This window comes from Orcinus orca, chromosome 17, assembly GCF_937001465.1.
Source record: "Orcinus orca chromosome 17, mOrcOrc1.1, whole genome shotgun sequence".
NCBI classification, from domain to species: domain Eukaryota; kingdom Metazoa; phylum Chordata; class Mammalia; order Artiodactyla; family Delphinidae; genus Orcinus; species Orcinus orca.
In genome coordinates, this window is record NC_064575.1 from 23031781 (window position 1) to 23320138 (window position 288358).

Here is a 288358-nt window from a genome sequence, read left to right on the forward strand (position 1 = left end):
CCAAGAAGGCTCACTCTCACAGCTGATGGCAGAAGATCTCAGTTCTTCACTGGCTGTTGGCAGTAGGCTTTATTGACTCATCACGTGGGTCTCTCCAGAGGGCTGCTTGAGTGCCCTTACAGCATGGCAGCTAGCTTCTCCCAGAATGAGAGTTCCAAGAGAGAGAATAAGGCAGAAGCTATGATGTCTTCTATGACCTAGCCAATAGTATCTATGTTATTGGCCACACAGACCAATTCTGATACAATATGGGGAAGAACTATACAAGACTGAGATACCAGAAGGTGGAGATAATCAAGGGCCAACATATAGGCTGGCCACCACATGTGGTTATGTGCTTAAGGGGCACTGTCAGCACAAAATGTACCAAAACCTACATAGACTTGTCACCCCAACACTGGCTGAAATAACACATGAGACCATGAGGATATAAGTCGTGGTGTCCCAGATACCTATTGGAGCCTTCCACCACTCAGACCCAATCATTTCCTTGGTTCCTCAAGTCCAACCCAGGAGAATGTTCAATTAAACAAAGATCTCAGAATATACTGACGGGAAAAGCTAATCTAGAGTTCTAAAATACAAAAGCAACAGATGATCTGAAAATAGCATGCATCTTGGATTGATTAAACCACTCAGAAAGTTTATTTCTTGGTTTTCTTTCACTCCCAAACTACAGCAGACAGGCTGCAGAAACCAACACATGTCTGTCTGCCTCTAACAGGGGAGTAGAGCGGATCTGATGCTCTGGTTTTAGGGAACTGGACAAAATACAACCCTAAAGGGAAACAAATTTGTGTTAAACACAAAGGTTAATCGAATGATTCGTTGGAGAAGATTCATTTTGGTTGAAGTCCAGTTAATACTGCAAAAGACTCCTTCAGACTGTTGGGGATCATAGAGAAGATGATGAACACATGCCCCAAAGTCATAATTTATTGAAATACATGTGACACATTTTGCATGGGTGTAGAAAAAAGGATTTCCACCTACAGAGTAGGCTAAAAAACTGTAGGTTGCAAAGGCAACTAATTGCCCGTCCAACATCCATATTCCCTTTTTTCCTTAATTATAGAACCCAATTTTGATGCCCAAATTAAAAATACTTCCAGTCTTCTCTGGCAACTTGGAGAAGCCACGACACTAAAAAAAAATTTATATGATGTCTACTGACGAGCACCATCCAAAGTTTTGCTTTCCTGATGTACACGTCACTCCTGTCCCTGCCTGGAAAGTTGAGATAGTGACTGCAGTGGAGCATAAGCAGTTACCTTGTAGTCATGAGGAAAAGGCCAAGAATAACAGAGACCTTGAGCTAACAAACAACCAGTCACTGAGAACAAGAAACCTCTCTGTAGCTTTAGCCACTGTTGTTGCCTTTTCTCTTACATAGGGTTGAACTAATGAATACAGCTCACATGAATATTTTTAGATTACCCATAACCAAGTGGTAATTTTACTGCATTAACTGTTAAAATTTTGTGTTTTTTTTTATCTTCAAAGAAGCAGTTTCAAGGTTGTCAGGTTTGTAAAGCCATCACTTTTGATTTTCTCCTGAAAAAATACTCACCCCATAATGATCCTGACACTTCTGCCCATTGATGTCTCTGTCTCTGCATCTGGCCGAGCTCTCACATGCCCTTGGGTCTTCATATATGTGCTTGCACGCAGTTTCCCCCAACCTTGCTGAGACTTTTCCTGACTCCTCCGATCTAAACCAAGTCACCCAGTTATGTTCCCATGCAAACAGAACTTTTTCTTTCTGGAACTTACCAAATTTCTGCTTATATATTTATTTTTGAGAGTATGGGTACAATATCTGTTTCCCCACTGAAGTTAAGCTCCAGGAGGCCAGGACTGTATTGGCTTTGTTCATCCTTGTGCCCCGGTCTCCACAGTAGTACCAGGTGGAATGTGATGGCCACACTGTCTTTCAAGGAAGCCCCTGTCAGAGATGATCCCCATACTGGATTCTGCTCATTGAGATGTTTAAGCTTTTCTACTTGTTTCTCATTGTTGAGTATTCCTCACTGAAAGCCTCTGGGGAGTAGGAATGCTCCCAGGAATGGGGACCTCCATCACGCAGTCCAGGCGGGCTTCCATGAAGTCCAGCCAACTGATCAAGTTTCTGTAGTGACAGGCCAGGTTCTAATCCCCCTTTGTCTCCCCTTGGGGAAATACTACTAATTGTCCAAAGTTAGAGACGAGAACCTCTTAATTCTTTCGTGTGTGTGTGTGTGTGTGTGTGTGTGTGTGTGTGTGTGTGTGTGTGTGTGTGTTTTAAAGAGCTGCATTTTAAAGAGGTAAATACAGACCAGAAAATATCTGTTTATACTCTGGTGGCAAGCAGGCATCTGGAGAGCATTTAACTATGGTGATACTTTGCTCCTAAGTAACGATTCTGTTTGTTACAACAAGACACATAGTTATTTGGCTTTTCAGAAAGGCGCCATTCTCCTTCTGGGTTCTCTACAAAATGGAAGGCAAGATTTCAAGATAAGCTATTTTGAGGATATTAAAACATGTGCAAACCAAAGTGAAAAGACCATCAAAAGCTGGAAAGGAATCCAACAAGTCATAAGAAAATTTGAAAATATACTACCTGCTTGGAGAATATATTACTGTTTGCTGCTTCTTCTGTTTGTTTCTTTTAAGAACCTACTACCATGGAAATGCCCATAGGTGAGTCCTGCCTACCCGGAAGGCTAGTTAAGCCAGACAGTCTGAGGCTTGAATGACAGGGAGGCAGGAAGTGCGATAAGAGAGGCGAGGAGATAGAGGTTGGCTGGACACTGAATTTGCAGGCAGAGGCTACACACTGTGGGGCTGAGGGGACTTGTCCTCCAAGTCCACCCATGTTGCTGCAAATGGCAAAATTTCATTCTTTGTATGGCTGAGTAGTATTCCATTGTATATATATACTGCATCTTCTTTATCCATTCATCTGTTGATGGACACTTAGCCTGCTTCCATATCTTGGCTATTGTACATGATGCTGCTATGAACATTGAGGTGCATGTATCTTTTTGAATTAATTTTTTTTTTGTTTTTTTGGGTTTTTTTCTTGGATATATACACCAGAGTGGAATTGCTGGGTCATATGGTAGTTCTATTTTTAGTTCTTTGAGAAACCTCCTTACTGTTTTTCACAGTAGCTGCACCAATTTACATTCTCACCAACAGCATTCGAGGGTTCCCTTTTCTCCACATCCTTGCCAACATTTGCTATTTGTGTTCTTTTTGATGATGGCCATTCTGACAGGTGTGAGGTGATATCTTACTGTGGTTTTGATTTGCATTTCCCTGATGATTAGCAATGTTGATCATCTTTTCATGTTTCTGTTGGCCACCTGCATTTCCTCTTTGGAAAAATGTCTATTCAGGTCTTCTGCCCATTTTTTAATTGGCTTGTGAGTATCCAATGTATATATAAGCAGCTCATATAACTCAATATCAAAACAAATTTTGGTAAAGCCTGATGGGCCAGAATATCCATCCGGAAGTTATGTACTTAAAGTCACTTTCAAGTCCACAAAAACAAGGTGCCCTCTCTTATCTATTCCCTGGGGGATCAGACTCATAGACCTGAACTTGAGGTCAGAAAAATGAGTAGCTTCCAGCATACAGCTTATATTAGTGCCAAAAAACTGTACACAATCACTTAAAAAATGTTTTTTTATTGTCGTTGCTGTTTTGTTTTATTTTAACTACAACTTGGAATGGACACAGAAAAAGAGCAGTTCAACTTATCTGTTCTGAAGTCCTAATACGTAAATAAACAAACAAGTTCCCTAGAACTTGCCTGTGAGAGTATATGTAAGAAGACTGTCTGATGTCAGTAGTTTGAGTCTAGCCAGGCCTCTTCCATAGCTCCCACTGCTTGCATTTTCATTTTTAGGTAAATAATAGAAATATTTCACCTGTTACATCATAGCTTAATCTGTGGGACTTGGGCTAGAAGAAACACAGATGGAACAGATGGAAGTTATACTGTGTAGACCATGCAATTATTCACTCTGTTTGAGTGACGTTGTTTTGTGTATAGACACAGAGAAAAGTTTAACAAGCCATTGTTTACTATGAGAATGGGGGCAGAGGAGTGGTTCTCAAATCAAAGAGCAGAGATTATCTCTTTGTGAGGACAAACTTGATTAAGAGGCATCCTTGTCCACTTTTTGTGGTATCGAACAGGGAGCCAAATGCTTAGCTTCAATGGAACCATCCTTCCAGCATCCTTGAGGAAAAAGCTGCCTGTCAACTCTTGGGTAAACAGCATCTATGAGTGACGGAGGGAAAAGTACTCAGAGGCAGGAAAGCAGTGGACATTGAAGGTCTACCAGACCTGCATGCAATTCATGAACGCACCAGAATGCTCCAAGAGAGAATGGAATTCTGGGCCTTCTCCTTTTCTGTCTCCTCAAACTTCCCACAACCTTTAGACTCAAGAAATTCTTCCCTGGTTGCAATGAATATAGTGAATACTCTAATGTTTGTGCCAATGCAGAAGTGAAAGAGCCCAGTTAACATGAAATAATGAGACATCCTTGGGGCTTCCCTGGTGGCACAGTGGTTGAGAGTCCGCCTGCCAATGCAGGGGACGCGGGTTCATGCCCCGGTCCAGGAGGATCCCACATGCCGCGGAGCAACTAAGCCCGTGAGCCATGGCTGCTGAGCCTGCGCGTCCGGAGCCTGTGCTCCACAACGGGAGAGGCCACAACAGTGAGAGGCCCACATACCACAAAAATAAAAAAAAATTAAAAAAATAAATAAATAATGAGACATCCTTTCAAGTCACACACACAGTCACCTTCTCTGTCCTTGCCCTGCAGGCCAGCAAAAGGCTAAACATGGAGACATGGGCCCAGCAACCAGCTTTTTGCTGGAAAATTACCAGGAGATATGAACCAGACTCATATGGACACCCAAAATATGTTCATATAGCATCATCTTTCAGAGCTTCTGTTCAAAGCCTCTAAAACAAAGTGGTAGCTCAGAAAGCACGGGGTGGCAGTGGAGGTGAAGAGTAGAGGTAGGGAAGAGCAAAATGGACGGGAATCCAGGAGATTATGTGTACCAGTCTTATTGCTAAAACTGTCTGCTTCCCACCTTGGGGGGCAGAGTTTGCAGAACATCTAAACTTTCTCTGTTGATAGAGGATTTTGTACAGTGATGGCCACTGAATCCACTAAATTACATTAAACAGATATAGATGAACATTTTCTCTGTGCCTGACACTGTGTTGGGCACAGAAGACATGACAATGAGTGAAACCTAATCCCTATCTTGGACATATTAACAGTTTATTAAGAAAGTGTAAATAACTCCCTAAGAGATAAATCTACAACGTACTAATAGGCTTCAAAGTCGAAATAATTAATCCAACCATTCTTCCATCCACTTCTTTACTCAGATACTTTAGGCCTGGGAAATTGTACCAGGACACTCAAAATTGATTTGAAACCTAGTCAATTATTTTCTTATTTGTCTTCTCTTTTTTTCTAAAATCTTTCATTTCAATGATAGACTGATAACAGTTTTTAACATCTAAAACAGAGCTGTGGTTCTGGAAAAAATGGATTGAAAGGTTTCAGATAGAAAATAGATATCACAAAATGTATACACATTTCTACAATTCTACAAAATTGCTCTCAACCCTCTTCCAGGCTACTGTAAAACAAGCATCTAAGTTAGAAACAGAAAAGCACACTGACACCAATAAAAGTGACAGCTGACAGCAGAGAAAGGAGGGGGCAAAAATGTTTAAAACAAATAGAAGAACTGATGGATTGTCATTGAGAGTCATTTAGTGTATAATCAGAATCTCCCAAAGCTAGATTAAGAGCAGCGTGGGGATTCCTAGAAGAAGCAGGTAAATTGACATAAGTAAAGAGTATCAGCTGATAGCAAGGGAGGTGATAGGTAACAAGATAAAAACTTCAATGAGTGCAATGATCCTGGACCACTCAGTAGGAACTGGCAACTCTACCCACCTTAGTAATCCCTGGGAAATCACATCATTATGAAATTGTTTTCCATAATGGTGGCCCTGAGTCATAAAGGGAAACTTTAAATCCTGTTCAGTATTCTCTATTTTAAAAAGCAGGAAATGTTTTTGGGGGCAGGAGACTGAGTAATCCATTTTAGAGTTTTGTAGGCAAGATTTTGTTGTGTAGACATTTACATTTTCCCTAGCAACTGACACCTCTCCGATTAAGCAAGAGTTTACCATATTTTTGATCCATAAAATTTTTAAATAATTTTTTTCTAATAAATGTTAACCATGTGAACATACCATTAGAAATGGTTAGTCAGAAAAATAGTAGATTATGTTTTCCATATTTCTCTAAAATTATTTTTAAGTACTAAACTTGGCTTATACTGGGGAAAGCATTTTGTGTTGAATGTATATTGATGAAGAGATGATAGGGAGAAAATTGAGAGCAGTAGAAACAGCATAAAGAATATGTGGTGTCTTGGCACCTTTGCTAACGCTAGTATGAACTCACTGTGTTTCCAAGTTCAAGCTTGTACTGCTCATCACATGACAGGCTGATAAATTGAGAGGTGAGTTATTGGGCCAAGGAATAGTGACTTTACTTGGAAAGCCAGCAGATCAAGATGATGGTGGACTAGTGTCCCAAAGGACCATCTTGCCTGGGGCTTGGATGCTAGTTTCTTTTATAGAACAAAGAGGGGAGGGGAGGAGGTAAAGCAAAAAGAAGTGATAAGATTTTGCAACTATTTCCTCTTTCTGGCCAGACTCTGAAAAGGATGTGTTAATTTCTTCTTTCCCTGCAGCCATTCACAGGTGGGCCTGATCAGGATGTTTCCTCTGAGCTAAACAAAGTTTTTGAGCTTAACACTCAGGCATGGGAGGCAGGGCTCCCAGAGATGGGCCACTGTGTATACTTTAAGCCATAGGCAACATCCCTTTAGTGATTAACTTGTAGCAAAAGCAATTGAATACAAAGGTTAAAGTAAAAGAAATGGATCCAATATGGAGTCTTCCCTATTACAACTGCATAGAGATTTTGTGGTGGAAAGTGGAGGCAGGTCACCACCGATGAAGCCATGAGGTTTGGAGAACATTAGTTAATGACCATGCCTCCCTATATCTTTCTGCAACAGATGTGAAGATTACAGTGTTTTATCCCAAAATGCAAATCCTGTCTAGGCTCCAGGGAAGAGGCGTACTTCTGTGGACAGTCCCTGTCTTTCATCGGGAGGAAGATGGCTTTGGAATGGGAAATAAACCTGACAAGCAGGCCCTGACACAGGGGAGAGAGGACACCTAAATTTCTTTGGGTCTGGCTTCCCTGGGCCTTGACTTGGAGCTCTCTAGATATGCTTGAAGTGCTGTGTGAAGGAACACTCTGATGAAAGCAGAAGCTGGTCTCTGTCTTGGGACAGGGCATTAGGACCATAAGCCAAAACATACCCTCGGGTCCTATAAGGATGCGCAAGTCTTGTCTAATGAGCTCAAGTTCTTTGTTATAGGTGAGTTCAGAGTCTGTTTCTCTGAATAACCATGGAAACTTTGTAGAGTCTTCCCTAAACATTACAGACTCAAGTGGTCATCCAATCCACACTGTAAACAGCCATGACGGATTACTTCCTAGGCTTAGAGAATTATTTAAAGATAGCCACTGCAAAGTTAATTCACCTCACATGAGTAAGACTTTAAGTTGTGGTTTACCAGAGGATCCCACTTTATAATCACTTTCCTTCTTGCTCTTGTGGAAGAATGTCTTTTCTAGTTCTTGCTCCACATCTGTCAAGGAACATTTAAGTTAGAAGATGTGGAGGCTGATTATAGTATCCACTTGGTAGATTTTCCAGGACTTTTTCTGGTCCATTAGTCGTTTCAAATTCTGTTAACACCTGCACCAGAGAATGAGTGGGAAGGCAGAGGTGTTAACAAAGATAGAAATGGCTAATGGCCCAGAATATTTTTTAAAAACAAAATTACAGGCATGGGATTACCTTAAATTGTAATCTATTTTGTGGTTCTATTTTGGAAATTTACTAGTGCATTGGTCATCACTAAATATATCTAAAAGATAGTTATGCAGCAACATAACTCAGACGTACCATTATTTCCCACCAACAGGCTTGCAGCATTTACCCACAATCCTTGTCTCAGCTGCCCGCCTGAGTGGAATTCCCACTGCTTTGGTATGGTTTTGGGAGTTAGGACATCATTTTTATCTACTGGCTTCTGTGGTATTTACTGCATCTAAAAATGAAGGATTCTGCATTTAAATGTTGCCTGGAAAAAAAACACAATATCTTGCTTTCTTTTATTCATTTGAAGTAATTATTGCTATCACAGTCTCATGTGCATTTTTCCCAAACCATAATGATTTGAGACTTATAGAGTATGGTAAAAAAAAAAAAAAAAAGTTGGATTGTTTTTTCAAGCAGGCAATTTTGTGAAGCAAATGGTAGTAATCTGAGCCTTTTTGGTTTCTAAAGATTTCATCTGTCCACAGGATGATTTCAGGGTCCCATATAATTTCTTACCTGGAGGCTAAGATCCTATGTTCAAAATCCTGTTTTCCATTTCCCGCACATAGAATGCAGGTGTGAGAACATAAAATCACACACTTTCATTCATAGAGTTTCCTACATCCTTTGGCTTAGAGCATCTCTGAGTTCTTTGTAATTAGTTTAAAAGAAACATGGGGGGAAGTTACAGTCTTTTCAAATAAACTACAAGTTTCCCTTAGGAATTTATACTAAAATGTGTATTTATTTTTAAAACCAAATGATATGAATATAAGAAATGCAATACTGGGTCAGCCCAATGGTCTAACCAGCCTGTGGTTTCAAAGTCTCTTAGTATTCCATTAATGTTGGCCTCAGAAGTTTTGGGATTCATTTCAAACTCCCTGGTTTCCTTTATTACTCAAATCTGGGTTTACCATTCATAGATTCGTCTAAATGTTTCCTGAACTTACTTGTATCTTTTAGCTTATATCAATTATAGAAACGAGCTCCCCAATAGCAAGGGTTCTACACCCTATCCATCATGAGACTATAGCAAGGGTTCTACTACAGGGGAGTGGAGAATTGGGGTAAGTAATCCAATCTGTCATGGTTGTCCTCTTGGTTACAACTATTTACATCCTACTCACATGAAAAACTTATTCACTTGTATCCGATGACTGCCCCCTCCCCTAAGCCTTATCCAATTATGGTATCTGCAAAAAATCCAGGATCTTGTGATCTCTATGAAGTCCAGACCCTGCTACTCTTGACCCAGAGACCTATAAACTAAATAGAAAATTATCTGCCTTCCACATACCTAAGGCAAGCAGCTTCTAAAATGACTCCAATGGTCCCCACCTCTTGGCATTCATAGCCTTGAGTTATCCTCTTCCCTTGAGTAACTTGCTTCTAACCAATAGAATATGGCAACTTTAAGGGGATGTCACTTTTGTGATTAGGTCACATAAGATAGTGACTTCCATCTTGCCAGCAGATGGATCTCTTTTTATCTTGATGACTTTGTTGAAGCAAGGTGCCATGTGGAGGAAGCTCTGAGGGTGACCTCCACTCAAAAGCCACCAAGGAGTTAAGGCCTTCCATATAGGAGCCCTCAGAAAACTGAATCCTGCCAACCATGTAAGTGAGTGTGGGGGAGGACCCTTCCCCAGTCAAACCTTCAGATGAGACCCCATCCCTGGCTGACAACTTGAATGAAGGCCTGTGACAGACTCAGAATCAGAGGACCCACTTACATTGTGCCTGGGGTCCTGAACCCACAGAAACTGTGACATAATAAATGTGTGTTGTTTTAAACTGCTAAATTTGGGGGTAATTTTTTACTTAGCAATATATAATTACTATAACACCTAATGTGTAATGGTGGAACATGATGACTGCAATAAATACTCCAATTTGAAAAGGTAAAGAATAGAGGGCACACAGCAATCACTGGACCACAGCAATTTTAAAATCCTAGTAGGTAAATATTATGGGAATCCCATCTTAAGGTAAGGGGTGTTCGTCGATTAGACCCCTATTCTGCCTCACAGGGTTGGCTCTCAGGTCCATCTTTCTCCACTGTTCCTGGCTTCTCAAGAGGTTCTTTCTGTTCTGTCATACTCCTTGCCATCTTGTGAAGAGAACATAAGAAGAACATAAGAACATATCAGCTAAGCCATTTTTAAAGACCCCTTCCTGGCTGTAGGAGTTGGGGTTCATGAAATCTTTTTATATCTTGAACAGTTTCAGACTCTTTTAGTCTAGACTGGAAGCACTTCTGTCAAAAGGTATCTCCCCAAAACTTTTCGAGCTTTCTACTTATTTGATTCCAATAAACTTCATATGCAAAAGGCACACCCACAATTTTTTTTTTTTTGAGGTAAGACTTTATCTCTCTAAACTTAATTACTTCACTTTGGGCACATTCAGGCTTCTGTGACACTTTGCCCTTATGATTTCTGTGAGTTCTTCTGTCCATCTGAAAGAATCTGCTAGACATATTTTAGTCCTTTCAAAAGTCCTTTCAAGATGTTTTAGCTACATTCTAGATTTGGTCTTTACCCTGAGGTCATGTCAACACTGTGGATTTCACTTTTGCTTGAGCAATGTTTTAATGCCTACACCCCTGGTTTGATAAAATTTTTCCTGAATTCAACTATTTCTTGTAGTACCTTATTAAATGCAGCTTATGCTTCCAACATTCTGCCTCAAAAGTTTTTGCCAAATGTCTCTGTTAATTAGGTATGTTTTCTATCTTCTAAGTTACCTCAGGTGACAGTTTTACCAAATGTCTTGCTACTACTTAACACAGGCTGCTATTTTTCTAGTCCCCCATAACAATTTTCCTGCTGCCTACCACCCAATCCCAGGACCAATGCCACTTCTAGGTACTAATTTCTGTATCAGTTAGCTATTGCTGCTTAACAAACAGCCACAAAAATGTCAGTGGTTTACAATAAGCTTTCACTTCACTCACTGGTCGACAAGTCTGGGATGGCTCTGTTTCAGGCTGTGGGTCCATTAAGCTTGGCTCTGCTCTGAAGGTCTGTGCCATAGAGCAAAGCCAAACACTAAAGAATGTTTCAGCCTCTGTTCACTGTCACTAAGATCCCACTGGCCAAAGCAAGTCCTATGCCCAAGTCCAAAGTCAAGGGGTAGGAAAGTATAATTCATCATCATAAGACCACGCTGAGAGTATGCATTTACAGTATTACTACACTGAAGGGAAGAATTGAGATCAATAATTCAATCTTTCACACTAAGTAAAATTTTATTTGAATAAGGGTTTCTGTGCCCATAAATGTTTTAAATTCCTGGCCTAGATGATTTCTAAAGTCTTTCCTAGTTGTTTGAAACACCATGGAAATAGAAAGAACATTTGCATGGAAAAGGGCAAATCAGCAAATACAGAAAGAGGCCAGTTCTTTTTGGCAAAGCACTGGGGGTGGTTATGGGTTTCATCAAACACCTGAAAGGAGCGCAAGAAAGGAGTTTGTGAAGATGCTGTACAATGAACCAGCTTATCTTGAATCACCCCATTACTTATTATGGGATAGCATACTTTTCTTTCATGCCGTTAAGCTGTTTAGGTCACAGACTCATTCAATTGTAAGTTCAAAAATATATTCTAGCACAACGTTCACAGCAGCATTATTCACAGCAGCATTATTCACAGCAGCCAAAACCTGGAAACAACTCAATGTCCATTGATAGATGAATGGATAAACAAATGTGGTATATACATACAATAAATATTATTCCGCTTTAGAAAGGAATGAAATTCTGATACATGCTGCAACATGGGTGAATTTTGAAAACATTTATGCTAAGTGGGATAAACCAGACATGAAAGGATTAATATTGTATGATTTCACTTATTGTACAATACTACCTAGAGTAGTCAAATTTATAGACAGAAAAGTACAATAGACTGATGGTTATGGAGGATGGGGGCAGAGAGAAACAGGGAGTTATTGCTTAATGGATAGAGAGCTTCAGTTTGAGAAAGTTCTGGTGATCAATAGTGGTCATGGTTGCACAACAATGAGCATGTATCAATACTTAAAGCCACTGGATTGCACACTTAAAAATGGTTAAAATGATAATCATACATTAGGTATATTTTACCACAATTTAAAAAAAGGATTTGCTTCATCGAAAAATATATATACTTTTAAATTTTATTTTTATTTATTTTTATTTTTTTAACATCTTTATTGGAGTATAATTGCTTTACAATGGTGTGTTAGTTTCTGCCGTATAACAAAGTGAATCAGCTATATGTATACATATATCCCCATAACCTCTCCCTCTTGCGTCTCCCTCCCACCCTCCCTATCCCACCCCTCTAGGGGGACACAAAGCACCGAGCTGATCTCGCTGTGCTATGCAGCTGCTTCCAACTAGCTATCTACTTTACATTTGGTAATGTATATATGTCCATGCCACTCTCTCACTTCGTCCCAGCTTACCCTTTCCCCACCCCGTGTCCTCAAGTCTATTCTCTATGTCTGCATCTTTATTCTTGTCCTTCCCCTAGGTTCTTCAGAAAATTTTTTTTTTTTAGATTCCATATATATGTATCAACATACGGCATTTTTTTTTCTCTTTCTGACTTACTTCGCTCTGTATGACAGTCTCTAGGTCCATCCACCTCACTGCAAATAACTCAATTTTGTTTCTTTTTATGGCTGAGTAATATTCCATTGTATATATGTGCCACATCTTATTTATCCATTCGTCTGTCGATGGACACTTAGCTTGCTTCCATGTCCTGGCTATTGTAAATTGTGATGCAATGAGCACTGTGGTACATGACTATTTTTGAATTATGGTTTTCTCAGGTTATTTGCCCAGTAGTGGGATTGCTGGGTCGTACAGTAATTCTATTTTTCGTTTTTTAAGGAACCTCCATACTGTTCTCCATAGTGGCTGTATCAGTTTACATTCCCACCAACAGTGCATGAGGGCTCCCTTTTCTCCACACCCTCTCCAGCATTTATTGTTTGTAGATTTTTTGATGATGCCCATTCTGACAGGTGTGAGGTGATATCTCATTGTAGCTTTGATTTGCATTTCTCTAATGATTAGTGATGTTGAGCATCCTTTCACGTGTTTGCTGGCAATCTGTATATCTTCTTTGGAGAAATGTCTATTTAGGTCTTCTGCCCATTTTTGGATTGGGTTGTTTTTTTGATGTTGAGCTGCATGAGCTGCTTGTATATTTTGGAGATTAATCCTTTGTCAGTTGCTTTGTTTGCAAATATTTTCTCCCATTCTGAGGGTTGTCTTTTCGTCTTGTTTATAGTTTCCTTTGCTGTGCAAAAGCTCTTAAGTTTCATTAGGTCCCATTTGTTTATTTCTGTTTTTATTTCCATCTCCCTAGGAGGTGGATCAAAAAGGATCTTGCTGTGATTTATGTCATAGAGTGTTCTGCCTATGTTTTCCTCTAAGAGTTTGATAGTGTCTGGCCTTACATTTAGGTCTTTAATCCATTTTGAGTTTATTTTTTTGTATGGTGTTAGGGAGTGTTCTAATTTCATTCTCTTACATGTAGCTGTCCAATTTTCCCAACACCACTTATTGAAGAGGCTGCCTTTTCTCCATTGTATATTCTTGCCTCCTTTATCAAAGACAAGGTGACCATATGTGCATGGGTTTATCTCTGGGCTTTCTATCCTGTTCCATTGATCTATATTTCTGTTTTTGTGCCAGTACCATACTGTCTTGAATACTGTAGCTTTGTAATATAGCCTGAAGTCCGGGAGCCTGATTCCTCCAGCTCTGTTTTTCTTTCTTAAGATTGCTTTGCCTATTCGGGATCTTTTGTGTTTCAATACAAATTGTGAAATTTTTTGTTCTAGTTCTGTGAAAAATGCCAGTGGTAGTTTGATAGGGATTGCACTGAATCTGTAGATTGCTTTGGATAGTATAGTCATTTTCACAATGTTGATTCTTCTAATCCAAGAACATGGTATATCTCTCCATCTGTTTGTATCATCTTTAATTTCTTTCATCAGTGTCTTATAGTTTTCTGCATACAGGTCTTTTGTCTCCTTAGTTAGGTTTATTCCTAGGTATTTTATTCTTTTTGTTGCAATGGTAAATGGGAGTGTTTCCTTAATTTCTCTTTCATATTTTTCATCATTAGTGTATAGGAATACAAGAGATTTCTGTGCATTAATTTTGTATCCTGCTACTTTACCAAATCCATTGATTAGCTCTAGCAGTTTTCTGGTAGCATTTTTAGGATTCTCTATGTATAGTATCATGTCATCTGCAAACAGTGACAGTTTTACTTCTTTTCTGATTTGGATTCCTTTTATTTTTCTTCTCTGATTGCTGTGGCTAAAACTTCCAAAACTATGTTGAATAATAGTGGTGAGAGTGGGCAACCTTGTCTTGTTCCTGACCTTCGTGGAAATGGTTTCAGTTTTTCCCCACTGAGAACAATGCTGGCTGTGGGTTTGTCATATATGGCCTTTATTATGTTGAGGTAAGTTCCCTCTATGCCTACTTTCTGGAGGGTGTATATTCTAAAGCTAAATACGAATAATTAGGGTAATCTACACCACTGTACCTCTCTACATAATGGAAAACTAAAGAGTTGGCCATATTAATTAAATCTTAGGCCAAATAAAAATGAAATTGGGAAGGGCTGAGAAACTTACGACACATCTATATTTCAAATAAAATTATACACCTACAAAGATATGGTAAACCTGTCATGACTGATAATTCACTTATTTCAAGTTTATATTCTTGCTCAGAAAACCAAAAGACAAATCAGAACTGTAGTTTTTATACATTGGCTCTTGGATGTTTGGAAACTGTGGTAGGCATAAAAACACATTATTCAGGTCTCCCTCAAAAAAAAAATAAATAAAGGGGGTGGGAAGAACCTTTGTGAGGTGATGGATGTGTCTATGTCTTGATGGTGTGATGGTTTCATGGCTGTAGACTTCTCCTCAGACTCCTTGAATTGTATATATTAAATGTGTACAGCTTTTTACATGTCAATCATACCTCAATGAAGTGGTTTAAAAAAGAGTGAGAGTCTGATTTGTGGAGTGTACGTCATAGACAGCATCTAGCTGCTGTACCTTCAGGATCCACCAACAGTGTTCATGCTGAGGTGATACACTGAGAATCTCCGATGATGGAGCTTGGTGGGAGTACCAGAGATGGGCCATCCCTACTTGATACAGGACTTGTCTAATGGGTCATCTTTGTTCTGGGTTGCTTGACCTACATAATTTGTGAAGTACGATGAAGTGTTTATGATTTGCAAGTTTTTATATTACATCAGGACCTCTCCCATGAATTCCAGATCCACGTATCCAACTGCCTGCAGAACATCTCCACTTAAGTCGTTAATAGGCATCTCAAATTTAACGAGTCCAAAACAGCCCTCATAGTCCCCCTCAAACCTGCTCTTCCCTTTCCAATTAAAGGCAATTCAATTCTTCTAGTTGCACAGGCCCAAAACCTTGGAGTCATCCCTCACTCCTCTTTATCACACACTCCATATCTAATATGTTAGGAAATACCACAGTCTCTACCTTCAAAATATACCCAGATTGCAATCACTTCTCACCACCTCCACTGCTACTCCACTGGTCCAAGCTACCAGCATCTCTCACCTGGATTGCTGCAAAGTCTCCTAACATTTTGCTGCTGCTGCCCTTGTTCATCTTCAGTCTACCCAGCTAGTACAGGATCCAGTGAAATTGTCAGTCAGATTATACCCTTCCTCTGCTGAGAATCCTGCAAAGACCCTCCAACCCAATCAGAGTAAATAAAAGCCAAAGTTCACACCAGGACCAACAAGACCTCCCTCACTTCTTCAGGTTCATCTCCTATCCCTCTTATGCTCAGTTACGATGGCTTCCTCCCAAGCCCCTTAACTGGGACAAGCACAATCTGGTCCTTTGTAGTAGCTGTTCCCTCTGTTAGAATACTCTTTCCCAGGGACTCATGGGACTAGCTCCTTCAATCCTTCAGTTATTATCCAAGTGAATTCCTGGTAACTATATACAGGGATGGATGTTAACTAGACTTACTGTGGTGATCATTTTGCAATATATATAAATATTGAATCATTCTGTTGTACACCTGAAACTAATATACCATTATATGTCAATTATATTTCAATTAAAAAAAAAGCTCTTTAAAGAGCTTTTTCTAAATACCGTATCACTGGAAAAATAAAATCTTTTACATCAAAAAAAAAAAAAAGTAAATTCTGAGGGTTTCCATTGACAGCACAACCTAAATTTCAGTCTATCACTCTGATACCTCATAACCCCATTCCTTGCTTTATTTTTTTAATTGATATATAACTGAAATACATTAGTTTCAGGTGTACAGAAAGATTTGATATTTGTGTATATTGGGAAATGATCACTACAATAAGTCTAGTTAATATCCATCCCTATACATAGTTTAAAATTTTCTTCCTTGTAATGAGAACTTTTAAGATCTACTCTCCTGGGCTTCCCTGGTGGTGCAGTGGTTGAGAGTCCGCCTGCTGATGCAGGGGACATGGGTTCGTGCCCCGGCCTGGGAAGATCCCACATGCCGTGGAGCAGCTGGGCCCATGAGTCATGGCCGCTGAGCCTGCACGTCCAGAGCCTGTGCTCCGCAACGGGAGAGGCCACAGCAGTGAGAGGCCCACGTACCAAAAAAAAAAAAAAAAAAAAAAAAAAAAAAAAAAATCTACTCTCTTAGCGACTTTCAAATATACGATACAGTATTATTAACTATAGTCACCATGCTGTACATTACATCCCTATGGCTTATTTATCTTATGGCTGGAAGTTTGTACTTTTTAACCCCTCTCACGCATTTTGCCCCCTCTCTCCAGCACCAACCCCTGCCCTGGAACTACCAATCTCTTCTCTGAATCCATGAGCTCTTTTTCTTAGATTCCACATATAAGTGAGATCTTACGGTATTTATCTTTCTCTGACTTATTTCACATTGCACAATGCCTTCACGGTCAATCCATGTTGTCAAAAATGGCAAAAATGGGCTTCCCTGGTGGCGCAGTGGTTGGGAGTCCACCTGCCGATGCAGGGGACACGGGTTCGTGCCCCGGCCTGGGAAGATCCCACATGCCGCGGAGCGGCTGGGCCCGTGATCCATGGCCGCTGAGACTGCGCGTCCGGAGCCTGTGCTCCACAATGGGAGAGGCCACAACAGTGAGAGGCCCGTGTACTGCAAAAAAAAAAAAAAAAAAAAAAGGCAAGATTTCCTTATTTTTTAATGGCTGAATAATATTCCATTATGTGTGTGTGTGTGTATCACAGTTTCCTTATCCATTAATCCATTGATGGACACTTAGGTTGCTTCCATACCTTGGCTATTGTAAATAATGCTGCAAGGAACATGGGGGTGCATATATTTTTGAGTTAATGTTTTCATTTTCTTTGGAAATACCCACAAGTGGAATTGCTGGATCATGTGATAATTCTAATTGTTTGAGGAACCCCCATACTGTTTGCCATAGTGGCTGCATCAACTGACATTCCTACAAACAGTGCACAAGGGTTCCCTTTTAAAACTCCACATCCTCGCCAACACTTGCTATTTCTTGCCTTTTCATGACAGCCATTCCAACAGGTGTGAGGTGGTATCTCGTGGTTTTGACATGTTTCCCTGACTTTGAGCACTTTTTCATGTACCTCTTGGCCATCTGTATGTCTTCTTTGGAAAAATGTCTATTCAGATCCTCTGCCCTTCCTGCTCTATTTCTATCCTCAGCACACATCCCTAACATACTATATATCAATATTTTACTTATTTGTATCAATTTCTCCCAGCCAGAGGTAAGCTATACTAGGCAAGCAATTTTGTCTAACTTGTTTACTGCAGTTTCTTTAGTATTTAGAACAGTGCCATGCACAAAGAGTGCACTCAAAACATATTTATTGAATGACAGAGTTTCTCAGTACAGTTTACACTATTCCAATCAAAGGAAAGAATGGGTATAAAAACAGGAGGAGGAGAGCTACACCTAAAGAAAATTCTGACAAATAAGAGCCATAATTATAGCTTGCATTTACTATGTCTTCTCCAATCATTTATTCATAATTGTCTAATGGCATTCATGATGAATACCTGGGTTCAACAAAAAAGGAGTGAATACGCTAAGCAAAGTTCATTTATTTTTCATGACGTTCTTCTTTTGATTTTGAGTCTTTACTCTCCTGGAGTCCTAACAGAATTGCTTCAGCCTCTAGGATAGTTGTATCTGTTGTGGCTCCCAAGAACCTAGATGTAAGTTCAAGATCTAATAGTCGCAGCCGGACTCTGGTTCCTTTCTGGTATTTCCTAAATAGTAAGAAAAAAAAATTCCATTAATTCTGAATATCACTAAATGAACAACTACTTTAAAGTAAAACCCAAATTCTAATTTTAATTTGTGTTGGCTCAAGATAACAAAATTAACACTAGTATATGAGAAATAGTTGTTTTTGACAGAAAAGTAATTTAGTTGTATCAGAATTTTCATCTTAAACTGCCTTCAAAGATTTTATAACCTAAATAAAAATGTATTCCAAACTGAAATTCAAACAAGTTGGTTCTTGAAACTGACATTTATTTTAATGTCAGTTATTTTTAAAGTCAAAAAGTATCAAGGGGAAAAAATGTTTTCAGAAACATTTTGTCTTCTAAAATTAAAATCTTCTTTTAAAGTAAAAGAAATTTTACAAAAACAAAATGGAAAATAGTCTAAGTGCAAAGTACTTAGTACTGGGGATTGATTGAACTGTAACTAAAGTATAATGCTGGCCATAACATGCATGACGGCTCAATTTGGTCAAAAAAATTATTCAAGTATTTCATAATACCAAATGAAAACTGATACTCATTTGTCTTTCTTCCTTGATCAATTATTTTAAGAGTTTAACATCAACATTATGAAAAGGTACAGGAGAGTGAAAATATGGCTACTGAATGAAAACCACAAATCTTTAAAAATCTAAAAATATATACCTAGAGTACTCTAAGTCATAAAATTAAAACAATTTTATATAAACAGAAAATGAAGAAACAGAGTTCTCCAAAAAAGTCACTGGAAAATGATTTTAGTAGACCATATAATGAACAATGTTTGATTAGGTATTCTGGAGGAATTTATAAGTGGTCCATCAAGTAAACATTTAGGCTATTTGGCTTTTTTTTTTTTTAAGTTATTTTTCTTTCTGGTTACAGAAGGAAATGTCCTTTTGTAAAATTTGGAAAATGATGATGTCAGTCACATTTAGTCAGTCACATATAGTCCTTCTATATGTATGTTTATGTATATATGTACATGGGTGTGTGTATCTGACGGCATAGACCTTACTTTCTGTCTCTGTTTAAAAAAATTAAAGGGATATCCTAGAATATTAAGGCATAGCTTTATATTCTTAGAAAACAGCAGTTATAGAACACATTCCATATGAATTAACCACTGGGAAAACAAGCTAGTTCACAGACAAGGTAAAGCTGAACACTATTTTCTGCATTACTTGGAGCTGTAACCTGTGTTCTAATGGAGTCTTTCATTTGTCCTTACAGCACTACTCCAGTGATTCGTTTAATCAGCTTTGATTCACGTCGACCACCTTCCCCCCCGCCACCCCCCACACAACATTCAATTAGTTATCAAGTTTTGTTCATTTTTTAACACAGATATTTCTTGAGCTTAGCCCTTCAGATCTCATCATCCTTAGCTAAAGCTTGAGGTAGGACCTGGTCTTCCCGGAGCCCACCTTCCTAGTCTACTTCTCACGATGGTTCCGTATCTGCTCTGCTTATGTGGAAATGGCCTAACGTCCATTCGCACACACTTCTACTGCTCTGCACCTTTGCTTCTGTTGTAGCACTGCTTGGCCTTTCCTTCTAAATAAATCCTATTGATTCCTAAGTATCCAGGTAGAATGCATCAAATGCAGCTCCTGAGAGCCTCCACATTCCCCTTATCAGAATGCAGATTCTGTCATTGGAATTGCCAAGGAAGACAGAGGTTTTGCAGTCACAGACTTGGATGCAAATCTGAGTCCTGCTACTTACGAGTTGGGTAACCTTGGGTAACTTGCTTTCTCTGAACCACAATTCCCTCATCTATATAACAGACTTCGACCACTTGGCAGGTTTGCTGGGATGGTTAAATGGGATAATATTATATATTGAAAACGCATAGCCCAGTAAGTGCAAATGTCAGTGCCCTTCACTCACCTGTATTGGTTAACTGTGTAAATCTCCGATTTCTCATTAGATCAAATACTCCCCAAGATCCGGCACTGTATTTATCTCTGTATCCTTCCAGTGCCAATGCAGCAGGTCCTCAAATGTTTGTCAATAAATTAACAAGACGCTTGCTGGCAAAAGCCACCACACCGACTACCTAGGCTTTCCATTCTCTTGGCCTTAGCAGCTGTGTGGCCTGGCTCATTTACTTAACCTCTCTGAAGTTTGCCTGGCACAGTGCCTGCTGCACAGTAGTTAATAAAGTTAGTTCTCTTCTCCTTCCATTATTCATATCTGGCCTATAGACAACCATGATGAAGGGGAACAGTGACTTTTTATGAAAAGGGTTGAACATTCACAAACACTTGGGACACAATTTCTGGGCATGGTCTCACTGAAGGGGAAGCTCTTAGTGTAGATGGTTCTGTGTCATAAAATGCTAGCAATCTCCTGTTAAAAAATAAAATCAGAAATACCATGAGTGCACAGTATGCTTGGTAGTTTATGGAAAGGAAAACTTTTTTTAGGTGTAGTAGCCTTTAATAATATGAAAGTTTTGTCTTCATCTCTAAAAATTATGCAAATTCTAGAAATTATCCAGTGAGTTGGTAAAGGAGATGAAAAATGGAACTGTAGGACTTTACATGTGCTAAATGAATGAAGAATCACCCACATGTATATACCTTGCACTAAACAAAAAAAACTTCTAGAAGATTCTCTGACTTCTGCTACCTGGAAGTAGCTGTTTCTACTTTTATGGTACTTAATTTTCACTGTGCATTATTTCTATGTGTTTCTTCCCTAGCAGACTACAGGTTCGTTATGCGCAGGGCTTTAATCACATCTGCCTCTCTTACAGTACTGAGATGTATACATTTCATTTAATGTAGCCTTTTGAACAGTGGTTTTTCACTTCAGTACATCAGAAGCACCTGGGGTGCTTATTAAAAATGCAAACGAGGGAAGCAACCCCAGAGAGTGAGCTGGCAAATCTAGGGTGGAACTTGGGAATTTCCCTTTTTAACAAGCTCCCCAGGTGATTTGGATGCAGTCTTCTCTGATCAGCATTTGAGAGAAATCTGGCCTAGAATTACCTTTATTGTATACAAGACACAGCATCCTACACACATACAAAGGGCCAGTAAAATGAGGACCTCTGACAGGACTTTGTGGCCACCATTAACAGCCTTTGAGGGTAACAGATGTTTCCTATAAGTGATGAAAAAGCCAACAGACTTTAGGGTGAGTAATTTAAACAGATCAAAAAAAAAAAAAAAGGTCAGGGAATGACAATATATAATGGAGAAAGGCACCTAAGAACAGTCCCTTGAACAAAGCCTACTGACAGCGGGGGTGGGGCTGCCTCTCCCAGACACAGACTGTCCTTTCTGGGAGACCCCGGACATGGAAAGGTTAGCATAGTACTCACTCAACAGGAATAGAAGCCATACAATTAATGTGGAGTTTATCTGTGCTTTAACTTTTCTTTTTTTTTTTAACATCTTTATTGGAGTATAATTGCTTTACAATGGTGTGTTAGTTTCTGCTTTATAACAAAGTGAATCAGTTATACATACACATATGCTCCCATATCTCTTCCCTCTTGCGTCTCCCTCCCTCCCACCCTCCCTATCCCACTCCTCCAGGCGGTCACAAAGCACCGAGCCGATATCCCTGTGCCATGCGGCTGCTTCCCACTAGCTATCTACCTTACTACGTTTGTTAGTGTATATATGTCCATGCCTCTCTCTCACCCTCGCGCTTTAACTTTGAAACACTTTATTAAAGGGAAGTAAAGAAATAACTAATGTATTTCTGAGAACTCCATTTCTGCCAATGAAATGTGAGGTGAACCTTCAGTATTGTAGTCTTTGACAATCACTTAATACTACTTAGTCTTCCCATTTGGGTTTCCACTGTTCCACATAACAAGATTTAAAATGAAAATGCCAGTAAACTCTTTCCCCAGCTTGTTCATGCAGTTCTTAAATGGTCTATTTATTCAACGATTTGGGCCTAAGTATAAATATCCAGAAGAGGCAATGTGGTGGTCAAGACTCTAGACTCTGGAGCCAGATGGCCAGATGTGTGCCCAGCTCTATCCATAAATCTGCAACTCTGAGCTGTTACTTCATCTCTCTGTTTCAGCTTCCTCATTTGTAAAATGGGAATAATTATGCCTTCTAGGTTCCTATGAGCATGAAATGAGTTAACACCTGCCAAGCCCTTATAAATACTCAATAAATGTTAGCTACCAGCATCAGTCACCACCACCACCACCACCACCATCACCATCAAAACAAACCCAGTGACACCTGATGCTCCAGCCTTGGCGTGATGGGGAGTACAAGAGCGGTCCCAGATATAATTCCAAGTAATAATTAAACCAATGAAGGATTTCTGTAGAAGGTATGTTTTTGGGGTGGGTTTTCTTTCAATAATTTGCTTTGATTCAAATCTTACTTATTTTAATGGTATAAGCATTCCTCTCTTAAAATGTATTATATAATGTATATAACATGCAATATATATAAATACATTATAAATGTCCTACAAGAAAGAAAACAATTTCTCTTGAAATGAATGCTGAATTTCCTTTGAAGATGTGAGGCAAAATAGCACTGAACAAAAGCAAGTAAAATTCAGAGAACTGCACATTTAACAGTCCACACTTCCCAGCATTAACCACAATATAACTGAAAACAAGAAAGTAGAATATATTGTCAGTCACAGTGACTTATCTATTCTAGTATTCTTTATGACAGTGGTTCAAGGAACACTGAGGATTGAGGGGCAGGTAGAGCTGTCTAATTTTACCTATCTCCTATCACTCTTCCTTAATTCTTGATGGAGTTAAGCTGTCAATGAATCTATTTTTAGCACATACTATTTCTTGGAAGGGGAAGATGATCAACTCAATAGGTTCATTATTTTTTCTTCCAAGAAGCATTTTTTAGCTTCTTTTAAAATTTACCATTTCATGCTGGAGAGGGTGTGGAGAAAAGGGAACCTTCTTGCACTGTTGGTGGGAATGTAAATTGATACAGCCTCTATGGAGAGCAGTATGGAGGTTCCTTAAAAAACTAAAAATAGAACTACCATATGACCCAGCAATCCCACTACTGGCCTATACCCTGAGAAAACCAAAATTCAAAAAGAGTCATGTATCACAATATTCATTGCAGCACTATTTACAATAGCCAGGACATGGAAGCAACCTAAATGCCCATGGACAGACAAATGTATAAAGAAGCCGTGGTACACATATACAATGGAATATTACTCAGCCATAAAAAGGAATGAAATCGGGTCATGTAGAGACATGTAGAGACATGGATACATCTAGAGACTGTCATACAGAGTGAAGTAAGTCAGAAAGAGAAAAACAAATATTGTATATTAACGCATGTATGTGGAACCTAGAAAAATGGTACAGATGAACCGGTTTACAGGGCAGAAGTTGAGACACAGATGTAGAAAACAAACGTATGGACACCAGTGGGGGAAAGCCACAGGGGGGTGGTGGTGGTGGTGTGATGAATTGGGGGATTGGGATTGACATGTATACACTGATGTGTATAAAATTGATGACTAATAAGAACCTGCTGTATAAAATAAATAAATAAAATTCAAAAATTAAGGAAAAAAATTTACCGTTTCAATAGCAGACTTAACTTCTAATCAACCATCCCCTTTCTTTATATACCAGACACTATCTCCTCTATGTCTTCTTTCTATAATGAGGTTTTATTATTTTAAAATTTTAATTAGTTTTTCCTCATTCCTTTGATTACATCAATGGACTCTTCCTTCTAAAAATGCACAAATACCCATAATTTTGCTACAATTTTAAGAGGTTCACAGGTTACCTGAAGGTCATCTACAGACCTATAAGATTAAAAAGTTTTGTGCTAGATTTTAAGTCTGTTAATATTTCTTGAGGTAAAAGAAATGGGTTCTCATTCCATCTACACAACAACATGGCCTTGTGATAACTGTATCTGTTGTTTAATTCCCAATGTGTTTCTTAATGAAACCTAGGACTTCAATGAACAAGCTCACTGGGCCACTGCTCACAGCCACACAGTTGGTAAGCAGTAGACCCAGCCTCTACCACAGCCTCATTTTCTAATGGATATAAGACAAAAGTCCATGGCATATGTAGAGAAGGAATTTTTCTTTCATTACCCTGGTCACTTCCTTAAGTTTAAAACTATTAGGAATGAATAAGGACAGGTGTTAAAAAGAAAATTAGGTCCACAGAAGCATAATATTTTCACTTTAAAAAATATGGAAAAGGGGGGTAAGGGGGGGAGGGATAAATTAGGAATTTGGGATTAGCAGATGCAAACTACAGTATGTGAAATAAATAAACAAGGTCCTGCTGTATAGCACAGGGAACTATATTCAATGCCTTGTAATAAACTATAATGGAAAAGAATATGAAAAAGAATATATATACATGTATAACTAGATCACTTTGCTGTATACCAGAAACTAATACAACACTGTAAATTAACTATACTTCAATTAAAAAATAAATAATAAATAAAATAAACATAGAATAAAAAGATAAATCAATAAAATGTATCCAACAAAGGAAAAGGCTTGAGATGACTCTTAAGAAGCTGAATGGGTCCCACCATCTTGAATATTTACACCATAAATGTTTGTTTATAGCAAATAATTATACCAAAATGTGTTGGAAATGTTCAGAAGTACTGTATGGCAATGATCAGGTTGCCATTTAGTAGGGGTGGATGGGATGGAGACATTCTGTAATGCACAGAACTCTTTCATACAACAGAGTTGTCCTGCATCTGTGACAGACATTGATGTGGGTGAAAAACCTGCTTATAACTATCTAAGCCTAAAACTCTGTCTGCTAAATACAAAGAGTTGGTTTTTTAAAAATAAGAGTTTAGGGCTTCCCTGGTGGCGCAGTGGTTAGGAACTCACCTGCCAATGCAGGGGACACGAGTTCGAACCCTGGTCCGGGAGGATACCACATGCTGCGGAGCAACTAAGCCTGCAAGCCACAACTACTGAGCCTGCGTGCCTAGAGCCCGTGCTCCACAACAGGAGAGGCCACTGCAATGAGAAGCCTGTGCACCGCAACAAAGACCCAATGTATCCAAAAATAAATAATAAATAAATTAATTAAAAAAATAAAGGTTTAAGTATACACTAAATTTCCAAGAATGTGATTACTGTGTAAATTAATGGAAGACTGACTTTGTCCACAATGTTAGCAAGAGTTGCTCACTATTTCAGAAAATCACACTGCCATAACAACACCACCATTTCATTTTTGTGTCTTGCTACATGGGCTAAAATGTACCTTCTTTACAGCTTAAACTTTGGCTTATTGTTTGCATTGGGAGGAGATCCATCTCCTCCACACCTGCTATTTAAAAGTATATGATTTATCTTCTCACCTTTCAATGAAATGCATTGATAAAAACTTAACTAAAATATCAATAATACCAAAACACCACTGCCCAACATAACTTTCTGTAATGACAGAAACATTCCATATAAGGTGGTCATTGAGCACTTGAAATATGACTAATGTGAGTGAGGAACCAAAATTTTAAATTTTATTTAATTTGAATTAAATTTAAATAGCCATTTAGTGCAGTTGTAGACAATTTCAAATTGACAATAAAAATAGTAAGCATATTTGCCCTACAATACATAACACTGGAAGAAAGGCTAGTTTTACAGGAAAAATAGAACTCTGAAATAATTTGTTATAATAAATAGCTATTACTAATTAGATTCCAGCAATAATAAACCATCAGATCCATGTTTGCCATTCCTAACTCCTCAAATGTTTCTTTCCTTTCTGTTATTTTTTGTATTTTTCCTCAAATCTGTGTGACACTGTACTAGACACATAGCAACTGAACTGTCTTTTAGATATTTAGAGGTTAAAACAAAATTCTCTGTAAAGATAGCTTCTTCCATGTTACAGATAGAAAATTAAGATACATGGAAGTCACTTGCCAACACCACAAAGCTGTATAAGAGGATTCACAGATTTTTTTTCTCCTCTTCCTTTTCTTAAGTTCTCAGTTACCTCTGACTTCTTGCAAGAACTGTAAACTTAATCCCTTTAGGAGTGATAAGAAGTTACCTCTTCATATGGTCTCATAATGTCTTCCCTTTGAAATAAAATGTAAACCATGTTGCTGCCACCCAACTCATTGTTTTAACTGTTCCCCACTAGAAAAATGGTTACTTTCAGTGGTAACAAATAATAAATTATCAGAAAAAAGTCTCCATGGCTTAATGCAAGTTGTCTATTTTTTATACCTTTTTTAATTAGAAAAAAAAACTTTGGACATTAGTTTTTCAGAAATGCTGTATTTCATATTATAAAACATTGAATACTGTTGTCTTGAAAGCAAATAGGATGTCTCCAGTAAGCATGTTCAAAATGAAAATAGCCTGTGTTTTCACTGCTTGGCGTGTTTCTTTAACTTCAAGTGCTTGCCTCCGACTGATCTTTGTGAACTCCAGCCTAAATGGACTCAATGCCAGCCTTCACCATCACTGCTCTCTTCCACTGCGCATTTTCGCAGACCATATGCTGCAGTAAATGAGCCTGCATGTCTGAGCTGTTTAGGAAAAGGGCAATTAAATCTGGTTTTGCATTTCTGTATTAAGGACATGGTTTAAAGACTTTCCTTTGGAGAGGTTTTTGACATTCTTTCCACAGACATTCTTTAACATCTGTCAGTGCATGCTGGTGACGGTTCTCGTAGACTTAAAATGGAGACAGTCTCTCTGACTAGTTCTTTGATATACATATATTAAATAATACAAAGCCTACAAATACAAGGCTTGGATTGAACCTCAGTATCCAAAGAGAATCTTGTAAGGAGTTCTGACTTTGCTAGTCAATTTAGCTGTCTTGCTGTAATCATAGATCTCAGAGGTTTTAAAAATAGTTCTCTTGAAATTATTAACCATCTATGTTTTCATCCTAGTAAGTTAAAATAGTTTAGAACTTTTTCTGATTTTCTTACAATTCGTTAAAGTTTTAAGACTTTAGAAGTAAAATTTTGTTTTCTGAAGAGAGAAAGCTACAATGTTTCTAATGGTTCAATTACCACCTATTTGTCTTTTCTAATTCATACAAATGTTCACAGTAATGCTGATCTCTGTACTAAGCCCATACTTTGTCCGTGTGTGTGCGTGTGTGTGAGAGGGAGAGCATTTGCATGTGAGCATGAGGGAATATATGTACTTTGTTCTTCTTTAAATGAACTGTCTGGGCATCAATTTCCTCAGTTTTGAAAAGCACAATGTTAGAAGAGACCTAAGGTCTTTTGCAGTTCTATGATTTTATTCTACTTTTACACAATTTTAAGTGTTTGAAAACAGATATAGTATAGAGAGCTATTAAGTGAAAAATTGATTAAATATACATACAAAATGCAAAATTTTAAGACGTTTTATTAAATATATAAAATATTATTATAGTCTTAAATATTCAATTAACAAGAACTTTTATATGCAGACTCTGTGGTGTATTTCAGATTTGTCTCCCTTTTTCAAAGTACCATCACTGTGTTTCCTTGACAGTGTTTCTAGTCTATTGCTTCTTTCTGTTCAATCTGTAAGATGCCTGTCAAGACTGACTCACCACATACTATCTATTCTGTCTTATCAAGCACAGCATCCATGGTTAACAAAATAAAGGTAGAGAGTGCTCATAAGCTCTGTAGCTCTCCAATAATTCAACTCATTAAAATTTAAAATGTTCATAATACTAAAATGCATTTCCTCAAATTGCTATCATCATGGATAAGAATTTTAATCTTTTTCTGCCACTCTACTATAAACGTATGATTTTGTTTTTCCCTTAAACCAAATTCTTTTTAACCTTGCCCTGCCAGTTAAGTATTTCGTTCCACAAACAGAAGTTTTGTCTCTTGTTCAAACATTGATTTGTTTTATGAAATGTGAAAATGCAACATTTTTAAATGTCCAATAAATTTCACTTTTTAATAATGTGGAATATAAATATAATGTAATATATTACATATAGCATCAATAATGATAGTTATAACTTTATTCTTACAGTTAACAAAATAAGATGTGCCAAGAAATTAGGGAAAGGAAAACCCTATAACCTAATAACTATAACAACTCTATCTTTATTTTTAAAAAAACCAAAATGTTTGTTGCTGGTCAGAATATACATATATAATGAAAAAGAATATACACACATTTATATTTAGAGGGGCCAAAAACTCCAAAGGAAACATAAGGAATAAATGCTTTCAGGCACCTGAGATATGCTGATGACTAACATTAGATCAGAGTTGGAGCCAGAATTACAGCATCTAAGCAAAGGATACATTTTGTGGTATACAAGTTTTGTTTTATGAGAAAAGAAAATATACACATTTATTGCCAGAGATAAGTTTTGTCAGTGTAGAACAGAGGAAGGAATACGGGCTTTAAAAAGTTATAGAGGAGTGGAGTCAAGATAGCAGACTAGGAGGACGCAGAATTCGTGTCTCCGCACAACTAGGGCACCTACCAGGCACCAGTGGGGGACCACGGACACCTAAGGGGACGGGAGGAACCCCTAGCGACTGGGTAGGATGTGGGGAGTGGGGGGCCGGAGTGGGAGGGAGGAGAAGTGTAGGCTGGACGGGAGTGGTGCCCTGAGGCGCGGCTGGGGGAGGAGAAGGGATCCCACGCCCAAAGGGGGAAACTGGGGGATCAAAAGGGAGCATGGCCAGGCTTCCCCCACTCATTTCGGCCCCCAGGAGCCTGCTGAGATCCCCAGCCTGACCCTCTGTCCACCGAGGCCCCCTCCAGCTGTGCGGGTCCTGAGGGAGTGTGAAGGAGGGAAGGGGGAGCAAAAGTAAAGGTCTGACCTACCGACCGGCACCCCTGAGGGTGGTTGGAGGAAGGGAGTTCCTACACCCAGCGGGACCCACCCACGGTTAGGGGTCCAAAAGGGGAGACCATGGGGGAGACAGTAGGTGGGGGGCAGGGAGGAACAGAAGGAAACACGGCCAGGGCTTTCCCTGTCCACTTAGGCACCGGGGAGCCTGTTGGGCTCCAAGGCCTAATCCTCTGCCCTCAGAGCCTCCCTCCTGCTGTGCAGAGCCCAAGCCCCACCCCTACACCCCAACCCAGGGCCCTACCTCTACACTCGGAGACACCCTCTGAGACACCCTCCAATGGCTCTGGGCCTAAACCCCACCCACACACCCTCACCCAGGGCCTTCCCTCCAAACTCCAGAACTCCACACTATGGAGGCCCCACTTTGGACGTGCTGCCTCTCCCCTTCCGCACAGGTCTTAAGCAGAGGCCCCACCCCACGCTCAAACGTCAACCCCACCCCCACCTAGGCCCCACCCCACCCTAAACCCCGCCCCTGCCTAAGAGCCAACCCCACCTAAACTCTGCCCCCCAGAGCCAAGGCCCTTTTTTTTTTTTTTTCTGTTGTGGTTTTGTTTACCTTGTTGCAGTTGTTTCAATTATATTTTTATTTTTCCTAATACATTTTTTATCTTTCTAATTTTATTTTATTTTTTATTCTTTGTTATTGTACTGCTCCTTTTTTCTTTTTTTTTTTGCCACACCACATGGCATGCGGGAACTTGGTTCCTAGGCCAGAGGTTGGGCCCGAGCTCCTGTGGTGGGACACCAAGTCCAAACCACTGGACTATCAGAGAACCTCAGACCCCAGGGAATATTCATCAGAATGAGGCCTCCGGGCGGTCCTCATCTCACCACCAAGACCCGACTCTATCCAACTGCCTGAAAACTCCACTGCTGGATACCTCAGGCCAAACAACCACTAAGACAGGAATACAGCCCCACCCATCAAAAAAAAAAAAAAAAAAAAAAAAAACCGACCAAAAAATGTTACAGACAAACAGCAAGGTAAAAACCTACAAGACCAAATAAATGAAGACGAAATAGGCAACCTATGTGAAAAAGAATTCAGAGTAATGATAATAAAGATGATCCAAAATCTTGGAAACAGAATGGAGAAAATACAAGAAACGTTTAACAAGGATCTAGAAGAAGTAAAGAGCAAACAAACAGTGATGAACAACACAGTAACTGAAATTAAAAATACTCGGAAAGGAATCAATAGCAGAATAACTGAGGCAGAAGAATGGATAAGTGAGCTGGAAGATAAAATGGTGGAAATAACTGCTGGAGAGCAAAATAAAGAAAAAAGAATGAAAAGAATTGAGGACAGTCTCAGAGACCTCTGGGACAACATTAAATGAACCAATATTCAAATTATAGGGGTCCCAGAAGAAGAAGAGAAAAAGAAAGGGTTTGAGAAAATATTTGAAGAGATTATAGTCGAAAAATTCCCTAACATGGAAAGGAAAGAGTCGATCAAGTCCAGGAAGTGCAGAGAGTCCCTTACAGGATAAACCCAAAGAGAAACACGCCAAGGCACATATTAATTAAGCTATCAAAAATTAAATACAAAGAAAAAATATTAAAAGCAGCAAGGGAAAAGCAACAAATTACCTACAAGGGAACCCCCATAAGATTAACAGCTGATCTTTCAGCAGAAACTCTGTAAGCCAGAAGGGAGTGGCAGGACATATTTAAAGTGATGAAAGGGAAAAACCTACAACCAATATTCTCTACCCAGCAAGGATTTCATTCAGATTCGATGGAGAAATCAAAAGCTTTACAGGCAGCAAAAACTACGAGAATTCAGCACCCCCAAACCAGCTTTACAACAAATGCTAAAGGAACTTCTCTAAGTGGGAAACACAAGAGAAGGAAAAGACCTACAAAAACCAAACCAAATCAATTAAGAAAATGGTAATAGGAACATACATGTCAATAATTACCTTGAATGTAAATGGATTAACTGTTCCAACCAAAAGACATAGACTGGCTGAATGGATAAAAAAATAAGACCCTTATATATGCTGTCTACAAGAAACCCACTTCAGGCCTAGGGACACATACAGGCTGAAAGTGAGGGGATGGAAAAAGATATTCCATGCAAATGGAAATCACAAGAAAGCTGGAGTAGCAATACTCATATCAGATAAAATAGGCTTTAAAATAAAGACTGTTACAAGACATAAGGAAGGACACTGCATAATGATCAAGGGATCAATCCAAGAAGAAGACATAACAATTATAAATATTTATGCACCCAACATAGGAGCACCTCAATACATAAAGCAAATGCTAACAGCCATAAAAGGAGAAATCGACAGTAACACAATAGTAGTGGGGGACTGGAACATCCCACTTACACCAATAGACAGATCATCCAGTTAGAAAATAAATAAGGAAACACAAGCTTTAAATGACAGAACAGACCAGAGAGACTTAATTGATATTTTTAGGACATTCCACCCAAAAGCTCAAGAAAACACTTTCTTCTCAAGTGCACATGGAACGTTCTCCAGAATAGATGACATCTTGGGTCACAAATCAAGGCTTGGAAAATTTAAGAAAACTGAAATCGTATCAAGCATCTTTTCCAACAACAATGCTATGAGATTAGAAATCAATTACAGGAAAAAAACAGTAAAAAACACAAATAAATGGAGGCTAAACAGTGCATTGCTGAATAACCAAGAGTTCACTGAAGAAATCAAAGAAGAAATTAAAAAATACCTAGAAACAAATGACAATGAAAACCAGACAATCCAAAATCTATGGGACGCAGCAAAAGCAGTTCTAAAAGGGAAGTTCATAGAAATTCAAGCTCACCTCAAGAAACAAGAAAAACTTCAAATAAACAATCTAAACCTACACCTAAAGCAACTAGAAAAAGAAGAACAAAGAAAACGCAAAGTTAGTACAAGGAAAGAAATCATAAAGATCAGAGCAGAGATAAATGAAATAGAAACGAAGAAAACACGAGCAAAGATCAATAAAACTAAAAGTTGGTTCTTTGAGAAGATAAACAAAATTGATAAACCTTTAGCCAGACTCATCAATAAAAAAAGGAAGAGGACTCAAATCAGTAAAATTAGAAATGAAAAAGGAAAGATTACAACTGACACTGCAGAAATACAAAAGATCATATAGGACTACTACAAGCAACTGTATGCCAATAAAATAGTCAACCTGGAAGAAATGGACAAATTCTTGGAAAAGTACAATCTTCCAAGACTGAACCAGGAAGAATTAGAAAATATAAACAAATCAATCACAGGTAATGAAATCGAAACTGTAATTAAAAATATTCCAACAAACAAAAGTCCAGGACCAGATGGTTTCACAGGTGAATTCTTTCAAACGTTTAGAGAAGAGTTAACATCTATCCTTCTGAAACTCTTCCAAAAAATTGTGGAGGGAGAAACACTCCCAAATTTATTCTATGAGGCCACCATCAGCCTGATACCAAAACCAGACAAAGATAACACAAAAAAAGAAAATTATACACCAATATCACTGATGAAAAGAGATGCAAAAATCCTCAACAAAATATTAGCAAACAGAATCCAACAACATATTAAAAGGATCATACACCATGATCAAGTGGGATTTATCCCAGGGATGCAAGTATTCTTCAATAAATGCAAAACAATGTGATACACCATATTAGCAAATTAAAGAATAAAAACCATATGATCATCTCAATAGATGCAGAAAAAGCTTTTGACAAAATTAAACACCCATTTATGATAAAAGCTCTACAGAAAGTGAGCATAGAGGGAACCTACCTCAAAATAATAAAAGCCATATACGACAAACGCAAGCCAACACCATTCTCAATGGTGAAAAACTGAAAGCATTTCCTCTAAGATCAGGAAAAAGACAAGGATGTCCACTCTCACCACTATTATTCAACATAGTATTGGAAGTCCTAGCCACAGCAATTAGAGAAGAAAAAGAAATAAAAGGAATACAAATTGGAAAGGAAGAAGTAAAACTGTCACCTTTTGCCAGTGACATGATACTGTACATAGAAAATCTTAAAAGATGCCACCAGAAAACTACTAGAACTAATCAATGAATTTAGTAAGGTTGCAGGATACAAACAAAATTAATGCACAGAAATCTCTTGCATTCCTATATACTAACAACGAAAGATCAGAAAGAGAAATTAAGGAAACAATCCCATTTACCATTGCAATAAAAAGAATGAAATACCTAGGAATAAACCTACCTAAGGAGGCAAAAGACCTGTATTTAGGGCTCCCCTGGTGGCGCAGTGGTTGAGAGTCCGCCTGCCGATGCAGGGGACACGGGTTCGTGCCCCAGTCCGGGAAGATCCCACATGCCATGGAGCAGCTAGGCCTGTGAGCCATGGCCACTGAGCCTACACGTCCGGAGCCTGTGCTCCGCAACGGAAGAGGTCACAACAGGGAGAGGCCCGCATACCGCAAAAAAAAAAAAAAAAAAAAAAAAAAGACCTGTATTCAGAAAAGTATAAAACATTGATGAAAGAAATCAAAGATAACATAAACAGATGGAGAGATATACCATGTTCCTGGATTGGAAGAATCAACATTGTGAAAATGACTATGCTACCCAAAGCAATCTACAGATTCAATGCAATCCCTATCAAATTACCAATGGCATTTTTCACAGAACTAGAAGAAGAAATGTTACAATTTGTATGGAAACACAAAAGGCCCCAAATAGCCAAAGCAATCTTAAGAAAGAAAAACGGAGCTGGAGGAATCAGGCTCCCGGACTTTAGACTACACTACAAAGCTACAGTAATCAAGACAGTATGGTACTGGCACAAAAACAGCAATATAGATCAATGGTACAGGATAGAAAGCTCAGAGATAAACCCACACACATATGGTCACCTTATCTTTGACAAAGGAGGCAAGAATATACAATGGAGAAAAGGCAGCCTCTTCAATAGGTAGTGCTGGGAAAACTGGACAGCTAAATGTAAAAGAATGAAATTAGAACACTCCCTAACGCCACACACAAAAATAAACTCAAAATGGATTAAAGACCTAAATGTGACACTGGACACTATAAAACTCTTAGAGGAAAACATAGGCAGAACACTCTTTGACATAAATCACAGCAAGATCCTTTTTGATCCACCTCCTAGAGTAAGGGAAATAAAAACAAAAATAAACAAATGGGACCTAATGAAACTTAAGAGCTTTTGCACAGCAAAGGAAACTATAAAGAAGATGAAAAGACAACCCTCAAAACAGGAGAAAATATTTGCAAACAAAGCAACTGACAAAGGATTAATCTCCAAAATATACAAGCAGCTCATGCAGCTCAGTATCAAAAAAACAAACAACCCAATCCTAAAATGGGCAGAAGACCTAAATAGACATTTCTCCAAAGAAGATATACAGATTGCCAACAAACACATGAAAGGATGCTCAATGTCACTAATCATTAGAGAAATGCAAATCAAAACTACAATGAATCATCACTTCTCACCGGTCAGAATGGCCACCATCAAAAAATCTACAAATAATAAATGCTGGAGAGCGTGTGGAGAAAAGGGAACCCTCTTGCACTGTTGGTGGGAATGTAAATTGACACAGCCACTATGGAGAACAGTATGGAGGTTCCTTAAAAAACGAAAAACAGAACTACGATACGACCCAGCAATCCCACTACTGGGCATATACCCTGAGAAAACCATAATTTAAAAGAGTCATGTACCACAATGTTCATTGCAGCACTATTTACAATAGCCAGGACATGAAAGCAACCTAAGTGTCCATCAACATATGAATTGATGAAGAAGATGTGGCACATATATACAATGGAATATTACTCAGCCATAAAAAGGAATGAAATTGAGTTATCTGTAGTGAAGTGGATGGACCTAGAATCTGTCATACAGAGTGAAGTAAGTCAGAAAGAGAAAAACAAATACCGTATGCTAACACATATACATGGAATCTAAAAAAGCGGTACTGATGAACCTAGTGGCAGGGGAGGAATGAAGATGCAAACTTAGAGAATGGACTTGAAGGCACATGGGGGAAAGGGAAGCTGGGATGAAGTGAGAGAGTAGCACTGACATATATACACTACAAATGTAAAATAGATAGCTAGTGGGAAGCAGCTGCATAGCACAAGGAGATCAACTCGATGCTCTGTGATGACCTAGAGGGATGAGATAGGGAGGGTGGGAGGGAGGCTCAAGAGGGAGGGGATATGGGGATATGTGTATACATATAGCTGATTCTCTTTATTGTATAGAGGAAACTAACGCAGCATTGTGGAGCATTTATACTCCAATAAAGATGTGAATTAAAAAAAGTTATAGAAAGGTCTAGATTTGACTGTGACTGAGTACAAGAAACTTACCTTGTATGGACTGTTTACTTATCTGTAAAGCGATACATAACACCTGGCAAGGCTGCTTTGATGCCTAACACATTATAAGGTATGGAGAGTGCCTGTCACATATATACGAACTCAATAAATAGTAGCTATTATGAAATTCACTACGTTGATACTTATATAAAGTATAATAGATAACTGAAAGGATAGTAACTTCAAATATAATTTTATTAAAGATAACTAGAACACTGTTCAAATGGATAAGTCTGACAGCAACCTTCAATATATATAAAAGAAAGAAAAGGAAAACGAAACTCATTGAAGGCGTTCTTTAAGTCTGAATTTGGGGCTGAGGGAGGAGGGTAATAAAATCCAGGGGTTACTTAATAAGGACAGACTTGGTGAGTCTGCAGGGAGTCAGAGCTGAGAGGCAAAACACAATCAATTGCCTATGGAAGCTTTTTACAGTGTTTTCTTTTTTAAAAAAATACTGATGCCTGGAGTCCAACCCAGACCTACTCCCTCAAAATCAATAGGGTAGAGCTGGAGATTCATGCATATTTGGGGAAAAACTCCTCAAATGGGTCTTGTTCAAAAAGTATTGGTTAAAGTGTTCATAAGTTACATTCTCTGAGTCTCTGTCTCAATCAAACTCCAAATGAATGGTTCATGGCAGTTTGGGGGCCAAGCTGAGTCTTGCTCAATTCAAGCTTTAATTTCCCTAACACGTGCATGCAGCACAGACGTTATACAGAAGGTCAAAGTTAGAACTGCACATTTTAAATATCAAATGTGAGACGAGCAAAGTTGTTTTTCTATTATGAAAACTGAAGAGATTAATATGTATTTCCATCTATACAAAGGGCTGGATCATTTTAGGTTGGCCATATAAGGATTATTGAAGTTAAGGATATATTTTCATGACCAAAAGATTTTCAAAATCACTTCCATGGCACTTGAACACCTAACACTTGCTGGCATATACAACAACTGTCAAATTTAGCTTCAAAATTATCTTATGGCAGATGTCATCTCCTGATCCCATCCCTAAAATGTCCTTAATAATGTCCTTCAATGGCAGAAACTGTCTCCAGATTCCTAACTCCTGTAGTTTTGCCTACATTAAGAGAACAGAGGACTTCTAAATTCACTGTTACCAACCCATTTTCAGAGTTTCCTTTTTTCTTTTAATCTTGTTTCTGTCTCTCTGAATTAGTTACTTATTAAATAAGTATTACTGAATTTTCAACAAACACCTGCTCAACTGGGGTAAGGGGGTACCAACAAGAAAGGGAGAAACTATCCTGCTCCCTTCCAACCCATAGAGGCAAAAATGGAGGGAAAACCCATTTTCCATCAATTCCCTCGGTGGGAGGTAGGACTACTTTAGCAGGTCAGTCCTGATTTCTGTGCCCTTTCAATAAGACATGAGACTTTACCAGATGTCTTTTGGAAAGCCAAATACTTAAGAGATTGTTATCTCAGTAGCCTCTGTGGGCTGGCAAGAGTCAGAGAGAGAAAAACCTTTCATAAAAGAATCAAATACAGGCCTGCAGATTTCATGTAATCCAGAGTGTTTCAAACAGCCTCCTCTGTAGAACGAGACTCAGTGTCTGGGGTTGGTGGGGGGGGGCTGGGGGGGCGGTTAGGGATGGGGTAGTGGAAGCAGGGAATGGAGCACAAACACTCCTATCACATGCTGACAAGGCTGAAGTCAGGTTGGTTTTAAGAGAGACCCTTAGGGCTTGGAATAGAGCTTGTGACTTGGCACTTTACAGTTCCGGGCTGATATTTGTCATCTGCACCCCCAAATCTGGGTATATGCATTAAACACTCTGGTTCATGCCCTTTTAAAACTGAGGGCAATGAAGCCTAGAGAAGTTCTGTAAAATTAAAAATAAAACAGAAAACTGACTACATACATTCAGAAAAGCAAGTTGTTTACAGGCATTTCACGTGATAAGGTGCTTTTAGATCGCTGAAAGCTCAATAAGAGTCACCAATGCAATTTTGTTCCCCCCCAAAGTTAATGTAATTTAGGCTGAATTAGTACAAGTATATATTCCACATTTCCCACGTGATAATCCCAATCTCCTTGCACTTTTCTAACCACTCTAGGGAATTGTCACCTGTTTGGAAAGAAGACAGTGAAAGAATCTTGTATTATGTGAATGAAAAATTAAGGGAAGGAGAGCAGTTAACAGGTTGAAAAAAAAGTTGAAAAAGGACCTTATACCTGTCAGAAGAATTTGAAAGGCAAGGATTAGATAATGATATTATTAAAGAGGTCACAATATTTATTTTGTGCATCTACTTTGTATGCCTCCATAAAGCAGAAATAAGAAAAATGGTTAGAAGTTACAGAATGGCAGATTTAGCAGATTTCAGCTTAATATGAGGAAGAACTTCTAACAGAGTTGGCTGGAAGAGGAACTGGGTGTTTTGTGCATTAATGGAGGAAATCACAGGGAATTTTCAAGACGGATGAGCACTGCGGCAGTGATGGAGTTGGAATTCAGTAAGGGCTGAATCAGATGACTTCTAAGATTCCTTCCATTTCTAAAATTTTATGATTCTATGACTCAGAATACTTATTAGGTCTTCCACCATTCAGGAAGCATGAAAGCTGGAAAGCAAGTTAAAAAAAGAGCAGCCAAAGGGTCAGACGGTAGGTCAGATATGCAATAAAAAACTGAAAATCTGATCACTTTTTTTTTTTTTTTTTTTTGCACTACGTGGGCCTCTCACTGTTGTGGCCTCTCCCATTGCAGAGCATAGGCTCAGCGAGCCGGCTCCGCAGCATGTGGGATCTTCCCGGACCAGGGCACGAACCCATGTCCCCTGCATCGGCAGGCAGACTCTCAACCACTGCGCCACCAGGGAAGCCCTCTGATCACTTTTTAGTTTACCTTTCAGCACCTAACTCTTTCAGACCATGTTGGTGCCTTGACTTATTTCTGGATAGCAATATCCGCTAGGCACGATTAACTTATTCATCTAGCTGAAATCTGAAGTTAAAGATGATTACTGACATGACTGCTGGCTAGATGACAAACTAAATTTTGTTTCAGATAGAATACACAGTTAATTGACCAGGAAAAACATATGTTTTACCCCTTCTATTTGTCACTTCCCTAGGTAGGCCATTTCTAAATCACCCTCTGCTTGGATACAAATGAGAAAAGTGACAGAGGTCAAATAGAGCTAACTTTTTCTGTTAATGTGCTCTCTTTAATAAATTTATGTTAATGTGATACTTTTGAAATTGCCTCTGTAGCACTGCACTACACTAGAAATAATAGGCACCTGATAAACATTTGTGGAAGACTACAGTGAATATACATTCTCATGTGCTACACAAAACTTCTGCAACTGGAGTTGTACACTGGGAGTCTACATTTGACCACAGTGCATTCCACCACTAGTCATATGTGCACCTTAACTGGGCTCCAATCTCAAGGCCACACTGATTTACTTCAAATCCTGAGCAGCAGCCTACATGTTGACAGAGTGTTACAGAATGCTGCAAGTGCTCCCCGATCGCTGGGTCATTCCTATCAGCACAGGAGTGTGACTGCACAGTGACCAGGGGGCTTCTGCTCAGCCAGCTGATGATTTTTTTTTGCTTCTGATTTGAGAAAAGAAATTGTTTCAGAGCAGATTGGTATCTCTAGGGTGACTTTATTCTAAATGCTAATAGAGTAAAATATTGTTAAGAGTCAAATATCTTTGGAATAAAATTCTGCAAAAAAAAGAAATATTACACACTCTGGAGTCTCCGAATCAAAATCAAAGCATTTCTTTGTGATTAAAAATTGTAAATAAGAGCCTTTTTTTTTTTGCTTTTATTTTTATTTAGTAGGAGGCTGTGACTATTTCCTTGGGATTAGATAATGATACTATTTCAAGGCTTTTACTACTCAGAAACAAGATTCAAAAAATACTAAAATTCCAAAAAAACTGTGTTAGGATAGCATTTTGACTAATTTTCGCATCTCTGAATAAATTCTTATGCTCTTAAAGTAAAGCAAAACGGGGAAGAATAGTGATTAAAATTTTTTCCTTCACTACTAAAAAGGGATTAAGGAACTCAACTTTTTTTTTTTTTTTTTTTGGCAGTACGCAGGCCTCTCACTGTTGTGGCCTCTCTCGCTGCGGAGCACAGGCTCCTGACGCGCAGGCTCAGCGGCCATGGCTCACGGGCCTAGCCGCTCCGCGGCATGTGGGATCTTCCCGGACCGGGGCGCGAACCCGTGTCCCCTGCATTGGCAGGCAGACTCTCAACCACTGCGCCACCTGGTAAGCCCAAGAAACTCAACTTTGATGAGCATTCATTTCCGCTCTCAAATTCTATTTTATAGAGGTTATCTGTATATAGCTTTCCTTGTCCACGTACATGGACTTCCTAAATCAGTGCCTACAAAACGCGGGAAAAAAGCTCAAGATCCTGGAGCTTTTAAACTTGCCAGAAAAGGGTGAATGAATAGCACAATTCTGTTCAAAAAGCATATATCATGTCATATTAATAGCTAAAGAAAGCCATGGTTTATTGGTTTATTGTTCAGTGATAACTAGGACCATGGATAACAAACTGACAGTGTTTAAGAACAATTCTGTTCCCCAATTTACTCATTTGTTTGCGAACAACTCTATGATCATTATGTAATCTTGAGCAAGGTTACCTTTATTGTAAAATGGGAATCACCACAGTACCTACCTCCTAGGATTGCTGAGAAGATTGTACAAGAGAATGTATATACAGGACTTAGGAAATGCTCAGTGAAAGTCTAGTCAGGACAGGCCTTGATTTAACAAAGAAATTGTTCAGGCATATAACTAGTTCTGTCACAATCAATGTAGGTCTGGCTGTAAGGCTTACTGGGGCTGGCAAACTGATTTGGCAAGCGGTTGATTCCTGTTGGGGTTGGACAGAAGTTGACAAAAAAGTTTTCAAAGATCTCCTGTTTAAAGAGATTGGGTTTAACTTTAGATGGCTGTCGATTGCTAATCTACTGGATAAGCAGCTGGACTCTTGACCAAATGTGTTTCTAGACCTAGAGGGCCTTTCTGTTGAGAGTAGGACCCCCGTGACAAAGGATACAGGAACAGAACATGAGCCCTGAGAAAGGGGGGCCCAGCATGAGTGCTTGCCCTGGGTCTGGGGTTCCAACCTGTCAGTTTGTTCGTTGCTTCATTGCTTCATTCATTCATTTATTCAACAAATATTTCTTAAAGGCCCATCTGTGGCAGGCACTGTTCTAGGTGCTGGAGTAACCAATGTACAAGAAAGACAGTGTTCCAGTGCTCATAGAGCTTACACTGTGGTAGGGAGGAAAAGACAATAAGCAAACAAATCAGGTAGGAGGAAGTGCTGTGCAGAAAATTTAAATAAGGTGATAATATGACAGAAAGGGGTGACATTTGACTGGGTCGTGAAGGGAGGCATCTCTGAAGAAGTGACATTTAAGGGAAGCTCTGAATGACAAAAAAGGAGCCAGCTGTGTAAAGATGGGGGCAGGGCATTTCAGGCAGAGGCACAGTTAGTTCAAAGGCTCAAAGGAACAAGTTGTCATGTTTAAAGAAGTAAGAGAAGGCCAGCGTGTCTGGAGAGCACTGGGTGACAGGGACACTGGGAGGAGTGAGAGGGCAGAGAGGAAGGCAGGAGGCAGGCCACCCATAGTGCCTCAGACCCCAATAGAAAAGGTTTGGGATTTATTTTGGAGAAATACATGATCAAATTTCTGTTTTTAAGATCACTCTGGCTACTCTCTGGAAAATGAACTGTAGGAAGTGAGGATGGAAAGACTCTGGGTGGGGAGGACTGAAGTGCTAATTAGGAAACTTATCCATGGGCAAAGGTGTTGCAGTGAGATATAGCTGTGCTGGCACACCAAATTCCAGGATCAAAGCAGCTGGATCTAATCCTACCGATAACACTGTGTGTCTTGGTTATAATTCATCCAGGATCACAGTAGAGCTGGGCTGAACCTTTTAATATACTGCTTGTATTCTTCTTGTTTTAACATACAATTTATGCACATGTAGAACCACCTACTTCCTGTTATAACTGGCAGAGCCTGGTTGTTAACGTCCTCTGGGGTGGCAAACTGCCTTGGAAATAGAGTTGGAAGTTTTTAAAGACAGACAGCAGTTGACAAAGTTTTCAAAGATGCGTGGTGCAATCTGGGGAGGCAAGACTTTAAATTTCCTAAAGCAATGTCTACTCCTACATTTGTTGGTCTATGTAAGTGTATTAGTGTGCTTGGGCTGCTATAACAAAACTGGGTGTCTTAAACATCAGAAATTCATTTTCTCATAGTTCTGGAGGCTAGGGATCTGCAGTCCAAGATCAAGGTTCTGGCTGATGTGGCTTCTGGAAAAGACTCTCTCCCAGCTTGCAGACTGCTGCCCTCTCACTATGTCCTCACATGGCCCCTCCTCAGTGCACACACAGCAAGAGAGTACTCTCATGTCTCTTCTTCCTTTTATAAGGACACCAATCCCAGTGGATTAGGTCCCCACCCTTATGGCCTCACTTAACCTTTATTACCTCCTTATATCCCATATAGTCATAATGGGGGTTAGGGCTCCAATATATGAACTTTGAGTGGACACAATTCACTCCATAACAATGTGTTATTATGAATTCCTACTTGTGTGAGTACAAGCAAATGTTAAATTTATTTGAAACACATATTTATTGCCACTATATAACAATGAGATATTCAGGATATAAAGAATAAATCTGTGATCTCAAGGAGTTTAGAGTCTAGCAGGGGAGATAATTACAGTGAAATGTGGACTACTATACTAGAGGTAGTATATGTAAACACAAAGAATTCTATTAGGGCAAAAAATGTCAGGAAACCATAAGGAGAAGAGCTGACAGTTATGTTAAATTTTATAGAATGAGTGGGAATTCACCAGTGAGGTAGACAAGAAAATCCAGAACTACCTCAAAACCCAACCTCTATGAAACAGGTCTTCCTTGGACTCCCCCAGCCTGAAGACATATATCCTTTTACTGAGTTGTAAGAATAACTATTGTTTGCACAGTTCTTTTGGCTGTTAAAGTAGTGCTCTGAGATACAGCTTCTACTATTCTCTTGAACTATTTAAGTCTTTTGTTATCAGTAAGTTTTAATGAGTGCATGCCTATGTTTCTTGAAGGTAAGGAACATAGCTGATGAATCCTTCAATAGTAGTAAATGAAGGTTCTTTGATTTGAGGAGACTAAAGGATGTATAAGAGAGAACTTAGATGTGAGAATTAGGAGGGTTATAATCAGGTTCTGACACCTCATTAACAAAGAGAATATTCCAGGTTAATTTCTCTGGGTCTCACTTTTTTCTTTTGAAAGAGAGAGTTGACTAGGTATATACAGTTCTGACAAGCTCTATGAACATACTAGTTCAATCTCTCATTCAACTACCCTGTCTAATTAGGGGTTTCTTAAAGGTACCAGTCTTTACTACTTTAAAAAAGATCTCCTTTCCCTTCTTGTTCAGATTTTATACAAGCAATTAAAAGGCCATAAAAATTCATCCAATATTATATTTAACATAAAAGGGGGGAAGGAAGGAACAACAAAAAATTAAATTATCAATCCTTCAAGTTTAAATGTTAACCTTAAAATACAGTTAACATCTAGGGTAACTGTTCTACTTCAAGTAAACTGTAAGGAAAATCAGGACAGATAATCGTGGCAGGCAAATTAAATACTCATCTTTGCTTTCTAGTGATTAGATTTAAACGTATGGTTTAGCCATTTCACAATACAGTATTTATATTTAAACAAAAACACACTCTAGCTATACACAAAGAGATTGCTAAAATGTAAATCATGCATCTTCTGTTTTATAACAAAATCTCATCCCAAATGAACGAGTGGGTGGAGAAGAAACAACTCAATTAAAAAGATATTTTCTATAACAATTCCGAAATAGACTAGTTTATTAGTAATTATCCAAAAAAGAAATAGTTTCATTTGAAAAGTTGGTTACAGTTCTAACTTCACAGTCACAAACTCTCTTGTCAGATCAAACAAGTGCTTGCAAAAGTAATTCTGATGCCCAAGTATGGGACAGGCTCCATGACCACAAAACTATGCCAGCTCTACCTTTTAAATAGAGTTTGCCAAGATGAGTGTGTTATTAGCCAGGCTTGGCTGAAACAATCCACTGCCCACAAAGCTACTTTAATGTACTGTCTCTATTGAAAATCACAGAGGTCCAACAATACATTACGATACTTTCCCATCACTGCAGCAATTCCCACCACAGGCAACACTTTGTCTCCAACAAAGAAGCCTCACATTCTACGTCTGCACAAACCCCGATCCTGACTAGTACTGTGTGGCTGCCAAGAGGAACATCTGTGTGCTCGACAGTACACAAAACTGGCTCTTTTCTTTTTTCTTTCTCTTACTTTCTGTTTTCTTCTTCTTTTTAATTTCCTAGACAATAAACTATGTGATTGCTGGTAAGGAAATGGTCTTTCATTCCCGTCCTCTTCCCTTTTATTTGTTTGTTTGTTTGTTTAAAGTGACAAACAACTACATCTGCCATCTACTATTATTACTTTAAATCCAAATCCTGAAAACACATTAAATTCAAATCCTGATTCCCTATGAGCTTAGACTTGTGATCATCTGAAGAGTATTGACTTTAAAGATGAAGATCCTTAAAGGTATATTAACTAAAAGAAGTTACCCAATTCTGAGAATATTCTAGAACTTTACTTATATAGAGTGAAAAATCCAAATAAAAACTAAAAAATGGTAATATACTCACAAGAATAAAAAACTTGTAAACTACATGTTCCCTGTAGAAAGTTTACAACAAAAGCTATTACTTCCATAAGAATATTACATTTTGGTGTTTCATGCCGAAGAAAGACTTTTCTATTATATTTACCTTCACCTCAAATCAATATTTGGGCTTAAAGAGGTAAAAGAAATTAGGGTGCACCAAGAGACAAATGCACAAAGAATATGACTAGGAATTGACCAGAGGAAAATTACGTATTATAGACCCACAGCTTCTATCTGCTCCCTAAACAAAAGAAAAAAAAAAGGCTCAATTTCATTAGTGATCAAATTGATGCAAATTAAACCTAGATACTTTTGCTATCAGTATGGTTAATATTTGAAAACAGACTACACATGTTTGCAAAGGAATGGAATAGCTGGCATTTTAAATTAGTACTACCTTTCTAGAGAGCAATTTGGCAGTATAAGTGTTTATACAAATTGGCCCAGCAATTTCACTTTTTGGATTTTATCCAAAACAAGTGAGAAGAGATGGGCACCCAGATGTTTACTGTAGCTTTATTTAAAATAGAAACAACTTAGGAACAGATAAATATCCAATTATAGAGGCTCTGTTAAATAAATTATGATACAACTCTTCGAGGAGTACTATACAACCAAGAAAATGAAGTTTAAGAGAATATATAATAAAAAATTTCACTACATAGTTAAGTGAAAATAGCAGGTGATAAAATATGATATATAATGGCAATCCACCTTTTAAAAATATATGCCTGCTTAGGAAAAATAAAAAATGTTAACAATAGTATTTTCTCATGGTGGTGTAATAATAAATTTCTCTATTTTATAATAAACATGCCCTTAGTTTTAAACCAGAAAAAAGTCCCTGAATTATTTCTTCTTAGAATTGACGGAAAAACTTAATTTATTATCATTAAATAAATAAAGGGTAATTCATTTCTTCTCAAAGATACATTAACATTTTCCCAGGTTTTCAGAAACTGTTCCATTGAAAATCATGTAAAATTTCACATGAAAGCTGTAGCAAGAGACAAACAGGAAGAGGGAATCACTACAATAATTTAAGACTGAGAATGGAAAAATCTCTTAGATTTATCACTTTAAGTAGTAGTTGGCAATCACCCAATTGTAGCTCAAAAAGTTTAATGAAGATAGTTAGAGCTGACACTGATTTCATAGCCTGAAAGACCAGTCCATGTGAAATGTACCTCTAACTTTTAGTAGATTAAAACAATGAAACAACATAAACAAGAAACAACTGTAATTTTGTGTGTGTGTGTGTGTGTACTTATTGGTGGAAATGGAATAAATGGAAAATAATGAAGTTTTCTATTCTTTAAGTCAAAGATAATACAGAGAGCATTTTTTACCTGTCTTACCTTATACTACAAAACTGGATTAATAAGGAAATCACTTTCCAGTTTTATTCTAAAAGGATGAAAGGAATTCTCTACTACTTTCCATTTAATCTGTTTACTCTCCTCTGACATCTTGCACAGGAGCCAGGAAGCTGCAAAGAGATCTATGAATTCTGAAAGCAGACAAAGTGTGGGCTTTATCCTTTGAGTTATATCATTCTTTTTCTGCGATACATTCTATAAACCAGTTTTAAATTACATAGCTTATTTGTGATTCTGCTACAGTAACCTATGTATTTCTTTTGAAAAAAATAAAATTTTCTGCTTAAAATGGCCACCAAAAAAAGTGTTTGCAAAGCAGCTGTTAAATAAATGAGACAGACAGAGCTGTACTCTGTTAATTGACACCAGTTTACTACATGGTATTTAAAAACCATCACTGGAAAAGCAATAAAAAGTGTCCTGCTTTGTGAGCTGGATTTCCCCTCACTGTACACAAGCAGGGTTTTCATGTGATATTTTTAAAGTGTTATTATTCTAGAAGCTAACTGATCCATCTGTTCTTTATGTTCACTAGTATATGACCAAATATGTTCATAAATAAAATTAAAGGCAGAACAGTTAACTAGATATGTGAAGACCTCTCAACAAATAATACAACTTTTAAAGGATATACAGATTCCTTCTGGTTTAATTACTGAATAAACATACTGCAGGGGAATGCTTGTCTGTCAAGCGAAATGTGAACGCCGTATCACCAAGACGCAGGTGGAGGGTGTGCCACAGAAACAAAGGCCCCGTGCTGAACACTGGACTTTATTTTAAATGGAATTTAACTAAGTCTTGCTATTTGCCATGCATTGTACTTCTTGTACTTTACAGGTTATTTCATTTATTCTCACACAAACAACTTTAGAGGTAGGTGTTACTGTCATCATTTTCCAAGTGAAAAAACTCTCCCAAAGTCACAGAGCTAGTAAACAGTAGAGCTGGGATTCAGACCCTGATCTCTCTGACTCTAGTCTGTGCTCTTTTTACCACGTTATAGGGTCAAGAGAAGTAGACTGATCGAATGCTGAAATTATGGAACACCTTATGGTTGAAGTTTCAGCAGTGACACCACCAGATCAAAGATAACTTACTTGTTGCCAGTGTCTCCCCTATCCTCAAGACACTGGCAAAGTCCATTTGTTAACACAAGTTAGATCCAAACCAACTGTTTGACATAGGAGAATTTATAGATAACTGGACAATTTTTTTTTTTTTGGTAAATTTGTCAAAAAGGCACAGTAGACTATCAAGTCATAACCTGATTTCTAGGGAAGCGGAACTAAAAGTTCAGTGATATAAATAGGTTTTCTGTTCAAGGAACTTTGATTTGATCACATAAATAAATGAAACAGAAACAAAATTAATCTTTATATACATTCACAAATATTAAGTAAGTGAAACCAAACATTTAACATAAAATCTGAATGGAGGATTCTCTGCCTGTGGGAAGGGGGAGAGAGGTGGCAGGATGTCTGTGGTGACTACTGCTTCTGCGTACTGTTTCTATAGACAGGCACCGGCAATCACAGTTTCAGAGATACTTACTGAAAGATCAGGGCAGAGTTTCTCTACAAATTCCTTAAGACTGGATTCAGCTACCTGGTTTCACGAATGATTTTCATCCTTCCCTTCAAAATGATTTTGCTCACATTGAAAAAAACATCTTTTGTGGTCACACCACATTCTTACACATTTCAAAGCGGGTCAATACTCCTTTGACAAAGTCATTGCTTGCTGAGAGTCATATTGATTCCTAAAGACTCATCATGATGCAGTCATGCAAACAAACATCTTCCATGTCATCAATCAGCCCATTGTTATTTTTTAAATACTTTGCCTGCATGGTGATTTTAAAACAAAAAGTATAGCTAGTCAGAGTTGCCTACAATACACATAATTCCTTGCCATTTTTAGGTCACTGAGACTACAACTGCATTTTAAATTTTATTGTACAAGCAATGTTGTAATAAGAAATAAAACAAAAAAACAAACAAAAAGCCCAGCCTGGTCTCAGTCGTCATTAAGATGACTTGGTACTTGTCTCAATTTCCCACATGGTTTTAGAAGTAAACCACTTCTGATCTCCTCTTGACTGAGAAACCAAAAAATCTTATTAAGAAATATAGGTTAATGAGGGTTGGTGAAGCTCTTTAAGAGGGCTGGAAGTATACAAACATTCATTTTGAGTTAGCGCTTGAAGTAGTTGGGGGATGTGTTGAAGGCTGATTTCTGGGCCTCATCCCCAGATATTCTGATTCTTTACATTTGGGGTGACATTAAGGGATTACATATTGGGCAGAAACGTATTAAGAAGAGACCAGGTTTTTACAGAGGTTTTGTGGCCACTGTTTTTAGAATCCCACATTATTTTCAGGTTCTCTGGTCTGTTCTGAAGAGCTGTCATTATAGGAGTCTTATTCTAGATAAATGATTTTTAAAGTTTCTCTTATAAACTTTGGTCTTGACAGCAGTCTTGCAGGATGGGGTATATACTATAAATTTGGAAAGAACAACAGGCAAGTGATTAAGAAGCCCTGCCTTTATGTCACAGCAAAAGAAACTATACAGCAGAATCAATCTTTTTTCACAGTCTCCAAAGGTGGTGTATAGCTTTCCCACAGTATCAGGTTGCTGGTCTAGGTACACAGACAACCTAGGTGATAATTCATTCAGATTTAAACTACTTTTTTCAAAGCCAACTTTCCCAAACAATGCATCATCTACATTTTAAATGGTAGGTGAAATTCTACCACCACTCTCAAAAAAAGGGACAAGGAGGTGTATTGTACTGGACAAAAGGAATGGAGAAAAGTATTGACAGTACAAGCAATCTATAGTACCCTTGGGGTAGAAAGAATTGTTGAAAGTTTTCTCACACATGAAGAAAGCAATGAAGCATATAACATTGATTATATTTCATTATTATTTGGACCTAGGTATTGAAATACCTGAAAAGAAGCTATCATTTGTAAATATGTATAATCCCTTTCCCCCCACTAATAGAGAAATCACTGATATAATCCTATGCCTAAATATAAAATTAGAATGTTAAATCAGATTAGTAGGACATTAGAAAAATACGTGTCTTTAGAAGAGGTAAGAGATAATCTTTGGCTGTTACTTTATAAATTTAATCATTTGGTGAAATATATGAAAATCCTCAAATATTCCAGCCCCTCCTCAATTCCAGATGTGGTAGTATAACATCTTGATCCATTTCATTACTCCCTCTATTCTTCCAGATCACCAACTGAAGAAAGATGCTCCAAATAGCACAAAGATGTAACTATTATTCTCCACATCCTCTATTATTCTCTGTATATAAAATATTGAGTTTATACAATCGTTTTTTTTTAATTGAAGTATAGTTGATTTACAATGTTGTGTTAGTTTCAGGTGTACAGCAAAGTGATTCAGTTATATATATATATATATTTTTTTCAGTTATATATGTATTCAGTTATGTATGTGTTCAGTTTATATATATATATACACACACACACATACAAACGTTCTTTTTCAGATTATTTTCCATTATAGGTTATTATAATGTATTGAATTTAGTTCCCTGTGCTATACAGGTGGTCCTTGTTGTTGCATTTGTACAATCTTAAAGCCAGAGACTTGCCACACTCAGTTCTCCACACTAAACCATTATTGATTAAGAAAGCTATCTGCAGAGCAAAACAAACTAAATATAGTATAAAATTTACATTCTTGAAGCTCTCTGAGAAGTCACCCAGTCAAACCTCCTGCTCTTAGCCCTCCTAAATCAACAGGAGCTTGAAATACAGCTCTTCCAAGATTTTAGGCTCAAATTTTTCTTTAAGTCAAACTAGCTAGCATGAACTAATGAGCTGGAAATGAATTGGAAAGTTTGGTTTTAAATGTTGAAAAGTTAAGTTCATTGTTACTTGCAAAAGAAAGAGAAAACTGTCAACAATTTATTCAGATCTAAAGAGAAGATAGATTTGTATATCTTCCATTGCACCATCCATCCTAAGAATTTGTAACTTGAGTATTGTACGGTAGGGAGAAAGGGATTAAGAAGAAAAGTGTTTTTCATATTCATGCTCATGTTAATTATTTTGACCATTGCTATGGAAGAAGGAAAAGCGTAGTATGTTTATTTAACTTAGTTTAATGTGGTCAGATGGCAAGGAAATATGTTGAAGAAGTTAGTAAATAAGCTACATCAGCTAAAGCTCCTGGAGGTCTGAGACTCAACTTAGACCCCCTAGTGCACACAGTTTCTTACTGAGGGGACAAGATGTCTGAGAATAGTGAACTTAAAATTTCGGGTAAAAATGAGAACATTTCTGATTTGCTTGAGGATGTTCAGGGACTGTATTTTAATCCTGTAGGAAAGCGGGTAGAGAGATGGTGACAGAGACTGCACTGACTCTCCCTGGCCAGGCCAGGCTGCACTTCAGGAAGCAACACATTTGGAAGATGGGTAAAAATAAAGTCACAATTTCAAGAGAGCCACAAATTGTCACCAGCATGAACTATGCTTTGCAGCTATCTCAGGATGGCTCAGGTTCAAGAACTGACTCTGCTCAAAGTGAAGGCATGACATCTCTGGGATTTTGAAGATGAGTCTCAAAATCCCGGAATTATCCCCGAATTTCTGGCTAAATAACCAATTCCAGGCAATACTTGTATCCATCTGGTTCTGTGACACTAGTTTCTTTCATGAAATTTCTGTGAACAAAGCTGAGAGGACCAGTACCAGAAGCCTGGAAGTCAGAGTTGTTACGGGTCAATGTGAATTTATCCAAGAGTTCTCAAGAATACCAGCGTGTTCACTGACTTCATCAAAACGCATCTCTGGGCAACACTAGGCCACTATTTGTACACTTTTATCACCTAAAGTTAATTAGACTGGTCTTGAGAGTGCTGTAAAAATACTAAAAAAAATTAATAAATATTTTAAAAGTTTCTAACAAGTTATTAATAACTATGGCTAATATAAGATAAAATCTCATGTGCTGTCTACAGATAAAAGGAATTTTGAATATGTGGCCTACTTTTGAATAAAACAAACAGTTGTATGTCCCTGTCCTAAATAACTCAGGAAGGGGAGATTCGGTGGGGGGGGAATAAAAGGCTAGCAGGAAACTCAATGAAAACTACTTCAATATCCTTCCATTAATTATCTATATTTTTAGGAGGAATCAATAGCCCTACTCCATTTGAATTGGCCAAGATCTAAGATTAAAAGACCCACCCCCCCACCCAGCCCCCGCCAATTGTCTTTTTCATACTTCTGTTAAATTTTGTTGTTAATTCCAAGTGCTATTTCCCCAGCTGTGAAGTCAGGCTAGCAGCTGCCTTAGCAAACCATGCCAACCAACGCTACACCAATACATAAAGACAGCTGCCTTGCCTGTCCTTACAGATGAAAGAAGAGTGCTAAAGGCCTAGAAAAATCTCTAGTACTGGCAATGGCTGTGTAGGCAGCTGCCTGCCTGTCATACTGCTGTAGAGTGTGCTGTGCGACAATAGCTACGAGAGAACAAGGAAAGGATGAATACAACTAATTTCTACCAGTAACGCATCCTGTTTCCTAATTGTTTTCTTTATGAGATATTACATTGTTTTTGATATTTAAAATTTTAGATTCTTCAGCATTCTATGCACAGAGGCAAATCCTCACTACTACATAAACAGTACTGATTTCTACTTTCATTTTAATAAATTAAGCAACAAAGAATCTTAAAGATTTGTGTCCAAAAATTTAAGAGTTACAAACAACAACTGATTTTTCTAACATTAACACTGTTATAAAGCTTCAGAATAATCTGAGAATCATCCCAGGGTACAACTGAATTTGAGACTGACAATAATTTGATGGGAACTAACATTTGTAAGAGTGTTTCTATTTCATTAAAATGGCCCTCTTTGAATATATTTAATATGGATTAAAAGTCTAGATAGAGTTTATAAGCAGAACTGATATTTATATTTCTTTTTTAGAAAACATTTTTATTTTAATAAAAATACTGTACACCATACTTGATCATGATGTCTGCAATTTACTTTGAAATATTTAAAATACACTTACATACATTTCAGGGGATGGTCAATTGTAGTCATAATAAAAATCCATATTCTAAAGGTGGCTCCTATAAGTGCCTCTAATATCTGTATTTCAGTGGACAACTGACCTTTTGCTAATCACCATACTGAATGTCAGAAAAGGTTTCATTGGTGAATATAGTGGCCCATAACTAGCATGATGAATATTAAAAATGGGCTCCCATTTGTGAAATAAAAAGCATTCAAGAAATATGGGCTGGCTAAAGAGTATTTTAACAATTTGTTCCATCCTTTCACCAAAAAAGCCTAGGAACCAACTGGGCATGGATGCTTTCCTTGATGGACGATGCCCTCCTTTTAAATCAAACACTCCTCTATCGGCCTGAAACGTGGAGGATTCTGTTTGCCTGTTGCTGGTATAAAGGAGACAGAATTCCCCTTTAAGTGACCCCTTTACTGCAAGGTGTTGGGCAGAGCCCCTCTGAGGACCGAGAACAGGGATTTCCTCCTGTTCCAAGTACTGTCCTGTCTGTGCCTGCTTGTTAATACTTAGTTAACAAATCTCTGTATGTGTGTCTTTATGTGCAGCAGAATTGGGTCTGAGATTTGCTTTCATTATAACTTGATAATGATGTTAAAGGAAGTAGCTAGTCCTTACCTGCTTCAAATTTCTTTGGAGGTTACCATTATCTACAGAAGGAACCCAAGAATAGAGCATGACCACACTTGCTTAAGCCAGTGTGGAACAGAAGTAAGATATGTATACTTAAGATTAATCCTATTTAAAGCTACAATCTTGTCAAATACAAAATTTCAAATCAACTAACTATTACTATCAAGAAGGGGTGTTTATTAATAATATAGTTAGATTGATTGGCATAGGAACATATGACTTTATACAAAACCTATAATAAGTTTTGACAAAGCCAGTACGTAATTTTGGAAAGTCCTAGCATCCTGCTCACATGGAAAGCCATTCAGAGATCTGTTATCGTATTAAAGAAAAATATATACACATAACTGTACAGAGAGAACTACTAAAGGGATGTTGGAAAGAAGCCTACCCAAAAGGCAGTGTGTTTATAAATATAAATTTACTTTCCTAAATCCCTCAGCAAGAGAACTGAGAAGAATAAAGTGTCCTGAAACAAACCTAAGTATACATAGGGAACTTAGTATACAATAGAGAAAACATTTTAATCTTGTAAGAAACAGGAAGGGCCATTCAATAAAATGTATTGGGAAAGTTGGTTTACATCTGGAAAAAAAAATTACGTATATCTCCATATCAAACCATACACAAAGATAAGCTGTATAATAGATACAGAGTTTCCTTTTAGGGTGATGAAAATGTTCTGGAAATAAACAGTGATGATGGTTGCGTAACACTGTGAACATACTAAATGCCATCCAATTGTATACCTTTAAATGATTAAAATAGTAAATTTTATGTTATATGTATACTGTAACAATAAAAACAATAAGTTACCGATATATTACAGAAACTAAGTGTGAAAAATCAAGCTTTGAATACATTGTACAGAAACAGTGGAAATATCTTTTTGACCTCAGGGTAGAAAAGGCTTTTCCAGATGAGACACACCTATTACAGCTGGATAACAAATTATCCTAAAACAGTGGCTTCGAATAACCACAATCATTTCTTCTGCTCAAGAATCTGAAATTTTGGCAGGACTCAGCAGGGACAGCACACCTCTGCTCCACACCATGTCTGCTGGGGTGACTGGGCTGGGACAGTTCCAGGACGGCTCACTCACAGACATGTCAAGTTACAACCGACTGCTGGTTGTTGTCCACATGTAACTTTGTACGGGGCTTGGGCTTCCTCACAGGATGGTGGTTGTATTTCAAAAACATCCCACGAGACAGGAATTGCAAGTTATAAGTTTCTTAAAGCCTGGGCCCCAAAACAGGCACAATGTCACCTCTGCTAGTCTATTGTTCAAGGAATTATATAGCCCAGATTCAAGGGGGGGATACAGACCTTCCTTGATGGGAAGAATGTGCAAAGAATTTGTAGGCTGTGTTTTAAGACTGCAAGAGCCATTCCTGAAGGAAAAGATGGGCAGAGTTGACTATACCAAAATTTAAAACCCTTGCATGACAAAAGTCACTGTGAAAAAGGTACAAAAGTACAAAAAGGACATTTTGAAAAGAGGTAATTTGTAACATATATAAGAAAGAATATCTAGAATATATAAAAATATATAAATCAGTAGGAAAAAAAAAGTCAAATAGAAAAATGGATGAAGAATATGAACAGTCAACCCATAGGAGAGGAAACCTGATTGGCCAATATATAAAAAAGATGTTCAACGTCACTTTATAGTGATGAGGAAAAAGCAAATAAAAATATATCATCTATTAGACTGTCAAAATAAAATAAAGTCTTAAAAAAAACCCCAAAGTTTGATGAATATGAGGGAAAATGGGAACCACCATAAGCTTTGGAATAATAATGTTAGAAAGCAATTTGGCAGCATTTTAATAAAACAGAAAATGTATATACAGTCTTCAATCCAATGATTAAGCTTTCAGATAATATAAGGAAACAAATGCATTTGTCTCTGGAGATGCAGATAAGAATGCTAATGCTCATAATATTTAAAATATTAAAAACTAGAAACCACCTAAAGTTTCATCAGTAGGGAAAAGTATAAACAATCATTGAGGTATATCTATAGAGTAGAATCTATACAGCAGATAAAGTGAATGAACTAGATCTCAATGTAGATTCTTGGATAGATATCAAAAATATAGTGTTGAGTTAAAATGTTACAAGATGATATAAAATAAAACATTTTAAAATAAAATAACATGTTTAAATTAAAAACACACACAAAAAGCAATATCATATATTCTTTATGGCTATGCACACATAGAGTAAAAATATTAAAAAGTACATATTATATGTTATATATTCAAGATGATAGTTACCCCTAGAGAGAAAGGTAAATGGTATGGGGGAGTTAAACAAACTAAATATACCAGAGAAAACTGGCTATTAACCATAGATTTCTGAACCCTCTTCATGCTGTTGCTGGCAGGTCAAGGATTATATTCCCAGCACCTTTACATGGGGTCATGTGACATTTTCTCACCAATGGAAGGAATATGAGCAGAAACGAGGCTGGTCGCACAAAGACCAAGGAACTTAATCAGTGGGAATGCCTTCCACAGTTTCTCTTTCCTTTTCCATCAGCTTGATCCACATGAGCACTGTGACCTTGGAACATGTGCTGCAGATGCGGGAGCCATAAAATGAAAGGAGTCTGGGTCTTTACATCGCCAGCCATTACCCAGGAACAGTGACATGGCAGTGTTACATGAGTGAGAAATAGTGGTAAGGCATTAGAATTCTGGGGTTTGTTTGGGTCTGTCTCAGTTAGCCTCACCCAACTATACAAGAGGGGGCCTCAATTTTTTTTAACCTGTTGATTTGTCTCCTTGATTAAGAAGAAATCTGAAGTAAAACAATAACAAGAAGAACCACCGCCACCAAAACCAATGTTTTGTTAATTCTAGGTGGTGGACATTCAGGTAGCTGTTTTTTTTCCTATAGTTTTCCAGTTAAAAAGAGGTTTTATTAAGATATACTTAACAAAGTTAACCATTCCTTTACTATTTTACAAGAATGCTGTATTTTTACAGATTTAAATATTGCTTTCACGTCAAGGAGTCAACTCAATGGACATGTGCAGCTCCAGAGCTTTCCTCCTTTACTTCTATGTTACCTGAATAAATATAATACCCCATTAATTGTCAATATAATGAATGATTTCAAATTTTTCAAAATTATATATAAAGAAACTATACAGTCTAAAAAGGCGGGAGAGAATAAAAGAAAAAGCAAGTCCATACAAGTAATGCTGTGCAAATCAGAAGAAAAATAGCTAACATTTACTGGGCACTTAATATGTGCCCAGTGCAATATTCTTAATAAGTCAATATTGTTTTTTGTTTTTTTTTTGCGATACGCGGCCTCTCGCTGTTGTGGCCTCTCCCATTGCGGAGCACAGGCTCCGGACGTGCAGGCTCAGTGGCCATGGCTCACGGGCCCAGCCGCTCCACGGCATGTGGGATCTTCCCGGACTGGGGCACGAACCTGTGTCCCCTGCATCGGCAGGCGGACTCTCAACCACTGCGCCACCAGGGAAGCCCAAGTCAATATTCTTAATATTAACTTATTAAGTCCTTCAAACAACACTACAAGGTACGTACTGTAAAGCCACATTTTACAATAAGAGTGAAAGAGATTAGTGAGAAATCTTCCTAAAACTACTAAATCTAATTTTTGTTAGGGACCAATCCAAAAAGGTCTAACACAATTTCAAGACCAAATTTTTCTTATCCAAGGTTCTTAAAATAGAAATCTAAAAAGCCTTTTTGACCCCAATGCTCCACTTTAAATACCAATTCCACTGCTTACTATTTTCTAAATATTTCATGAGCCCCAATACCACTGTCCAAAGTTACAGCCCCAATACCACTGTCCAAAGTTAAATCATTAAGTCAAAGTTAAATCACACCTTGACTATGGCAATAATCTGTTACCTCTCTTCTGGGCTCATCTCACCCTTCCCTCCACCTGAAAAAAAACTCAGGAAATTCTATGACAATAGTCATGTTTTGATATACTACAGTGTGGCATTCTTGGATTACTCTCTTAATATGTGTTTGCTTGAAGTGAGGCAGAAATAGATATTGGAACATAAGCTCTTTCCTACTAATGAAAATACAAACAATCCTCCTAGCCAAAAGAGTCTTACTTTTCTTGACAGAAATCCAATTTAATATTTACTCCAAGGTTCAAAATCTTATAGGAAGAGAACAATTTGCCAAAATTATAGCTAGCTTTTAAAAATATCATTCACTACATATTAAAATACACCTTCTCTGTTCAAGATATCCTACTTGGGAAACAAATCCCTAGAATGCAACACACCATTATATTTCCAATGACCACTTGCAAATGACAGGATTCATTTTCTTCTTTCTTTGTTCTTACATAATTTCTAAATTTTCCAGTTACTTTTACAGTAAAGAAAAAAAAGTATCAGCAAGTCACTAATCATAGATCTACAAAATGATTACTTTCCAATTAAAATTAGAAGCTTTTCTTAAAAGGCATCATTTCAATTTAAAATTTCAGAATGCTAAGTACTAAAAAATCAGCTTAATAGACAAAAAAGAAAACCTGCAACTTGGTACTCTTGTACTTTAATAACAAGGAGTGCTAATGTAGCCAGTGTATTTGGAAAACAAAAAGAAACAGAAAAACATAAAAATTGGAAGGGGGTGACACATTTTCATTGTTCACAGTGATGGTTATGCTGTGGTAAACCTAAAATAATCAAAGTAATAAGTATTACAAACTATAAATTTAGTAAAGTGACTAGATACAAAAATAACAAACAAAAATCAAGCAGTCATCATAGTTATAAACAAAAATTAGTATGAAGACATAGTAGATGAAAAGATATCACTAGCAACAACAACAAAAAGATAAAATATCTAGGAATAAACATAAAACATGTGCAGGATCTCCATGAAAACCAACCAACCCTTTCAAACCTTGATCTATATGTCTCTTCTTATGTCAGTACCATACTGTGTTCATTACAGTAACTTTATAATAAGTACTGAAATCAGATAAGAAGCAATCAAGATTGTTTTGGCTATTTTAGTTCCTTTGCCTTTTCAATAAATTTAAAAATCAACTCATCAATTTCTTCATAAAAGTCTGCTAGGACTTTGATTGAGATTGCTTTGAATCGATAGATTAATTTGCAATATTGATGCCTCCATTTATGTAGGTCTTCCTGAATTTCCTGTTGTGATCTTTTGTGTTTTGGTGTGGAGGTTTTGCATATCCATCTTTCATTAAATTTATTCCTAGACATTTTTATGCTATTGTAAATAAAGTTTTTAAAATTTAATTTTCTAATTGTTTATTTCTTAGTATACAGAAATACATTAGCTTTTGTATACTGATCCTATATCCTGCAACTTTGCTAAGTTTACTTTTAGTACTACTAGGTTTTTGCTGATTCCTTTGGGTTTTCCACATATATGACTGTGATTTTTGCAAATAAAGACAGTTTCACTTCTTCCTTTCCAAACTGTATGTCTTTTTTTTTTTTTCCCGGTACGCGGGCCTCTCACTGTTGTGGCCTCTCCCGTTGCGGAGCACAGGCTCCAGACGCGCAGGCTCAGCGGCCATGGCTCACAGGCCCAGCCGCTCCGCAGCATGTGGGATCCTCCCGGACCGGGGCACGAAGCCGTGTCCCCTGCATCGGCGGGCAGACTCTCAACCACTGCGCCACCAGGGAAGCCCCCAAACTGTATGTCTTAATTACTACTCTGGCTAGGACCTTCAGTATAATGTTGAATAGAAGGGGTGAAAGTGGGAACTTCCCTGATGGTCCAGTGGTAAAGAATCCGCCTTCCAGTGCAGGGGACACGGGTTCAATCCCTGGTTGAGAAACTAAGATCCCACATGCCGCGGGGCAACTAAGCCCACGCCACAACTACTGAGCCTGCACGCTCTGGAGACGGCGTGCCATAACTAGAGAGAAGCCCATACACTGCAACGAAGAGCCCCCTCGGCAAAATGAAAGATCCCGCATGCCACAATGACGACCCCACGTGCCTCAACAAAGACCCGATGGCAGCCAAAAATAAAAATAAATAGATAAATTAAATATTAAAAAATAAAATTACTTTTGAAAAAAAGTGGTGAAAAGGGGACATCCATGGACGTCTGTGTCTTATTTCTGATCTTAGAAAATATTGAACCTTTCACCATTAAGTTTGATCTTAGTTGTAGGTTTTTCACAGATGCCTGTATTAGGTTGAAGAAGTTCCCTTCTATTCCTAGTTTGCTGAATGTTAATTAATGAATGTGTGTTGAATTTTGTCAAATGCTCTGTGTCTGGTAATATTATTCTATTAATATGATAAATTACACTGAGTGAACTTACATTCCCAGAAAAAACTCCACTTGAGTCAGGATGTATTACTCCTTTAAAAAAATTACTTTTGGACGGCTAGCCTTTCATTAAGGATTTTTACATCCAAGTTCATGAGATATTGTCTGTAGTTCTCTTTTCTTGTGACACTTTGGTCTAGTTTTGGTAGCTGGTATTTATTTTGTTATCATGAGTTGGTATAGAGTGGGAAATCAAGTAGCATGGGATGTGTCTGACAATTACTAGTGGAGTAAAGATAATTACATCAGTGATACAGCATAAAGCAGTGGTTTGCCTGAACCTTGGAAGCAAAAACAGAGCTCTAAATTTTAACACTTAGAGGGACTGGTGCTGTCACCATGATTATATTTCACTAAATACTGTCTTGAATTGTACCTTCCCAGGTATCTCTTATGACCAAATATTATATGGCATAATTAATATGTATATTATAGTTCTTGGCATAATATACCTACTTGAAGGTTGGTTCATAGTAATTGTTGCTCCCCTCACATGACAGAAAATCATTTTTTGTGACTTTGTTGATAGGAAAACGATTTGCCAATAAACACCAAATCTCCGGGATGCGAGGGAGGCTGGCTTAACAGAATCACCAGCTAAAAATAAAATACTGGATGTGACCATAAAGTTTGACTAGTATTTCCATATTTCATCTTTTAGATCTCACTCCTTCACCCCAAGGGTACAACTAAAAACGTTTTCATATTTCATGTAATACTCATATTACCAATAGGACATTTGCTTATCTAATATTTTGGTGTTTATCTTTATTTTTAGGTAGTTTGGATGAAACAGTAACAAAGCCGTTGGTCTTCAGTGGACCCTCTAGCAGCCTTTCTCAACTGGCGTTCAGCCAGAGACAGAAGTCCTACAGATAATGGTTTGAATGACTATTTTATCAATTCTCCCAGGGATCATAAGAAGTTAATTCTTTTTAAACAGCTTTATTGGAGTATAACTGCTTTACAATGTTGTGTTAGTTTCTGCTATATAACAAAGTTAATCAGCTGTATGTATAGAAGTTAATTCTTTATACACAATGTGCCTCAGGACATTAGGGCATAATTCCTCTGTGCATCCTGGCACACAGGCAGCAATCTCCTGGGGTTGCCCTCCATGGTGAATTAGGGTTGTGGGACCATGGGAAGGGAAGATTAATTTCCTTGCCCCTGGCTTGGGCATCACATTTTCACTTTGCAGTGAATCCTGCAAATTTCGCAGCCAGCCTAGCAGATCCTGACAAGTCTGAATCAGTCATGGTGGTCTCTCCCCCTGTCAATGATTGCTTTGTATCTTAGCATGTGATGAAATTCCAACCAATAACACACAGACGAATATCTGCAGGGGAACTTCTGGGAAAGTTTTCTTACTCTTAAAAGAGACACAAGGGGACCTCCCTGGTGGCGCAGTGGTTAAGACTCTGCCTGCCACTGCAGGGGACACGGGTTCGAGCCCTGGTCCGGGAGGATCCCACATGCCGCGGAGCAACTAAGCCCTGTGCACCGCAACTACTGAGCCTGCACTTTAGAGCCCGTGAGCCACAACTACTGAGCCCGTGAGCCATAACTGCTGTAGCCCGCGCACCTAGAGCCCATGCTCTGCAACAAGAGAAGCCGCCTCAATGAGAAGCCGAGTAGTCCCCTACCAAAGCCTGTACACCGCAACCAAGAGTAGCCCCCGCTCGCCGCAGCTAGAGAAAGCCCACACACAGAAACAAAGACCCAACGCAGCCAATAAATAAACAAAAATTTTAAAAAAAAAGAGACACAAGAAAGAGATACCCCCTTTTCTGCATCTTTAAGTTGTCAATTCTGGATGTGATACCTGGTGGCATTGTCACCACTATTTTGCAACCATAAAGGGATCAGCCTGAGTACAAACCTATATGGAGAGGAGGGCTAGTCTAGACTAGAGAATTACAAAGAGGAGGACCCAGGGCACTCATCACAACTAAATTACAACTGTCCTACCTCTGAATTCCTTGTTATTTTAGTTAATAAATTTCCTTATTGTTTAAGACAGTTAAAGTGGGTCTTTCTGTTAACTGCAGCTGAAGAATTCTAAGCGCTGAAAACATCTTGGTACATAAGATATTGCACTTTTGGTAGTAATACAGATCTCACAGAACCTATTTTATCAACTTTGGAAAATAGATGCCTATTCCCCTAAGTGAATTTTATGTATTACATTGTCCATATTTTAAATCAAACCATTCAAAAACACCCCCTTTCAAAACTTGCTGGAATATTCTCAGTGGTTTCTAGATCATAGCTAGATAGATAGAAACAATTTTAATCATATAGATTGAGGGGTATCATCATGGTGGATTTAACATGGTATATTAGAAGAAACTAACTTTCTAGTAAGCCTATTTTCTTTCTCCTCCTACCCTGGCCTTCCAAAATTAAGCTCATCATCAATGAGCTGTGTACCAAATAAATAGAGAATAGGAACAAACATATTTCCACTGGAAACAGAAATCTCACTGTATTCTATCTGGCAAGAGAATGACATTAGCTTTCGTGCAGAGGTAGAAATGTTCTTCCTATGAAGCATTCTGGTGCCAAGATCCAAATGGTCTGGAATTTCATCTCCACAAAACAAAGCCACCATCAGAGAAAGAGCAACAGCAGATGCATCCCTGTCCTCACTAGCTCAATTCCTCCCACATCCTTGTATCTGGGTCCTCCACATAGGGAAGCGTCCCACACCCTCAACAGAGTTCCTTATTTCCCATGAGCAGTTTCCCTGCTACAGGGAACCAGCTGTTCAATACGATGGATGATTGGGTGTCTCTTGAGAGCTGCCTAGGTCTGCAAAGCAAATGATCTATTCCTGGATAATAATAAAGAGAAGACTGGATAGTGACATTCACAATTGGATACATGTGATAAATTTGTGTTAGGTAAAGCATCCAAGAGCTTTAGGGACAAAAATTTCATCGGATTTGGGGGAAAATGATAACCGATCACATACACACACCAAAAAAACCCAGTTAAAACACGATTACAGCTTTCTCAGAGATAACTTTTGGTAGTGAGAAAATTAATTAAACATTCCTTGGAAGCCATGGAGCTGAAGTCAGTGCACTGACTAACGGAGCAGCTGTCAGTGCAAAGTGGGTTCCTGTCCTAATCCTGTTCTGACCTCAGACTTGAGCCTGAGAACCTGTCAGAAAGGTGCTCTCACAGTGGAAGACATCAAGCAGCAGCTGCTTGCACTCAGCAGGCTGCAGCCGTTTTCTCTTGCTTTAAAAAATACAATGCCACTCTGCTTGCATATTTCATGACACAAGCAGTATGCATAATTCTCCTGCTGCTGCAGAGGACAGTGAGGTTTCAATTCCATTAGTACACTGCTGTCCAGTGACAAAAATGCATACACTACTGTCACACACACGAATATGGTCATCAACAGGCTAGCAAAAGCAGCCAGACAAAAAATCCACCTACTCTATGATTCCACTTAAATAAAGGTAAAAAGCAGCCAAATTAATCTCTGGCAGTGGATGTCAGGATGGGGATGACCTGTATAAAGGAGAGAGGAGGTAGTGATTGAGAGCGGGCACATGTGAGGCACCTGAGGTGCCAGTAGTTTCCTATTTCTGTTTTTCTTTTTTTTGGCCATACCACGCTGGCATGCAGGATCTTAGTTCCCAGACCAGGGATCGAACCCGGGCTCCCTGTAGTGGAAGCACAGAGTCCTAACCGCTGGACCGCCAGGGAAGTCCCTAGTAGTTTCCTATTTCTTAAACTGGGTGATGGTTACATATGTGTGTTCACTTCGGGATAATTGAGCTGTATACGTAGGATCGGTACACTTTTCTTTATGAGTGGTATTCTTCAATTAAAGGATTGAAAAAAGAAAAAAAAAAGATTAACTGCCAAACAAGACAAAACTCATAACCACTCTGACCAAGCAACTTACCAACCCCAAACTAGCTAGCAGTTCTCACCCAGGGCTCCCCACATCGCTTCCTCAGACACAGGCATGGCACATGACACTGGATGTGGCTGGGACCTCAGCTGGGGCTATCACCCAGAATACTACCTACCTTTGGCCACTCCATGCGGTCTGCGATCCCTCACAGCACGGCAGCTAAATTCCCAAAGAGAAACCGAGGTAGAATCGTCTTATGACCTAGCCTCAGAATCATGTCACTTCCTCAGTCACTTCCAGTGCATTCCATTTGTGAAAAGTGAGACTGTAAGACAAGCCTATCTTCAAAAGGAAGGGAATTAGACTCCACCTCTAGATTGCAGGAGCATCAGAGAATTTGTGGATATGTTTAAAAATCAGCACAGTCTGATGCTGCCCACAAATTATTTACTTTCCCCTCACAAACAAAATACACACATTCCCTCCTCCCAAGATCTCCACAAAGTCTCATTTAGTAAGGTGGCATCAGGCTAAGGCTCAAAGTCCAAGATCTCATGATCTAAATCAAGTCCAGGTGCAAATGAGACACCTTTAGTGTGGTTCCATGGGAACAGATCCTTTATTGCCATTCCTCTTGATATGAAGCCCTATAAACTAAAAAAACAAAGTACACGCCTCTATACATAAATACTCAACATACACTGGTGGGACAGGCATAAGATAACTGCTCTAGACCCTCTGTCCTAAAAAGGGGGGAAAAAGGAGGCACATAGCAGGTTCTGGCCCATAACAACTCCGAAATCCAGTCAATCTTGCCAGATGCTTGATTAAGGCTTAGTCCTACTATCTGGGAATGACTCTCTAGGGCTCTTCTCTGCCCTCTGGGTTCTTGGTTCCATCCTCTGAACTATGTTTCCTTTTTCATAAAAGGTAGCCTGCATTTGCAGTGGAATAGTGGTTTTCTCAGCCTGTTTCCTCCCCTTAGAAATCCAGGAGTCCAAATACCTCTTCATTTTAGACAGTCTCTGTCCCTTTTAGTCACAGCTAACAGTGTCTCCTCCAATACAATTCTCTTAAAAATTTTGTGAGTTTTCTGAGTAATACTGGAATTCACTCCATTAGACCAAAGCAAAGTCACACCCACAAATCTTGTTGAGATAAGCCCTTCTCTAACTTTAAAACTGTTACCGAATAATGTCCTTAAGAATATTAGAAGGTCTATTTAATCTATTTAATGAAAAAAGATCAGTGAGGCACACCCTTTAGATTTTAAGAGGACCTTCTGTCTATTTGAAAGGGTATATAAGATACCTCCTTATGAAATCATTCTGAGGTCTGGATAAAGGGTTTTACAGTGACATCTTTGACGTCATCTTTAGACCATGTTTCCCTGACAGCACCCTTGGATTTCACCTTTGCCCATAAGCCATTTCGTAATTTTAGAATCATCTACTATCTGGAGAGGCAAAGAATGAGAAAATAAATTTATTTTTGAACCCAGCAAGTCCTGGCTGATTTTACAGTTAGCATCTTGTATTTTAGCTTATCTCTCCTCTCTTCTCATTTTATTATAAAGGGTAGAAGAAGCCAGGGGGCACCTTTAACCTCTGCCTGGAAAGCTCCTTATCTAGGTCATCTAGTTCATTAGGTACATTTTCAATTTTCCATATTATTGTGATTATGTTGCCAAATTTCGTCCACTTTACAACAAAGATACCCTTTCCTTCAACTTCCAGTAACGTCTAATCCCTCACTGACAGTCTCCTTGATGCCCCTTAGGCTCCTGCTAACATGTTCATACAGCTTCCATCCACTGCCTGGTCCCAAAGCCAAAGTCACATTCTTAGGTTATTTTTATATCAGTATTCTACTTTCAGGTACTAGAATCTATGCCAGTCATCTTTTTCTATGTAAGATACCACTCCAAAACTTAGTGGCTTAAAACAAAAAGTCATATACTTTGGGCCTTCCCTGGTGGCGCAGTGGTTGAGAGTCCGCCTGCCGATGCAGGGGACATGGGTTTGTGCCCCTGTCCGGGAAGATCCCACATGCCGTGGAGCGGCTGGGCCCGTGAGCCATGGCCGCTGAGCTGCGCATCCGGAGCCTGTGCTCCACAACGGGAGAGGCCACAACAGTGAGAGGCCCGCGTACCGCAAAAAAAAAAAAAAAAAAGTAATACACTTTATAAATCTATGCTTCTAATCAAATTTCGAAACAAAGGTTTTGGTTGAAGCATTTGTTCTATGGGTAAAGTTGACTTTCTATGTGTAAAGATGACAATTTTTCAGTACTTCTTAGTTATTACTGGACAGTATTAGAAATGTTTCTGAAAATTAAGAATAGCTAACATTTACTGCGGGTTACTAAACCTTTCAGCCTCTGATTTTCCAAAGGCAAGTGATACAGGACCAAACCTGTTGGAATGGGACTCAGAAGAGTTCTAGGTGTCAGTCCTAGTTTGAACAAAGTTCTCTGGCCCTTGGTCTAAAAAATGAAAGGCTGAACTGAATACTTCCTTTCTGCACTTAAGTTGAGTGATTATAAATTAACAAATTTATAACAAATGAGCAGTTCTTAAGAACTGTTCTTTTGAGAATTTAGCAAAGACTATCAGGCCCTTGGTACTAGAAACTTTGCCTGCCTTCCTGGCACAGCTGGCCTCATGTGGCAGCTCCCACCACATGAACTCTGACCTCAGATGAGACCTGGGCCACTTGCAGTTCTTGAATTGTCTGGGCTTGTTTTGTTTTCCCTTTGTCCCCTGGGCCTTGGCATGAGCCACTCATTCGCTCTGCCTAGAAGCTTTCATCTCTCTGGCCCATTGTCTTTTTCCTCCAATTAGACCAAACTCCTATTCTCAAAGAAACTTCCCAAGTGCTTTGAGGTAGACACAGCATTCCCAAAACCCACTCTAGGATGGCGAGTATGATGACACTGTCACACGTTAGGTATGCTTTTGCTTTTGTCTGTCCACCCTCCTAATGGTGAGACTCTGGAGAGTAAAAACTATGCTCTGGTCATCTTTGTGTTTTTAACATGTAGGACCGTACCTGGAATATAGTAGAAAGTCAACAAATATTTGCTGAATGAATGCATTTTAACTCTGCTGATAATGATGTGGTCCAAGAACACAAAATGTCTTTTAAATGGTCAACTTTCAGGACTGTACAGATTAACTGCTATATTGTGAGTATTACTGCAAGCTAGGCTAATGGTTTAGTTCACATACAACTTATAGTTACTATGCTAAAGTGGGGTACTTTGGGAGAGGTTAACTATAAGCATAGAATATTAATAATTTTTTATCTACAATATTTCCCATTATTACAGCTTTTTAAAACAGCTTCTGAGCTATAATTTACATATCATAAAATTTACCCATTTAAAGTATACAATTCAGTGATTTTTAGTGTATTCACAGAGTGTATTCAGATTTTTAGTATATTCACAGAGTTTATTCATTTAGTGCCACTATGGTCACACCTAATTTTAGAACATTTTTATCACCCCAAAGAGAAACCTTGCACTCATTAGCAGAAACTCCCCATTTCCCCCTCTCCTGGCCCCTCGCAATGACAAATCTACCTTCTGTCTCTGTGGATTTGCCTGTTCTGGATGTTTCATATAAAGAGAATGATACAATATGTGGTCTTTTGCGACTGGCTTCTTTCATTTAGCATAATGTTTTTAGGGTTCATCCATGCTGTATTACAATGTCTTTATCTTTTGCAACATTTTCAAAGCAAGAGCTAGAAGAGAAACATGTTATCATCACTTTTGCAAATCTCCCCCAGATAGCATCATATGAAAAGAGATCCGTGAGTGAAGGAGAAAATGCTGAGATTCAGAGGAACTCAAAGGCTATTTTAAAAATGATTTTTATTGCTAACTAATTTTGATTGGTACACCAACAAGTTTTTAAAGACATTTACAAAAAAAAAAAAAAAGGGAGTTCAGAGACTTTGCTGATGGGTGTGTATCAACACAAACTGATGTAGAGAGTGGCAGCTGCCCCGCTGCTCCACTCTGTCCACACAGCTAAAACACTCAAAAACGTTGGCGTGTGCTCAAAACTACAGACACTAGATTCTGCTGGTATAAAAAGTCAGGGTGGGGGCTTCCCTGGTGGCGCAGTGGTTGGGAGTCCACCTGTCGATGCAGGGGACAGGGGTTCGTGCCCTGGTCTGGCAAGATCCCACATGCCGCGGAGCGGCTGGGCCCGTGGGCCATGGCCGCTGAGCCTGCGCGTCCAGAGCCTGTGCTCTGCAGCGGGAGAGGCCGCAACGGTGAGGGGCCCGCGTACCGCAAAAAAAAAAAAAAAAAAAAAAAAAGTCAGGGTGAATTTTTCTTAGATCTTGTAAGAAATGTTTCAAATTTAACCCCCAAGTATACCCAAACTACTTTTGATCTGCTCAACTCACTTGAATCAAGCAAATTACACAACTGTAGTTAATAAGGGCTCACTCTAAGCCTTTGTACAACACTGCCTTAAAGATAGATATGGGGTTACAATCTAGTTTGGAGAGTTAAATAAATAATACAAGCCCATCTATGAATGAGTACCAAAATAAATGTGTGGTATAGACAATGGCAGTAGCCCTTTAACAGCTGGAGCTACACAACAGATTTTAAAATGAAATTCTTTCCTGTTTTCACATGTGAGCTTATAAAACATTAGGGTGTACAGGATTATGTTATTTTAACTGCAGCAAAGATTATTGAACTAGTGACATTCTATTGTTAATCTGACTTTAATTGTAAAACCAAATCAGCTCCAAAATACTGTTATTAATATACAAAGGCTATAGAACATGAAAAAAAATAGAATTGTTACTCCCAGGGATGTATTCTACCTATTTTAATTTTATTTTATTATTTTTAAATTTTTTTTAGCATGTATCAATACTTTATTTTTATTGCTGAAAAACCTATTTTTAATAATTATAGGAAAATTGGCTTTTCTAAATAAAAAGACAACACAGCTTTCTCTAAGATATACAAGACTTTGTTATATTTTTGTTATAGTTAGTTTTTTAAAGTTGGGTTTCATCCTGAAAGATGAAACAGTACAATTCTAAATAAATGGGACAGAGGACGTTTCTAATGCAAAGTGGTTTCCCCTATCTGAAATAATTTTGCCCAGAAAATTTTTTTGGCAGAAAAAAATTCAAGCACATTTACAATATGGGTTTTTGGTATAAAGGAAAGATTAGAAGCTTTAGTCCTAAGAGAGTTATGAACCATTCAAATAGCAAATCAATTTATTTTAGCTAAGAAGAGAAGTAGAAAGTATTTAATTACAATCCTTGGTAAAGTGTAGGTTTGTACACTTCACAAAACTAGGGTATGTTTTTTAAAATAATACACATTGATAATGATATTTTATTTCAAAGGCTCATAATCTTATGATCAATATTAATTTTATCAATAACAACTACAATAAAACTCTAGTACTTCTTTTCTTGAAAAAACACTGAGGCTAAATAAACACTGACTGATTGAAACTTCTCAACACTGCCAAATCTCCCCATGGATCATTCCCAAACCTCAAGTCCTGACAACATCCTGTTTTACAGGGAAGACTGCTTTCCACACAGTGCAGCCTCAGAGAGGTGACAGGGCTTTCCTCAGGGGGTTTAAACTAGCCCCTCCTTGCACGGTGCAAAGCACAGTGCAGTGAACCACTACAGTCTGCTGGATCACAGGTACTCCTGCCTCCTTTTTAAAGAGACAAATACAAAAGGAAAGCTGGATGGGAAAATGCCTGGCTGCTTTTGTCCCTTGTCTGGACAGCCTCTCACTTTCCCACAACAGGTAGGCACAAGCACAGACTGCTGCTGAATGCTCCAGACCTTGCCAAGATGCTGAAACCCACTGGTTTCTGCGGTTGTCCCATTTTCTACTGATCCTGGCTCTTTGCCAGAGCTTAATTAAGCCACTGAAAATGCTGGATGGTTAACCCTCTCTGTACTGCACCCACCTACAATTATTTGCGAAGCACTTTGATATGCTTTCACTCTTCCCAAAGATAAAGATAAATTCCAGACTGTAGCAGTGCACAGCAGGGTGCGTGGGTGGGTGCGTGCAGGTAACCACGGTACAGTAATTGCTACCAGTACTTACTGTAAAGGAGAAACTCAATATCTAAGGCTAGGGTTCAGGAAGCCACTCCAAAATATACGTGGAGTTTGGTTTTATTTGTTAGGGTTTGGAGTAAAGTGCAGAAGACTTCTACAGTTTAATCATGTTTAACCTCAGGGAAATAATTTTCCATTAAGAGAAAGAAAACAAGTATTCGGATCACAATGTCTGTTGTGAATCCTTTTAACCATATGAACAAAACATTATAGAGCTTTTGAAATTCCCAGAGCCACTGCTGTTCATTAAAAAAAGAAAGCACCCTTTTAAGACTTAGGTGCTTTATCTTTTACAAAATGAAAAAGATCAAACATAAAACCTTATTTGTAAGCAAAGCAATAGTGTCTCTGGGTCTCTTGCTAAGATCAACAGCAATGAGGATGAATGAGGGGAAGCAGTGACAATGGTCAAAATGGGTGAAAGGAAGCTCTCTGTTGAGGCCAGCCTTCCCTGATTGCAATCTTTAGACCCAAGCCCATAACTCTGTTTAACTACTATATCCTGAATAAAAAGTTAATTCTGCTCTAATGAGAAGCAAGTGAAGTCGCATGATGAGAGGAAGACTGAGTAACCTAACTGAGCCCCTACAAACTGATATCATAGAAGATCTGCATTTGAAGATAATTTAAGAATATCTGAATTGGATTCAGGAGAAATGCAGGAAATTGATTGGTCAGGCTAATTATTTTCTCTTTTTGACAACAGGGTATCCCACTACACACAACAGATAATTTAGTAATCTTCTCTCACTCTATATTCTGTAGCAATAGACATCTACAGATTTTCAGCTTCTACCTTCCTGATAACAATGAGGCAATTTTAAAGGGACCAAAGTGACAGGAGTCACTTTTCAGCTATCCAGTACCAAATTCATATTCCCATTTTATCCCAATAGTTTTCCCAATTCTTCTTGTGCTTCAGTTACTTGTACTTATAATTCCCATTACTTTGTAGGAAAATAACAGCAAAAGTTGACTACTTTCCCTAATACCTATCATGGATACACAGGAATATTCCTATTTGGTGAAGACAGAAAATTTCACACCTATACAACACCACAATATGGTCAAACAAAAGAGTGGCTTAATTAATTGCTGGCCAAGAGCCATGTTCTTTCCAAATCAAGGCTTCTACAAGATGGCATATGGTTTGTTATTTCTTACAAATATGAAAAGCCTTTTGAAGTGATTATACTTGGTATCTGTCAAAATAATTCTATATATGAAACAGTACTAAAATTTTTTAAATCATTATTTGTAAAAAAAAAAATTCATTGTAAGAATTTGAAAATAGTTTTCATTTCTGAGAGTTAACATAGTGACCAGCATGCATTTTAGTAAATATTTTAATTTCACACAGTGTTGTTCCACGTAGAATATGCCAACTTTACTTAGGAACATTAACAGGAAATATAATTTTTAAAGTAAAAAGGTTACTTCTTCATTTTTGCCCATTTTCAAATGCAGAATATATTCAGTATTTGATATTTTATTGTATCATTTATTCTATTAAATTCAATCACAAGGCCATTTTTTTTTTCCAAAATTGTGCTTGTATTGAGGATGGTAAAAAAAAAAAAAAAAAAAAAAGGTGGCATTTAATCTGAGTTCCCTGAGTGTAAGAGTTTTCGATTATTCATCATTATATCTCCAGTACCAGGATACAGGAGGCCGTGATGAATTTCTATCCTCTGAATAACCACCACAATCTCAAACATCGCACCGCACCCAGCCCTAACACACTCGGAGCCGTGCACAGCAAGGAGGCATGGGTTGAGCCCAGTCCACAGGACTCTGGCTCAAAGGGCAGCATAATCCAAGCGCTTAGGCATCCTGAGTGCTTCCCCCTCAAGGTCCCAACGGGATTTGTAACTACCCACTTAGAGACATACTGCAGCAAAACATTTAGGAGACAGGAAATGTCAAAGCATCAGAAAAACCTCGAAGTTACAAGGTCTTAAAACTGTTTTACTCTGTCTCCTGCCTCAGTTCCGTCCTGATAGACTTCATAATGCTACTAGTAATAGTGTGAATCAGAAAAACTAAGACAGCAGATTTTTATTTTTAAATTGTGACCCAATACCTACCACAGAGTCAATCGCCTACTAGGCTTTTAAAAATACTGTAAAATAATGAATTATGGAGGTGAATGAAATACAGGTATAGAGTGCTCTCTTGGTAAATGGATTTTCATGGTTGGTGGGAACATATTTCTAAACATGTTTTCTTCTACTAATATAAACGTATTTTGTCTCCAAAGGACATTGAGGATGTGATGTACCAGGACTGATTTATTCATAACTTTGGCTCCTTTGAATACTGAAAGAAACTAGAAAACACAGCATTTATTAATATAATTAATAGCCATAAAGCCTCAATTCACTCCAATGTACTTGTATTTAGAATTGTACCGACTGGGGAGCGTGGAGCTCTTGCAAATACTGTCCTATACCGGGGTATCGGGACAATGAAACACAATGGATAAAACCAGTAGGCAAGCAATCAAGACGAAGTTATCAGAGGTAGACCTTCCAAAGTGACTTAGTATGATGGGATCGTAAGGGATGGAAACATAAAAATTATCTTTACCTTACACACCTGAAAAACTAAAAGTGAATGGAGATTACTCATTCTGGAGTCATGGGAATGCACTGTGTCATCAAAGGAAAACATATGCAAACAGCTGTGGCAGAGGCTATTTTAAAGCACCCACCTTGCGGCTCTTTTAGTCCTCCTAATCCATTATCTATTTTCAGTTAAAAATCATTAATGTCCAGCATATAAGAACCTAGACACGACACAGACAAAAAAACACATATTTTTTTCCTATGGGGGTGGTAACCAGATGTCAATAGCTGCAGCTGTGACTATATAATTACCTGTTTGCATTAACGGAGACCACAGTTTAGATTTAATAGGTCAGATGACAATGCAGCAAAATGCATTTAGCCTATGATTACCCCTTTTCAAACATTCTCTCACTCGCAACTTCGACCCTGGGAACATAGCAGGCACAGACTTAGGTCAATAAGAAACACTGGCCAGCACAATAGGCCTTGCCTCAAACAGCGCTGTTGACAGACACCAGCACAAAGGAAATGAATAGAGTCCCCCTCAGTTCTCACACAGAGCGAAGAATGACTCAGTGTACTGCTGCTTTGGTGCTCTGTTTGTACAGTGTATACAGCTTTTGTCCTCAGCCACTGTTCACAGCTCAATGGGGGCTAAAGAGCTGAGGAAGTGAAGGCGGAAGAATGCTCCACACTCTTCCCTGTGGCCAGCAGTTGTCTCCAGAGGCACAGAACAGGTCAAGAGAGAACTGGAAAGTCACCTGCTAAAACTCCTCCTACCCCAGCTCACCCAAATAAAGTGATTTTTGCGTTAAAATACAAAGAAAGCATTATTTAGAGTGCCCAGAAAAGAGCAGAAAAATCACCATTGGTTTGATATTAATATACTAATTGATTGAATTACTGGTCTTTTGGAGTTTTGCTTTCTGTCACATTTCTCATATTTCTTTTTCAAAAGCTTATGTTAGGTGCAAAGAGAAATTGGGACTGGCTCACAGTACGGAACTAAAGTAACGCAGGCCAGGACTCACTAGAGACCACAGGAATAAGGCCAAAGAGCAGGTAAGGAGGCAAGATCCAGGTAGGGATCCGAGGCATCAGCAAGGCTGGCAGTGAGCATTTCTTTGCTTGTATACTAACAGCATATTGTCCCAAGTATATACACATCTATCTTTATGCCTACTTCCCAAGGTAATGGGAGTATAACAATAAAGAACCCAACCCAGGGATAAAATAGAATTCTAAGACAATTCATTGGAGACTATGAATAGACAGTACCATAGGCTTAAGATTGGTTTGCTTGATAACTGGCCAAGAAACGTAGCTAAAGTAAGCGACAAGTGCGAAAGATGAATGAAATGTCATTGCCCTGAGCCAAAAACATCCTGGCAGAAATGCATCTGCGTTTATGTACATGTTTTGGGATAGGACTGTGTTCAAATTCTGGTTCTGCCAATTACTAGCTGTGTGACTTTGTATAACCCCTCCAAATCTTAATTTCTGCATCTGTAAAGTGGGATGTCCCTCCATTTCTCTATCCAAAAAATAATTATTGATATATTAATAGTACCTACACTTCACTGGTTGCTGTAAAGATAAACTACATGTAAAGCACCTAGAACAGGACCTGGTACTATGTAAATACTCAATAAATATTGCCTATACTAAGCACTAGCCCCTATTGCTATTAGAACCACTACTATAATTCTCTAACTAGTACTAACATCACAAACTCCATTACCACTCCTACAGAGAGAGAACTGCTTTTTCAGGACTCTACAGAAAATTCTTACCAGATGATTGAGATCGCTAATCCTTGAGTCCAAGAGGATATTTCACATACCCAGAGGCTGTCTGTAGTGGTCTCTAGTAAATAAATTCAAGCTTCATGGATGGTATACATGTGACATAAGCTATATATAAGACACACAAGCTTAATAATATTAAAACTTTAAAAAAGGTATATGATTTGAATTTTTCCCAAAATCTACATCAATGTACAGCCTAATAATTATTCCCAAAGCAATTATACCCCAATAAAGATGTTAAAAAAGAAGATAAAGATACCAAAAAATATATATATTCCTAAGGGGGAAAACAACAGCAATTTTAATTAAATGCTTGATATTCTAGGGTCCAGATACTCTTTTAAGTGACTTATCTAAGGTACTATTATTTTTACAGTGAAGAAATTAAAGGACAGAGCATTAAGTAACTTGCTTAAGATTACACTGTTAAATAAGTAAACCCAGGCAATATGACTTCTCATCTAGTGCTCATAAACACTACACTGTACCGTTTCATTAATATTCCTATGAAAGCAACTGTAACAAATTGCTAAGTAGTACTATCCTTATTCTTACACTTAGCAAAGGAAAGAAGTCCTTTCAATAGAAGATTCTGGTACAGAATCAAACCATATACCCACAAGTAGCCTCATAAATGATAATATACTATTAATTAAAATATGTTTAAGGTATATCCTTTTTGAAGAACAGGCAGTTGCTGACTACTTCTAGTCTAGTAGGAGTCAAAAAGTAGAAAGCTTTGTTTAATTGCTTTCATCACCACACAACCATAATTAGTTTCACGCTTATGAAGTTAATCTTACATGTTAATTATATCTGCAATGATTCTGAGAATGCAAAGAAGTTAACTAATGAAAAATAACTGCCTTGAGGATAGATGCTTTAAGCATATAAATGATCACAAAAAGAAAAAACTGTCCCCAATTTCACTAACTTTCAGAATGCCTCCCCACATTTAAATCTCTCATGGTATTGGTCAATGGAACATCAATACCAAGCAAGAACCATGTCAGAAGTTTAAGGAAAATTTTGCACTTATTTAAAAATTCATTCCATATGTCTCTGATTTAATTTATTCTTCAAAATCTAAACTTGTATAAACATAGACAAATATTCATGAATGACCTTGATTACAATTAAATTAAAAATAAAGGTAACAGACTTCCATATCCAGCGGTATGTTAGGATAAGTAAACTGACCAAAGCTCCTGCTAAAAAGAAATAAACACAGTGGTTAAAATACCAAAAAATGTTTTCTTTAATTGTATCACTGAGTCAGCAATTTAGAACTGATTATAGAAAGGCAGAAAAAGAAAAGAGAGCTGGAACTCAAAGAATAAACAGAGCACTGAAGCTGGGTTTTGCAAAACTTGATCTTCTTTTAACATTTCTATAGACACAAAGGGTCACTACATAATGGGAAAAAAGAAGAAAATTACCTAGAAGACAGGAAAGTTCTAAACTTGTATGAAACAGGTAAAACAGTCTCAAGTTATATACAGTAAAATTTAAAGGATTACTAGCAGAAAAGACAAATCTACCATTAAAACTGCTTTGAAAATGGACCATTTACAAAAATTGACCAAATACTGGGTTAAAAAGGAAGTTTTAACAAATTTCAAAAATTTGGTATTTTTCCTCTGGTCACAATACAATTATGCTAGAAATTAATAATATAACATTCTTACTTGTTTGGAAATTTAAAATACACTTTTATACAACTCATGCCTCAAAGAAGAAATAATGGGACTTAGAAAATAACATGAAAATATATAAATTAGCCAAGTTGTTCAACTGTACTATATAACAACATAATATATACTAATAAAACACTTTAATTCTTGTAAACTAATTTATTTAACAGCCTGCAGTTTGTCTGGCTTTAGTTTTTTATAATTCATAAGAAGAATACTTGATTAGCACAGTATAATCATGTATGCTAACTATAAAAATGTGACCAATATTTTTTCATTAAAATAAATTATGTTCTTGGTCGAAACAATAAGTGCACCCCAATGTTCACTGCAGCACTGTTTACAATAGCCAAGACACTATTTACAATAGCCAAGACATGGAAGCAACCTAAATGTCCATTGACAGAGGAATGGATAAAGAAGATGTGTTACATATATACAATGGAATATTAGCCGTTAAAAAGAATGAAATAATGCCATTTGCAGCAACATTGATGGACCTACAGACTGTCATATTGAGTGAAGTAAGTCAGACAGAGAAAGAGAAATATCAGATGATATCCCTTATATGCAGAAATATCAGATGATATCCCTTTTATGCAGAATATAAAAAGAAATGATACAAATGAACTTATTTACAAAACAGAAGCAGACTCCCAGACTTGAGAGGAAGAACTTATGGTTACGAGGTGGGAGGGAATGATGGGGGGAAGGGAGAGTCAGGGAGTTTGGGATCAACAGGTACACACTGCTATATTTAAAATGGATAACCAACAAGGACTACTGTATAGCACAGGGAACTCTGCTCCATGTTATGTGGCAGCCTGGATGGGAGGGGAGTTTGGGGGAGAATGGGTACATGTATATGTATGGCTGAGTCCCTTTGCTATGCACCTGAAACTATCACAACTTGTTAATCAGCTATACTCCAATATAAAATAAAAAGTTAAAAAAAAAAAGTCTGGAAACAATCCAGATGCCCATCAACAGGGCACTGATAAATAAACCATGGTACACTTCCCCACCAAAATAAAATAAATTTATTTATTATGTTAAATACAATTATTTATTATTAGTAAAATAAATTACTTATTTATAATTATTTATTTATTTATTATAATTATTTATTTATTATGCTCTATCTTACTTTATATTTATTAGGAAGCTTCCTTGACTAGGCTATCCCAAGGTATTACCTGTTTGAGTTAGTCTGGCATCTTAAAATTTTCCATCTTGAAGATATACATTTATGATTCTTTGAGTCCAATGTAAATGTTCTTTAAAAAAAAACTTTTGACAAATTGCATACATGCATTTAAAGCACCCTTGATTCCTGAACGCTATAGAAAGAATGTTTATGTACCCCCAAAATTCATATGTTAAATCCTAATGCCCAAGGTGATGGTATTTGGAGATGGGGCCTTAGGGAGGTGATTAGGTCACAAGGATAGATAGAGCCCTCATGAATGGGGTTAGTGACCTTCTAAAAGAGACCCCAGGGACTTCCCTGGTGGCACAGTGGTTAAGAATCCACCTGCCAATGCAGGTGACATGGGTTCAAGCCCTGGTCCTGGAAGATCCCACATGCCGCGGAGCAACTAAGCCCGTGTGCCATAACTACTGAGCTTGTGCTCTAGAGCCCGTGAGCCAAAACTACTGAAGTCCACATGCCTAGAGATCACGCTCTGCAACAAGAGAAGCCACCACAATGAGAAGCCCGTGCACTGCAACGAAGAGTAGCCCCCGCTTGCCCCCCGCTCGCTGCAACTAGAGAAAGCCCGCCCACAGCAACAAAGACCCAATGCAACCAAAAAAGTAAATTAAATAAAAAAAAAAGAGACCCCAAAGAGCTCCCCTGAACCTTCTGCCATGTGAGAACAAAACGTGGGGACAGCGGCTATGAACCAGGAAGCAGACCCTCATCAAACACCAAATCTGCTAGTGCCTAGATTATGTGACTTCCCAGTCTCCAGGGCTGTAAGAAATAAAGGTTTGCTGTTCAGGGCACCTCATGTATGGTATTTTTGTTGTAGCATCCTGAAGAGACTAAGATACTGAATAAATTCCAATTTTCTCTATATTCAAAAACTAGCTATAAAACTTGGCAAGAATCAAAGAATCATTTGAGAAAAGTTAGGAAAAGAACATTAAAAACCAGAATCCTGAATTATAAGTGTTTAGAGATATACTGGATATGTACTTGGATTAAAAAACTTGTGTTGGAACCCACACCACTGTGTTTCCCACTTTAAATGGCTAATTCTGGTAATGTTCAATCCAAATGCATATGCTGAACTGAAAATATGAAGGCCTGATCTGTATTTTGAATCACTGAATCCAAGGATGTTGTCTGAAAGCCAAATACTTTCAAAAATGGTAGCCTAGTGTGCCTGATAGGACATCCTGGTAGCATATCTTTGAAAAACCAAGAAGGAGAACGAGAACAAGAAGTATTTGATGTGTAGATACTGACTCTTAGCTCCCCCAAACAGAAATTAACTTAAAGTAGCTTAAGAAGAAAGAGAAAAAATGAATTCATTATAAGGATATAGAGGTGCCTTCAGAAACCCTGGAGCAGACTTCAAGAAGGGCTGGTCGAGAAACTTTGAGAAGCCATGAGAGACTCAGGCAGTGAACCCTCTCGTGATTCTCACCAGTCTTCACTCCACATGTCTGCATAATTCTCTACTCCTTTGAACCAGCTTTCTGTGTTCTCCAGTCTGCATGGCATAAAATATGGCTACTCAAAGCCCTTGAATTTACAAGTTAAAGAGACTAATTACCTTCCCCTTGTTCACAATTCCAAAATCCAGGGGATAGAACTTGGTTTGATTCCAGCTTGGTATAGGTGCCTACTCTGGTCTAATCAGGTGGAAAAGGCCACACTGCTTCAACATGGCTGCCCACAGACCACTGCTTGGGTGGTCAAGGGTAGCTAAAAGTGCTGTTGTGTTAGAAACTGTAAAAGGCACTCAGCATAAACAAGAACAAGCGCTGTGCATGAGCAACATGCTTTCTGATGGAATTTCGTATTGCTCTGTGCCCGGTAGGCAGGTGTCAAGTTGGATAATCAAAGTTGAAGACACTGCCTGAGGTCTTGGGTAGGGGGATGGGATACTAATTGGTCTCAGACAAAGAGGTGGAGGGCAGATTTCCTCAAGTAACAAGAGCGTACAGCAGAGAGAAGTGTGGCCAGCACTGCCCCAAGAAGCTGACAGGTCATGTTTGAACCTGACCCTCCAGTTTCTCTGCATTTGGCTAGGGGAGAGAGACTTCTGACAGAACTGCTGAGCTCCTTCTCCCTGGAGCCTTTACTAAATATCTTGAGTTTTTGTTGCCTATACTAAACAGTCTGCCTGGCCTCAACTCACATAATTTGATACATACTATTTATATTACGTTGACTACACAGATATCTAAATAAGTAAAAGTTAGTATAGCAAAATGATCTTGCTCATCTCTCAGGTAAAGCATAACTGTCCACCCATTTGCTCAGCCTATAAATCCTAGCATAATCCTCTATCTCTTCTCTGTCTCCTTCCTGCTTATTTATCGATTCTTACTCTGAAATATCTTTTTAATCAGTCCCCTCAATTCCATCAACAATACCATAGTTTTAATTCAAGATATTTATGTATGTATGTATGGCTGCGTTTGGTGTTCGTTGCTGCGTCTCGGCTTTTTCTCTAATTGCGGCGAGCAGGGGCTACTCTTCATTCTGGTGTACGGGCTTCTCATTGCGGCAGCTTCTCTTGTTGCGGAGCACAGACCCTAGGCACATAGGCTTCCGTGGTCGCAGCTCACGGGCTCAGTAGTTGTGGCTTGCGGGCTCTAGAGCACAGGCTCAGTAGTTGTAGTGCATAGGCTTAGTTGCTCCGCAGCATGTGGGATCTTCCCGGACCAGGGCTCGAACCCATGTTCCCTGAATTGGCAGGCGGATTCTTAACCACTGTGCCACCAGGGAAGACCCTTAATTCAAGATCTTACTACCTCTTTTCTGAATTTTTAGAATACCTCCTAATTGACCCTTCTGCCTCCAAATGTCCAATATATTTTGTACTAGCTTCAATAATTTCCATTTTAAAGCAAAATCTTGTCCTTGTCACACCCCTGCTTATAAACTGCTGATAGTTCTTCACAGCAGCAGAGGTCCCAAGCATGTCTGTATATCAGAACCACTTCGATCCCTACCCCTCATCCTAACCTTTCTAAATCAGAATCTCTTAGAATGGGGCTTAGGAATTTGCCTTTTTAACAAACTCCCCTCTTGATTCTAAAGTAACCAGCCCAAAATCAATCTCTGGGTTTGTGTTATGGAAAGTCCAAGACTCTCTGAACAGAATACAAGTCAATTCACAACCTGAGTTCAATCTCTTTCTAGTCTCATCCACTGCAACTTTCCCTTCCCAGCCTTATTCACAACACACAACCCTTTCATATTACTAGGCGTCCACACATTCTGCCTTCTTCTCTTCTCTACTTAGGGATCTTCTACTCATTCTTTAGGAATCAATTCAAATATGAACTCTTTCGTGAAGCCTTCCTTGACTGCCTCTGGCATTTATCCATTCTTAATTACAGAGTTTAAGAGGCAGTCTAGAGGTGGTTAAGAGCATAGGCTCTGCAGTCAGACTCCAAATGTTTGAATCCAGGTTCTGCAAATTATTAATGAGTAAGTGAGTGACTCAGGGCCTTGGACAAGTTACTCAACCTCTCTGTGCTCAGTTGCCGACACTATAAAATAGGAATAATAATACTGTAAGGTTAATGAGTTAATACATGTAAAGCATTTGCCTGGATCATAGCAAATGGTCACTAAACATTAGCTTCCTGTTTAGAAATTATTCATATCACTTAGACTACGAATCAGTCTTTTATATTAAGTCAATCAATTTAAGAGCTCTCTTTCTTAGTTGTGGTACAAAACAAAACAAAAAAAGAGGGTAATTTATATATAAACTTCAATGAAACTTCATTTACTTCTCAAAAGGTGACTGAGGATGATGCACTAAACCTATTTAAGGGAAAAAAAGGCATTTATATGGGAAGGATTGTCTTTTGAAGTCATTCACTAGGGAAGCAAAAAAAACTTAGAAATCTTAGATACCTATTTGAATTTCAAAAAAGAAAGCAAATATTAAGCCTAGCTTTCAGCCATTATTTTTTAAATATATAGTAAGAGAACTTAAAAATCTGGACTAAATTCTCACACAGCAAAATTTCCATTATTTATAAAACTAAAAATTTAGCCAAAAATATATTTCAAGAAATCCTATAGGTCTTCAAAATAATTAGAAACAGTACAAAAACTTTTTATGAATCCTGCCTTTTCTCTAATTACTAAAGTAATGTCTGAAATGGAAAAGACAGAGTGAGGGAAAAATTTGGCCATCTCCAACAAAAGAAAAATTATGGTTATGCAAGGTGAGAAGTAAATAGGAAAACTGTATTTGTGCTCAGATGCATCCTCTGTAATGTTACTAGATGCATTCTCATTTTGTCTTATTTTGCTTCTGAACTATCAGCTATTAAGAAAGGGTAGAAACAAGATACAGTGATCTGGAAACAGGAGTCAGCTCTTCTTCCACAGAACACATTTCTCCTTGGACCTCTTCATTCATTCAATAAATATTTACCCAGCACCTACTATTATACATATTTGGACACAGCAGTAAACCAAAGAGCCAGGCATGTGTGATGCCATTCCTATGGCGCTTATCATAGGAAGAGCCTCTACATTTCAACAAATCCAGTGCACCTTATACACCGCCATGAAGAACATACGGCTCCACCTCCAAATTATCACCATTAGTGACCCCAGAAGATAAAATCTACCTTGCTCCCAGACTTCCAGATCATGGATTTTTAACCTAGGTTCATGGGTCCCTAAAGGTTAATGAATGAGTTGGGGGAATCTGTGAACCCTGTACAATCACATGCAAAATGTGTGTATGTATACACATGTGTGAACTTTCCTAGACACACAATGTGATTTCACTATATTCTCAAGCGGGCCTATGACCCCCAAAGTATAAACCATCACTGTTCTAGGCACAGGAAAATTCCTACAGTTCTGTCCTACTGAAAAGACTGCTGCCATATACCAACACAGACAGCAGTTGGCAAATTCTCACCTGACATTTTATAGCACAATATTCAACAATTTTATTGACAAGTTACATTTTACTCATCTAAATTCCATCCTCTAATGTTCTGAGTACCAGCAATCTAGACAGTCTGTTAGACAAAGACTTCTTCCAAAAAAACTGTTTACAGAACTTGGGCTCCAGCAACTCTTGCAATGTAATTCTTGTGTATAACTGAACCACAGAAAAATAACTCCTTAATTTGTGGTTAGAATAACCACTGCAGAACAACCTACGGTGGGTGGCATGAAACTATCACAATTATAAAGTAACCAAGCAAATAATATACTATGTCTATAACAGATAAAATGTTATAAATCCAAAACATACATTGCTATAAATAAAGTCTCTGGTTATTTGCTGAGATACTCTGACTAACATGGCAGTGACAAGGGCTACTCTTAGCTTGTTTTATAAAGGAGCAACTAAAGCTATTTGACAGTAGACTCTGTGGCACCACATATATTGTTTGGGCTAAGAAATGAGGTGAACTGCACTGTATAGTAACTTTGGGAAAATGCTGCCTTTAATATAAACAAACAATGGACTTTCCTTTAGAAGCCATGATAAGGGAGAGGAGGGCAGCGGGATTAGTCCTACAAAATCAGCATGCCTGCAATTTGGGAAACCATGAATAAAAGCAGTCAGTGTGTCTAAATGCCTATTTGTTGACAGTTGTAATCAGATCATTTCCCCCCAAATTAAAATCATAGATTTTAGAGTTGGTAAGGCTGTAAAAAGATCTACAAGATGATGGGACTGAGGACCAAAGACCATGAGTGACTTGCTCAAGTTCACAAACCAAAACAGAAAGAAACTGAGTGTCCTGACTCCCTTACTCTGCCATCTCTTTTTCAGGAAAGACTATTGTTCTGCGATTGCATTTGCTCGGGATTCCAAATAACTTGATTTGGGGAGAGAGGAGGAGCCTCACCTAGCTTTTTGGCAGGTGACATAAGGCTTTTGGGTCTTTTACCTGGCAGGGAGAGTTGGCCAAGTGAGTAATACACTATTTTTATAAAAAAAGCATGGCCAGCATGAAAATCTAACTTTAGGTACAATGTGACTCCTTTTAAAAATTGCCCGTTAGGGTAAATCAAAGGGGAACAGGAGGTTAGAAATGCAAATTCTAACGTGTAGCCCCAGAACCACACCTTGAAAACCAGTAGGGCAATGGAATGTTCTGTTGGCCAGCTGCCCACTGAAATTTATAAGGAATTCCAGAAGACACTGAGTACCGGTAATTCTCATAAGACAGTATCGTCTTTTGACCTGGGCTCCCAGAGGCCCTTTCAGAGTACTTATGAGGTGAACACTTGTCATAATGCCTCTAAGATATTACTTGGCCTTTTCCACCATTCTCAAGTAAACACTGGATTTTCTAACTACATAACTGAATGAAAAGAAAGCAGAAGCCTATGAAAACCTAGGTTTATTTATTATTATTCAAGAGATCCATGTCAGTTTCTAATGTAACCATGAATTATAATGAAGATGACTGTATTAAAAAAATAAAATATAATTCACATACCATACAATTCACCTATTTAAAGTAAGCACTTCAGTGGCTTTAAGTATACTGTACTCACTAAAAAGAGTTGTGCATCCATTATCACAATCAATTCTTAAACATCGTCATCACTCCAAAAAGAAACTCTACAGCCCCTAACCATCAACTCCTTAAGCCCCTCCCCTCATCCTCCCATCCCTAGGCAATGACTAATCTACTTTCTACCTCTAAATATATTTGCCTATTCTGGACATTTCATGTACATGTAATTATACAATATGTAGTCTTTTGTGACTGGCTTATTTCACTTAGTGTAATGTTTTCAAAGTTCAGGCAAGTTGTATCTTCATTACTTTTTATGGCTGAATAATATTCATACACACACACACACACACACATACATACATACACACACACATTTTGTTTATCATTTCATCAGTTGGTGGGCATTTGGGTTCTTTCCACCTTTTGGCTATTATGAATAATACTGTTTTGAACATTTGTTTATAAGTTTCTGAGTAGACATATGTTTTCATTTCTTCTGGTTATATACCTGGGAGTGGAATTGCTGGGTCATGTGGTAACTCTGTTTAAGTATTTAAGGAACAACCAAACTATTTTCCAAAGTGGCTGCAGCATTTTATATTCCCATCCATCAGAAAGTTCTTGCTTTTAAAAATGATAATAATTAAACAGATCGTGGGGGCTTCCCTGGTGGCGCAGTGGTTGAGAGTCCGCCTGCCGATGCAGGGGACACGGGTTAGTGCCCTGGTCCGGGAAGATCCCACATGCCGCGGAGCGGCTGGGCCCGTGAGCCATGGCCGCTGAGCCTGCGCGTCTGGAGCCTGTGCTCCGCAACGGGAGAGGCCACAACAGTGAGAGACCCACGTACCGCAAAAAAAAAAAAAAAAAAAAGACTGAAATATAAAACTACAAAATACTAGAAGGAAACATATGCCAATATTTCCATGGAGGGAATGGTTTTTCTATGTATGACAACCAAACTAGAAACTATAAAAGAAAAAATATGCAAAATCAATTAGATAATAATAGAAAAATGTTGTATGGCAAATGTAACCAACAATATACTGGTAGTAAATAGTTTTAACAGCATGACAAAGGGTATAAATTAATAAAAACGTGATAAATCCAAAGACTAATGAGCAATTGGAACAGGCCAATGAAACTGGAACACAACATTCATTTCAGAACTAAATAAATGGCAAGATGTTCACCACTGCTAGTCATCAGAAATGCAAATTAAAACAATGACAGTATTTTTGTCTATTAGACTGGCAAACATGAAAAATAAAATGATAACTAGTGTTAGGGACAAATAATTTCTTTGTGGCAAATGGGAAATATGTATAAATTTTTAAGGAATATACATCCTTTCCAGTCTTCCCATTCCAAAGAATTTATTTCAAGGAAATAATCCAATAATCATATCAAGAGTTATGCACAGAATTGTCTCTGAAGTGTTTATAAAAATAGTGAAAACTGGAAGCAACACCAAATAAATTACAGTAATGGATGCTATATATTCCATATATAATGACATATTTAGACACCTAACTATTTGGAGGGAAAACCCAGTTATAAAATAGTACTCAAAAATATGATTTCTTTAAGAAATTTTTTTTATATTATGTTTTCACTAGATGTTCTTTATTTCTGTTAAGTTATGTAAATTTACTGTATTTTGCAATAAGCTTTAATTACTTTTATAATAAAATATTTTTTAAATAAAAAGATGAACAACCTTAATTATACCAAGTGCTCATATACATAGCTCAGGAAGACACTATAATCCCAAAAAGATAAATAAGCTAGGCAAAGAAACTAACAATTTACAAAAAAGGAAATACTATTAATAAAAAACCTATGAAATGTTCAATCTGTTTGTATAAGCATGAAAAATATCAATAACCTTTAAGCCTAGTTATTCCACTTAATCTTTCTTCAGGAAATAGTCCTAGAAGTCTTACCCTCAAAGATGTTCATGGCTGTGCCACTTATAAGAGTTAAAACAGTAGAAACAACCTAAATGTCTAATAAACAGGATTGCTTAAAGAAACTGTGTTATATTTAGTGATATATAAAGCATCCTTCATAATGAAAAAGGCTATGCTACAAAATTGAGAAACTCGTGATTCAAAATTATATAGAAATTAAAACCATATACAACCAAAACAAAAACCTGTGTCTAGATGAAAAGACTGAAAGGAAATTCACCAAAATGACTGGTGGATCTATGAAGGTTTTCTTTTTGTTGTTTCTTTTGTTTTTAGAGTTTTAGCAGTACTTTTTTTTATTGAGTTATAATTGACATATAACGTTATATTAGTTTCAGGTGAACAACATTATGATTCGATACTTGTATACACTGCAAGATGATCATCACAAGAAGTCTAGTTAACATCATCACCATACACAGTTACAAAATTGGACTTACGAAGTTTTAAAATTTTCCTACTTAGGGCATTTCCCATAGCTTTTCTATGAGACTGCATTACTTTTACAAGTTGAAACAAAAAGAAAAATTTATAACAGAAATTCCAACATAGGTGTAACTTTAGTAATTTGGCTTGATCACTGAAGAACATTAGCTTTGACATTGTGGTGATCAATATATATCAATAGAATAAATAAATGAATTAAAGTTTTAATCTAAAATGAAGAAACCAACAGAATTAATTGGATTTGGTTTGGTTAGTAGCATAGTTTTTTATAATAAACAAAAGAGTATACAGAAAAGTGGGAAAGAATACTTGCATAAATTGAAATTTATGCATTTTCAGTAACCCATAAATTTTTAATGTAAAAGAACACAGTATTTGATATTTACAATTATAGATGTAAAAATACTTCTTTTTTCTACTTTCCTAATAATAAAAAATGCAACTCGAAACATTTTGCTTAGTTAATTATCCAATTCAAAAAAATGAATCTGAAAAGAGAGAAATGTACACAGAAATGTAGATGGACCACATCACAATGTCATTAGTTAGAAAGACATACTTTGCAATTCAGACTAGAAAGGTCAATATGGGAACAGTTCACTTGTTTATTAGTCAGTGATAGTTTACCACTAACAATGTGGGTGAATTTAGCTTACATGAGGTAAATATTACTTGATAACATCTCTGGTAAAGTGATTTGGTAAAACAGAAATCAAAAGGTATGGCTTAAGTTAAACTATGGCTTATACTTAATCATGTTTCTTGATTATTTTACAAAAGCTTATTGCAACAAAAAGTTGTTCAAATGTAAAAAGTGATACCTAGAGGTATGTTTTATTTGATAAACATGTTATTTAAATATTTTAAAAGAAACAGAACGATCTGTCTTAAGTGAACAGACTGCTGAGGATTCTATCCTCTGAATGCATGGAGCAACAGGTTGGGCTCCACTCCAAACCCTACCGTGTACTAGTTCACTGACTGCAGAAGTTTCCTAACTTCTCTAGGCTTAGTCAGCTTGCCTACAAATGTGGATAATGTTGCCTAGTTCAAAATGTTACTGTATCTTATCCTTTTTTTCTCTACAAAATTCAATGTAACTTATCTCAAATATTAAAAAGACAAAATAAGAGTAAGTTATGGTTATATATTTGAGGGCTGAACAGAGAATTTGGATTATGACCTTCATTTCACCCACTCCTCATCCCACCCCCATCTCTGAAAAAACAAAACAAAAAAATAAATATGCAGTTTCCAAGAACTGTGACATAACTTTATTCCAGAAAATGAAATCAGTGGATAACCACCCCTTAGGAAATGAGCATAGAACAAACTCATTTACCATGAGTTAAAACATAATAATTAGAACGGAAAGAGGCAAAACCTCACTACCTTAATGATGTATTATGTTTTTTTACTATAGAAAATTGAAAAATGTTATCAGAAATTCCCTGAAATAAACATATCTTGGTAATCATTTCTAATAGAAAAAGCATTCAGTCACTAATTTGGGGTTTATATTTTTATTTGAAGATAGGGAGGGACACATAACCTATACCTTCAAAATTCAGCCAGACTAACAAGGTAAATAAATTTTTATTCTGAAAAATACAAAATTTCAAGGAAAAAAACTGTGCCTGCATACGGAAGTTGGAAAATGGTTATTCAAAATGTTTGTGATGGGGTCTTGATTCTTTGAGAGGCAGAGTTGTAGAAATAGGCTTTGGAGCAAGATACACCTGGGTTAGAATCTCAACTCTGCCACTGAAGAGTTATTGGATCTTAGGCAAAGCAGCAGGGCCCTCTGGCTAGGTTAACGGAAGGGGAATTACTCCTCCTCTGCAGCCTCCACAATGAAAAGATTAAACGCTGGTTTTCAGAGCTTTCTCTGCAGTTAGGGCGGAGCCATCTTATACAGGTCTGATCAAGGAAAGGTAGGCTGAAGTCTGGAAGAGATTTCTAAAAAAGCTTTTGTTTTCCTGATAAAAGGGACAGAGAAGCTGACTGTACCCTCCCCCACTCTCTTCCTCTCTTGAACACAGACATATAGCCCAGGAGAATCAGCAGCCTTATTGTACCTGTGACGCAAGGAGAAGGCAGCCCTAATGCTGTCAGGCTGCTGAAGCAACCCCGGAAGCTCCAGCAGCCAGGATTCTTATGCAAGAAAAATAAGTCTCTATATGTTTAATCCACAAGTCTTCAAGTTTTCTGCTAAGTTTAACTGACATAAGTCTAAATGATTTGAAAAGTCACTTAATTCTCTGGGGCTCACTTTTCTTCCTCTGTAAAGTAGATAGTAAGTAGATAGTAAGATATGTAAGTAAGGTATCGTTTTCTGTTTGACACGTAGAAAAGGTAATGTCAGCTGTTCATGATGATGATGATGATCTTATTTCTCACACAAGCCATTTGCAGTAATCATTTCATTCATCTGTTTTGAAGGCAACAAAATTGAGGCTCCATGAATTTAAGCAACTTGCCCAAGATCACACAATTAATAAGTAGTACAGCCAGGATTCAAATTCAGGAATTCTTATTTCAGGGCCAATGAGCTTAAACCACTACAATGCTTAGAAAAGTGACTCAACATAATAAGAGCTAAAGCTAATAATCATTGGCTATAATGATTATGATAATGTTAGACAACTATGAAGACAAGAACAAGTACATCCTAATTTTCATTCTGGAAAGTAATAAATTCTCATTAATTCAACATTAATTTTATTTTTCTTCTTAAAATTAGGATGATCTCACTTCTTTACTGAAACAGGAATGCTCATTACTCTTCATTGAAGGAAATTTTGTTCCTTTATAACACCAAAGAGCAACTAATAACAGTATACATCAACCAATAATTGCAATACCTACTGTTAGCTAAATGCTTTTGTGACTCCTGTCTATCAAAAAAGTAAGCAATGGGGCTTCCCTGGTGGCGCAGTGGTAGAGAGTCCGCCTGCCGATGCAGGGGACACGGGTTCGTGCCCTGGTCCAGGAAGATCCCACATGCCGCAGAGCGGTTAGGCCCATGAGCCATGGCCACTGAGCCTGCGCGTCCAGAGCCTGTGCTCCGCAACGGAGAGGCCACAACAGTGAGAGGCCCGCGTACAGCAAAAAAAAAAAAAAAAAAAAGTAAGCAATGAATATTTATGGTGAACTTATAATCTGCAAGGTACTATGCCAGATATTTTAAAATTATTTTTGCCAAAGAAATAGCATATGTTTATTTTCTTAAAGTGACTTAAGACTGCTTTAGAGGGAGAATATCCTAACAGTGCTAAAAATTAGCAAGTGGCTGCTGCTGTTAGCAATCATCAACATCAGCATCATTACTAACATACACAGATTTTATATCACAAGCTCGCATATATTAAGCATTAGGTACCACATTTGGAACGTTTTCCTTCAAATGTCAGAATGTTTCGTTTCCTTCAGTGAAATAAATGAAACAACTTTAAAAAATTCATGCTGAAGGTGCAGTATTTGAAAAACAAGCAAAATTCAAAATTAAAGTTTCTAAATAAATTACATTCAGCAAACAGGCTAAAATACTGATAACTGTAATTAGGAAAAGATATTTAGTTCCTGGAAAAGATTGCGATCTAAAGAGTTGATGTGTAGTTGTTAACTTTCAAAAATAGTTTGGCATGTATCTTTCTAGTAAATAAAAAATTAATGTAAAGGCTAAAACTAAATGGATGGTGAATAAAGTAGAAGTTTTGAGGTAAGGTTAACTCAAAAACGTTAAGTCTCAAATTATGTACGTTCACAGCAATATATTTTTTGGAAGCCAAATAACATATATTCCACACTGAAAGAGGTATAGCTCTCTCCATTATATATCATAACAATAATTGATAACCACATTTTCAAAAAAGTACTGTATATAAAAGAAAATGCTTTCAAGGAAAATACATCAAGGAAAGAATCATTTGCTTAATAAATTCAAAAATGACACAGGCAATAGCATAAAATCCACGTGAACGTTATAATATGCTCTATCAGTACTAATTAAGCTAATTAATAGCTAATCTGCATTTTTAAAATGAACACAAAGTATTCTATTTTAGGTCCAAAATTAAGGTTCTGAATTACAACTTTAGAAGAAATCTAACTGTAGTATACTTATGGAGAAATCTTTTCTTAAAAATTAAAACAAGCTCAAAGCAGAGCATCATATTTTCAAGTACAGGACTATGTTGAAACTGAATTTACCAAATAAAAGAAGACGGGATACATATAAACGAAGACGTGTCATTTACAGGCTTATAAAATATTTTTCAATTATTATAATGCTGGGTTTTTTTATTAGGGGAGCTCCAAACACTTTTTAAACAATTCTCTTGGTTAAATTAGCCTAGGTTTAGACTCTTGGATAAAGGAACTTTCACTGTACACACTGACTGATGTAGGACTAGAACCAAGGCGTCTTGCCCTCCGGGCCCATGTTCTTCCTGATACTTGCCCCACTCAACTTCACTGCACATTCCAAGAACCACTGTATCTCCTTCCTACCATTTTATCCTCAAAAATTTTATAAAGCACTTTTAGAGGAGTGTAGAAAAACAATAAGGAAATAGAAGGAGAACCAAGAAAAAGAAGGTATATGACAATTTCAGAAAAGAGAACAGCCAACAAAGAGTGCTGAATATTACAGACAGCTTGAGCAAAAACGACTGGGCAGGGGACCAGAAGGTCACTGATGAATTTAAGAGGGTGTTTTCAATTAGTACAATGGTGAGGGCAGAGTCAGGTGGGCTAAACTGAGGAAGAAATGGAAATTTAGAAAATAAGGGCAATTTGGGGGACAGGGAGGAACAGAATGATAGCTTGAAGGGTAAAATGTTTCAAACTTTATAGAATTTAGACAAGATGATACAGAAAAAATTTAAGGTAGAGAATAGGAAAGCCAGGGAGTATTAGGTTGAATCATTTGAAATTTCAGATATTCAACTATTTTTTTACTTTAAAAAACCCAGCAATTTCACACAGATTAAACTAATGTATGAACTTAATAAAGAAGAAGATAAGGTGATATGCTAAGGAGGTGGAAGACAGGAACAAGAGACCTGAGATCAAAAAAGGTAAAGTAATGCAGAATCTACTAGAAATGAAAGAATTTTCAGAACTCTGGTTGATGTCATATAATATGATCCTATATTGAATACACCTGGCAAGACATGTTACCTCTCCGAAAGGATCCCATCTGCTATTTCTACATTTGCCTTTCACTTTTAGAAACAAAGCTATTCAGCTCCAACAGGATGCTTGAACCTGAACACCACAAGATTTCTTTTTGGGGAAAAAAAAAAAATCACACTCACTTAACGTGGCACAAACACGAATCTACACTGATGCCGTTGCCTTTCTTTTTTGTTTTGTCGTATGTTTTGCTGATAAAGTCAGAAGATATAGAAACTTAGAGCCCAATATGAAGTTGCTAATTTCAGGTCTACTGTTATTCTACAGCCTAATTTATCATAAATCCACTTTCATATGGCCAAACATCTACAGAATAACCACATGTCTAAAACTGAGTTCCGGGCTTCCCTGGTGGCACAGCGGTTAAGAATCTGCCTGCCAGTGCAGGGAACACGGGTTCGAGCCCTGGTCTGGGAAGATCCCACATGCTGCGGAGCAACTAAGCCCGTGTGCCACAACTACTATGTCTGCACTCTAGAGCCTGTGAGCCACAACTACTGAAGCCCGCGTGCTTAGAGCCTGTGCTCTGCAACAAGAGAAGCCACCGCAATGAGAGGGTTGTGCACCGCAATGAAGAGTAGCCCCCGCTCTCTGCAACTAGAGAAAGCCCACTTGCAGCAACAAAGACCTAATGCAGCCAAAAATTAATTAATTAATTAATTTTAATAATTAATTAATTAAAAAACCTGAGCTCCATGTCCTGCCCTATGAACAGCAACTCCACGCAACTTCCCTTTTGCTGTGACCTCCATTTTTCTAGTCACTGGGCTGGAAACCTCAAGCCCCAGTCACCAAAGCCTATCAGTCAATTCTTTAAACAGTCTCTCCAAGCTTTTCTTTCCCATTTCTTCTCACTCTAGGCCAGCCCCTAGTAAGCCACTGTCTGGATTACTGTGACAGTCTCAGAACTGGCCTTGCCCATCCATTCCATCCCACACATCACTACCAGTGTCATCGTTCAAAAACACCAATCCCCAAATACAACTCCTTTGTATCTCCACCATCACAATTTTTCAGCTTGAAATTCAGAATTTTTTATCAGGATCCTTGTCTGTCTAGCAAAGTAAATATTTCATTATTCCTTAAAACTTCATCCAGGCCATGGGCTCTTGACCCATGGTGGTTTTAAAATATGTACACATATTATGTATATACCTCCCTCTAAAAGGTGGGGACTAACTCCTCTCCCATTGAGTATGGGCTAGGCTTAGTGAATTGCTTCTAATGTGTGACATGGTGACACATTAGACAATGTGTGTGACAATGTGTGACTAGGTCATAAAAGACATCACAACGACCTCAAGCTCTCTCTTAGATCATTTACTCAGGGGAAAGCTAACTGCTATGTCATGAGGACACTCAAGCAGCCCATGGAGAGGTCATGTGATGAGGCCTGAGGCCTCCTGTCCACAGCCAGCACTAACTTACCAGGCAAGTGAGGAGCCACCTTGGAAGCAAATTCTGCAGCCCCAGTCAAGCCTTCAGATGACTTCAGCCTGGCCAATATCTTAACTGAAGCTCATAAGAAATCTTGAGCCAGGACTGTCCAGTGAAGACACCCATGGATTCCTGACCCACAGCAATTGTGTGAGATAATAAATGTTTATTGTTTTAATCCACTAAGTTTTGGAGTAATATGTTGCACAGATGTAGATGACTAATACAATCCCCCCAAGCTCATTCTCAATTCTGTGCCATTGCTCATGCCGTCTCCCCCACCACTGTTCTTTCATTATCCATCTCCCAGTGCCCCTCCCCCTATCCTTCAGAATCTAGCCAGAGTTCCATCTCCTTGAGAAGCCCTCTTTTTTGTTCATGAAACCATTTCAACTCTCGCTTCTCCAGTTCTCCTTTGAACACTTCTGTGCTTAACCACACCATTCATTTAGGCATTTACTCATATATTCCTCTGTGTTGCTGGGCTCTATGCATCTTTCCTTCTAAAGATGCCATACAGTTCTTCTAAACTGCATTCAGCACACTGTAATTTAGATACTCAATAAATATTTGCTGAGAAAATTAGCAAGTCACACATACACACTCATTCTGGAAGTGTATTTGATGAGTATATAAAAAGTAGAGGTTGACAATATGGACTTAGAGCTAACATTCTCACCAGTCTGCTTATTTACTAGCCGCTGACTAGTTTTTAAGTTACTTAAAATCTCTGTAAGCCTTCGTTTCTTCAGTGCTTTTTAATGAGGATTCTAACAGTATCTACCTTAGATTAATAAAAAGATTTTTAAAAAACAGAGGCAAATCTCTTAGCAAAGTGCCTAGCACAGAGTGTTCAACAAATGTTAGCTATTATTGTTCTTATTACTAACCACAAAGTACATGTTGAAATTCTGGGTCCCTGAAAGTCTCTAGATGTTATCAAGTGGCAATCTAAATTAATACGAAATTCTACAAACTAAAATAGAACTCACAATTTCTATTAATATAACTTTTAATTTTTCTAAAATCTACTTTTAAGTCAATAGAACTACAGCCTGAATCAATTGTAGGAGTGCAGCCTTGACTTTTTCTCCTCATTGTCCTATTAAGATATTAACTTCAAAGCTTTTGTGGGAACACTTAATTGCTTGCATTCCTTAACAAGCAGCCACCATAGTAGTTTCCAGATTCACTTTTAACCTTTACAGTCCTGGGAAGGCATATACGGCAAACTTACTAGACATGTAAATTTACACAATCTCTGGGTTAATATAGCTGTATGTATGTGAATATGCCACATAAAGTAAATCAATTTTGTACATCAATCAAAGTAGAATCCAATAGAAAAAAATTAATCCAAAAGAGCACTGCTATGCCATATATCCGAGTGGGCAGGGCAGGTGGGAAACTTTAATGCTATTCATTAAAAAAAATTTTTTTATTGAGGTATAATTGACATTTGACATTATATTAGTTTCAAGAGTACAACATAATGATTCAATATTTGTGTATATTACGAAATAATCACCAGAAGTTTAATTAACATCCATCACCATAAATAGCTACAAAAGAAATTTTTTTCTTGTGATGAGAACTTTTTAAGATCTACCCTCTTAGCAACTTTCAAATATGCAACACAGTATTACTGTAGTAACCAGGCTGTACATTTTATCTCCAGGACTTATTTATTTTATAACTGGAAATATGTACTTTTTGACCCCCTTCACCATTCCACCCACCCCACAACCTCACCTTGACAACCACCAATCTGCTCTCTGCATCTATGATCCCCCCCTTTTTTTGTCTAATGTTATCCAGTCTGAATTACATGTGTTTCATGAACTCATATCATTCTTGAGATAGTTTATAATTTTCTTAAGATTTATAGTATTTATAAGAATATTTATAATATTCTTAAGATTTCTTATTAAAAAATTAAATATAGCAGATGCTCCTTTATCCTAAAAAAATAATCAGAGATCTGTTAAGGAAAACCTAATGATTTTCAATCACCAATCTATTTAAAAACATGCATATTTTTAATTGTAAATCATGTCCTCTGGAATAAAAAGAACTACTTAATTCAAATTCTTATTTTCTTTTTCCCCCTACCAATACACCTTGAAAACTTTAGTTTTTGAAACATTTAGTATCTATCCAACTCTTTATGTGACCCTATACCTCACACAACCTGAAATAGAAACAAAGACTGGGAAATTAGCTTGTGTATTCCACCTTAGTGTCAAACAAAAGTACAAATAATATTCAGTGCATGTGCTAGTTACCTTAGAACTGCCAATCATGCTTGTTTTTTGAAATGCTTCGATTTTCAGAGCTGTTAATTATGTGTGTTGAGAGAGATGTTGGGTGTAGAAATAATGCTTTAAGAGAGGCAATCTTCATGAAACATTAAGAAATCAATGGACTTTGTAAAACTGAACTTTAGGATTTTATAGAAAGGTACAGAATTCTTAAAAAAAAGCAAAATTAAAATATAACATAATGAAATAAAAAGATTTAGAGAATAAGACTCTTTAACCAAAAAGATATGCATGGTTTAACCACAGGGATTTTATATTTCAGTGAAAAAGAGGAATGTTCCTTAACTGATACTAATCAGAAGTATTATAACTAGGAGTGGGAAAAGGAGAATCAAACTAATCTAAATCTGGGCATTCTAATTTTTATTTTTGAAGCAGGCAAAAGTATCAATATAATACATTTCCCTTCTCCACCTCCCCAATACAACTCAATTTACTATCTACTAGTCATTCATATCTGAAATCCAACACCATCAGAAACTTTTCCCTCTGACTCACAAGCCACCATTACTCAGTTACCCAGACCTGTTTCTTCTATCTCCTAAATTATTAATAAAAGTCTCCTTTCCTGACCCCTAGACTTAATTCACATTCTTATCATTTCTTTCCAGAAGCTTCCTTACTGGCCTCCCTAACTCCGGTTTCACTCTTCTAATACGTACTCCACACCATACCACAGCCAGAATGGTCTCATTGAAACACAAGTGTGGTCCATGTTACCTGTTCCAATACTTTAATGTGTCTTTACCACTTTCAGAATAAAGGCCCAATGTTCTAGAATGGTATATAAATCCCTTGAAGATCTGGCTCCTGCCCATCTCCCTACTCTTCCCCTTCACTCCTCTTAAACTTAAGCCAACTAAGCCACTTGAGTTCCCGGAAGAGCCGGGCTCTCTCTCACTGAAAACTCTGTCAAGTACAGCTCCCTCCCATTTTCTGCACTTTGTATCTCCTACCCATCCTTTACAACTCAGTTCAACTGTTGAACTCAGCTCCTTTGGGAAACCGTCTCTGACACAACCTGACTCCATCATCAATGCCCTCTTCTCCGTTCCTGTAGGACACAGGAAATAGAACTCATACGGTACTATGTATATCGGTTTACTTCTCTATCCCCTGACTGAATCACTAACTCCCTGAAAGCAGGGATTGTCTTTCATCTGTACATCTCTAGCATAAAACGCAGAGGTGGCACACAAGAGCTGCTCATTAAGTGTTTGCTGACTCAGTGAAAAATCGTACCATGGCCCAGTTTACTTAAAAGTAAGATTAATAGGGGCTTCCCTGGTGGCGCAGTGGTTGGGAGTCCGCCTGCCGATGCAGGGGACACGGGTTCGTACCCCAGTTCGGGAGGATCCCACATGCCGCGGAGCGGCTGGGCCCATGAGCCATGGCCGCTGAGCTTGAGCATCCGGAGCCTGTGCTCCGCAACGGGAGAGGCCACAACGGTGAGAGGCCCGTGTACCGCAAAAAAAAAAAAAAAAAGATTAATAAAATCAGCAGCTTAGTTCTTGAGATGGGTAAAATGTACGACAGGTACATTCCAAGCCAACCAAACTAATCAATGCTGTAAAGCAATACTTTGCACGTAACAATATTCTTAAAAGATTTACTCATTCACTTACAAATTCACTGTTAAGAATTGGCACCATCTCAAGTAGTATTTGAGATCCAATAATCCTATCTTACTTTCGCTACCATTCCTACTGGTGGTGTTAAAGTCTCAACCACGACAACTGCTCTTATCCAAGACACTCAGCACCTTGATTGGTTCAGCAAACACTTTTCTGATACGTGACAACTCTTATCAAGGGCATCAGTGAACAGGCAGTCAACACAGGCAAGACCCCGACCTGGTTACACTTCACTTATCAGGAAGTTAGTTATCTGGTGACACCAAGTCTCCACAGAACCCAATGAGAATTAAGCAGGGGAGTTTAGGAGCGGTCAAAATATATGTTGAAGTTCATGTACTAAAGTACATACACTTTACTTACATAAGAGGCTGTGAGGTCCTTACTCAAACTCTAGTTGTTCTTATTTTTAAGCACAATTTTGGTGACCAATTTCTCAGGCATCAGATATGAGAGGAAAATTAGGAAGTCTAAGAAAGCTAAAAATGCAGACACAGATAAAACAGTAGAAAAAGAAAGATGACACCCAAAGGTGAAACACAAAAACTACAGAACTGGAGGGTTATGTAGCTGAGAAACAATAATTCTATATATTTGAGTTGAGATACAATACAGGAATTAATGTTTATAATTATGACCTTGAGTCATCAAAACAAAGACAAAAAACAGGTTAAACAACTTTAGGTCTAACAAGGTTCAAGAAAATAAATGACACATTTTATAAAACGAATCAATTAAAAATTAAGTGTTATATGCAAAAAGAGTCAACTTTCTACTATTCGTAAAATAAACTTCTTTGAAATATATCATTCCCAAATAACAAGAGGCATTCTGACTCTAAGCTACTAATCATCGTCAGACGTTAACCAGTTCCTGTGACTACAGGTCTCACCACAATTATGATTCACAGCCATTATGAAACAAAGCCTGGGCCCTCTGGTCATTAGCTTATTGGTGGTAATACTATTCAAATATACTATACATGGACACCATAACCCAGGATATTAGAACAGGCTACCTCTCAGTCTTTAACAGACCTCTATTAGAGCTTCACCACCATACTGTTTTCAGGGTTCCTGGTATAAACCTGGTTCATACGTGAGGCTACTTTAGGATGTTTTTATGACACTTTAGTAGCTGTATGTTGTAGGATTTATAGAGTAGCACAGTACAGTGAAAGAACATTCCTGGGTGATGGATACACACAGCCCTAGGACTGAATCCCTGCCTTGTGAACTATAATTGTATGGCTGCACCACCTTATTTATGCTCAGAGACTCATTTTCTTCATTTGGAAAATGGGGAAAATATCTTCTACTTTCTATGCTTCTTGTGCAGAATAAATCTGACGATGTACATAAAGTGCCAACATAAGTTTTTTAAAAATTGGCTATTGGGATTATCAGACATAGAAAGGAAATGATCTTAATCCACACTAGGACAAATTTTGTGAAATTGTGTGCTGTATTAATAACACACACACACACAAAAACGTCTAAAGGGAAAAGTGCTTTATATTTTTAAGTCACAGTAGAAGCCCTCTGACTCATAGGTTGGTTCATGGAAAAGTAGGTCGAAGTGAGGACTCATTAAAAAAGTATACACATATACTCTAAAGATATTAACTTAGCAACTAATGCAAATATTCTGACACAGAGCCAGGTTTTCTTGCTAAGTAGAGGCTCACTCGCTGGAGCTCTGCACTGATCTCCTTAAATAAACAATACCTAGACTGCAATGTCTGCAATTGCCAGAGTCAGTCACTTTAAAGTAATGCAGGGACAGAAAAGACATTTGGAAAGCAATTCCTTCCAGATTTTTATGATTCCCGCCCCCCGCCCCACATCTTTATGGTTTACTTGCTCAAACTAATTCAATAGCAATTTCATTTAAAAAAACTCTCCTTTATGGAGCCTTTCTAAAACATTAAAATCAGCTTGTATAAGAACAAAAACCCTTTCTATGCTCATATTTTATTAATTTATGCAATAATCAAATAAATTACCTAGTGATAATATAAATGGGTTTTGGAATAAACACAACTAGCTTTTGCTAAACACATACCTCAACTGAAAGAAGCAAAAGTGCCCAGTTATAGTAGAGGACTACTAATTACTAATTGTCTAAGTGCTGGTATGAGTCAATGGGTTTTATAAAAGAGAATCTTGATTAATTTAGCAAGTCAGTTAATTCAATGAAAACTGCCAAAGAAATTAATACCAGCGTCACTATGGTTTGTCATAATTTGACTTCTGATTCCAAGTCATAAATTGATATTTAAAAACATATAATGGTTAAAACTTTTGAGGTTGGTACTGTAAGAGTTAGGTCCCATCCACACCTCCAAAATTTCTGAATGTAATTATAATATTTCTATTTTGCAACTCACTCAAAGTAGATCACAATACTACCTTTCATGCTTAAATACTATAGTTTATATTCTGTTACTATTAATATAACATCTTTCTAGACTTAATTTTTCTTTTAGAAGTGTTTTTCAAACTTTTTTTTGTGATACAAATACTCACCACCACTCCCCCACAACACCTTAAACAAAACACTCCCAGAACTGTAACATATAAAACTATGAATGCAGAGCTGCTCTGAAATAGGGCCTAACTCCCCTCTCTACTCCCAGGGCAATCTCTGAAGCCCTTCTGCATAACTCTATAGCTTCTTGGGTCAAAGACTGAAAACTTGGTTCTTTTAAACAATAATCAAAAATATTAAAACAGGGCTTCCCTGGTGGCACAGTGGTTGAGAGTCCGCCTGCTGATGTAGGGGACACGGGTTCGTGCCCCGGTCCGGGAAGATGCCACATGCCGCGGAGTGGCTGGGCCCGTGCGCCATGGCCGCTGAGCCTGCGCGTCCGGAGCCTGTGCTCCACAACGGGAGAGTCCACAACAGTGAGAGGCCCACGTACCGCAAAAAAAAAATATATATATATATTAAAACAAAAAAGTTACAGAACTTATTAAAAGGCTGTAACTTAGCTAATTAGAATATTCAGTTAACCAAAACAATTTAGGATTCTTATCAGTTGTTTATCACCTTTTTTAAAAGAAGCAATCTGGTGGCATTTTAGACTTTTAGCAATAGAAGTAGAGGTCAAAGGCCTTCTCTGACTACTGTTATCTTCTACTCGCCAGACATCCTGTCACCATATTACCACTTCTTACTTATTTAATTATGAATTTCTAAAATTGATTTGTGCACTAGTTTACTATCTGTTCCTCATTCCCCCAATAGACTAAGTTCCCCCAACTTCATGAGAGCAGAGAGCTAGTCTGTCTTCTTTATCAGCCCTTAATTACAACAGTGCCTGCCAAATTGAAGAGGTCCAGTAAGCGTTTGTTGAATAAATGAATGAATGAATGAACAAACGAACGAACAAATCAACTCCTACACCAGTATGGCTCCTCCCTTTTCATGATCCTCAATCATGAATATATTGATTTTGTGAGTGCTTTGGAAGTTTAAGTGGGAATTCCTGGTGAGAGTGATTGGATACTGGGCAGGTAGATGGAAGCAGTAAAGGTAACTATGGCAGATAACTACAGAACAAAGAGATACAGGCATTTAATTCTCCTAAGGAAAAAAATAAGACTCTAATACAGTGACTGCCCCCTAGACTAGAGAATTTATTTTGCAAAATTATTATGAGCCACCGCTCTCCCCCCACAAACACTTCTGTTAAATAGACTGCTTCACTGGGAGGAGAGTACATGTGGAGATGGGGGTTTCAACCATATAGTAATTTCTGTTAATAGGATGTGTGCTTATGTGGTATGTACATAGTTTTCAATGAACAGTTAATTTAATTTTTCAATTCATTAAACTGAAATTTAATTAATTAAAATTAATTTAATTAATGTTGCAACAGATTCCAATATTTAACCATTTAGAGCTATACTACACATAAAATAAATTCAAATCATATTATAGAACTAGTTAGAGAAATATCTAGTCAAAAATACTGATATTTAAAATTCTGTGACCTAGTTAATAAGGCATAAGAATCAAATCAGAAATTCTAGACACCTAAAGCATTCTGAAATTTTATGCTCAAGAATATATCATAAAATGGGGGAAAAACTTTAGATAAAAGAATATCCACAAAGAAATAAATATCCATGAAAGAAATATCACAAACAAAATTCCATCCACAAATATAAAGAAACATGTATATCACTGGCATTTGCAATTTATAATAAATTTGACTGAGCAGGTGAAATACCCATAATTCAGCAGAGTTATATGTAAAATACATCTTTTTATAAAGCTAATACCAGATGTTCTGGCTGCATGTTAGGTCAGCTTGTAAGAATAAGGATGGCTGCTGCAACTGGGTGGCACCCATGGTAGCATGATGTAAAGCTTATCAATTGTAGGGAAGAGAGGAGAGGATTTCTTTATATAAAACAAAGCAGTACTTCATTTTCAAATTACTGATATATTTTCTATTAATGAAAAATGACCTGCTACAGCTCCTGCTGACAATATGAGAGAGTTTAGGTTGCCTCTCTTGAAGGACAATTTTAGGACCACATATCTTCACAACTTGCCTGGTGCAAAATCCCTCAATAGAAATTCTTGAGGGATGTCATCATTAGGTCACAAAAACCCTAAATCATCAGGATTTAAAGAATAATAATAGTAGCATCTGTTTACTATATACCAATCACTGTTCTAAATCTTTACATACTTATCTAATTTAATCCCTTCAATACCCCATTACACAATAGATATAGGTTGCAGTATTAAAATCTAGATGGACAGACACGTCTTACTTAGAAATTTCTTTAGGTTTTACTATTTTTGACTAAGTTTGTATGTTATTTGATATACCAGGGTAAGTCAAGACCTAGCCATTACCTCTCATGCCACGTAGCACAGAACCCATTTTCTCTTCCAGGTATCACCTGGTTTGCATCGTTCACCTTGCTAAGACACTGTTTAGCTTCTGACTACCTGCAGTAGAGGTGTGCTGGAGCCAGACTGCACCAGCTTGTGAAAGCTGACTGTGCACTCATATTTCCAACTCCACATTCAATGACATCACACAGGTAACTTAACATTGGCCATGGTGGAACTATTTCATACCACAGAAATCGGCAAATCAAGGCCTTTTATTTATTGGAGAGCTGGCTGTTAAGTATCTACTCACATATCACTGATCTGAGAACATGTGTATTCAGTTGAGTTTGTCAGGTCCTATTCAGATTCAGGTAGAAGGGGCTCCTGTCTCCTAACTGGGTGAGCCCAGTTATCAAGAAGACCTTTAGGTATCCAGAGCTCTCGGGAAAGAGGCAACTCATTCTTGTAACTGCTCCCTTAGAACTAGAGTAGACTCTTTCCTTACTCATATCTATGGTCTGACTCATTCTTAAACATCACAAACTTCTTCATCACTGTAATTCATCTTATCTAAGATGCCATTGATTCTGAGTCACCATGATTTATGTACTATTAAGAATTTTTAAATTGCCAATTAAATTGCATCAACTATAAGATGCATCCTGGTGTCAGAAATATTAAAATCTAAAAAAAATGTGTACATTAAAAATTGGTGGAAAAAATTCATTTCTATCTTGATGACTATTGTTTTCCAATCTCAGAGTCTTAGTTCCACCTCTCTTTTCACTCTTTATATTCTACTCCCAGGTCTCCCACCTTAGTGGTTTTCATAAGGCATATTTATATTCACAATTATCTTTATCTACACAGACTATAAACAGAATGAATTCTGTTCAGGAAAAATTATAATCCGGAGAGCAGATGCAAAAGAGTAAGAAAAGAAAATGATAAAGCATCAGAATTTGCTAAAGTAAGAGAAAGGAACATGAAGAAACAGAAAGCAGAGGTTTCTCTGAGAAGCAGATGGAGACTGTGGAAAAGAAGAGGCAAATACTCCAATGAAGATGTAAAAAAAAAAAAGAGGCAAAAAAAGTTACACATAAAATGGCCTGAGCAGCATGTATTATTCCCAAGCTGGTTTTAACTTTATGGCATGAAATGGTTTATTATCAGGATGGACATTCAAATCTTCCCCAAAACTGCTCTCACTGCTTTGAGAAGACATGGATCTGGCCTAACTTGACTAATATGACATGATACGAACTTGGCCTAACTTGACTAACTAGCATGATGAAGAGAAATAAACATATTTTCTGTCTTTTCAAAAAATCACCAATTAAAGTCCAGTAATACTTTTGAGGTATTTCAACTTTTATGCACACGCTTAAAGCACTTAGAAATGATTCTACTTACTCTCCATCCACTTCCGGTCTTTTACATACACAAGGAAACTTGCCACCAAAATCTATATAAAGATCATTCTCCACAATATGAAAGATTCGTCCAATGACTAGTTTATCCTTGGCAGGTCCCATCTGTGTAAGAGGAGAATGTCTCAGCATAGACGCGAAGGATTCCACATCTTTTGGAGAGCCCTAAATATGAAAAGAGATATTTATATGCATACAGTTCAATGCTAAGGTATAATATGGTAGGTAGAGTAATGTCTTATAGGGGAAATTTTTAAAAGTCAATTTGCTGTATATTTACGTTTTGTAGCAATAATAAAAATACTGAAATGGAATTTTGCTTTAAAAAGCCTGGGATGCTCTTCAACTTCCTTTTCCTTCCTTTCCTTCTTGAAGAGGAGCCAGGGAAAAGCAGGCATCTGTGCTTAGTGGGGGATGGCGCAGATGTGGTGGCCCAGGGTGGAATCTGGAATGTGAGCGGGATAAGGAGCCCCCTTAGACAAAGCTTCAGGCCTGGGGCAAGGAGGGGGTAGGGAGGCGAGTGTGCGAGGAGGGCATCCAAGAAGGCAATTGGCTTCATTCCTAGTACTGACCATCTGCAAAAAGCAAAATGCCTTCGAATACTGGTTTAATGAAAGTAACTATGCTTTAATACAAAGTTAAGTGAGCATTAAGATAAAAATGATTAAGGGTCCTTTAATTAGCAGTCTGAACATGAGCTCTTGTTATGTAATATTTTCAAATGACTTGACTTTATCATTTTAATGTTGTATTTTAACATTATAATTTTCTTCTTTTTCCTAAAGTAAAATTTTAAAGCAAAGACAGCTTTAATTGTTTTGTGCTACTCACTTTCTAGGAGTCATCTGACGTACTGAATTTACTTGAGGTAGGGCTGAACATATAATGCAAGCCGATTACTTTTTTTTTTTTAACTTACCAAAATTTTTTCCAAACACATGCTTTTTCAGAAATCCACGAATACAGATTTGTGCCTTCTACTCATCTTTAATTTGTGTGTGGTGTGGTGTGTGCGCACTTCAGTTCAAACTAAGGGAAGCTGAGTTTCTGTTTGTGAGAGCTCATCACAAGAATATTAACAATCTGATCTGCCTATGTATATCCTGTATCTGGAATGAATTTTACATTTGTTATTTAAGGGAGAATTACTAAGAGTTTGATAATACACTTACTTTAAAAACTACAAAACCATATTTATGACAATGTTAATGCATGGGATACTCCAAGGATTAGAAAATAATCAAATGCCCAGCCAGGAGCTTACTAAACAGAAGAATACATGCCAAACTAAAAATATAGCCACTACTCAGCTCTAGCTGCAGTTGCAGTTCAAGTCCAGTGTTGCCACATCTTTTGATTTTCCAAGAAAAGCCAGAAATCCATATATTAATGTAAAATTTCCAATTTTAAGTGTTTATACATTGAAAAAAAGTCTTTCACTTTATAAATCAGAGCACATTTTGACCTATGAACCAAAAGTTTATGACCTCTGCTTCAAGAAAAAGAAAGTCAAATCATCTGACAGATACCAAGTCCCTTAGATGCTGGAGGGAGGATATGGTGATAGATTTGTTTCAGTGGGTTGAAACCCAATGGGAAGGAATCCTTAGCACATAAGGGTTGATCTAAACCAAAGACAAGTCAGTAGACCTAGATGCCAAATAAAGCTGAAAAGGTAGCCAGGAATATTACACTTTGAGCCATAATACTAGTTTTATGATTCTAATATTTAATTCCTTAAACAAGCACCTTGAAAATAGTTCTTTTGCAGACAGCCAAGCGTGAAACACATCTTATAGGCTCAACACAGAAACAGCTATGAATTGTCCTCTTGATGCAAAGAGAGTAATACGAAGTACGCTGTCAGAGACAAGTGCAGATACTATAACCCTCTGCTGGGAACCACTATACCATCCAGAGCAGCTGGGAAGAGCACTGTTCCAGGCAAGACCAGACAGGTTATCAGTTTGGAGGTCTCATTCTGCTTACAACCTGGGAAGGTCCTTCTCATTTTTCCCTATAACCTGCTTTCCCATTACTCCGCTTCTGTGGTTGATATCTATTCTTCTTCTTCTTCATCTGTTTTTTTTTGGGGGGGACGGGGGGCAGGTAGACTTTCAATTAAAGCCATGGTGTCATTAAAACAGCAGATGAGAGGAAGATACAATAGTAGATCTAATACTTGAATACTTATTGAAGATAATTCAGCCATCACTAGGGCCTCTTCCTAAAACAACAATCTCCTTTACAACTGTGAAGGGCTGAGATTGGTATGATAGTAAACGGTATTTCCCTCTAGGTTTTAGAAAATAGAGTGTTCTTGCCTATTTAATATGATCTCTTGAGATTTTTAGTAAATGTGTTGTGAAATACTTACATTATAAACTTTATAAAATTATGAATAATTATTTTAAAGGAGATTTTAAAATCAAGTAAAACAGAATGCTATTGCTTTTTGTTCCATTATTTTTGCCTTCACTTTGTTATATTTTACAATGGAAGTCAATGTGTTTTCAGTGAGTGAAATGATTTTACCACAAGTATAAGACACCTTGATCAATACCTGAATTTGCTTTTAAATTGTATGCTTGCTATACTTTTTGGAAACTATAACAAATAATTAGACAAAGCCCTCCTTCAAAAAAACATGGTCCTGGGCTTCCCTGGTGGCGCAGTGGTTGAGAGTCTGCCTGCCGATGCAGGGGACACGGGTTCGTGCCCCGGTCCGGGAAGATCCCACATGCCGCGGAGCGGCTGAGCCCGTGAGCCATGGCCGCTGGGCCTGCGCGTCCGGAGCCTGTGCTCCGCAACGGGAGAGGCCACAACAGTGAGAGGCCTGCGTACCGCAAAAAAAAAAAACAAAAAACATGGTCTAGAATCATCTCTGAATTCCTCATTTACTTGTCAAATGGCTTCTAAAACTAATAAATGTAGCACAATCCATGATGACAACCAACACTGTAGGCTCCTCTCATGCTGTTGCAGACTGCAAAGACTCCAGGCACACTGTCACCTTCTGGGTGTATCATAGATCTCAGTGTCTAATCCTGCTTATGGAAAATGTTGCTACAAAGTTCATTCATAAAGTTGTCATAGGTAAAGCAGGTGCCTTAAGGTGGACTGCTTCCTTTAAGAATTGGTCATAAATCTCAGATTTCCAAAGTATTCCTGTTACTCTGCTGTACTGTTTTTTCCCTTTGAAGCCTGAAAGTTGAATAGCACTGCCCAGATAGAACAGGGGAAGGTAAATGAATTACAGATATAGGAAATAGTTCCACTTTCATTCATTCGTTCATCAAATATGTGTTGAATACCGAGTGCCTGTCATGTACCCCAGACTCCGTTCTAGCCTTGATATGAAAATATATGAAACAGTTAAACGAACATGAGAAGACATTAGGGTCCAAAAATTGCTGAAAACAATTGCTACCCTCATTCAGGTTGTAAAGAGTCCTATACCAAAGGCTAAGTGGGTTAGACATTATCCTATAAGCAGTGGGAAATCAAAATAAGTTTCTCATTAATGGGGTGACAGTACTTGTTCTTTGTTTTAAAAAAAACTTTGGCAGCAGTATGCAAAATGGACCAGAGAAGGGGGGTGGGAAATGGAAAGGGGGCAAACTGTTGAGAAGCTCCTCCAGTAACTAGGGCAGAGATGGTAAAGGGCCTACACTGAAGCAGTGGCCATAGGGAAGAAGGGATACAGAGCTATTTACCAAACAGTACAGCAAAGACTTGATACCCAATTGGCTGTAGAAAGCAAGGGAAAAGGGGAGCCACTGACGAGGTGGGAGAGCAGTGCAGCAGAAGTAAGAGAGTAAGTTAGTTTCACACTTATTAGGTTTCTTATACCCATAAAATTTTAGGGAATACTGTCTATCTTGTAGGTAGTTAAAAATAATAGTGCACTTTTTTTTTTTTTTTGCCACACCACACGATTTGTGGGATCTCAGTTCCCCAACCAGGTATTGAACCCAGGCCACGGCAGTGAAAGCACCAAATCCTAACCACTAGACCACCAGGGAACTCCCATGGTGCACATATTCATATACATACTTACATAAATTTACAAATATGTTTACAGTAATATTATATAGATACAAATTCCTCAAAAGAAATATATCAAATGCTAACTGTAAAAATTTACATATAGAACTTTTTTCTTTATATTATTATTATTATTATTATTTTTTTTTTTTTTTGCGGTACACGGGCCTCTCACTGTTGTGGCCTCTCCTGTTGCGGAGCACAGGCTCTGGACACACAGGCTCAGCAGCCATGGCTCACGGGCCTAGAAGCTCCGCGGCATGTGGGATCTTTCCAGATCGGGGCATGAACCCGTGTCCCCTGCATCGGCAGGCGGACTCTCAACCACTGCGCCACCAGAGAAGCCCTTTTTATATTATTTATATTAGAAAATCTAGAACACAAAGAATACGTAGTACTTAAAACTTTTTAATATATAAAGCCTATGTACATATGTATGTATGTATGTATAAAACTATCATGCAGGGACTTCCTTGGTGGCACAGTGGTTAAGAATCCACCTGCCAATGCAGGGGACACGAGTCCAAACCCTGGTCCGGGAAGATCCCACATGCCATGGAGCAACTAAGCCCATGTGCCACAACTACTGAGCCTGTGCTCTAGAGCCCATGAGCCACAACTACTGAAGACCGCGTGCCTAGAGCCCGAGCTCCACAACAAGAGAAGCCACCACAATGAGAAGCCCATGCACCACAACGAAGAGTAGCCCCCGCTGGCCGCAACTAGAGAAAGCCCACACACATAGCAACGAAGACCCAACACAGCCGAAAATAAGTTAATTAATTAATTAATTAAAAAAAAGAAATAAACTTAAAAAAAACATAATGCATATGAAGACATTTAATACATAGCTTGGAATCAGAGGCTACTAGCACTAAAGGAAACACAAGATATCAGCGAGTCCGCCACCTCATTTCACAGACGATCACCATACCTGCTTCTCACAGCCACATGATAGGCTGAACAGCGATTTAAATACAACGGCCTCAAAAGGTGGAAAGTAGAGAGAAACATTATTTTAAAACTTAAAAGTAAGGACATAGTACAGTAGAATAACAGAAATATTTAGGAAATCTGGGTTCTATGGTCAACTCAGCGACTAAATAACTAAAAAATCTTGAGTAATAAGTCTTTTAACCTCTCTAGGTCTGCCTTCTCATTTGTAAATGAAAAGACTGGATACCTACCAAGTTGAGTAGTAGGAATTCCTAAATATTCTAAAATATAAAAATGTTTTTTTAAAGTAATAAACTATTGAAAAGGGAAGACAAATCCTACCCAGTCCCTTTTTAAACATAAACAATAACAAAAATAATGAAATGCTCTATGTACTTTACTTCATATTAGTTAGCAAGAAAAACATTTCATCATGTGTCTTCTCTGACAAGTAACTTAAAAATGACTCCCTTCTATATACAGATTGCCAACAAACACATGAAAGGATGCTCAACATCACTAATCATTAGAGAAATGCAAATCAAAACTACAATGAGGGGCTTTCCCTGGTGGCACAGTGGTTAAGAAGCTGCCTGCCAATGCAGGAGACACTGGTTTGAGCCCTGGTCCAGGAAGATCCCACATGCCGCGGATCAACTAAACCCATGCGTCGCAACTACTGAGCCTGTGCTCCGCAGCAAGAGAAGCCACCGCAATGAGAAGACCACGCATCACAACAAAGAGTAGCCCCGTCTCTCCGCAGCTAGAGAAAGCCCACCCACAGGAACAAAGACCCAACGCAGGCAAAAATAAATAAAAATAAAATAAATTTATATATAAAAAAACTACAATGAGGTATCACCTCACACCAGTCAGAATGGCCATCATCAAAAAATCTACAAACAATAAATGCTGGAGAGGGTGTGGAGAAAAGGGAACCCTCTTGCACTGTTGGTGGGAATGTAAATTGATACAGTCACTATGGAGAACAGTATGGAGGTTCCTTAAAAAACTAAAAATAGAATTACCATATGATCCAGCAATCCCACTACTGGGCATATACCCTGAGAAGACCATAATTCAAAAAGAGTCATGTACCACAATGTTCACTGCAGCTCTATTTACAATAGCCAGGACATGGAAGCAACCTAAGTGTCCATCGACAGATGAATGGATAAAGAAGATGTGGCACATATATACAATGGAATATTACTCAGCCATAAAAAGAAACGAAATCGAGTTATTTGTAGTGAGGTGGATGGACCTAGAGTCTGTCATACAGAGTGAAGTAAGTCAGAAAGAGAAAAACAAATACCATATGCTAATATATACATATGGAATCTAAAAAAAAAAGGTTCTGAAGAACCTAGGGGCAGGACAGGAATAAAGACGCAGACGTAGAGAATGAACTTGAGGACATGGGGAGGGAGAAAGATAAGCGGGAACGAAGTAAGAGAGTGGCATGGACATATTTACACTACCAAATGTAAAATAGATAGCTAGTGGGAAGCAGCCGCATAGCACAGGGAGATCAGCTCGGTGCTTTGTGACCACCTAGAAGGGTGGGATAGGGAGGGTGGGAGGGAGATGCAAGAGGGAGGAGATATGGAGATATATGTGTATGTATAGCTGATTCACTTCGTTATAAAGCAGAAACTAACACACCTTCGTAAAGCAATTATACTCCAATAAAGATGTTTAAAAAAGATATCAGAATGAAATAAATGTTTATGTATTACAAAAAAAAAGACTCCCTTCTACTAACTGTACTGCAACAACTTCAGTTTCCTCAACCCTAACCAGTAAATGTTATGCTCGTAACAATGCTCTTTTAGTAAAATTAATGGATTAGTGGTTCAAGATGGCAGAATGAGTACTTACATTTCTCTTTTCCCCTCCTGAAATTCCATTCAGATGGTAAAATGAACGAAAAAATTACAAACCCTCAGTATTAAAGAGAAGAAAATGGAGACAAAAAGTATATGAGATTTCAACAACTATTTAGTGGACTGAAAACATGTAGAAGGGTGGTAACTAGTGAAGCAGAATGAAGGAAACTGCAGCTAAAAACACATGCAGTATGAAAATAAGTCAATCTATTCTGAAGAATCCCATAAAAGTGCTGGACTCCATCAGGCCAGGAATTATAGAAAGCTGGAATGAGAAGAGAGGCTGAAAACAAAGGGAATAATTAAAAGAATACAGGCAGGGAAGGCAATTTTCTGTCAAGCACAGAACACCTGGCAGAAAGGCCAAGTGCACAATACCTAATAATAAGGCATTTATTGCCCTGGCAAAATAAATACAATAAACTTTTTTTCTCTTCTCTAAAAAACATAATAATAATTGAATAAATTGTCTAGAGAAATAAGGAGGGTTGGTTATGCAGCAATAGGTAACTTAGCCCATCAGGAAAGAAAAGAATCGAAATGACAGGTCTTTGGCAAGGTACCAGCAATTAGCAAGGCCTGGAGTAGGAGGGCGGGCTCCTGAAGGCTCTGAAGTCAAACCACATGGTTCACGTCCTGGCGGTACCACTTACCAGCTCTGTGGTTGGGGCAATGCACTTAGACTCCCTGTGCTGCTGTTTACTCACCTATAAAATGGGGTTAGTAATTATACCTATTTTACAGGGTTGTTGTGAGGATTAAATAAACACATGACTATACGTAAAGCTCTCAAACTGTGCCTCTGACAGGGCAAACACCTCCTAAAATGTAGCTTTAAACAAAAAATTAATCAATTTCTTATAGACCCAGTCACCATCAAGTTTTATGGATAACCCTAGTAGTTTTCAAACAGAACAATTTTGCCTGCCCTCCCTCTCCCCAACCCCCAAATCCCCCTTCTTCCCCGGGGACATTTGTCAATGCCTGAAGACATGTTTGATTCCCATGACTGGGGATGTTACTGGAATGCACGGGGTAGGGGCCGGGGATGCTGTTAAACACCTTACAATGTACAGGGCAGCCCCCACAGCAAAGAATTATCTGGTCCGAAGTGTCACCAGTGCCAAGACTGAAAAACCCTGCACTCAGCAGACCCAGGAGCACACGGCAGGCCAGGTATAGGAGCAATGTCAGTTGCATTTAGGGAGATCTAGGATGGAAGGCAAGACAAAAGATTAAGGGAGTGAGATCCTAAGATAGAATGGCTGCCAAGTAGTTCCAGACTGAGTATGAAGAAAGGTAGACCCAGAAAAAAAGATGATAGACTGGTAGATAAAGGTGGGATTCAGGAAATGGAGAAGGTGAAGAGGGTAAAACTGTGGTCCAAGAGGGCTCAGGTGTTTGAGAACTTGAAGACAGCATTCCAAGTGATAATGAATTTGTATACATACAAATTATGGTATATCTGCAAGTAAAAGAAAGTAGAAATGAAGGTCTAAGAATATGATACTTAGAATACGATGTGCATCTCTGTTGCCCAAGTGTTAGTAAAGTCATCGATGTACATGCTGAAGTCCATGAAGATGGCAAGTAAGAAGGGGAAAAGAGAAAAGCTGTGAGTCAAATGCTGAAGAAAAAAACTCAAAGAATTGAGAAGATTTCTATCAAGGAATCTTTCCTTAAATATTTCTAATGCAACAGTGGTCTGAAATGGTAGAGAAGCAAGAACCAAAATGACTCCTTTTCTTCTCAGACCCATCTGAGAAGTAGTGTTATCAAGCGAAATCGAGGAAGAAAGCAAGAAACACTTGTGAGAAGCTTAAAGGGAGACTGTGCACAGAAAGATTTAGGAGACTTGGGACCAAGGAATACAAACCTAGAGAGCAGGCTGAAGGAAAGAAGGCAAGTAAATGTGAAAGAACAGTTATCTCCATGATAACCCAGAGAACAAAAGAAGAAACTTCTGGAACTTCTAGCGATAGTTTTTTTACTTCACCCTTTAAACTGTTGTTTTTTGTGAATGCTTTAAAATGTGTATAATAAATAGTACTGTAGTACATAAATCTTTTTAAAGTAAATATTGGGGCTTCCCTGGTGGCACAGTGGTTAAGAATCCACCTGCCAATGCAGGGGACACGGGTTCGAGCCCTGGTCCAGGAAGATCCCACATGCCGTGGAGCAACTAAGCCCGTGCACCACAGCTACTGAGCCTGCACTCTAGAGCCCGTGAGCCATAACTACTGAAGCCCACATGCCATAACTACTGAAGCCCGCGTGCCTAGAGCCTGTGCTCCACAACAAGAGAAGCCACCGCAATGAGAAGCCCGCGTACTGCAATGAAGAGAAGCCCCTGCTCGCTGCAACTAGACTAAGCCTGCACACAACGAAGACCCAACAAAGCCAAAAATAAATAAATGAAATAAATAAAGTAAATATTGGAAGATGTGTTCAAAAATTTCTTAATGAAGGGGCATTATCAAAAAAGTTTAGAAACCTTTATAATAGAGGTATATCATAGTAGCAGGAGAATAATTATGCCAGATAGGGGGAAATATAGTTACAAGAGGAGACTGGATAACCAGAATGATTTGCATGATTTTCCTAATTTATATCCACAGAAATTGAGGATATATGTGGGAATGGATGCTAAGGATACTGGATCAGGGTGAGAGGAAGACAGTGTTGCCTTGAGCCAAATTTACCAATATAGGCTCACTAAGCAGAGATTCAGATCCAATACATTAGCTTAAATGGCTGAGAGTTACAGGCTATACTAGATGAAGCTGAAATACCAGAACTTCCTCAGTATACCACAAAGAAAGGTATCCAAAGGCTTGAAGTGAATGGAATGCTGGAGTGAATTTACTGTTTATGATCTGTTCACCACTCCTTACTATGGCCCCCAAGAGGATCTATAAGATATTCACTTCACCAAGGCTAAGAGAAGTACCTGTGTGAAGGGAGCACCAACATTCCTGAAAGCTGTGTGGCAGTGATTCTCTGTAGGCCAGGACTGACAGTGAGAACTGCTGCCAACAAGAGCTCCCTGAATTCAACATAGATAATGTGGCAGGAGTCAAGCCAGCACTTACTAGCCAACAACATGGTGGGCACCGTTATCATGATGCAGCAGAGCCTAACAGCAATCCAACTAATCTGACCTGTAGAGCTCTTTGGTGTTGGCTAGTTGGTCATGGTGTCCTGAGAAATAAAATAGATGGGAAAACTCTAGTTCTAGAGAACAGAAGTCTGACTTGAATACCACATATGAATATCAAGGCCCCTCAACCAATTCCCAAAGTTGAAGCAATTCTCAGACACCAAGCCTTCTGAATGAAGGTTGTGTCCCCTTGAGGAAAGATCCCGCTACAAAAGCAAACATTTATATCACCCATCCTCCTTCTACCTTTCCCAAAAGGAGCTGTGGCTATTTACCAGAATGTTCACTGAGGAAGGAAAAATCATCAGACCTTTCAGGGATTATCTGAACTGATGCTAACTCTTCAAGAACCAACTCAATGCCAGTCAGAACAGGGGCTTATGGAGATAACGTGATAAATGGAGTTTTAGCTCAGCTCTATCCCATGAACCTGCTCTATAGTTCTCTCCCTAGTTCCAGAATGCACAACTGGAATAGGTATACTCAGCAACCGACAGGATCCCTACACTGGTTCCTTGATCTGTGGAGTGAAGGCTATTAAGGTACAGAAGGTCAAGTAAAAGATGAATTTGTTTGGTAGGTAGTAGAACTTCCCCTACCTACCAAACAAGTAAATCAAAGGCAATACCACATTCCTAGAGGCATTGCAGCTATTAGTGCCACTATCAAGGACCTGGAAGATGCACGGTGGTGATTCCTACCACATGCCCATTCAACTTGCCTATGAGGCCCTGCAGAAAACAGACAGGTCTTAGAAAATGACAATTTATTATCATAAACTTAATGAAGTGGTAACTCCGATTTCAGCTATTCCAGATGTCATTTCACGGCTGGAGCAAATCAAATATCCTCCAGTACCTGGTATGCAATAATTATCTAACAAATGCTTTCTTTTTCTAGACCTGCTAGTAAAGACTATATGCCTCCAGGTTACATTAATTCTCTAGCTCTATGCCACAATCTAGTCTACAAAGACTTTGATTGCCACTCCATTCCACTGAACAGCATGCTGCTCCATTTCATATGCTGATTAGACCTGGAAGCAGAAAGCTGCAACTCCTCCTGACACATGGTAAGACACATATATGCCAGTGGGTGGGAAATAAATCCCACAAAAATACTGGGCCTTAGTGAAATTCCTAGGGAGCCAATGGTCTGGGCTACGTCAACTTACCCTTTCTTACCACTAAGAAAGAAGCTCAATGCCTAGTGGGTCTCTTTGAATTTTGTAGGCAACAAATACCTCATTTGGACATGCTTCTTCAACTCTTTTACCAAGTAACCCCAAAAGTTGCCAGTTTTGAGTGGTGCCCAGAACAATACAAGGCTCTGTAAAAGGTCTAGGCTATCAGGTAAGCTCTTCTACTACTTGAGTTTTACAACCCAGCAGATGTGGCAGTGGCAGTATATACACGTAGAATGAGATTCTGACAGACCTCCCTAGGTGAAGTGTAGTGCAGAGCTAGAGTACCTTTGAATGACAGCAGTAAAGGACTTTGAGCATATACTTGAATGATCATTTTGCCTGGAAAGAGAGATGGCCTAAGGTGGGATCTATATTGATTCATGAGAAGTGACTAATGATTTTGCTGGATGGTCAGGGATTTAGCAGGAACATGACTGGGAAATAGATAACAAGAAGGTCTGGGAAAGAGATAGGAAGATAGAATGGACAGAGTGAGAAAATAAATGTGAATCATTTCTTCTGCAGAAAAGAATCTTAATAATCAAGGGATAAGATAACTAGTCATGTGGAGGTCGGTCAACCTCTTTCCCCAGCCACTCCTGCTCACCTCCCCAGTGGGTTCAAGAACAAAGCTGCCATGACAGCAGGGATTGCTTCTGTCTTAGGGGTAGGGGAGGTATCTCACATGTCCCAGACTACTGACTAACTAGGCATTTTACCAGGTGCAGGCCCAAATCCCTACAAACCAGGCTCCACTCAAATGTGATAGTTTCCTTTATTTCCTATGTTATTTAATACCTATAGATAAAAACAAACTTAAGAGTTGTAATTACATTAGAACAATTAATCAAAAGAGAAAATCTTAATATAACGTTTAAAAGAAAAAACAAAGCAAAATCCAAACACATTAAAAGAAGGGAGTGAGATGCCTGAGCAAAAATAAGAGTTAAGAAAGATATTCAACTAGTGAAAGCTAATGCTGACTTGAGAAGTCCTAAGAGTCTGATTGCGTATGATCAGAGCATATGACCACCCACAAAACAAAATACATACAGAATATATTCATCTTTTCTTTGTAGGAAATGTATAGTATTATTTATAGGTATATTATAGCTGTTGATTAAAAAACTTATTTTCCCTAGAGATTTATATCTACCTCAATACACTCTTTCATTGTTTTTATATTAGCTGGTCATTTCCTCTAAACCTGCTTTGAAAATGTTAGACTCTACTGTGAAACTAGACATTTCAGAAGGTTTTATTTATTAGTTGGAGATACCTCTCCTAAAATTCTCTAATGTAAAAACCAGGGAGCACCATGGTTAAAACCAGAAATATTTTTCATCATTCCTTTACATATTAGTTTTTAAAACATTTGTGTAATTTTTTAAGCTGTCAATATAAAACTAGTGAGAAAACAAAGGGTTAAATAAAGCTGTATAATACTGCTATTTTATGAATTTAGAAGACTTAAAACTTATACTAAAAATAAGAGAATTGAAACAAATCCTTCAAGTAAGCTATTTTTTGGATTTTCCCAGTATTCTGAAAGGACAAAACAGCTGATTTAAATATTCTATCTTCTGGAATATTCCAGCATTTTGAAATAAAAAGTGCCGATAAGAAATATTCATGAAAAAGTAAAAAATGACATTTAAAAATATTTACATAAACTCTACCTAATATATTGCTAAAATGAAACTATAAAGTATAACATCAGTATTCTACATAAATAAGCTAAAATAAAATGTTATTCTCCATCTTAAAAAAAAAAATTCTGTGTAGCCTCAAAAACTCTTGCAAACCATTTTTTCAATGTGCTGAAAAGTAATATGCCCCCCTCTACTGTTAAGAAACAGTAATATTCATAAAGCAGAAAACCAATTCTTTGCTCAACTATTGCCACCCTGTGGCTATAAGGTGGATCTTTCACTATACCATAGCTCCCCATTGGCTTAACAGGTTCTACAAATCTCTATTGTCTAAGTGACATAAAAGGGTTAAAGTTTTTAAAATAGTAAAAAAAAAAAAAAAAAAAAAAAAAAAGGAAAAAAGGTATTTGACTTTAAAAATGTATTTAGCAAACATTTACCAGGTCCTGTATTCATAAGTATGTGTTATGTTGGTTACAAAAATGAAAAGGACTTGGTCCCATCCTAAAAAAAAATAAACAAACAAAAAAACACTTAAAGAGATACATGCATAAACCAATCTTAGAGCTAATGAATCAAGGAAAAGATAATGGATAAGTGAGCATGGATGAGTAAATGGCCTTTCAGGTCATTTAAACTTGAGATTCCTTTAACTGGTAACCTCACTGAAATTTTAGGATAGGGAATTCATGATGAACTGTCCTTGATTAAATTCCTGCCTGCAGGGGAAAGTCCCTTTTAAGGATAACTTGCTTGGCTCTTACTGAATATCACTTATTTTTGAGGTGCACATATATATACATGTCTGCACTTTGAGAGTAAGAATTAAACCAATGGGTAGGATGTCAACTTTCATTCCTATGTATATATACATTTTAATCCAATAACACGAGATGTTATTTCTCATTTATAGTTATTCAGACATCAAACTGTGTAAATCTTATTCCAATTCATATCAACAAATATATATTAAATCCCTACTTATGTGTAAGGCATTATGCAAGGAATGAAAAGGGTAAATAAAAAACTATCCCGACCTTCAAGAATTACAATCTAGGAGACGGGATAAAACAAGTTCACAAATGGCTCTAATATAACTTAAGAGTTGTGTGTGTAAAATAAAGGTAGCATAAAACAAAGCCCCAAGACATTCAGAAGGAGTTTCGTCTGACTGGTGAAATGACCAAGGCCTAAAAGAACAGGTGATTTTTACTATGGAATTTGCAGGCAGGGAAGCTAATTCTAGGGGATAGAGCAAAGGTAAAGAAATAATGCTTTGTTTAGGGAACAGCAAACCGTTTACCTTCTAAAAACATTTTTTTAAGCAGAAACCATGTTACAAATTAAATCTTACATAGAACCCCAATATATATAACATTAAGTGTAGTATTTTGTTGGTATAAGTGTATTTTATGAGTTCAAATTGATAGCATTTACTTATTAAGTCAAAAAATGTGAACATGCAGTTATTTTGATAAAAATTACAAACTGGTATCAGAGGTGAGAGATAAACAACTCCAGTTCCCAATTTTTGTATTTTGTTTTGACTGTCCACTACCAAGAAAATCCACTTATAATACCCCACACGTATAAGTGGGTGAGGAAACAGGCACTGTCATGCACTGTAAGTGGAAGTGTGCAGTCTGTATGTATCAAAACTCAAACTGTGTGTACACATTGACCTAGTATATATCCCATAAATAAGCAAAAAAATGTAAATGCTCACTGTACCACTGTCTGTATTAAGGGGAAAAAAACCCCAGAAACAACCTAGAAGCTCATTAGTGAAGGCCTGATTAAATAAATTATGCTATATCCACACCATGGAATACCAAACAAGTATTTTTTCAATGAGATATACAGTGAGACCTCTGTATTCACAGATGCGGGAGCCGCAGAGGGTTACCTGCACCGTTTATATAAGGGACTTGAGCATCCAGGGATTTTGGTATGGCAGAGGGTCCTGGCACAAAACCCCCGTGGATACCTAGGGACAGCAGTAAGTACACTACACTACACATATATAATGATAAGGAAAAATATTCAAAGTTATACTTAAGTGAGAATAGCAGCAGCAATGAAAATATACTGAGTGCTTATTATCAGGTACTTGTGCTAAGTGTTTAAATAATGAATTCATTTAATCTCATAATAATCCCATGACAGGTTTTCCTTTTATAAAAAAAGGAAAAGAAGATACATGGATATCAAGGAAACTTCCAAGGAAACACAGCCAGTAAATGACAGAAAAATTAGAATTCAAACCAAGTCTGTCTGAATCCAGAGCTTACACTGTTAAACATTAATAATGTAGTTCAAAACTTGTACGTTTTAAAGTATATATATATATATATAATTAGCTTATATTCATATATGCATACATAAAATATCTAGCAGTATGCATTTATTAAAAATACACCTTCCAGCTTTGAGAAAGTGAGGAAAAGAAAAAGGGGGCTTTTATATTTCCCATAGTAACCTTCAGTGCTATTTACATGTTCCTTTTGCAATACTATTTTTATACTTTACAATTTTTTTTCAAAAATCCTGATCACACAATAAAGACGAACTTTATTCATCTTGTAATCTCAGGATACTCTTCAATTAAATAGTTCCAGAAACTTCAAAGAGTGAAGTGAAAGATTTTTCACAAAGTTGAACCTTTACATCAATACCTAACAACTACTCATATTCCTCATCATAAATATGTCACAAAAGTACTGAAAGCTTCCAATAAACACTAAAATAAAACTAATGTGGTACCTTCAGTTTTCTTATTACTCTGACAATTGTTTTTGCTCAGTTATTACTCTGGAGTAGCACATTTAATTCACATGCTCAAGCCTGTCCTATCCTCACTTATACAACCGTTTGTGAGCAGTCACACAAAGAGCTCAATTCAAAGACTGCTCAGATTGTCCTGAAGTTCAAATGTGCACTTTCTGTTCTATTCATTTTTTCACGCATTGGGCAAACACTTACGGAGTGCCCACTAAGAGTCAAGCACCGTGCTAGATGCTGGGCAGTTTTCTATAACCCACGACACTACCCATCGGTAAACTGTTTGGTACTGGTTCCCAAAGCGATGAGTACAGAAATTGAGACAGTTTATTTTTATACAGTTTAATATTGCCAGACATCCAATTTCATGTCCGCTAACTCAAAAAAATCTGACTTGTATTTACGTCTATTTCTTCCATTTTATTTATCTAGTAATTCTATCGCATTTTACAAAATTATTGCCTCGGACAGATGGATTAAAAAAAAAAAAGGTCATTTACAGAAAAGGAAAGTGAAGCATTGACAAGTTACATTACTTGCTCAAGTTCATAGTGACAGTAATTCTGATTCACCTCTCCACTGAATTAAGAAATATTTATGAGTCTGGTACGCCAGACACTAAGGTCCACACTGCAGCTACTGGGTAGAACAAGAGGAGCAGAGGGCCCTGCCTCTCCCAGTGTGAGTCCAACTTTACTCGGAGTCCCAAGAGTCGCCCTAGGCGCGTCACTAGCAACGCTCGCTGGTTTCCCTTCCAGCACTCGCCTGTGCAAGACGCGTGCAAAGCAGTGTGGGCAGCGCACGCCCAGCATGTAGATACTGTACAAAAGTACAACAAACGGAAGAAAAACACCACCACACGCTCTAAGTGGCCAGCAGGTGGGACAAGCCACACCGCGGCCCCCAACTCTACTCCCAAGCCGGGCCCCGTCCCCGCCTCTCGGTCCCACCCACGCTGCCGGGCCCACCCCCTACGCCGGGCTCCGTCCCGGCTCCCGGCTCCACCCACAACGGCGGGCCCCGCCCGCCAACGCGTCGCTGGCTTAGCTCCCACAACTCACTCTCATCCGCCCGAGCTCCGCCTTCCGCTGCAGCTCTGAGTGCCGCTTCAAAGAGCTCGCGAAGCCGCCTAGGCGCGGCCTAGGCTCCGTGGAATCAGAACTCTCGCTTCCGGAGCCACTTTCAGTGCCTGCGTCTCGACAGGGCCGAAAGAAGAGAAGCACTCGCAGAAAATGACTGTCGGCAGTCACGGCACGGGTCCGGCACAGCGCCGCCATGACGGCTCCACAACCTCTGACCTTTGGCTTTTCCGCGAACGTGCAGGTCACGGGGCGGGGCAATGAGAGGTCCGCCCACTTGCGGAGCACTGTGGGCCGGTGGGCGTGGCCTAATCGGTGTAAGGTAGAAGGGTGGTGTGAGAGAGACTTAAGGTAAAATTGGGGGACTAAATCCTTGGTGGCTCAAGTCCCCTGCTAGCAGCGACCCGCTAAGTTTTGCATGGAAAGGGTTTTGACTCGGAGCAATTTCGCCCTCGCGGGTGCCCTTTGGGCCTGTACTGCTGTAAATTCTGGTAATGCGACTCTTGATGGCCCCGCCGCCTGCATGTCTTCCCCAGATGGCCCCAAGGCGCTCTCTGGTCGCCACCGCTCTTCAGGTCTTTGCTCAAATGCGAGGTTCTCCTTGACTATCTTATTTAGAATTGGAATCCCAGACAATATGCCACGTAGTTTACTTACTAGTACTGTTGTTTAGCGTCTGCTCTCTCGATTTGTAAACTGAGGGCAGGAATTTTGCTGTTGAATACCTGACAGCGGGCACATGGTAGGGCGCAAACACTTGTGAAATCCCGGATCTAAGTTTCGTTACAAAAATATTAACTTGAGACATTTTTGGTCACCTCTTAGCTACAATCCCTTCTAGGGAATTAAGGAATTTCGTAATGCCAAAACATACACCACCAGAGGCCCACCCTCACTTATGCTTTTCTCCCTACCCGCCCCATGTTAATTGCCAGAATTTGCCCACCTTCTTCAAAACCGAGCCTAACTCCATGCTTGAAGTGTTTATGAATTAAGCTGTCCACCCAGCTTCTACCCAGCATTTTTATATTAATGCGCAGTTATCTGGAGGGAGGTAGCAAGCACTTTTCCAGCTCATTTACAAGTACTTGGACAGAAGGAAGTTTTATGTATGACTACAGCCCCTATTTTAATAATGCTCTTGACTGAGACTTTTTTTTTTGGCCGCGCTGCGCAGCTTGCGGGATCTTAGTTCCACGAGCAGGGATTGAACCCATGCCCTCAGCAGTGAAAGCGCACAGTCCTAACCACTGGACCACCAGGGAATTCCCAATAATGCTTTTGACTGTGGATTTTAAAACTCTGTTGTTCTCATCAACTGCGTAGACAGCAGACAGAACCCTAGAAGTGCCCTAACCTTAGAATGGTGCGTGACCGTATGAATCACACACAACTTATTACTAGCCACCTGTTCGGCAGTCCTTAAATTCGGTGGAGAGCTTAAGATAAATTCTACTCCAGGTGAGTTCTCCCTTTTGGTACATAAACCGTGTCTTTCCCTTGACCGTTAATGCAGTCTTGCCGAAGATATTTTTGCATTACTTTTTATGGCTCTTGCTACTTCTGTTTCCCTTCAGGAAAAAGTGTGGTAAATTGTAAAGAGTGTTGACCAGTGTTCTTAGCTCCAGTTCGACCTCCCGTCCTCATCGCAGGGAAGCCAATTTAATGTTGCTGATTTGGTTTCCTCACGTAAAACCAAGTTATTAGCCTCTGTCTTAAATTTAAGGAAGTGTTTTGTAAACTTAACTAAATCAGCATCTACAGAACAAATGAGATTACTAATATCCCAGCTCTAAAATTCAGTAGATGTATTATCTTCGTGTCCTACCTCAGCCAGATGATAAATTCCTTCAGTACTGTGATAATGCATTTGGAGACAAACGCTGATGTTTTTAATGGATAAGAGTAAGTTTGCATCAACTGACTTCAAGTATGCCTAGTTCTCTGCCTTTGGTAGAGCATCAGAAGCATCAAATGAGAGAGAAGGTAAAGGACTGAGTGAATCTGCACACTGTCCTTGCCTGTATCAGTGCCAATTGTAAAAACAACCCTAATGGCAGTATTTCAACATCATGGCACTTCTGATCCTGCTGTATTCCTTGAACCACACTTTCCTTCTTGATTTATTAAAAACACAAGCTTCTTTCTTCCCATATAGCTTTCAAATTGTTAGTATGCTTTTTAAAAATATTAGTAATGGCAGATGACAAGTGAATAAAAAAGTAATTCAAGTTCTGGTGCCATGTCTACTGGCTGTGGTTTCATCTATCAAATGGTGACAGCACCACATCCTTGAGTGAGGAATTAAAGGAAATGGGTGTGAAATGCCCAACACCTACTAAAAGCTCAATAAATAGTGGCTATTAGTGGCTAGGTGGAGGTGACCAGAAGGTGATTTAGAAGTTCATGCCTCTCAAACATGCATGAAAACCTGGAATAAAGATAGGGCTAGTGACACACCGGAAAGATATGAGTATTACTGTAAAGACAGTCATTTCAACCACAGAGATGAATACAGTCATTAAGGAGATTGTGTAGAAGATGACTAGAGATAGGCAATAACATTTAAGGAGTTGGAAGAAGAGAATACCAGAGAATAGTCAAACTGGAAAATGAGAAAAGAATTAATTCTAGAAACCAAGAGGAAAACTTGAAAGCACATTGAGATGAAGCGTGTTAAAGTGAAAGTCACCAAGTAGCGTTTTATTTAAGTAAAATCCTGGCAGGTGATAGGCACATGCAGGCCCTGCCCTCTCAGGGCTCACAAACTAAAAGTGAGTTCTTTTGGCTCATTTTGATTTTGGTTCATTTTTATTTCACAATCAGAACGTGGAAATTGAAATCTATGGATTGTAGGTTTACTTAAAAGTGATAATGCTTTATTATTAACTGTAAACCAATATGGTCTCTATAATTAATCCAATTACAATGGGACAGTCACTAATTAATGGCCAAACGTCTCCTCATTATGGGCAAAAATCTGATTTTTCATCTGGGTCTTAAGAGCTATAAAGAAACACATGCAATCCTGATATAGGGCCTTATGCAGCCTCTCTGGCACAAATACAGCAAATGGTCACTTACAAATGTCTTTTTGTAGTCAGCATGTAGCGTTTTTGTTTGATACACTGAGTCCATACAGCTGCTCCTGGTTCTTTCTATACCCAGGATATGAAGGGTCTGGAGAGAAGCTGTATAATGAATGGATTTACCCACTTTGCTCAGCAGATAGGTAATACAAAAGAACCCATGCCCAAATTATAGAATTTTTATTGTTTTCAAATACTATACAAAAAAAAAATAGACAGTATTATCTTTTCCTTAACAGATCCAGAAGTAGTGAGTCCAAATTCAACATGTTTTTTCTCTATTTCAGTAGTTTCAGTTACTACTAGGATAATCCAATGGTTTCTCCTCTCTTCCATTGATTACTTTGGCCTCATAGGTATGAGAATTCTTGCTTTATTTCCCACAAACTCCATAAATTAAGGAGTTCCTTTGTAAGAAGGGGATAATTTCAGGAATTATTTTCTTCTGTCACACTTCTTGAATCCTTAAATATCTGAGATTTCACTCCTGTTGCTATGTTTTTCCAGTGTCAAACACAAAACACAGTAGAATGACCGGGACCCCTCTCTGCTGTTCTTAGTGATTACTGTGTTCTAAATTGCTTAAATATCTGTGAATTCATAATATTGAATCTTCCACAAAGACTACTTGGAATCATATTTCTAAGTCGATGTTTATTTTTCTAAGTTTATCGTCCCTCTACTGTTTTGTTGCTTTTAAGAGGCAGAGTACTCTGCAACAGATTAAATCATTTCTAAATTAAGTGTAGGTAGATGTCTAGAACAGTGATTCTCCAATTTATTCTTTTACAACCATCACCAATACCCACATACACCCATCCCACCTTCCAACCCTAGTTCTATCATTTCTCTCATAAAGTAAGGAGACTTGAGGATATTTCACTCAACTGAAGAAACTGCCATCTTCTCCATTTTGCTTGGTTAAAAAGACAACAATAGGGCTGGACATCCAAGAAACAACGTGATGAAAAGAAGATGTGATAAAAACAACTGAAAGACTAATTGGTTGAAAAAATAATTTAACAGCTATGTTGAGTAACCACAATATTTCTATAAAAAGACAAATTTCTACATGTCGACTCCTCTAGGACAATGCTTCAACAACCTTTGCCTTAAAGCCTTTTCAAGTAAATAATTTATGGTAGTCTAATACCATGAAGCAGTGATTTAAAGCAGATGGTAAAAAACGGCCTTTTTTTTTTAAAGCATAGATACCAGTTGATTATGTAACACAACAAGCTGTTTCCAGACCACTGGTCTCATAATAAATATTGAGACCTATACTACTGATATACACAATTTATTAAGCTTTTCACATGTAATAGAGCATAGTGTCAGTTGCATCTGAAGTGCTAACAAAAGCTCCAGCAATCAAGAATGGCAGCATGTTATCAATATTTTATAACAATCAACACTTGTAGCTTTTCAGATTTGGATAAGATAATTTATCCCAAAGTAAATCTAGTCATGCTTTTAAAAAATGCTTTAGGTCACTCCAAGCTTGGCAATTAACATTTGGCATAAACAATAATAAAACAATCACAACTTGATAAATAACAAATACAACATTGTAGGCCATAACCATACACAGCATAAGGAAAAGATGGTGATGAGTAAGTAGTCATTAGAATTAATAGAGTACCTTGGCCTCCATGCAGATACTTCCAGAGGCTTTGGTTCATTCAGCCCTGACACTCAGTTTTCAAAGCAGGGGGCAATATCTACAGTATCATTTTGTAATTTCGAACACACTGAAAACAAGTAAGTAGAAAATGATGAGTTGATTTTTATTAATGCATTAAATCCTCAGGAGTTATCACCAACCCCTTAGTATAAAATTTTTTCAAGTTGTATTAGTCATGTGTGCTTCTTACTGTAAATGCTGCTAAATGAATCAAATGAAGTCAACAGTGTTTCCCCTAATGTGACTGATTTTAGCACTTTTCAGCTACCTAGATCCAAAAATCTTTCAGGCTTTTGAACTGAATGTTTGAGGACAGTGTTCATATTTCAACCTATTGATAATACAATATGCTTGATTCAGAACATTAACTTACAGTCTATTCCAAAACTAAAATTTTAATCTGGTGCAAAATAAGTAGCTATAAGTGGCACAATAACCATGACGCATAATGACCATGACACTGAAATGGTTACTGTCACAGATGGTGATAAACAAGGATGTGAGGGCTCCACTCTCAAGTCGCCTAGGATTTTGAATTACTGTCTGTACATACTGTCACTTACAAAACTATAATAAATTGAATATTTAGTCTGGTGTCTTCAAACACCCAAGATGTAAGATAACTTATTCCAAAACAATATTTATCTGAAAATATTTTTTGTACCTGGTAGTTCTTCCCTTGGAGGTAAAGAACAAGTTGCCAAAACTTTTAATAACCAGGATACAGAAAATTTTAAAGAACAATCTTACCTAGGAATCAAATATACAGAGATTCAAAGAGGAAAAAAGAAAATTGTATAGAAGACAAAGATCAAACTGGTATCCCAGATCCAGAGCAATTTTGTAAAGTAGGAAAGCAATTATGATAACCCACAGCTTCTTAGATCATTCTAGTGAGGATCTCCAGGTACTATATATGTTTTTATAATGATATTTTCTAAATAAAGGGCCTTAAATGCACATAAAAGGGTGTTTCCCAGGAATAGAGGTTAAGATATTTTTACATTGTTCAACCCACAAACTATTTGGTCAAAGGAATATGTAAAGCTCAACAAAAGCACATCTGGTGGAAATTCATGGCAATGAATGTTGACAAGATGTGCTTGGATCTCGCTTGCAGCATCTGGCAGTGAGTAGCAGAACAAAGGTAGGAATCTCACAGGCTCTCCTGTGTCTGTTCTGGAAGAGGCTCCGTGGTGGTGGAACTAGCGTTTGCAGTCGAATTCAAGACTTCTCCAAAATCACCACCAGCAGGCTTGGTTCCTCCTACTTTAGACTTTTAAAATAAAAGTTCAAAAAGGAAGAGACATTAGGAAACATAAACTTCGCTGACTCTGCATAAAGTAACCCAAATTTTACTTTGAAGAATAAATCAGGAGCCTAAGAGCTCAGTGATTATTTGTACAGAATTTAGTACTGTTGTAATGTTCCATGCGGTCTCACAGAAAAACTTATGCAGTTTCCGTGCTGAAATACTCAAATTGGTAAATTCTACCCCTCCACTTTTTTCCCCTGTCTGCTTATTGTTCTTCACGGGGAAGGTTGTCTGAAGAATTTTGTAAGGCCTATTATGCTAAAGTATCTACTGAACTCTCTTTGTATTTGGATAACACTTTGTGAAATATTATTGAGTAAAACAAAGGAAAGAAATATATGTACGTTTCCCAGTTACAGCATAAACTTTCTAACCTTTTGCTGCTTAAAGAGTGGTACATGGACCTAGAGACTCAACATCACCGGGGAGCTTGTTAGACATTTGGAACCTCAGACTGGCCTCCCCATCTCCATCTGCAGAATTGAAATCCAGGCTTTAACAAGATCTCCAGGTGCTTCCTGTACACATTATAGTTTGTGAAGCACTACTCCAAGTTATCTGGCCTGAAAATCTGTCAATAAATATTTGTTTGAATGAATTTATCTGCCCCGTATTTGTATACTATTGTATGCTTTTCAAAACCCTTACACATCCTTAGTGACATTGATGAATCTATGCTTCCTACCCACCGTCACCCCCTCTCCTGCCCCCATTACATCTCATGACTGACCAACAGGACAGCTGACTAACATTAAGAAACCAGTCAATGATCAAGGATGCAACTCACAGTGGGCTTGCATCTGACCTTGCTCTTAGCTCAGTCTTGACTGGCCAAAGATTCATTAACAATTGGAATCTCGTTGAAATTTTCTCTCTCATTTCTTGTTGGCCTCCCACCTAAAATCTTTGAATTGCATGAAAAATGTGCATGACTTGTATCCACTGTATATTTATTAAATTTATTAAAACATTCCTTAATTACAAGAAAATGTTAAGACCTCTTGCAATTCACAAGTCTAAAACAACTCCTCCCCACAACTGGTCCCTTCTCTATTCTAAGACCATGAATGTCAGTAGTAACTCCCAGTCAGACTCCTGGAGTTATCCTTGGTCCTTCCCTGTCTTGTTCCACATCCAATCGATCACTAAATTTTTCTGTGTCACCTGTAAAGTCTAAATATCTCTCAACTCTGTCCCACTGGCACTAGCTCAACTCACCACACCAACATCTTTGGCCTGGATTACAATGCCTCCCTCCCACCTTGTCTCCTTCTCCAGTCTCTCTCCCCTTAGCTCTGCAGGGCAGACAGTGATCTTTCTAAAATGCACAGAAGAATGTGCGACTCAGGTTGTTTAAAATCTTCCAGTGGCTTCCCACACTTTCCTTAACGTGGCCCACCCATCTCTCTAGCTACATCTCCTGCTCAGTACCCCACAGCACAGCAAAGTTCCTGCTGTTCCTCAAAGGGGCCCCAAAGCTTCAAACATTCCCCTCAACCTAAAGGTTTGGTTTCCATTTACATTACTGCATCCTCTGAGAAGCCTGCTCTGACCTTCCCTCCTGCCAAGCATGACAGAAATTCCCGCTACTTATCCTCCTGCAGCCTTGACTTCCACTGTCATAGCACCTTACCCTGTGTTTACTTTCACTGGCCATTTAATTGTCTAAACATCTTCAGAAAGGGTCTGTGTCTCTGTTGCTCACCGTGGTATTTCCAGTGCCCAATACTCATCTCCCGGCACATGGCAAATGCTCAATAATCACAGTTAATGACTTGATCCAAAATCTAAATGTAAGTACATGTAGACCCGATGTTTAACTGAGTATCAATGTAAGTTAGAAAATCTGCATCCCAAGCACACAATTATATTTTACAGCTTCCTCGGTGATATTTGTCTAATACACTATACTATTAAAAAAACATTTTTATTTGAATGGTGCCCAGTCATATTTAAAAAACTGATTTCACTACAATTTAGAGAGTCTGAATATACTCAGGAGGAAAGTACACAGTAAATGACCTCGAAGTTTCTCCTCTTCTTCAGTGTCAAAAGAACTGAGGCTTTCCTGGTTTTCCAGCTAGTCATTTAAAAAAGCTAATGCTCAGGGTAGATTTCAAGGAGAGGCTATGATATTCCTAAAACATTGAGAACTAAATCAGAGTAAAACCTTGACTTCTTGCAACGTACAGTTTGTTTTCAAACGCCTGACTAGGCATTAATAAAGATAAAGCAGGCCTCTGGTACTGTCCTAAAAGAATGACTATGGGGCTTCCCTGGTGGCGCAGTGGTTGAGAGTCCGCCTGCCGATACGGGGGACACGGGTTCGTGCCCCGGTTCGAGAGGATCCCACATGCCACGGAGAGGCTGGGCCCGTGAGCCATGGCCACTGAGCCTGCACGTCCGGAGCCTGTGCTCCACAACGGGAGAGGCCACGACAGTGAGAGGCCCGCATACCGCAAAAAAAAAAAAAAGAATGACTATGATGTCTTTTTTGCTCATCAAACATGTATTAAGTAGCTGTGATATGCCAAGGACTACTCTAGGCCCTGGAGAAGCATCAGTGAGCAAAAAGAACAGGGGCCTGCGTTTGTGGGTTCATTAGAGCATGCGTGCTGGGGGGTTGAACGAACAAGCTGTAGGAATGTTTGTACAGTGTGATTCCTTTTTGAAAAACATTTATACATTTATGTAGAAACAGAAAAGGTGGGTAGTAGCGTTTGTATGCGCAAGAAAAAAGGATTCAGATCATGATACAGTGTTTGGTTTTCTATCTGTAAGCATACCCTGATTCTTTAATTTTAAAAAGATATATTTAAAAGCAAGTGACTCAATTACAATTCTAAAAGACAAAATATGAATATTTTAAAGCTGATTTATATAAAACATTTTAAGATATTAGTTTTAACCCTTAGAAAATAACCACAGTAACTACCAGAATTTGTTTAGGAAGAAATGACCATATGGGCTTTGCACTTCTCTGTAGACAAGTCTGGGCAGTGGATGGGAACAAAACAATATTTTTGGTCACTTGTGATCCTTGATGATTTTATAGTTTTGAATATAATCTTGAAGATAATACAATTTACAAATTAATAAAGCTGATTATTATGGGAAAATGTCCACCTTCACCAATATCAAAGCAATCAAAAAATAGGGGCTTCCCTGGTGGCGCAGTGGTTGAGAGTCCGCCTGCCAATGCAGGGGACACGGGTTCGTGCCCCGGTCTGGGAAGATCCCACATGCTGCGGAGCGGCTGGGCCCGTAAGCCATGGCCGCTGAGCCTGCACATCCGGAGCCTGTGCTCCACAGTGGGAGAGGCCACAACAGTGAGAGGCCCACGTACCGCAAAAAAAATAAAACAATGAATTATCAATGATGATCACCACGGCATCATCATAATAATAAAAATGTCCAATAATTAAGGATTGAACAAACAATACCCATTATAAGGCTATGTAAGCAGCCACTGAACATAATATTGAAGAAGAATAATGATACAGAAACATGTTTATGGTTAATTCTTTTCTTTTTTTAATTTTTAAATTTAATTAATTTTTTTTTTTTCAGCAGGTTCTTGGTTAATTCTTTTTTAAAGTGTAACAGCACAGTCCTACAACATCACTGTCTGTGGGTCGTAGGACCACTTTTTTGTGTTTTATTTTTTGTACTTTTCTATATTGTTTTTAATTTTCCACAGTAAGATTTATATTAAATTTTGTCCAATTACAAAAGTATTTGAATAACACAAAAAGCAGCACAAACTTCTAAAGTACTACTGTTCTTTAAAATTATACATTTCTTTTCAGCACTTATGCTGGCCATGCTCAATATACACTCAAAAAAATTGATTAAAAGAGTATACATCATCTTAAATATCCATAAATAATGTAAAGCAAGTTATTGAAGTTCTTTAACTATTTTTAGAAGGAAATACTAATTTGAATAATTTACCCACACCAAAGAAAGTTAAGGTACCAAACAAGATAACACAAAAGACCCTGTTCATTTCTCTACTTGCCTTTAAGTTTTCAACCTTTTCCTCAAACGATTTGAATGTTGGGGAGTTTCTATGGAGAGAAAAGAAAAACAAATAGTAAATTACAAACACTGAACAAAAAAGCCAACAATTTTGAAAACATTATTAAGCTGACTGTATTCCTCTTCGCCATTATTCTCAATCAGCAAAAGAACACATATACCATATGTGACACCTGTTCCATAGATGTGCAGGCATACGTACAAACGTTTTATTATGTGAGATTATCGATTCTGTTCTAAGATTTCTACAACGATGTTTTCAATTCCTTGAACAGAGCCAGTCTTAGACATATACGTAGAGTCAAGTACATGTGTGAAGAGATGGAACAAAGTCAGGTACAACGTTGAGTCTGTCACTTTCCCAACCAACTTGTCACGGTATAAGAAAATGCCACTGTTGGATCAGTCTGATTCTGGTTAACGTGCTACACTAGAACTCATGTTTAAATTCACATGTTGCCTGGCAAGATTTCTACATGAACCCACATCACCTAAGCAGGACAAGCAAACCATAGGAGGTTCCACACCAGGGATGCTGGTTCCCAGCAGCAGCATAACAGACAGGGAAAGGAGAGACCAAAAGGAAGGGAGGAGTACAGAAATGTGGCTTTGGCCACTTCACAAAGCTGCCCCAACTGACAGAAGCTCTCTAAGCCCACAGGAAGCCTCTCCTGTGACTTCACATTCATCCATTTGAATTAAGGAGGATCACAGCACCTGTGCCGCTCCCACCTGGGTTTCCAAAGCTTTTATACTATCCACCTGACCTCCAGTAGCCTTCCTACTACCATGATGAAAAAGGAGAAGAAGGGAACAAGGGGTTTCCTCCTTCCCATCGTGGGGACAGGCAATCGGTCCCAAAGTGTGGTCCCCAGACCAACTGCATCAGTAGCTCCTCGGAAGTTGTTAGCAAAGCAAATTCTCAGCCACCCCAGGCCTACAGAATCAGAAACTCAATGTAGGCCCGCTAGGCAGAGGCTTTTAATAAGCCCTCCAGGTAGCTCTGAGGTACACTAAAGTTTAAGCCAAGCATGTATAGTTAAAAATCCTCTGCCTCTATAGAGAGGTCAGGTGAGGTCGTAGAATGTGCCACTTGCAAGTACTTACTGATGAAAGAGGACACTAGAATCAGACCACAGTTGGCTCCAAATGTCACAGTGGGATGAGGGAAGTAGAAATGGGGAGGATGAAAGAAAAGGGGGGCTTCCCTGGTGGCTCAGTGGTTAAGAATCCGCCTGCCAATGCAGGGGACCCAGGTTCGAGCCCTGGTCTGGGAAGATCCCACATGCCGCGGAGCAACTAAGCCCATGCATCGCAACTACTGAGCCTGCGCTCTAGAGCCCATGAGCCACAACTACTGAGCCCACGCGACACAACTACTGAAGCTCGCGTGCCTAGAGCCCGTGCTCTGCAACAAGGGATGCCACCGTAATGAGAAGCCCGTGCACCACAATGAAGAGTGGCCCCCGCTCACCGCAACTAGAGAAAGCCTGCGCACACCAACGAAGGACCCAACGCGGTCAAAAATAAAATTTAAAAAATTGATTAATTAAAAAAAGAAGGAAAAGGGGATTGTAACCAAAGCTAATGCAGATGGAGGAGGTGGGACACCTACATCCATGAAAACAGAAGGTTGATTAGATGAGCACTGTTCACTTTTTTTTAATTAAACAGATTCCACATATGAAACAATTTAACAGGTTTACAAAACAGAAGAAATAATCATTCCTTTTTCTAATCGCAAACATTTAATGGATTTCTTACACCAACCCAACATTGTTAGGAAGAGCAACTGAAAACTGGTGACAGTTTTCACAGCTTGTTTAGAGTAGAATTCTAGCTCCTACTTCAGAACAGTTCAAGTTAAACATCTAGATAAAAAAAAAAATAAGAAAACATCAGACCAACTACATTTTGTAAAAATATACTTTACCTCATAGCAGGCATGCTAATTGAGTGTTGAATGGAGCGTATACTAAGAGGCAGCATTAAAAAGAGATAGAAATGGAGTTAGTAAAGTGGTGATTAGACATTATAAAAAGCAAACAAAACTTAGTTTTCTAGGAGCTTGTTCTTCTGGCACCATGAAGAATTACCTGCTTTTTGAGGTGGAGGGGATCAAAATTATTTCAACATAATTTACTTTTATTCATGAGCCAATTTAATTCTAGCAGTTAATAGAGCTAATAATCAACTTTGCATTCTTATAGCACTTTGAAAATTGTCGAGTGCTTTCACCAGTATCTGTAATGAATCTAGAGTGAGCATCAAGGCTCAAAAGTTAATAATTTACAGGTCACAGCACAATCGTGAATGGAACTTGGGTCTTTAAGACTCCTAATCCAATGTTCACCACCTCCCCTCAAAAAATGAAGCGCGCACACACACACACACACACACACACACACACAAACACACACACACACAAGCGAGACCACTGAAGGGCTCCTGCAGTCGTTTTTCTCCCACATACCTGTTATCAGAACAGGAAGGTTTCAAAGTCACTATTTGACAACTTCAAGTGACTTTAAAATTACATGTCACTTCTTAGTGGTAGTCGTATCCAGTTTTCTAGTAAGAGACACCTGTACTTCATCTCAAACTAAATGTTCTTATAGGCCATTCAAATAACATTTGATCCCCTGTTTTACAAGGACCAGCTTTTTATTCAAGGGCAAAGCAGTTCACTGACCATTCGGGTTCAAGGTTATCTACCTCCAGCCATCTCCCATAGAGAACACCTCACAAGATGAAAGTACCTCAATTCTTGGGCTCACTAAGTCACTGTTTGCACCCTGCTGATACTGTTAACATGCTTATAAGCATTTTAATCACTGACACAGCATTTTGGGGTAAGCTGGACAGTCCAAGGTTTCAATTCTCAATTATATTTAAATACTGTGTGTGTTTATGATTTAGTTTTCTCCAAGATTCCATTGTTACAAATGACAATGTGTTTCAATGTAGCTCCTCAAATCTAGTTCTGCATTAGTATGGAGTATGATCTTGATATGAATCAAAAGAAGCTGACAGCTCGTACAGTCAAATAATCAGTAAAATATTTGGACATCTTCGTACTTAATGTTGTACACAATACAGGAAAAGATCCATTGTAGCTCAGCATTCTCTCTTCCTATCACAATGGTAGATACCTTGGATATAAGACTATATTCTGGGAGGAATTTGCCAATTCTTTTCCTACTTGATTTATTGCAGTGTGCTGCATCCATATTTTAAAGACAGAGATTAATAAAAATCACCTTTCTTAGTTTACAATACCAGAACTCCAAAAGCTACCTGCCCTTCCTTGGACCCTTCTGAAAAAAGCTGCCTCTGTAAGTCAAATTCCCAAAGCCACCTTCCACCATCACCAAGATAATAACTGGACCAGTAGAGTTCCACCCACCAGAGCTAACCTCCTGGTAATTTACAAATTGTTTAGACCAAATTAAAAAAAAATTTGATTTGAGATAATTAAGATTCCTATCCTGGGATTTTGTAATTAGAACACTGGTCAGTCAGTGGTAGGTACTTGAACCAGAAAGTCATGTAGTGTTCGATGTTGAGGAAGACATTTGGGGGGACCAGGTACAAGCTTCAAGAATGCAGAGGAAACCAATTCTCAAAGAAAGAATTGCATATAAGCACAGAGAGAGGTAGAGGGAATGAAGGAGAGATGAGCATTCAGGGAAGAGGGCTCAGGTGGTAGAGGAATAGGTTTCTTGGTTTTTGGGGGGTTCTAGAAGCTACCTTGATTTCTAACAGCTTTTCAATGAGCAGGACTAATCTGGGTGGGGCCTGGGCTTGCTTCCTTTCCTCTCCTTGGATTCCAAAAGCACTTTCATTCTATGCAACACATTCCCTTTTTAGGTGAGCGAAGTCACATAGTTTTCTATTCGTCCTAACCAAAAGACTTTGCTAGAACATTTTGGCAGAAATTACCAAATTCTGGCAAAAGAAGGTGCTTAATGGCTGAACACGTGATAAATTATTTGTCCGAAGGACTCACACATTGAATTCAACAGTATCAACAAAATGAGAAAATGGGTGGATAAAGCAAGTATAAATCTCAGAAATGCACAGTTAATTCTAGTCACTGACTCTCCCTAAGATCTCCCTAAGATCTGTAAAAGATCATTTCCTCCAATGGCCAATTTGTGGATACTGTGCCCCTTTAAACAGCCTACAAACTAGTTAAAAGGGACTACGGCAAAGGCAGAGTGAAAAGAATGATCATAAAAATGAATTGTAGATGCATCAAGTTGACTATCAATTCCACATCCAGCGCACAAATTAATTCAGGATTATCCTACATAAGAAACAAGTCCTGAGGTCATAAAAGTTGAAAAACTGAATTGTAAAAGTCACGAAGTCACGTGGAATTATCAGGGGATGGAGAATTAACACAAGAAGGCAGTGGAGAGCTTATGAATGACTCATCAAGGGATCTTCCCTGGATTAGGTAGGAGAAGGACGGTTGGTGAAGCATCAGTGCAAGGGGATATCAGGAGAATGGGGGAAACTGACAAACAGGGTAAACAGTCAGGAGAAGACAATAATGTTGGAAATACAGACAATTTTAAAAAATATTTTGTTTTTACAGTATTATCATAGGAAAGGACTACCAATACACTTCCAAGAAAACCAAGATAGAAATGATAATTTGGGGCCTTTAAGTTATTAAACACCTAGAAGGTGCCAATGATGTTTATAATATGACTTAAAGAATGTTAAAAATGAACACTTTGAGAATTCTAAGAAACAGTGCAGCATCTCTTGTAAAGGACTTTAGGGTCTTTACAGGATCATGACAACATCATCCTTGCTGGTGTTGCGTTTCAATTAGCAGTTAAGGCAGAGAAGGAACTTAAATATGTGAGTACCATGAAGGATACATCCACTAAATACGTTTAAGTGGGAATGTATAGGAAAAAGCAAGGAAATGATTACAATAAGGTGTTTATTTTGTGATAAATTGCTGAGTTGAATTTCTGTATGTTTTACATTTCAAAACAAGATTAAAAATACACCCACTGAACAGAGAATGAAATCAGTTAAATTAATACAAAGTCGAGGTGTTCCCACTTTTGAGGTAGCCATTACAGCAGGAAGAACAAGGAGTACATATCAATTTCAAGTCCACCCAGTTATCTGAACTTCTCTACAATCCCTATTTAAATGAAATTCCACTTCGTTGCTGGCTAGTCTGTAATCTAACAATTGGGCAGCTGTCCTTACATTTCTAGCTTCTCCATGGAAGGTTACACAAGCTTCAACTTGTCTCAACTTACACATCATCTCCAATATCACTGAAGTTTAAATACAATACGGAAAACTTCAAAAGCACAAAGCCACGTTGCTGCTGGACCAGAACTGTCTCTAACAGATATATTGTGAGGATTTGTTATCACCTATGAAGTTTAAACATAATATGGAAAACTTCAAAAGCACAAAGCCATGTTGCTACTGGACCAGAATTGGCTCTAATAGATATATCGTGAGGATTCGTTAGCATTGATAAAGCAAACTTTATGAAAACTTTTTCCAGCTTGATTTTGGCTCTCAAAGAAGGTAACCTATAATCAAAGTAGGAATGCAAATCTGGGTTCCTCAAAACACTGAGGAAAAAAATCAAAAAGGGCAACCTGATTCTCACTCAGAAAACACAAAGTACTTCGCAATCTAATAGTTACTTTGGAAAAGTTATTCTTTTAAAAAGCTGAATTGATTTTTTAAAGTTTCCTTGTTTCTTACATAGGTGTTTGATCTTTTCATACCTAATAATAAGAAAGGGGGAGGGGTAGAGGGAAAAGAAGAAGGAAGGAAGTAGTAAACAGAAGATAGAGAAAGAAGAGTTAACGGTCAACATGTCTGAAAGCTTATCTATGTATTACTATCCCCTTTTGCCCTCAAAATAATCTCTTGATCATAGGTGATGAACCAAAGGAATTGCTGGACTGTGCCTGTAGGGCCTAAGTCTTAAACTATCATTGCTCTGGGGAGGCAGAACAATGCAGAGGGTGGTGCAGGCTCCTGAACCTGGGTGTGCCTGGGTTCAAGTCCTGGCCTTCAGCCACATCGCTGTATGACTTTGAGGAAGTCACTTAACCTCTCTGTGTCTCAGTTTTCCTCATCTGTAAAATCAGAAAAATAATAGCACCTGCTATACGTAGTCATGCCTGAAACACAGTTCACCATTATTATTGTTACGGATGGCTTTAAGTGAAACACACATTAATATTTATTTCATTTTATATTATTTTCTTTAAAGCTTTCAAATTTCACCCAGCTATTATTTTGGTTGGTAACTTGAACCTTAGAGTCTAGAACAGTGCCTGGCACAAAGCTGCCATTCAATAAATACTTTTGAATGAAAGAATGAATAAATAATTGCAGTAACTAAAATTAGGAAATATGGGCATAAAAGGTAGAAAAGTTCATTAAAGCTTTTCAAATTCAAATCAAAAGGTACTCTATTACAACAAGAGAAAAGAGGTCATTTCTTTTCCTATTAAGTGGTAGAAGTTTGTTTTTTTTTTAAAAAAAGAAATTTTCAGCAAAATGGAATTATCTGGAATGACTTTCATGAGTCCGAAACCAACAACAACAACAAAATATCTAGAGGTTTACGGGAAGAAACACACGTCAAAAGGATGGGCTTCCCTGGTGGTGCAGTGGTTGAGAGTCCGCCTGCCGATGCAGGGGACACGGGTTCGTGCCCCGGTCCGGGAAGATCCCACATGCCGCGGAGCGGCTGGGCCCGTGAGCCATGGCCGCTAAGCCTGCGCGTCCGGAGCCTGTGCTCCGCAACGGGAGAGGCCACAACAGTGAGAGGCCCGCGTACCGCTAAAAAAAAAAAAAAAAGGCGAAATTTCCTTTGAAGATAAAGGCAAAGTTAATTACATTTCCTCCTAAATATAAAGCAAGTATATATACTTGCTTTATATATATATAAAGCAAGTATATATATCAGAATATATCAGAAATATTTGACTAATGAGGCTACTGAATTATTAGAGCATGCTATTAATAACATGAAAATTCATGTTTACACTGACAGCAAGTGAAATAAGAAGGCTCTTTTAAAGTTTCTCTCAAAAAAATTAAAGGCATGAGTCAGCGTTTGCCATGTATGTGTAGAAAACAAGCCAACAGGAGAGGAGTGACTATGAACATACCACCTGGGGAAAAGCTGTCTGTCCCCAAAGGGCCTCCTTTGGCCTCCCTGCCGCTGACACCTAATTGTCAGGGTATCAAAAATAGACATCTCTATCTCTGTCTCTATCTCTCCCTCTCCCTCCTTCTCTCTCCCCCTCTCCCTCCCCTTCTCCCCTACCCTCCCTTCCCCTTCCTCTTCCTTACTCACCCACCCAAGGCATACAGCAAATATCTATATCCCAAGTGCTAACTTATTAATTGATAATGTAGTACAATTAAAACTGTTGCTGACTATTCAAGTCAGCAAAATATCCGCAGTTCCATCAGAGAGCAAAATCATTGCCACAAGTCTGCTGGGTTAGCATGGACTCAGAACAAAGGGCAGTTAACAAGATTACCCAACTAATTCAAGCACTTGCAAAAAGGGGCCCCCTGCATCCATCTCCATGGGAGGAAAGGCCTTGCTGCTGGGATGGAAACGCTCAAATCTGCTGCCCAAGCTCCTCTCCTTGCACAGCTCTTGGGGGTATGTGGCCAGTGTTTGCCTCTGTGACTCACTCATCTAAAAGATGTGGGGTTTCCTTATGTTTTCTATTGTATATGTTTTTATATACTTCTATTATATGTTTCCATATATTTTCTATTACATATGAACCCATTAAATCAGATTACAATCAGGACATCTTGATCTAGAAATGATTTTTTTTTTTTTTTTTTTTTTTTTTTTTTGCGGTATGCGGGCTTCTCACTGTTGTGGCCTCTCCCGCTGCGGAGCACAAGCTCTGGACGCGCAGGCTCAGCGGCCATGGCTCACGGGCCCAGCCGCTCCGTGGCACGTGGCATCTTCCCAGACCGGGAACCCGTGTCCCCTGCATCGGCAGGCGGACTCTCAACCACTGCGCCACCAGGGAAGCCCTAGAAATGATTTTTTAAAGTGACTTTACCCAACTTTTAATCTGTAAGGAATAATTCCAAAATTTAGTTCCCGAAAGATAATGTTATATCTCCCATTTCCAAATTACAATATAAAGCCTTACTTTAACCTGCATGTACTGATACGCAATATATTGTTCATTAACAACCAGACTGAAAATGATAGCATATAATCTCAATTGCATTTTTTAAATGAAATGAAAAAAAGTGACTGTGTAAGCAGCTAGAAAAGAGCCGCCCAATTCTATTTCTGGTGAATTAAAAAGACAGAACATACTGAGCCATACTTATGTACATCTGCTTAATCTTCTCAAAGGTACAGAAAATATCATTCCTCAACAGCACTTACGAAGTTTTATATTTTTGTTTACATCTAACGTTGTTTTATAATCAGGTATTAACAGGGCTCTTCCATTCTTAACTCATTCCCAGGCCCTACTTCCCTCCCCCACTCCATCCACTCAAAGATTTCAAGCTCTTTCTGAACAAGAACCGTGTCTGGTCTAGGTTACATCCTTTAGACCTGTCCACGATAGGCACCTTAATGTTAGCAGAATGGATTATGTGAGTGAATACATCCTCACACAACTCAAATAACTTTAGATAAAACTGTCTTTTAACAGTTTCCTAAAGCACTTAGGCCATTTTCAATTGAACACGAAAGATACAGAATCAATTCCTATCGCTGATTTCTTGGGTTTTTTAGCACAATTTTAAACTTTAAATAGTTCAACACTTAGGGACTTCCCTGGTGGTGCAGTGGATAAGACTCCATGCTCCCAATGCGAAGGACCCAGGTTCAATCCCTGGTCAGGGAACTAGATCCCACATGCATGCCGCAACTAAGAGTTCACATGCCACAACTGAGGAGCCCGCGTGCCTCAACTAAGGATCTAGAGAGCCGCAACTAAGGAGCCTGTGAGCTACAACTAAGGAGCCCACCTGCCACAACTAAGACCCAGTACAACCAAATAAATAAATATTAAAAAAAATAGTTCAACACTTAGACTTTGTTTATCCCCATGATTTACTGACTTTCAGGGCTAAGTGTCATTAAGAGAGAGCCTCAGCTATTAAGTACCTATGTGATTACTTAAGAAGGCACAATGCTAGGCCACAGCAAGTGACCGCTTGAGAAGACAATTCACATTAATAGGAACAGAGATGGAGACTAGTATATTATCCTTCCTGCTTACACTCAAAAGACCTTCCTCCACCTTAGTTTTCTCTGACTACTAATAGGATAATCAGAGAGTCTGTATGGGAGAGAGAGGAGAGGTTTGCTCAATATCACAAAGATTCCTTCTATAAGGCCTGGTTTGGGCTGACATCTTTTTAATGTACGTTCTTTTTTGGCCTAATATACTTTATTTTTCCTTTTGCAACCATGAAATGTTCTTGTGTGCATAATTATAGAATACAACCAGTGTAACGAAATAATAAAATAGTATAAACACTATAAGCTAATAAAACAAGTACTAAAACGTGCTGAGTCATGGTATATTTGGTATATCTCTTAGGCATATTTTACTGCAATAAAAAAATATCAGAGTAACCTGTACAGGACAGAAGACTAACATTGTGAGACAGTACATATGCTGTCTATTACAACTGCATAATGGGACCCAGGTGAAGGAAGATTCCAACATCCTGACAAAGGCACCAAAGAAATTAAAGCATCAAAAAACAAACAAACAAAGTCAGACATTAAAAGGGAGGAATTCTGCATGCCATGGTAAAGCTGCTTCTTTTTACCAAAAAAAAAAGGAAAATGTCAAAATCATTTCCATATCCCTTTGAACCACAGTGTCAAATTATTCTTCTTTTAATGTATCCATTACCCATGGTATACAAGAAACCCTCCCTTGAAAATAGGAATGCACCAGAGAAAAGATATTCCAAAAGGCAAGAAAATTACATAGTGGACAAACACAACCATCCAATGTGGCATCATAATCTAAGCACACTTGTCTCAAACGAGAGCTAGGCTGCAGTGATGGTTCAAACTCTCCTTACCTAAAGGAATGTGAAAAGGCTTGCAATCTGCAAGAAGCCAGAGTAAGCATTAAAAAAGAAAGGAAGTTCTGGTAAATCTAAAACAATTAAATAACCTACTTTTTAAAAGTTGTGTAAGGTTTTAACTGAATTCTAAAGGGCTACACAATCGAGTCAGCACAGAAAGAAAAGAGAGCACCTAAGAGAAGTATATATAACTGTCAAAAGGGTTTAAGAGAGCTGTGTTTATTACATTGTGTTGAAAATGATAACAGTCCAAATACAATGAGCAAGTCATTTGGTTTTTTTGGTACAAAGTATAATATCAATTAGCCAAACTTATTCAAGCAACAAAATTCTGGTTGTAAAATCTACTTTCCCCACAAACGGAAAACACAAAGTCATGCAATCTGAAGGATTGTTTTTTTTAAACACATATCTTTCATGCCAACAGAAGCACAGACGATTTAATCCACATTTGTCATTTTCAGCACTATTTTAATCCACAGGGTGGGTGGCGCAAGGCACGGGTGGACACAAAAGCACTGTGAAGTGGTTTTACCAAAATGGCCAGGAAAATTCTGCAGACGCACTGAAAATATAAATACAAAATAAAAAGCAACAGCTCAAAACAAGATTTGGGCCTCGGCAGGAACATAAATGGTACAAAGCAATGCACAAACAAGCATGTTGTAAGCACACCATGGGATAAAGATGTACCTCCCGGAAGTGCAGGCAGGATTCGATGCTCCCGGCCTCATCCCCATCAGACACCAGGCTCCTCCCACAACCACAGGTTTGCAAACACATACTTACCCGGTGTGATCAAGAACGACTTAAAGGACAAAATTCACAACCAGAATTTTTCAACAACCTTAAATGTATTCATAAGATGATCAGTTTGAAGGCTATGCCTAAAAGAATTTAGGGAAGCATTTCGGGTCCTGGTTTGAAGGAATGCCCTCCCTCACTCAAACAGAGAGGAATCCAGCATCAGCCAGAACCAGACAGGAAACAAACGCAACCATGATAACAGATTTTAATTTGCCTCAGCTTAATTAAGCCAGGAAAAATGAGGACGTACTTTACGTCTTCCAGCTTTTTGGTGATGACGGATCCAACAGATGAAAAAGCAGCTGAAGCCTTCTGTCCAGCCTGAGATAAGGTTTCAGAGGTCTTCTTGTACCTATATTAATTTATAAAAGAACAAAGCAAAGAAAGTAAGCTAACCTTTCCAGTATCCATTATTTAGAATTCAGTGATGACCACCCTCTTGAGAACTCTCAAAAAAAAAATTTAGAACATCTAAAACTCTTCACAGCCACCAGGTCAGCATCATCACATCCACCAGGTCAGCATCACCACATCATCTTTTACTTAACCATCATTTCAGATACAACCTTCTGCAGTGCTCTAGGACAGCCAGAAAGATAGAGGCCTGTAAAGGCGGGGCCAAAGAAATCCGAGTAAGGGCTAAAAATAGTCATGGAGCCAAGATCAAAATGAGCCATAGGTTGAATGAAATTATGTCTCTTTATTTTTTCCCTTTTCCACTTAAGCTAAATAAAACAAAAATGAAATCAGATTCCTCACATGTCTTTCACAACTTTATCTCCTAAAAAGGGGCCAGAAGCAAGGTAGGACCCATGGGTACTTTTTTATTATCCAAATCAATTTTGGGGGCATAAAGATTTTTTTTGAATTTTGCATATCTGTTGAGCTATCAAATAAGGACCAGTGTATTCTCAACGGGGTACGTAAAAGGTACAATACTTCAAATGACTTGAGTGGGATATTTGCTATAGCACAAAGGTATAATTTACCATCTCCCTCCTCCCATCTACACAGGGATTAGTGAAGGGAAAAACTAAAACAAAAATGAGAGAATATGGTACTTGCACCAAAGAGATTAAGATCCCCACATTGTAGAAAGGAATGCTCAGGCATTTTTACTTACCCCGTCAAGATCAAATACTAAAAACAAAAAAACAACCCAGTTTATGATGATACAAAGAATGGTGTCCTGCATGTTTCCCACTGCCTACTTATATGGGCAGAAAGTGGAGGTGGTCACCCTCGTGCTGTCATGTCAGGATGCAGTCAGCCTCACTGCTGCTGGTCACCAGCTCAGCAGATGGGACTGAACAGAGAACACAGTTCGGAGACTGTCACTACAAGCCTGCTCCTCCTTGTGTCGGGAAACAAAACTGCATCATGACAATGTTGGATCAAAACCGTGTGACCAAAAAGACCAAAAGATTAAGGGGTGGTCCTCTGCCACCAGCATATATCAGAGATGGTGACCTGAGAATCTTATAGTATGTATAAAACAGGGTAAAAAAAAAAAAAGACTGGCTCTGTACTGGGCCAGACCTGAGTTCAAATCCTGCCTCCATACTTTGAGAGGTTTGTGACCTCAAAACTTATCTGCTCCTGTTTCCTTATCTAGGGCTATCTCACTACCCACTCTACTGGGTTATTCTGAGGATTAAGCGACTCATGTATATATCTGGTAAGTCGATATATAACGTTTTTAGAGCTTAGATTTTATTTCTTCAACTCACGTATGAGGCTGGTTTTCTTTCTGTTCCCTAGAACAGTCTGAAAGACTGAAGTTAGAGAAGGGTCAGATACACTTGAGAATGGGGGGACGGGGGGTGGAATGGGCAGTGCCCTGCGCAGTACAGAGAAAAGCTGCAGAAACGTCCTCAGTGCCTTTCGATCCCGTCCCCAGACAAAAAGGGCAAAGTGTCCTTTACAGTTTCTAGAACAATGTAGAATCAAGGGAACATACGCAGACGTGGCTGTCACATCTTGCCACCCTTTGGCAATGTTCTGTTTTAGTTCCTGGAGCGAATTGATCCCGAGTTTCCGCTTGATCTCCGTTAGGTGCTTCTCTTTTGCTGCTAACACTTGAGACAGAGTCTGGATTTCTTCTTCTACCTGTGAGGAAGAGGGTTGGGGTAGGTATACAGTCATTCAAAAAGTTAAGATGGTTAGCACAAAACTATACTCAAAATTCTAGTCATTTTAAAACATTTTTGATTCATTTATCTGCCTCTTTAAAAACAACATATGATATGTTGTTACGTAAACCAGTTTACACGTTGATCTCTCCTGTAAAGCTGCTTTCCTCTCTTCTCTGTATTTCCATCTTGAGTCGTCCCCAGTTACCTCACAGAGGCTGAGGGCTCAAACCTCCACGCAGATAATATTCAAACTACTCTAACAGCCACTCTCCCGACTGCTGGGTCTGCATTTCCAGCTGAACACTGCTGCTTGAATGCCCATAAAAACCCACATCTGTGTATTAAGTCAAACTAATCTCCATCCCCACCAAAATACACACAACCATGCCAAATCAAAATCCAACTTTCTTGCATATTTCATATGAGTTTATACTCTAGTATAAACCGGACCTCACACTGTCAGCCTCCGTACCTGCTAAAGTCACAAGCATAAATAAACCACACTGTCTCCCCCAGAGAGTCCTGCAGAGGTGTGGACCCTCTGATGCTGACTGACCAGCCTCAGCTTGGTGGTTAGAAATGGGCTCCCAACCCAAGGTCAGCCAACCCATCAAGTGGCCACCAGCCAGTCTCATTCAGGAACGTAGTTTAAGGGCTTCCCTGGTGGCGCGGTGGTTAAGAATCCGCCTGCCAATGCAGGGGACACGGGTTCGAGCCCTGGTCTGGGAAGATCCCACATGCCGCGGAGCAACTAAGCCTGTGCGCCACAACTACTGAGCCTGTGCTCTAAAGCCCAGGAGCCACAACTACAGAAGCCCACGCGCCTAGAGCCCGTGCTCCGCAACCAGAGAAGCCACCGCAATGAGAAGCCCACGCACCGCAACGAAGAGTAGCCCCCGCTCACCCGAACTAGAGAAAGCCTGCGCACAGCATCAAAGACCCAATGCAGCCAAAAATAAATAAATAAATAAATAAATAAATATATATATATATATATATATATATATATATATATATATATATAAAGAATGTAGTTTGAGAAACTATGATCACACTGAGAGTAGAAGCTTGGATAAAGAAGCCCTGAAATACAGGTGGGGCTCAGTGAGATTCTGAGATGTTACAGAAGCTTAAATATACTTGAGGAGGCCAAAACTATAAACAGAAGCTATGAAGAAAAAAAAAAAAAAGACTTACAGAGTAGAGGAAAAGCCTAAGCCAGGATAACAGAGGGAAAGGGCAGACCCACAGAGAGGAACAGACACCTGGTGGAAAAGACTTTTGTCCCAGGAAGTTGAAAAACTGGGTCCCTAAAGTACAGTTGGCCTTCTGTATCCACGGGTTCCACATCCACAGACGCAACTAACTGCAGACTGAAAATATTCGGAAAAAAAAAGTTCCATAAAAACAAAACCTGAACTTGCCACGTGCCGGCAGCTATCTACATAGCATCTACATCGTACTTATATAGCATTTACATTGCCTTAGGTATTATAAGTAATCGAGAGATGATTTAAAGCGTATGGAAGGACGTGCATAGGTTTTATGCAAATACTACACCATTTTATAAAAGGGACTTGAGCATCTGTGGATTTTGATATCCACAGGGGTCCTGGGATGAACCCCCTGCAGATACCGAGGGACGACCATACAGTCATTAATATTCAAGACCCTTAGAAGAATGCTTCTCTTGGCTTGTGGCAAAGCCATATTCTTAGTCTTGACCTACACAACACTTCTATGAGCTCAAAGACAACATGGCCTGTAAAAACAACAGAGTATTGTTAAGCGAACTGACAGTACTCAACAAAAGGCAAGAAGGATAAATCAAATGTGATGTGGCTGCAGCTGCCAAAGAAGAAGAAAAAAAAAAAAAGAATAACATACTCTCAGATGGCCTTAATTAGAATACAGGCCCATAACAAAAATAATCCTCTGTGCTTATGAGACAGGACCACACATACTGTACCCTTTTGGGAAGTCACAGTTTGAGAAGTATATTGACAAAGTGGAATATGAGAAGAAAAGGGCAACAGTGATGAATAAGGTTCAAAATCAAGTAAATTAAATGACTTGCCCTAAGTCACCAAACTAATAATGTAGGAACCAGAATTTTAACTCAGGTTTTCTGAGTCCACTTCTCAGTTTACTGGCTAACTCTCATTACACATCGTTAGCTTTCTAATATTTCTCTTTACCTGAACTCCAAATTTCAGATACTTCAAAGACTAGACTTAAAGGTTAAGTTTTCTACCCCTTGACCCATCCCTGAGGTATTCACTTGCCCTAATGAAAGTTAGAAAGAAAGGCCACTATAAATCTTTCTGAACAATACATGACCCAGCACGTTCCCTGCTTTTGTTGTTGACTGTGCTGCTAACATACCTACCTAGCTCAAGCTCAGAATACCGTAGCAATAATTCCTTAATTATGGAATAATGAGTGGAAAAGTTACTACAAAGCTATGGTAATTAAGATTGTGTTGTAGAATTAAGAGTCCAGAAATAAACCTGTACATTTATGGTCAACTGATTTTCAACCAAGGTACCAAGATAAGTCAGTGGAAAAGAGTAGTTTTTTTCCCACAAATGGTGCTGGGACAACTGAATTTCCATATGCAAAGGAATGAGGTTGGATCCCTAAGTCAGACCATATATAAAAATTAAGATAGATCAGAAATGTAAATGAAAAAGCTAAACAATAAAACTCTTAGAAGAAAACACAGAGGTAAATCTTAATAACCTTGGATTAGGCAGCATCTCTTAGATATGATACCTCAAGCACAAGCAACCAAAGAAAAAATAGATAAATTGACATCCTCAAAATTTAAAACTGATGTGTTTCAAAGGACAGCATCATGAAAGTAAAAAGACAACTAAAAGAATGGGGAAAATACTTGCAAATTATATATCTGATAAGGGTCTAGAATGCAAAATACATAAAGAGCACTTACAACTCAATAACAGAAAGGCAAATAATCCAATTAAAATGGACAATGGATTTAAATAGACATTCTGCCAAAGAAGATATATAAATGACCAATAATCATATGAAAAGATGGCCAATACCATTCATTAGTAATCAGAGAAGTGCAAATGAGATACTACTTCACCCCCACTAGGATGGCTGTAATCAAAAAGACAAACAATAACAAGTGCTGACAAGGATGTAGAGAAATTGGAACCCTCATACATTGCTGGTGGGAATGTAAAATTGTGCACTTTGGCAGCAAAACAGTTCAATAGTTCCTCAAAAAGTTAAACATGGAGTTACCATATGACCCAGAAATTCCATTCTTAGGTATATAATAAGAGAACTGAAAACATATGTTCAAACAAAAACCTGTACATGAATGTTCACAGTAGCATGATTCATAATAGCCAAAAAGTAGAAACAATCTAAATATCCAACAACTGATGAATGAATAAACAAAATGTGGTATATACCTATACAACAGAATATTATTCAGCCATAAAAAGGAATGAAGCCCTGATATGATTGCAACATGGGTCAATCTTGGAAACATTATACTAAGTGAAAGAAGCCTGTCACAAAAGACCACATGTTGTTTGATTCCATTTATAGGAAATGCCCAGAATAGACAAATCTATAGAAATAGAAAGTAGATTAGTGGTTACCAGAGACTGGGGAGAGGGAAGATTGGGAGTGAATGCTAATGGGAACAGGGTTCCTTTCTGGGGTGATGAAAATGCTCTGGAATTAGGTAGTAGTGATAGTTGTATAACCTTGTGAATATACATAAATCAAGGAACTGTATACTTTAAAAGGATGAATTTGATGGCATGTAAATTATATCTCAAAAAGGAGTAAAAAAAAACTAATGTTTTTTATCTCCATTTTATTTAATTTCTACAACTATTTCAAGCAGTGACTCTAATGTAAAAAAACTGAACCTTACCATTTTCTTTAAATGTAAATAATTGTATTATATCTTATTATCATTATTATGATATCATGATTATTATGATAATACTGTGATATCACAATGTCATATATGATATGAGGTAAAGTAATAGTATATCTGCCATATCTCATGGAGTTTTCAGAAAAATTGAATAAACTTCTGATAAAACGTGAATACTATACAAATAAAAGGATAAATGCACATGCATCAGAGTTCATGAAGACCTGGACACAAGACTCAGTGCTGCAGTGCATTACCTTATGACCTTAATCTCCATAATCTTGGATTAGGCAATGGTTTCTGACATGTGACAACTAAAGCCCAAATCACCAAAGGAAAAACAGATAAATTCAACCTCATCAAAATTAGAAACTTCTGTGTGTCAAAGGGTGAAAAGAAAGTGAAAAGGAAAACACACAGAATGGGGGAAAACGTTTACATATCATATGTCTGATAACTTCATTTGTTAAATAACATTACATAATCTATTGGGAGATTTAGACCTATATTAAGTGCTATTACTGTTAAGTTAATATTACTGATACTGACATAATTATACTGAGAGCAGGCAAGGATTTGGAAAAACTACTCTCTCACATACTATGAGAAATCTTCTGGATAGCATTTTGGCCTTGTTGGTGTACACGGGAATGACTCTGTGACCTTAAAACCCAGTAGACCCAGGGATTCTACTTCTAGGAATTTATTCTAAAGAACTAATTAAAAAGGTGCCTAAAGGATTATATGTAAGTACTTCCATCAAAATACTGTTCATAATAGCAAAAAAGGGAAACAACTAAATGTTTATAAATAATATGCCCCTTAACTAAAAATGAGCTTGAAGCAATTAAAAAATGGGCTATGCAGCAATTTAAAATGATGTTTTAGAAGATTATTTACTGGCACAAATTTTTTTTTGAAATTCAGTTAAGTGAAAAAAAGTTACAGATGTGTATTCTGATGCCTTCATAAAATACTGAAATATGTTATAGCAATACATAGATAGCAAAAAGTCTGGAAATCTGGAAACAGATAATCTAAATCTTTTACACTGTAGGTAATTTTAATTTTCTTTGATTTTTTTTTTGTTTCTGCACTAAACATAAATAGCTTGTGGAAAAAGTATTTTTGTTTTATCTTTTCAAAATAACAATATTAGGCATTTACCACATACTCAAAATTTTTAATTCTTACTCTCCTCGTAGGGCTTATCACCAATCTGCCTTGCCCATCCTATCCCCACCTAGTTTATAAAATCTGATGTAAAAAAGGTGGATTGAACAAACAGATAAGTGAAAAAGAAACAGGAAACTTGAACAACACTATAAACCAACTAGAGCTAACAGACATAAATAGAACACCTCACCCAAAAACAGTACAATACACCTTCTTCTCAAATGTACATGGAACATTCTCCAGGACAGAGCATATGTTAGGCAACAAAACAAGTCTCAGTAAATTTAAAATCATACCAAATATCTTTATCAACCATAATGGAATGAAACTAGAAATCAAAAACAAAATGAAAATTGGAAAATTCATAAATGTATCAGAATTAAACAGCACACTCTTAAACCACCAATGAGTCAAAGAAGAAATCACAAAGGAAATTACAAAATACCTTGAGACAAATGAAAACAAACACACAGCATATTAAAACTTATGAGAAGTAGTAGGAGTAGTGCTCAGAGGAAAATTTATAGCTGCAAATGCCTACATTAATAAAGAGGATTTCAAATCAAGAACCTAACTCTACACCCTTACAGATCTAGAAAAAGAAGTGTAAACTAAACCCAAATCTAACAAAAGAGAATAATAAAGATTAAATATAAGCAAAATAGAGAATAGAAAAACAATAGCAAAAAAATCAGTGATGTCAAAGGCTGTTCCTTGAAAAGGTCAACAAAATTGACAAACCTTTAGCTAGACTGACAGAGGAAAAAAAAAAAAAGAGAAGATGCAAGTAACTAAAATCAGAAGTATAAGTGGTGACACTACTACCAACCTTATAGAAATAAAAAGGATTATAAGAAAATATTATGAACAATTGTATGCCAACAAACTAGATAATCTAAATGAAATGGATGCAATCCTAGAAATTCACAAATGGTCAAAACTGACCCAAGAAGAAATAGACAATCTGAACATATCTATAACATGTAAAGCAACTGCACGAATAATCAAAAATCTTCCAACAAAGAAAAGTCCAAGACCAGAAGGCTTCACTGGTGAATTCTACCAAACAAAGAAGAAATAAGGCCAATTCTTCTCAAATTCTTCCACTAAATAGAAGAGAATGGAAAACTTCCTAACTCATTCCAAGAGGCCAACCATTACTATGATACAAAAGCCAGACAAAGATATCACAAGAAAACTTCAAGTCAATCCCTCCCATGAATATAGGTGCAAAAATACTCAGCAAAATACTAGCAAACCAAATCCAGAAGCATATTAAAAGGATTATACACCATGACCTAGAATACATACACCTAGGATAAAGTGGGATTTATCCTAGGAATGCAAGGATGATTCAACATATGAAAATCAATCAATGTAATATACCATATTAATTGAATTAAGATGAACACATGATCATCTTAATAAGGTGCAGAAAAGCATTTGACAAAACCCAACACCCTTTCATGAAAAAAACACTGAACAAACTAGGAAGAGAAGGGAACTGCCTCAACATGAATAAGTGCATTTATAAAAAAAAAAAAGCTATCACCATACTGAATGGGGAAATATTGAAAGCATTTCCCCCAAGATTAGGAACAAGACAGGGATGCCCACTGTCACCGCTGCTGATCAACGTAGCACTGAGGTTTCATCCAGATCAATAGGGAAGAAAAATAAATAAAGGCATCTAAAATGGAAAGGAAGAGTAAAACGACCTTTAACTGCAGAAAATATAAGATATAAGATAACTGCATTATCTTATATATAGAAAATTCTTAAATAATGCACAAAAAATCTATTAGAGCTAATAAGCAAATTCAGCAAAGTTGCAGTATACAAGATTAACATGGAAACTTCAGCTGTATTTCTATACAGTAGCAATGAAAAATCTGAAAAGTAAATTAAGAAAATTCCATTTATAATCACATCAAAAAGAATAAAATACTTCAATATAAGGTTAACTAAGGAAGTATAAGATTTGTACACTGAAAACTATAAAACATTCCTAAAAGGAATTAAAGAAGATCTAAACAAATGAAAAAACACTCCACATTCATGGAGTGTAAAATTTAATATTGTTAAGGTGGCAATACTCCCTGAAATCAATCCTCAGATTCAATAAAAGTCCTATCAAAATCCCAATGGCATTTTTTTGTGGGTAGAAAAGTAGATTCTAAATTCATATAGAATTGCAAGAGACCTTAAATAATAATTTTGAAAAAGAAGAAAAAGGTGAAAAAGTCACACTTCTCGATTTCAAAACTTACTACAGAGCTATAGTAATCAAAAGAGTGTGGTACACTCAGAAGGACAGACATATAGATGAATATATCAGAATTGAGAGTCCAGAAGGAAACCTTTACATCTATGTGAAATGATTTTTGACAAGAATGCCAAGAGCATTCACTGAGGAAAATCTCTCAACAAATGGTGCTAACAAAACTAAAGTCATATGTGAAAGAATGAAGTTGAACCCTACCACAAACCATACACAAAAATTAACTCAAAATGGATCACAGGCTTATATATAGGAGAGAAGTTTTAGAAGAAAACATAGTGTAAATCTTCATGATTTGAGTTTGGGAAATGGATTCTTAGATGTAATGCCAAAAGGACAAGCAACTAGAGAAAAAATAAACTGGACTTCATCAGACTTTAAAACCTTCGTGCATTAAAACACTATGAAGAGGGACCTCCCTGGTGGTCCAGTGGCTAAGACTCTGTGCCCCCAATGCAGGGGCCCCAGGTTTGATCCCTGGTCAAGGAATTAGATCCCACATGCTGCAACTAAGAGTTTGCATGATGCAACTAAAGATCCCGCATGCCGCAACTAAGATCCAGCACAGCCAAATAAATAAGTTTTTTTTTTTTAAAGACACTACGAAGAAAGTAAAAGGACAATGTATGGAATGGGAGAAAATGTTTGCAAATTACATTTCTGATCAGGGTCTAGTATCCAGGATATAGGAAGAGCTCTTACATCTCAACAACAAAAAGGCAAATAATGTTTTAAGAACATGGCAGAGGTTTGAATAGACATTTCTCCAAAGAAGGCATATAAACGACTAATAAGCACATGAAAAGATGCTCAATATCATTCGTCATTAGTGAAATACAAATCAAAACCACAATGAGATACCACTTTACACTAAGATGGCTATAGTCAAAAAGACAGAAAATAAAAAATGTTGGCAAGGATGTACAGAAGTTGCTGATGGAGATGTGAAACAGTGTCCCTGCTGTGAAAACAGTCTGGCAGGTCTGAAAAAAAAGTTACCCATGGAATTACCATGTGACGAGCAATTCTACTTCTGGGTATATCCCAAAGGAATTAGAAATAGGTATTCGAACAAGTAGTTTTCCACAAATATCCCTCAGCTCAGTATCTACAATAGTCAAAAGGTGGAAACCACCCAAATGTCCATCAACAGATGAACGGATAAACAAAATACAGAAGATAAATACAATGGAATATTATTCAGCCACAAAAAAAGCAGTGAAGTACCAATACAAGCTCAACAAGGATGAACCTCAAAAACATTACACTAAATGATAAAAGCCAGATACCAAAAGTCACATGATATATGATTCCATTTAAATGAAATATTCAGAATAGGTAAATCCATAGAGAGAGAAAGCAGATTAATTGTCACCAGGGGCTAAGGAAGGGAAAACGGGATGCCAGCTTAGTGATATGAGGTCTCGTCTGGATGTGCTAAAAATGTTTGGAGCTAGATAGAGATGATAATTGCACAGCATTGTGAATATGCTGAATGCCACTGAACTGTACACTTTACAATGGTTGATTTTAAGGAAAAAAAAAAAAGAGAGGAAGGTATGGAAAGAAGGTTCAAAGTACCTCTATCCACAACACTGCCAAGGGGAGAAAAAAGTCAGTGAAGCAGCTGAAAAGCCAAGCGCATCGGGGTTAGTGAGGTCACCTAGAAGATATTCACTAGTAGCCCTCATCCATTTCCCACTTCACACCCTACTTCTCAGATCCACTTTACCTGTACCTACCTTCCCTCATATAAAAACCAACTGATCTCACACTCCCTCATCTCCTCTCCCCCACTCAAGATCTCTAGGAGAGTAAACACATGTTGCTTTCTCTGCCCTGAAACTGAGTCTACAATATTACCATGTGCTTTAGAAAAACAAAAGACAATATAGTAAGTGCAAAACATGAAGTTCCAGAAGGATTGCGCCTTTACCTTTGCAAGTTCTCTTCTTAGCTCTTCTCTCTCCTCCTCTGATAGGGTCTCAGTGGCACTGATAGTGGCAACAGCATCTTCTCCTTCCTCGGGTACTGGGTCTGTTCTCAGTAGACCTTGTTGGAGATATAAAAAAAAAAAAAAAACAAGTCTGTAAGGTATGAAAGGTAAGTAAAATTCTCCTTTGGGCTCCTCCACTGCCCCAGCCAGAATAAAGCCAATTAGGTTAGAGCCACACCTCATTTTTCTACACCTTCAAATGATGTGGCTGTCCCAGGAACACACCAAAAAAAAAAAGTCTGACCTAACCACTAAAAACCACCAAATGACACCCTACCAAAATATGAATTTAAAAAATACAGCGCCGGGCTTCCCTGGTGGTGCAGTGGTTGCGAGTCCGCCTGCCGATGCAGGGGACACGGGTTCGTGCCCCGGTCCGGGAAGATCCCACATGCCACAGAGCGGCTGGGCTCATGAGCTATGGCCGCTGAGCCTGCGCGTCCGGAGCCTGTGCTCCGCAACGGGAGAGGCCACAACAGTGAGAGGGCCGCGTACCGCAGCAAAAAAAAAAAAATACAGCACCCTCTCTGCTTCTGTTCATTTCTCCAGTCACAATATACTTACTGCAAAGCAGAAGAGTTAAGAGGCCAAGAATGGGATCTTCCCAAGACTTTAAATGCTTAACTAGTCAATCACCATGACTAATAATTCATAGTAACCAAAGGAAGGAGACTGTAAATGTCTTTAGCTTCCTCTACTAATCAGATTCAACTCTTAACAGCCTCAATGAAGAACTATCTAAAGAAATTTTATTCCATTTCTTTCCCTTAGTTAGTGGAAGTAGGAGACACCTTCTTGTAGCTTTTTAAAAATATGTATCTCATCCTGATACCCTTTTAAAAATCCTAAATGATATACTCAGAGAAATGACCAACACCCACATAATATTTCTACCAAAACACTATTTATGACCAATCCTGCCACACCCATTGCCCTGGAATAGAGCCAATGTCTACTCATCCATCAGGAAGAACTCGGTATTCTCAGAGAGTAGCCAGGAAGCCACCTGCCTCTCGGCAAGTCTCTCTTCTGCCCAACCAACCAAGTACAAGGCTAAGAGCGTGGGCAGTGAGGACCCTGAACCTTGGGTGATAAATTTAAGAGGGCACTAAAAAACCTCAATATAAATTGTTTTAATATTTTAATGTAATATTTTTAAAAAATCAAAGTTAATTCAAAGAATCCACGGTGAACAAAGTACCAAACTTTTAAATAGGCTCAGTATGGTTGATTTTTCCTTTTGCCTCAGGCTCCAAAGGTGGCTTTTCATAGCACTGTTACTGATCTCGTCTTTATTTAAAATGTTAGTATGTTGTTCATCATGGATTCCTTCCATTTTAATCTTCTTAAAACACCGCATTAACATAATACTCATCTTGATTGCAGGGCTTTTCGATGCCCCCTTAAATTCTACACCTGAGGCGAGGGCTCGCTCGCCTTACCCTGGTCGCAGTCCTGCCACCCATTCCCATGCCCCAGCTGTGGGCGTTCACAGTCTCCTCTGGCAACAGCTTTTTTGCACCAGGAACCAGGAAAAGGTCTCCTCCTCTTCCTGCTCTTTGCCTCTTTCTGCCAGTGAGCATTCCAGGGACCACACTGTTCCCCACCAGCCCTCACGTCCACTTCTGGGAAGAGCTGGTTTCACCACAGTGGCAATGTGGCATCCGCCCAAAGCAGGATGCCAGGTGGCAGATGACAGACTTAAGAGGCAGGCAGAGAGGAAGACCGACAGAGAACGAGCACGCTGTTTGACAAGCAGCCAGCGCCATGGCAAGCCCGGGAGGGGTATACGTACGTACATTGTGTAAGAGGTACAGACACTTGCACATGATCTATTGTATATTAACTGCATAAGAGTAGTTGATAATTACAATAACAATAATTAGTAGTATAACAGTGCCTACCTGAAAGGTGTTTACAGAATTGTTAAAGGCATAAAAGTAATACAAATAAAACAATTCAAAAACCACAAACTAGAGTGGCAAATAGGATCTCCTTCAAGTCCTCTCATGCAAAGACAATACGTGACAGGTACAAGCAGTGGATCGAAAGGCTCCATGAATAGCTGCTTCTGCGGGTCCCCTCTAAAATATCTTCAAGCAGATTGCCCAAGTACTGATAGAAATCTCATCATGTCACTCTCCAGCTTAAAATGGTTCCTTTAGTAGCTCCTTGTAGTTTTCAAAGCAACTTCGACCACGTAGTTTAGCACACAAGCCTCACTGGCCCCATCCCCTGCTATCTGGCACTGGAACCTCTTACTCCAGCTTGAGGCATATCAAACTGCGGACACGGTGCCGTGCTATGTACGGCCAGAAACCACTGAGGAGGGTCCATGTGCGCTTGCAAATGTATGCCCTATACCAGATTATTCGACAAAGGAGCGTGAGACTGAGGATGGGATACAAGCATACAGGCAGCAATCATATGAGGCAAGAGAATAAGAACCACAACAGAGTTCATTTCAAACATTATTTTATTTTTAATGTTTTGCTCAGACCCTCTCAAGTTCTCCAACTAGGACAGGACCCAACAAAGCACAAGAAAACTCAGGTGCTGGGACTTCCCTGGTGGTCCATGGTTAAGAATCTGCCTTCCAATGCAGGGGATGCAGGTTTGATCCCCGGTCAGGGAACTAAGATCCCACATGCTGCAGGGCAACCAAGCCTGTGCGCTCTAGAGCCTGCGCACCGCTACGGAGAGCCTGGGTGCCGCAACCAGGACCCGATGCAGCCAAATAAATAAATAAACAAACAAAAAACTCAGGTGCTAAACCATGCCTTAAATAGCAACGCTTCTTTCACACTTTTTGATAAACACTGTTTTGCAGATCTACCTATGGGGGAAGATGCAATATCTGATTACTAATAATGCTTTACGCATAACTGCCCAATTCCAGAAAGAATCTAAGAGGATTCTGATATTAATCAAGAATTTAGTTGAGCTACCAGGGAAAATAAGAATCTCAGAAAAGGGCGTTCTCGGGTTGTCCACAGTTAGCTTCGGGACCTCCAAGATGACCTTGGGATTTTATACTCAGTCTAAGAAAGCTGGTAATTACACGTTCTGCTTTTTTCATATTAGCCTGTAGGTGGCAGCAAATTATCAATATTAAAATTTAAAGGCGAGGTTTGTTTTAGGATCATCGACTAGGGAAAAAATTGGAAAATTAAGGACATGAAGGAAGAACAGAAACATAGATATCGAAATCACCTGCAAAACCTAACAGTGATGACTTAGGAAAATTATTAATAACCATAGCCGCCACCACAAAGTGCATTCTATTTATATCCAAATATGAGCCAAGTGGTCCCAATACATTACATCATTTACTTGCAACACTTCTGTGAGACAAGGATCACCATCACCATTTACAGATGAGGAAACTGAAGCTTACAGAGGTTAAGCAACTTGCCCATGGTAACATACCTGAATACATGGTGGAGTTAGGACTCTGAACCTGAATATTTTTATGTGAAAATAAAACTTCAAATCATTCATTGTACAAAGCACAAATAAAGACAAGAGTAGGGGGCTGAAGGTCAGACTTGGGAGATACCTAGAGGCAATAATAAATAAGGCTCTGTAAAAAATGGTAGAGTAGATCAAAAGCAGTCTTTTAATCATTTCCAACCATATAGTTTCCTCAAACCTTGTTATGTGTTTCTCGGTATTATCCCATATCTTATACGTTCAGTAAGAGTAGAGTATTTATTGCAGAGGTAGAATCTGGCATGCTGGAAAAAAGATATTAATTTCTCATTCACAACATGAAAGTTGGGACATGGAAATGTGTATCAGTATAGATTACTGATAACTAATGAGAACCTACTGTATAGCACAGGGAACTCTACTCAGTGCTCTGTGGTGACCTAAATGGGAAGGAAATCCAAAAAAGGGGATATATGTATACGTATAGCTGATTCACTTTGCTGTACAGTAGAAACCAACACAACCTTGTAAAGCAACTATATTCCAATAAATTTTTTTTAAATATAGATTACTAAAAACTATAAATAATTCAAAAATTCTTATTTGATCGTTAATTTTAATGTTCCTCCTCAGAGTCTGACAGAAATCTATTTTTAAAAGACAGAGAAGAGGGAGAAAATATGACATATTTATTGAGATCTAATATACCAGCCACCGTGAGGGGAGACACATTTACATATTATCTAAAAAAAAAAAGGGCAAGAATCTTACAACCAACACCCAATGAGCAAAGCAGTATTTGCAGTATTTACTTCCATTAGGAAACTGAGGTTCTCTGAGGTCCAGTAATGTGCCCAGAGTCACAGAAATTAAAACGCAGGTCTTTCTGACTCTAAACTCTTACTCCTTCATGTACACTTTTCATAGAGAAATTCCAAAGAGCAGGGGGAACAAACAGCAGGTCAGAAGGGAAGCTGGAAGCAGAGGGCTTTTCGTTCCCTGCAAGTGTGAGAACACACGGGGTGCCTGGCTTGAAAGTCACATATACCATTATCGAGCCCAAGTGACTGCAAATCAGTGATAATTCGTTCCATCAGGTTACTAACATTTTAGCCACTTGCTTAATTCTTCTTCTAGTTCTGCAAACAGATTGCCAGCCTGTCTTCAGTTGCATGCATGGGATCACCCTGAAGAGTTTCATCTGGGGAGGAGAGCCTGAAGCCCATGGACAGGAGAAGTGTTGGCTGCCCAGGTGGGAGACCCACTGCCAAGGGAGCGATGGGGATGAACCGGGAGAACGGTGCCCCTTCAGTCCTGAGACACAATTTTTTTCTTCTACATTTTACATCTTTGAACTGGAGATCATTGTACAGCCAGCCAGCTAGGCAGTCCTTGTGGCATCGCTGTTTCTCACCTGTAGCTGTGCCTCAAAATGTGCAAAATGGGTGTCAGTGGCTTAGAAAAATCACAGACCTCTCTTCTAAGAAAGTCTGTATCACAGGCATTTTGTGAGAGCAAGATAAATAAAACAGACATGGAGTATTTCTAACTGAAAGGGAACTCAGGTAAGTCAGGCGATGCACGTGAAGATGTTTCAGGAAAACTTGAACTGAGCTGACTTTAAAAAGTATGCACGGGGGCTTCCCTGGTGGCGCAGCGGTTGAGAGTCCACCTGCCGATGCAGGGGACACGGGTTCGTGCCCCGGTCCGGGAAGATCCCACATGCCGCGGAGCGGCCGGGCCCGTGAGCCATGGCCGCTGAGCCTGCGCGTCCGGAGCCTGTGCTCCGCAATGCGAGAGGCCACAACAGTGAGAGGCCCGCGTACCGCAAAAAAAAAAAAAAAAAAAAAGTATGCAGAGGAGTGTTATGATCAATGTATATGTCTGAATAAATCTGAAAAAAATAAGCATAAAATTTTAAGTGACAATTTTACTTAAAATAAAATTTGTTTTCACTTAAAATAAGCTAATTTTAAGTGAAAACATTGCTTTTTAGTTTAACTTGCAGCAATTTTTTCCCTTAATGAAACGTAAAATAATGGTACATCGTAAAATTCGTAAAATCTGTGGTGTCTTTGATGTGATGAAACATGATACTTTGGACGTCAGAGAATTTGTTAGTACTTTGAGGAAAATGAAGTTCTTAGTGTTTTGCTTCAGTGGAAACATGTCTGAGGAGTGAGAACGGTGGGGAAGAACGAGGAATAATGGGGAAAAGACTTCAGTCTTGAACAGTCTCCAGTTCCAGAAAACAAGGTCCTGACGTCACACCCTTATCTTTTCATCTCAGGACTCATAGCGCCCAAAATAAAGCAAACGTTCATAAATATTTCACTTGAACTGACTTATTTGCTAAAGATTTGTTCCAACTAAGTTTCTCTTTTCTCCACTCTCCTCCCACCCCATGCATAGCCATCCATTTGCTACAGAGTCCCAAAAATTTCAACCAGGGAAGGAAGTAAAGCTTTTTTGATACATATTTAGAACCTACAATAAAACTAAGCCACAGTTGAGAGTTTGGTGGGTACCTCCCTGCTCAGGTGTGGTGGGTGCAGCCCCTATAGTGGAACCCTAAGCAGTTCTCTCTTCCCTTCAGTTCTTCATCTTTCACCTTTTTTTTTTTTCCAATCAAGGCCAACTATTTCCCTTCAAGACTTTCTATGATTATCAACGAAAAAATTTTAACCATTTTCATACACTTTTAGATCTGAAAAGAATTTTGGATCATTTAAATCCAAACACTTCACTGCGTAAAGACAGGAAACACAGGGCAGAGATTTTTAAAACTAGATGGTGTTGTGGGTTGACTTACGTCTCCCCCACCCCCCCAAAAAAGATACCTTCTACTTCCAACTCCCAGGACCCATAAATGTGTCTTTATTTGGAAACCGGGTTGTTGCAGATGTAATCAAGATGATATCATACTGGATTTAGGTGGGCTCTGATCCAGTGGCTGATGTCCTTATAAGTAAAAGGAAGTCTGAACACTGGGACCCAGAGAGAACATCATGTAAAGACCCAGAGCGCACAGAGACACAGGGAGCACGCTGTGTGATGCTGGAGGGCAGAGACTGGAGAGATGCAGCTGCCAGCCAAAGCAAGCCAGGGGTTACCAGCGGGGAGCTAGGAAGAGGCAAGGAAGGATGTCCCTGCAGGTTCCAGAGGGAGCATGGCCCCGCTGACACCTTGATTTTGGACTTCCAGCCTCCAAAACCGTAAAAATAATAAATTTCTGTTGTTTTAAGCTGCTCGGTCTGGGGCACTTTGTTATGGTAGCCCCAGGGAACTGAGCCCCAGGACACTGAGCCCCAAACCCCGTTACCTGTTTAAAAAATAAAAAGGCAGGGGCTTCCCTGGTGGCGCAGTGGTTGGGAGTACGCCTGCCGATGCAGGTGGACGCGGGTTCGTGCCCTGGTCCGGGAAGATCCCACATGTCGCGGAGCGGCCGGGCCCACGAGCCATGGCCGCTGAGCCTGCGCGTCCGGAGCCTGTGCTACGCAATGGGAGAGGCCACGACAGTGAGAGGCCCGCGTACCGCAAAAAAATAAATAAATAAATTAAAAGGCAATAATTCCACCTAGCTCTCTTTTTATAAGAATGTTTTAAAGGACCACGAAATCAAGGGTGGGCACATACTCAGTGTTCGATAAGGATTTGCTGTTTCACCTTCCTGGGTCCTACATGTCGTCCTGGCGATTTCCTCTCTCCTCCTCCACGACGCTTGATTCACAAGGCTTACTTCCTCACTTCCCATCACTCTCCAACCCCTCCGTCAGCATCTGCCCCTCCTCCGCCCCTTCAGCTAAGGACAGTCCTCCGTCACGATCTCATGTGACATCTCTAGGTAGCGCAGACTGAACCTCACTCTGAAGTCTCCGGTCCTGATACCTCCCCCTGTCCTCCCTGCGTTTTTTCCTACCTCTCTGAGATGCACCTCCATCTCCCTCTCCCAAGGAGTCCACTTCACCCTCCACCACCAATCCCACTACCACTGCCTTAGTCAAGGCTCTTCCCATGTTTTGCTTAGATTCTTGCCCCCAAAGCTACTTGATGGTCTCTGTCCCCTCCAATCCATTCACTGCCCTGCCAACAGAGGGATCTTTCTAAACATGACTCTGACCACGGCACTCCTTGCCTGCCATACGTCCTTGTATGGCTGCCTACCTGCTAGTAAAGCTCACTGCTCTTGACAATCTGGAGCCCACCTATCCCATCTCCTGCTACTGTCCTCACGCCCACACCCACCCCGTGCGCTCACTGCATCTTCCAAACTGCAGTTCCTCTGCAAACATGTTATTTGACGGGTTTATTTTTTTTAAGGAACGTATTAAGAAGTAAGTTAAGATAAGCTGCCTTCCCTACTTATTTTTCCCCTCTTATTTTTTTATTATGGTAAAATATATAACATACCATTTGCCATCTTAACCATTTTTAAGCATGAAGGTCAGCGGCATTAATTACATTCACGATGTCGTACAACCACCTCCATCCTCTCTTTCCACATCATGCTCTCCTTTCTGTCTTTGCACATGTTATTTTCTCTTCCTGAAACCCTCTCCTTATTTCCAAGTCCCATTCATTTCAATAAACCAGTAGGAAAAGTCTCCTGCTCTTGGAGGAAATTCTCCAGACCTGGTGGCCCGGGCTGCTCTGGGCCTAATACCCCTCTGTATATTGCCTGCTGTACTTAGAACACAGCCAGCTGGGCAGTATTTGACCTTAGCACTGCGCTCCGAACACGTAGCTTCGGCCCCGCACAGTATCTGGTGCAGGGTGTCTGGCACACAGGAGATACTCAGCAATACTCTCTGAATGAATGAATTGTAGGAAGGCACCCCGTGGAGTCAGAGGGAGAGATAGGATCCCCGTCTCCCATCCTGGTCTACCTTGCCCCTCTTTTTATTTTATGTATTTCATTCTCACTTCACTGCTTTCACCTAAAAAGGTTTACCTATTTAAAACAGACGTAAAATGTCACTTTTCTGAAGCAATGCAACTCTGTGTCATACATAATCTAATAGATTGCTACCATTTGGAGCAGGGCACCTACCTTCACGTTACACAGAAGGTGTGTACACGGCAAACGCTCCGTGGTTGAATAGGTGGGGCGCTAATGGTCTCAGAGCAGGAAGAATATAACATCAGCCACCTCCAGGAACATTCAGTTAGGAGGGAAGAAGGTGCCACAAGAGAAGTGTAAGGTATCGGCTACTGAACTCTGAATGTTAACACTGTCTACCCAAGGGAGAATTTGTAAGAGGATAATCAAGGCCTAGAAGCTTCTCTGGAAAGTAAAACTGTATACACCTCCCTTACACAGTCTTCAAAGAGGCAACGATGGCTTTAAGACAAGAGGAAGAATAAGAAACTTCAGTCTCTGGGGTTGTTTTCTTTAAGCATATCCAAGAAGAAATATGCAGCCCCTTTTTTTAACCTAGAGATAACAACAACAACAACAAAAAAAATATATATATATATAAAACATATAGTTCAAAATATCTTTAGTGGTCATATCCACAAAGATCACAAGATAAAAATTTTTCCCCTTAAAGGTCTGTGCTTGGGGCTCCAACTTTCTGTGCCTTATTCTTTGTTTCCGGATGTAACAAAATCCAGAAGGGGGGAGGAATACTTGGAGGTCCTCACACCAAAGTGGTTATCCTTAAGAGACCCTAAAAGCAAAGGATCCACTTAAGACGAGGCTTCCCAACTGTGACATGGTGGACATTTAGAGCAGGACAGTTCTTGGCAGGGGGTATCCTATGCAGCGTCCCATGGGCATCCCAGGCATCCACCCACTCAGTGTCTGCAGCAGCCCCTCCTGCACCCAGCAGTAGCAACCAAACCATCTTGAAATCTCCTCCAGATGTGGCCAAATGCCCACAGGGGGGCAAAAGTTCCCCACTGACTTCGGGCAAGGGAGCCTCTGACACCTGCTATTTGACATTGATTATTTTCAGAAGAAAGATTCAGGAGCACGGGCTGTGAAACCTTGATACTCCTTAAGGCTGTGATTTTCCCATATTTGCTCATGGTGAGAACAGTAAAACCTTAGGAGAGAAAAATGAGTGGAGTGATTGTCGTGGAGACAGCAAGCAACAAGAAAGCTGAGGAAACTCGAGTCACTCCACCCAGGGGGGCGACCCAGGAACCCAGGAGATGAACTGGGCAGTGACAGGGTCATCAAAGAGGAAATTCCTGCAAGCCGGGGAGGGGAGGCAGACAGCACCAACGCAAAAGGGGGAAGAGAGCTCTCTGGCCAGACGGGCCACCGTGCTCCTGGGACTCAACTCTGAAAACAGGGCCTGACGCAGCAGTCAACTTCCTGCCCAAGAAAAAAGGTCACCCTCCCCGAACTTCACTTCCCAGGAAGAGTGGAGGAGGAAGAAAAGACAGCAAAGGGAGAACATATTCGTATTTTCAAATGTTTCATGTGCCTCTCCAGATTTTTTTTTTTTGGATCTGCAATATATTGTAAAGATGAATAACTAATTATGGTTAATATAGAAACAATTTTAAAGTCCTAATTAACACAAGTGTGTAAGAAACATAATGAAGAACACATTCTTTGTTAATGAGGAAAGAATTTATCTCAAGGTTTTATTTCCCAACACACTTGCTGGAGTTCCAAGAGTTAGAACCAATCCCACAGCATGCAGTTTTCACCATACCAAGAATCTTTAAAATTTGTATCCAGAATCATATTGATAAAACCAGTTAACCTCTCTCCAGATATTCTTAAACTGACCCTTGAATCTCTTTCATCTTAAAAAAACAAAAAAAAAAAGAGAGAAAGAGGAAAAAAAATCTTTAGCCAATTATTTCAGAGCCATCTGTCCCCACAGCCCCAATCAAGTGTAAAACTGGCAAAACTGGGGCACTCCATGAAAGGGGGTGAAAGGTCAGCCATGGAGGAATTTGGGGATCCCCAACGGGGAAGTCACTCCATCCTCAAATCTCCTCTGTAGGAATAAGAAGGTTCTACATCTCTTCAATTCTGCTCAGATTTTTATTTTGTAAACCATATATTTGATATTTAAGACCTTGACAATCCTGAAAAACTTTCAAGAAGTGATGACTCCTTCCCTAAAAAGAAGAGAGAATGGCACAGAGTAGAAATCAAGAAGGGGTATAAAAGAGAATGAAAAGGACATTTCAGTTCGAGTTTTTCCCGTGTTGTTAGAGTTTCAAATACGACAGCACGAAACTAAAATGTCAGAGTTTTAAATGGTTCCTATTTCCTGAAACCACTAGAAATAACCAAAGGGGTTTTTTTTATAAACTAGGGCTGCATCTTTCTGTACGTTAGAAAATCCTTAAGAGAAAGAGTGAGTCTACATAAATAACATTTGGGAAGTTTTCCTTGTAGATGTTCACAGGATGGAAGAGAAAAACGCAGCCAAGGAAACCAGCTGTGAGGCCACTCTGCTGACCGCATGGCAACATGGGAAGTTCAGGTCCAAGCAGCACATGAGGAATCAACAAACTACCCCACTTAAGACCCTTGACCAAAGGAAAGGTTAGGCCTTAAATGATTAACCTGTTGTATGATATCCGTTACCAGACAGGTGGAGATTTCCTGTGATCAAAAAACAAACAAACCAAAGGAAAAAAAAAACACACTGGTTTGAGAACTGAGGGTGAGTATGAGTCCCGACTTAGGCTAAACTTTGTGATTCGGGGACTTAACACCTCTCTTGGCCTCCATGTTCACATCTGTAAAATGAACTGCAGTGTGATTTACTCTTTGCCAGTTTCATTTCATTCATTCATTCATTCACTCATTCATTCAACCAACAATACTTGTTGAACCACAGCTGTCAAGCACTGTTCCAGGTGCTGGGGGAAAAGCAGTGAACAAAAGACTGACCCCCCTAATGGAGCTTTGTATTCCAGAATCTGAAATCGGTGTTTTTCAAACTATGCACTGTGAAATCCATTTAGCAGTACCAAATGAGCATTTTTAAAAGAAGAAATGGAATAAGATATCAGAGTACATCACACATAGTAAGGATAAGTTCTGTTTCACAGGATTCTGCTTCAGCTATTGACATTTGTATCTATGAGAGTTGTGGATCAAGAAGTATATGGCATTTCTGAACGTGGGCTGGCTGTACCAAGAGAGTTTTAAAGTCCCTGATAAAAGACCTCTTCTTGTTCCAGGCACTGGCCCTCATCCTGTCCTTCACTCAGATTGCTTCTGAGGAACATTCTACCCACAGATTAAATCTTGTTACCTTCTCATTTGCCCCATGATGGCATTTTGGATAAATATCAAAGAATATGTTTTTCAGATCAGTGTTGCCAGCCTTTCTGAGTATGATTCCTTTTTTTTTTTTTTTTTTTTTTGCGGTACACGGGCCTCTCACTGTTGTGGCCTCTCCCATTGCGGAGCACAGGCTCCGGACGCGCAGGCCCAGCGGCCATGGCTCACGGGCCCAGCCGCTCCGCGGCACGTGGGATCTTCCCAGACCGGGGCACGAACCCGTGTCCCCTGCATCGGCAGGCAGACTCTCAACCACTGCGCCACCAGGGAAGCCCTATGATTCCTTTTAACATCAGTCCTTTTTTTGTACTACTTGTCTGCTGATTAGGAAAATGCGTAGTGGTCAATAGCCACGTGAGCTTTTAAATGGATTTATAATGTAGGAATCCATCCTAAGCACTCCTATCTAGAAATACAAAGGCTGCACACATACAGAAGACAGTACTCATTCCATCTACGCCTCACATTTGATGTTCAAACAGATTTGCAAGCTTCTTGCGCCCCGAGTAGTCCTGGGCACAGAGACTGGAGATCCCCACTTTGATTCGCTTATTTTAGAATCACCATGTTCTTACTAGGTGACTGCTTATGGGGGTTTCTGTTTGTTTTACTGCTCTCTCCACTGTTCCTTTTTTTTTAATTATCACAAACTAATAAATCTCATGAGCACTGGTGGGTACACGAGTTTGTTTTCAGTTTTTGTTGTTCACTGCTTTTTCTTTTTTTTTTAATCATTCTGTGTCTAATCCCATGAGCCCAGACTCTTACAGATTGCTAGTAGGAATTGGGGAGGTAATTGTTCAAAATTTGCCTAGAGACACACTCAACCCTACCCACTGCTTCTGTTTTAACAGAAAACATCCAAAGGCAGCAAATACTACAGCTGGGAAAAGTAAAAGGAGGTGGAACAGAGACATAAAAAGACTGAGAGATACCTCAAACGAGCGGCAGAATCCTCCTGGGACTCTCGAAGCCTTGCACACTGATCACCAAGATCTAACTGAGGTCAGGTCACTACGGTCCCAGCTCCCACGGCCAATGTCACTTAGGCTTCACTCTGTCATTGAGCTCTAACTTCCTACTGTGTGTTGCTCTTGAAGCATTTCCTACACATAGGACTGAGAGGTGAGGATGGAGGAGGTCATCCTTTGTGGGCAGGCACCCAGCTGCTGCCTGCCAGTCCCCAACTGCTGGAGATCAGCTCTACCCTGTTACTGTCAACAATTTTCCATTCCTGGAAATCCAAACTACACCCCCACAGGTGGCCACGGATTGTGACCAATGGCGAGAGGCATGCTGCTTTAGCGTGCTCCCCAAAATACTTACAACTAGGTTTCGTGTTGTGGCCTTTATCATCTTTTTCCTAATTTACCCACTTTTTAAGCTTAAGAAGAGAGAAATGTGACCTACTCTTCGTTAGTAAGGGAAACATTAACTTCTAGGAAAATCTGCTTACCTCTCTGGCAAGTCACAGAGGTCGTTTAACCGTCTCCAAGTGTTAGCTGTAAAGTGAGGGGATTGGCCTGGACGTGGCCAAGGCTGCTTCCAGCTCCGTGCTGCCGGTACCGATAAACTGAGCCCTTCCTTGATGGTGGCTCCGGGCCTGCAGAGCAATCTTAGAGCAGCACCTGGGAAGCAATGACTGCTTCCAAAGGTCTAGCAGCTTTGAGTTTTTCTCTTAAAATCTCTCACCTGGATATCTCTGCATGTTGCTCACAGTATTCCAGAACAAAATCCAGGCCCTCCCTTAGCAGAACCTTGAATTTAGTCAGTGTTTCAGATGCTTAAGCCTCATTTTCGCAAAGACAAGATGGGGGGGAGGGCGGATCTTCATAAATTACATAGGTGACCAGAAGTGTTCGGATTCCCCCATTTTTGTTATTTATCAGCTCAATGAACTCTAAGTGATCAGAAGACCTCCAATGCCCATACAAATAGTTCTACCTTTAAAACCTACTCAATATTCTGTAATATCCTGTATGGGAAAAGAATCCGCAAAAGAATAGATATATGTATATGTATAACTGAATCCCTCTGCGGTACACCTGAAACTAACACAACACTGTAAATCAACTACACTCCAATACAAGATTAAAAAATAAATAAAATAAAATCTAAGTTCCCATTTATTTATATATATTTAAATATATAACATATATTCTAAATATTTAATGAGCCATCTAGCTCTCTGCTTGGAATCTGTAGCAGCTTCACGAACCAGTGGCAACAGAGCAATATCCCGGTACCTTTTTACACTAAGAATTTTAAGGCCCGGCAAATCCCAAGTTGTGTACAGGTTTCATTACAGCAAACTTAACTTTAGAAAACTAGTAGTTACCAAACTTCTGAAGAGTAGGTGATCCTGGTGGGGATGTATTTCCACTAGGAGACAGGTAGAGATAGTTTCTGTTCACTCCTGTGTTAAAATCAAACGGGGACTGGTAGTCCTCGTAAAAATCCATCTCTCTACTGTCCATTCCAGATGAGTGCAGAACGCATAGTTCTATCACCGCCTGCTCTTCCTCGGTTGAGCGCTGCTCTGCCCGTATTCCCTCGGATCACTGCACTGGGCAACCTCGCGAAAAAAATCAAGCCCAGGTTTCTGAGAGCTTGGCTTCCTGGCCCAGGTGCAGCCGTCACGCCCTTGGGACAAGAGGGCTGTTTAATAAATGACTTCTCCCCAGCAACCTGAGGAAAGGCTCTAGTCACCACCTGCTGTTCATTTCAGCCAACAACCAACAACCTGGACAGGAAACCAAGCTTGCTGGAGTTTTCTTCAATAAACAAAGGAGGACCTGGTGCCGCAACATGGCCCCGATGTACAAACAGTTCAAGCAAATGTCAGACACTGGCAGATTGACAAGAAACCACAATTTATTATTTTTTTAAATCACTCACTCAGCTGACCACAACTACACCAGGGCAGACTTAATCTTCTAGGACAAGGAAGGATTACCAGCCAGTAATCTCCCACAAATGCCATCTGGGGGCTACTTTTTTTCCACCCTGGATTAGAGTGGAGTCCTGAGAGCCAAGCTTCCTGGTTAAGCGACCGGCTTTCTGTGTGTGGCTTGGTAGAGAACTAAACCTCCATTTCCAAGATGACTTTATCTAAAGCAACGTCTGGCTTTAGTGTAACAAAAATGTCAGTCTGACTTGTCTTCCTCTCTTTTCTTTTCCTTCCCTTCCCTTCCCTTTTCTGCAAAGATGGTGTTTCCGTCTCAAGAGAAGAAAAGCCCTGCAGGTGAAGCGCCCAGATCCCCCTGCCCCTTCCTTGTTAACCAAGGTCAGGCCTGCAGGGGTGGCAATAGCCTGGGTGCGAACACGACCTGCACAGCAACCGTCCTGGTTGGCTAATAAAACAAAACTTCTAAGTCACCAGATCCGCTTCCCAGCCTCTTCACAGACCCTTTCTGAGCTAACCCTGGCCTTTGCCAGAGCGACAGCATTTACGGTTCCTGCTGCTTTCACCCACGTGGCTCAGCTCATATTAAAGAGGTGAAAATAAAAGCAACCCCTCCCGTAGGCGGGAGATGGTCTGTTACTGCATAACAAAAAAAAAGGCCGTGTTCTACCTTTTCAAATCCACCTGATAAAACGGGAACTCAATATAGTGTCCCTGGATTGGAAGCAAATATGAAACAAAATATTTTAAGCATGAAAAAAAACAATCTGTGGCTAGTGTATAAAATATATATGCACCAAGACAGTCTATATTCATCTTAAGAGTTATCTTCTATTTTTTTTTCTGTTAGTCTCAATTGTACTCTATTTTTGGCAAGTCTATCTAAGTTTTTATTTAGTTTTAACAACAACAACAAAAAATCAACCTGTGTTTTTCTCCTAAGAGATACCAAAATTTGGGCAACTATAAATGCTGTTTATTCTATATTTAGAAATAGAATAAATGGTTTCTTATTATTGGAAAAAATGAGTTGGCTGGTTTCTTGAAATCCATAGTATCTCTTACGGAGATAGGGCAGGCATCACAGTTACGTTCTTGGATTAGCTGTGGTTAATGGGGCCCCTGACCCTTTCAACACTCTACACGTGGTCACCAAATCACTGGTGGAAAAAAACATTTCTCCATTCTCATGCTTCCTCCTTGAGCCACAAGTGTTAGAAAGTGTTACAGGCTGATCGTTTGTGTCTCTTCACAATGCATATGTTGAATCCCTAACCCCCAATATGATGGTATTAGGAGATGATTAGGTTTAGATGAGGCCAAGAGGATTGGGCCCCTGATGGGATTAGTGTCTTCCCAAAAAAAGAAGGAGAGCTAACTCGAGCTCTCTCTCCACCACACGAGGACGCAAGACGAGAGCCATCTGCCAACAGGAAAAGGGCTCTCACCAGGATCAAATCAACCAACCTTGAACTTCCCAGCCTCCAGAACTGTGAGAAACAAATGTCTGTTGTTATAAGCCTCCCAATTCTGTGGTAACTTATTACAGCAGCCGGAACTAAGATAAAAGATATTAGCACCGACACAGGTAACAGAGCAAGCCGCAGCCACCTCCAAGCTCCTCAGAACCCTCAAAATTCCCATGTCCTTGATCTTTGGTGTGGACCCCCATGCTACACCCTCTGCCTGAAATGCTGCCTTTTTTCTGCCTGCTAAGCTCATTCGTCTTTCAAGACTCAGGCAGAAACGCCATCTCTTCTCGGAAGCCCTGCCTTCTCCAGCTCTCCCTTCCGCCAGCAGCACACAGGATGTGATGTGTCCACCTGCCAGTCCCTCTGGGCCCGGACAGCCTTCCCTCCAGGGCAGGGGCTGCATTCTGGACTGCTGTCCTCGCTCTAACCCACGTGGAGTGAAGAAAGGAAATAACAGCTTATGCAGACACTGCATGCCTTATTTATAAACATGAGCATTCAGAATTTAAATGATGTCTCAAATTTTTACTCTACTTGCTTAGGTATAATCTTAGGACCGTTATGTAAAATCTGTCTCTTTGAACCAGCTGTAGTTCTCCAGTCAGGTCGCAGTCAATACATTCTAGCACGTAAGGAAAATAACAACAGCGAACCAGGGGTGGGAAAAGCATGGGATATGTTAATGGAATGGCAAAAAAATTCCGTAGGCTCAAGATTCACAAACTAAGTAGAAGGGAGCTGTAAGATATAAAAAATGGAAGTGTAGCTTAGGGACAGACCATTAAAGACCCTGAGTGACAAATTTTTATACTTAATATAATGTGCAAAAAAAGCCACAGAAGGCGTTTGAGCCAGGGGGAAACAGGATGAAATGTTTTATAAAGATGACTCTGGAAACAGTGTATAGGATGCACTGTAGACAGAAAGAGGCTAAAAGAGGGGGGACTCACTGGGAGGATCCCACACGCCGTGGAGCAGCTGGGCCCATGTGCCACAACTGCTGGAGCGCGTGCGCCTAGAGCCTGTGCTCCGCGGCAGGAGAGGCCACCACAATGAGAAGCCCGTGCACAGCAACAGAGATCCAATGCAGCCAAAAATTAATTAATTAATTATTAAAAAAAAAAAAAAGAGGGGGGACTCAGAGTCTACTGCCACAGTCCAGGCAAGAGGAATCACCTCCACGTTTTCCACCTCTATACTGAAGTACCACCAAGAGCTCTTCATCCAACGTGTACACATAATATGCCTTTTTCATCCTTTCCCTCTTTTCGTTCGTCACTGACCGCACCGACTGCGGACCTACCTGAAGCGTTCCAGTACGGACCAGCGCCCCGCAGTGTGGCAGACATCTCCTGTTTGTCTCTTTAGCACCCTCTTTTCCTTGAAGAATCCCGCTTCACCTTCTCCACAGGGTTCCTGGGGGAGAGTCTTCCGTGGTTCCGGCCTCTGCCCCTGGGCACAGGTGTGGGCTAGCGCTTCAGATCTGGCCCATGCAGACACCCCATTCCCGTGCTCACAGGGACTAGTCTACGGGTAGACATCTGACCCCCAAAAGCACCAACTACAGACCTTCCCTGATGTTTACTCAATGAGTAATGGGAGAAAGTGACTCTTCCCATATGTCCAGCTGGGGGAGCTGAGAGCTCTTTCTGTCCCCATGCCAACAGGCAAGAGAATCTGGGAAGGGACAGAGGGACAATCGGTGACAGCAAAGGGACAGAGCAAGAGCATCTGAGTCCCTAGATCCAGCTGCCCTGGGGTTCCCAGTTATTAAACAGAGAAATTTCGATTCTGCTTCACTTACGGTTGGAGTTGGAGTCTATCAGTTCAATAGAAAGAATCCTACAATACCTACTTTCCAACCATCTCGCACTATTACCCCACCATGTTTCAGCCAAACCTGATTTTCCTATTGCTTGAATACATCCTAAACTTGGCCTATGCAATTTTCTCGAACTAGTCTCTTTTCCCTATATTTTTACCTGTCAAATTCCTATCCACTTATCAAGTTTAACTTAATAAGTCACATATGAATGGTTTGTATACAAGGAATGTCCACTTTAGTGCTGTATAAAATAGAAAAAATAAAGACTACAAATGCTTCCTAGAAGTGGATTATTTAAATGCTAAATAGAACATTCACGTAATAGAAAACTATGCAAACATGAACATGATGATGTAGAAATGTATATATTTACAGGGAAAGATATTCTTGATATCAGTAAACAAAGCAGGTTCCAAAACTGTCTGCACTGCATGATCCATAATTGCGTGATAATTGGAGAGACCAATCAACCAAAAGAGAAAGTGGGCAGAGGAGAAATCCCAGAGAAGTGTGTATGCACTGCAGTGCCAGCAGAGGGCACCCATGGGCAGCTCAGAAGTTAATATTCCAGCCAGTAAAGTATACACCACAGAGCAATAACCCACTGGATGACTCCTGTTAGTGCAAATGGAAACGGAGTTAAGTACTAATGACTACAAACAATATTAAGTTTCCACCTGCCTGTTAACACATCATTCAAATATGTCTAGGCAGGTTCTCCCTAATTCTGAAAGAGTTCAAGAGATAGTCTACAGAAAAGCTATATAACACACAAAAATTTACTTGGAGGGAGCTTACAGGGCACACAGACAGACGATGCAATTGCCCAACAGGAGTGCCAGGCCACAGATATCAGATCCTGTGAACGTGTCATAATGACACAGCAGCCAGCTGGCCAAATACAGGACAATTTGATCACCAACATAATTAAGGATAGCAGTGGATTATAAACCATTAAAAATAGGAGTCCAAGAGTCCATATCCAATGGTTAACTGCATGTGTCCATTTGACTGGATCATGAGGTACCCAGATATTTGATTAAACATTCTTGTAGTTGCGTCCGTGAAGGTGTTTGTGGACAAGATTAACACTTTAATCGGTAAACTGAGTAAAGCAGACTGCCCTCCCCAAAGTGGATGTGCTTCATCCAATCTGTTGAAGGCTTGAACAGAAGAGTCACTCTCTCTGCCTGACTGTCTTCGAGCTGAGATATCAGTCTTCTGTGTCTGGACTTGGACTTGTAATGAAATTTACACCGTCATCTTTCCCGATTCTCAGGCCTTCAGACTCAAACTAGAAGTAGAGGAGTGCCCCCCTTATTAGTAAAGAATACGTTTCAAGACCCCCAATGGGGGCAGAAACCATGAGAAATTTTCCTATACATACATACCTATGATAAAGTTTAATTTATAAATTAGGCACAGGAAGAGATTAACAATAATTAATAATAGAATGATTACAAAAATATACTAATAAAAGTTATGTGAACGTGGTCTCTCTTTCTCAAAATACCTTATTATACAAATTTAATGCCTTTTCCACCTTAACTAAGGATTTATCATGCACTGTGGCTGTTAACTTTCGCAGTCTGAGATGCAACAGCAAAACTAGCACGAATTTCTTTTTCCTTCTTCACAATTTCACAAATAGAAGATTCATTCTTACCGTAGATCTTGTCATCCTCAGCATACAATATTTTTCTTTCCTTAATTAGTTGAGAACTTTCATCTTTTCACTTAAAGGAAGCACTTAAAGGCTTCTCTCTGGCATACCCAAATTGCCAGCATCACTACTCTTTGTGCTTTGGGGCCTTTATTAAGTAAAACAAGGGTTACTTGAACACAAGCTCTGTGATACTGTGACAGTCAATCTGATAACTGAGCTGGCTACCAAGTGACTAGCGGGCAGGATACACTGAACAAAAGGCTGATTCACGTCAAAGGCGGGGAGGAGTGAGACAGCACGAGTTTTTACCACACTACTCAGACCGGTGAACACTTTAAAACTTATGAACTGTTTATTTCTGGAATTTTTCATTTAATGTTTTAGAATTGCAGGTAACTGAAAGCACAGAAAGTGAAACCACAGACAAGGGGGAATTACTGTATATCATCAACCTTCCTGGGTTTCCAGCTGTGACTACTTGGGACTCCTCTGCTTCATAATTGTGAGGCAATTCTTTCCAATAAATCTCTTATTTATAGATATAGATGCAGATATATAGATATAGGTATCCTATTGGTCTATTTCTCTGAAGAACCCAGACTAACATGCCATACAAATAATAAGTAGATCAATAAAGAGGAAGAAGGAAGCCTCTTAGAGAAAAACACTGCATCCACCGTCACCATAGAGACTCAGGCAAGAATCAGGAAGAAAGTTTTATAAGTGGGATATATACGTGGTCTTTTGGGGCCTCCCCACAGATTAATTAGGTGTTGGAATGGAAAATACAGTAACAACACGGGGGAGAAACTGAACACTACCTTTACTGGATGATCAACATTGCTATCACTCGAGAGGCAGGTGGACATGAATCTTCAAATGTGATACCCTGAACACTTACGAGGTATTCACGCTAAGAATGCAGAACCTGGATCTGATTATGAGGAAACATCAGACAAATCCAAAATGAGAAAGGTTCTTTTTTTTTTTTTTAAAGAGGCAGAGGCTGCATTGTTCAAAAATGTTGATGTCATAAAAAGCTATGAAAATGATCCACACTGAAGGAGACTAAAAAGACATAACAACTAGAAATGATATCTAATCCTAGACTGGGTCCTGAACCAAAGAGAAAAAAGAAATTCTATAAAGGACATTACTAGGTCAGTTTAAAAAAACTGGAATACAATGGCAGATGAGATAGAAGTATTGTATCAATATTGAATTTACTGCAGTTACAACTGTACTGTGGTTATGTAAGAGAATATCCCTCTCCCTAGAAAGTACAAATGGAAGGATTTGGGGGCAAAGTGCTATGATGTACGCAACTTTCTCTCTAATGGTTCAGAAAATAAAATACTATGCGTGTGAGAATGATAGAGCAGATGGGGTACAATGTGAGCAGTGGGTGAATGATCTGGGTAGAGTATGGAGCTGTTGTCTTAGTATTCTTTTTTTTTTTTTTTTTTTTTTTTTTTTGCGGTACGCGGGCCTCTCACTGTTGTGGCCTCTCCCGTTGCGGAGCACAGGCTCCGGACGCGCAGGCTCAGGGCCATGGCTCACGGGCCCAGCTGCTCCGTGGCATGTGGGATCTTCCCGGACCGGGGCGCGAACCCGTGTCCCCTGCATCGGCAGGCGGACTCTCAACCACTGCGCCACCAGGGAAGCCCATTAGTATTCTTATTCTTGCAAACTTTCTGTAAGTTTGAAAACGTTTTTTTTAAAACTGACTGAGAAGAACTCCTCTTTATGGGGTTAAGTAGGCTTGAAGCAGCTGGAGCGGCAAGGAACAGGCTCTCTCTCCCAGCCATAATGGGGTGAAGTGTCACAAAGGGATAGACATACAGACCCCTTCTGGTTCCTGGCCACTGCTGAGACCTGAAAGGATTCTCTCCACCTTCCCCTGAAGAAGCAGCTGATTGACCCTCCGCGGGAAAAGGAGTCTCACCATCATATCTTTGCTGGTCACATCCTGCCTGAGGAAAACCAGCAGGACCCTGTTCCATGATCAGCATGAGACAGTACAGAGGCCGAGGGGTTAAGAAACACCACCGCCGTTTCCCCTCAAGTGCCACATAAGGAAACCTTGACTCAAAACCAAAACAAAACAACATAGAAAACAAACTTATGGTTACCAAAGGAGATGGTCAGGGGAGATAAATGAGGAGTCTGGGATTAACAGATACACACTACTATATATAAAATAGGTAAACAACAAGGACCTACTGTATAGCACAGGGAACTATACTTAATATCTTATAATAACCTAAAATGAAGAAGAATCTGAAAAAGAATATATATACATGTATAACTAAATCACTCTGCTGTACACCTGAAACCACACAACATTGTAAATTAACAATACCTCAATTTAAAAAAAAGTACCATGAACCAAGCACACAAAAAGGTACTTAGTTTCAAATATGAAATCCAATTTAAAATCACAAGGGTAGAGGCTCCATCATTTACACAATGTCTCAATTAATCCTCGAAAAACCCCTGTGAGGTAAGTGCTATGACTGGCCCCATTTTTCAGATGGAAACAAAGCAGAGACAGGGTCTGTAAACATCCACGCCCGCGTAAAGCTGGGATTTGAAACCAAATTCCAGGAGCTGGGATTTGAAACCACGTTGTCTGTCTCCAAGGCCTGTCTCCTTTCTGCACCAGGAGAAAGCTGGACTGCAGTTAAGAAGCAGGTGAGGAACCAGAACCTCACATACCAATCACCTGAGGATCTAATTACAGTGCAGCATCTGCATCACTAACAAGCACCAGACGAGGGGAGGCTGCTGGCAGGGGACCACACGGAGTAACAAAGTGATGGAGGACCTTGAACGGCAGACTATGGAGCACGAACGTGATTTTCATAACAACAAAACAACAATTACTTGTCAGCATTTACGTCATCCTTACGGCAACACGGGGTTGGTAAAGTTATCTCCAGTCTCCAGATTAGTAAGGGTAAAGAACTGAAGGACAGAGCCCAAAAGTCCCATAGCAGGAATCCTCACACTGCATCTAAGCAAGGGGGAGCTGTGTCAAGCTATTAGAAATGGGAGGGAGGTGGTCAGAGCTCTGTTTTAGAACACGGGTCCCCAACCGCCGGGCCATGGACTAGTACCGGTCTGTGGCCTGTTAGGAACTGGGCCGCACAGCAGGAGGTGAGCGGCGGGCAAGTGAGCGAAGCTTCACCTGCATTTATAGCCGCTCCCCATCGCTCGCATTTCCTCCTGAACCATCTCCCCCATCACCAGCATTACCGCCTGAACCCTCCCTGCCCCCAACCCTGTCCGTGGAAAAACTGTGTTCTATGAAACCAGGCCCTAGTGCCAAAAAGGTTGGGGACCATTGTTTTAGAAAGATCGTTCCTGCCTCTATATGAACATGGATCACAGCGGGGAGATAGGAGATCAGTGAAACCATCAGCAGCACCAAGGCTGTTATGGACTGAACTGTGTCCCCCACAAAATTCATATGTTGAAGCCCTAATCCCCAATGTGACTGTATTTTGGATACAGGGCTTTAAGGAGGTAATTAAGGTTAAATAAGGTCATAGGGTGGGGCCCTAATCCAATAGGAATGTTGTCCTTATAAGAAAAGACAAGACACCAGAGAAGCACATGCACAGAGGAAAGGCCCTGTGAGGCCTTTGAGAAGGTGGCTGTCCACAAGCCCAGGAGAGAGTCCTCACCAGAAACCAACCCTGTTGGCACCTTGATTTTGGACTTCCAGCCTCTAGAACTGTAAGAAAATAAACTTCTGTTGTTTAAGCCACCCAATGGCAGCCAGAGCAAACTAATACAAAGAGTGTGCTCCGGGGAGCAATAGTGGAAAGAGAAAGGCAAAGACATATTCCAAGATACCACGGAGGGAATCTTCAACAGACCCTGAAGCCCAACTGGATGACTGGGGTGTGGGGGAAATAAAGACCAAGCTCTACCTGTGATTCCCCAGCAGGAGCTGTGGAAGTCTGTGATGGCATCAATGAAGATGAAAGGAGGGAAGAGGAGTGGTGGAAGGAGGGAGAGAGGAGACTTTGAAGGACCAGAAAGTGGATTCCATTTGGCAGGTTGGGTTTAAAATGCTCAGAAAATTCTGAAAGTAAATGGCCAGCCAGTGGTTAGAAATTAAACTCTGGGGCTCAGGAAAAGGTTAGGACCAAAGATATCAATGTGGGAAACCCCAAGACTGTCAAGGAAGAGCCCAAAGAGAAGACAGGTCCTATGAAAGGAAGAAAGAAAAAAGGCAGTGAACACCTACAAATAGGAAGCAGGCCAAGAAGCCTGCAAAGAGCAAGAACTGCCCTTTGATGATGATGATGATGATGATGATGATGATGATGGTGCTGATGGTGATTATGGTAATGGTGGTGGTGGTGACGATGGTGATGATGATGGTGGTGGTGGTGGTGGTGATGGTGGTGATGATGGTGATGATGGTGGTCGTGGTGGCGGTGGTGATGGTGATGATGATGGTGGTGATGGTGGTGGTGGTGATGGTGATGGTGATGATGATGGTGGTGGTGGTTGTGATGGTGATGGTGGTGGTGGTGATGGTGGTGGTGGTGATGGTGGTAGTGATGGTGATGATGGTGGTGGTGGTGGTGGTGGTGGTGGTAGTGATGGTGATGATGGTGGTGGTGGTGGTGATGGTGATGGCAGTGGTGGTGGTGGTGGTAGTGATGGTGATGGTGGTGGTGGTGGTGGTGGTGGTGGTGGTGATGGTGATGATGATGGTGGTGGTGGTGGTGGTGATGGTGATGAAGACAATGACAATATGATAACTCACCCCTAAGGAACCCTTACTATGTACCAGACATTCTCCTATGCACGTTACACCAACCCTGTAGGGTAGGTTTTTTCACTACCCCCATTTTATAGATGAGAAAATTGAAGCACCCAAAAGATAAATAACTCGCCCCAGACACATAACTAGCAAGTGGTGAAGCTAGGATTCAAACTTGGGCAGTCTGGCTCAAGTGCTCTCAAGAGGCAAAAAACCTGGACAAAAACTTCAGTGACCAATACCACAGGAATAGTGGGAGGAGAGAAAGTGGAGAGGACCAAATGCTACAGAGATTTATAAACAAGCCACTGGACTCGGTGTCCCGGTGATCCTGCATAGAAATTTTAGTCACAGCAATGGTAGAAGACAGGTAAGGGGGAGCAGAGGCCAGGGGAAGGACGAGAGGCTAGAAGTGAGTGAACAGGAGGTGGGGGTGGTTGGTCTGTATGTTCCTTTGTGGTGTATGCGATGGATGAGATAAAGAAGGCAGTTCAGGACGACATCCCTGGCTCAGGAGGAGGCTTCAATTCCTACACTGCATAATCCTGACTTTCTTTTGAAAGTATGTCAGCCCTCAGATTGGAAATTCTATGTTAGAATTGTAGGAAATACTCCCTATGAGAATGCCATTACTTTCTCCGTTTATTTTCTAACCCAAGGGGAAAAAAGTCTATTGTGGCACTGTGTTCTAAGGAAAAACATTACCCCTTGGAACCCCCTTCTCCAGAAAAATGCACAAACTAGTAATATATTCAAATTATTCAGACCTAAATGCAAATCTTTAAGTGATAAATGAGTTCCAACCAACTCTATTACTTGACCTATTGACTTGCAAAGAAATTCTCACTTGGCAGGAGCTTTGAATGTTATGGGTGGAGTGTGTTTCTGCCCTCTCAAAATAACTGAAATTGAGCTCCTGTCCAATAAACAGGCCAGACGCTTTTTTTTCTTTCCTTTAAGAAATGTTTTTGGAGATATTAAAGAGCAAGAGGCTTAAGAAAAATCTCAAACAACCTAACCTTACACCTAAAGCAATTAGAGATAGAAGAACAAAAAACCCCAAAGTAAGCAGAAGGAAAGAAATCACAAAGATCAGAGCAGAAATAAATGAAAAATAAATGAAGGAAACAACAGCAAAGATCAATACAACTAAAAGCTGGTTCTTTGAGAAGATAAATAAAATTGATAAACCATTAGCCAGACTCATCAAGAAAAAAAGGGAGAAAACTCAAATCAACAGAATCAGAAATGAAAAAAGGAGACGTAACAACTAACACTGCAAACATACAAAGAATCATGAGAGATTACTACAAGCAACTCTATGCCAATATAATGGACAACCTGGAAGAAATGGACAAATTCTTAGAAAAGCACAACCTTCAGAGACTGAACCAGGAAGAAACAAAGTATAAACGGACCAATCACAAGCACTGAAACTGAAACTGTGATTAAAAATCTTCCAACAAACAAAAGCCCAGGACCAGATGGCTTCACAGGCAAATTCTATCAAACATTTAGAGAAGAACTAACACCTATCCTTCTCAAACTTCCAAAATATACAGAGGGAGGAACACTCCCAAACTCATTCTACGAGGCCACCATCACTCTGACACCAAAACCAGACAAAGATGGCATAAAAAAAGAAAACCACAGACCAGTATCACTGATGAACATAGATGCAAAAATCCTCAACAAAATACTAGCAAACAGAATCCATCAGCACATTAAAAGGATCATACACCATGACCAAGTGGGGTTTATCCCAGGAATGCAAGGATTCTTCTATATATGCAAATCAATGTGATACACTATATTAATAAACTGAAGAAGAAAAACCATATGATCATCTCAATAGATGCAGAAAAAGCTTTTGACAAAATTCAACACCCATTTACGATAAAAACTCTCCAGAAAGTGCGCATAGAGGGAACCTACCTCAACATAATAAAGGCCATATATGACAAACCCACAGCAAACATACTCAGTGGTGAAAAACTGAAAGCATTTCCTCTAAGATAAGGAACAAGACAAGGATGTCCACTCTCACCACTATTATTCAACATAGTTTTGGAAGTCCTAGCCATAGCAATCAGAGAAGAAAAAGAAATAAAAGGAATACAAATTGGAAAAGAAGAAGTAAAACAGTCACTGTTTGCAGATGACATGATACTATACATAGAGAATCCTAAAGATGCCACCAGAAAACTACTAGAGCTAATCAATGAGTTTGGTAAAGTTTTAGAATACAAAATTAATGCACAGAAATCTCTTGCATTCCTATACACTAATGATGAAAAATCTGAAAGAGACATTAATACTCCCATTTACCACTGCAACAAAAAGAATAAAATACCTAGGAATAAACCTACCTAGGGAGACAAAACACCTGTATGCAGAAAACTATAAGACACTGATGAAAGAAATGAAAGATGATACAAACAGATGGAGAGATATACCATGTTCTTGGATTGGAAGAATCAATATTGTGAAAATGACTATACTATGCAAAGCAATCTACAGATTCAATGCAATCCCTATCAAATTACCAATGGCATTTTTTACAGAAGTAGAACCAAAAAATCTTAAAATTTGTATGGAGACACAAAAGACCCCAAATAGCCAAAGCGGTCTTGAGGGAAGAAAACGGAGCTGGAGGAATCAAGACTCCCTGACTTCAGACTATACTACAAAGCTACAGTAATCAAGACAATACGGTACTGGCACAAAAACAGAAATATAGATCAATGGAACAGGATAGAAAGCCCAGATAATCCCATGCACCTATGGTCAACTAATCTATGACAAAGGAGGCAAGGATATACAATGGAGAAAAGACAGTCTCTTCAATAAGTGGTGCTGGGAAAACTGGACAGCTACATGTAAAAGAATGAAATTACAACACTCCCTAACACCATACACAAAAATAAACTCAAAATGGATTAAAGACCTAAATGTAAGGCCAGACACTATAAAACTCTTAGAGGAAAACATAGGAAGGACAGTCTTTGACATAAATCACAGCAAGACCCTTTTTGACCCACCACCTACAGAAATGGAAACAAAAAAACAAATGGAACCTAATGAAACTTCAAAGCTTTTGCACAGCAAAGGAAACCATAAACAAGATGAAAAGACAACCCTCAGAATGGGAGAAAATATTTGCAAATGAGGCAACGGACAAAGGATTAATCTCCAAAATATACAAACAGCTCATGCAGCTCAATATCAAAAAAACAAACAACCCAATCCAAAAATGGGCAGAAGATTTAAATAGACATTTCTCCAAAGAAGATATACAGATTGCCAACAAACACATGAAAGGATGCTCAACATCACTAATCATTAGAGAAATGCAAATCAAAACTACAATGAGGTATCATCTCACACCAGTCAGAATGGTCATCATCAAAAAAATCTACAAACAATAATTGCTGGAGAGGGTGTGGAGAAAAGGGAACCCTCTTGCACTGTTGGTGGGAATGTAAATTGATACAGTCACTATGGAGAATAGTATGAAGGTTCCTTAAAAAACTACAAATAGAACTACCATATGACCCAGCAATCCCACTAGTGGGCATATACCCCGAGAAAACCATAATTCAAAAAGTCATGTACCACAGTATTCACTGCAGCACTATTACAATAGCCAGGACATGGAAGCAACCTAGGTGTCCATCAACAGATGAATAGATAAAGAAGATGTGAATATATATACAATGGAATATTACTCAGCCATAAAAAGCAAACGACTCCGCAATGGGAGAGGCCACAGCAGTGAGAGGCCCGCGTACCACAAAAAAAAAAAAAAAAAAAAAAAAAAAAAAGCAAACGAAATTGAGTTATTTGTAATGAGGTGGATGGACCTAGAATCTGTCATACAGAGTGAAGATAGAAAGAGAAAAACAAATACCGTTTGCTAACACATATATATGGAATCTAAAAAAAAAAAAAAAATTCGTTCTGATGAACCTAGGGGCAGGACAGGAATATAGACACAGATGTAGAGAATGGACTTGAGGACACGGGGAGGGGGAAGGGTAAGCTGGGACGAAGTGAGAGAGTGGCATGGACATATATACACTACCAAACGTAAAACAGATAGCTAGTGGGAAGCAGCCACATAGCACAGGGAGATCAGCTCGGTGCTTTGTGACCACCTAGAGGGGTGGGATACGGAGGGTGGGAGGGAGACGCAAGAGGGAGGAGATATGGGGATATATGTATACATATAGCTGATACACTTCATTATACAGCGGAAACTAACACAACATTGTAAAGCAACTATACGCCAATAAAGATGTTAAAAAAATTAATAAAGATACAGAGGATATATTAAAAAAAAAAAAAAAAAGAGCAAGAGGCTTCATTCCCTCCCCTTAATAACTACCTCCAAACACTTTTTGGTTGAGTCTTCAACTGGGAGAGCCAGAACCTGTCGAGAAATCTCAAGAATGCCTGAATTCTCTATCTCCAGGGAGCCGGGACTGGATTCTAAAATTGTGCAAAAAGCTCTCTTTCAGTGAGATCATCTCTTATCCATTCGGGACGTGTTCTTGCCACTACTGTCCTCGGACTGAAGAGGTTTCATGAGCACAGCAGGAAATAACAGAATAGCTCGATATTCGCCATGTGCTCAGATCGTTAACTACAATACACAAATTTTTCATTTTATAAATAGAGTTTGAGTTCAAGTGTTATGATCCCTCCTCACATTGATGAGTGGTTTCAGTAACTGCAGCCTCAGGCTGAAGTTTTCCAACCAGTGCCTCTCCAACTTTTACATTCACAAACCACCTGGGACCGAGATAAACTACAGATTCTGACCTAACAGATCCGGGATGGGGCCTGAGATTCTGCCTCCTGGACAAACTCCAAGGTGAGGCCTGATGCTTGCTTTAGACAACAGCTGCTAATCTGCCTTAGGATGAAAGCTTAAGCAAAATCTAATGCTTGTCATTTTACATGGCCTTAGCACTTACGAAATATCTATCTTGGAAAATAAGAGACAGATTTTGTAGCCAAAGGGTGTTTGTTTCTTCAGGGATTGTTTTTGTCCCGTTTGTTTCTTCCCTAGCAGCTCACAAGGCAAGCAAGTTTAGACAGGGGACAAAATCGGCTATGTCACAACAGGTGTACACTTGCCTGGCCTTTTCAATGTGATAATTACTTAGAGTTTGGAATTACAGTAATATGAAGAGTCTGGAGCAGTTGCTCAGTAATAAGTGAATGGCAGCAGGCCGTCCCGTCTAAGGGTATTAATGGTGTATTTAAGAGCACAGTGGTCTCTATGGAGAGATTACTGGAAGATAAAGAGGTTTCGCCCAAGCTGAATGTTTCCAAGTTGTTGACTGAGCTTAAAGAGGGCTCTGCAGGGGGGCATAAACACACCCGACTGTCAGAGCTCTGAAAGGAATAAATGAACTGGAGGACCAAATTTTAATTTGGAAAAACTTTCACAGTGCTTACACAGCTATTCTCAGCAACTAGAGGCTCATAGGAAACACTTCTCCTGAAGGGAATGAGTTGCTGGGCAACAGTAGGCACCTATTTAAAATCAATATTTGGCCGAGAACTTCAATCAGCAGCAAGCTGAGGCCGACCGAACATGCTCAGAATACGCTACCGCCAAGTCACACACATAGGGCAGCCAAGCTTGCTTTGCAACTATAATTAGTTAATAAAGTAGATCTAGTGGATTGCTCACTAAAAAAATACGCAACACAAACATCGCCCATTCCTTCCTAAATTTTATTAAGAAATAGAGTCTCATGCTAAAATCTATAGCATTTCTATCTAAAAACTCGCTACTCTGGATAAGAAATGCCATATCCAGCCACAAATTTCAGGTACTTTTCTTTTTAAAGGCAACAGGAGAATACCAATGTCACAAGTGAAGAGGAGTCCATTATCCTGAAACTAAATCAAGGGCTAGAAGGCTTCAAAATAGCCTCTTTCCTCTGACAAAAGACAGGGGACCTGACAAGTTTTAAATATCTGACTTAATAACAGCCACATTTATTATTATTCAGGCTCCTTACTGACTTTTCTCAGTTTTAGAAGCCATCATTATCAAACAGGTATTTGTTGAAACGACACACATTTTTCTTTATTCCAATAAGCTCTCTCAGAAGTAAAATGATAGGATAATTCAAGATGCAATGGGAACAGGACATGAGGTGAAAAGTGTTTTCCTAAAAAGCACCCAGAACTCTGCAATCATGCAAGCACTGTCCTGTTGTCCCTGAAAGATCAAAATAAAGAGCTACTGTATGATTGAATCATTTACTCAATATGGCTATGGCTGCTAACTAATCACAGAACAAATTTCCTCTTATTGTTATGCACACAGCTAGATTCCATTTCCCAGCCTCCCTTGTACTTAGATGTGGCCACGTGACTAAGGTCTGGCCACATGAAAATGATACCTATGTAACATGAGGGACATATAAAGACTGCTGAGAGCCACTGAGATGTTGAGGCCTTTTATGCAGCAAAATTTAGAGGAAGCCGAAAGACAAAAATATTTTGCTAAACATAGCTTCAGGTGGATTTTTTTTTTCTTTTTTTTTTTTTTGCTGTGTTGGGTCTTCGTTGCTGCGCACAGGCTTTCTCTAGTTGCAGTGAGTGGGGGCTACTCTTCGTTGCGGTGCGCGGGCTCATTGTAATGGCTTCTCTTGTTGCGCAGCACGGACTCTAGGCGTGCGGGCTTCAGCAGTTGCAGCACTTGGTCTCAGTAGTTGTGACTCACGAGCTCTAGAGTGCAGGCTCTGTAGTTGTGGCGCACAGGCTTAGTTGCTCCGTGGCATGTGGGATCTTCCCAGACCAGGGCTCGAACCCGTGTCTCCTGCATTGGCAGGCGGATTCTTAACCACTGTGCCAGCAGGGAAGCCCCTCAGGTAGATTTTTTAAATTCCTCTTTTATTTTTTTGTCCTCCAGTTTTATTGAGATATAATTGACATACAGCACTATATAGGTTTAAGGTGTCCAGCATGATCTGATTTACAGACATCATGAAATGATTATCACAACTTTGGGGAAAATCCATCATCTCATACAGATATGAAATTAAAGAAATAAAAATATATATTTTTCCTTGTGATGAGAACTCAGGATTTACTCTCTTAACAAGCTTCATATATGACATACAGCAGTGTTAATTATATTTATCATGTTAAATATTACATCCTAGCAATTATCTTATAACTGGAAGTTTGTACCTTTTGATTGCCTTCATCCAATTCCCCCTTCCCCAGCCCCTGCCTCTGAAAACCACAAATCTGATCTCTTTTTCTATGAGTTTCTTTGAAGTGTAATTGACCTACAACACTATGTTTGTTTCTGTTACATAACCTGGTGATTCAGTATTTTTATACATTTCAAAATGATCACCATGATAAGTCCAGTTATGATCTATCACCATACAGAGATATTACATAGTTATTGACTATATTCCCCACACTGCACATTTTCATACCTGTGACTCGTTTATTTTGCAACTGGAAGTCGGTACCTCTTAATCTCCCTCACTCTTTTCTTTTTTTTTCTCCTTCCCTCTGGCAACCACCTGTTTGTTCTCTCTATATATAACTCTGTTTCTGTTCTGTTCTGTTTGCTCATTTGCCTTGTTTTTTAGATTGCACATATAAGTGATATCATACAGTATGTTTCTTTCTCTGTCTGACTTACTTCACTTAGCATAATACCCTCTAGGTCGATCTATGTTTTTGCAAATGGCAAGATTTCATTCTTTTTCCATGGCTGAGTAATAAGACACATGCGCACGCGCGCACACACCACCCTACATCTTCTTTATCCATTCATCTATTGATGGGCACTTAGGTTGCTTCCATATCTTGGCTATTGTAAATAAAGCTGCAATGAACACAGTGGTTCGTGTACCTTTTCTAATCAGTGTTTTTGTTTTCTTCAGATAAACACCCAGGAGTGGAACTGCTGGACCATATGCCGTTCTATTGTTAATCTTTTGAGGAATCTCCATCACTCTGCATCTTTTGATTGGAGCATTTAGTCCATTTACATTTAAAGTAATTATTGATAGGTATGTAGTCAGAGCCATTTTGTTCATTGTTTTGAGGTTGTTTTTGTAGTTCTTTTTTGTTCCTTTCTTCTTTTTTGCTCTCTTCCTTTGTGATTTGATGACTATCTTTAGTGTTATGTTTGGATTCCTCTCTCTTTTGCGTGTGCATATCTACTATAGATTTTTAGTATGTGGTTACCATGAGGTTTATATATAGCAATATATATATATAGCAATATATATGTGACTATTTTAAGTTGCTGATCTCAAGTTGAAACACATTTTAACAACCCTACATTTTTATTCCTCCCTCCAACCTTTACTGTTTTTGGCAACGTATTTTACATCATTTTGTTTTGTGTATTTCTTAACTACTTATCGTGGATATAGACGATTTTACTCCTCTTGTCTTTCAATCTTTCTACTAGCTTCGTGTGTGGATTATTTCCCACCTTCACTGTATGTTTGCCTTTACCAGTGAGATTTCTTCTTTCATAATTTTCATGTTTCTGGTTGTGGCTTTTTCTTTTCTGCTTAGAGAAATCCCTTTAACATTTCTTGTAAAACAGGTTTGGTGGTGCTGAACGCTCTTATCTCTTGCTTGTCTGTAAAACTTTTGATCTCTCCACCAAATATGAATGAAAGCCTTGCCACGTAGTATATTCTTGGCTGTAGGTTTTTCACTTTCATCACTTTAAATATACTGTGCCACTCCTTCTGGCCTGCAGCAGCTTGGTTAGGCTGTCCCAGTAGGGAGGTCATTGTCAACAAGTGTACAGCCACCGGGGAACAAGAGGGAATCACCAGGCCAATAACCTATTTCAGGTCCTGCAATCATACTCCTAGCTGTTTACCCAAAGGAGCTGAAAACTTACATCTACGCAGAAACCTGCACACAGATGTTTAGAGCAGCCTTGTTCATAATTGTAAGCAACCAAGATATCCATCAACAGGTGACTGGATAAACTGTAGTGCATCTAGACAATGGAATATTATGCAGCAATAAAAAGAAATGAGTTATTGAGCCATGAAAAGATATCGGGCAACCTTAAATGTACATTGCTTAATGAAAGAATCTAGTCTGACAAGGTTATATACTGTATGATTCCAATTGTATCACATTCTAGAAAAGCCAAAACTAGGGCGAGGGCTTCCCTGGTGGCGCAGTGGTTGAGGGTCCGCCTGCTAATGCAGGGGACACGGGTTCGAGCCCTGGTCTGAGATGATCCCACATGCCGCGGAGCAGCTGGGCCCGTGAGCCACAACTACTGAGCCTGCGTGACTGGAGCCTGTGCTCCACAACAGGAGAGGCCGCAGCGGTGAGAGGCCCGCACACTGTGATGAAGAGTGGCCCCCGCTCGCCGCAACTAGAGAAAGCCCTCGCACAGAAACGAAATCCCAACACAGCCAAAAATAAATAAATAAACAAAACCAGGGCAATAGTAAAAATACCAGTGGTTGCCAAGGGTTCAGCAGGAGGGAGGGATAAAGAGACAGAGCACAGGGGCTTCCCTGGTGGCGCAGTGGTTGAGAGTCCGCCTGCCGATGCAGGGGACACGGGTTCGTGCCGCAGTCCGGGAAGATCCCACATGCCGTGGAGTGGCTGGGCCCGTGAGCCATGGCCGCTGAGCCTGCGCGTCCAGAGCCTGTGCTCCGCAACGGGAGAAGCCACAACAGTAAGAGGTCCGCGTACCGCAAAAAAAATAAAATAAAAATAATTTACTGCTTAAACAACATACTTCACCTACTCTGCCATTCTGCCTATGGGAAAGCACCCAGGGCACTGAAACTCATCTGCTTGGGCTACTGTCAAGCCTTCATAAGTATCTGAAGGACCAGCACAGAAAGCATGTTTAGAGCAGGTCTGAGTTCATGATAAAAGAAATGATGACTTAATTATCAAGCTCCATTATTAATGCAAACTAGACATTCATCTGAGCAGCTCTAATTAAATTCCTCCCATGTATTTTTAAGAAAACAGTTGTAGTGGTTTGAGTACCTGCTTCCTAGCTAAAGATGTTGAAAATTTATGGAAGAACATTACCATCTTCCAAGAATCTTCACCACAAGTGAGGATGGCTCACAGAACTGGCTAGTGGGCTAATATCTCTCTAGAAGTAGCCAGAAACAGATATCTATCTATTCAACATAGAAGTAGGACACCAAGTTCAAGACCTACATTTATCATTAAAGTCTTTTATTCTTGGCAAAATTCAGTTAAATCTCTTCTGTGGATTTCTAAGAAGACAGACATGGCCCCAGCATTTCATTAAAGAGTGTTCTAAATATCTAACTGGCATGTTGATCAAAACAGAGAGCAATTCCAAATTTAGATTCTCCATGAGAGGATTTGATTTAGAAAGACAAACCTCTCAAGAAATCTGGCCTCCAAATTTTGAGAACTGGAAATCCAAGGGTGATAACTGCAGAGGGGGAGAATGACACCCGGGAAAAGCTCCCAAAGACCAGAAACCATGGGGATATTTGTCTTAATAGGAAGATTATTGCTTTCAATAAGCTGATCCAAGCCCTAATGATTTTTCTGCCACATTGTCTTACTTTGAAATAAAAACAGAAACGCTAACCAAAGTGAATTTTCTTTTTAGAGTTGGCTCTGCTGCTTAAGAACAAGCAGAGGGAGAAAAGCAGGAAGACTCTGGGGTGTCCTCAGCCCTTCCATCTAAACACCCATACAGCTTTTACAACAGAAACTAGAATCTTTATCACTGGGAAACTACCTGGATCAAGGTCCGTTCCGGCTGCTGGTGGAGGCCGGCTCATCACATGCATGAGTAAAGGATCCCGGACAAGGATGAGTCGGTCCACTGCCCTCAGCCACCTGGCCAGCTGATGTGCACTGAGTGCTCTACTGGGTGCTACAGTGATAGACTTGCTAGTAAATAGCACCGGGGACCCAGTCAATAACACACTTAGTGAGGAGAAAGGGAGCAGAGATGATCTAGATAACAAATAAGCCTAACAAAGGAGTAAACAACTGGGAATAGTGTGGAGGACACGGAGGGGCACCAGGATGTCGGGATAAAGGGGTAGAACTCAGAAGTTCATAAGAAAATTGCAAAATGCACTAGTTAGCTAAGGCTGTCTAACAAATTACCCCAAAATTCAGCAGCTTAGAACATCAACCATTCGTTATCTCACAGTTTCTGAAGGCCAGGTATCAGGAAGCAGCTGAGCTGTGCAGTTCTAACTCAGGCATTCTCATGATGTCGCAGGCAAGGTACCAACTGGGGCCGCAACATCCAAAGGCTTGACTGGGGCTGGAGGGTTGAGCTCTCTCACACAGCAGTTAGCAGGAGGCTCTAGTTCCTCCCCACGTGGGCCTCTCCAAAGAGCTGCTCACAACAGGGCAGCGAACTCCCCCAGAGCAAGAGATCAAGAGAGAAAGCCAGACAGACAGAAACCAGTCCTTTAGAACCTCATCTCAGAAGTGACATCACATATCATCATTTCTGCCATATTCTACACCTGGTACCTTGTTGCAGGAGGTGACTATACAAAGGTGTGAATACCAGGATCACGGGAAATATCTGAGCATAAAAAGTATCCATTTGCAAGATTAAAAGGCTGAGCAACTAGAAGCTGATTTCATGGAAGGAGCAAGTGCTCTGGAGTTGGGCAGAGCCGGAGACCCATGACAATTCCACAGCTGTCTCACCTTTGGCAAGTTTCTTCCCTAGCAAAAGCCTCAATTTTCTCATCTGTAAAACTGGGTTAATATCTACCTACCCCTTTAGGGTTGCTGCCAACAGCCTAGAACATGCTTGGCATATGCACCCAGTAAACAACGGCATGTGTTACTAAATAAACCACTCTTATCTGGAAAATGGACACTGACCCATATTCTAACAAAAGTCACCAAGCGTTATTACTATAGCTTTGCAATTAGTAACAATACAGCACATGGGCAAATGAGTCATTCAGGGTATCTATTAAAAATGAAGATTAATGGCCTCACCTTCAGGAATTATGATTCAGTAAAAACAAAAACGATTGTGTCTGAAATTAAAGGCTTAGGATATGACAAGCAGTGTTCTAAACACTTCACATGAATTGACATCTGACTCCTGAACAAAAGCGGGGGTTAAGGGCGCAGGACCCTACACACGCAAAAATCTGCCTCAAAAGCAAAGGAAATGAAAATGACTCACCCAAGGCAGGAAGCTGAAACTGTTTAAATAGAATCAGGACTCAAGCCTAGTTCTTTTGATTCCACCTATTGTGATGTCTAATTGAACACAGAATTCTTCCTCCCACCTAGTTAATTTAAAGATCTGTAAAATGAAACTACAGGTAGTATATTTATTGAAAAACCCACATATAAGTGGACCTGCACAGTTCCAACCTGTGTTGCTCCACAGTCAACTGTATTTAATTGTCACAATGCTATGAAATAGATATTATCCTTACCATGAGCAATATTCCCACTGTACACATGAGAAAACTGAGGTACAGAAACATTAAATATCTTGCCTAAGACCTCCCAGACAAGTAAGAGTCAGATTCAGAACTTGAACCCAAATAGACTGTCTCAAGCTTGTGTTCTTAACCATTATCCCCTCTACCTTTCAAGATCAGGTATGGGCAGGATCCAGGCATGTTTATTTTTAACTGGTATTCCAAGTGATTCTGATATGAGTAGTCAATAAATACACTTGAAACTCTGAACTCCTGGCAATAAAGAATAACACTAGTTTCAAAATTGTATCTCTCCTAAATTTAAAAAAACAAAGCAGATTTTATCAGGCTAGTTAACTGATGGACTTCTTTGCTAAGGCAAAAAGATATACCAAGTGGAAAAGAAATTCCATCTCCAAACTGAGGCATCAAATCAGTTCACACAAGTGATCTTCCTGCCTCCAGACTCTTCGGTCCTTCTCCCCATTCAATGCCATAGGACCTGGCTTCCTGGACTCTTCTCCCTAATATACTACCAGGTTCTATCATCTGCTGCCTGCTCGCTGAAGCGTACCTTGACCACCTATTTAAAATCACAACTACGCTCTTTCCTAACCCACATACACACATAACCAGTCCCATTATCCTGCTCTATTTAGTTCGTCAATAGTATATATTACCGAACATACTATATAATATACTTATTATGCATACTGATTACTGACTCTCTCCCCCACTAGAACGTAAGTTATACAAGAGCAGTATATATTTTTTTCTTTTTTGGTTTATTTTGCACATTGTGCAATGCCTGACATAAATAAATATTTGTTGAATGAATGTACAAACAAATGTCACTGCCCAACCCTAAACCTTTCAATAGCTCCCCACTGCTTATCAAATGAAGTCCAAGCATCGTCTCAAAGCTTCTGGACGCTAACTGACCTCTCCCCATCTTTAACCTCCCTAACTCAGACTCAGAAACCCAGGGAGTTAGCACTTCCTCTGCTTCCTGCTGACTTTGTTCAGATATCCCCTCTCCAGGGAATGCCTTGTCCTCTACCACACCTCCATCTATAACCTCACACCTTTGTCAAAGAGACTCCATTCTCCAAGGCCTCTGAAATGGTGTCTTTTTTCAAAGACTTGCCTGAATTCAGACACATAACAGGGTCCACTCCAAAGGCTTAGTTTTGCCAAGTGCCCAATTTCCTCTACTCCCCTATAGGATGAATCATGTCTGAGTCACATCTTCTCCACTGATGTGAGCCCATAGAGGGCACTGATAGCATCTGGGGTTAGGGGTGCACCTGCTTCCTATAGAACAGGTGACTGGCTTGCTACACATTTCACAAGCCAAGTCAAGCAAGGTGCCTGTCACTTACAATGCTCCCTCTGGTTTTTCAAAATTCCCGTCACATGCACCTTTTTAAGCTTTCAAACTTTTTTAAGCACAGAGCCTGCCCTAGTTTCTCTCACTGGACCCCACATTTGAAGCCATAGCTGATCGGTTAGGGAGCCTGCCCCAAGTGCAAAGAGAGGCCCATGTGCAGATGGAAGACAAGCCTGACAGAAAATCTCCACCCATCTGGGGTGGCTTACAATGAACAGTGTGACCAGACCAACCAGTCTGATCTTTTCTCTGAACAGGAGGCTAAAATGGAGACAACGAGAGAGTCAGTCATAAGAAGAGAAACCACAATGACATAAAGAAAGATGACAATAAGTAGAGCAATGAGAGCACAGAAGCCAGCAAGCAGAGGAGAAAGATCAAGTCATTTAAGCAGAAGAAAAGGGGGAGGGACCATAACGGTGGAACACAGTCTCTAAGGAGACGGTTTCCGGATTTTCTATTCATCTAACCTGCAGCGAACAGACTACAGACTAACTCCTGGACTACTGCTATGTTCCAAAGATACAACCTGATTATGTGGCTGACCCTATTCTTCCTATTCTCTATGAATGTTTACAGTAAAACAGAGGTAAACCAGGTAAACCAGGTAAAACCGAGGTAAACCAAGCATCTTGGTTTCTTCAAGCCTAAAAGAGCCTAATTACACGGGAGGCAGCAATGAACAGTGGTTAAGAAAATGAACTTGATACCAAGCCAGAACCAGAAAGGAAAAGGTGGAAGAGTCTGACCATATAAAAATGTCAAACTTCTATGTGGCAAAAATGTCCAACAAAGGTAAAAGAAACTACTAGTGGGGGAAAAAATACTTAGAAGACATATGTCAAAGTCTAATTTCCTTAATATAACAAAAACCTCGTTAATAACCCAACAACAAAGTGCAAAGGATATAAAGTTCGTTATAGATACATAAATGTAAATAGCCGATATATGACAAAAATCTTTAACCTCATTAATAAGTATAAATCAAAGTAAGATAAAAATGTTCATAAATCATAGGGGCAAATATGAAAAAGTAAGATTATTCTCAGTGCTGGAAAGACTGAAAAGAAACTCTTTCATGCAGACTGGTGAAAATTCTATGAATTTGTTAATATCTACTAATATTGAATATGACAACCCTTTGACCTAGCAAATTCAACTAAGAACACTCAGACACATAGTATCACCAAAAATACACCAAAATATATAAAAGGATACTAACTGAGGCATTATTTATAAATATTAACGGTCATAAATAGTTTATTTATAAAATAGTATGTGGTTGTTAAAAAATTAGTTAGGACTTTATGGAAATTTTTCTAAAATATAAAGCTTTAAAATGCAAGGCAGAAATAAAATGAGGAATGAAAGAAGGTCATTATTACCAACCATGGAAATACAAATAAAAAGGATTATAAAGAAATACTATGAACAACTGTATTCCAATAAATTAAATAATTTAGATGAAATGGACAAATACTGGGCTTCCCTGGTGGCGCAGTAGTTAATCTGCCTGCCAACGCAGGGGACACGGGTTCAAGCCCTGGTCCAGGAAGATCCCACATGCCGCGGAGCAACTAAGCCCGTGCGCCACCACTACTGAGCCTGCGCTCTAGAGCCCACGAGCCACAACTACTGAAGCCCGCACGCCTAGAGCCCACACTCCGCAACAAGAGAAGCCACCACAATGAGAAGCCTGTGCACCGCAATGAAGAGTAGCCTCCACTCGCCACAACTACAGAAAACCCGCGCACAGCAACAAAGACCCAATGCAGCCAAAAATAAAATAAATTTAAAAAAAACAAAGAAAGAAATGGACAAATACCTAGAAAAACATAAAATCCTGAAACTGAAGCAAGAATAAATAGAAAGTGTGAGAAGAAGTCTTAAAAAGTATAGGGATTGAATTAGTAATCAAAATACTACTACTATAAGGAAAAGCCTAGGCCCAAACGGCTTCACTGGTGAATTCTACCAAATATCAGAAAGTTGATAATAACAAGTGTTGGTGAAGATACAGAATCTTCATACACTGCTAGTCAGAATGTAAGACAGTGTAGTCACTGTAGAAGGCAGACTAGCAGTTCCTCAAAAGGTTAAACACAGAGTTATCAGATGACTCAGCGATCGCCCTCATATACACCCAACAGAAATTAAAACATACATTCACACAACTGTACATGAGTATTCAAAATAGCCAAAGAGTGGAAATAGCCCAAATGCTCATTAACTGATGAATGGATAAGTAAAATGTGCTATCTCCACACAATGGAATGCTTTTGACAATAAAGAAATTAAGTACTGATACATGCTATACCGTGGCTGAATCTTGAAAACATCAGGCTAAGTCAAAGAAGCCACAAAAGAAGTCACAAAAGACCATATATGTATGAATCCATGTATACAAAATGTCCAGAATAGGTAAATATATAGAGACAGAAATAGATTAGTGCTGCCTAGGGCTGAAGGCAAGGGGTGGGGGGGAGGTGAAGAGTAACTGTTGACAGGTAAGGGGTATCTTTTGTGTTGCTGTTCTAAAACCGATTGTGATAAAAACTGCACAAGTATATGAATATACTAAAAACCACTGAATTATACACTACATGGGTGAATTGTATGGTATGAGAATTTTATCTCAATAAAGCCATTACTTTTTTTTTTAGTTTTTATTTTCAGTACATTAAATTGACTCATAAAAACATTCTAAAAATGCACAATTTTTCCTTTTTAACAAAGTATAATAAAACATAAAACTCCCCAAAACAGAATACTTGACATTTACAATTCAAAATCAAATTAGAATATTAAATATTTATGAAACTATATCTTTTAAAAATATTTATAAAGTTACATGCAATTTTGTAGAACCGACATAAAAGAATGGCTCAAAAATGGGAGAATTTTCCTTCATTCCAAAAAGAAAATATGTCCAGTAGAAGCTGTGATGATTCTTGAGTACACGAGGTCTTCAGTGTCAGTACCAAAGCCTGTCTTTGAGCATCTAAGAACTTTACGCATGTTAGGGGCTTCTTAACACTGGGATGACCTGGCAGGTGCACCTCTCCCTCCAATAACAGTGTAGTAACATTGACCTTTGGCCTCAACCAGCACACTAAGTAGTTTGCGAGTGTTGATTAAAGATAACTCACTTTGGTTCAGAACCTCGGGACTTTTCAGTAATTGTGCCTCTTCAGAATCCATGGCTTCAATAAAGCCATCACTTTTTAAAAAGCAAGGTAAAGAATAAAATATAGAATGTATAATATTATCCCATTTGTACACATTTTTACCCACGGGTAAGTGAATGTACTGGAACATGGATAAACGTTTTCTGGGGGAAAAAAAGTGAAACAATTTAACCGTAATTAACAATGGGAAGGGAGATATGGTGAATGGGTTAAAGAAAGGAATTTCAATTTTCACTTTATCCCTTGCTGTTCACGTCAAATTTGTCTTACACCATGTAAAAGAAAATGTAATATTTTTTAAAAAATTTATTTTTGGCTGCACTGGGTCTTAGTTGCAGGGTGCGGGCTCTTCATTGAGGCACATGGGCTTCTCTCTAGTTGTGGGGCACAGGCTCCAGAGTGCGAGGGCTCTGTAGTTGAGGCACGCGAGCTCTCTGGTTGAGACGCGCAGGCTCAATAGTTGTGGCGCATGGGCTTAGTTGCCCCGTGGCGTGTGGGACCTTAATTGCCTGACCAGGGATCGAACCCACATCCCCTGTATTGAAAGGCAGATTGTTAACCACTGGACCACCAGGGAAGTCCCGAAAACTTTTTTAAAATTTTAAAAATAGGAGCTTGGTATGGTAATTAAAACCAAACAGTACTTCATAGATATAGAGAACAAACCAGTGGTTACCAGTGGGGAGAGGGAGGGTGAGAGGGGCACATTAGAGGAATGGGATTAAGAGTTATGAACTATGAACTACTAGGTATGAAACAGATAAGAAACAAGGGTATATATTGTACAGCACAGGGAATTATAGCTGTTATCGTATGATAACTTTTAACGGCATGTAATCTATAAAAATACTGAATTACTATGCTGTACACCTGAAACTAATATAATATTGTAAGTCATGTATAGTTCAAAAAAGTTTATAAACCCACACAGTACTGGCACAAGAATAAACAGATCTTTGCATACAAAGGAATTTAATATATGACAAAGGTCAGTATCAGTGGAGAAAAGATAAACCATTCCTTAACGCAGGCCAGAAAATCCAGATGGAATAAAAAGCTATTTAAACCATGAAAAAATATACTCAGTAAAAATGTTAGAAAAACTATAGATTACCTTCATAATTTGAGTGATGACTTTTCTAAGGTATAAAACTCGAAAGTTACTAAAAGACTGACAAATTTGGTTACTACAAATATAAACTCAGAATAAAACATAAGTTAAAAGACAAGTGATAGCCTGCAAGAAAATTTTGGCAACAGATGGGAATTTACATACTTTGCACCATACATATAATAAGAATTCAACAGATGCATCTTAAACTAACAAAATCAAAAATAAATTAATATTTTTAAATAAAATAATGAATAGATTGAATTACAGGTTGATTCTGTAAAAGATTTTTTTTTTTAACTTCAGCTAAACATTTTTTTTTTCATACAGCAGGTTCTTATTAGTCATCCATTTTATACACATCAGTGTATACATGTCAATGCCAATCTCCCAATTCGTCACACCACCACTACCCCCCTCTGCTTTCCCCCCTTGGCGTCCATACGTTTGTTCTCTACACCTGTGTCTCAATTTCTTCCCTGCAACCAGTTCATCTGTACTATTTTTCTGGATCCACATACATGAGTTAATATACAATATTTGTTTTACTCTTTTCTGACTTACTTCACTCTGTATGACACTCTCTAGATCCATTCATGTCTCTACAAATGACCCAATTTTGTTCCTTTTTATGGCTGAGTAATACTCCATTGTATATATGTACCACCTCTCCTTTATCAATTTGTCTGTCAATGGGCATTTAGGTTGCTTCCATGACCTGGCTATTGTAAAATGAACATTGGGGTGCATGTGTCTTTTTGAATTATGGTTTTCTCTGGGTATATGCCCAGTAGTGAGATTGCTGGATCATATGGCAATTCCATTCTTAGTTTTTTAAGGAACCTCCGCACTGTTCTCCATAGTGGCTGTATCAATTTACATTCCCACCAACAGTGCAAGAGGGTTCCCCTTTCTCCACACCCTCTCCAGCATTTGTTGTTTGTAGATTTTCTGATGATGCCCATTCTAACTGGTGTGAGGTGATACCTCACTGTAGTTTTGATTTGCATTTCTCTAATAATTAGTGATGTTGAGCAGCTTTTCATGTGCTTCTTGGCCATCTGTATGTCTTCTTTGGAGAAATGTCTATTTACGTCTTCTGCCCATTTTTGGATTGGGTTGTTTGTTTTTTTAATATTGAGCTGCGTGAGCTGTTTATATATTTTGGAGATTAATCCTTTGTCCGTTGCTTCGTTTGCAAATATTTTCTCCCATTCTGAGGGTTGTCTTTTCGTCTTGTTTATGGTTTCCTTTGCTGTGCAAAAGCTTTGATGTTTCATTAGGTCCCATTTGTTTATTTTTGGTTTTATTTCCATTACTCTAGGAGGTGGATCAAAAACGATCTTGCTGTGATTTATGTCAAAGAGTGTTCTTCCTAAAAGTTATTGATGGGACTTAAACACAACATATATATAGAAGTGAAGAGCAGCTTTAAACTTAAAGATAGTTTGTAGTTTTATTGAAACTGTCATTTGACCTTCTTCAGTGAATACTATAAAACAATGTGTAGATGGCTCAAGATAGCATCAAAGATCCTGAACTCACCTCCTCCCATGAACCTGCTCCCAAATCTATAACTACATAGGGAATAATTCCCTCAGATAGGTACCTGAGAGTGGAGATCAGAGCATCCACAACAAAGGGTAAGAGGAAAGCACTGAGATGGCTAGGAGATGCAGAAATACAAGCTCAAGTACAAACCCACACCCCAGCAGAAACAATCCACCATCAGGAGGGATCACAAAGGTATGGTTCTCTGAGGAGCAAGGGATTTGAGCTCCACATCAGGCACCCCAACACCCTAGATCTTGCACAAGAGAGATGACCCTCCCAAACACCTGGCTTTGAAAACCAATGAGGATTAGGAACAAAGATGATGGAGTAGAAGGACGTGCTCTCACTCCCTCTTGCGAGAACACCAGAATCAGCTACCTGCTGGACAATCACTGACGGGAAGACACTAGAACTCACCAAAAATGATGCCCAACCTCCAAAGACAAAGGAGAAGCCACAATGAGACGGTAGGAGGGGTGCAATCACAGTAAAATCAAATCCCATAACTGGTGGGTGGGTGACTCTCAGACTGGAGAACACTTTATATCACAGAAGTCCACCCACTGGAGTGAAGGTTCTGAGCCCCACGTCAGGCTTCCCAACCCCGGGGTTCGGCAACGGGAGGAGGAATTCCTAGAGAATCAGACTTTGAAGGCTACTGGGATTTGACTGCAGGACTTGGACAGGACTGGGGGAAACAGAGACTCCACTCCTGGAGGGCACACACAAAGTAGTGTGCACATTGGGACCCAGGGGAAGGAGCAGTGACCCCACAGGAGACTGAACCATACCAACCTGCTAGTGTTGGAGGGTCTCCTGCAGAGGCAGGGGGTGGCTGTGTCTCACTGTGGGGACAAGGACACTGGCAGCGTAAGTTCTGGGAAGTACTCCTTGGCGTGAGCCCTCCCAGAGTCCGCCATTAGCCCCATAAAAGAGCCCAGGTAGGCTCTAGTGTTGGGTCGCCTCAGGCCAAACAAGCAACAGGGAGGGAACCCAGCCCCACCTACCAACAGTCAAGCAGATTAAAGTTTTACGGAGCTCTGCCCATCAGAGCAACAGTCAGCTCTACCCACCACCAGTTCCTCCCATCAGGAAACTTGCACAAGCCTCTTAGATAGCCTCATACACCAGAGGGCAGACAGCAGAAGCAAGAAGTCCTACAATCCTGCAGCCTGTGGAACAAATACCACATTCACAGAAAAATAGACAAGATGAAAATGCAGAGGGCTATGTACCAGATGAAGGAACAAGATAAAACCCCAGAAAAACAACTAAATGAAGTGGAGATAGGCAACCTTCCAGAAAAAGAATTCAGAATGATAGTGAAGATGATCCAGGACCTCGGAAAAAGAATGGAGGCAAAGATTGAGAAGATGCAAGAAATGTTTAACAAAGACTTAGAAGAAATAAAGGACAAAGAAACAGAGATGAACAATAAAATAACTGAAATGAAAACTACACTAGAAGGAATCAATAGCAGAATAGCTGGGGCAGAAGAACGGATAAGTGACCTGGAAGACAGAATGGGGGAATTCACTGCTGTGGAACAGAATAAAGAAAAAAGAATGAAAGGAAATGAAGACAGCCTAACAGACCTCTGGGACAACGTTAAATGCAACAACATTCGCATTATAGGGGTCTCAGAAGGAGAAGAGAGAGAGAAAGGACCCGAGAAAATATTTGAAGAGATTATAGTGGAAAACCTCCCTAACATGGGAAAGGAAAGAGCCACCAAAGTCCAGGAAGTGCAGAGAGTCTCATACAGGATAAACTCAAGGAGAAACACACCGAGACACATAGTAATCAAACTGGCAAAAATTAAAGACAAAGAAAAATTATTGAAAGCAGTAGGGGAAAAACGACAAATAAAATACAAGGGAACTTCCATAAGGTTAACAGTTGATTTCTCAGCAGAAACTCTACAAGCCAGAAGGGAGTAGCATGATATACTTAAAGTGATGAAAGGGAAGAACCTACAACCAAGATTACTCTACCCGGCAAGGATCTCATTCAGATTCAATGGAGAAATCAAAAGCTTTACAGACAAGCAAAAACTAAGAGAATTCAGCACCACCAAACCAGCTCTACAACAAATGCTAAAGGAACTTCTCTAAGTGCCAAACACAAGAGAAGAAAAGGACCTACAAAAACAAACCCAAAACAATTAAGAAAATGGTAACAGGAATGTGAATGGATTAAATGCTCTAACCAAAAGACACAGGCTTGCTGAATGGATACAAAAACAAGACCCATCTATATGTTGTCTACAAGAGACCCACTTCAGATCTAGGGACACATACAGACTGAAAGTGAGGGGATGGAAAAAGATATTCCATGCAAATGGAAATCAAAAGAAAGCTGGAGTACCAATACTCATATCAGATAAAATAGACTTTAAAATAAGAAATGTTACAAGAGACAGGAAGGACGCTACATAATGATCAAGGGATCAATCCAAGAAGAAGATATAACAATTATAAATATATATTTATATTTACATAGGAGCACCTCAATACATAAGGCAACTCCTAACAGCTATAAAAGAGGAAATCAACAGTAACACAATAATAGTGGGGGACTTTAACACCTCACTTACACCAATGGACAGATCATCCAAAATGAAAATAAATAAAGAAACAGAAGCTTTAAATGACACAATAGACCAGAGAGATTTAATTGATATTTATAGGACATTCCATCCAAAAACAGCAGATTACACTTTCTTCTCAAATGTGCACTGAACATTCTCCATGATAGATCACATCTTGGGTCACAAATCAAGCCTCAGTAAATTTAAGAAAATTGAAATCATATCAAGCATCTTTTCTGACCAAAATGCTATGAGATTAGAAATGAATTACAGGGAAAAAAAGGTAAAAACCCACTAACACATGGAGGCTAAACAATACGTTACAAAATAACCAAGAGATCACTGAAGAAATCAAAGAGGAAATCAAAAAATACCTAGGGACAAATGACAATGAAAACACGATGATCCAAAACCTATGGGATGCAGTAAAAGCAGTTCTAAGAGGGAAGTTTATAGCTATACAAGCCTACCTCAAGAAACAAGAAAAATCTCAAATAAACAATCTAAACTTACACCTAAAGGAACTAGAGAAAGAAGAACAAACAAAACCCAAAGTTAGCAGAAGGAAAGAAATCATAAAGATCAGAGCAGAAATAAATGAAATACAAACAAAAAAAACAATAGCAAAGATCAATAAAACTAAAAGCTAGTTCTTTGAGAAGATAAACAAAATTGATAAACCATTAGCCAGACTCATCAAGAAAAAGAGGGAGAGGACTCAAATCAATAAAATGAAAAAGGTGAAGTTACAAGAGACACCGCAGAAATACAAAGCATCCTAAGAGACTACTACAAGCAACTCTATGCCAATAAAATGGACAACCTGGAAGAAACGGACAAATTCTTAGAAAGGTATAACCTTCCAAGACTGAACCAGGAAGAAATAGAAAATATGAACAGACCAATCATAAGTAATGAAATTGAAATTGTGACTAAAAATCTTCCAACAAACAAAAGTCCAGGACCATATGGCTTCACAGGTGAATTCTATCAAACATTTAGAAAAGAGCTAACCCCAATCCTTCTCAAACTCTTCCAAAAAATTGCAGAGGAAGGAACACTCCCAAACTCATTCTATGAAGCCACCATCACCCTGATACCAAAACCAGACAAAGATACTACAGGGCTTCCCTGGTGGCCTAGTGGTTGAGAATCTGCTGCCAATGCCGGGGACACAGGTTCGAGCCCTGGTCTGGGAAGACCCCACATGCTGCGGAGCAACTAGGCCCGTGAGCCACAGCTACGCAGCCTGCGCATCTGGAGCTTGTGCTCCGCAACAAGAGAGGACGTGACAGTGAGAGGCCCACGCACTGCGATGAAGAGTGGCCCCCGCTCGCCACAACTAGAGAAAGCCCTCACACAGAAACGAAGACCGAACACAGCCAAAATAAACAAATAAATAAACAGCATTACCTTTAAAAAAAAAAAAGACTACAAAAAAGGAAAATTACAGACGAATATCCCTGATGAATATAGATGCAAAAATCCTCAACAAAATACTAGCAAACAGAATCCAACAAAACATTAAAAGGATCATACACCACGATCAAGTGGGATTTATCCCAGGGATGCAAGGATTCTTCAATATACGCAAATCAATGTGATACACCATATAAACAAACTGAAGAAGAAAAACCATATGATCATCTCAATAGATGCAGAAAAAGCTTTTGACAAAATTCAACACCCATTTCTGATAAAAACTCTCCAGAAAGTGGGCATAGAGGGAACCTACCTCAATATAATGAAGGCCATATACAACAAACCCACAGCAAACAACATTCTCAATGGTGAAAAACTGAAAGCATTTCCTCTAAGATAAGGAACAAGACAAGGATGTCCACTCTCACCACTATTATTCAACATAGTTTTGGAAGTCCTAGCCATAGCAATCAGAGAATAAAAAGAAAGAAAAAGAATACAAATTGGAAAAGAAGAAGTAAAACTGTCACTGTTTGCAGATGACATGATACTATACATAGAGAATCCTAAAGATGCCACCAGAAAACTACTAGAGCTAATCAATGAATTTAGTAAAGTTGCAGGATACAAAATTAATGCACAGAAATCTCTTGCATTCCTATATACTAATGGTGAAAAATCTGAAAGAGAAATTAAGGAAACACTCCCATTTACCACTGCAACAAAAAGAATAAAATACCTAGGAATAAACCTACCTAGGGAGACAAAAGACCTGTATGCAGAAAACTATAAGACACTGATGAAAGAAATTAAAGATAATACCAACAGATGGAGAGATATACCATGCTCTTGGATTGGAAGAATCAATATTGTGAAAATGACTATACTACCCAAAGCAATCTACAGATTCAATGCAATCCCTATCAAATTACCAATGGTATTTTTTACAGAACTAGAACCAAACACCTTAAAATCTGTATGGAGACACAAAAGACCCCGAATAGCCAAAGGAGTCTTGAGGGCAAAAAACGGAGATGGAGGAATCAGACTCCCTGACTTCAGACTATACTACAAAGCTACAGTAGTCAAGACAATATGCTACTGGCACAAAAACAGAAACATAGATCAATGGAACAAGATAGAAAACCCAGAGATAAACCCATGCGCCTATGGGTTTATCTAACTAGGCATTTGTACTGAGAATGAAATGCTAGTAGGAGCTCTTCCTAACAAATGTACAGAGTTCCGGGGGGAGATAATTGTATTACATTTTCCGTGGCTCCTGATAAACATAGGTTTATCAACTAATCTATGACAAAGGAGGCAGAGATACACAATGGAGAAGGACAGTCTCTTCAATAAGTGGTGTTGGGAAAACTGGACAGCTACATGTAAAAGAATGAAATTAGAACACTCCCTAACACCATACACAAAAATAAACTCAAAATGGATTAAAGACCTAAATGTAAGGCCAGACACTATAAAACTCTTAGAGGAAAACACAGGAAGAACACTCTTTGACATAAATCACAGCAAGATCGTTTTTGATCCACCTCCTAGAGTAATGGAAATAAAAACAAAAATAAACAAATGAGACCTAATGAAACTTCAAAGCTTTTGCACAGCAAAGGAAACCATAAACAAGACGAAAAGACAACCCTCAGAATGGGAGAAAATATTTGCAAACGAAGCAACGGACAAAGGATTAATCTCCAAAATATATAAACAGCTCACGCAGCTCAATATTAAAAAAACAAACAACCCAATCCAAAAATGGGCAGAAGACGTAAATAGACATTTCTCCAAAGAAGACATACAGATGGCCAAGAAGCACACGATAAGCTGCTCAACATCACTAATTATAGAGAAATGCAAATCAGAACTACAGTGAGGTATCACCTCACACCAGTTAGAATGGGCATCATCAGAAAATCTACAAACAACAAATGCTGGAGAGGGTGTGGAGAAAGGGGAACCCTCTTGCACTGTTGGTGGGAATGTAAATTGATACAGCCACTATGGAGAACAGTGCGGAGGTTCCTTAAAAAACTAAGAATAGAATTACCATATGATCCAGCAATCTCATTACTGGGCATATACCTAGAGAAAACCATAATTCAAAAAGACACATGCACCCCAATGTTCACTGCAGCACTATTTACAATAGCCAGGTCATGGAAGCAACCTAAATGCCCATCGACAGACAAACGGATAAAGAAGATATGGTACATATATCCAATGGAGTATTACTCAGCCATAAAAAGGAATGAAATTGGGTCATTTGTTGAGACGTGGATGGATTAGAGACTGTCATACAGAGTGAAGTATGTCAGAAAGAGAAACACAAATATCATATATTAACACATATATGTGGATCCTAGAAAAACGGTACAGATGAACTGGTTTGCAGGGCAGAAATTGAGACACAGATGTAGAGAACAAACGTATGGACACCAAGGGGGGAAAGCAGCGGGGGACTGGGGGGGGTGTGATGAATTGGGCGATTGGGATTGACATGTATACACTGATTGATGACTAATAAGAACCTGCTGTATCAAAAATTTTTTTTAAGTAAATAAATAAATAATACAAAAAATCTGCCTAAAATAAACATTCAGATTGATTTTTGTTGGTTTTCTCTTCCTCTACCCACACAAATTTGTGAATATACCCAGCCAGGTACAAGATTATTATCAAGATGACCAAAATCAACACTCTACCATTTTCCACTAAGAAAAGATAATCAATTTAAAACTAAGGGTTATTTCAGGTGAACAAGGCAAAACTGCCACCCTTTCATGGCCCCAGAAAAGACAAGATGTGACAGGAGCCCCAAATGCACAAGAAGTGACAGAACCCTTCTCTTCTTTGTACAGCATAAGAGTCCACGTTATTCAATCCAGTTAAAAGATTATGATCACACAGACTGGGGATTTTGACTGGAGGTTTGTATAAGGAGCTCTCAGAAGGTCTTAGGTTTACTCTTACTTAATGCAGTCATCAATCCTCATGAACACCACACTTCAAAACTAACAAATACACTGTATAAAAGTAGCGAAGCCCAAACAGATCAGCCAAAGGAATCCTCTGAGACCTCAGGAGCCACGGAAAATGTAATACAATTATCTCCCCCCGGAACTCTGTACATTTGTTAGGAAGAGCTCCTACTAGCATTTCATTCTCAGTACAAATGCCTAAAATTAATTCCAAAACAAATCAAGCCAAGACTTCACCAGGTTGTCTTGAAGACACTAAACCTGCATTGGTTGATCACTTTGCCTTCTTGAATTCACACAGGCAGCCAGGATTATAGGCAGGGCTTCAGTCTGACTCTTTCCTTTTCTTTTTTCATTTGGAAGATTTTTACTGATTCCAACTGAGTGCCTAGAGCTATGGATAATAAGTCTTTTTCAATTATTAGTAATTAGAATTAATAATAAATAATGTTTATCATTATTTCTACTTTACAAATTTCCCTTGTACTTTCAATACACTATCTCACTTAATGCTTCAAAAAAAAATCCCTGGGCAATTACGTTTTATCACCATTACCATTTTACAGATGAGAAAACAAAATCAAATCAATTATTTAATTTGGCTATCATCTCGTGAGAACTAGGAATCAGGTCTCATATCATGACTATGGCTTTCTCTATTACAACCCACTGCATCTCAAAACAACACAAAAATCAGATTAAACCAAGAATGCACAGAGGGAAAAAGGCAATGAACTGGAAGCAGCATGTGGGCTGAATGAATGGCAACAAAAAAAGCACATGACAGTTCTAAGGACAATAAGTAAATTGGTTGATTAGAAAGTAAGGTTTGGGGAATCTTCAGTGCCAGGCTGAGAATTCTGACTTGTGCCTATAGGCCAGTGAAGAGCAGGCCAGGAGCAAGCATGGCAATCACAATGGTCAGGGGCACCATTTAGGTCCTTTGGGCAGGAGGCTACCAGCTGAGACTCAAGAAAGACAATGAGAGTGGGAATGGTAATGGGAAGTAGAGAGGTAACAGTTCAGATCTGCATCTTAGATGAGTCTCTCTGGTGATTACGGAGGAGCAATTGGAGAGGGAGAAGCCCAGAGGCAGGGAGACCAGTTAGGAGACCTGCAGTATCCAAATGAGGATGAGGTCCTGAGCTAGGGAGGGGCCTGGTGGTTTGTGATAGAGAAAAAGATTAATGCTGAGAAATATTTAGGACATAAAATTTACAGCCCTTATAAGATGATGGTATATAAAAGAAAGAAGAATGACTCTCAGACTTCTAACACAGAAGACTGGGTAGATGGTGCTGCCACCAGCTAAGAAAAAGAACATGGGAGGTTAAACAGATTTAGAGAAAAATTAATTCCATTTTGGTCAAGTTCATGGGCTATCCAAGTAGATATGTTGCCTGGGCAGTTGGAAATAAGATTATAATACTGATGTAATAACCAAGGAAATAGGTTTACATTAGCATACAATGGTAGCTGAAAATGTGAGAATGTATAAGCTCTCTGAAAGAGAATATGCAAGGGGGCAGGGAAACGTATCTTTAAGAAATGGACAGAGAATCTAGAGTCTTTAAGTCCTGGTCAAGGAGATAGGAGTAGTTCTGGGAAAGCTCAACATCTAGAAAGAATAGAAAATAGAGTTTCAAGAAAAGGAATAGGTAGCAAAAACAAAACAAAACGAAACAAAAAAATGGTTATGAAGAACGTAGGGGCAGGACAGGAATAAAGACACAGATGTAGAGAATGGACTTGAGGACACGGAGTGGGGGAGGATAAGCTGGGACAAAGCGAAGAGAGTGGCATGGACATATCTACACTACCAAATGTAAAACAGATAGCTAGTGGGAAGCAGCCGCATAGCACAGCTCGGTGCTTTGTGACCACCTAGAGGGGTGGGATAAGGAGGGTGGGAGGGAGATGCAAGAGGGAGGGGATATGGGGAAATATGTATAGGTATAGCTGATTCACTTTGTTGTGAAGCAGAAACTAACACACCATTGTAAAGCAATTATACTCCAATAAAGATGTTTAAAAAAAAAGGAATGGGCAGCGGTGTCTAATGCAACAGAAACATCCAGCAAAATAAGGAAGGAAAAATCAGTAGCAAGTAGGTGGTGACTGGTGATGTTGGCAGCAGCACTTCAGGTAAATGATGAAAAGAAGTCTCATTCCATGAGCTGAACAAGACCGAAAGGTGAGGAAGTGAAGACTAAGAGAGGGACTTCCCTGCTGGCGCAGTGGATAAGACTCCGAGCTCCTAATGCAGAGGGACGGGGTTCGATCCCTGGTCGGGGAACTAGATCCCACATGCATGCCGTGACTAAGAGTTCACATGCCACAACTAAGGAGCCGGTGAGCCAACAACTAAGGAGCCCGCCTGCCGCAACTAGGGAGCCCACATGCTGCAACTAAGACCCAGTGCAATCAAATAAATAAATAAATAAATAAATAGACTATGACAGTTGCCCTCTCTTTGGCAGAACTTTGCAGGAGAAGCAGAGGGAAAACATTAGACAATACTAGAGAGGGACCTATGGGCAAGAAAGGCGTGTGGGCATGTTTCACATACTGAAACAATGGTTCTCAACCGGGGCCAGACATCAGTCCTTGTTAAAAGGTCCCCTGGTGATTCTAACGTGCAACTGAGTCAAGAACCTCTGGACTCAGCGATATTAGTTTATCAAAAATGGATGAGTGAAGATTCAAAACAGGGAGAGGCTGAGTAAGGAGAAACAGAGCCTCGGGTAGAGATGAAGATGCAAACCTAGGGCAACCAGAAGGGAGACATGATATGGGTATTTCTTTTTCCAAACAGTGATTAATAAGCAGGCCAGGGCTTCCCTGGTGGCGCAGTGGTTGAGAGTCCGCCTGCCGATGCAGGGGACACGGGTTCGTGCCCTGGTCCGGGAAGATCCCACATGCCGCGGAGCGGGTAGGCCTGTGAGCCATGGCCGCGGAGCCTGCGCGTCCAGAGCCTGTGCTCCACAACGGGAGAGGCCACAACAGTGAGAGGCCCATGTACCGCAAAAAAAAAAAAAGAAAAAAAAAAAAAAACCTGAATACTGGGGAGCGGCTGCAAATACCGATTACCATTAGCAGAGAGGTTTGACTGCACAGAGACCATAATAAATCAACTGCTTGCAGACTCACATCAAAACCCTATCAGTGAGTGGCAAGTGAAAACAAGCTCAGGGTTCCCGCTGATTCTGGTGAGTTGTATAATTATTTCATTATATATTACGATATAATAATAATAGAAATAAAGTGCACAATAAATGTAACGCACTTGAATCATCCTGAAACCAGTCCGTGGAAGAACTGTCTTCCACAAAACCAGTCCCTGGTGCCAGAGAGTTTGAGGACTGCTGCTTTACAGAACTGTTTATTATGATGAAGGGAGGAAAGAGTCCATTATGATACCGCTATACAAAAGAAAAGTCTGGCTGCATTTTTAAAGTGAGATTGCTGTAAATGTCAATACGAAAACATGTCTCATTACACTGCTAAAATGAAAAAAGCAAAGTGCTATGGCGGAGACTTCTATGTGTTTACTAAATCACACTTCTTTTTCCTCCAGGCCATATGGCTAGACTACATTTCCCAGCCTTCCCTGTGGTTATGTGGGGCATGTGACTGAGACTGGCCAATAGAAAGTGTGTGAAAGTGATGACTGCCACCTTTAGGCCCTGCCCGTAAAAACCTCCTTTGTCATCTCTGGTGTCCTCTCTTTCATATTCCTACAGGTGGGAGTAAAGCTACCGGATGGAAGAAGCCTGAATCCCCCGAGATCTGCTTAATACAAAGCTGCCAAGGAGCTCCACTCAACCAAGACACCACACACTTGACCATCGTGTGAGAATTAAAATGTTACTGTGAAACCACTGAAATTTTGAGGTTATTACAGGAGTCATCCTATAACCTGACAATCATGGGTCCCAATCATGATCTCTAAATAAACACACTTGCGTGAGCACGCGTGCACGCACACACACACACACATACACATGTTGATATATAATATAAAAATATAAAGGTAAATACTAAACCATTAACAGCTGTTATCTATCAGAAATGGGACTCGGGATCAGCGAAGTAGATAGAGATGCTTTCACTTTTCACTTTATGCTCCTCTGTGCTGTTTGGTTTTTTGGTTGCTGCTGCTTTACATTTACTAAAAAGGAGTTTGTGGAAATCAGGTACCTGCTGCAAACGTCAAAGGTTATCTTAAACTGCCCGCTGTCCACAGTTCTACAGACTGTCTTGTATCACTGCACAAACAGAAGAAACAATTATCTCATGATGTCCTACTATAGTTCAGTCTTTATTATTTTACTTGGAATTTGTTCATTTTGTACATATTAGCTTTAGAATTCATAAAATGAATTTTTTTTTTTTACCTTTAGCTTTTATGCTGATTTTTACTTATCTTTATGCCTGGAAGGAAAAGACATGTCATGCCTTATAATGGTAAATTCTGTTCTCAGTAAAATATCTGACTGCGAACTTCAGGTACATTCCATTTCTTCTATCTTACATGAATAGATCATTTGTCATTGAATGTTTCACGTTTTCCATCAAAATTTGCAATAATTTTTAAAACATTCATTTTTTCACCTCTTTCATGTTTTATAAATTTCTCCAGATCATTTTCCCATCTTGATTTTTTTTGGGGGAAGGGTGAATAGAATACTATCAGAATGAGGCCATCCTTTGTAATGTTATATTCCAGTTATAAAAAATATAAATTATTGAATCTTTTAAATCTTTAACTCTTTCAGGTTTGCTTGAATGTCTTGGAACTAGCAGGTAAATTTTGGTTGATATGTTCCTTCACTTATTTTCAAGAATGAAAATGTATAAGATACCTGTTTGACACAACCTCATTCTCACCTCCTTATTTATATTGAATATACGTGAGTTTCCTGCTGATGAAAAGATCTTGGTTGTTCCTACTACTCATATCTGCTTGCCTCAGAACATGAACTCTTAAAAAGAAGAACAATTTTTGAATAATTGCTATTATTTTTAAAAAATCACAACCAGATACAAAATACTGACAAATGTTTAATTATAAAATAACTAAAATAATTAAAGCATATCATTTATATTAAAATTAAACATTATTAAATTAAAAGTTATATAGCCACTAAATCTACATTGAAATTCACACGCCAGCGTTACAAAATCTGCTAAGGCCCAGACAGGAACAGACTCCCGGGCACTGGAAACAGAACGCCAGCCACAGACACGTCAACATTGGAATCTGTCACTTATACCTAAGTGCTCGTAGCTTTTCTTTGCTCTTGTATTCTATCTTCATGTGTTTGGTGATGCTGTCCTACTCTTCCCTAAAGAACCACAATTCACATTTCAGAGTCTACACAGCGATTTCACTGAGTTCGGCAGCTAGAAGGGCTGGAAGTGGCAGCATCCCCCCATCCCTCTCAAACCGCAATTTTCTGGCTGTAATTCTAAATGTTTACCCCGGATTAGAGGATGGTTGGCTCACACACTTCATACTCTGAACAGGGCACATGAATCAGCTTTAAAGGTAAGCAGCTGGGGAGCTCACACCTGACTGGCTCAGATACAGGTAAAAGAAGCAAGAGCATCTTCTCAGAGGAAGACAAGGCAGAGGCTGAATACAGGGCTTGGAAAAATTGTACAGGTTTGGAATAGACATGATGATAAGCGTGGGAAGAGTGAGCGAGTGAACTGACACAGACCGAGAAAAGCACAGAAAGTCTGTACTACAGGCTGGAGGAAACCACTTTTAAAAACTTCTAACTCATTTTGCAATGCCTGGTGGCAAAGGCCAGATCATGTCAACGCACAGCGTAAAACCCCACAAAGGCTCCCCAGTGCCCTTAGGACCCAGTTACGTGTGGCACTGAAGACCCTTAGCCCCCTAGTTCCCTCTGGTTTCTGCATACCAACCCCATCACACTCCACAAGCTAACCATTCTGTTCAGTGAGTGAGCAGTTCCCCATGCTGTTCCCTCCAAAGCCCTCTTCTTGTCCACAGCAGGTATTTGTACCTACCCTCTTAAATTGAGATGGACCATATGAAGTCTAGAAATCACAGGTTAACATACTAGAAAAAATCTTGCACATCTTGTAACTTAAAGTAACGTTCTGTGCTATGAGTTACACATTAAGATGCAGAGCTACCAGCTGGATGGTGCAGAGATATCTGGTTGAACCTTGCCTGCTCTCAAAATCAGCAGTCACCCTTCATCCAACCCACCAGGAATATTTTCTTCCCAACAAGAGTCTTCAACTCACTACAATATCAACTAAAGGATGGGAAGTAAGTATCTGATTTCATGGTTCCACTAAGGAAAAGATGAGCCATTTTAACATGTTTAAACTGTTTTCACCACTCAAAATAAATGATCATTCGATCCAAGTGCAAAAAAAAAAAGAAATTTAAAAGAGAGATCCAGGAAGAAAGTCGTTTACACAGAAGTTCCTCCAGACTTTTTCCCAAGTCTTTAGAGTTATATTTGTTCCCACTCACATATAGAGTGCCTTCTGGAAATCGTTAAGGGGGAAAGGAGTCGCAGTCTTAGGAGTCAGTGACTGAATGGTAATTAAAGCCATGGTCCTGCTCAAGATCACCTGAAGAGAGAGTGTCACTAAAAAGGAGAGGAAGGGGTTTCCCTGGTGGCGCAGTGGTTGAGGGTCCACCTGCCGATGCAGGGGACACGGGTTCGTGCCCCAGTCCGGGAAGATCCCACATGCCGTGGAGCGGCCGGGCCCGTGAGCCATGGCCGCTGAGCCTGCGCGTCCGGAGCCTGTGCTCCGCAATGGGAGAGGCCACAGCAGTGAGAGGCCCGCGTACCGCAAAAAAAAAAAAAAAAAAGAAAAAGAAAAAGGAGAGGAGGGCCAAGAAGAAAGCTTTGTGTTGAGAGGATGAGAAAGGATCAGCAAAGCTGACTCACTGAGATGTCCAAAACGCCTCACCTACTAGAGGGGAAGCAAGTGGCCCAACTGGCCCAGTGATTCCACTCTGCTTGACTGTTACGTTTCTCTTTGGTATTATAAACTGTTTTTCTGAGGACAAGAAGTCTACTTTGTGAATCACAGTATACATAATTCGCAGGAAAATATCTAGCAAAACGGATGCCCTCAAATACTATCTGGTACACTAAGGAATACAGATGCCCTTTTAAGCGCTAATCTGATATTCCCTAATATCCAGGTTGAATCCTCTTCCTCTGTCTTCAAAAGATCTGTATTGTCTCCTCAACCCTCTACTCCTACGACTCCTGGGCCAGACTCCAGCTGAATTATAGCCCAGAGTGATAGCCAGCACCGTCAATAAGGTGGTTTTTTAACAAGAGTCGTTGGCCCGATGCTAAACAGTTCATTCCTTCCACCCCCACTCAACAGTGTTGAGATTTGGCCACATGCAGTCTTTGGGATAGGGTACCCTGCCGTGATCCCTATGAGAGGACTTAACTCTAAAAGACAAGGTACTCAGTGGCCAGTCACAGCCATACATCTCCTTACAGCTACTCTAGGTAGCAATCACCTATATACCAAATGGCATAAGACAAGTTGGCTCATTTTTCCAGCCAATATCCAACATATTGTACCTCAGTGAACTACCCTATCCTAGACTCCTCACCCTGCCTGTCACTAGGAAGAGCTCTAGTACAGCTCGGATGAAGAGGAAGCCCAAATATAACATTTATGCCCTTGACTGAAATTGCGAACCTCTAACTCCTAAGGCATTGACTTTTCAACATTTCTGGTGTTTACATCACAAACACACATACACACGCAATTTACAATTAAAATAATTTTCAGAAAACAATGCTTACCATTATAACACACAAGGCAGTATGATGTTCTACATTTTAACAATAACAACAAAAACAGCTGGTCAGAATCCACACCCAAGAATGGGTCCCAACACACAGTGTGAAAAATATACCCTATGACATACTCCTGAACACTCAGCAACTCCCGGAATCCTCTGAGTTAGAGAGAAAGTAAAAAAGGAAAAGTTGAAATAATAAATTTCACTCAGCCCCAATCACATTTAAGTTCTTAGCTCCATTTCCCCACATTCATAAACTACACAGTAATGCTTGGGGCTTCCACCTAATCAAGGACAACCTCAGGCAGTTTTATTCAAATGCAGATAATTACCCAAGCCCTAAAATTCTTCTTCCAGTCCTACAGCTAGTGACTGGAAAATCCACACACAACCCTCATTAAAACTCCCTTATCACTCTTACCAAGTCTAGCTCAAAGGCAAATTCTCAATCTTGTCAAAAATTTTTAAAGGAAGTAGGAAGGCAGCAAAAACATCAGCAAAAAAAACTAAATTTGCTTGGACAGAGGACAGTAAACACATTTTCGTACTTCCGCAAAATGGACCACTGGTTGCAATTAAAAAGAGTACAATCAATCTATAGAGACAGAAAGTAGATTAGGGGTTGCCTGGGGGCCGGAATGCGGAGGGACTGCAAATAGGCACAGGGCAGACAGAAAGGTTCTAAAATTGGGTTGTGGTGATAGTTACACAACTCTAGTTTACTGTAAGTCATGGAATTGTACACTTAAGACGTGAATTTTAAGGTAAACTATATATTATTATTTATTGCAAGTTATACCACAATAAAGCTGTTTTTTAAAAAAAAAATCCATGCATGTTAGATAAGGAAAACCATTCAAAAAAAAATATGTGTTAGTTAAAATAAAGTATAGACTAACGTGTATGACATGTTCCCATTTGGCTTTTTTAAATGGTTATACATAGTACCTGCATGGACATTTCTGGAAGGATATCCTAGGATCTTGATCAAGAAAGTCAGTCATCTCTGAGAAATGGGTAGAGGGTGAAAGAGTTTGACTTTAACTGTATATCCCTTTGTACTGCTTGAAATCTTCTTCCTTGAGCAAGTTGGTGAGAAGCCATCAGAAGCAGGACTCTCACAGGAGTCCGAGTGAATTATGATGCTAGTTAATATTGTCCTTTGAGGGAGGGGCTTGTTTCATCCTGCAGAAGTTAAATACTTCTCAGTAGAAGACTACGTTCAACAGGACACTGTCTTTGACAATAAGACAGCAAAAGTAACAAAATCTTTTCTCAGTCCTTATTGCATAAAACCCAACAGGAAGAGAATCTAAATACAGTTTGAAGAGGAAAATGTCATTTCCTAAGATTTAGTCATCAGCCTCCAGTCCTGCTGGAGCAGAACTCAGAGTGGTTTATGCTTTGCAAATCATCAATCTAAAAAGGCATCCGATACCTTGTATATAAGTACAGGACTATATACATCGAGGGAACTGCAAATATATTCCTCATCAAGATTGATCGAAAATAAGAATACAGAAATGGAAAAACTAAAAATGAACCCAAAAAGGCCACTGAACACCACAGTCCCAAAGCTTACAACCAGATCTTAGCTGCTGCCTGGATCGAGGCCCAGGTTCTGCCTTCCGGCCTCACCTCATTACTTGGCTTTTGTTCGTCTGGGGACCTGATCGGGCTCTTCACCTGGCTGCCCAAGAACACTGTGAAAATTAAGAACCTGTGGCTCACCGCATCTCCCTTTCCCCAACTTCCCAAAATGCAGCCGTCTTCTGGCCTTCAGCCCACTCTATCATCACACGGCTTCCTGAAGGCCAAGGTAACCAGAATCTGGACCATAAAATACCAGCATACACAACTCTGAAACACAAGACTCACATGTGACCTGCACCCAAGACCATTTGTGGCCCCTCCCACCCAGATCCTCACCTGCTTGTGGTGTATTTTCCTCCTCCCACGCCACCCTGAGGAATATCCACCATCACTACCACCTCTTGCCACAAAACGCCCCCCCCCCACAAAGCCTGCTTCTGCACCACACCAGCCCCTCCCCAGGAGCTCCCTGCCCTCCCACCCCCACGCGCTGCACGGCCCCCTGTTGTTTCATCCCCAGCACTGCAGCCCCTGCTTCCACACTCACCTATCTGTGCTTACTCGGATTATTTCAAATAAATTTCAACCCTGAGTCACCTGTATGCACTGAACAGCTGCAACGTCCAAGACACTGGTGGTGATGCGATTTCTGTAGATAACACTTAGGACAGCATTTTGTTTTGTTTTTTAATGGCAGCTTTACTGAGACATAATTCACATAACCAAAAAATCCACCCTTTACAAGGGTACAATTCAGTAGTTTTTAGTCTACAAAGAGCTGTGAAACTATCACCACAATCTAATTTTAGAACATTTCATCAGCCCGAAAAGAAACCCTGTACTCATGTGCATCTAGGAGAGTGCTTTTGTGAAAAAAAATTTTTTTTCAGAGTTTCAGACTTGCAAACTTTAGAACATTTAAAATTATAAAACACTCATGCTATCAAAAAACTGTACAGTATGTGATCTAGATTAAGATGGCTAATAATTACCCCCGTTGGGCATATGTAACTTAAAGTGCAGAGGTGAAGGTTTCCCTTGGGGGAAAATCTTCAGTACAACTATTAAAATAACAAGCAGTAGTAGAGAGCAGTTTGTATTTGGAGAGTGCCTCATGGCTTTTTTTCTATCCTCCCAAGCAACCAGATAGATATATAGTGCAGTTACAAGTGGGAAGCCTGAAGTGCAGGGGTGCACACCTGACCCACACGGTCACCAGGCAGGTCCCCCAGGCCAGCTCTTCTCTCAGTCTTTTTCCCAGACCCATACTTTCTCCACTATCCTGCCCCAGGAAGAAGTACACGGCCAGCGCAATGAGCAGGCTCTGTGCGACCATTAAGCAATTCCAATTTTATATCTGCCTGGAAAAAGGAAAAGAAAGGAAGCCTATTTATACTCTCAACACAACAAAACATGCCTTTGTTTTCTGCTAAGGCCCTGGAGATTCTGTCAGCACTGGTCCAGCAGCGGCATACACACACTGGTCCGAAAGCCTCTGCAAATGCTTTTTCCTTGTTGAGTGCTAAGAACGTGAGCCCCCTCCAAAGCCCACGTCCTGGGTTATCCTGAGGTTACCCCAAAAGTAGGAGTGGAGCTAGCCTGACAAGGAGAAGTACCAGTGCCTTGCCCAAACGGTGGGCCAGATGGGTTAGACACTTTTAATTAAAATGAGGTAAAATTACTTAAAATTCTAATTGTCTCCGGAATCACAGCATCTCTTACTCACCAAGTGCTTAACATAACCTGAACCACTGTAACACCTGGGCTCCGGCTGGTTAACGATTTTCGATTTTCGCTTTTTCCAGGAACATTAACTCTTTTTCAGACACAAGGTAGTATTTAGTGGGTTTACTCATTAGTCACTAAGACTTTAATGTCCTGAAAGAGATTAACGCAACTCTGGAAAGTAATCCGTTGTAAGTAACAATGGTTACGGCTTCCCCATGGCTACAGAAAACACCCACAGTGTAGGACACCTAAACACTGCCGCCCACTTAGATACACACCACACACACAGACGCACACACACGCCCCTCCCGCACTTACTCTATTTTTATCTGAACTGGTTACATATGGTAACAGATTCCACACAATCCCACATAAATAAAATGGTTAGCTGCGCTGCCTTCTAGGAAATTAAACACTTCCACCATCCTCCATTCCTGCACCACTCAAAAACAGAAAAAAGGTGGAGGGGTCAACATTATCACACCACCTAGCGAGGCCACCTCACATTTAGCCTTAAAATCCAGTATCTGTTCTCAATTCTGTCATCCTGGCAGGAAGAATAAACCAACAGAGGCATTTACAGGAACGACACATGTATGTCTGTGTGTGTAGAGGACCATGGCAGTCCACGGCACTGTAAGGCATGGATGAACCGCACCACCTCAACATGAGTAACGCCTGGACCATTTCCTTCACACACAAACCCCACCTGCCCTACAAATCTGACTCAGCTCCCCAGCTGGCGGTGACCTCTGAACTCTCACCTTTGTGATCTGTACCTCTGTATGCACGTGGCTTTCCACCTGGGATCACAGTTATGTATAAAATGTAACTCCCCACAAGACTAAGCTGTCTGAAGGTTGCTTCCACATCCCATTCATACCCCTCGGAGCTCACACAGCATCGACATCAATTTCACCTCCCAGGCATCACTCCCTAGCCCCTAGGTTCCAGCGACAGAGGCTCTGCACCTTTTCCACACACGTTACTCCCCTGGCCATCTCTGCCGTGAGCCGCAAGACGGTTTACAAGATGGCAGCCGAGGATGGCTGGCAGTCGTGCCCTGTGTCGTCCCCTCCCACGTGGTACCAGGGATGGTCTGTGTGAACTACAGAACGCAGCTCCTGGGTTCTCTCTAGGATCATTCGCCCTCAGGGAAACAACGTCACTGGCAGCCTTATGGAGAGGCCCCTGGAGTGAGGAACTGACACCGCCGGCCAAAGACTTGTGAATGTGGGATATTATCAAAGTTGACAAGAGTTTTTTGACCCTCTGGAATAATTATGGCTTATTTTCTATTAGGACGAACTTATTTCCAAAGTATGCATCAATCCTTCATATTTCTTCTGCACTGCTGATTTAAACACAGGATATTTTCACTTTTCTTCTCATTCAAACCCAAAATCAAGCTTTGAGATGACTGAAGCCCCAGCCAACAATTTTACTGCCACCTCATGGGAGGCCCTGAGCCAGACCGTGTATCTGGCCAGTCTCAGATTCCCGACCTTCAGAAACTGTGTGAGAGAACAAATGTTTGGGTTTTTTTTTTTTAAGCTGCTAAGTTTTGGGATAATGCCAGGCAGCAATAAATACTAAGGCAATCCCCATACCACCTTTATCTGGAATGTTCTTTCCTAGGCCCAACTACCCAAATTCTCAAAGTTGAGATCCAATGATGGTGGTTTATCTTTTACAAAAATGCTCTGGACTGTCCCCTCACCAGAATTACTTACTCTTTCTCTCAATTCAAATTGCATGGGTCACTGTTTAACACTGCGGTTACTCTGTCATATGTCGCAGTTAAGGCTCACAAGCCCGCATCCCGTAAGCTCTCTGAGGCACAGATCAGATCAGGGATTCTCACCCATCCCACACCTGTGTACAGAAAAAACTAGGAAGTAATTCTACCAGACTTTAGTTACGGTTGGGCTGGTTCCCAGTAATAAAGACTTGATTATCCATGGACAAGCCTGCTCTAGCTGGGACCACAATTTGAAAAATGGGGAGAGTCAGAGAAGGAGGCAGGAAAAGCACTATCAGATTGGTCCTGGGCTGAAGTCAACCTTTCCTTCCCTTCCCTTCCCAACCCCTATACTTTCCCTGGTAACTCCATCAGAGGAGACTGAGGCAGGATGAATAAATGATAGAAACATCGAGTCTGCACCTTCACAGGGAAAGTCAGGTAGAGCAGGTAGTCTGGAAGGCAACAGAACACCCCCCTCCGAGTCAGCTGCACTGGCTTCCAGCAGCTGATGGTTGCAGCCACACAGCGGGAACTTGGGAATCAGACCCATCTGGGTTTGCATCTTGATCTCACAATTAGGAACCATAAGACCTAGGAAGAAAGCATCCAGTTCTTGGACCTTCAGATCTCCCACCTGTAAATTATTACAAATTACTAAGGCAACTATAGAAAAGACTAAATGAGATCAACCTACAAGTTTATGTGAAACACCTGGAAGAGTGGGGAATCGTCTCATCCACTTCCCTTCCCCTCACTGAAGCCAGACCTCAGGAGAAGCTGTGCCCCAAATCGGAGGGTCTAAGCTCTAACATGAGGACCCAAAGTCAAGCCATCTCTACTGCCCTTGTTGCTACAAATCCCAGAAGAGGCTCTAGGGTTGGGGAGACAACACCCAAATTCACCTATATACCTACATAAAGCCCCAATTAAAAAGTTTGGTTCTGGGCTTCCCTGGTGGCGCAGTGGTTGAGGGTCCGCTTGCCAATGCCGGGGACACAGGTTCGAGCCCTGGTCGGGGAAGATCCCACATGCCATGGAGCAACTAAGCCCATGTGCTACAGCTGCTGAGCCTGCGCTCTAGAGCCCGTGGGCCACAAATACTGAGCTCGCGTGCTACAACTACTGAAGCCCGTGCGCCTGGAGTCTGTGCTTCGCAGCAAAGAGAAGCCACCGCGATGAGAGGCCTGCGCACTGCAATGAAGAGTAGCCCCCGCTCGCCGCAACTAGAGAGAGCCCACGTGCAGCAATGAAGCCAAAAATAAATTAATTAAATTAAATTTAAAAAAATTTTGGTTCCTTCCAAATATACATTTTCTCTTTGACCAGAACTCATTAAAACTTAGCAAAAGGCCACCCATAAGTATATTCTAGGCTAATTCCATGTAGTATCACCCCAAAGAACTTATTGTACCTAATTTATATGTTGGCACTCCCCCACCTGACTATACCTTCCTTAGGTGCCAGAGCCATGGATTCATTTCTTGTGTGTGTGTGTGTGTGTGTGTGTGTGTGTGTACACATATGTGTGTTTTAAGCTTCATAATTAGCACAATGTCCACCACTTTAAAAGCACCTAATTTGACCAATCAACTAGAAATTATTATTTCTAGAACTTACAGGTATCACAGAACCCTACTCTGGGGACTAAAAAAGTAGAAACATTAAAAAACCTACTAAGGGGCTTCCCTGGTGGCGCAGTGGTTGAGAATCCGCCTGCCAATGCAGGGGACACGGGTTCGTGCCTTGGTCCGGGAAGATCCCACATGCCGCGGAGCGGCTGGGCCTGTGAGCCATGGCCGCTGAGCCTGCGCGTCCAGAGCCTGTGCTCCGCAACGGGAGAGGCCACAACAGTGAGAGGCCCGCATACCGCAAAAAAAACAAAAAAACAAAACAAAACAAAAAAACAAAACAAAACAAAAAAAACCTACTAAGGATTAGATAGTTCAATTTTCAACATAAAGCATGTCTATTAAGATTCTAGTACATTACACTGCATTAAGCACCAAAGCAGACAAAAAGAAGCAAAACACTTTCCAAAACAATGTTATTTATGGTCTCATAACATTCATGAATTATAAAGATTACATTTTTAAACAATCGCAAACCCCACAATTAATAGTTCATTTGTTGGCTAATCTACAAGGTGAAATCCATGTAAAAGATTCCAAAATTTGAATTATACCTGACAAATTTTGTAATCAGCTTTAAAAAAACATTCAAGGGGGCTTCCCTGGTGGCGCAGTGGTTGAAGATCCGCCTGCCGATGCAGGGGACACCGGTTCGTGCCCCGGTCCGGGAAGATCCCACATGCCGCGGAGCGGCTGGGCCCGTGAGCCATGGCCGCTGAGCCTGCGCGTCCGGAGCCTGTGCTCCACAATGGGAGAGGCCACAACAGTGAGAGGCCCGCGTACCGCAAAAAAAAAAAGTTCAAGGTATAGTCGGAAGCAAACCAGGGCAATCATGCTTCTTCAAATGAAAGTAATCCTTGTCAGGCAAGTGTATATTGTAATATTTCGTTCTTTCATCTACTATGAAGAATCTCATGGTAAGATTTCAAACAACTAGTAAGCAAATTACATCTTAATTTTACCAACATACAAAACCAGGATTTTGCAACAGGAAGCCAATTCTGACTAAAATAATACAATACTTTTTTTAAAAATACTGAACAGTAAAAAATGGTAGACATTTTACAATGTGGGAAACCATAAGGAAATTGATCAACACTCCTCACAATCAACAGGGCTCTTCAAGCTGACTGAGGTTAAATGACCTTTCACTCCTGCTCCCTTCCTGAAAGGCCCGAGTGTCTTGTCACACAGCTGACACCTGCACCCATCTCTCCATAGCAACTGCAGCAAGCCCTTCAGCGCCAGCAAGGGCATCAGATGTCCCCCCCCCACCCCGCCCTTATGTTAAATACTTATTAGGTTTCAGAATAGCAGCCTTCTTGGGGAAGTTCATGAGATGCACACATGACTCAGAGCCTATCACTCTTCCTTCAAAAACAATCTTTTTTTTTTGGCCGCACCACGCAGCTTGCAGGATCTTAGTTCCCTGACCAGGGATTGACCCCAGGCCCTCAGCAGTGAAAGCACAGAGTCCTAACCACTGGACCACCAGGCAATTCCCCCAAAACACTCTATCAGATTCACTGGAATAAATCCAGAAAGGGAGTGTCCACAACTGGTTCCTTTGGTGTCAGGCAGGCACTGGCCTACCCATTTTACATGGTATTCAGTGTCTATTTCTTTAAATGGTATTCAGTGCCTATTTTAATCAAACCTAAGGGTTTTCCCATTTTTTAGGTCATTTCTATCCCCTCAAGTACCTCATCCAATAAGTTGTAACAGAAAAAGATTTAATAAAGCACTGTATCTAAAATCTAATAAGCCTCTTAGATCTTGGCTGTTTGGAAAGAATTAATATTGTAATGAGTTACTCTGTTGGTTAGTTTTTAATTTGTTTCCCCACACCCTATGCGGTTCAAAATGCACAACTGTCTCAAGCCCAGCTGAAGTATTCCTGGAAGAGGCTGCCCTGTATTTGGGAAGCCCTCGTGTTAAAATCAGCACAAATTCTGTTGTCACTCATTAGGGTATCTTCACATCCCAAAGCAGAAGCGTAAAAAGTAGGTAACAGATACTTAGGTTTCCTTAATGACAAAAAAGGATTTTCCTTGCATGAAAAGCAGATTCTCCCAAGAAGCTCAAAGATACGATAGTGATCTTGTTTAAGCCCAGCCTGGGGCCAGAAGTGAGCGATATGAGTAAAGATTTTGACGGCAAGTGATCTTGGGCAAGCGTGGCAGCTGTCTCCATAAAAGTTTGAACACATCTTCATGGGAAAGCAGTCTGTGTGCTATAGAAGAAGCCAGACTACCAGGGAGCTGCTTAAATGTAAGAACTCCTTCCTCTGCTTCTTTCCCTCCAGGACCTCGCTCAGCGCCTGGCATATAGGGCCATCCCACCCGCAGCAGTCCATGGCAGCACCGTGGACAGTCTGACAAACCAGGGAAGCCTAATACAGACATCAAATCTTTGAAAAGACCAGTTTCCTTTACATGCTGTAACTCCAGACTAAATCAACATTTTCACTTGTCTGAGACAAGTGAAAATGTCTGAGTTCATTTTCTCGAAATTGAACTTAAAAGTCATAACCTTTATTCGGGGGTATTCTTTCTGATTTTGGAGGGTGTAGAGGGATGTTTAAAAATCTCATATTTTAATTTTAGAAATGGTGGCTTTTTGTTGGCTGGTTTTAATGACTTGGCAAAACAGGATTTGAGGACCCAGTGTGAGCTTCCCAGCCCCAATTCTAATTTCACCAATCTATGAAATCCTAAGTATTAGGAATGGTAGTGCTGAGATGTAACACTCACTTACCCTGCACTTACATATGACTACAGCCCCTAACACCTGCCGACTCACCTAGCACATATCCCTGCCCAGGACAGAACAGAAAAGGAGGAATAACTGGTGTTGAAGGTGGAGGGCATGAAGAATGTTGCATTTGGTTATAAATATAGAGAGTCTGATGGGGGTGGAGGGGTGGGGATATCCAAGATTGGAGAAGTCTAACAATGACTTCACATAAAAAGATACATTTGGACCTAAACCCTCTAGAAACTATGTGAGCCATTGTTACTGAGGGCATTTCTTATCCATCAAGGGTATTAAGGGGGAAAAAAAAAACTTGAATATCACTGTTTTAGGAAGTCCGCAAAAAATGAAAAAAGACTGGCCAGCAGCCCGAAGCTCATTTCATGTTGAATTTGTAAAGAGCCCAGTCAGCACATTTTTATAATTTTCCTAGCAACTTGGCTTAGCCCCAGATTAGGAGGAGACTAAAACAAATTACCCAGGGCTGGGCATTAATATGGTGAACATCACAGAGAGTCAGGGAGACACCAGCATCTATTAGAACAAAAATGAAATAAAATATACATGCTCAGCAATTTCACTTCTTCATGTTACCCTAGACAAACCTGCTTACATAAAACAGGAATAAAAAAAAAGATGCTCAGTGTAGCATTCGTTTATAATAGATTTTTAAAAATACTGTAATGAAGCAAAATGCCCATTAACAAGTCAAACTAAGGCATATTTACACTCTGGAACACTAATACAGAAGCACATATGGTATGAGAGCATTTGCTTTTTTAAAAGGTGAGCGCGCGCGCGCGCACACACACACACACACACACACATCAATTCTTTGAGTGTCCACAAAGTGTGGTCCCTGAATCTGGAAACTTGCTCAAAATGCAAATTCTCAGGCCTCCCCCCACCCCAAGAAGGACTGAATCAGCGATCTGGGTCCAGCAATACATGTTTGTGCAAGCCCTCTGACGCAAGCAAAAGCTAGAGGGCTGCTGTCTACACGGGTCTATCTACACATCCCCAAGAAAGGGACCGACAGGACTCACAGCACTGAGGTCTCTGAGCGATCACCTTTATCTATATTCTCCCCCGCAGCTCTTTTTTTTTTTTTGCGGTACGCGGGCCTCTCACTGTTGTGGCCTCTCCCATTGCGGAGCACAGGCTCCGGACGCGCAGGCTCAGCGGCCATGGCTCACGGGCCCAGCCGCTCCGCGGCATGTGGGATCCTCCCGAACCGGGGCACGAACCGTGTCCCCCGTATCGGCAGGCGGACTCTCAACCACTGCGCCACCAGGGAAGCCCCCCAACTCTTTTTTTTTAAACAAGGAGATTGTATTCATGCATTGCTCCATAAATTAAAAGTAACTTTTTTCAGATACTACAGGTGGAGATTGGGGAAGAGTTAACTATGCAGCTGCGGCGGAGGAAAAGCTGATGGAATGGGAGAGCGGAAGTTCCCTAAGACCTGCTGAAAGGGGAGGTCACAAACAGGAAGAACAAGACCAGTAGGAATTTTACTCCAGAACTCTCCACGGAGTTCAGCTGGTCCTACTGGTGTGCCTGTGGAGAGAGTGCAGGACAGTCAACTCTCCTAGGAAGGACAGCTAGCTACCAAAGGAGAAAAAAGAACAATGCAGACATTGTTTTGGAAAAGCTAGACTTTAAAGTCTTTTGTTGTCCTGTTTTGTCGATTCTTCAGCATTACACACTGCAGTTGCCAATGCCATGTGCACCCCAGCTGTCATCCGTACACCTGCTGGGGCTGTTTTGCAGGTGACAAGAAAGGGAGCTTTGAAACCTAAGTCACAAATCCTAGTGCACACATTTAGCCACTATGCCTCTAACCTTGACCATCCTCCTTCAGGGTAGTGGGACCTGGAAACACACATGCACACAAAGACTACACAAACGTTGTACTTTATTTTTCAACTTGACCATCAGAAGAAAATCAACCATTACTGCTAATATTTATAAAGATAAACACACAAGGGTAGTTAGGAATCCTTTTTAAAATAAGGTTTACAGAAATCTATATGTTTAAAAATAGGATTAGCTATACGTAATTTTCAGTTGAGAGATGGCAGTAAGAGGTGACCTATTAATCTCCATGCTATGACAAGTCGTGCTCTAACCCAGGGATAAAAATAAATGGTATTTTATAAAGATTTATGAATTTTCCACTTCCAAATTTTTTTAAAGGTGAGAGCTTAGCTGAGTTGATATCAAAAGTGCATCGTGTCACCCTTGACACATACAAAAATTTTAACAGCCAACATCTAAAACAGCCTAGATATTCTTACTTAACTTTGCCACAAAAGATCAAGTAAAAGTTTCGCTCTATATAGCAAGTGCTCTTCAAATTTCACTGAAGAGGAAAAGCTAGATAAAAGTACACTCTCACTCTGGGGTTTTGGGAACATCAGCTACTCCAGTGTAAAGCTTTATTCTCTCGCATATTGCGAGGTCATCACAACCCACTTCTTCTTTGACACAAGCAAAACCCCATGCCCGAAGTGATTGCAGAACTACAAAGAAACAGCTGTATGCCATTCAATTTTCTGGGCCATGTTTCTCCATGGTACAGAGAAAAATAATTTCTTTTTTTAGCCTAAAAGGAAGCACAGTTCTCCTTCTCATCTCCCACCATTCGGCCAATTTTTTTTTTCTCCCTTTAACAAGGCCAAATTTTTAGCTCTATCCATGTAAGAAGCTTGGGTTCTTTACCCAGAGAAGATGAAGCAAAGAGTGTTGTGATAACCTCATATAATAGAACTATCCAATTAAAGAAAAAGATTTGCCACATCAACAGTAGTAAAGACACAGACACAGAGAACAGACCTGTGGTTGCCAAGGGGGAGGTGAGGTGGGGGAGGGGTGGGTTGGGAGTTTGCGATTAGCACGTGCAAATTATTATATAGAGAATGGATAAACAACAAGGTCCTACTGTAGAGCACAGAGAACTACAGTCAGTAACCTGTGATAAAGCATAATGGAAAAGAATGTGCCTATCCATATATGTATAACTGAATCATTTTGCTGTACACCAGAAACTATCACAACATTGTAAATCAACTATACTTCAACAAAATAAAAGAGTATTAAACAAAAACATACTTTACCTCTAAAGAGAACAGACTTAGGGACTTCCCTGGTGGTGCAGTGGTTAAGAATCCGCCTGCCAATGCAGGGGACACGAGTTTGAGCCCTGGTCTGGGAAGATCCCACATGCCACTGAGCAACTAAGCCCGTGCACCACAACTACTGAGCCTGCGCTCTAGAGCCTGTGAGCCACAACAACTGAGCCCACGTGCTGCAACTACCAAGGCCCATGCACCTAGAGCCCGTGCTCTGCAACAAGAGAAGCCACCGCAATGAGAAGCCCGCGTACCACAACCAAGAGTAGCCCCCGCTCGCCACAACTAGAGAAAGCCTGCACGCAGCATCTAACACCCAACACAGCCAAAAATAAATAAAATTAAAAAAAGAATTAAAGAGAACAGACTTAAAACTTGAGAAAAAGAGTATGAAAAGAGTAAGGTGTAAGCTATATTACAAGATCATTTTGCAGTATGTCTACTGTAATATATCTGTGCCTAAATGAGTTAGGAAACAAGTTAAGGTAAGAGGCAAGACACAGAATATAACTGCCTTTAGGTCAATATTTGTCAGAGAAGGCCTAAGCATTTACTGATAAGCAGCTTTCAGTATAAACGAGGGCCTGGCGCCTCTCTGTTTGTTCAATAAAAGAGCACTGCAACTCTGGGAAGCTCTGCCTTCCTGGGGTGGGCGGGCTTGAAAGGCACCTTCTAGAACAGACATTTCTCAATGCCCAGTAACAGCTGGAGAAAGGAAGAAGGCTAGCCCTGCCTCTACCTCCCTACCACAGCCCTCCAACCTCGGGAGCACGTCAATCCCGAACATCTTTTCCCTCCCCCATCCCGTCTCCATCCTCATCCCCAGCCCCTGCACCCAGAGGTAGAGAGCTGATCCCGAGATGAGGGGCCAGCCATATCCTCAGGGGAGGCTGGAGGAGCCAGGTCCGCCCACCACAGTAAATGACAGAACCGCGTGGGCAGAAGTGAGCCGTCTGAGCTCGGATGGGTGACCCAAGACAGCTGCAGTTCCCAGAGGAGGTCCACAACGCTGCTGTGAAAACACCCGTCCTCCTCGACACCCACCCCCATCGAAAGGCCCCCTGCGTGGAATACTCAAAACTGTGCCTGGCAAAGCCAGCTTTAAAGCAGATCTCTTATGTGAAAGAAGTCAAGCACAAGCAAGTCTCGGGTTCCCTTTGAACCGAGGAAAACTGACCTCCTGAAGGCCTGCCAAAGAAGCAGCCTGTGTTTCAAGTAAACGCTTATGATTAAGAGCCTGAACCCTGACTCGACAGGGTGTGTCCAGGGCAGGGGGGAGGAGGGCAGAGGGGACAAATATGACTGCATAAAGAAAATAAGGCCTGCACCTTGGTTTGTACTTTCATCAGAACATGTTTATGTTTCCATTAGTATATCTGTCCTTTAATTAACGTGGATATTCAAAGACAGAATGATGCTTACGCACGAACAAATAAACGTGGGAGAGGAGTGCTTAAAATTATAGGGATCACTAGGTTCTTTATTAAAAGGAATGTTTTATTACAGTCTATAATTATGTAATATCTTTGAAAAAGAAATGTTTTATTGCTTTGCTTTTCTACACTCTTCTCCACTAAAATTATGTTTAACCTATGCTCCCCAAAATGATAAAGAATTACTGCAAAGCATATAAAAATACTAAAGATGTTAAGTGCAGCTGCTTTAGCGACACAATGCCCAGTAACTGAAGGAAGTTAACGATGGCCGTAGTTGCTTCCAAAAAGCAAAAACAAAAGCCTTCTGTCCACAACAGCCATCTCGAGACTGCATTTGATTTGCCGTCCCAAGGATTTTGCCATACGGGCATCAAAACATTTCACTCATCCGTGGTTCCCACAATGATTCACAGGCAAGATTCCTTACATTTGAGACTCGGTATTATTAAGTAAATCAGCTCCATTGAGGTAAACCTATGTCTATAACAAATTCACTTAAAATAAGATCTCTCTACGTGATTGAGAGGAGGTAAAGTATTGCAGATAAACTACACGACCTTAGGGAGCTCTTTAAGCCCCCTACACGTCAAACCCCTTCATCAGGAAAATGGAAGGGAAAGAGGACATCTGCCCAGAGCTGATGCGAGTGTCAGATAAGGCATTCGCTGCCCACCACTGCTTGGCTGGAGCCAGGACCCAGGATGCACCGAATAAATGTCTTAGCACCATCACCACATAAAATTCCCTTTTTTTTGCACACAGTAGTGGTTAAAAAGAACTAAGAATTTCAAAATTTTCCAAAGCTGAAAGACCAAAACCATCCCCAGCTTGCCCTCTGCACCCTTTCATTCACCTTTTCCAAACTCTAAAGAAAAGACAAGCAGAACTGCCATGCTCTCTGTGGCAGGACACACTGAGAAGGACACAACAACATTTTTCTCTTGTTCAGTGTGGCAACTATGGGTGCGATGTACTGGTGGTATTAGTGAGAAAATGAACACACATAAAAAAATCCCCCCAATGGCATTTCACTGTCAAAAGCAAAAGGGTGAGGGGACTTCCCTGGTGGCGCAGTGGTTGAGAATCCACCTGCCAATGCAGGGTACACGGGTTTGAGCCCTGGTCCGGGAAGATCCCATATGCCGCGGAGCAATTAAGCCCGTGAGCCACAACTACTGAGCCTGCACTCTAGAGCCCGAGAGCCACAACTACTGAAGCCCACGTGCCACAACTACTGAAGCCTGAGTGCCTAGAGCCCGTGCTCCACAACAAGAGAAGCCACCGCAATGAGAAGCCCGGGCACCACAACGAAGAGTAGCCCCTGCTCACCGCAACTAGAAAAAGCCCGCACGCAGCAACGAAGACCCAACACAGCCAAAAATAAATTGAATAAATAAATAAAATTGAAAAGCAAAAGGGTGGCTGAGCAGACAGGCATCTTGGTCAGGAGGAGAGTCAGCAGGGGGGATTCCTGATGCTCTCCCCAGGCAAGTGCCGGTGACAGTACCAGGAGCCCAGGTGGAAGGGGCCACCCATCCAGCAACCTCTCCCTCAGCTCCGGAAGCTGGAGCATCTGTTGGTTGCCAACGTGCCCAGAGTCCGAGGTGGAAGTGACAGTACGACAAAGGTCCACATCCTGGGATGGCACCTGATTAGAACTGCAACTAACACTTCCCTCAATCCCTCTATTTTTTAAAATTTATTTTATTGAAGTATAGTTGATTTACAATGTTGTGTTATTTTCTGCTATACAGCAAAGTTATTCAGTTATACATATATATATATATATATATATATATATATATATATATATATACACACATTCTTTTTCATATTCTTTTCCATTATGGTTAATCACAGGATATTGAATATAGTTCCCTGTGCTTATACAACAGGACCTTGTTGTTTATCTATCCTATATATAATAGTTTGCATCTGCTAATCCCAAACTCCTAATTTATCCCTCCCTCACCCCCTTTCCTCTTTGGTAACCATAAGTTTGTCCTCTATGTCTGTGAGTCTGTTTCTGTTTCATGGATAAGTTCATTTGTGTCATATTCTAGATTTCACATATAAGTGATAATCACATGATTTTTGTCTTTCTCTTACTTCACTTAGTATGATAATTTCTAGGTCCATCCATGTTGCTGTAAAGGGCATTATTTCATTCTTTTTTATGGCTGAGTAATATTCCATTGTGTATATATACCACATCTTCTTTACCCATTCATCTGTCAATGGACATTTAGGTTGTTTCCATGTTTTGGCTATCGTGAAGAGTACTGCTATGAACATAGGGGTGCTAATAAGTTTTAAAAATGATATGGCCTCCAAGTGTTTCTACCTTTGCCCAGAATTCACACAGAGAAACCCAAATAGTTCAACCATTACAGTATAATTTTTGAAAATTCCCAATTAATAACTTGAAATATTTTTTTCTAAGCTTTGAATCATTATACACACACCAAAAGGGGGGGGGGAGGGAGAGAGAGAGACCTAAATTAGCTTCACAATAGCAATGAAATTAATTAATAATAAATGAACAAACTAGGAAACCTCTTTTCAGGGGGGTTTTTTATTCCTAAAGAAAAAAAAATTAATACTAATAGGAAACACAAAACATATTGAATAAATCCATGAAATCCCTTAAGTAAAAGCAAAACAAAAAGAACAAAAGCAACAAAACTCCTGAGTTCCATTTTATGTCCCCAAATGGGAAAAGATTAAAAAGAGAAAGAAGAAAGTGGAAATTAGGTGCAGTAAAAAGACGGGAAACGAGAAAAAGGCTAAGGGAAGGAGAAGGGAAAAGGAAAGATGGACAACAGAAAACTGAAAGAAACAACCGTGCACACACCCGAACTGAGGGGAATGGACAGACTGACACGGGATCTGAGGTTTATGCATCACTTTGGATTTTAGGGAATTATCAAAGCGACCTAGTGCACTCCGCTCCTTTGTTTTTTATATTGAATGAAAGATTCTTTAAATTCTATAGTGCTTTACAACTTTCAAAAGCTTCACACATATGACTTCATATAATCCCATAGTAACCTTTTTTTCCCTTATCCCTACATTGCCTTTCTTCTATTCCCTCTCCCCAGTGGTAACCACTAGTTCGTTCTCTGTATCTGTGAGTCTGCTTCTTTCTTGCTTTACTCACTAGTTTGTTGTATCTTTAGATTCCACATATAATTGATATCATACATTTGTCTTTCTCTGTCTGTCTTATTTCACTTAGTATAATGCCCTCCAAGTCCATCCATGTTGCTACAAATGGCAAATTTTCATTCTTTTTTATGGCTGAGTAGCATGCCATTGTATATATACCCATCTTCTTTATCCATTCATCTGCTGACGGACACTTAGGTTGCTTCCATACCTTGCCAATTGTAAGTAATGATGCCATGAACACTGGGGACCTAGTATACTTTGAAAAGTTGGTCGTTACATCAGAGGTCACTGCATTTCAAATTTAACAGCTACAGTTGCCATTGTGAAGAGAATAATCAGACTAGGACAATGTCATCAGACCTTCATGGGTAGTGACCACAGCCCCAGTCAGAGGCCACCTGCAGGGCAGCAAGGCTCCCAGGACTGGAGTCTCTTCTCAGGGCTAAAAAGAGGAAGGAAGTTTGGGAAGAGACTGTAATTCTGGGAAAAATAAAAGCCCCTAAACCAAGAGAAAGCTGTCATGTTATCTTTACTGTTAGTCAAAATCTTCATTGAATTCCTGAAGCAGTGAACAGCAGCCACCCACTGAAAAACCACCAGGAGAACCGACTGAAAGGTCAACCGTGACCCAAGGAGAACAGCTGGCTGACTTTCCAGTGCGGGTACAGCCTCTCTGGAGGGAAAATCATCTCTCAAGAGGCTGTTTGACAAATTCAGACACTGCATAAATCAGCCCCGCAGCCGACACGTTCCACGATGAAAAGGGGGGGCTCACAATTCAGGTTTGCCCTGAGAAATCACTGGTTTAGAAAAACATCACAGCTTTACTATGATTTGACTATAATGTCACCTCGAGGCTAAATTGCTTCTCTGGCTCTCATACCACCCAGAGAATGTATAATGCGGTCGTTTTGCAGGTATTTAATAAATACCTATTCTCCGCAAGGCTCTTACACATTAAAGTGAATGACTGCTTACAGACTTGAGCGCCTTGAAGGTCAAACTCTAGGACAGGACTATTAAAATACATTTCGCATTAAAAGCATCTTAACTAAAACCAGTGACATATACAGGAATAGCAAATCCAGTTATTCTCCCTTGCCTCGCTTTCTTCTCTCATTTTACAAACATGCACAGAGGTCAAACAAGCATCCTCTCTGCGCATGAAAACAAAAACCAACGCTCAGTGCAGGCAAGCAAATCCCCGATGTAATCCAAATTTCCCTTTAAAACACCACCTTGGGGCTTCCCTGGTGGCACAGTGGTTGAGAGTCCACCTGCCGATGCAGGGGACACGGGTTCGTGCCCTGGTCTGGGAAGATCCCATGTGCCGCGGAGCGGCTGGGCCCATGAGCCATGGCCGCTGAGCCTGCGCGTCTGGAGCCTGTGCTCCGCAATGGGAGAGGCCACAACAGTGAGAGGCCCGCGTACCGCAAAAAACAACAACAAAAAAAAAAACCACCTTGCTTCTTGAAAGAGCAGTCTCTCAATTTGTGGGTTGTTTTTTCTTTTTTAAACCACATTTGACCATTCTCACAGGCCCCAAATCCATGGGTTCTGCCCTCTCCATTCTCCTCAACCCCCTCCCAACCCTTGGAGATTGAATCTCTCAGCATTATCCATGACTGGTCCTTAACACCAAAGCCAATATCTACTGTCCCCCCTCGATCTACCTGGCCTCTCCAGGGCCTCTGAAAGTTAAACTCCCTATTCCTGTACCTTCCTCTCCCTGCCCTGAAATCTTCAGATTCCATGTTCTGTTCTACTTTTGTTCCTGGGCTGTCTCAGCAACTTAATAGCTTCAAATATCACATGTGCTAATATGTAAGTAATACGCTAATAGTTAATAGCTTCAAATGATCACATGTCTCCCAAACCTTGCTCTCCTGCCCAGTTCCTTCTTTTTTTTTTTTTAATTTTTGTTATTAAAGTGTAGTTGATTTACCATGTTGTGGCAATCTCAGCTGTACAGCAAAGTGACACAGTTATACACACAGAGACATTCTTTTTTTCTGTTCTTTTCCGTTACGGTTTATCACAGGATATTGAATATAGTTCCCTGTACTATACAATAGGACCCTGTTGTTTATCCTTTCTAAACGTAATAGTTTGCATCTATCAACCCCAAACTCCCAGTCCATCCCTCTCCTTCCCCTCCCTCCCCCTTGGCAACCACAAGTCTGTTCTCTATGTCCATGATTGTTTCTGTCTCATAGATAGGTTCATTTGTGCCATATTTTAGATTCCACATATAAGTGACATCATATGATATTTGTCTTTCTCTGACTTACTTCACTTAGTATGGAAATCTCTAGTTGTATCCATGTTGCTGCAAATGGCACTATTTCATTCTTTTTTACGGCCGAGTAGTATTCCACTGTATATATGTACCACATCTTCTTTATCCATTCCTCTGTCAATGGACATTTAGGTTGTCCCAGATCCTTCTCTTCAAGATCCGTAGTTCACCCATGAACCCATCCACACCAGCATCCCACAAGGACCTGGTGGTGGTTTTAAAACATGTGCACACATTTGTCGTGTGCACACTCTTCTCACCAAAAGTGGAGTCTAATTCCCCTCTCCTTGAATCTCGGCCAGTCTTTGTGACGCATTTCTAACAGAATGAGGAGGAAGTGATGCCACGTGACTTCAAGGCTAGGTCACGCAAAGACACAGTCTCTGCCTGCCTCTCTCTTAGGACCCACAGGTTGGGGGCCCTGGGGTAACACATAAGAAGCCCAGGCACACTGAGGCTGTATGCTGCTGGGTCAAGAACATGGTCTCCAGCTAAAAACAGTACTCAACACAGGCAAGCAAATCACCATCCTCAAACAGGTCATGCTGTTTTCACCGGAGACCATGGGGATTGAGTCAGGTGCCCGAGGAGCCCCAGCCGCTGGCATCTCCCCAGTACAGCCACCTTCGTGTCAGTGAGTGAGGCTTTGGATGAGCCCAGCCTCATGCTGCAAGCCTCCCAGCTGAGCTGAGTGGAGCAGAGACAAGTTGTCCCCACCAAGCCCTGCTCAAATTACAGATCTGTGACCATACAAAAAATGCTATGGTTTTAAACCACTAGGTTTTGGGGTGATCTGTTATGCAGGTTTGGATAAACAGAACAGACCTCAGATGTAACACACTCCAAATGGAATTCCCTTCCTTCTGCCTGCCTCTGCTCTCTTTCCTGTTTTCCATGTGATCTGAAAGCCCTTGTCTGTTCTTTCCTATCCTCAGATCCTCTCCCCTCACATCTGACTTGTTCTACCAAAGATCCCTCGGGAATCCAGCACCACCACCTCTGGCGTGGAACACAGTGATACCCCCTGCCTGCTTTGCTAGTACCTTCTATGCAGCTGGCAAAATGCTATTCTAAAACTAAACTCCCACCCACCTACCACCTGCCTATCAGAACAGAGTCCTGATTCCTGATCCCAGTGCACAAGAGTGCTCACACACCCCTAGCGACCACCTAGAACTCCAGCCACAAGGAACTTCTGAGGATCACCAGCCCTTTCACGCCTCTGAACCTTCTTCCCAAATTCCCTTCCTCACCCTTCCTTCTCTCACCTACTTAGCCTTCAAGTCCAAGTTCAAAGGTCACCTGCTATGAGACCCCTCTCCTGATGACCAGCCAGAGTTGCTCACTTTCTCCTCAGCCTGTCATGCAGCCCTTACAACCTCCACTTGACTACAGTGACCAAGTTCTCTGTGTGTTTCTTCAGCCTGGCCTGTAAGCCTGAGGGCAGACATCATATCATAATTGTCTATAAATAAACGAAATGTTCAATTTGAATGGGGAACCACTGAATTAGCATTTTACAGAAATGCTCACATTCCATTTCAGAATCAGTATCTATTGAACCCCGGTGCTAGTCACAGATTTTTACTCAATTTTCGCAAACAGTTGAGGTATTATCAGCCTCAAAGAGGTTGAGGGACTGATCCGATGTCTCATCACCAAAAAGTGATGAAGCCAAATTTTGAACCCAGACATAACTTCAGGTCAAGCATTCTTTGCCCTGAACATTTACAATGAGTTCTGGTGCATGAGGACAGACACATGGCCATAGTCTGGTGTAGATACAAGTCCTACTGCGCCCTTCCCATGGTAGCTACCATAGCGTGGCACCCTTTTGAACACCTCTGAAAGGAAAAGGGACATGATATAGAACTTTTAGGTAGTATAATATGTTGCATAAGGACATGAACTATATGGCCAAATATTTCAGATTTAAAACCCAGCTCTGTCTGCATCAAGCTATGTGCCCTTGGAGAAGTTATTACTTCATTCTTTTTTTTTTAAATAAATTTATTTATTTATTTATGGCTGTGTTGGGTCTTTGTTGCTGCGGGCTGGCTTTCTCTACTTGCATTGAGCGGGGGCTACTCTTCGCTGCGGTGTGCAGGTTTCTCATTGTGGTGGCTTCTCTTGTTGCAGAGCACAGGCTCTAGGCATGCAGGCTTCAGCAGTTGTGGCTCATGGGCTCAGTAGTTGTGGCTCGCGGGCTCTAGAGCACAGGCTCAGTAGTTATGGCGCATGGGCTTAGTTGCTCTGCGGCATGTGGGATCTTCCTGGACCAGGGCTCGAGCCTGTGTCCCCTGCATTGGCAGGCCAATTCTTAACCACTGCACCACCAGGGAAGTCCCATTACTTCATTCTTTCACATTTTGTTTCTTCAGTTGTAAAGCAAGGATATTATGAGTGTGGCTCACAGGTTTGTTACAAAAATTTTCAAAATGAAAAAAAAAGCATTTAGAACAGACCTAGTATATAGAAAATACCCAGCAGATGTTGTTGTTGCTGGCATTAGTGGTAGTAGTGGTATTACTAAATGTGACCCAGTAAAACCCCAGTTGGAAAACTTAGGTCATTATAATGCAGGGCCTGAAGTGGTGTCCCTTCAGATTCCAATTTTGTTTTAATTAGTTGGAAGGAAACATTTCTAAAAAGTACTTAGTGTCCCCAGTCCTTTAAACTGTTTGCAAATGTAGTTTAAATTGTTCTTGGCCACTAGGTTACTCTCTTAGAGACAACAGGTGTGCGACCAAGTTTTTGTAAAACTCTCCACATCTAGTAGAGTAAGAATGGGGAGGTCATGGTCACTCAGCTTCTGGTTCCTCATGTGTGAAATGGAAATGATACCCGTTCTACCACCCTGCAGCACTGAAAGACGGAAATGGAATAATATGAAGAAAAATTAGAAAGAGTTCTGCAAAAACCAGATGGAATCATCATCATCACCATTCTGATTACTAATAAAGTGATATACCGGAAGTGATACCCTCAGTATATACCAAAATGGAAAGTTGGTCACCCCTTTGCTAAAATGCCCCAGCCAGCCAAAATGTTTGCATTTTTCCCTCTTTACATAATTTGTCTTCTGGTTAACTAGTAGCAAACCCTTTCCACCACTGTCAGCAACCCCATTACCCTTCTCAACTGCATTCAAAGAAAACTTCTAAAATGTATTGACACCATCCTTGCCTCCTAAGTTCAGGATACATTAGCATCAAATAACTACCCTCAATAAAATAGTATAGAAAACATATTTATGAAAGTATTTACTGAGCACTACATCCAACATCCTTTGGAGAACAAAAATTTAATCAGCACTGTCTCCTCCTCTATCTGTAAATGTATACACACGCACTCTTACATATATACTTGGGAAGTAAAGTACCAGTTTGGTTTCTATTTACAGACCAGATTTTCAGTGATTATATATAAAACTATAAGCACATTTGGAACATGTATTCTTGTCTCCCTGCCAAACAATTAACTTTCCTTAATTCTTAACCTTTTCTATCTAATCCCATCTGATTTTATATAGGTTAGAAATCTTTCTAATGAATGTATGTGCAATAGGACAAATATTTATGGAGTACCTACTACACACACACTCAACTGAGAGCCGGGAATACGAACGTAAGAACTTTCTCCTACTGACACTTCATTTCTAGCCAAGTACAGATCCTAGTGGGGTGGATAAACAACTATCTTTATTCCTACAGCCCTACTGATTGCACCATAAGCTCCTTTTCCACACCACAATGCCTCCAACAAAGCTCAAAATACAATGGGTGAAGTTGAATCCTGTTTATTCTCAATCTGAAACTTTATAAGGTCATGTCTTACATCATGTTTAAACTGACATTTACATTTGCATAGCTGTAACATGAAACACATTCACCACGCCTATAAGCCAAGGCATGTAAATGACTAGTCTTGCCTAAAACCACGACTTTTCGTATTGATTACAAAAGCGTCAGAAGACACAAAGACACAGAGAAGGAAGTACTGAAAGCAACTCAGAGCCACGCAACTTACTCTATAGACTGTCACCGAGAAAATATCTGCTCTTAATAATGTCTTTTCTTAGTAAAAATAACATAAAAGATTCAACATAACCAAAATAAAAATAGAAAAAAATAAATACTTGCCACAAAACACAAAGGTTTAATATGAACAGGGGAGCAGGGTGAGGGTCAAAGAAGGCACTAAGATCCCAATTTTAAAATGAAGGAGCAAACAATCTCAAAAGGGGAACACAAACGGCTAATATCATCTACAGCCTTTCTAGCAAGTGGAAGAATTTTAAATGAAAAGAGATGGCATTTGTTTACCTATAAGCTTTATAATTCTTTTTTTTTTTTTTTTTTTAAAGGGCAATGACATCTTGCAGAAAAGGAAACAACCGAGAGTGAAAAGGCAATTTACAGAATGGGAGAAAAACATCTGCAAACCATATATCTCATGAGGGCTAAGTATCCACAACACATAAACAACTCCTACAACTTGACAAAAATATTAATAATAATCCAAACACAAAATGGGCAAAGGACTTGAATAGACATTTCTCCAAATAAGACATACAGATGGCCAACAAGCACATGAAAAGCTGCTCGACATCACTAATCATCAGGAAAATGCAAATCCTAACCACGATGAGATATTATCTCAGACCAATTGTATCAAAACGAGAAAATAAAAAGTGTAGCTGAGGATGTGGAAAAATTAGAACCCATGCAGGCTCCCTCTCTCTTCAGTTTTATGGCCCCTACAACCTTCCCTCTTCCCTTTAAAATAACTGTTGGTAGGAATGTAATATGGTACAGCCATTCAGCCACTATGGAAAACAGTATAGAAGTTTGCAAAAAAAAAAAACCTAGAAATAGAACTACCATATATACCAGTCATTTTATTTCTGGGTATTGAAGGGGTTCAGAACAAGTCTCCCTCAAATACACCACTCTGGCATGTGGACTATTTTGAGCTGAAGGCATTCAAGACCCAGCAGATTCAGGAAAAACTTTTACCTCTCCCTTACCTGCCTAAAAGGATTTAGATAGAGGGTCTAGTCCAGAAAGGGAACTATCACAAGAGATAATTACAAAGAGCACAGGTGAGGTGTTGAGCTGGGGGTAGCTCAACTGGCCCTAGAGATCAAAGTCCTCCCTGGATCCCACCGTCCTGCGTGGCATGGCAAACACTTGTTTACCAAACCTTTGCTCTTCCCATCTTCCTGTGATCGTCTTCCTTCTCTTTGAAGAACCAGAACCCTACCCCCTTCTCCATAACACAGAATGTCATATAAGTCTCAATTCCCTGAATGCCTGTGGGTCTCATATTCTTGTAAAACCCCCGCACATATATAACTAAATTTGTTTTTCACCTGTTAATCTGTCCTACGTTAATTTGATTATCAGACCAGTCAAAGAACCAAGAAGGGCAGGGGAAATAAATTTTCCTTTCCTACAGTATATACCCAAAAGAATGGAAAACAGAACTCAAAGAGTATTTGCACACCCGTGCCCACAAAAGCCAAAAGGTGGAAGCAACCTCTGAATGCCCACTGAAGAATGAATAAAGAAAATAAAGTATGATAAAGAGAATGGGGCATACATATATACTGGAAAATTATACAGCCTCTAAAAAGATAGAAATCCCACAATATGCAACAACATGGATGAATCTTGAAGACACTATGCTAAGCGAAATAAGTCAGTCACAAAAAGACAAATACTGCATGATTCCACTTTAATGATGTAGGTGAAGTAATCAAACTCATAGAAACAGAAAAGAAAATGGTGGTTACCAGGGGCTGTGTGGAGAGAGAAATGTGTGTTGCTCAATGGGTGCATGGTTTCAGTCATCAAAATGAAAAAGTTCTAGAGATTTCTTATACAATAAGGTACATATAGTTAACAACACTCTCCTGTACACTTAAATATAGCTAAGATAATGTATTTTATGTCATGCATTTTTCACTACAATAAAAAAAGCAGTAACAATTATGTTTTCCAGAAAGCGATTTAGCAACAGGCATGAAAGGCCTAGACATATTGACATCCTTTGTCCTGTCTCAGGAAGTTTATCTTAAAACAATTTCTCTTTAAAGTATTATAATAGCTAAAATGAAAAGCAATCTATATTCCAGCAAAGAAACAGTTAAATAAACATCAAATGCTGAAAGGGTACAGTCATCAAAAAACGTAGTTTGGAGATACTTTTTTAAATGACATGTTAAAATTCTGATTATCTAATAGTACCCAAAATACAATACAAAACTATATATATATTATGTATAGTACGACTATGATGAACATATACTGGGACATTCAATAAAGAAAAAAACAAGGTCTAATAAAAGAAAGAGAAAGGGAAACGGGGGGAGAGAGGGAGAGCAACGGGGAGGGAAGAAAGCTATACCAAACGGATTTCTGTTGAATTTGCATCCAGACAAGTTGATTCTAATGTTCATTTGGAAATAAAATCTGGCAAGAATAGCTAGGAAAAACTCTAGCAATAAGAAGAAAAACAGAGTGAACAGGAGAGACTAGCCCTTCCAGACATTTTTACATATTACGAAGCTACAATAATTTAAACCGCTTAGTTGCTGGGAATGAACAGACAGATCAAGGGGAAAGAAAATAATACAGGACTTTAGTATCGATAACAGTACTATGTCAAATTAGTAAAGGAAAGAGCCATTAGTCAGTGAATGGTATTGGACAATTGAGTAGCCAGCTGAGGGGCTGGCAGGCGGTTGAGATTCATAACTCCCATTTTTTAATCAAAATAATCTCCAGATGGATGAAAGATTTAAATGTAAAAAAATAAAAACATAAACTCAAAGTGAGAATACCATTTCTAGGAATGATTCAAGAGCAGAAGCTATAAATAAAAACCACCATCAATTAGTATTTCTGCTTGGAAAAAAATCACCAGAAAGTCAAAAAAGGAATGACAAACTAGGAAAAAATATATTAGCAATTCATGTCATGGACAGAGGGCTACATTCTATAAGTCAAGAAGAAAAAGAGAAAAGAAAAATTGGCAAAGTATATGATCAGACATGTCACAGAAAATGCAATCTAGATCTCAAACATATCAAAAGAAGTACGACCGCCTTCATATTAAGAAAAGTATGTAATAAAGCATATACTGAGAAACTCCTTTTCCCCTACAAGATAAGCAAAGATGAAAAAGTGTGACAACACCCTGGGCGCACGATGGAGGGAAGCAGATGCTCACACATTGCTGGTGGCGAATAACTGGCACCACTTCTATGGAGCGGAATTTAGCACGTCAAAACTGAACAGTCACATTCTTCTAAGAATTCTTCCTACAGACATACTGGCACATTTATCAAATAACTTGCATACAGATTTATTTGCTGCAGCTTTGCTTTCATAGCAAAATATTAGGGGAAACCTAAATGTCCATCAATAGGGAACCAGATAAACATCACCTGTTATGGTACATAACATGGTACATCTACAGATAGACATCTACAAATAGCCCTGAAAATGAAACAGCTCTATATAACGTTATGTTCAATGATCGCTAAAATACACATTGTATTTCAGTGAAAGAAGTTAGACGCCAAATAATCTGCATGCTACAGCTTATACAATACACACACATACATATACAGTATTTAAATACATGTGTGTACACCTATGTACGTAGAATCTCTCTGGATGGATAGCGAAGAAACTGTTAATAATGGTGACATCACTACCCAAGGGAAATAGCCTCAGAGACAGGAGTGGAAGGGAGATTTACATTTTGCAACCTTTTAGTCATTCTGAACGCTGTATCATGTGCATTAATTACCTGGTCACATTAGTCAAAATGATGCTGGAGAAGGGTATTTTTAAAATATGCTGAGTGTAAAAAGGGAGAAGAGGCAAGATATAAGATGAAATAGTCAATAGGAGATTATTTTGTGATTTGTTTAAAAGGATAGATACATGGATGGATATAAACCAATACGTTAACAGTGATTTTCCAGACTAGGATTATAGGCAATATTATGTTCTTTTTCTCCATCTGTATTTTCTGACTTTACTAAAATGAACAATCACTCTCGGTTACGAAGAAGTATTTTTAATTTAAACATTTTGTTAACTTCCACTAAACATTAAATCCCTTGATCCCTTGGACACTTTTCTAATAAAAAACACACTGCTAAGATTATGGTTTCTGGACAGCTGGTACCCAGCGAGTTTAAATAAAATTTGGAAGAGTCTCAGAAAAGAGATTTTTACAACAGTCAACAATTAAAAGAGAAATAATTAACCCCACAAGGAAAATAAAATAATGTGAGCCTCCAACAAAAGGACCAGCAGCACAGAAGTTCAGGAGATTCGGGTGTTCTTTTCTGTTTGGAAGCGTGATTGCATTTGTTTTTATTGTGTACACAGATTCTGCGGTTTTGAGATCTTTCTGAAGGATCACAACCCCTCTTACCACTCAGCTTTTCCCTAGGGACTAGGCAGGTTGCTGCATAAAAATAAATGCAGGAAGTGAATGGGAGCTAACAAAGACATTAGCACCATACGGAAAGTGAGACTTGCCCAAAGACACCAAGAACCTGGGTGGGTCACACCCACAGATTTGTGAGCAGACCCTCAAAACTGTTATCCATGCATCCCTATGTTTGTGTTACCTGTAAATGAGCGACACCTTACCTTTCTGTTATTTCTAAGGCATAATTACCATGCTGAAATTATAGTAACCTATTATTGTGTCGTGGTTTTCTTACAGCTTTCTCCTCCCCCAGTTGTTTCAGTCCCAGCAGCCTTCCCTCACCCCATTAAAATATAAAGCTTTGGTGGTGGTAGTGTTTTAATTCAAACACAGATAAAATGCTTAGTGGCTAGGTGACTGTCACTTCAATATAATGGTGCTAAACGACAAGTTATTACTAACACAGAAGAGTACTCGAGTACAATTATCTATTCAGCCCCATAAAAGGCAGTCAGGAGATATTTTCCACAATGTTTTCTCTAGCTAGCCGGCCGCACTGCACTTTCAAAGTGGGAAATAGCACACACGTTAAGTGTGCTTTGCTGGGCTGAACGCGTAATAACTCCTGAGAGGCACTATGTGGTTTACGGTACATTTTAAATCATTTGATGTTGACTGCTCTCAATATAAGTAGAGTATCGTATACAAAGTCTGGGCATAGTAGAGGACAGGAAAAACAGAATCTCAGGCTGATACTAAAAAGCATTCAGAATACATGGTTGAAAACAAAGGTAAACTGCTCATTTTAAAACTTCATAGCTCTGTTAAAAATCAGTAGCAAAGGATAGATTTTGACAACTTCATAAGAAGTAAGGGATAAGGAGACAATTCAACAGAGACACGTACTTAAGACAAGAGGTAAGGCATTTAATTTTGCATCTAGAGGTTTTTTTTTTTTAAGGGACAAACACAACAAACTCCACACATACCAAAAAAGTAAATTAAACAAATTCTAAAATGTTCTGATTTGGTTTTAGATACTTCGAAAAAAATCACAAATTCAAGTGACGATCACAGCCAACCTTCTTTCAGCCAACGTACTTTGCTGGTGAACGTGCAGGTTTACAAACGCAGGTTCTTCCTTCTCAGTCTCAGCCTGGAGTCTATGGAATCACTGAAGACTGAGGCATCCCCTCTACCAGTTCAAAGACCTGACGGGTAAACTTACCCTCTACGCTCAATGCAGCCTTATCAGCAACTTTCTCCACCCAACCAGATTTCTGCTTCTTTAAAACACAGAGGAAAAAATGTACAGGAGGAAGTGGGAAGCAAATGACCAACTTAGAGGGACATCGGAGATTACAGGAACCTGAAGGTACTTGCTCTTGGGCACTTTTCCCTTTCATCTGAGGCAGTCAACACACATTTCTGAACACCTACTATGTGCTGTGGGAACATAGAGATGAAAAGGCAAAGGAGACAGGCAGAAGGAAGCAAAAGTATAAGGAAAGGCCATGTGGTTCTAAGACAGCAAAGCTGTGCGGTGAGTCAGCTGACCTTGTCCAGGCGGGTGGCTCGTCTTTCGTTTAGAGCCAAGTCTCCAGACTCTCCACTTTAAGAGGATGGATTTCCCTAGCCGTCCAAGAATGACAATTAAAAGCAAGGACTGACATGACTAACAAATATCCTGACCAAAGAAAACATCTGAAAATTAGAGACGGAAAAAGACTCCTCTTATAAACCAAGAAATTTATTAAATATGTCTTAGACACACACACACACACAGAAAAAAAAAAAACTAGTCCTACAAAAAGGGCTTCCCTTGTGGCGCAGTGGTTAAGAATCCACCTGCCAATGCAGGGGACACGGGTTCGAGCCCTGGTCCGGGAAGATCCCACATGCCACGGAGCAACTAAGACAATGTGCCACAGCTACTGAGCCTGCACTCTAGAGCCCGCGAGCCACACCTACTGAAGCCTGCGTGCCTACAGCCTGTGCTCTGTAACAAGACAAGCCACTGCAATGAGAAACCCATGCACCACAACGAAGAGTAGCCCCCGCTCGCCGCAACTAGAGAAAGCCCACGCACAGCAACAAAAACCCAACTCAGCCATGTTTGTTTTAAAAAAACAAAACACACGAAGTGCATCAGCAAACTGGACTATTACAGAAGTACTAATGGCTGTGACTCTTACCAGCCAAACTAGAATACAAAATCTAAAAAAAATTAGTCACTCCACTCACCTGAGTCAAACACAGCTCTGTCCACTTTGACAAGTACCACATACAGTTATGTATTCTAAAAACATCATTATGTTAAATATGACAACGTAAGACATACAAACGTTCACATATTTGACACCCTCATTGCCCCCATTAAAATCCAGATAAAAAATGCTGGCTTATTTGGTGGCCCCTAGGCCTCCTCCTAACAATACATATAAGACCTGTGAGGGGCTTTTTGACTCAAACATTTAAATATCTACCATGTGCAAATCACCAGGCTACCCAACCGTGGACAAAGATGAAGTATATGCTTCTAACCTCAAGACGTATAAAATCTAGACAATATGTGTGCAAGTGTATATATAGTGTATTACATATGCACTATATATTACATATTGTATAGCTAGTGGGAAGCAGCTGCATAGCACAGGGAGATCAGCTCAGTGCTTTGTGACCACCTAGAGGGGTGGGATAGGGAGGGTGGGAGGGAGATGCAAGAGGGAGGGGATATGGGGATATATGTATGCATATGGCTGATTCACTTTGTTGTGCAGCGGAAACTACCACAACATTGTGAAGCAATTATACTCCAATAAAGATGTTAAAATAGAAAAGAACTGACAGTTAAAAATATATATTGTATAAAATGTTTATAATATACACACTCAGATGTCAGGTGTGAGATTAATTTGAGGGGTGGGGAGAAAGGAAGGGTTGGAAGGCTCCAAAGATTCTATCTTACAACTTATCAGAAGTAAAACACAAAATAGTATATATGGAATATGGTTTTATTTCAACAAAAACTCACATGCATGAAAGTAAATACTGGAGGGTAAAAAAAAAATTAATGAAAACTGTTGTATTAGAACTCAAAATAGGAATAATTCCTATGCCCCACTTCCTAAAATTCACCTTAATATCGTTACTCTTTTTTTTTTCTTTTAGCGTTTATATACCTTTTTAAAAGCGTGCCACGAATCTGTGGTTACTGTTAGTGGGTTATTATCAGCAAAGATCTCTAGGATGTGGCAATGTTTAAATCCGAAAACCTTGCCATACTACTGCCACATCTCTCTTAAACAATGACTCAACTGGAGGCAATTTCACTTAATACACTATATTCAAAAACAAGTGCATCCAAAGCTAGAGTAATCAGATTAGGGATTTTGTGTTGGGGGGTTTCACCTTGATGGGTAAAAGAGGACCCTTGCTATGAAAAATTCCCCGCCTGCAAATAAACCCGTAGCCACTACTCCACAATTGAGGGATGTTAAATGTTTGCATCCAAAGCCAACGCCAGGGGCTCAAACGCCACCCAAAATCCTAACCACGTTAAGGAGAAGAGGGCAGAAAGTCTTCACACGCGGGTGGGGAGGACTTCACGTGCCCATCTTGCGGGGCGAAACAACCTACTGTCCTCAGTCCCTCAGTTTCCACCGGTCACAAGAGCGAGCTGAACAGGACTCCCTGGGTACTGTTTTCCACCAAAGCGCATCTCGATCTGCAGCCCCGGCTCGGTAAGCCTGGCGCCAGCCCTCCGCCGCCTCCCAGAACCTTCTCTTTTTCTTTCTGCTTCGTCTCTCTCTCTAACACACACGCGCGCCCCATCCGCCCTCTCCGGCCGCCAGCGCCGCTCCCTGAAGCAGGGCCCCACCAGGACGCCGGATCCGGATCGGGGATGCAACTCGCGGCGCAGGCACCGAAGGCTCTGCACCTGCTCCGGCGCCAGGCCGCGCGCCGCGCCGGACCCCGACTCGGACCCCAGCGCCGCGCCGGACCTCGCGCCCATCCCGGAAGCGCCGTGCCGGTGGCGTCCGCGCCCTCACCTTGCTCGCCGCGATCCATGTCTCCCGCCCGCCGGCAGCGAGTCCCCGCTCGGCCCGCCCGCCCGCCGCGCTCCTCCCGTCCTCCGCCGGCGGCTCCCGGGAAGTCCCCTCCCCCCGGAGGCGTAGAGCGCGGCGGCGCCGCCCGCGCGCGGTGGGGAGCGCTTCGCCGGGGCGTCACCCAATCACCTGACCCCGCCGGCTGGTGCGCTCCGCCGCGTCGGCGCTGGAGGGAGGACGGACGGAAGGACCGACGGACGGAAGGGCGGGCGGGGAGGGCAGGCTGAGCTCAGGCAGGAACTCGGCCCGGGGGAAGAGGGAAAAGGGGGAAGGCGAAGGCTCTGCATCACCGTGGGGGCCGCGTGGGGACCGGGATGGCGTTTACGTTCCACCCTCAAGTTATTTATCATATCAGAAGTTTTCTCGGGGGACCCTGAAGATTCCCTTTCTTTGCCTCCGCGAGCGCGTACTCTTCTGTACTTACTGAGTGGCAAAAACAGGAAGGTTCTTTCGACATGCCAGTGGCTCTTTTTCCCTTATATTCTTCATGTTCTCCTGCTGCCGAAATAATAGCCTATGCTATCTGCCAGACTAGGTCCGAAGCAAGCCAAGAGGCGAAAATTACAAAGAATCTCTCGAAAAACCATGTGGTCCTGTCTTTTAATAGCGCAGGGTTTTCGGTGGCAAATTAGGAAGATTTTCATGTAATAAAATCTGACTGTTTTGGGTGCAGGATTAAGGACAACACGCTGAGATGAATTAAATGAAATGTTGGAAATGAAGTAAGTTAACCAAAGGGTAGAATTATCAACAGGGATCTTTTGAAAATATAATTGGAGGCTTCATGTCCATTTATCAACGGACAGTTTGAAGTTCCTGTAATAACACTTCTCGTGATTAGCATTAGCACTCTATTTCCAAAGCGTTCTGCAGTTTCTCATCTTACGTGAAGTCACTTTCATTACCACATAGTTCTAAGATGGTAACCCAATTTCCTAAGCTGTCTGCAGCTACGAATAAGGCAAGCTTCTTTTTGTGCTACGTGGAGACTCTGGCTTGGCCTTCAGCCCGCAGCGTCGCCTACTACTTCACACACGCTAGGCTTTTGTTAGTATGTTTTTTAATTAGCAGTAGTTACCTGAAGCAACTCCATGTTTTCTGTCCATTGCGCTGTAAGTAAGTGTATCTCTTTCCCACCTGCATTGCCAGCGTCTTCTCGTGAGGTTTGTTCTGTTTATCTCAATCCGCTGAGACCTCTCCTCTTTGACTGCCCCTACTCCCACTGCACTTGGCTTCTCTCCTGTGGCACTCACCCCTGGGACTCATCTCCCAGGCCAGCCTGCTACAGCTATAGGGTTGTCTTTTTCACAGCCCTGCTAGGTCATAACTTAGCAGCTTATGAGCTTCAGGAGGTCAAGGATCATTTGTGTCATGGTTTCATTGCTTTAATTATGCTATGCATTTAGTCAACATTGTAAGTTTAGCTTTCAGGTTTAAATTTAAAAAGAGGTACATTGTATCTACTAATAATCCAGTGTTTGTAACAAAGAGGTGCAATGATAGTTTTTTTTTTCTTTTAAATGACCTTTTAAATGTACCAGTAAGGTAAATGTTGGCATTGGCAGGAAGTTCTATAATGTGGTCAAGAATTTTTGACCAGCTGCTGCTCAGATAAATGGCTGGAAAGACAATCTCTCAACCTATGGACTAACTTGTGGACAAAAAAATAGCACTTGAAAATAGTGTTGGTTCAAAATATGATTTATTCTCTTCGTATCTATTTAACTTGCTATATAGTGATAAACCTGACTGTTATGTATGTTGGGAGAGAAAAATGACTTGTGTTTTGAAGAATTTATGTGCTTGTTCGCATCTGCGGCTAATAGCATACAGATGCTAATAGCACAGCCCATACCCAGCTTTACCATTTTTCTTCGTAAGAGAACCCAAATATTATTTGGGATAGCGGTGTGTCCAGCTGAAACATGGCCACTTTAACCTCCCTTGCAGCTGGAGGTGGCACTCTGACACATTAATGACCAATGAGATATGAGCAAGAAACCTCCAAGAAATCATTCGGAAAGAAAGACTTGGCTGGACCTAGAGATGATCATACTAAGTGAAGTAAGTCAGCCAAAGAAAGACAAATATTATATGATATCACTTATATGTGGAATCTAAAAAGTAATACAAATGAACATATTTACAAAACAGAAACAGACTCACAGATGTAGAAAACAAACTTATGGTTACCAAAGGGGAAAGGGGGGAAGGGATAAATTAGGAGTATGGGATTAACAGATACACACTACTATATATACGATAGATAAACAACAAGGATTTACTGTATAGCACAGGGGACCATATTCAATATCTTATAATAACCTATAACAGAAAAGAATCTGAAAAAGAATAGATATATATGTATGTATAGCTGAATCACTTTGCTGTACAACTGAAATTAACACAATATTGTAAATCAACTATACTTCAATTTTAAAAAAAGAAAGACTTGGAAACATTTTTTTCTTCAGCTTCCCCCTTCCAGCCTAGAAGGGCAGCAGCCATCTTGAAACATGAGGAAGGAAACCACAGCCAAGTTTGGCAGCGTAGAAAGGCAGAAAGAGCCTGGGTCTTCAGTGGCATCATGAAGCTGCTTCTTATGGGAGAAAAAATAAACGCCTGGCTTTTTTAAACCACTAGAGCTGGCTTCCTGTTACACTGAGCCAAAAACATCCTAACTAATACAACATGCCATTTTAAAATTCCCTTCCTGGCATGTACCAGCATAGGTGGATTCATGCAGCCCTGAACCTTAGACAAATATTAACTTAATTTTCTCTACAAGGCTAAAAAAGCACTGTTTATATTATAAACAACCTAGCATGTAATAGTTCCACAAAAGCCTACTTTTCTCTTGTGTCTTCCTTCTACTTGTTTTTTTTTCTTGACAAATAGAATCTGTACTTACAACTCATGATGTGTTACAACTCAAATGAACAGAGCTTATGTTTTAGCACACCGAGGAATCTCCGGAGAATGGCCAGCACTTAAACTGAGCACCGGGGTGCATTTAACTGAACCATCCTTTAAAAGGCTCAGTACAGGAGAGAGACACTAGATTTACTTTGCAGGGTTGTTGTTGTTAATGGTGACATGGATATTTTTTTTTTCTTTTTTAGTTTCTTTTTTCAAATACCCATTCATTGGTGAAATTTCTACAAGAAAATGTACCAAGGGGACTCCCTGGCAGTCCAGTGGTTAGGACTTGGTGCTTTTACTGCTGTGGCCCGGGGTTCATCCCTGGGCGGGTAACTAAGATCCCACAAGCTGCGTGGCATGGCCAAAAAAAAAAAAAGTGTAGCAAAAAGCAGATGAATGGAAGCAAATGAAAATATTAAAGAGGTTAGAAACAGAAGCCGTACATTATAAGTGGAAACTATACACTCTGCCCTCGTTGTACCCATTCCCCATCTGATAGCCAGCAGAAATCACATAAAATGTATATGGCCAGATGGTCTTTGCAGGCCCACCCCTCACATTTGTGGGACCCAGGGTGAGGGTACAAACAAAGGCCCTGGCCCTTTCCTCTGGCTTGGTCTTTTTCCTAGGACTCTGTCCTATAGTCATGCTGGCCTGCCATGCTCCTGTGCCCAGGCACCTCAGCCAGAAATCCCATCTCGATCCACCCTTTCCCATCAACCACCCCTGGGTCACACCTGTAGTTGTAGACTAGGATTGCAGACACCCAGGGCATGGTGTATAAGAGGGTGCAGGAATGGATGGGTAGGTCCAATTGGTGCCAAGGATTCCTTACCCTGAGAAAAGCACTGGTGGGTGATCTCTAAAACCCAGGGCCCCGTACGGGGGTCCCCCGTAGCCTGGGTCTAGGATTGCCAGATAAGATACAGGACACCCAGTTCAATCTGAATTTCAGATAAACAACAAATAATTCTTTAGTATAAGTTTATCCCCTGCAATATTTGTGACACACTTATACTAAAAAAAAGTTATTCATTGTTTATCTGAAATTCTTAATGGGGTCCTGTGTTTTTGTTTGCTAGCTCTGTCAACCCAAACTGTTTCTAAGGGCAGTTCTGGCTCTCTGATCGCTCAAGCCACTAAAGGCCTATGATACCACAATTTTGAAAAAGTGACCATATTCCAGCAGAAAGACAGACTCTTGATAGTTGAGCTATGGAAGTAAATGAGGTACATATACTAGGTGAAAGTTAGGAAGGCCAAGAAATCAAGGACACGTTTTGGAGAAATATTGATTTAATAACAGGTAATTAACACTTAATTGCTTTAGAAAATATTACAGCCATCTTGTATTCTCTCAGCTATGTAAAAAACTGACTGTGAATATGATATAAACAACTTTAAAATGCATAAAAATGAATATTGGTAGGAAAGAGTACTTAATACTAATGGAAGTTAGACATGTAAATCCCTAAATGTTAACAGGAAGAGATCTCAAGTTATTGATTTTGACTATGTTAAGAAAAGCCATAGACCACTTAATGTTCCTTGTATTTTTTTAGCCATTTTGAGTTCTGTGTGTTTATCAAATTACATCATGGGAGCTGGGTGGGGAGGGGAGTGCATGGAGAGCCGCGGTCCCTTTTCTCCTGGAGCCTCAAACATCACTGTTCTCAGTATTTTCATGTATCCTTAAAACTACTGTCTGATATAAATTGCACTAATTATGTATAGATTCAAGAATTAAATGATTAACAGTATTTGTACATTTTTAAACTAGCATTCAACTCAATGACACGCAGGTCACCTCCTCCCTGCAGAGATATTTAGTTTTCCAGAGCACCAATGTTCCTCTTCTAGAAATGGTGCAGGCTAGAATGGCAAGTGCCCAAGGTCACGGCTTGAGGAGGCACTGCCCCAAAAGGCAACTCTGCAAGGCCAGATACAACTCAGAAAACCTGATTGGATTTAGTTGAACAGTCGCTTAAAAGTTGACTTAAGGGACTTCCCTGGTGGCACAGTGGTTAAGAATCCGCCTGCCAATGCAGGGGACACGGGTTTGAGCCCTGGTCCAGGAAGATCCCACATACCACGGAGCAACTAAGCCCGTGTGCCACAACTGCTGAGCCTGTGAGCCACAACTACTGAAGCCTGTGCACCTACAGCCTGTGCTCCGCAACAAGAGAAGCCACCGCAACAAAGAGTAGACCCCGCTCACCGCAACTAGAGAAAGCCCGCACACAGCAACAGAGACCCAACACAGCCAAAAATACATTCATTAATTAATTATTTTTAAAAAGTTGACTTAAGTGAGCTTTGAGATCATTTTAAAACCATCACAATCCTGGGCTTGTCATTTAAGCTTCTCTGGCTTACTCTCCTCTAAAATTAGGAGGCATATGTTGGGATAAGAATGGCATATCACACACACATTAATTCACTTTTAAAATTTATTTTAGTGAGATATAATTCACATACTATAAAATTCACCCTTTTAAAGTATACAATACAGTAGTCTGAATGAACATTCATTCATTCTTACTTCCTCCCAATGCTAGTAAAAATTACAGAAAAGGGGAAAACCCATGAGGACAGAGAGAATGCAAGAGGCTGCATAATCATAACTGACCTGGCAGATCTGAGAAAGCTGACTGCTAAACTGGCAGTGGGGAAAGCCAAGAAGAACCTAATTTATAATGCAGAACATCTAAAAACCTTGGGACTTAACACCAGGTATCTGCAGGTGCAGAGAGAAAGTGAGGCTCAATACAGGAGGATTGGTTGAAAGGCTACTTAAGGAGTTAGGTTGTAATTCCCTCCCTAGCTCTGCTCAGAAGACTGAGGTGATTTCTCTGGAGAAAGAAACTGGCCAATCTCTTGACTAGAGCACAGTAAGTACATTGAGGGTGACTTCCTACCACAAGCAGAGAAGTTCGTTAGCCATTCACATCACGAATGCTGAGATCCCCAACTTCCCTTGGTTCTCAGAATGCAGACAGCCAGTCCTATGAAAGTTGGAATACCCTGAAAGTAGGAGATAGAAAGATCCACCTCTCAGGAATTTGACCAAACCAAGAGAAAACAACCCCTAAAGTGGTGATCTTGTGTAAGCCAGATCACCTTACCCTCAAGCCCATGGTCCACGAGTCTTGCCCGGGCACCAGGGAGACCAGTCAGCTGCTTAAGGTCCATGACAGGCAGCCATGAACCAACAGAGTGTTACACAATGGAAGACAGAGACCAAAATAAACACAACAGAAAGGCAACTTACAGGAAACAAACTATACAGGGAGAAGAAAAAAGATTTTTCTGCTACAACTTTTGATATAATAACTATCATTATTATATTCAGAGAGAAGTAAAGATATCCCAAACATGAAACAAGTATTTGCTATACAAAAAAAAGGAACATTCAGAGAATAAAGAGTTCTCGGAAGTTAAATATATTATAGTAGATATTAAGATACTATAATATAGTGGTAGGCAGAATAAGGATCCCTAAAGATGTCTACATCCTAAGCCCTGAAACCTATGGCAAAATGGACTTTACAGATATGATTAAGGTTAGGGATCTTGAAATGAGGAGATCACCCTGGATTATCAAGTGGGCCCAATCTAGTTAAATGCGCCCTTGAAAGCTGAGAACTTTTCTGGCCAGAGGCTGAGAGATGCCACAGTAGAAGGAGAGGAGAGATTAGACGCATGAAAGGGACACCACTCACTGTTGCTGGATTTGAAGATGAAGGAAGGGGGCCACGAGCCAAGCAATGTGGGGGCCGCTGGAAGCTGGAAGAGCCCCCAGCTGACAGCCATCAAGAAAACGCAGGGGCTTCCCTGGTGGCGCAGTGGTTGAGAGTCCGCCTGCCGATGCAGGGGACACGGGTTCGTGCCCCGGTCCGGGAAGATCCCACATGCTGCGGAGCGGCTGGGCCCGTGAGACATGGCCGCTGAGCCTGTGCGTCCAGAGCCTGTGCTCCGCAGCGGGAGAGGCCACAACAGTGAGAGGCCCGCATACCGCAAAAAAAAAAAAAGAAAAAAAAAGAAAAAAAGAAAATGCAGACTGCAGCCCTACAATCGTATGAATCTGAATTCTGCCAACAACCTGAATAGGCAAAGAAAGATTCTTCCCAAGAGTCTCTGGAAAGGAACGCAGCCCTTCAGACTCCTTGACTCTAATCCGTAAGATTCACGTTACACTTCTAACCCTCAGAACTGTAAGATTTGTGTTTTTTAAGTCACTTTGGAGTAGAAAGTCAAGTAAATTTCCTAGAAAGTAGAACAAAAAAGAAGGACCTGACAAATAGAGGAGAAAATAGAAGAAAATTAGAAGGCTGATCCCAGAGATCCCATATCCAAAAAAAGAGCTTGAGAGAGATGGAGAAAACAGACAGAAGAAAATCATCAACGAAATAACTCCCCAAATGGAAGAACATGATTTCCAGATTGAAAGGGATCACTAAGGGCTGAGTGCATACCATGTATTTATGAAATTCAGAACATTGAATATAAAGATCCAGAGATGAAAAGCAAAAGGTCACTTTCCAAGTACAAGGGTAAAAATGATTTTTAACTTTTGAACCAGACTAGAGGACAATGGAGCTCTAGCCTTAATTTACTAAAGTGATTTCCCCCTTATTTTCTCCTTGTATTGAGGGGACAGAATGGGAGTGAATGGGAAAGGAAGTTAAGAACAGGTGACAGTGAGGTGTGAATAGAAGGCATAATGCCTCATCTGTCATAGTGGAAAGTTGGTGGATAATGCTGGAAATGGAACAAGTACCCACATGTGCATGTTATTTAAAGATAGGAAAGTGTTTTAAAAACTGATTTTAAAGTGATTGCCTTCAGGGAGGCACATACAAAGGGTGCAGGAGGGGACTTCTGGAGTTTTTTGCAACAACTCTTGTTTTCCACTGTAAAATATGTGCGTGTATAAGTTTAATAAAAACTAAAACCTGGGAAGTGAAAACAAACCAGAGAAAACAAAAATCAATGACTAAAATGATAAGTTTAATAAGTAAAGTGGCATGAACACATTTAGTAGTCCATAGTTTGTTTAAAGAGAGCTGTTTTGTATTTTCCTTGAATTGTATTAGACTTAAAATAGCCAGTGAAACGTCTGTACTTGTTCTGTGCAGAGAGCTCTCAAGGCCTTCACATTTCCAGCAGGATATAAAGGCCCTAATGACTCTATTTCCAGTCTCCCTTTCAGCTCTAAAGATCTGTGGTGCCTAAGGAGATGGACAAAATATATTGTGGGAGATCCAAATATATTGCAAGGCAGATTGCAATCACATTTTTGGAAAAGTGTATTTGAGTATTGGATCGTATGCATAGCAAGATACCTAGGAGGATGTTGACCAAGCATTAATCACGGTTATTTTTTTATGGTAGGCTCCAATTGTTTGTATTATCCTCTGTTGTTTCTTGTTATATTTTTAACACTAAGCTTGTGAAAAGCCACAAAGGTATTTTTGTTAAGGAAAAAAATCTAAGGAGTCAACGACCAAAATATTTTGTATTAACTCTTTCTATCCCACAGGAGTCTTAGAACTTGCAATCTTAGAAATACTAATCTTCAAGCACCCAACTTCCCAGCACTTTTTTAGTCACTTTTTTCTTACCTATAGCAATCGCTATTTGCACAAAGCCAAGTTCTTTGGAATCATCTGGTATTTCTGCCTGCTCTTCTTTCCCCAGACTCAACTTTTTAGAATGAAGAGGAACAAAAACTACAGTATGAGGTCAAGAGTTATCCATGTTGTTTAATAGATACAGAGTTTCAGTTTGGGATGAAGTTCTGGAGATGGATTGTGGAGATGGTTACACAACAGTGTTAATGGTTAAAATGGTAAATTTTATGTACTGTATATTTTTCCACAGTTAAAGAATTATCCAATACTTGCCCTTTATTCACTTCTAATCAATCATTATAAATAATAGTTGACTATTTAGGAGGGACAGAAAAATGTGAATAAGTTTGAGAAAGATGCTAAGTGCTGTAAAATTTCTTAACCAATCCATGTTTTCTGAAGGCAGTTCTTGATGTGAACTTCAAAGTTTCTATCGTGAAATAAGTGTTTTGTTGTTCTTCCATTAGGGAAATGAAGAGACATTTGATTCTGAAGAGGGGAATGAAAAAAGGAGAGTAATAGGGTTCCTTTATGCAAAATGTTTTGGTCATTGTTACAGATTCCCCAAGAAATAGATTGTGAGTTGGAGATTCGTGTGCAGGAAGCTTATTGGTGAGTCCTCCAGGGATCTAACCTGTGGGGCAGAGAAGCAAGCAAGTGAGCTTCGAGACGGTCACAACAAAGGCCTCATCCCATCCCTCTGGGAGCTCTGGAGCTGGGATGCTCCTTCAGAATTGTCCCAAACTGAAGCAAGGAGCCCTGCCTTAATACCCCTATGTTGACCCATCCTAGGAAGTGGGCTGTCCTCAGGAAATAATCTTGGGCAAGGTGGCTTTCTCCTGCTGAGGGCAATTTTCCCAGAGAAACTAAGCTGAAAGCCATCAGCTGCTTACACTGCCAGTCCTGAAGGGAGGGTCTGGGTAGTACCACTCAGCATCCTTTCAATCATATTCTACAAACTTCTTGGGCATCTCTACCCACTTTATAAATTAGTGATATAAATCAGAACAGAAGTAAGAAGTGTCAAACAAAGAAATAAGAACTAAACTTACCTTCTAATGACATGAGAATTTAAGAAAAATGTCCCACTGCCCAAGTGATAGGTGCTTGACCAGAACCTTCCCCTTCCTCGAAGGGCCAAAATATACTCCTAATGTCCTTATAATGATGTACTATGACATTATCAGTAAAATCTGTTCAAAAAGCTCCAGAGAAAGCTTCACTCATGGTGCATTTTGAGCCCAGTTCTCATACTCAAGAGAAAGAAAGAAAGAGAGAGAGAGAGAGAGGGAGGCAGGGAGGGAGGGAGGAAGGAAGGAAGGGAAGAGGGAAGGAAGGAAGAAAGAAGGGACAAAGGAAGGAAAGGAGAAAGGGAGGAAAGAAAAGAATAGAAAAGAAAAAAAGGAAGAATTTTAAGCCATTTCGTGAACTCAGTCCTAAAGCCCAAGATACACAGTAGGATAAGCGCCCTTCCTCCACAAACATTCCAAAATTAAAATGATGGATCGCTAAAGAGAATCTCTCTCTTTCCGTCATTTATCTTCGTCCCCAGGGAAAATGCCAAAGAAGCATGAGACTTCTAAAGTAAACCATTAGATGCAGATGTGAAATTACTTACCAGAGAGCTACTACTTCTGACACAGGAAAGAAAAATATTCTCTCTTCAATCTCCACTAATAAACCACCTGAGGGTTCCCATTAGTTAAGGGGTTTATGGACTCCCACGTGCTGGCTTATGAATGAACTGTCTGAAAAGTATTCCTACGGTTCTCTGTTGAGCTTTTAAGTTTTAAACTCTGCATTGAAAAACACATTGAGCTATTTCCTCCAATTCCTTTTTCATTATATTCAATTCTGAAATTTTAATGGAACCAAAAATCAATGTGAGGTCACATACTAATACTCTTATTTTCCCAACAACATTGAGGTGAGAGAAGGACATCTTGCAGATGAGCACACTGAGACACAAAGATGTTAAGAAACTCACTCAAAATCTCATACCTCCTAAATGTCAGAGCTGTAACTCCCTAGAGATCTCCCTTTGGGTTTAGAGAGCTTTCCACTACACCATGACAGCAAAGCAGCTCTGAGGATGAATTAATGCACTGACACAGCTTCATTCGGGGAAGAAACACACACACACGCAAGTGAACATTTCCTATTTGACCCACCAGCCTGGTGCCATCCCCGTGGAGAGAACTTGGAACAAAAAAAAGTTACAGAATAATCACGTGACTCGGGGCTGGAAACTACTTCAAGTGAACTTCTGGTTTGGTCCTTTGCCTTCAGGGAAATAAAACCTTATCATTATGTCCATTTTAGTTGAGTTACAGAGAGGATGAGTACACACCCCAGATGTATAGCTATTAATGAAGGGACAGACAGAACCCAGGTTTTCTCTACTTCCCCAGGTGAACTAGACCTTCAGGTTGAGTCCTCATAACCACTTTGTGGATAGGCAACAGTCAGACTACTTTAAACTGACATTGGTCATGTCTGGGGCAGCCAATCTCTCAAGAGCTGGAGTGGACATCTGTCTACACAATATAATTTAAGGAGTCTCTGATTACTACTGAGAGACTGAATATACAAACAGACAATGGCCAGACCAGATATGACAAGAGAACTCTCACCCACAGCCTGCAGAAAGCATTCCAGGAAGCCAAACCACAACCTCTACAGTGATAAACCCAGAAGAGTCAGGATTTGGTCACTGACTGCCAGCCTTCCTATTTGGGGCCCACCTTTTCAACTCAGGGTCAACCAGAGAAAGCCAAATATGTTCCCCAAACCAACCACATAAGATTCTCACTGCTAGTCGGCCTACCTGCAGCTTCCTCATGCCAACAACCTCCAGTCAGAACATACCTGAAGCCTCCCCTTTTTTTTCACTATGGTCATCCCTCAGTATCCACGGCAGGGGTTGGGGGGAGGTTTGGTTCCAGGACCAAGACCCCAAATCCAAGGATGCTCAATTCCCTGGTATAAAATAGCATAGTATTTGCATATAACCTACACAATCAGCTAGTTTAATTCATCTCTAGATTACTTATAATACCTAATACAATATAAATACTATGCAGACAGTTGCCAGTGCACAGCAAATTCAAGTTTTGACTTTGAAATTTTCTGTAACAAAATTGAGTTATTTGTAGTGAGGTGGATGGACCTAGAGTCTGTCATACAGAGTGAAGTAAGTCAGAAAGAGAAAATCAAATACTGCATGCTAACACATATATATGGAACCTAAAAAAAAAATGGTTCTTAAAAACCTAGGGTCAGGACAGGAATAAACATGCAGACATAGAGAATGGTCTTGAGGACACAGGGAGGGGGAAGGGTAAGCTGGGACGAAGTGAGAGAGTGGCATGGACATACATACACTACCAAATGTAAACTAGATAGCTAGTGGGAAGCAGCCACATAGCACAGGGAGATCAGCTGGGTGCTTTGTGACCACCTAGAGGGGTGGGATAGGGAGGGTGGGAAGGAGACGCAAGAGGGAGGGGATATGGGGATATATGTATATGTATAGCTGGTTCACTTTGTTATACAGCAGAAACTAACACACCACTGTAAAGATACACACCACTGTAAAGCAATTATACTCCAACAAAGATGTTAAAAAAAATTTACTGGGGAAACTTTTAAAAGTTTTAAAAGTATCTGTAAAAAATTACTGGGGAAACTTTTAAAAGACAGCTGGGGTTATTGTCAGGTGTGTGGTTTGTCAACAACTAATCCTGAGAAAACTAAAGGTGGGAGATAGCCAGGATCTGATGACTCACAGGCCCTTTGAATACCTTTAGGTGGAATTTTTTTTCCCCGCATTTATTTCATTTTCCCCAAGGGATTTGAATTTGTTTTAGTTATCGAACGTCTATTTTCGAGAGGAGTTGACTCGGTAACATTCATAGAGCAATAAACCAAATCTTTGCTGCCTGGAAGAGACTAACAGAAATCCAAACTCCAATCTTGTGAGCAATTCTTTTTTCCTAGATCTCCATGTGCCAATCCCAGATACTGTTTCCATCCCAGATACTGTTTCCTCTGTGGGAAAGATGCCTGATTCTGTTTGTCTCAGAGTAGCACCTCATGCACTTCGCAGATAACGTTCCAAAGCTTGTCTGGAGCAGAGACCCTAATCCTGCTACTCACCAAAGCTGGAAAGTCGAACTCAGACCTGAACTCAAAACACGGCACACTTGATTACTGAGGCACTATATCTTGAGGAATTACTGACTCACTGCTTATATAAACAATCGGAACAATATTTCCAACAGTAGGAATCATACTAATAAAAAAGACCGTAGGAAGAATATCACTAACTCTGGCAGAAGTTATTAACAAGACAACTCTTTGGCACAAGTAGAAACAGACAATAGCGTAGCTCTGGATTCCCTGTTGGCTGGTCATGGGAGCATTTGTATCCTTGCTAGTAGTTCTTGCTGTGCTTAGATCAATGAAGCAGGCAAGATAAACAAACTATGTACCTTATGAAGAAATAAAGCTACTTGGCTTCCTAAGCTTGGTCCTCAAGGTCACTGGGTTTGTTCTCTGGTCCTGGGTTGGGCAGTTGGGGTTCCTGGTTTTGAAGCATCTTACAGGTAATATTAATTGTTCTTGTCTTTGTCAGAGTGGTCATGATGCTGGTGCACTGTATTCTCACTCTAGAATTTTCATTGCGTCTGCTTAGTCATCCTGCTGCCAGATGATCTCCATGATGAAAAAACAAAAAAGTCAAGAAGATCTCTCAATACACGTGGCTATGGAAACAAGTAGGCAATCCCCAAGAGGTAAAGATCTGAAACTCAAGCATTCCTGAGTTGGTCAACTTCTCAGAAGTGACAGAATGACCAAAAGAGGGGCCTGAGAGACTAACTGTAGAAATGGATAATAGTCAGACCATATATGACAATAGAACTCTGAATCCCAGCCAGTTCAGGAAGCCAAATCGCAACCTCTGCAGTAAACAGCCCTGAAGAGTCAGGACTTGGTCACTGACTGCCAGCTTCTCTATTTTTCATCCCTGCTTCCAACTCAGGACCAACCAGAAAAAGCCAAATATGCTGACCACATCACTCATGTGATTAAAATCCTTCACTTGTGATCACACATGACTTTCAAGGTTTAAACCATTCTTCTTAGCATATTCTTGTAAGTTTCTACTATACTCATCAGCACTCTTTTGACTGCAAATGATAGAAACCCAACTCAAAGTAGCTTAAGTAAAAAAGAGAATTACTGGCTCACCTAACTGGAAATAACAGGAGTGAAGTAGAATTCAGGCACAATTGGGTTTAGACTAAGCTAACGGGATTCAGGCAGGGAAAAGAAGCTAAAGTGATCTTCCGGGTGGGACCCTTTGGGCCATTCAAAGTATTGTTGTCGTGCTTTCCACTGATGATATGTAACTGGGATTGATGTTTCTTATGCTTACACCATGAATGGTCAGACAGTTCAGAGAGGATTATCTTCATGGAGAAGATGCAGAAGTGCGAGTTCCCTTCACAACCCTAATAACAACTTTGAGCTTTAAGTCTCTTTGACTGATGGTTTTGCCAGTTGGAGCCTTTGACAAAGGAAGGTAGCCTCTGTGTGGAGTCAGCCTTTGAGCTTTTGGAACTGTCACCTCCGAAAAGCAACAGCTAGAAGCAAATACTGTGCTCTTATAGAAACGGAATTCCTGGCCTAGCTAGGCCTTGTGACTCTTCTTCCTGATATTCCGATTTTGAAGGACTACCAACATGAACTCAAGGACTAGCAATATAGAAAGGACCCAAGAAGCCTCACTGGTCAAACGCAAATGGTGTATTCTAGAATGCAGCCAGCCTGGCCTCAGAGGTACCTTGACTGTACATGAAAAATTGGCAGCTATCCCTTTGGGTATACGTGACCTAGATCGTAAAGATAATGACCACTTGTTTGAGTACACTGCCCATCGAGTCCCCCTACATTAGAGAGGTGGGCCAGAGTAGGAGACATACTGGGTCTCAGTCAGCTTTGTAAAAATATGCTTGTAATGGGGGAGGCTGTATACGTGTGAGGGTAGGAGGCACATGGGAAATCTCTATACATTTCTCTCAATTTTGCTGCAAACTTAAAACTGCTCTTAAAAAAAATGTTCTAAAAGCAATATTCAACAGGGCTTCCCTGGTGGCGCAGTGGTTAAGAATCTGCCTGCCAATGCAGGGCACATGGGTTCGAGCCCTGGTCCGGGAAGATCTCACATGCTGCGGAGCAACTAAGCCCGTGTGCCATAACTACTGAACCTGTGCTCTAGAGCCCACAAGCCACAGCTGCTGAGCCCACGTGCCACAACTACTGAAGCTCTCGCACCCTAGAGCCTGTGCTCCGCAACAAGAGAAGCCACCGCAATGAGAAGCCCACGCACTGCAATGAAGAGTAGCCCCTGCTCGCCGCAGCTAGAGAAAGCCCGTGCGCAGCAATGAAGACCCAATGCAGACAAAAATAAATAAATAAAATAAATAAATTTTAAAAAAGGAATATTCGATAAATAAATATTTCCTAAAAAAAAAAGTTATTATCCCTCTTGCAACCTGACCCTCTTGGACAAAAGGTCTAGATGCAGAGGATGATTGGAAAAAAAGGTGAAGTTATGGCAGCAGAGGGAACACCTTAAGATCCAAAAGGCATGGGAGAGGGAGAGGAAAGGACATTAATGGTCTTCCTCTTTTATTTAGCTATTTTATTTATTTATTTTTGGCCGTGCCATGCAGCATGTGGGATCTTAGTTCCCTGACCAGGTATCGGACCGTGCTCCCTTCAGTGGAAGCGCAGAGTCTTAACCACTGGCCGCCACGGAAGTCCCAGTCTTTATCTTTTAGAACTGCACTTGGAGCTACTTCACGAAACCTCTCCCAAACTATTGCAAGTGCCTTAAATTTAATTGACTGTTGGAGGGGAGGGATAGATTAGGAGTTTGGGGTTAACAGATACTCACTATCATATATAAAATAAATAAAAAACAAGGATCTTCTGTATAGCTTAGGAAGCTATATTCATTATCTTATAACTTATGATGGAAAAGACTCTGAAAAAGCATATATAACTGAATCACTTTGATGTACACCTGAAACTAACACAACATTGTAAACCAGCTGTACCTCAGTTAAAAAAAAATTTAATTGACTGTTGAGTCTAACATTTTCCATCTCTATTTGATCACCATTCCCTTCAATGCTGTCAAGAAGCCTATCGGAGGGCTTTCCTGGTGGCGCAGTGGTTGAGAGTCCGCCTGCCGATGCAGGGGACACGAGTTCGCGCCCCGGTCCGGGAGGATCCCACATGCCGCGGAGCGGCTGGGCCCGTGAGCCATGGCCGCTGAGCCTGCACATCCGGAGCCTGTGCTCCACAACGGGAGAGGCCACAACGGTGAGAGGCCCGCGTACCGGAAAAAAAAAAAAAAGAAGTCTATTGGAAATAGCAGGGAATGGCCTTAGCTTCTGTACCACCCAGGCAAGAAACAACTGTCAACTCCACTGGATGTCTTCTCCCCTCCCATTCTGTAGTCATCACTCCGTCACTCAGTGGGGCAGATGAATGCCACTTGGCTGGCTGGTTGTATGGATAGATTAGACAGGCTGGACTGACTGCCCTTAGGCCATCCCTCCAAAATATAAGGTCTAGACTCAATTATTCAAACTGACCTGGGAACCCCAAAACCCACCCACCAGCCAGGAGGCTACACTGAATGCACTGTCAGACTGGGCTCTCTGACTGATGTCAGTCCCACTTGGGGGCCTCAACAACTATAAAGAGCACTTTCTTTCTGGGGGCACCATGTGTACTTCCTGTGTGGAAACTGGGCATTAACTTGCCTCTCTCCCCAAAACATGTTGCCTTAACACATTAGAGGTGGCCATAAGGACCTTCAAGTGTTTAAGAAAACATCACAAGTAGATCATGTAGCCCTTAGACAAGAACAGAGATCTCTCCCAAATGAGGCTTTGCTACTTTGGGAAGCTTTCCAGTGGGATAACTGACTGATGTGCACCCTGGAGACAGTTTTCCCTAATGGTGCAACTCATCCAGTTAGAAAAGATGATTTATCTTGTACAGCAAACCCTGACTTGTCTTTTTAACCCCCAAAATATGTCTTCAGTAGCAATTGAATCTGCCACTATCACAATGAGTTACTTGCATTTATTATATATATTATATATATTATATATATATTATATATTATAAACGAGATTAAATAACCTCGTTTACTCTCAAATGCATGCAAATTGTATAAGGTTTCTTATACCCAAGCTTGAAAAATGATTTCCCAGTAGGCTGCCCATCCTAAAATCATGGTATTTATTTACATGGAGAGATCTTACCAGAACCCCCTGCTTGACTCCGTTCCAACACCCCGGGAACTGCGAGAGAGGCCAGGGGTGGAGGCTGCAGCGCGAGAGGTGGTGCTGAGACCACCGAGTGGAGCGGAGACCTGGTGGGCATCATCGGTGGGGTTTTGCCCTTGATTTACTGGGTGGGGGCCGGGTGCTGCTGGCCCTCCTTCTAAAGTGCAATGCAAAAGGGACAGCGTCTATATGCAGCGTTTGCTTGGTTGTTGTTGTTTTAATTTTTTTGCTTGTGTTTTCTTTGCAATTAAATCTGTATGTATGGAATTTAAAACCTCTGCCATATGTATATCCACCGATGGGCCTTATTACCGTGTCGTGTAGAAGGTTGGTTGTGTCACGCAACACTCAGAATGCTGTGTTTAGCTTTGTTTTTCCACAGCTGTGTATTTTCAGTCATTTCTTCAGGGGAAAGTAAATGATTTAGTTGGAGCAAAAAAAAGACAAAGATGATTTAAAATTTGTCCCTGACTTCAGCTGACGTGATCAATGATACCACCTTGGCCCTAGAAGGTATTCAGATCATCTTCAATTCACTGGTCAGGGTTGTTGATAGAATTGCCCGGACGTCTTCTACATAGACCAAGGCAGAGTCTGTGCAATCTCCAATTGATCCCTCTCTAACTGTATTAATACCTCAGGTCAAGAAGAAAAGTCAATACAGGAGCTAAAGGAGAAAGGCATCTGGCTAGCTAAGAGAGAATCTGTTGGCTTTTGGAATTTGTTCAGCAAAGTATGTTCAGGATCCTGGGTGGGCGGGCTGGAGGGTGGGGTATGGCTGTGGTCAATACTCCAGGTTGGCCTCATCCTGCTGCGCTTGGAGTGCTGTTGATAGTAGCCTTAATTAAATGTTGTATGAGACAGATGAAACGGATTCAGTCCCAGCCTCTGTAAATCAGATTAATCAGAGTGGCCAACAGTGGCATGCATACTCATGGGAAATTCCTTCACAGGTTTCTCACGTTTGTTTACATCTTGGGAGCAGGGCCATTGCTAGTCTTTATTCCAGACTGTCTTTTCCAGGATGAAGCTCTTGAAAGACAGAGATAGTGTTTCCTCTGGAGCAAAGGGCAGGTTTGCTTACAGCCTTGTAAGATAAATAGTGTTTCCCTCCTAGGCAAAAGTCAGGCAGGGTTACTTCCCATTATAAAATATTCAGCTGCCCCAGACTCAGGTTCCCTCTCCTGTAACGCCACCCGCTGTACATGCATGCTCTCTACATCATCCGGTGGGAATTGGAACTCAGGCTACCGCTGCAAGGAAGTCTCAATACTATGGCTACTGCTTTTGCTGTGAGTAATAAAGCCCTCTGTCTCTGATCCAGGAATACTGTGACAGGAAATCCAGTATTGGGACGCAGATCCACGAAACTGTAGCAGGCTTATTTGTTAGCTTGCAGATAGGATAAAGTCTTTTTTTTTTGCGGTACGCGGGCCTCTCACTGTTGTGGCCTCTCCCGTTGCAGAGCACAGTCTCCGGACGCGCAGGCTCAGCGGCCGTGGCTCACGGGCGCAGCCGCTCCGCGGCATGTGGGATCTTCCCGGACCGGGGCACGAACCCGTGTCCCCTGCATCGGCAGGCGGACTCTCAACGACGGCGCCACCAGGGAAGTCCAGGATAAAGTCTTAACCATTATTCCTTCTCCTGCATTCAGTAACGATTCTCATGGAGATTGTCAGGGGTAAGAAAGGTATTATTTATCTATTGACTTGGATGTCCACATGGAGATGACCAAAAGAGAGTGTGCTATTGTGGTGTTTGGCCTACAAGTAGTATTAAAGACATGGACTAGGGAAAGGTTCCTAGGAAGAACACATAACATAAATGGTGCACTGAAATCAGCTCACACCTGCTCACAAGAGCCAATTTTGTGCATATTTTCCCAATTCTGTGTTCGGTGACTTCATGTTAGTAGCTAAGTGGGCCATACTGAGAGTATTTACACCATGGAAATGAGCAACTGCTACACATCAAAGCTTCCCCCCACTGCTGGGAGAGCTAGCTGTTATCAGCATGCCTCAGACTATGGTGTAGCTCATAAGAAATGAGGGCAGCTTCCTTAATCTATTTTCTTCTTCTGTGAAATATGGAGAATACACGTATCAAGGGATTGCTTAGAGGATTAAATTGGAGAATTCATAAAACATATAGAATAGTGTTGGTATATATTGTATTAGTTGAATCTAACACGCTACCAAATTGAAGATACAGCCTAATTTTACATCATACTGCCAAGAAAAATAAAACACTCATAATTGAACTATGATTTAATTGATTGTAAGACACATCTCAATCTCAGAGATGGTAAGATGTAATATATGTCTTAGAATGAATGAAGTACAGTAGCGTGCTTATAATATACTTCACTAATAGTATATATCACTGTGACTAGCTAAAATGTGTGTATGTGTGATAAAAAATCATTTGTCCCGTTCTATTATTTTAATTATCAATTTATTCAAATTTCTAACAAGAATGCTGACAAACATAGCTTGTAATAATGAATGCACAGCATATAAATAGGAGAGGATGACTTTTTTCATAATAAAACCAAACACAAAATTCAATGAGTTTTGAATTTCAAAACAGTTTTTTTATTAAAAAAAAAAGATTTAAACATACAAGAAACATCTGTGGGACCATAAAATAACACTTGCAATCATAAACAAGTGAATGCAAAATTAGGAGTTCTCTGAACAGTTCATGAACATTTTAGAAAAACATGTAAACTTACATGAAAAGTGAGGGGAGTACTAAGTATATTTATGTCCTCGGAAAAGGATTGGGAACTGGAGAATAATTACAAAGGAAGGGAATTGTCTAAGGTGTAATTATCTGAAGGCTTTGGGAATGAATTTATATTGTATAAAGTAAAATTCCTGGAAACAAGTGAATACAGGCTACCAAACTTGGAGAGAGAAGAGAAACTACTATGTTTGTACAAAAGAGCTTCAAAGAGAAATGCGATTTATTTTCTTTTTTACACCATTGCAACTAAAAATAAAATATAAGAGCCAGCGATAACCATGTGAAGAGTTTACAGCTATTACACAGAATACAGAGGTTGAGCAGGCTATGAAACACAATGACCTTCAGTAAAACTTGACTCCAAGCCCCTTAGAAGCAATCGCTAATTCCCTCCGTGGAAGTCTAATGTACAGCAGCAGAAGAGCTGGCTTTTGACCTCAAAATAACTCCAGGGCTCAGGACACTGTTTCCGGACGCATCTGCCTAAATGCATACTTGCCCTCTGACCACCGCTTAGGTGCTCTGCGGGAAGTCATTTGCAAATCACTTTTCCGACCATGATGGGAAGGACAGTCCCAAAGATCAATGTAATAGAAATTTCGTGAAATTTTGAATCAGGAGACTCATTTCTGGCATGTCATTTAGACACGTGCCTCAGGCAAAGCAGCCTGTGATCCCCTCGGAGTTCTTATCAGCAGAAGGGAATGGTAAAGCTTGCCTTGCAGGGGTCATTAGACTCCCCTGCCCCTATGCCCCACCCCAGTATAAGGACCCAGTGATTACATTGCACCCACCAAGAGTCATGAGGCTCCTGGAAGAATCAAGACATATATTTAAAAAGTGTTTATATATTTTTAAGCTATAAAAGTGCTTTACAAATGTAATAAATGAATTATTAATTAGTGCCGCCACTATCACTCTTTTTTTTTTTTTTTTTTTTTTTTTGCAGTACGCGGGCCTCTCACTGTTGTGGCCTCTCACTGTTGTGGCCTCTCCCATTGCGGAGCACAGGCTCCGGACGCGCAGGCTCAGCGGCCATGGCTCACGGGCCCAGCTGCTCCGCGGCATGTGGGATCTTCCCGGACCGGGGCACGAACCCGTGTCCTCTGCATCGGCAGGCGGACTCTCAACCACTGCGCCACCAGGGAAGCCTCACTATCGCTCTTATTACTACACTACTGCAGAGCTGGCAAAGTGGCAGTCACCATATCACTGTATTATGAACTTGGGATAGAATTCTGTACAAAATGATAATTTGATAATGAAGATATATTAAGATGTCTTCTTAAAAAACTAAAGTGTTTCAAGATAGATATTTCACTACACTTTCTACTATAAAATCTGAAGGAAGGCCAGAACTTTTAATTCAGACAGACAGGAATTTGGATCTGGATTTAATATCTTACTAGCTGTGTGATGGTGGGCAGGTTACTTAACCTCTCTGAGTTTAGGAAGCCCCACTTCCCAAGTTTGTTGTGAGCATTCCATCATGGAAAGTGCCTAGCTCAATAAATTCTAGCTTCCTCCTTCTGCTCTTAAATATTTTATCTTTTTTTTTTTCTTTACATGTTGTAGGGAGCTTTGGAAGAGCTCAAGGGGGTTATAGGTGATGCTTTATAGATCGATAACAGCATTTATTCCACTCTTTCTATGTATCAGGCACCATGTTAAATCTTTACATAACAGTTTCCATTTAATCCTTACATAACCCAATATTAGTTTCTTATTGTTACTGTAACAAACACCCATAAATTTAGTGACTTAAAGCAACACAAACCTATTCTCTCATGGTTCTGGAAATCAGAAATCTAAAATGGGGGACTTCCCTGGTGGCGCAGTGGATAGGACTCCGAACTCCCAATGCAGGGGGCCTGGGTTCTATCCCTGGTCAGGGAACTAGATCCCACATGCATGCCGCAACTAAGAGTTTGCATGCCACAATAAGGAGCCCGCCTGCAGCAACTAAGGAGCCCATGAGCTGCAACTGAGGAGACCGCCTGCCGCAACTAAGACCTGGCTCAACCAGATAAATAAATAAATATTTTTTAAAAAAGAAATTTAAAATAGGTCTGCAGGGCTGCAGTCCTTCTGGAGACTCTAGCGGGTATCCATCTCCTTGCTTTTTCCAACTTCTAGAGAACACTCATCTTCCTTGGCTTATGACATCATTCTGACCTCTGCTTCTGTTGTCACATCACCTCTCACTTTCCCGCCTCCCTCTTTCCTGGATAAGGACCTTTGTGATTACATTGCACCCACCTGGATAATCCAGGATAAACTCCCCATCTCAAGATCCTTAATCACAACTGAAAAATCCTGTTTGCCATGCAAGGGAACATGTTGACAATTTTCAGGGACTAGAACGTGGGCATCTTCCAGGAGTCATCGTTCTGCATCTGCGCATACCTAGTTAACGTAGGAGGGAGTTGAGGCTTCTCAGGTGATGCACTTTGTGAACCAGAACCCAAGTTCTGAGTCTCGATGGCAACCTCCATCCACTATTGCATACCCAGAAGCAATGCTGCCATTTGATATGAACTGATGTGTTTCATTGTGGGCGTGGTTATTACATGGATTGTCGTGATGACACAATAAATAAGAATCAGGCAGGAATTTATTTTGTGCCTTGTCTTGCGTCCAGCAGCCACATTTACTATGTACCATCAAACTGATCACTTAAAAGATAAATTTAGTATCTAGTTGGCGTTATATCAGTTGTTACACAGAATTCAACAAAGACCCAATTCAGTGTCCCTGAGGGAATTTCCAAGACAAACAGCATAAAAGTACAAAAGTATATGTGTCAAACTGAAGACCAGTGGGGATCACTGCACAAACTGGGAAGCACAATTAGCACATTCATTAATTTGGAATTGTCTTGTGGGTCGTTTGTAATCGAGTTCGTGACTTACCTCAGTTACTCTCTTTTTTTCTTTTTTAATCTTACCCAGTTTAGTGAAATGTTCCATTCCTTTTTATTTATTTATGGCTGAGTTGGGTCTTTGTTGCTGCGCACGGGCTTTCTCTAGTTGCAGCGAGTGGGGGCTACTCTTCGTTGCAGTGAGCGGGCTTCTCATTGTGGTGGCTTCTCTTGTGGAGCACAGGCTCTAGGCGTGCGGGCTTCAGTAGTTGTGGCGCACAGGCTTAGTTGGTCCCCTGCATTAGCAGGTGGATTCTTAACCACTGCGCCACCAGGGAAGCCCTCAGTTACTCTCTTAATTACAACTACTTCAGTGAAAGTATTGATTGAGGTTGAATATTTGCTTTAATTTTTTTAAATGTGGAGTTTAACCCTACTTGTAGGAATTCAAGCAATGATAACTGCCATGGACATAACTCAAATATTTGCTCAAGAAAATAACTCACTTAGAAATTGGTAAAAACACTTCACTAGGATTGGAGTGCTGAGGTCCTAGGACTACTGTCCCGGACACTGGACACCTATTTGTCACTGCTGATGCAAATTCCTGACATCTCCCAGGCTGGTCTCTGGCTCCTAATGTTAGGATGAGCGTAGTTTTGAAAGGAGGGCAGGAAGGAAAGAAGGGAGGAAGGGAGAGGAAGAAGAGAGGGAGAGAGGGAGGAAAGGACCCCACCTTGCTTGGGCTGCTGGCCGAGTGCTAAGCTGGCTGAGTGGCCTTTGACCTTTGGAGAACAACTCGAATCACAGCTCCCATGCCAGTCTCTGGGCTGTTCAGATTGCACGTGCAAATCTGAAAGTGTATGACATATATGCAGATGTGGGTGAAAATGTGCCTTTGACTTGGGGCTCTGAAACCATGTGTCACTCGGCGAGACAAGAAACTGAACCTCGGACCGGGGAGAGAAACTGAGCTCCCAGAAGCCCCGTGGGCTCCTGTCAATGTCAGTGCGCTACCCCATTTTTGCTCTCGCACTACTTTGGGGGGATTTGAAAAACACTCTGTCTCAGAGGTGGGAGGGGTCAGGGAAAGCCATATGTGAAAAAGAAGAAGTACTCCATCTGTGTTCAGTACAAGTAATGAGGTCATTATTTGTTCATCTGGTAGAATTTGAAGCTTCTCTCTCTCTGTGGCTTTCCTTCTCCAGTTCGTCCATGTCTGCGGTTTTGAAAAGAACTAATGTCCTAATTCCAACTCCACCACGAGCCTTCTGTTCATCTACATTCCACACTGCAATTCTATATGCACAATTCAATTAAGGTATTTATGTCTGGTAAAATTTTTGCTCAGCTCTTCATAGAATTCAGCAGTAAAATATTGTCTACCGAAAACTAGAGAAGTGAGATAACAAGCAGTTTTACTTTTTATGATTACCTCCTGCATCTCGCCAGATCTTAAACGTCTATTTTTCAGTCTCTTCTCTATATGAGTAGAATGAAGTGTTCTAGGAGCATTAGCTAATGGACCACCAGCTTCACTTAATTTCCTTTGAGAAGATTTATCTTTATTTATGTAAGTACCAGCAACCGGGTAGCAGCACCACTTATAGCTTGTAAAGCACTCTTCTCTTTAGTCCCATAAACACAATGAGTGAAGAACAAAGCATTATCAGTTTTCTCACATGCATCACTGCCCAAAATGAAATATATGTTAGGTATTTTCTGAATTTTTCTTTTTTATGGACAAAAATCATAAGCTATGGAAATTTAATAATGAATAAAGTTTTCACAGGAGAAGTTTTTTTGTTTTGGGGGGGTGGGGGATTTTTGGCCATGCTGCATGGCTTGTGGGATCTTAGTTCCCCAGCCAGGGATTGAACCCGTGCCCCCTGCAATGGAAGTGCAGAGTCTTAACCGTTGGACTGCCAGGGAAGTCCCCGAAGGAGAATTTTTTGAAAAAAACATTTTTGCTATTAGGTTTGTTAACATTTAGTCAGGAGCAAGAGCTTTTCAATCTAAATATTGACCTGGTCCTCTGAGCTGACTCACAAACAGGTTAGCCATTAGGAGGAATCTTCCAAGGGCTGGTGAGGGGCATGGGGACTTGTCTCCTCCTCTGCGGCAGAGAAAGAACCTTCAGCATGACTGTTTTCCATCATTTTGTCTCCTCAGGAAGTTTCCTAGAAGTAAAATTGTAAGGTAACCACCATTTTGAGGTCTACAGTGGGCCAAACTGCCCTAGACCCTGTACATAAATTTTTCGATCCACTCTTTACATCAACTTTCTGAGGTGAATAATATCCCAGTTTTACTTGTAAATGATACATTCAGGCCTCACCAGTCTTTGATTATAAATAGGGTTGTGGTTTTAAGTCGTCAAATGAGGATACTTTGAAGTCCCTCTGACTGAGGACAAGAAATGACCTGTCCCAGTAACTGGTGAGCATCTTAGGTGAGCGTCTTGGCCCTGGAGCAGTTCCTGTTCCTCCACTACAGCTCCTTGTAAAATCGCCAACCCAGGACCCTGCTGCCGCCGCCTGGACCCCAGAGGAGCCTGGGTGGGGAGAAGACAGGAGAAGAAGGAAGGAAAGAAACGGTCCCCTTCAGTGAACTTTCATGGGTGTCAGGTGACATGCTATGTGCTCTGCCCACATTACCCATTTGTCCTCACAACAACCCTCTGAAATAAATCCTATTATTATCTCCATTTTATGTGGTGAAGGAAGAAAAGGGATCTCTGAGAGGCTAGGGAACACGTTTGGCTAGCAGGTGGCAGGCAGCTGTCACACGTGTAGGTTTGTCTCCTCCCATGAACTCTAACTGCTGGGCTAGAGCTAGAATTATTAGATTGCCACTAGATTATAGTAATAGATTTACTGCCAAGTTCATGCTCTTAAAAGTAAATATATGGGGCTTCCCTGGTGGCGCAGGGGTTGAGAGTCCGCCTGTTGATGCAGGGGGCACGGGTTCGTGCCCTGGTCCAGGAATATCCCACATGCCGCGGAGCGGCTGGGCCCATGAGCCATGGCCGCTGAGCCTGTGCATCCGGAGCTTGTGCTCTGCAACGGGAGAGGCCACAGCAGTGAGAGGCCCACGTACCACAAAAAAAAAAAAAAAAAAAAAAAAGTAAATATATGTTTTATTTAATTCTTCCACAGAATAGAAAAGCCCATACAAATCCTATTCAGCATGACTGTCTTAGGCTCCTCTGGCTACTGTAACAAAATATTACAGGCTGAGTGTCTTAAAGTACAGACTTTTATTTCTCACAGTTCTGGAGGCTGGGAAGTCCAAGATCAAGGTGCTGGCCCATTTGGTCCCTCATGAAGGCCTACTTCCTGATTCATAGATGGCTGTCTTCTTTCTGTGTCCTCCTATGGCAGAGAGAGAAAGAGAGAGAGAGAGGTGTTGAGGAGCTTTTTCTCTTCTTATAAGGACACTAATCCCATCATAAGGGCTTCACCCTCATGACCTAATGACCTCCCAAAGGCCCCACTTCCAAGTACCATTACATTGGGGGGGTGGTTAGGGGTTCAACATATAAATTTTTGGAGGACACATTCAGTCCGTAACAACAATGAATACAGAAAACTATTTAATAAGAGATGTGTGGAGAGGGGGAAGATGGCAGAAGAGTAAGACGCGGAGATCACCTTCCTCCCCACAGATACACCAGAAATACATCTACACGTGGCACAACTCCTACAGAACACCTACTGAACGCTGGCAGAAGACCTCAGACCTCCCAAAAGGCAAGAAACTCCCCACGTACCTGGGTAGGGCAAAAGAAAAAAGAATAAACAGAGACAAAATAATAGGGGTGGGACCTGCACCAGTGGGAGGGAGCTGTGAAGGAGGAAAGGTTTCCACACACTAGGAAGCCCCTTCATGGGCGGAGACTGAGGGTGGCGGAGGGGGGAAGCTTCAGAGCCGCAGAGGACAGCACAGCAGCAGGGGTGCAGAGGGCAAAGCGGAAAGATTCCCGCACAGAGGATCGGTGGCAGCCGGCACTCACCAGCCCGAGAGGCTTGTCTGCTTACCCGCCAGGGCGCGCGGGGCTGGGAGTTGAGGCTCGGGCTTCGGTCGCAGCGCAGGGAGAGGACTGGCGACGTGAACACAGCCTGAAGGGGTTAGTGCACCATGGCTAGCCGGGGGCAGTCCAGGGAAAAGTCTGGACCGCCGAAGAGGCAAGAGACTTTTTCTTCCCTCTTTGCTTCCTGGTGCACGAGGAGAGAGGATTAAGAGCGCTGCTTAAAGGAGCTCCAGAGACGGGCGCAAGCCGCGGCTAAAAGCGCGAACCCCAGAGAGGGGCGCGAGCCGCGGCTAAAAGTGCAGACCACAGAGACGGTCATGAGACGCTAAGGCTGCTGCTGCCGCCACCAAGAAGCCAGTGTGCGAGCCCAGGTCACTATCCACACCCCCCTTCCGGGGAGCCTGTGCAGCCTGCCACTGCCAGGGTCCCTGGATCCAGGGACAACTTCCCCGGGAGAACACACAGCGCGCCTCAGGCTGGTGCAACGTCACGCTGGCCTCTGCCGCTGCAGGCCCACCCCGCACTCCGTACCCCTCCCTGCCCCCGGCCTGAGCGAGCCAGAGCCCCCGAAGCAGCTGCTCCTTTAACCCCGAAGAACAGACGCCTTCCGGCGACCTACACGCAGAGGCGGGGCCAAATCCAAAGCTGAGCCCCTGGGAGCTGTGCGAACAAAGAAGAGAAGGGGAAATCTCTCCCAGCAGCCTCATGGGCAGCGGATTAAATCTCCACAATCAACTTGATGTACCCTGCATCTGTGGAATACTTGAATAGACAACGAACCATCCCAAATTGAGGAGGTGGACTTTGAGAGCAAGATTTATTATTTTTTCCCCTTTTCCTCTTTTTGTGAGTGTGTATGTGTATGCTTCTGTGTGAGATTTTGTCTGTATAGCTTTGCTTTACCATTTGTCCTAGGGTTCTATCTGTCCGTTTTTTGTTTTTTATTTTTACTTAAAAATTTTTTTCTTAATAATTATTTTTTATTTTAATAACTTTATTTTATTTTATCCTCTTTCTTTCTGCTTTTTCTCCCTTTTATTCTGAGCCATGTGGATGAAAGGCTCTTGGAGCTCCAGCCAGGAGGCAGTGCTCTGCCTCTGAGGTGGATGAGCCAACTTCAGGACACTGGTCCACAAGAGAACTCCCAGCTCCACATAATACCAAATGGCGAAAATCTCCCAAAGATCTCCATCTCAACACCACCACCCAGCTTCACTCAACGACAAGCAAGCTACAGTGCTGGACACCCTATGTCAGACAACTAGCAAGACAGGAACACAACCCCACCCATTAGCAGAGAGGCTGCCTAAAATCATAATAAGTCCACAGACACCCCAAAACACACCACCAGATGTGGACCTACCCATCAGAAAGACAAGATCCAGCCTCATCCACCAGAACACAGGCACTAGTCCCCTCCACCAGGAAGCCTACACAACGCACTGAACCAACTTTAGCCACTGGGGACAGACACCAAAAACAACGGGAACTACGAACTTGCAGCCTGCAAAAAGGAGCCCCCAAACACAGTAAGATAAGCAAAATGAGAAGACAGAAAAGCACACAGCAGATGAAGGAGCAAGATAAAAACCCATCAGACCTAACAAATGAAGAGGAAATAGGCAGTCTACCTGAAAAAGAATGCAGAATAATGATAGTAAAGATGATCCAAAATCTTGGAAATAGAATGGAGAAAATACAAGAGACGTTTAACAAGGACCTAGAAGAACTAAAGATGAAACAAGCAATGATGAACAACACAAAAAATGAAATTAAAAATACTGTAGAAGGGATCAACAGCAGAATAACTGAGGCAGAAGAACGGATAAGTGACCTGGAAGATAAAATAATGGAAATAACTACTGCAGAGCAGAATAAAGAAAAAAGAATGAAAAGAACTGAGGACGGTCTCAGAGACCTCTGGGACAACGTTAAATGCACCAATATTCGAATTATAGGGGTTCCAGAAGAAGAAGAGAAAATGAAAGGGACTGAGAAAATATTTGAGGAGATTATAGTTGAAAACTTCCCTAATATGGGAAAGGAAATAGTTAATCAAGTCCAGGAAGCACAGAGAGTCCCATACATGATAAATCTAAGGAGAAACATGCCAAGACACATATTAATCAAACTGTCAAAAATTAAATACAAAGAAAACATATTAAAAGCAGCAAGGGAAAAACAACAAATAACACACAAGGGAATCCCCATAAGGTTAACAGCTGATCTTTCAGCAGAAACTCTGCAAGCCAGAATGGACTGGCAGGACATATTTAAAGTGATGAAGGAGAAAAACCTACAACCAGGATTACTCTACCCAGCAAGGATCTCATTCAGATTTGATGGAGAAATTAAAACCTTTACAGACAAGGAAAAGCTGAGAGAGTTCAGCACCACCAAACCAGCTTTACAACAAATGCTAAAGGAACTTCTCTAGGCAAGAAACACAAGAGAAGGAAAAGACCTACAATAACAAACCCAAAACAATTAAGAAAATGGGAATAGGAACATACATATCGATAATTACCTTAAATGTAAATGGATTAAATGCTCCCACCAAAAGACACAGACTGGCTGAATGGATACAAAAACAAGATCCATATGTATGCTGTCTACAAGAGACCCACTTCAGACCTAGAGACACATACACCCTGAAAGTAAGGGGATGGAAAAAGATATTCCATGCAAATGAAAACCAAAAGAAAGCTGGAGTAGCAATTCTCATATCAGACAAAATAGACTTTAAAATAAAGACTATTAGGAGAGACAAGGACACTACATAATGATCAAGGGATGAATCCAAGAAGAAGATATAACAATGGTAAATATTTATGCACCTAAATTAGGAGCACCTCAATACATAAGGCAAATACCAACAGCCATAAAAGGGGAAATCGACAGTAATGCATTCATAGTAGGGGACTTTAACATCCCACTTTCACCAATGGACAGATCATCCAAAATGAAAATAAATAAGGAAACACAAGCTTTAAATGATACATTAAACAAGATGGACTTAATTGATATTTATAGGACATTCCATCCAAAAACAACAGAATACACATTTTTCTCAAGTGCTCATGGAACATTCTCCAGGATAGATCATATCTTGGGTCACAAATCAAGTCTTGGTAAATTTAAGAAAATTGAAATTGTATCAGGTGTCTTTTCCGACCACAATTCTATGAGACTAGATATCAATTACAGGAAAAGATCGGTAAAACATACAAACACATGGCGGCTAAAGAATACACTACTTAATAACAAAGGTGATCACTGAAGAAATCAAAGAGGGAATCAAAAAATACCTAGAAACAAAAGACAATGGAGACACGACTACCCAAAACCTATGGGATGCAGCAAAAGCAGTTCTAAGAGGGAAGTTTATAGCAATACAATCCTACCTTAAGAAACAGGAAACATATCGAATAAACAACCTAACCTTGCACCTAAAGCAATTAGAGAAAGAAGAACAAAACAACGCCAAAGTTAGCAGAAGGAAAGGAATCACAAAGATCAGATCAGAAATAAAAAAAAGAAATGAAGGAAACGATAGCAAAGATCAATAAAACTAAAAGCTGGTTCTTTGAGAAGATAAACAAAATTGATAAGCTATTAGCCAGATTCATCAAGAAAAAAAGGGAGAAGACTCAAATCAAGAGAATTAGAAATGAAAAAGGAGAAGTAACAACTGACACTGCAGAAATAAAAAAGATCATGAGAGATTACTACAAGCAACTCTATGCCAATAAAATAGACAACCTGGAAGAAATGGACAAATTCTTAGAAATGCACAACCTGCCAAGACTGAATCAGGAAGAAATAGAAAACATGAACAGACCAGTCACAAGCACTGAAATTGAAACTGTGATTAAAAATCTTCCAACAAACAAAAGCCCAGGACCCGATGGCTTCACAGGCGAATTCTATCAAACATTTAGAGAAGAGCTAACACCTATCCTTCTCAAACTCTTCCAAAATATAGCAGAGGGAGGAACACTCCCAAACTCATTCTATGAGGCCACCATCACCCTGATACCAAAACCAGACAAGGATGTCACAAAGAAAGAAAACTACAGGCCAATATCACTGATGAACATAGATGCAAAAATCCTCAACAAAATACTAGCAAACAGAATCCAACAGCACATTAAAAGGATCATACACCATGATCAAGTGGGGTTTATCCCAGGAATGCAAGGATTCTTCAATATATGCAAATCAATCAACGTGATACACCATATTAACAAATTGAAGGAGAAAAACCGTATGATCATCTCAATAGATGCAGAGAAAGCTTTTGACAAAATTCAACACCCATTTATGATAAAAACCCTGCAGAGAGGAGGCATAGAGGGAACTTTCCTCAACATAATAAAGGCCATATATGACAAACCCACAGCCAACATCATCCTCAATGGTGAAAAACTGAAAGCATTTCCACTAAGATCAGGAACAAGACAAGGTTGCCCACTCTCACCACTCTTATTCAACATAGTTTTGGAAGTTTTAGCCACAGCAATCACAGAAGAAAAGGAAATAAAAGGAATCCAAATCGGAAAAGAAGAAGTAAAGCTGTCACTGTTTGCAGATGACATGATACTATACATAGAGAATCCTAAAGATGCTACCAGAAAATTACTAGAGCTAATCACTGAATTTGGTAAAGTAGCAGGATACAAAATTAATGCACAGAAATCTCTGGCATTCCTATATACTAATGATGAAAAATCTGAAAGTGAAATCAAGAAAACACTCCCATTTACCACTGCAACAAAAAGAATAAAACATCTATAAATAAACTACCTAAGGAGACAAAAGACCTGTATGCAGAAAATTATAAGACACTGATGAAAGAAATTAAAAATGATACAAATAGATGGAGACATATACCATGTTCTTGGATTGGAAGAATCAACATTGTGAAAATGACTCTACTACCCAAAGCAATCTACAGATTCAATGCAATCCCTATCAAACTACCACTGGCATTTTTCACAGAACTACAACAAAAAATTTCAGTTTGTATGGAAATACAAAAGACCCCGAATAGCCAAAGCAATCTTGAGAATGAAAAATGGAGCTGGAGGAATCAGGCTCCCTGACTTCAGACTATACTACAAAGCTACAGTAATCAGACAGTATGGTACTGGCACAAAAACAGAAATATAGATCAATGGAACAGGATAGAAAGCCCAGAGATAAACCCACGCACATATGGTCACCTTATCTTTGATAGAGGAGGCAGGAATGTACAGTGGAGAAAGGACAGCCTCTTCAATAAGTGGTGCTGGGAAAACTGGACAGGTACATGTAAAAGTATGAGATTAGATCACTCCCTAACACCATACACAAAAATAAGCTCAAAATGGATTAAAGACCTAAATATAAGGCCAGAAACTATCAAACTCTTAGAGGAAAACATAGGCAGAACACTCTATGACATAAATCACAGCAAGATCCTTTTTGACCCACCTCCCAGAGAAATGGAAATAAAAACAAAAATAAACAAATGGGACCTAATGAAACTTCAAAGCTTTTGCACAGCAAAGGAAACCATAAACAAGATGAAAAGACAACCCTCAGAATGGGAGAAAATATTTGCAAATGAAGCAACTGACAAAGGATTAATCTCCAAAATTTACAAGCAGCTCATGCAGCTCAATAACAAAAAAACAAACAACCCAATCCAAAAATGGTCAGAAGATCTAAATAGACGTTTCTCCAAAGAGGATATACAGATTGCCAACAAACACATGAAAGAATGCTCAACATCATTAATCATTAGAGAAATGAAAATCAAAACTACAATGAAATATCATTTCACACCAGTCAGAATGGCCATCATCAAAAAATTTAGAAACAGGGGCTTCCCTGGTGGCGCAGTGGCTGAGAGTCCGCATGCCGATGAAGGGGACACAGGTTCGTGTCCTAGTCCGGGAAGATCCCACATGCCGCGGAGTGGCTGGGCCCGTGAGCCATGGCCGCTGAGCCTGCGCGTCTGGAGCCTGTGCTCCGCAACGGGAGGGGCCACGACAGTGAGAGGCCCGCGTACTGCAAAAAAAAAAAAAATTTAGAAACAATAAATGCTGGAGAGGGTGTGGAGAAAAGGGAACACTTTTGCACGCTGGCGGGAATGTGAATTGGTACAGCCACTATGGGGAACAGTATGGAGGTTCCTTAAAAAACGACAGATAGAACTACCATATGACCCAGCAATCCCACTACTGGACATATACCCTGAGAAAACCATAATTCAAAAAGAGTCATGTACCAAAATGTTCATTTCAGCTCTATTTACAATAGGCAGGAGATGGGAACAACCTAAGTGTCCATCATCGGATGAATGGATAAAGAAGATGTGGCCCATATATAAAATGGAATATTACTCAGCCATAAAATGAAACAAAATTGAGTTATTTGTAGTGAGGTGGATGGACCTAGAGTCTGTCATACAGAGTGAAGTAAGTCAGAAAGAGAAAGAGAAGTACTGTATGCTAACATATATATATTGAATCTAAGAAAAAAATATGTCATGAGGGACCTAGGGGTAAGACGGTAATAAAGACACAGACCTACTAGAGAATGGACTTGAGGATATGGGGAGGGGAAAGGGTAAGCTGTGACAAAGTGAGAGAGTGGCATGGACATATATACACTACCAAGTGTGGAACAGATAGCTAGTGGGAAGCAGCCGCATAGCACAGGGAGATCAGCTCGGTGCTCTGTGACCACCTAGAGGGGTGGGATAGGGAGGGTGGGAGGGAGGGAGACACAAGAGGCAGAGATATGGGGATATATGTATACATATAGCTGATTCACTTTGTTATAGAGCAGAAACTAACACAGCATTGTAAAGCAATTATACTCCAATAAAGATGTAAAAAAAAAAAGAGATTTGTGTGTCTTCTTTCACATCAGAACTATCTGTTCTATGTGTTCTTACATATGGGTATGCTATTACATGCTTTCAATATTATAGAAATGTATTTGTTCTAGGGTGATCATATGCCATTGTCTCCCCAGTACAGTCTGGGTTTGTGCCTGTTGTCCTGGTGGAGTTATTATAACACCTCCTTTTACTGTCAAAAATGTCCTAGTTTGGGTAATAAATTACATGATCACCCCTCTTAGTACCAATATTTCAAAAACATATTTGTAGCTCGGAAAGTTTTGTTAATTTTTGAAGCTGCATGATAGGTGTGTAGGGGTTTAACTTCCATAATAAAAAGTCTTAAATATACATATTTATAGTTAAGTTTTTTTCTAGTTGTGGCTTAAACAAATATGGAGTAATAACTTATTTTTGTTCAAGTGATTATCTCTCCCTCAAATATAAAAACATCATCACCGGGGGCTTCCCTGGTGGCGCAGTGGTTGAGAGTCCGCCTGCCGATGCAGGGGACACGGGTTCGTGCCCCAGTCAGGGAAGATCCCACATGCCGTGGAGTGGCTGGGCCCGTGAGCCATGGCCGCTGGGCCTGTGCGTCTGGAGCCTGTGCTTCGCGACGGGAGAGGCCACAACAGTGAGAGGCCCGCGTACCGCACACACACACACAAAAAAAACATCGTCACCAGGACAATAACTTAGAGTTCTCTTTTCATGTATAGAGGTGTGTTCTTGAAGAATTGTTGTAAATGAAAAGCATGCAAACTGAACTAGTATAATTGAAAGGTTTTGAATGCCCTAGGAGTATTTGTTACATTAAAAGACTAGGGGAAATCCTGTCACTCAAAAGAATCTTTTTGTAAAAGGATCATTAATGCCCTTATTTTCCTTCTGCAAACAAATATATTTCATATAGCCCAAGGAGCAACATGGTTTACACAGTTTTCTCAACTGTAAAACAAGAAAAATACTACTACTTACCTAGAAAGTTGTTGTGAGGGTGAATTCTGAAATTTCATGTGAAGAATATAGCTCCCTGCCTGGCACAGAGTAAGAACTCAATAGATGTTACTATTTTTATCAGCTATTGCCAACATTTTTCTTTATGGAGAGGTGATGTATTGTATCGAGTAAAATGTTAAATGACAGCAGCAACAAAACACTCTTGGAACTCATTACTGTTTATTACCCTACTGATTTTTTGTAATTGAAAACAGAGAATGAACATATTTAATGTGCCCCAATGGGCAATGTTGGAGTAAAAATTATATAAAAAAGATAGTTAGGGGACTTCCCTGGTGGCGCAGTGGTTAAGAATCTGCCTGCCAGTGCAGGGGACACGGGTTCGAGCCCTGGTCCGGGAAGATCCCACATGCCGCGGAGCGGCTGGACCCGTGCGCCGTAACTACTGAGCCCACGCACCTCAAGCCCATGCTCCGCAACAAGAGAAGCAACCGCAATGAGAAGCCCGCTCACTGCAACTAGAGAAAGCCTGCACGCAGCAACAAAGACCCAACGCAGCCAAAAGTAAAAATTAATTAATTAATTAATTTTAAAAAAAAGATAGTTAAACGAATTTTATAGTCTCCCATTAATCCATGCAGCCAGCCAGCTAGTCATGAACTATTTACTGGACGTGCAAGCCAGGACCTGCGCCACTGGACGTGGCCAAGCGTGTGACCTGCGGGTAGGTGACGCTGGAGCCCCGAACAGTCACGATGTTAGTTTGTTTCATTTGGTGGAATTAAGAAATCCTGGTTCAATTATAAATCTTCTCAGTAATCAATACTATACCTTTCCACCCTGGCTAGAGAGTTATTTTCCACAGGCTTTAGCAAGGAGCAAAGATGTCTCTGATGTGCTTTTCACTTATACATTTTCTATGCCTGGAGGCTTAATACAGTCTATGAAAAATCGTTCTTTCATTCTTTTCATTCTCTCTCAAAGCTTCAAGCCTAAGGGCCTTTGAAATAAATCAATACTGAATTCATTGACTTGGGCGTTCCAACAGTACAAAGGGAACTTCAGAGACTAGTAGACAAAGCATTAAAAACATTTGGAAATTTTTTTTTCCCCAAAGTGCCCACTTTTTTCTGATTGGAATAGCAACAGTTAACAGTATTCTCACAGCAGGATTGCCATTGCTTTGCTTGCAAACAAACTAAAAACCTTGTCAATCTTCCCCTTCCCAAATTCATTTTCTAAATAACAAAGTTAGCGTGTCCCCATTTAAACAATAACGACTAATTTTAAAGAGAGAGTGTAATGATAAAATGTATAATTTTATATAAGCTGCTTTCAAACAATATATGTACTCAAGTATATTTCAATTTAAATAACGTCTCTTTGTAATTAAAATACTTAATAAGTTTTCCTGAGTATGCAAAACAAGCCCTTTCACCTATTTCTGGAAAGCTTACAGGATTGCAGAAAGCAAAATTAGGAGACAATAAGCATACAACGGTGGTATCATAGATTCAATAGCTTTGGGTTGCTAAATATTCTCTTTGGGTTTCTAGATCAATAAAGAGCAGGAAGCTCTGGCTTCTATTAGCATGTTTTCAGTTGTAAGACAGAGAGCTCAATTCATACCAGTTCACAATAACTAGAACTGGTTAACAATAACAATAACTAATTTAAAGATCGGGCAACCTGAATTCAGCAGCTCTGTGATATCAGAAGAACCCAGTAAGAGAGACAACCAAAATGTCACACTTTTTCCTTTACACACTCACTTCTTTTCTAGAATCTTACTGTCATAATATATACAATCCCGCGGTGATACATCTGGCTAGTACTGAGGCTACCAATAGATAGTATGATTCCAACAAACCCTCAAACACTGTAGCCTCAAAAATCTCACTAACCTACCATTCTTTAGAATAATATTGACTTCACAATACCTTGTTTAAAGATATTCTGCATAGTAATGGGAGCCAAGAATTTGTTATCAGAGGATTACTGCTACTACCCTGCATAATTATGAGACTTACAGCAAGCTATTAATCCCGATGATTTTCAGTTTCCTAATCTGTAAAATGGAGCTTACAAATAATGTGCTCCTAGACTTTATGAAGAGTATCTAACAAAACCCCACAGCAAACACGTTACTGAATGATAATGCCTTAGGAGACTTCCTTCAACGTCTGCAGCAAGCCATTCATTTACCTGTTGCCTGTGGCTGCGTTGGTGCTACTTTGGCAGGGTAGCTGCGACAGAGAGGATAGACCTCTCGAACCTAAAATATTTAATCACGTGATATTGCTTATCTGTGGAATCTGAAAAAAAAAGATACAAGTGAACTTACAAAACAGAAATAGACCCACAGACATAGAAAACAAACCAACGGGGAAAGAGGGGGGAGGGATAGATTAGGAGGATGGGATTAACATGTACACAGTACTATATATAAAATAGATAAGCAACAAGGACTTACCGTATAGCACAGGGAACTATACTCAATATTTTGTAATAACCTATAAGGGGAAAGAATCTGAAAACTAACAGATATATATGTATGTATAACTGAATCACTGTGCTGTACACCTGAAATTACCATGACATTGTAAATCAACTATGCTTCAATTAAAAAAAAAAAAAAGCCTAAAATATTTACTATCTGCCCTTTATGGAAAAAGTTTGCCGTGCCCCAAGATGGAGAAGGAAGGCTTTAATACCAGAGGTGTAGCTTCACAAGGAGTCTTGTTTTTCTGGATGATTTCTGGATCATGGGAAATAGGAAGAACAATTTAGGAACATGCATATTTTTATCCAAAAAGTGTCTGCCAGAGTCCCAGCAAGAAACCGATGGCCTCAGGTAACGAGGAGGGTTTATTTACAAAGGTGTGAATTTAGGAGCTGGGGCTCACCACTGGAAAGGGTAAGGGGAGGGAATAGCTGTCAGGACCACAGAGAATAGGACTCTGTACAGTTAGTGGCCCCAAGAAAAATGGGGATTTCCCGTCGAGGGATGCAGCCAACTTAATGAGACCTCTTGGGGAGGGAGGAAGGGGGACAAATACCCTGACTTAGCTTGCTTTCCTCTTCCTTCATTTTTCTTACTGGGACTCCTCACTGGATGAACCCAACCAGAGTGACAGAGGACTTTAGAACAGATCATTGAGTCCATACCATACAGGCTCCTGGCAGAGAGCAGAGTGGAGACATGCACTTTAATGAAACTTTTTACCCGTGTATTTTAATTTCATCATTTCATATAATCATATAAAACTATACAATCATAATTTTATATCACTTAACTTCCACATCGTAACCTTTTATCTAATTGGCTTCCAGCATCATTGTCATTCTAAATGTTTCAACTTTACTTGATTTAATTTTATTTATTTATTTATTTATTTATTTATTTATTTTTGCGGTACGCGGGCCTCTCACTGTTGCAGCCTCTCCCGTTGTGGAGCAAAGGCTCCGGACGCGCAGGCTCAGCGGCCATGGCTCACGGGCCCAGCCGCTCTGCAACACGTGGGATCTTCCCGGACCGGGGCACGAACCCATGTCCCCTGCATCGGCAGAGGGCCTCTCAACCACTGCGCCACCAGGGAAGCCCTTGATTTTATTTTTAATACAAATTTTTTTTGGATTAAAATATTTATGGTTAATAGAAAAATAAAAATTTTACTGAAATGTATAATGTAGAAAGCCATCATCCCCAAATCCCCTCAGCAGGGATAATCACTGTGAATAACTGATGTATATTCATCTAGATTTGGGTGCATATATACATATACATAAAAGATATTTTATTGATATTAGTACTAAGATAAATGGTACTTGACTTTATACACCATTTTTAAACTTTCCACTTTATTCAGTTAGTAAGTCCTGGGAAATAGAACAGGATATCAAAAAGATATCTGGGAGTTCCCTGATGGCCTAGTGGTCAGGATTCCAGGCTTTCACTGCCATGGCCTGGGTTTAATCCCTGGTCAGGGAACTGAGAGCCCGCAAGCTGCACAGCTCGGCCAAAGAAGAAAAAAAAAAGATATCTGCACTCCCATGTTTATTGCAGCATTATTCACAATAGCCAAGACATGGAAACAACCTAAATGTCCCTCAGTGGATGAATGGATAACGATACCGTGATATATTTATTGGAATGGAATACTATTCAGCCACGAAAAAGAAAGACATCCTGCCATTTGCAACAACATGGACAGACCTTGAAGGTACTAAGCTAAGTGAAATAAGTCAGAGAGAGAAAGACAAACACTGTATAATCTCACTTATATGTGAGAATCTAAAAAAGCTGAACTTGTAGAAACAGAGTAGAATGGTAGATACCAGGAGCTGGGGGTAGGGGAATTGGAGAGATGTTGGTCAAAGGTTATAAACTCGCAATTAAAAGATGAGTAAGTTCTGGAGATCTAATGGCCAGCCTTGTGATTATAGTCAACAATACTGCATATATACTTCAAAGTTGCTAAGAGACTAGACTTTAAATGTTCTCACTACGAAAAAGAAGTGATGTGATGCGGCAGAGGTGTTAGCTAAAGCTATGGTGGTAATCACATTGCAATATATAAAAGTATCAAATCAACAAATCGTGTACCTTAAGCTAGCACAATGTTATATGTCACTTATACCTCAATAACAAATATATTTTGAAAAACCTCCATGCATTCATTCAAATATTATATATAATACGAATACAAATGTATACTAAGATATTTGTATTAATATTAATGGGGCTTGACTGTACATATTATTTTTTAAATTTTTATTTTATCTTGGAGTATAGTTGATTAACAGTGTTGTGTTAGTTTCAGGTGTACAGCAAAGTGATTCAGTTATACATATACACGTATCTTCTTTTTCAAGTTCTTTTCCCATTCAGGTTATTACAGAGTATTGCTATACAGTAGGTCCTTGTTGGTTCTCTATCTTAAATATAGCAGCATTGTACACATTTTGAAGCTTGCTTTTTCTTTCAGTTAAGTATGCATCTTAAGAAAATGTCCAGCATTTATTCATTCATTCATTCATTCAAAAAATACTAACACCTATTATGTGGCGGGCTTTGTTCTAGGTGCTAAAGAGGCAGCAGTGAAATAGATGATGTCCCTAACCTCAATGTAAGTGAGTAGAAGGGGGATAAAGAGAGCAAACAATTAAATGGGTAAGTGGTAAGTAAAGGGGTACCTGGAAAGGGGCTAGAGATAACAAGAGAAGTTTTATTCTTGGTTGGTCATGAGGGAATCTCCTCAAGAAGATGAACTAGAGCAGATAACTAAAGAATAAGAAGGTCAGACCACATGATGATCTGGAGAAGTGCTTTCCAGGTAGAGAGAAGAGCAGGTGCTCAGTTCCAGGGATGGGAGCCAACTTGGCTTGTTCAAGGAACCCAGAGAAGACCAGTGGGGTTGGGATGGAGCTAGCAGGATGGGAGAGTGGTGGCTGCTATGAGAGGTCCCTAGTGTCCTGGTAAGAGGTTTGCAATTTATTCTGAGTGCAACAGAAAGCCATGAAAGATTTAAGCAGGGATGTGATATGAATTTATCTAGGATTTTACAAGATCAATATAGCTGCTAAGTAGCTAATGGACTGTTTGGAGGGCAAGCACAAAAGCAGAGTGACCAGGTAGGAATCCATTTCTGAGAAAAGCTGTGACTCACTGAGGTTCTAGGAATATAGTGAGGAGTGGTCAGATTCAGGGTGTATATTGAATAGAGAATTCATGGGATATGCTGATGGATTGAATGGGGCAGAATGGTGATGGTGAGGGAGACAAAAGTCAAGAACAACTCTAGGCTTTTGGCAGGAGTCATCCCTAACATTTGTACATTTATCTTTATACATTTATATGACTTACTGAAGGATAAATTCTGAGAAGTATATTTTTTGGTCAAAAGTTATCACTAGTTTAAATTTTATTAGATATTGGAATATTCCCTCCCAAAATATTTTTTTTTCTTTTTTTTTTTTAGCTGTACCATGTGGCATGTGGGATCTTAGTTCCCTGACCAGGGATCAAAACCATGCCCCCTGCAGTGGAAGTATGGATTCTTAACCACTGGACCGCCAGGGAAGTCCTAATATTTCATTTTTTTTATTCCTAAAGTTGGAAATATTAGCTCTAACCATCTAACCTCCTGTCTTTTTAGTCTCTTATAGGTCCTGTTTTAGATATTATCGGTTCTATCTATTTAATTTCTTTCCCCTCTTTTATACTGCTTCATTCCCCTTTTGTTTTTCCTGTATTCCTTTTTGATGACTCATCTTTGTACTGTCTGGCCAGAATCTGGGCCTGAAGGAGCGTGAACCATGGCGGGTTTACATTGTAAACAGGAAACTCTCTCCCAGCTGCTCAGGCACCTGCTCCCTTGGCCTCCTGTGAAAGCAAATTCCCAGGGCAGTTAGCAAGTCTCTCTCCAAAGAAGTTGTTCTGAGGGGACTTTGCAAACTCCAGGGTTAAGTCTCTTCAGGGCCATAAATTCCTCAGTGAGAGTACCATGGTTGATGTGCTTAAAAAGTGTTACTTATCAACAAGTTACACGATTTGGTGTTTACATTAAAAAAAAAAAATCTCTTAAGGGGAAATTCCCTGGTGGTCCAGTTGTTAGGACAGTGCTTTCACTGCCATGGCCCGGGTTCAGTCCCTGGTTGGGGAACTAAGATCCCACAAGCCACTTGGCAAGGCCAAGAAAAAGTCTCTTGTGGTAAAACCCATGGACTCCAGGTGTATTTTAGGCCAAATGTCAATATTAAACCACAAGACAGAAGGTGGTGATGGCATGGGGGAGGGACGTTCAGGGAGTGGCCTGGGTTTGGTCAGGAAGCAGGTGGTGGTAAACCTGAGAGACTCTGAAAGGAGGTGGCACAGAAGTTTAACAGCCAAGTTATTGGTACCACTTCTAAACCAGCTGTTTAGGGGGATGTAGTTCAGACCTCTTGTCCTGCACTGGTTGCTGCTTGACGCTATTTATGCTAATTCCTTTGCAGACCACAGTGGTCCCTTTCCTCCACGTCAACCTCTGCGAAAGATCCTCCACACTGGCCTGAGCTCTGCCACCACCCTGACGCCACACACCACTGTCTACTTCTCTGTTCCAGGGTCTGCCAAGGCCACACACGTGCTGCGGGCTGGCCAGGGCCAGAGCTGGAAGGAGGAGGTGGTGACCAAGGAGACCCAGCTGCAGTGCCCACTCAAGGCCTCCTAACTGTACGGGCAGCTCCCCAAGTTCCAGAATGGAGACCTCACCCTGTACCAGTCCAATGCCATCCTGCGATACCTGGGCTGCTCCCTGAGGCTGTGTGGGAAGGACCAGCGAGAGGCAGCCCTGGTGGACGCGGGCAACTACAGCGTGGAGGCCCTCCACTGCCGATACGCCACCCTGATTTACACCAACCCCGAGGTGAGCAAGGAGGATGATGGGAAGGCACTGCCCGGGCACCTGAAGCCTTTTGAGCCCTGCTGTCCCAGCACCAGAGAAGCCCGACTGCATTATGGGCAAGCAGATCTCCTTCACAGGCTACAAGCTGCTGCACTGGCTGCGGACTCACCAGGTCCTGGCCCTGCCGCGCTGCCTTCCCACCACGCACAGCAAGTAAATCGCCCCATTCAACAGGAAACAGTGAGGGCTTGTGGCACTCTCTGCAGAAGAAAGAGAGCTGCCTGCTTCCCTTTCCCCAGGACCAATCAAATTTCCAAGAGGTTCTCCACACTGAAACCAGCTTTCAGATGCACTTGAAGAATCTTTTCCTTAGGGCTCAAGCTGGCCACCAGTTCATCCCAAACCAAGTTTGTTCCACATGTGGCCCCTCTCAGACCCAGAACCAATAACAAGTCCCTTTTCCCCTTCGGACTATGGTACAGAAGACAGCGCACCTATCCTCTCTCCTCCTATCCTAATGGTAAATTATCCCTCCAGGATTTTATCATCCTTTCCAGCTCTTTGCCTACCCTGGTCCAGATTTCTTTTCAAAACTTTGGCCCTCAAAGATAAAGTGTGTGTGGGTGTATGTGTGTGTCTGTGTTTATAAGGGCGCAGCAGGACTTTCTCAAATGTGGGTCTTTGTTCACAAACATTGTTATACTATTTGCCATTACCTGGGGAATAGATATTATTGGATTATTTGAGATTTTATTTGAGATTTGAGTTTTCTTGGCCTGGGCGTTTGACTTTGGGTTTGAGAGCATGTGCTCCAGTTAGAGAACCATTCATGGATGCTTATGTAGAACTGGAACTACACTATGATTGTGAGATTTGGGATCAAAAAAGGGAGCTTCTTCAGGAGGTCCTAAGACTTCCCAATGAGTTAATGAAGAAATTTGTTTTCTCCCTCCTTCCCTTTCTCCTAATTCCTTATTTTTTAAGCCAGTTGTGAATAGACTGATAGGAGTTTAGATGAGCTTGTTGCTTGCCTCTAAAGAGACCAGAAAGACTGGTGTTCTTTTATTACAAATACTACCTTGAAGTAGGAGTACGCTGAACAGATAACTGGCCTACCAGGTAATTATGCCCAGAGAGGAGCACAGGACTTCAATTTTTCTTGCTCTCCTTGTCTCAATTTTTATTGTTTCACTTTTAACTGGTTTATAAATACAGTAACAATTTCTTGTAACAAGTTTCCTCATTTATCTATCTTGGAGTCCATTTTGTGGGGAGTTGATGGTGAAAGAAATGTCAGCAAGTAGCATTACTCAGTGCAGGGTATTGGACGAATGGTTTACTGAAAACGATTTGGTTTTGCTGTTGACGAGGAGGTTTGGATACAGCTGCTTTAAAAATTGCCCGGGCTAAAAATATGGGGTAGAACTCTGGGGATTCGCTGCTTATTCTTTTGTGCAATGGATGTGGGTTGGCCTTTTAAGACCTGATTCCCTATTCAGCCTTCACAAAGGGACATAACTCTATCTTCAGACTATCTCCTGGCAAAATCAAGTCTCAGTAGAGCAGATACTTGCTGGTATCTGTAGAGCAGGCACCAGCTCATTACCTCCCAGTGGCTGAGAGCATCAGTATTCTCATTATGGGGACTTGAAGGAAACACAGTCCCTTCACTCTTATCAGAGTCTAAAATCTATGCCCGGGACTTCCCTGGTGGCCCAGTGGTTGAGAATCTGCCTGCCAATGCAGGGGACACGGGTTCGAGCCCTGGTCCTGGAAGATCTCACATGCCACGGAGCAACTAAGCCCGTGTGCCACAACTACTGAGCCTGCGCTCTAGAGCCCACGAGCCACAACTACTGAAGCCCACGCGCCTAGAGCCCGTGCTCCGCGATGAGAAGCCACCACAGTGAGAAGCCTGTGCACCACAACGATGAGTAGCCCCCGCTCACCGCAACTAGAGAAAGCCCATGGGCAGCAATGAAGACCCAACGCAGCCAAAAATAAATAAATAAATTTATTAAAAACAAATAAAATAAAATCTATGCCTGGACAAGCCAGACCAAAAGAGAGCGAAGCCCCAGCAGGTCCATTGGCCTAGGGCATTTGAGGCTGCTACACAGGAGATCCCGAACCAAGATTTGACGTCAGTGGGGCTTTCCAGAGAAACTGATGTGTAACTCAAGACCTGGAAGATAAGTAGGCATAGTAGCAGGCAAAGAAAGCTGATGCAAAAGAGAGCCAAGAGGTGAGAGAGAGAGAGCACAGCACGTTGAAGGAACTGAGAGCACCAGTTCAGTGTGCCTGGTGCACAGAGCATAAGGGAGGACGTGGCAAGAGGTCAGCCAGGCCGGCAGGAGTCCGATTATGCAGAAACGTGAAAACTGTTAAAAGGTCTGAACTTTGTCCTCACGGCAACAGGAAGCCACTGAAAAGTTTTATGCAAAGGAGGTGACAAGTTGAGATGTACCTTTGTGAGAAATCATTCTGGTTGCACTGCACTGATAGAGGGCATGACTGGAAATAGGAAGCTGGGGGACCACTTGGGGAACGGTCCTAGAAGGAGACGTCAGTAGATGGGGAGAAGTCGTTCTGTCTATCACCAGGCATGCCACCTGGGTGTCATGAAACTCCTACAGTCACACCCTCTCGCTTGGTTTTCATATTCCCTGGTTAAACCTGTTTTTTTTTTTTTTAAAGGATCACTCAGAGCGGCCTTAAAAAACAACAACAAAACACAGTACTCAGAGACCACACAAGTTACAGGCAACTTAATTTTTTTGTTGGGAGATTTTTGAGAAATAAAACATTCTCCTCTCTCATTTTATTTTTTTTAAAATTGGCTCATCTCTATTCAATATCTGCAACATACTCAAAATATAGACAAGTTCCATATTAAGAGAAATTAGGAGCCATCTTTGATTCCTGTCTCTCTTTTATCCCTCACATCTAAAGAATCGCCAAGTCCTGTTAGACTCTGCTCTGGAAGTTTCTCACAGTCATTCCACTTTTTTTTTTTGTTTTTTGCCACCATCATACTCTGGGTCACATCACCTTTCATTTCAAAAGCCCCCTAACTGGTTTTCCTTTCTTTGGTGTTGCACCCACCTATCCACTGCCTACTCTACAGCCAAAGGGATTCTTGTGCATGTAAAATGACCATGCCTCCAAGGCTCCCATCATTCTTTCAGTGCCCACAATGACCCATCATTGTCTTTGAGATAAAAAGCAGACCCTATCTTGCCTTTTTACTCTACTCAAATTTTACCTCTTTTCTTGCACTCTCTACTAAAGCTTTTCTGAACTTTGTTCTGTCTTTTTACAGCCATGCCTTGACTCCAAGATTCACAAAAGCTATTCCTTGGAATGGCTTAGAATGGGGTATATTCTCTCTTCTTCTGGTTATCTCTTATTCCTTCCCCCAGCGTTCAGTCTGACCCTTGTTTCCTCAGTCAGTCTTGCACAATTACCAGATTTGGCTAAGACTCCCTGTTATGTTTTTATAAGTAGCTATAATTCTCCTACCTTAATCGCCACCATACATTGTTTTGTTGCTGTCGTTGTTGTTTTTGGGCCGCACTGCGAGGCATGCAGGATCTTAGTTCCCTGACCAGGGATCGAACCCAGGCCCCGGCAGTGAAAGCTCCGAGTCCTAACCACTGAACCACCAGGGAATTCTCCATCATATATTGTTAATTCTTCTTTAAACACATCTCTCTCCTGGCTGGGCATTCTTGTCTTGTTCCCTTCACATATTCCCTGGTATACAGAAGATAAAAAACATGTTTCAAATTAAAATGAATTATGAAACCATCCTGAAAAAGAATTAAGTTGGAGAGCCCACACTTCCCAATTCCAAAACTTACTACAAAGTAATGATAATTAAGACTGTGTGGTAGTGACATAGGGATAGACATACAGTTCAAAGGAATACAATTGAGAGTCCAGAAATAAACCCATCAATTGATTTTTTGAAAAGGGTGCTAGACTATTCAATGGGCAAAAATAGTCTTTTCAACAAATGGGGTTAACACAAGATATCCACACGCAAAAGGATGAATTTAAAACTCCTGCCTCACATTGTAAATAAAAATTCACTAAAATAGATCAAAGATCTAAATACAAGAGCTAAAACTACAACACTCCTAGAAGAAAATATAAGAGTGAATCCTTATGACCTTGGATTTGGCAATGATTTCTTATATGACACCAAAAGCAAGCAACAAAAGAAAAAATAATAATTAGGACTTCTTAAAAACTCAACACTTTTTGCTTCAAAAGACACTATCAAGAAAGTAAAAAGATGACCCACAAAATGGGAGAAGACTTTTCCAAATTGTATTTCTGATAAGAGATTTGTATCTAGAATATATACATTTTAAAACTTCTTATAACTCTATAATAAAAAAGACAACCCAGTTGAAAACTGGGCAAAGTATCTGAAAACACATTTCCCCAAAGAAGATATGAAAATGGCTAATAAGCACATGGAAAGATG

The 288358-nt window shown here is 40.0% G+C and overlaps 1 protein-coding gene and 1 pseudogene across 14 annotated transcripts; one reads left to right on the top strand and one right to left on the bottom strand.

Annotated features, from left to right (window-relative positions):
* Nucleotides 1-17902: 17902 nt before the first annotated feature.
* On the bottom strand, nt 17903-242267 carry TPD52 (tumor protein D52). Of its 14 annotated transcripts, none has more exons than XM_033439846.2 (8): nt 241999-242267; nt 151060-151175; nt 141567-141715; nt 139857-139958; nt 138794-138820; nt 130620-130661; nt 128667-128715; nt 121805-124606 (listed from the first exon to the last, which is right to left on the bottom strand). In XM_033439846.2, exons 1-8 carry the CDS (start codon nt 242015-242017, stop codon nt 124487-124489), a joined length of 624 nt encoding a protein of 207 aa, XP_033295737.1. In that variant the 5' UTR covers nt 242018-242267; the 3' UTR covers nt 121805-124486. The 14 variants fall into 14 exon arrangements, 12 of the variants coding, with proteins under 12 accessions (XP_049556153.1, XP_033295741.1, XP_049556155.1 ...); XM_033439845.2 differs by lacking the exon at nt 241999-242267 and adding an exon at nt 168498-168646; XM_049700197.1 differs by lacking the exon at nt 241999-242267 and adding an exon at nt 165156-165309.
* Nucleotides 242268-279319: 37052 nt separating this feature from the next.
* Nucleotides 279320-284080, top strand: LOC101281010 (glutathione S-transferase P-like; annotated as a pseudogene).
* The last annotated feature ends 4278 nt before the right edge of the window (nt 284081-288358 follow it).

Excerpts from the sequence above, each read along its gene's own strand:
- TPD52 (XM_049700196.1), bottom strand. The coding sequence starts at position 118,755 with ATGGCGGCGCTGTGCCGGACCCGTGCCGTGACTGCCGACAGTCATTTT. Across the intron at positions 102,273-118,539 it reads CGGAGCTCGGGCGGATGAGA|ATTCCACCCTGGGCCACCAC; the intron begins GTGAGTTGTGGG and ends CTCACATTCCAG. Across the intron at positions 18,325-77,485 it reads GACATGTGGAGTGAAGACTG|GAAATACCAGAAAGGAACCA; the intron begins GTGAGAATCACG and ends CTTACTATTTAG.